Source organism: Manis pentadactyla, chromosome 12, assembly GCF_030020395.1.
Source record: "Manis pentadactyla isolate mManPen7 chromosome 12, mManPen7.hap1, whole genome shotgun sequence".
Lineage (NCBI taxonomy): Eukaryota > Metazoa > Chordata > Mammalia > Pholidota > Manidae > Manis > Manis pentadactyla.
This window is the reverse complement of record NC_080030.1, coordinates 52,541,301-52,829,658: the sequence shown is the minus strand read 5'-3', so window position 1 is coordinate 52,829,658 and position 288,358 is coordinate 52,541,301. Positions and strand designations below refer to the sequence as shown.

At 37.6% G+C, this 288,358-nt stretch overlaps 4 protein-coding genes across 15 annotated transcripts; 3 read left to right on the top strand and 1 right to left on the bottom strand.

The window, feature by feature from the left end:
- The first annotated feature begins 50,471 nt into the window (after nt 1-50,471).
- CCDC28A (coiled-coil domain containing 28A) lies at nt 50,472-66,025 on the top strand. 2 transcript variants are annotated; one of them, XM_036903679.2, is made up of 6 exons: nt 50,475-50,644; nt 53,033-53,232; nt 58,340-58,503; nt 61,771-61,925; nt 63,776-63,798; nt 65,469-66,025. In XM_036903679.2, the coding sequence occupies exons 2-6, from the start codon at nt 53,075-53,077 to the stop codon at nt 65,521-65,523; spliced, it is 555 nt and encodes a 184-aa protein (XP_036759574.1). In that variant the 5' UTR covers nt 50,475-50,644; nt 53,033-53,074; the 3' UTR covers nt 65,524-66,025. The 2 variants fall into 2 exon arrangements, with proteins under 2 accessions (XP_036759576.1, XP_036759574.1); XM_036903681.2 differs by lacking the exon at nt 61,771-61,925 and having other exon boundaries at nt 50,472-50,644.
- A 2,064-nt stretch (nt 66,026-68,089) lies between these two features.
- On the top strand, nt 68,090-141,693 carry ECT2L (epithelial cell transforming 2 like). Of its 4 annotated transcripts, XM_057489150.1 has the most exons (24): nt 68,090-68,225; nt 70,654-70,718; nt 79,187-79,298; nt 79,940-80,073; nt 81,180-81,292; nt 99,510-99,672; nt 102,778-103,030; nt 103,864-104,032; nt 104,762-104,900; nt 106,518-106,686; nt 109,842-109,970; nt 115,208-115,300; nt 116,867-117,049; nt 118,761-118,864; nt 120,360-120,485; nt 123,921-124,007; nt 125,919-126,133; nt 127,147-127,294; nt 128,993-129,066; nt 129,166-129,322; nt 130,005-130,070; nt 131,395-131,483; nt 138,812-138,984; nt 140,284-141,693. In XM_057489150.1, exons 4-24 carry the CDS (start codon nt 79,972-79,974, stop codon nt 140,409-140,411), a joined length of 2,880 nt encoding a protein of 959 aa, XP_057345133.1. In that variant the 5' UTR covers nt 68,090-68,225; nt 70,654-70,718; nt 79,187-79,298; nt 79,940-79,971; the 3' UTR covers nt 140,412-141,693. The 4 variants fall into 4 exon arrangements, with proteins under 4 accessions (XP_057345133.1, XP_057345134.1, XP_057345136.1 ...); XM_057489151.1 differs by lacking the exons at nt 128,993-129,066; nt 129,166-129,322; XM_057489153.1 differs by lacking the exons at nt 128,993-129,066; nt 129,166-129,322; nt 130,005-130,070.
- An 847-nt stretch (nt 141,694-142,540) lies between these two features.
- Nucleotides 142,541-229,672, bottom strand: REPS1 (RALBP1 associated Eps domain containing 1). 6 transcript variants are annotated; one of them, XM_036903671.2, is made up of 20 exons: nt 229,001-229,672; nt 185,506-185,629; nt 183,656-183,852; nt 183,374-183,527; nt 182,800-182,861; nt 182,066-182,228; nt 181,742-181,805; nt 180,453-180,607; nt 164,504-164,625; nt 160,965-161,045; nt 155,432-155,519; nt 154,594-154,695; nt 152,523-152,595; nt 151,093-151,211; nt 150,198-150,262; nt 148,349-148,534; nt 147,234-147,329; nt 145,695-145,843; nt 144,830-144,935; nt 142,541-142,801 (listed from the first exon to the last, which is right to left on the bottom strand). In XM_036903671.2, the coding sequence occupies exons 1-20, from the start codon at nt 229,151-229,153 to the stop codon at nt 142,733-142,735; spliced, it is 2,328 nt and encodes a 775-aa protein (XP_036759566.2). In that variant the 5' UTR covers nt 229,154-229,672; the 3' UTR covers nt 142,541-142,732. The 6 variants fall into 6 exon arrangements, with proteins under 6 accessions (XP_036759566.2, XP_036759565.2, XP_036759563.2 ...); XM_036903670.2 differs by having other exon boundaries at nt 150,198-150,258; nt 151,092-151,211; nt 182,737-182,861; nt 229,001-229,671; XM_036903668.2 differs by having other exon boundaries at nt 182,737-182,861; nt 229,001-229,670.
- Nucleotides 229,673-265,707: 36,035 nt separating this feature from the next.
- On the top strand, nt 265,708-278,093 carry ABRACL (ABRA C-terminal like). 3 transcript variants are annotated; one of them, XM_036903662.2, is made up of 3 exons: nt 265,708-265,866; nt 270,587-270,653; nt 277,530-278,093. In XM_036903662.2, exons 2-3 carry the CDS (start codon nt 270,593-270,595, stop codon nt 277,712-277,714), a joined length of 246 nt encoding a protein of 81 aa, XP_036759557.1. In that variant the 5' UTR covers nt 265,708-265,866; nt 270,587-270,592; the 3' UTR covers nt 277,715-278,093. The 3 variants fall into 3 exon arrangements, with proteins under 3 accessions (XP_036759557.1, XP_036759559.1, XP_036759558.1); XM_036903664.2 differs by having other exon boundaries at nt 265,710-265,916; XM_036903663.2 differs by having other exon boundaries at nt 265,711-265,897.
- The last annotated feature ends 10,265 nt before the right edge of the window (nt 278,094-288,358 follow it).

Sequence of the window (288,358 nt, the reverse complement as noted above, 5' to 3'; positions counted from 1 at the left end):
GGACTCCAAAACTGCATAGAACCTGGATCTAAGCCTCATCTCAATAAAAAGCAATTTAGCAGTTTATTTTTCTCCAAAGTAAGACTGTAACTGCAGCAAACCACCTCTCTTTTGTAAAATACTATTTTAATTGCATAAGACTGAGAAAGAATGTGTGCCTTTTTGGGTCATTTATATTAGACTATTTTTAAAGTAATATAGTAATACAAACTGGAAAAAACAGCCTTCATAATATTTAAATAAGTCCAACTATAATTTCAATATTATCTTTTAACCTCTTAATACTTTAGCCATAACTCACATATCCTAATAACAGGAGAACTTGGCCATAATTCAATATACAATTAAGATTTCATAGACATGGCCAAATTTTTCTAAAACTTGTACACATGAAAAATTGAAATAAAGTGTCTCCCCCAGCATCTCCCCTTCTAGACAAAGTAAATTTTTTTTTCAAATCAACTATAAAAAATACTGTTGGTAAGAAGACTAAGGTATCAAATCAGAACATTTGCAATGTAAGTGCGTCTTTTATCAAAGAGCACTCTTTTTTGTAGTTTAAATCCAGCAATTATAATGATAAACTATGCTTGCTAATCTTAGCCACAGGAAGTTAGAGAAAAAGGTAATTCATAAGACAGTTTGGTACCCAAAACCACCTAGATTTTTGTGGGCCATAGTGAACACCTCATATTACACTGAGAAATAAACAGGCAGCCAAAGGGAAATGTAGAGTACAATTCTGGGCAAGTTATAATTTTATTCCTTGTAGCTTGTGCCTTTGAGCTTGTGGCTCAATTGTGCATGATCTGCAGCTTCTAGATGACCCTTTGGAGTGTGATGTAGACATCCTGCCTGACACTCCCAAAGGCCACCCAGCATAGTACCCCAGGTGCTCACCCCTAAATATTTGATCATAATGCACCATGACAATTATGGCAAGCTAGTGCTGACTACTTATTGCTTGGGTGACCTTGTCCACAATCCCCACCTGGATCAACTTCCAAGCCCCTTCCACAAAGTCACTTAAGCTTAAATTGTGGTACTGATGCATAGTCAAAAGACTCAGTGATGTGTTTCTCCATCTTGAGAGTGAAGAGATTATGTCAAGCCAAGTATCTCATCTTGAGGGTAGGAAGGGAGAGAAAGCTGACAATACCAGAAAGGGTCCTGATAGTAGAGTTACCACAGTGACTTCGTGCTTTAAAAGTGACTGATATTTCTGAGGCACATGCCATGTGCTTGGCATTATGTTAAGGGCTGTGCATGCATTATCCTATTTAAATAATTACAAACAGGCCCCAAAGGCGGTTTTATTATTACTGCCCTTTATAAGTAAGGAAATAGATTCAGAGGTGTGGCATTACAGTGAATAGCTAGTAAGCAAAGGTGGACTCTGGATTTAAATTCAGCCTGACTCAAAAGCTTGGATTGGGAAACATTATGGCAATGTTTGTCAAAGTTAGAAACAAAATCTCTTGCAGTCTGTGACAGAATTTTATTTGGTGCACAGATGCTTCTTTAAATATGGAGAAAGTCATGTTCTTTTGAAGGTCTTTTAATCCTTTTCCTATCAAGGAGAAGGGCTCAGTTTAGTGCAAAATACGACAATTTTGGTACCTATCTCTGGCTGGTCTCCTTGTGTAAACAATGATAACCAAGCCACAGGCTCAGTGTTTGGCAGGCAGCGCTATCTACCTGGAATGAAAAGTATCTTCATGTTATTTATTTTCATACACTTTATGTTTATGGAATGTGATGTGGGATTTTCATCATGTAGTAAAACAAAATTCTCTTTTTCAGTAAATATATTTAAATAGCATTGTTAAAGAAAATAAATAAATAAATGTGATGATCAGCTTTATTGGCTAGGCTATCATCCCTAGTTATTCCATTAAACATTAATCTAGGTGTTGCTGGGAAGGTATTTGGTAGATGTGACTAAAGGCCACAATCTCTTAATTGTAAGTAAGGGAGATTATCCTGGATTATCTGGGTGGGCCCAATATAATCACAAGGGTCCTTATACGGGAAAAGAGAAGCAAGAGAGTCAAAGAAGGAGATGTGAGGACAGAGCAGAGGTCAGAGCGATGCAGCCATAAGCCAAGGAATGTCCCAAAAGGCAGAGGAACAGAATCTCCCTCGTGCCTCCTGAAAGGATGCAGCCTGGTGAATACCTTGACTGTTAGCCAGTGAGGCAGATTTGTGGACCTTTGACTTTCAAAACAAGTAAATGTGTGTTGTTTTAAGCTACTAAATTTGTGGTAGTCCACTACAGTCGCAACGGGAAAGTAATACATTAGTCTGTGACGTGTGCCAGGCCACAAATGACAGTCAGCCAGATCGTACAAAGTTACAATACCTGCTTAGAAACCTAAGGGTCAGACTGCTTCTTAAACCACTTAGAGAGAACAGCAATCTTCCTAAATTTTGAAATATGTTAGCTTCTGCCATTACTGGCGCACAGTGGGTACTCAGCACATATCCAGGGAGTGATGGATGACTGTGAGTAAGAGGAAGAGAAATGCTTCCTTGTGAATAAGCTGTGGGCCTTGCTCTTCCCACAAAGCCTGTGAATGCCAAGTGAGGATGTCCATTTGCCTCAGTAAGAGAAGTAAAAAGATTGCCTTAGGACTGAAGGTTTGCTGTTTTTAAGCACTGCTCCGTTAGAGATTGACTTTCAAGTGTTCTGATGCTCTGTTCTTTTGGTGGTTGACCAACCAGTGGCTATAACCCTTTGATATGCATTTGCCTAGAAATGGTTCTCCTTCCTGATTTGTGACTTTCATTGAACCTAAACTCATTTTATTCTAATCTTTGTTTTATTATCTCATTACTGGTTTCATTCTCATGTTGTTTTACTATAATATACAGAACTACTAAAGTGAAGGAATCTTAAAATGGAGAGGGACCTTAGCAAATCATGTTTCCTTAATACAAGTATATCCAATGACATTCCATATTGCCCAGCTGCTGCTGAACACATCGAGGGAAATTCATTGCTTTGTGGAAGATCCCCTTCCATTTTTCCATTTTGAACTGTTCCAATACAAAGTTCTGTATCTTTCACTCCATCTCACCCTTACCTAGGCCTAATTCTGTCCCATCCTGAATTTCTAGGCTGCCCTCCAGACCTCAGGTCAAGACTCACTCTGGGCCCTAATCCACAGGCATAATCCAGCAACAACATGGACTTTTAAAATAAAATCTCCATTTTTAATGCAACATCTTTAAAAGAGGTAAACCTGCTTATAACATGCTTAGTTTTGATGCTTTTATATTTGTATAAAATTTTTAACAATTATATTGGCTAGCTGAGCAAAAACAAAGCTATATATTTACTTCTGAAGTATATCATGGACAAACTGAATGAAAATGTTACTCAATATATATTTTTAAAATACTTTCATCTATTAAATTTGCACTGGGTAATCCCACTGGCGAAATAATTATTGTCACTAGGTGAGCTATATCAACTCTTTGGACTGAATTTCTAACACAAAGTCGGATTAACAAACTATGAACTGCTCTGCTAAACAAAGTCCCATGGAGACCTAGAAGCTGTCAGCTAATGTTTCAGATGAGAGCAAATAATTATACAGTCACAACAACATACCAGAAAGTTGTGAAGACAAGACATCTTTCTGTTTTTTTGATATTCATTATGTAAGAATTTTTAACCTTAGGAATTTCAAAGAAGTTTAAATGGATACTGCGATACCAATTGAATAATTCCAAATTTCAGGAATTTCAAGAAGGGAATGGAGAAAAGTTGAAAATAATTTCATAAAGATTTCCCAGGATTTAAAAGGAAAATGTTATCTTGGGGCAATCGAGGAGCAATTATAATAAAATCATGATTGGGCACTGGTTGCACTGAATGTGAGATCCCATGGCTGGATTATAGACTCTGTAAGGATCCAAAACTGGTGTTCCCTGTGCTCTGGGATAGCCCTTCCACCCAGGAACAGAGCCTGGCCCACTGTGGGCACTGAAACAAACACATAAAATTCCAATTGAAAAATAAAACACTGTTATGCTGAAAAATGCAAATATAAAACATGAATAAACATACACTCCACATTCAAACTCATAATAAATTGTTAACTAATCCTGAGAACAAAGACTAAATAATTTAACCACAAGCTCCGTATTTTATTGAGACATACAAATGCTGAAAGAGTTCGTCACCAGCAAGCCCACACTTTAATATTAAAGGAAGTGATTCAGGCAGAAGAAAAATGATACCAGATGGATATATGGATCTAAACAATGGAATAAAGGGCACTGGAAATAGTAACTGCGTGGGTGTAAATTACATGATTTTTTTCTCTCATTACTTAAATCTGTGTAAATGGTAATTGTGTAAACAAATATAACAATGTATTGTAGAGTTAATAATGTTTGTATAATTAAAATGTATGACACTAATAGCATTAAGGCTGGAGGGGAGAAATAGGATGTATACTATTATCATAAGTTACTTAAAAAATGTGAAGTGATATAATATCACTTGAAGGTAGACTGTGATAAGTTAAAAATGTAGAAACCCAAACGCAACCATAAAAATAACAAAGAATTACAGCTAATAAGCCAATAAAGGGGTTAAAATAATACAAAAATTTGAATCGTAGAAAAAATACTCAAAAGCTTAAAATGGCAAAAAAGAAAAAAGAGGAAAGGGAACAAAGAACAGATGAAACAGATGGAAAATGAAAGCGAGGTGGTAAGATTTCAACAAAGCATGTCAATAATCACATTAAATGTAAATAATCCAAATACCCCTGCCCCCCAAAATCCTTACAATGCAGAGATTTCCAGGTTAGGTTTTAACAAAACAAAACAAAACCAACTCTGCCTATAAGAAAATACTTTAAATATTACTGGGGAAAAAGAAGGTAATTTTATGATGATAAATGGGTAAGTTCATCATGAGGACAAGCCATAAAAAAGTGTTTATAGCTTTTAGTAGTAGAGCTTCAAAGGACATGAAACAAAACCTGACAGAAGTGCATGGAGAGAGAGACAAATCCAGAATCAGTCAGAGATTCCCATATCCTTCTCTCAATAACTGATAATGCAAACAGACAGAAAATCAAGAAAGATGTGAAATAATTGAACAGTATCATAAATTTGATCTAACATTTATAGAATAATTCACCCAACAGCAGCAGAAAACGTAAGTTTTTTTTAATTGCACATGGAGCATTTCCTAAAATAGACCATATATATATGGCCACAAAATTAGTGTCAATAAATTTAAAAGGATTCAAGTCATACAAGGTATGTTCCCCAATCACAATAGACTTAAATTACAAATCAGTAACAGAAAAATACCTAGAAAATCCTCAAATATTTGGAAGCAAAATAGCAAACTTCTAAATAATCCATGGGTCAAAAAAATCAAAGAGGAAATGGGAAAAGGGTTTTTAACTGAATGAAATTAAGACACAATTTAGTGGGAAATTTATAGCACTAAGCACTATACTTAAAAAAAGAAAAGTTATCAAATCAATGATCCAGCTTACATCTTAAGGAATTAGTGAAATGGAAGCTAATCAAAACCAGAGTAATCAGAAGAAAGGAAAAAATTAAGATTCATGGGTAAATAAAAGAAAAAGAAAAGCAGTAAAGAAAATGAAATTAATACTCAAAAATCAACTGTATTTCTATACACTGGCAATGAACAATTGGCAATGAATACACTGGAAAAGAAACAATTTACAAGAGCCTCAAAAAGATACAGAACACTTTGGGATAAATCAGACAAACTATGTGTAAGGCCTCTGCTCTAAATATTACAAAACACTGCTAAGAGAAGTTAAAGATCTAAATAAATGGAGAGATATTTTGTCATGGGTCAGAGACTTAATATTGTTAAAACGCTAATTTCCCCCAATTGATCCATGAATTCAGTGCAACCCCAATCAAAATCCCAGCAGGTGATACATGCTACATGACTGAACCTTGAACATTATGCTGAGCAAAAGAAAATAGACACAAAAGGGCAAATAGTGTATGACTTCATTTATACGAAATATCCAGAGGAACAGAAAATAGATTAGTGATTACTAGGAGCTGGTGGGAAGGTAATGGGGAGTGATTGCTAATGGATATATGGTTTCTTTTTGGGGTGATGGAAATGTTCTGGAATTAAATAGTAGTGACGGTTTTGCAACCTTGTGAATATACTAAAGTTAAGAAACACTAAACTATATACTTTAGGGTGGCAAAAATAGTGAATTTTATGTGATATGACTTTCATTTCAATAAAAAAGTCTATGTGAGAAAATCCCAGCAGACATTTCTGTAGTTACTGGCCAACTGATTCTAAAATTCATATGGAAAGGCAAAGGATCTGAGATAGCCAAAAAAGCACAACAAAGTTAGAGGGCTAACTGATTTCAACACTTACCATAAATAAAGGCACAGTGTTCAAGACATAAATGGACAACTAATTTTCAACAAAGATGTAAAGGCAATTCAGTGGAAAAAAGATCATCTATCTCTTCAACAAATGGTGCTGGGATGATCAGATATTCATATACAAAAAAAAAAAAAGTAAAATTCCATCCAAAACTCAGAATTGATCATTGACCTAAATGTAAGACCTAAAACTACAAAGCTTCTAGAAGACAACATAAAAAATCTTTGTGCCCTTGAGTTAGGCAAAGAATTCTTACATATAACACCCAAATCACAATTCCTAAAAGAAAATTTTAATATATTGGACTTCATAAACATTTAAAATGTATGCTCTTTGAAGGGTTTTGTTAAGGAAGTTAAAAGACAAGCTATGGATTAGGAGAAAATATTTGCAAAGTTTATATCTAAAGAAGGACTTTTATCAGGATGTAAAGAACTCTCAAAGAAAAAGCTGCTCTGCAGCTTTTTCTACATTTAAAAGTGAGGGTTTCTACATTTTAAAGTGAGAAGCAAAATGAGTCTTTGCCATATTCTGGCCTCAAGTGGTGGTTGCCCTGAGATGATAGCTAGACTGGGGCCAATGATAGCCATTGAGTTACCCTTTCTGGTTAAGCCAGTTTGAGTATGTTTTCTAGTTCTTGCACCCAAAAAATCTGCCCTTAATATGAGTCATTTAGAGGAATGGAACTATGAGAGGAACTGAAAGGAGGAATGTAAGAAAGATTTTCTATGAGTAACTATGGAAACAAAAAAAGATTTGGTGTAATCAATGCCAAGAAACTAGTGGTATACCATCATGTATTTGGCTATGAGTTCATTTTTTTACTACTTATTAAAATATTTAAAGCACACATATTTCCACTAAGAAATCAACTGCTAAGTATCCATTCTAGAGAAATACTGGCACATGTGCATAAGAAGGAATGTATAATGGATATTCACCACAGCTCCATTGTAGTAATAAACAAACAACTGAAATGACCATCAGAAAAAAAATAGTTAAATAATCCATTGTGGATCCATATCATGGAATAGCTGTTTAAAAGATTAAGATGGATCTATTAGTACTGATGTGGAAAAGATCTCTAAGACATGTTACATGAAATGAGCAAATTTCATTCTTTAGTGTATTTAAGTTTTAAAAAATAAAATGCAAAATAAACCTCTGTATTTCTGTATGTGGACATACATGTAGGTAAATGTGTAGGAGAGAACCAGACTGTTCATAATTGAGTTCATCTCTAGGGAGGGAATGGAGACTAGAACAGTTTAAAGGAGTCTTTCAGTTTGCTTGTTTTGTTTGAAGTTTTTACACATGAATAAACTCACTAGGATTTGTTTAACTAAAACAAATGAAAGAGTCTGAATAAATTTTACTAAGTATAAACAAGATATTAGCTATTATGTTAAATAGGTAAGGTTCCCTGACAAATGGAAATGGCTAAATGTACACAATTATAGGATCAATATATTGGGGCTTATGTACGAAACTTCCAGTAATAAAATGACCAAATAGTACTAAGAAAGAGAACTTTTTTTAAAAGGCCAATTAAATAGGATATAGGGAACGTAAAATGTGTTATATTTATGAGTAGAGTATCTGCCTTTCCAATGAATTGTCTTTAAGAAGTTCATCTAGAGGTTTCTTGTTGGAAACTCGGTGCATTTTCCCATAGGAAAAATGCTAGATTTCCTAGTTAAGTCTTAAAATGTGTTGTATCAGTGTTTTTAATAGGAAGTATCAGAAATACTCAGAAATCAAGGCAAAAATTTATTGAACACTATGGAAGGGCTCACAGACACTAAGGAGACATGAAACTTCAGCCCTCAAGAAGAACAGGAACCGAGGTGGCTCACAGATCTCAGCTACTGATGGGCAGCTGAGCCATCAGTCTTTCCAGGAAATGGGAATCTTGAATCACTTGATACAAGGACAGAAAAGTGTTGGCAAGCCCTGGAGTCTGTCTGTTCCAGACTCCTAGATACCCAGCACAGCCCATTCAGGTCCTGAGGATTTTGAGGTTTTGAAGACTTTCTGAGCTCACATTCCAGCTGTGTCAGTTACTAACCATGTGTTCTTGAGCAAGTTATCTACCATAAATATCTTCATCTATAAACATGGGGATAGAATTGTATGTAGTTCCTAGAGTTTTTAAGAGGATTAAGTCATACAACACATCTAAAATTATTAACATAAAGTACGTATTCAATTAACAATGGTTATTATTTCCTATTCATAAACAGGAAATATCAAAATTACTCATAATAGTGGATGTATGAAGAGATCTCTCCTTTTACAAATTTTCTCTAATGAATTTTATTCTAATTGTAAAAAGAAATCTTTTTAGGCTTGGAGTTGCAACAATCTGATGACTAGAATTATAGTAGGATTTGCTACTCAAATATCTTTATGACCAATCAGCAATGTTTAAATGTCTTTAGTAGAGATTAAGAACTATAATGTGAAATTACCCATGGGAATTAACAAAATCCTTGACTCCAAAGAAAAAGATACTACACTTCTTTAATTGGAACTGTCTTAAATAGACTCAAGTGAATTTCATAAGTATGTATTTCATTGTTTGGCTCTGTTTTCATATATTCATTATTCATGATGGTTCTGTCTTGGTCTTGAACAAATAAACACCAGAATATTTAAAAATACTGAACTCTCTGTCCTGGCAAGAAATACATCCCAAATGACTAGAACCAAAAAGGTCACAAGATGTTTCCCTTCATTTTTGTCATTTGATCTTAGATATGCTGCTCCTCAAAACACAAGCTACAGTAAGTAGCTATTTAGAGACGACAGCCCAAATCTATCATTTAAAAGAGGAAATAAGCAGTGAGGACACTGCATTCTTAAACTAGAACTTCTGAACTGAAAACTTTTTGTTTATCTAAAATAATTCCATGGGACAAGGAATCAGTAAGAGAAAAATCCCCAATCAATATGGCAGATACTCTAAGCTGGCTCCCTTACTACCCATTTTACTACCTTTCCAACCAACCTCCTCTACCAATGTGCAGAATGGAAAAACAGCCTTGCTTCCTAGACTAGTTTGATAGAAGTAAGGTGTCCAGGTGACCCAGTTCTGGCCAAGAGTGTAAACAGAAGTCTCTGACTGAGACTTCCAGAAAAGCTTTTTTAAACACTGGGCTGGCAACTTTTCACTTTCCCCTTCCTTCTTCCTCCTCCCACCAGTGGCTAACATGACGCCTTAAGTGGAGCTATCTTTCCGCCATTAAAATGAGAGCCATGTGAAGACACTGCTGAGCCACCCTCTGAGCTCTGGAAGCTTGCCCCCAGGTATCTTGTTGCTTGAGGCAAATAAATCCCTTACTTGTTTAAATCTCTCTTTCTTGGGTTTTCAGTTCCTTGCAGGCAAACACATTTACAACTGATAAAAGTAATACACCAGGGAAAAGAGATTGCTCTTTGACAGCAGTAATTTATTTTTCCAGAGACTATAAAGGACTTAAGAAAAGATGTTTTATCAAATTGCATTAGGAATGCCTGAGAAACTTGATTTGTATGATATGCAATGTGAATTTTGCTTCCCTGAGCTTATTACCAGAATCAACTTAAAAAAAAAGTTAACATTTTTAAATTTCTGTTTTTATGTAGAATATATAATTTAAAGAGAATATCAATGAAATTCTGACATGTGGATATATAATAGATTCAGTCTTCTCAGTTTTTTCCCAAAGAAGTTAAAAACACTCTTCACTACTAAACTGAAATATCACAACATAACAATTACATTATGTTTTTCATCCTGGGGCTGAAGTGGGGTAGATGAAGTAAGTAAATAGGGCAAACTCTCAAAACCAAATACTCAACTTGACCACCCCCCTTCCCCAATCCCCTGCCTATGAGATGATGTATATTTTGGAGATGGCTCTTGATTATTTTTATTTTTGTAATCAAAATGATATAATGCACCTTACACTTGAAGACTTCTGTAAACCTACTAGATCAGAGTTCTCATCCCCCTAGGGTTCAGTTAGGTCTAGGTCATCCATCACATGCATAATTTAGGGCATAGAGTTCCACTGGGGACATTCAGGAACTAACCGGTAGGGGCTAGGGGAGGTAGGGGTAGAGGAGAGCAGAAGAAAAGACACTGTAAGTCCACCACGTTCCCCACAATCACATCTGAGCCAGAGCTGCTGTGTCATTGGCACTGCTATTTACAGGACTTTGGAGTAACTTTTCATTTACAGCAAGTTTATATTGCTTAAAAAAAGAACAGAAAAATAACTGGATTAAGACATATCTTAATGCCAGTTATAAATGCAAATATATTACTTGGGGGAGTTAACCTTAATTATCAGCACCCACATACACTTCAAAATTTAGCTGAGTTAGTAAATTAGAGTAGTGGAACAGTCTGGAACTATTAATTTGATGCAATTAAGGTTGTTAATTCTTAAAATATATTAAATAAAAATTAGCGCAACTCATGAACTCATATTCACATCCCAACAAGTATTTAATCAAATCTGACACTTAATAGTTTCATAAATGTGAGCAAGTTACCCTCCCTAGTCTGTCATAATGGAGCGAACACCTCACCAGGCATTTCTTCCCATGATCATGTGTGAAGCACCTTGAAGCCCAGGAAAGCCCTGATCTTAGGTACCAAGTATCGAGTATTGCCAACCTGTCCTGGAGCAGTGGAACAATAATCTGATATCTTTCCAAATACTGTGTTTAGCTATGTTGGAGTCTCTGGTCCTCTCTCAACTCTTACTGTTGTACTTTCAACAACTATTTCAAGGACAGTATTTTTCATCCCCAAATCTGAGCCCTTAGCTTCATAGCATAAAGGTTGCTAGAGAGAGATATGAAACTGAGCAACTTCAAGGGAAATGCACGTTATTCCTGTGACCACAGTTTCTGCCTAATATTTATCTCCTCTGTGATTTGGGCTAGACAAGATAGAAACCACAAGTATGTCTCTTCCTTAGACCCAGAACAGAGTCAGGCTACCTTTTCTCATAAACTCAGGGCTCTGGGAGTGAAGTCATGCACTAAGAAAAAAGCAAACCTTAAAGTTCTGCAGGGGAGAGGGAAGATGACTCACCATAGAAGAAAGTGTACGTCGATGCCTTTTTCGCCTCCAGAGTGGCAGCCCCATTGTGTTCCTCATGTCTTTGATGTGTCCCTTAATGCCCGCCAGAGCATGATGTTAGATTGGGGGTGGAGGGCTTATGGTCATCTCGTGCCTTCAAGACCTGCTGTAGTCTCAGCTCCCTTAGAACCACAGAAATCCATGGTCATCCTTCCCTCCTAAGAAGTCTTGTAATGCTTATGATCCTTATCTGTAGCTCCACTTGGCAGCTTTCATTTTTCATGTGAATAGCTTAGATAGATTCCAATTTCCTTAAGGACAGGATGGACAGATCAGAAGCACAGTGTAAAGACAACAATCATAAGTGTTTATAATTAATAATCAAGAGGAAGACCCTCTTATTTGGGAAAAATATTTGACAAATGAGAACTCCTGCCCATGTTAGAAGGAAATTTGGAAGACTTATGAATCAAGAAATACTAACAAAAATATGTCTGGAGGCCTCACCAGCCAAGGAAAGTGGGTCCAGAAGCATGAGAATAACAAGACATCCCCAGAAGAGGGGGTCAGGTCAGCACTGCAAACATTGCAGGGACAGCCACAAGGAAAAATCCCATCCAGGAGTCAACATGTCAACTCAAGCCCAAGACTAGGGATCTCCTAGTGGGTAGATCCACATTTGAACTGTTCCTCAGGACTCTTATGTGGCACTGGGGGATACCCACTGTAGGACTTTAGACCACTGCGATTTGTCTATTGCAAAACATATGTACACAGTTGCTGTTGGTTTATCTTTAAATAAAACTTGGTTTTACTACACTGCAATTATTGAACTTGCAAGCAGAACTCATGCCAGTTCACTGTTTACACTGTCAAATGGACAGTTTTCTCAGGTTTTGGCTCATGCCAAAGAACATGATTTTGGAGTCAAAATCTCTGTCACTTAAACTTTTGAAGCCTAGTTTCCTCTTCTCTGAAATGAAAATATTTCTCACTGTAAGTCTTTGCTTCTAGCACTTTATCATGCATATAGTGGACACTTCATGAATATTAGTTTCCTTCCTTTCTTTATGTCGTAAGTATATCTGGCAACATGATTATAACTTGAGACATTAATGCATGTTTAAGCAATAATAAATGTTTCCTGTAAGAAAGCAAAGGAAATAGCCTGAACTTCAGAATTATTGAAGAAAGTCCAAGAAGGCATTTCATTACTTTAGTCTTGCTCTTCTCCTAAGTAGATGACCTATTACGAAAAGCAAACTATCTTTCAACTAAGTTCGTTTTGTTTTATGATGTATTCAGTTTTCATAAAATCAATTGTGGGAATTAATTTGTTTCCTTCTAGGAAGGAAATACTCATTCAAGCTGCACTTACTATTTTTACCACCTCTTGCATGCATTATCTTTTTTTATCCACAGCATATATAACTTTAATTTTAAATGCTTTTTTTTTTTTTTTTTTAGATAATTATTTTTTATTGAAGGGTAGTTGACACACAGTATTACATTACATTAGTTTCAGGTGTACAACACAGTGATTCAACATTTATATACATGATAATTCTAGGTACCAGCTATCACCATACCAAGTTGTTACAATATTTTGACTATATTCCTTATGCTATACATTACATCCCGGTTACTTATTTATTTTACAATTGGAAGTGTGTACTTTTTTTTGGTTGTTGTTGTTAGGGCATCTCTCATATTTATTGATCAAATGGTTGTTAATTTTTAAATGCTTTTTTAAAGTAATTTTAAATATATTTTCACTGGTTTATATGTATAAACTTGAAAGCTAGTAGATTTCACCTATATTGGTACATATTTCTTTCTATCCATTTAGAGGTTCTTCTAAGGACTCTAAGTACATCAAAAGGACATGTAAACACTTTTTAACAAACCTGACAAAAAACAGCAACCAACAATTTGTATTATCTGAAAACAGTAAACACAAACATCATTTTTCTATGAATCACATTATAAACACCTTCTCATTGTGGCTAACAGATATTAATGAAGTGGGAGGATATTAATTATATATACTTCATTATATTGAAAAAGAAAATGTCTATTCAGGTACAAGTTACTGTCTGTTGATCAGTAATCATCATCAGTAAATAAGAAAACAATGTACTTCAATCAACAAATATTTATTAATTATATATTATATGTCATGCACTTTGCTAGGTCCTACAAATCTGGCTGTGAATGGGACCCCTTATCTCCTACTAGTTACATTGTACATTGAGGTATACATTGAATAATAGAATCCTTGCGTGTTCTCATTTTTTAGTATATTAAAACACAAAATTAACACTTAACATATTTAAAAATATTAATATAATTTATCATAAAAATAGATCAACAAAGAAGCCAGAAGTTGAGCAAAATGGAAACTTCTGTAACAGCTACTGGATTTATAGCCATTAAGCTATCTGGAAACTATTCTTTTCCTTTATAATTCAAACTAGCCATACAAAGCCCTCTCACTCCCACAGGGCACATTAGCAATAGAAACTCAGATCACAGGGTTGGAGGAGCAGAGACAGAGTTCAAACAAAGCGAAGCCATATGTACTAGATTGGATTATTGTTCCCAATTCTTCCCTTATTTCCTCAGCCATATAAACCTACAGCACACTAAAGTGGATCGGTGTTTCTCCCACCCTATTGATGTTACGCTATATAACTTGCTCTGGCAATGGAATGTCAGTGAACTTGACACACATACACAAAGGATTTAAGTGTCCCTGTGTCCTTTGGCTCAGTCTCTTGCACTCACGATTGCCATGAAGAGAGCATGCACCAGCTAGTCGAGGTCCCCAGTCTGGGCCCCACAGTCTCACAGAGTGAGATAGATTCACAGGCAGTCCTACACTTGATGTAAAGCCAGAGCTGAGCCAAGTTGACCTGCAGTCTCATGCAGAGCTACTTCTGCTGACCTGCAGACCTATGAGCAAGACTATAAATGCTTCATGTTATACGCCACAATGTTTTTGAGACCTTTTGCTGGATATCTGGAGCAACAGGTGACTAATTCAACATTCCTGCTTAAAGTAAGAAGTACCTGTACAGATTATTTTACTCCAACTAAGAAGTAGTATAAGGAGTTTTATGTGCAAATTTCAGAGCCTTTAACAAATTGTCTCATTATTTAAAATCACTAGCAGAAGTAAGAGACCACACCAGTGAACAGAATTATGAGACACAGGTGGGAGTCAATGGAAAGTACAGAAACAGGGCCAAAATGAATGAAGCAGGTCTAGACATCACAGGCTTGCCTAGTTACTGAGAGTTAGCATGTCCCACTGGCAAACTGACACAATCATTACAGTTGAATTTGTCTCCTGTTAAAAACACAAAGCTTTTCTTTTCAATCATAATGGAAACACATTTCATAAATGAGAGTTTGGCCTAAGCAATTTAGTGAGACTTTAATTTTATATCAATACAATTTGAAAGGCAAGAACAATGATACTCTTTTTTGTTTTAGCAACCAAGGGAAGTAAAGAGTAGACATGTATATTATACATTTGTACCAAGGTTAAATGTTGTCATAGGAAGCTCTGTGAATAAAGATTTTGTAATAGTTCAAATAGAGAAAAGCAATGAAGAAATGATTCATTATACAGCACACACCTTATGTGTAGGACACAAAGGTATGCAGAACTCAGGACAACCCATAACCTATTAGCCAATGTCATATTCACACAAGAAGAAGAAATTTAGTTTCAGTAAAACATAAAACAACATTGCTGAATCACACTTTTCTGGCCTAGCAGCTATGTCGGCATTTAATTTTTAATTTTGTTTTTGTTTTACAGTTATCATAAACATTAGAGGTAAGAGGTTTTGCCTCAGTTAGTATCCTGTTGTTGTGACAGAGAACCCAAACTCAAACTCACTTATTAAACAGGAAAGAAAATTTTATTTATTTGTGGAGCAGAAAAGCCTTGGGATTGTTTAGTGTCATGAGTGGCTTGATCCTGGAGCTCCAAAAATGTAATCAAAATTCAGTTTCTCTTAGTTTCTTGGCTTGGCCTTCTGCTGTGTCAGCTTCATTCCTAAGGTTCATGTGGTAGCCTCTGGCATCCCCAGGCTCACATATTCCTTATTGCTACAAGTTCCTGTGGAAAGAGAGAAAGGACACCCCATACCACTGTAGTATTCACTCGGATGGAAGCAATCGCTATAGCCACAGCCACACGTTCCTGTAGCACAACCTTAAGTTTACAGACTGACAGTTTTCAGTGAGGTGGGAGTGGGAGGAAAGGTTCCCAAAATGAAATTCGTGTCCTATCTGCAAAATAAGAGGAGACTTTGGGTGCCCATCAAGCATCTTTTATAGGAGGGGTCAACAAACTATGGCCCATGAGCGAAATATGTCCCACTGCCTGTGTTTATATAGCCACTGGCAAAGAAAGAGAAGTGAAAAGACACTAAGAGAAGCTAAGATCAAGAGTATCAGATTCATGTTAATAACGGAGCACTCTTGGGACCACACATATTTGTCCTGGACTGTCTTGCACATCTTTCAGATTCTGAAGATATCTATTGGTCATGAGTTTCTAGCTCTCTTTTTGCCAATTATTTTTATAATAATCACCATGAACAGACCTTGTTGAAAAATGTCTCTTTTACTTATAACCTGTGTAGTAACCAAAGGAGCTTAATATCTTTGACTGTATATAAGATATCCGCTGAATAAAACCTATGCAGTTCATGTCTATAGTGAGGTCTCAGTTATTCCAATCACTCTCTTTGCTATATTTTAAAAACTCTCGAGTTAAAAACACTCCTTCAGGTTATTATGAGAGAGGTATCTGAACCAGATCCACCCAACTAATAATTACAGTCAAAACCTGATTGTCAACAGTCAGCTGGCATTTGTATTAGTCGGCTTTTACCAGTAAGGCTGCAGTAGCAAGCCCCAAATCATAGTGGCTTAAGAAAATAAAGGATGATTTCTCATTTACATTGCTCATCAGTCATGGGTTGATGGCACTTCTTCTGGTACATTTGTCTTCTTCATTATCTGAGATACACTATTTTCATGGCAGAAGGAATAGAAAGAAAGGGCTGGCAAAAACACACAATAATAATTAACACTTCTTTTTAGACATAATGTAAGTCATATCTGCTCACATACCATTGGCCCAAACAAGCCAAATGGCCAAGACCAACCTCAAAGGAGGGTGCAAGTGTACTGCTTCCCCAGGAGGCACTGCAAATGATAATGGGCGAAGATACATAATCCTCTTGCAGGAAGGGAAATCGTTTAGAACAAAACCAAAATCTAGCAGTTTGGCATGTAAACTGTATCAGAGAAATGTATTCATATACCAATATGTTTTCTGGATGATGTGCAACACTTCCATGTGTTTCAACACATGATGAAAGCATATTGAAAACTATAAAATAATATGCATTTTTATATTTTATCATCTACATATAAACTGTAATTATCATTATTTAGCATGCATTAGAATCTGTGCTAGACAATTAGAAGATACACATATTTTTTACTTGCTCTTCTACAGGAACTTAAGACTAATGGGAGTACTTTGTTTTCACAGCATACATACTAGTTTTGAAGTATTACATATATATTTAAATAGCAACAGATGAAGCAATGGAAAACTCCAGAAACAGTACCATACCTTTACACATACACACACATGTGTAAAAGAATTTGGTATGTGAAAAAATTGGTAATGAGATAACTAACCATTTTTAAAAGCTAGGTCTTTATCTCAAAACTTGTACCTAAATAGATTCCAGGTGGATTAAATATTTGAATAAAAAAGAAATGATAAAAATATTGGAATAAAATGTAAAATGTGTGTCTATATAATCATGGGGTAGAGAAAGACTTTCTCAACATAACACCAAAGACAGACATCATAAGGTTCTGACAGATTTGCTTGAGGTAGTGGACACCTCCAAACATAGTCCCCTTCAAAAGAAAGTCTACTTAGCTCATCAGCCAACAACCCTGCCCCACACGAAACGCTGCATTCTCAGCAACTAGTTGGCAACACGACTGTGCTCCATTGTCTCGAATTATGTCAGACCAGCAGTAGATATCTGACCCAAGCTGAACCAAATTTATTTTCAGGGAATTTGGACTTGGAACAAAGGCCTTCTGGTTCAGTCTGGTTGCTATATTGAATAGGAAACATGTAAACACCAAAAGACATGGATGACCATTTCCCACCCAACCCCACACCTGTGAAGCAAAGAAAGCTGTACCACCAGGAGCTGGAAATGAAGAGATGTACAGAGAAAAGCAGATACACACAGTGCCTAATGGGATTTCAAGTACTTGATTTCAGATACTTCTTGATGCCTTTGAGTCCCATGAGCTGTATCAACATATTTGTTGGAAATCTTTTGTGTACATCTCATTTTCTCACATCTGATGGTGATACAAATTATTCCATATAGGCTTCCACTCTGTTTCTCTCTCAGCATCCCACCTGAAAAGTGGACCACACATTCTTGTTTCCTGCCCAGGGCTTCTCTGGCATAATGTGGGAGCCCCCTGATACTGACACAATGTACCTAGAAGCACATACCAGCAGAAGGGGAAACACTTCTCATTTTGTCTCTTTGACAGAGGCCTGCAGAAGGTACGAGCAGGAACAGGCACCAACCTCTTTTTTTTTTTTTTTATTAAGGTATCACTGACATACATTCTTATGAAGGTTTCTCATGAGCAACATTGTGGTTACTACGTTCACCAATATTATCAAGTTCCCCACACACATCCAATTGCAGTCATTGTCCATCAGTGTAGTGAGATGCTGTAGAGTCACTACTTATCTTCTCTGTGCTATACTGCCATCCCTGTGACCCCCCTACATTATGTGTGTTAATCATAATGCCCCTTAATACCCTTTTCCCTCCCTCCCCAACCATCCTTTCTACCCCCTTCCCTTTGGTAACCACTACTCTCTTCTTGGAGTCTGTGAGTCTGCTGCTGTTTTGCTCCTTCAGTTTTGCTTTGTTGTTATACTCCACAAATGAATGAAATCATATGGCACTTGTCTTTCCCCACCTGGTTTATTTCACTGAGTATAATAGCCTCTAACTCCATCCATGTTGTTGCAAATGGTAGGATTTTTTTTCTTCTTCTGGCTGAATAATATTCCATTGTGTATAGGTAACACATCTTCCTTATCCATTCTTCTACTGATGGACACTTAGGTTGCTTCCATATCTTGGCTATTGTGAATAGTGCTGTGATAAACATAGGGGCAGGCACCAACCTCTTAATAATGTAATTTAGTATTGCCTTTCTCTCCTTCCCTAGTCCACTTTCCTTGGTCCCTCATTTCTGCTTCCTGGACTAGCATCCCAAATAAACTACTTGCATGCAATCCTAGACCCAGCCTCTGATTTTGGGAAAACCCAGAATAAGCAAGTTGATATCAGAAGTGGTCACAGAAAGAAAACCCTCAAGCCAGGATTCTAAACCTGGATCACCCACTGGTCATGCAGCAACAAAACAAAAACAAAAACTTTAAAAAAAACCCATTGTTGGTAGTCTGTGACACAGCTATAATTTCTGGTAACAATGGCTTCACAGATTGCAGTCATTTATGTTGGACTGGAATGTGGTGGAAGTAGATGGCAAAGCTTGGGTTATGTAGTACTTTGGCACTAGAACTGATAAAAATAATAATTATAAGAATTATAGAATGGTTTGGCTTTTGTTAACCTTTTAAATTCTTGTTAAAAGAAAATGACATATTCATGTCATACAGCTATCAACTCAAGGTCCACTATAAAAATAAAAAGACCTCCACGGCAAAGTCTTTTTGATAACTGATACTGGGTCCACTGCATATCTATATGGAAAAAGTGAACTTTGATCTCTACTTTACACCATATCCCCAAATTAATTCTCAATGGATCATGGACCTAAATGTAAATAGTAAAACAATAAAGCTTATAGGATAAAAAACAGGAGAACATAATCATGACCTTGGGTAAAACAGAACATAAAGAGCATTAACTATAAGATAAATTGGGCTTTACAATAAAGAATTTCTGTCCATCAAAAGACATCATTAAAAGAGTTAAAAGGCAAGGCAAGGTCTTATAGCATGCATTCAACAAGGCACTTAGATCCAGAATATATAAAGAATTCTTACAAATCAACAAAAAAAGAAACCTATTTAGCCCAATTTTTCAAAACTGCCCCCCAAAACTCTTCACAAGGAGGGTAAATAAATGGCAACATGCATATGGGAAGACGATTAATTTCATTACTCATCAAAGAAATGCACATTAAAACTACAGCTTGATACTGCTACAGTCCCACAAGAATGACTTAAACGAAAAGACTGTCAATACAAAGTAAGCTGGGAAGGATGTGGAACAACTGGATCCTTAAATGTTGCTGGTGGGGGCATTTAAATCAGTAAGACAACTTTGGAAAATTGGCTGGCAGTATTTAAGTAAAGTTATATGTACATATGGCCAACAAGTAAGTAATTCTACTCCTGCAAAATTCTGCTTCCAAAAGAAATAAGTACATATGTCCACCAAAGTCTTATGTAAGAATATGCATAAGTAGTTTTATCATAAAACAACAAACTGGAAATAACCCAAATGTCCATCAATAGGAGAATGGATAAATTAATTATGGTGTAGTATAGAGTATTAAACAGCAATGAACAAGAACTACTGCTTCATACAACAGCACAAATGAACCTCACAGACATAATGATGAGTGCAAGAACAAACCATGAATCCACTTATATGAAGTTAAAGAATAGGAAAAATGTGTTTATGAAGAAAGAGGTCAAATATGATACCTTTGTGGGGAAAATGTTGACTGGAGGGGGCCTTCTGGAGTGCTGGAAATGGTCTATATCTTGATGGGCTAGTAGTTAAGGGTATATGTAAATATAAACATACATCAAGCTCTACAATTAGTATGTATGTACTTTATGTAAATAACATCCAGATTAAAAATAAATGGAAAGGGAAAGGAAAAAATGAAAAATAAATTAAATGACCCTTATTTCCTATAGCTGTAGGCCAACATATGCTGAGAAATATAGGTCCAAGATTTAATTTTAAGTGTGACAAAACTGCAAAGGAGAGAGCGCACACAGCCTCAAAAGACCTTCTATGTCAAAGTCCAGGCTCTTGTTAGGAAAAGTTGTGTCCTAACACCTGGGATGGTAACATTTGGGTGGATAAACTCAAGTATCTCAAATTCCCAGATTTCCATGACTCCTCTGCCAGAAGTGGTCCTTTGCCCCTTGCTAGAGAGAAAAATTTCACAATGGCTGGAAGTTTTGCAAACATCTCACCTGAGTCAGGCATCTTCCAAGACAATGCTTTTTTCTGTCTAAGATCTGTCACCACATCCTTCATTGCCTCAGGAATAACTGGGAAAATAACATTTCTTTCTCTGGGAGGAAATAGCTCATACAATCAAAACAATTACAGGACCAGAATAAAAAGTACTGGCAATAACTGGAAGAACATGCATGGGAGTGTATCTCTAAAATGTTCAAACAGGGTGGTGGTAAGGGGAAAGGATACAAGTCTGCATAGTAGAATTTATTGGCACTGAGCACTCTCCCGTGACTGGGGCAATGCCTCCTGGAAAGGAAATCTGGAATTAACTCTAATATGCTGATGAGATGGGCTCTTGAAGGCTGGCCATGTAGATGTCTTACTGTAATTGAGGTTGAGATGCTAGAACTACTTTGGTAGAATATTGAAGAAGGGGTCATTAGGCTCAGAGAAGTGAAAATGTTAAAATAGATTTATTACACTTATTACATATGATCAGAGAACCTGCTGTCTGCCTATATTCTCCAGAAAGCACTCACTAGAAGATAGAAGCTTCATTATTGGTGGAAGGAATGCACAAAGAAGTTTGCATTAGGATCTTTGAAAAACTCAGTGACACATTTCCTGTATATTGGATGATTCTATTTATATAAAATATCCATAACAGGCAAATCTCTGGAGACACAAAATTGATTAGTGGTTGCCTAGGGCAGGTGGGGTTGGGGACAATCAAAGTTACTGCTGAAGGGCCCAGGTTCTTTTGGGGACAATGAAAATGTGAGGATGATTGTACAACTGTGTAAATTACTAAAAGCCACTGAATCTTGCATTTTGAGTGAATTTTATGGTGTGTGAATTATATCTCAATAAAGCTGTTAAAAAAGAAAAAAAGAGAGACGTGCCTTCAGCAGAGATAACAGGATTCTAGAATGGCAGAGGCCAGTGAGTGGTGCCTAACTGACAGAGTCAATATGGATGTAACTACCATAACAGACAGCAAGGCTGGAATGGAAATCTGAGTGTCTTTACCTATAGAAATCTATGCTCATGGTTAATAGATTATGTTCCTAGGAGCAAGACAGATGACCCAATCCAGGTGTCACTTGACTTACTTGCCTTGTAGAACAACAACAAAAAACAAAGCAGCTTCTGAGAAGACTGACATTGGCTGCAAAATAGAAAAATACTGTAGTTTCTCATCCAGTTTTAAGTCAGTTCATAGACCAGAGCCCCCGATTAAAGGGGAGCAGGGATCTTCTTGAGGAAGGACTTTATAATTCTTAATGTATATAAAATAAATAGCCTTCCAATTCTTCCCTAAAGACTTTTGCAGCCATTTACTACTATATGTGGAAACTGTACACTGGAGAAAGGAGTTTTCCCAGTCTTTTTGAGGACTGTTACATGATCTGAACTGACACTGAAACAATCAAACCCCAAATGCCATCATAGACCACTGGACAGAACTTAAGGATGCCAGGTGATAAATGCAGTTCTGGATCATGTCCATGTTACTATGAGCCCAAACATTCTGCAGAACAGAATCCAGAAGATAGGAAATAACTTATTCTGTAGTTAGTTTTCCAGTTCTCAAGTGTGGAATTTGAATGGACATATTTATCATCTGGTAGAATTTTTATACTTCCTGACCTACTATGTAAAAGTTATCATGGCAAGAAGGGCTACACAGAAATTCTTAAAAACATCTCCTATTGGTTCCCATTATAGTCAAAGTACCAAGATAGTAAATCAAACACATCCCATAAAATTTCAGGCATCACACAACCCTCAAATATTAAAGGATGCAGAGATGTATTTCCATCACATCCCTGTTTAATTTACCTGTATGACCCCTCCAAAAACCAGATGGATCAAGTTGGCTAATGGTGACATACTAAATTTAACACAGTTGATGAGATGGATGTAGTACCTTCAATAGAAAAGATCAACACAAGCTTGGCATATGGTAGATAGCTCTTGATCTTACAAACATATTCTTTTCAAGACCCAATAATAAAGAGGATAAAAATTTTTTTACCTGTATGTGAAAAAGACAGTAGTACATTTTACTGTCTTAACTCAGGGCTATTTAAACTCTTCTGCTTTCTTCAGAATGTTGTCTGCAAAATCTTTGATAATCTCGACATTCTCCATTAAATCAAACTGGTCCACTATGATATCATGCTAAGTAGACTTGGTATGAAATAGAAGAGAAACAGAAAGTGTCAAGCACTTGCATGCCCTAGTAAGACCCCCGCAGTGCCAGAGGGTGGGAGATAAACACTGCAAAGACTGAGAGTTCAGTGAAACTTTTACAGATCTGGTAGTCTGGGATGTCACAGACAGGCCACCTAAGGAATAGGACATGTTGTTGAACCTTGCATCACTACCACTAAGAGGCAAAGGACTTGGTGGGCCTCTTTAGATTTTGGGGACAGCATATACTAAACTTGGGAGCAGTGCTCCAACCAATTTCTTAAGCAATTCAGAGGGCTGCCAGGTTTTAGGAGGCCTAGAGAAAGAAAAAGTGCATCACCAGTTTTAGGCCATTCAAGTCTTACGTTAACCGTGAGAACTATCCTTGATACTTAGGGATTTAATGATTTTAAAGATTACTGGCAAACATAGGAGAGTTGCAACTTAGATCCTAGGATTCTAGTGGAAAATAATGCCTTGGCAGCACAGAACTACTTGTCATTGGAAAACTGCTCCTGGTGTGTTATTAGGCTAGTAGAGATTGAACTCCTGACATGGGATATCAAGTGACTATATGACCAGTGCTACCCATCATGAATTAGAGATTACAAAATCCATTAAACAGTAAGTTCAGATGGGTGCAGCAGTAATCCATCATTAAAGGTAAATGGTACAACAGGATAAGTTCCAGCATGTCCACAGGGCTTGAGTAAATTACATAAGCAGGTGGCCCAAGCTCCTGTATCTCCTACTTCTGTGGCACTGATACCTCTCTTTGCATCTATGACCAGCTAATGGGGGAAGATAAAACTCAAGGCTTGGTTGTCAAATAGATTTGCTCAGTTTGTTAGTGTGAGCCAAAATTGAACTGCTGGTCCAGACAACTCCACTCAGGAATGGCCCAAAAAGATGGCGGTTTAATGAAAATCCCCCCAGAGGCAGAGCAATAAGTGCTAATGAAATCCAGCATTTTCTTTGATAATGTATGTACACAATAAACACACTAACATTGACAGTATCAATAATGGGATAAATAAAAATCAGAAATATTTTCATTTTAACATTATTATTTATGACTATTACTACTTTGAAATTGTCATAGTTATTACATAATTGATAAAGAATCATTTACTGTATATTAATATAAATGATTTCTTTTGTAACCCCATGTATTTTATCTTATGCATTTAAAAACATTATTTTGAGGATAATAAACTGGCTTCACCAGGTTACCACAGAGAGGTCATAGCAAAAAATGATTAAGAACCCCATGCCAAAGAAACTCACCCAGCAGTGACTACGGCCATACTAGAGATAGTCACACCAACATTGTCTATCACAGAGGGGAGTTGGTGGCAAGCTATATATCCTTTATTAGAATTGATGTTCTGCTATTGTTTTATACTACAGAATACTGTAGATAATATACTAAAACATGAATTCATCTTAAAATCATAGCATTGAGTAAAAAAGAAAAGGGACACAGCAAAATCTAGAGTAGAGTATAATTGAAGAAAATTTAAAAGTTGTACATATACAACACTACATATATTTCTATATATATTTAAAGAACATAGGATTGGATTAAAGATGGTGGAAAAGGAAGGCAAGACAGAAACTTCCTCCCAAAAACACATAAAAGAGGAAAATACAGCAAATGCAACTAGACCTGAAAATGACCTGAAGACTGCAGAACAGACCCCCTATACCTGAAGAAGAAGAGAGGACCACACAGAAAAGGGTGAGGCAGCAAAGTCAAGATCGAGCAGGACCTAAGCCCTCCTCCCACCAGACTACAGGTGGGAGAAAGACTACAGTCACGGAGGTAGGAGCCCAGGAATGCTGCACAACTGGCCCTGGAGATCTGCTCTGGGAGCATGAGCCCCCATTACACTGGGTTCTGGTGATTACAGGGGCTGGACACGAGCAGCAGGTGGAGCACTCTGCGGGGCTGAGACTCCAGCCAGTGTGGAGGGAAGGCACGCTCCACCAGTCCTGAGACCCAAAGCAGAGGCGGCAATTGGAAAGACTTGCCAGCAGTGGGAGGGTACCAGAGGTGACGAGGGTTGGATGGAACTCTCTTCTCAGGAGAAAGGGCGGGTGGAGGACACCTTCCCGGACCTTCCTCATCCCAAAAGATCAGAAACTCTCATGAGTTCCAGATGTCCATTCCCACTGCTGGCAATGCAGCCCTGAGGTACGTCCCTGTGCACACTGCTGGGAACTAACCCACCTTACCCAGCAGCAGCATCAGAACTTGCTGCCTGGCAGGTAGAGGGAGACTCTCCCTTCCTTGGCTTCATTTCAGTCCACCTGGAGAGATGCTTGGAGGAGCCAGCCCCAAGAGTTCCTTTCTCCCTGTGGGTGTCCAAACCCAGTGCTGTGCGACCGGCCGGAGCACTTTGGTCCACCCACCCCATTAACCCTACAGCCCTGCCACTGCTGTAGGCCAGGAAGAAGGTGGCCCTGCCCACAAGCTCAACAGACATTCCTGAGCTGATCACAAAGGCACTCAAGTAAACTTCCCACCCAGACTTAGACCACTACAGAAGCCAGACAGAAAGGCACCCTGCTGACAGAACACCAGTGACTGGGGCCCCCCAAAAATAGAACCAGGCACTAGAGAATCTTGAGCTCCTGGGCACCATAGCATACCTTCTTCATAAAGGTATTACTCTTTAGACCAGAAACTATAGCAGAGACATCTAATACAAAGGAAGAACCACAGAATTCTTGACAAAATGAGTAGTTAGAGGAATTTGATCCAATCAAAACTATAAGACAGAACCTCAGAAAGAGGGCTAAATGAAACAGAGATCACTAATATTCTTGATAAAGATTTCAAAATAAAAGTCATAAATATGCTCATGGATTTACAGAAAAATATTCAAGATCTCAGGGAGGACTTCAACAAAGATATAGAAAACCTGAAAAATAGCCACAGAGCTGAAGAATGCAGTATCTAAAATAAAACATACAATGGTGGGATATAAAAGTAGATTAGATCATGTAGAGGAGAAGGTAAATGAAACAGAAATTAGAGAATAGGAAAACAAAGAAGCTGAGGAACCGAGAAAAAAAGGATCTCTAGGAATGAAAGGATGATGAGAGCTATGTGACCAATTCAAACAAAACAATATTTGCATAGTAGGGGTACCAGAAAAAGAAGAGAAAGAGAAAGGGATAGAAAGTCTTTTTAAGGAAATAATTATTGAAAACTTCCCCAATGTGGAGAAGGAAATAGACACTCAGATCATGGAAGCACAGAGATCCCCTAACAAAAGGAACCCCAGCAAGACAACACCAAGACATATAATAATTAAAATGGCAAAGATCAAGGATAAGGAGAGAGTGTTGAGAGCAACCAGAGAGAGAAAAAAGATCACTTACTTACAAAAGAAATACCATCAGGCTATCAGCAGACTCCTCAACAGAAACTCTTCAGGCCAGAAGGGAAGGGCATGATATATTCAATGTACTGAAGCAGAAGGATGTGCAACCAAGAATCCTCTACCCAGTGAGATTATCATTTAAATTTGAATCAGGGATTAAACAATTTCCAGGTAAAAAAAAAATTGAAGGAATTCGCCACCACTAAGCAAGCCTTACAATATATGTTATAGGGACTGCTGTAGATGGAAATGACACTAAGGGTTTCACAAGTGAAAATAAACCCACAGTAAAGGTAGTAGACAACTAATTACCAAAAAAGTATGAAATTAAAACAAAACAGAAGAAGCAAAATCAAATATATACTAAATCAGTCAGGGGATACCCAAAAAGTGCAGATTATGACATCTAATACAAAAAATGTGGAGGAAGAAGAAGGAAAAAAAAAAAGTACCTGTAGATTGTGTTTAAAATGGAGTTACCAGCAATTTAAGATAGACTTTTATATAGCAAATAAGCTATCTTTGAACCTTTGGTAACCACAAAACTAAAGCCTACAATAAATATACATACACAAAAATAAATAAATTATTTAAAAAATAGAGAGAAATCCAATTATAACACTAAAGAGAACCATCAATAACAAGAGAAGAATATAAGAGAGGAAGAAAGGAAGAGAGAGGAGATATGAAAAACAGCAGAAAACAATTAGTAAAATGGCAATAAGTACATATCTATCAATAATCACCTTATATGTAAATGGGCTGAATGCACCAATCAAAAGACAAGGAGTGAATGAACTAGCAGAAAGAGAAATCAGGGAAACAATTCCATTCACAATTGCATCAAAAAGAATAAAATACCTAGGAATAAACCTAACCAAGAAGGCAAAAGACCTACATTCTGAAAACTACAAGACACTCATGAGAGAAATTAAAGAAGACACCAATAAATGGAAACACATCCTGTGCTCACGCATAGGAAGAATTAATATTGTCAAAATGGCCATCCTGCCTAAAGCAATCTACAGATTCAATGCAATCCCTATCAAAATACCAACAGCATTCTTCAACTAGAGAAAATAGTTCTAAAATTCATATGGAACCACAGAAGACCCTGAATAGCCAAAGTAATCCTGAGAAGGAAGAATAAAGCTGGGGGATTATGCTTCCCAACTTGAAGCTCTACTACAAAGCCATAGTAATCAAGACAATTTGGTACTGCACAAGAACAGACCCTTAGACCAATGCAACAGACTAGAGAGTCCAGATATAAACTCATGCATATATGGTCAATTAATATATGATAAAGGAGCCATGAATATACAGTGGGGAAAAGATAGTCTCTTCAATAAATAGCATTGGGAATACAGGACAGCTACATGCAAGAGAATGAAACTGGATTACTGTTTAACTCCATACACAAAAATAAACTCGAAATGGATCAAAGACCTGAATGTAAGACATGAAACATAAAACTCTTAGAAGAAAACATAAGCAAAATCTCTTGAACATAAGCATGAGCAATTCTTTCCTGGACATATCTCCTCAGTCAAAGGAAACAAAATAAAATGAACAAGTGGGACTGCATCAAACTAAAAAGCTTCTGTACAGCAAAGGGCACCATCAGCAGAACAAAAAGGCAACCTACAGTACAGGAGAATATATTCATAAACAATTTATCTGAAAAGGGATGAACATCCAAAATATATAAAGAATGCATACTCCTTAACTTCAGAAAAAAAAAAACTGATTAAAAATTGGGTGGAGGACCTGAACAGACTTTTTTCCAAAGAAGAAATACAGGTGGCCAACTGGCACATGAAAAGATGCTCCACATCACTAATCATCAGGGAAATGTACATTAAAACCACAATGAGATATCATCTCATACCAGCTAGAATGGCCACTACCTAAAAGACAAGAAATAAAAAGTGTTGGCAAGGATGTGGAGAAATGGGAAACATACTACACTGGTGGTGGGACTGTAAATTGGTGCAGCCACTGTGGAAAGCAGTATGGAGGTTCCTAAAAAAAAATAAACATAGAAATACCATTTGACCTGGTAATTCCACTTCTAGGAATTTATCCAAACAAAACAACATCCCTGAAGAAATATATGAGTCCCTATGTTTATTGCCACATATATACAACAGCCAAGATATGGAGGCAACCTTAGTGTCCATCAATAAATGAATGGATAAAGAAGATGTGGTACATATACACAATGGAATATTATTCAACCATAAAAAATAAATCCTGCAACAACATGGATAGACCTAGAGGGCATTATGCTACATGAAATAAGCCAGGTCGAGAAAGACAAATACCACATAATTTCTCTTATTTGTGGAATCTAAAAACAGAACCAAACAAAAAGGACAAAATAGCAGTAGACTCACAGACACTGAGAAATGACTGGTAGTTGCCATGAGGGAGGGGTTGGGGTGAGCAGGTGGGAGGAGGATGGGGGCAAAAGGCATAAAATTCTCAATCATAAATTGGTCACAGAGATGGTGGTCAGCATGGAGAATACAGCCAATGATTCTGTAACATTTTCATATGTTGGCAGATAGCAACTGCACTCATGGGGCTGAGGATTTAAATAATACGGGTAACTCTTCAGCCACTGTGTTGTATGCCTGAAACCAATATAAAATTGTGTATCAATAATGCTTCCATAAAGTAAAAAATTGACTAAACTGACATCATTTTGCATGCTGCTCTGCCAAGGAGCTTAATAGACCCACATAACTTCTTTCCTGAAACATTTTTTTGGGAATTCTATATGAGCAACTTCATATATGAAATGTTTAATGTAGCTGTAATAGTCTGGTTATTACCAAAGATTCTATTCTGGAATTCAAGTGATGTGACTCAGTCAGATGTGTTCATTTTAGTTTACCTAAATGCCTAGTAATTGTCAATTGATTATAAAATGCCTAAACTTAAGTGTGACAGAGGAGGCGTTGGGCCCAAAGTTCCTTTCCTCAGATTGTCAAGCAAACATTCTTGAGTCCCTATGAAGTTTGATCCTTTAAATAGTAGAGGCTACTTCTTGTAACTCAATTCTGATCCTCTTCCTTCTCTCTCAATTTCAGTGTCAGGTGGACAATGTAATTTAAATGATGCTAATTTCTTCATTGTTTCTCATCTCCTATTCTTTTGGCTTCTATTCATCTTAAAACAATTCTATATTCTAGATAAAAGTTAATAGTAAGGTTGTCTAGGCATTGTTAGCTGAATAATAAATATAATTTGTTCATAGCAACAAAAAATGCTATTAAAACATAAACTAATTTAACTTGGAGACTTACCTTTTCAAATGTCATAATTATCAATGATGTTATATTGAAAGAAATTACTAAATTTCTAAGTAGTCAAACCAAGTCAGTATAAGAAATTACTAAGGACATGAGATAAACTAAAGGCATAAATTGAAAGCATTCAACTTTAATGCCTATAGCTCCACATAAGAATAATAGTTTCATGATATATTAATGAATGAACAAAAAAGAGCAATGGTTTGATTTGCTTCACTATTAAATACCCATTTTAATATTTTATCACCATCTTGTAAACCCCTATTTTTTTATGTAATAAAACAGATCAATTATTTTCCTCTGCTGATAGATTTAGCTACTAAGAGATTCACTACAGGTCATAAAAAGGTCCAAATTGTAAAGTCAATCCTCCCCCGGGCCCTCCCCCCAACCCATCCCATCTTACAACTCAGGCCCAGTCTTTGTCAGCTTGAACTGGAAGAAAAGTAAGAGCCCTCCTACACCCTAGAGAGAGTTTAAGTGGTAACTAGAAGGGATGAGGAAATCTCTGTGAAGAACATATGGAAATTCTTAGATGTGAAGTACACTCTAAACAGCATCAGCTCAAGAAACTCTCCCACTCAAAATTGAAAATCTTAAATGTCTGCTGAGCTACAATCAGGGCCCAAAATCATTTTTTTTCAGACCCTACTAAATGAGTCAACCTTACAGAACTAGAAAACAAAAATAAAAATATTTAATATGAAAACACTTCTTTCTTTTGTTTCTCTGTAGTGTCCTCGTCCAGTGATAAACTGAATCAATAACATTTATAACTGTAATTATAGAACATATTTATAAGTGACACCAAGGAAAAGCAAAATATGGGACAGGAGAGAAAGTCAAGGATTTATAAAAAAGGATGTAAATAAAATAGGAGAAATGTGCAGAAAAAAGAATAATAAAAAGTTTGGTAGCTGTAAGTGATAAATAATATAATAATATAAGATGGTATTGACTGAAAGAAAAATATCTAGAAATCACAAATAAATTTGTTTCAACAAGCTGTGATATGGGAATATACTAATGGCATTACAGTTTAAAGGAACTATCAGATGATCCTCCTTTTCAGAGTTAGTAAAATAAATCCCCAACCATTATGTTTGTTATTTGAGGAAAACTGCAAGATCCTGTTTATCCTCTTTTGGTCCTAGTTTAGATTTCTCTTGTACCTGATCTGAAGCTCATACTATTATAGTCACACCTTTAGGTTACATAATTATATAGGTCATTAGCCAAGCAGATATAATTACAGCCAGTGATGGTGAGAACCCTCCCTGTCTTCAGTATGGATTCTTCTGTGGTATCACACAATCACTGATGCATTCAGGTCCGCCCTCCTCCATTCCCTTCTGCTGAGTGCCTATTTCTTTCAGGCAGTAACTTAGATTCTGGGTATTAGAAAATGAATAGGATATAGTTCACTGTCTGGCAGAAGACACCAATAGGAAAACAAATACAATACAACATGATCCATTTTTCTACTACAATTCACAAAGGCTGAAAAGAATAATAGCCAGCATTAGCTGGAATGTGAGGAACCGGAACACTGAAACATGATTGCTAGCTCAAATTAGTAACAAGTTTTCTGAAGGGCACTTTGGTACTATGTACCAAAAGCCTTTAGAAACAAAATTAAAAGTGAATACAGTTTGTTTCAGCAGCTCCAGGGCTCAGATTTACCCTAAGAAAATTATCAGACAAGTTTGCAAAGATGTTTGCATGCATGTGCGCACTGACACAAATACATACATTGTAGCCTTTGTAATATTGAAAACATTAAATTGTCCAGTAATAGGTGATTGGTTAAATGAATACTATCACCATTAATACGGTTAAAGATTTTTATGTATTGAGCAGAAAATATGCTATTGATTCATTTTTTTAGTGAAAAGTAGGTTATAAACCATAATACAGTTACGATGAAAATGGAACTGTGGTTTTCCTCCCCAAAACCTAGTCTAATCATGAGAAAAACAGACAAATCCCAACAGTGATCCCAAAATCCCTACAAGACCCCTGACTGGTCATGGGATTAAAAACTGTCAAAGTCATCAAAACAAGGAAAGCCTGAAAAACTGTCAGAAGCAAGAGAAGCCTAAGGCAACATGACAAATAAAAGTAATGTGATATTCTGCATGAGATCCTGCAACAGAAAAAGGACATTAGGTAAACACTAAGAAAATCTGAATAATCTATGGACTTTAAAATAATGTATCCATATTGATTCATTAATTGTAACCAGTGTGTCATACTAATATAAGAAGACATTAATAATGTGGGGATGAAGATGAGAATTCTGTACTAAATTTGCAATTTTCCTGTAAATCTAGAAATCCTAAAAGATAAAGTATATATATATATATTTTTTTTTTAGTAGATTGTTTTTTTTTTTTAATAATTATTTTTTATTGAAGGGTAGTTGACACACAGTATTACATTACATGAGTTTCAAGTGTACAACACAGTGGTAGAACATTTATATACATAATTCTAGGTTCCAGCTATCACCCTACCAGGCTGTTACAATATCTTGACTATATTCCTTATGCTATACATTACATCCCGGTTACTAATTTATTTTACCATTGGAAGTCTGTCCTTTTTTTTTTTTTTTTTTTTTTTTGTGAGGGCATCTCTCATATTTATTGATCAAATGGTTGTTAACGACAATAAAATTCTGTATAGGGGAGTCAATGCTCAATGCACAATCATTATTCCACCCCAAGCCTAATTTTTGTCAGTCTCCAATCTTCTGAGGCATAACAAACAAGTTTTTACATGTAGAACAAATTCTTACATAATGAATAAGTTACATAGTGAACAGTACAAGGGCAGTCATCACAGAAACTTTCGGTTTTGATCACGCATCATGAACTATAAACAGTCAGTTCAAATATGAATACTGATTTGGTTTTTATACTTGATTTATATGTGGATACCACATTTCTCTCTTTATTATTATTATTTTTAATAAAATGCTGAAGTGGTAGGTAGATACAAGATAAAGGTAGAAAACATAGTTTAGTGTTGTAAGAGAGCACATGTAGATGATCAGGTGTGTGCCTGTAGACTATGTGTTAATCCAAGCTAGACCAGGGCAATAAAACATCCACGTATGCAGAAGATTTCTCTCAGAACGGGGGGGTGAGGTTCTAAGCCTCACCTCTGTTGATCCCCAATTTCTCACCTGATGGCCCCCCTGCGACTGTGCCTGTCTTAGGTTGTTCCTCCCTTGAGGAATCTTACCCGTCTCTGGCTAACCAGTCATCTTCCGGGGCCATACAGGGAAATGTGAAGTTGGTAAGTGAGAGAGAAGCCTTATTGTTTGAAAAAGTTAGCTTTTTACTTCTTTGCATATTTATGCCCTGTGGCTTCTATGCCCAGCATTTGTCTTGAGGTATCTTTACCACTTGGAAGAATTATGATACTCGGTAAATTTGATATGAGGCACGAATTCTATTTAAGGGTTGTAATTAGGAAGGAAGAAGAAAAGCTATAGAAGTAGCAGGCGGAAGAAAACATGGGAAGATTGATTATTTCTTTGACATATCTTCTTGTAGAGTAACTTCAGCATGTATAGGTTTTAAGCTACTACTTAAATTGCACACACACATTAACATAATAGGAGTATAGTTACATAACCAAAGCATACCTGTAATTACCAGCCCTCTGCAGTGAAACCAAGAAAACCAGTTAGGCACCTTAGGCATTTGTGAAAACTTATCTATGATATGGTGGATATTGTCCAAATGAACTTGAACAGTCTGAGAGAAATCAGACAAATTAAAACAACCCATTCCTGGGGACTGTTCACATGCCATATGTTCTTTTAACAATAAATAGTTTGTAGTTGTAAGACTTTGGAGCGCTACAATTTGCACTTCTCCAAATTCTTGGTTGAGTTCCAACAGTATAGATCCAGTCCAATTTTGTTGTTTTACTGTATGCACAGGCCAGCTTAGATATCTCCTTCCACATTCCCATGGCAGGTCCAGGAACTGGTGGGATGAGTGCATCTACAGCTGTAGCAGTGCGTGGATCTTTGTTGGGGTTTTTTGATGATCATCTTCTGGCATGAGTCTTCCAGAGAGTGCTGATGTTGGAAGTTCTTTTTCATATCGTATCTTAGTTCATTTTCGGGGTAGCCCAATTAGGCTTTGATCCTCTGTATAAACACAAACAGACCCTTTGCCTACACTTTTATATGCCCTTTATACCCTTGTGTAGAACTCGTTGGAGGTTACCACACAGGAACTGCCCTTTTTTTTTTTTTTTTTTTTTTGCTATCACTAATCTACACTTACATGACGAATATTATGTTTACTAGGCTCTCCCCTATACCAGGTCTCCCCTATAAACCCCTTTACAGTCACTGTCCATCAGCATAGCAAAATGTTGTAGAATCACTACTTGCCTTCTCTGTGTTGTACAGCCCTCCCTTTTCTCCTACCCCCCCATGCATGTTAATCTTAATACCCCCCTACTTCTCCCCCCCTTATCCCTCCCTACCCACCCATCCTCCCCAGTCCCTTTCCCTTTGGTACCTGTTACTCCATTCTTGAGTTCTGTGATTCTGCTGCTGTTTTGTTCCTTCAGTTTTTCCTTTGTTCTTATATTCCACAGATAAGTGAAATCATTTGGTATTTCTCTTTCTCCGCTTGGCTTGTTTCACTGAGCATAATACCCTCCAGCTCCATCCATGTTGCTGCAAATGATTGGATTTGCCCTTTTCTTATAGCTGAGTAGTATTCCATTGTGTATATGTACCACATCTTCTTTATCCATTCATCTACTGATGGACATTTAGGTTGCTTCCAATTCTTGGCTATTGTAAATAGTGCTGCAATAAACATAGGGGTGCATCTGTCTTTCTCAAACTTGATTGCTGCATTCTTAGGGTAAATTCCTAGGAGTGGAATTCCTGGGTCAAATGGTAAGTCTGTTTTGAGCATTTTGATGTACCTCCATACTGCTTTCCACAATGGTTGAACTAACTTACATTCCCACCAGCAGTGTAGGAGGGTTCCCCTTTCTCCACAGCCTCGCCAACATTTGTTGTTGTTTGTCTTTTGGATGGCAGCCATCCTTACTGGTGTGAGGTGATACCTCATTGTAGTTTTAATTTGCATTTCTCTGATAATTAGCGATGTGGAGCATCTTTTCATGTGTCTGTTGGCCATCTGTATTTCTTTTTTGGAGAACTGTCTGTTCAGTTCCTCTGCCCATTTTTTAATTGGGTTATTTGTTTTTTGTTTGTTGAGGCGTGAGAGCTCCTTATATATTCTGGACGTCAAGCCTTTATCGGATGTGTCATTTTCAAATATATTCTCCCATACTGTAGGGATCCTTCTTGTTCTATTGATGGTGTCTTTTGCTGTACAGAAGCTTTTCAGCTTAATATAGTCCCACTTACTCATTTTTGCTGTTGTTTTCCTTGCCCGGGGAGATATGTTCAAGAAGAGGTCACTCATGTTTATGTCTAAGAGGTTTTCGCCTATGTTTTCTTCCAGGAGTTTAATGGTTTCATGGCTTACATTCAGGTCTTTGATCCATTTTGAGTTTACTTTTGTATATGGGGTTAGACAATGGTCCAGTTTCATTCTCCTACATGTAGCTGTCCAGTTTTGCCAGCACCACCTGTTGAAGAGACTGTCATTTCGCCATTGTATGTCCATGGCTCCTTTATCAAATATTAATTGACCACATATGTCTGGGTTAATGTCTGGATTCTCTAGTCTGTTCCATTGGTCTGTGGCTCTGCTCTTGTGCCAGTACCAAATTGTCTTGATTACTATGGCTTTATAGTAGAGCTTGAAGTTGGGGAGTGAGATCCCCCCTACTTTATTCTTCTTTCTCAGGATTGCTTTGGCTATTCGGGGTCTTTGGTGTTTCCATATGAATTTTTGAATTATTTGTTCCAGTTCATTGAAGAATGTTGCTGGTAGTTTCATAGGGATTGCATCAAATCTGTATATTGCTTTGGGCAGGATGGCCATTTTAACGATATTAATTCTTCCTAGCCACGAGCATGGGATGAGTTTCCATCTGTTAGTGTCCCCTTTAATTTCTCTTAAGAGTGACTTGTAGTTTTCAGAGTATAAGTCTTTCACTTCTTTGGTTAGGTTTATTCCTAGGTATTTTATTTTTTTGGATGCAATTGTGAATGGAGTTGTTTTCCTGATTTCTCTCTCTGTTGGTTCATTGTTAGTATATAGGAAAGCCACAGATTTCTGTGTGTTGATTTTGTATCCTGCAACTTTGCTGTATTCCGATATCAGTTCTAGTAGTTTTGGGGTGGAGTCTTTAGGGTTTTTTATGTACAGTATCATGTCATCTGCAAATAGTGACAGTTTAACTTCTTCTTTACCAATCTGGATTCCTTGTATTTCTTTATTTTGTCTGATTGCCGTGGCTAGGACCTCCAGTACTATGTTAAATAACAGTGGAGAGAGTGGGCATCCCTGTCTAGTTCCCGATCTCAGAGGAAATGCTTTCAGCTTCTCGCTGTTCAATATAATGTTGGCTGTGGGTTTTTCATAGATGGCCTTTATTATGTTGAGGTACTTGCCCTCTATTCCCATTTTGCTGAGAGTTTTTAACATGAATGGATGTTGAACTTTGTCAAATGCTTTTTCAGCATCTATGGAGATGATCATGTGGTTTTTGTCTTTCTTTTTGTTGATGTGGTGGATGATGTTGATGGACTTTCGAATGTTGTACCATCCTTGCATCCCTGGAATGAATCCCACTTGGTCATGGTGTATGATCCTTTTGATGTATTTTTGAATTCGGTTTGCTAATATTTTGTTGAGTATTTTTGCATCTACGTTCATCAGGGATATTGGTCTGTAGTTTTCTTTTTTGGTGGGGTCTTTGCCTGGTTTTGGTATTAGGGTGATGTTAGCTTCATAGAATGAGTTTGGGAGTATCCCCTCCTCCTCTATTTTTTGGAAAACTCTAAGGAGAATGGGTATTATGTCTTCCCTGTATGTCTGATAAAATTCCGAGGTAAATCCATCTGGCCCGGGGGTTTTGTTCTTTGGTAGTTTTTTGATTACCTCTTCAATTTCGTTGCTGGTAATTGGTCTGTTTAGATTTTCTGTTTCTTCCTGGGTCAATCTTGGAAGGTTATATTTTTCTAGGAAGTTGTCCATTTCTCCTAGGTTTCCCAGCTTGTTAGCATATAGGTTTTCATAGTATTCTCCAATAATTCTTTGCATTTCCGTGGGGTCCGTCGTGATTTTTCCTTTCTCGTTTCTGATACTGTTGATTTGTGTTGACTCTCTTTTCTTCTTAATAAGTCTGGCTAGAGGCTTATCTATTTTGTTTATTTTCTCGAAGAACCAGCTCTTGGTTTCATTGATTTTTGCTATTGTTTTATTCTTCTCAATTTTATTTATTTCTTCTCTGATCTTTATTATGTCCCTCCTTCTGCTGACCTTAGGCCTCATCTGTTCTTCTTTTTCCAATTTCGATAATTGTGACATTAGACCATTCATTTGGGATTGCTCTTCCTTTTTTAAATATGCTTGGATTGCTATATACTTTCCTCTTAAGACTGCTTTTGCTGTGTCCCACAGAAGTTGGGGCTTAGTGTTGTTGTTGTCATTTGTTTCCATATATTGCTGGATCTCCATTTTGATTTGGTCATTGATCCATTGATTATTTAGGAGCGTGTTGTTAAGCCTCCATGTGTTCGTGAGCCTCTTTGCTTTCTTTGTACAGTTTATTTCTAGTTTTATGCCTTTGTGGTCTGAAAAGTTGGTTGGTAGGATTTCAATCTTTTGGAATTTTCTGAGGCTCTTTTTGTGGCCTAGTATGTGGTCTATTCTGGAGAATGTTCCATGTGCACTTGAGAAGAATGTATATCCCGCTGCTTTTGGATGTAGAGTTCTATAGGTGTCTATTAGGTCCATCTGCTCTACTGTGTTGTTCAGTGCTTCCGTGTCCTTACTTATTTTCTGCCCAGTGGATCTATCCTTTGGGGTGAGTGGTGTGTTGAAGTCTCCTAGAATGAATGCATTGCAGTCTATATCCCCCTTTAGTTCTGTTAGTATTTGTTTCACATATGCTGGTGCTCCTGTGTTGGGTGCATATATATTTAGAATGGTTATATCCTCTTGTTTGACTGAGCCCTTTATCATTATGTAGTGTCCTTCTTTATCTCTTGTTACTTTCTTTGTTTTGAAGTCTATTTTGTCTGATATTAGTACTGCAACCCCTGCTTTCTTCTCACTGTTGTTTGCTTGAAATATGTTTTTCCATCCCTTGACTTTTAGTCTGTACATGTCTTTGGGTTTGAGGTGAGTTTCTTGTAAGCAGCATATAGATGGGTCTTGCTTTTTTATCCATTCTGTTACTCTGTGTCTTTTGATTGGTGCATTCAACCCATTAACATTTAGGGTGACTATTGAAAGATATGTACTTATTGCCATTGCCGGCTTTAAATTCGTGGTTACCAAAGGTTCAAGGTTAGCCTCTTTAGTATCTTACTGCCTAACTTAGCTCGCTTATTGAGCTGTTATATACACTATCTGGAGATTCTTTTCTTCTCTCCCTTCTTGTTCCTCCTCCTCGATTCTTCATATGTTGGGTGTTTTGTGCTGTGCTCTTTCTAGGAGTGCTCCCATCTAGAGCAGTCCCTGTAAGATGTTCTGTAGAGGTGGTTTGTGGAAAGCAAATTCCCTCAGCTTTTGTTTGTCTGGGAATTGTTTAATCCCACCGTCATATTTGAATGATAGTCGTGCTGGATACAGTATCCTTGGTTCAAGGCCCTTCTGTTTCATTGTATTAAATATATCATGCCATTCTCTTCTGGCCTGTAGGGTTTCTGTTGAGAAATCTGACGTTAGCCTGATGGGTTTCCCTTTATAGGTGACCTTTTTCTCTCTAGCTGCCTTTAACACTCTTTCCTTGTCCTTGATCTTTGCCATTTTAATTATTATGTGTCTTGGTGTTGCCCTTCTTGGATCCTTTCTGTTGGGGGTTCTGTGTATTTCCGTGGTCTGTTTGATTACTTCCTCCCCCAGCGTGGGGAAGTTTTCAGCAATTATTTCTTCTAAGATACTTTCCATCTCTTTGCCTCTCTCTTCTTCTTCTGGGACCCCTATAATACGGATATTGCTCCTTTTAGATTGGTCACACAGTTCTCTTAATATTGTTTCATTCCTGGAGATCCTTTTGTCTCTCTCTATGTCAGCTTCCATGCGTTCCTGTTCTCTGATTTCAATTCCATCAATGGCCTCTTGCATTCTATCCATTCTGCTTATAAACCCTTCCAGAGTTTGTTTCATTTCTGCGATCTCCTTTCTGGCATCTGTGATCTCTTTCCGGACTTCATCCCATTTCTCTTGCGTATTTCTCTGCATCTCTGTCAGCATGTTTATGATTCTTATTTTGAATTCTTTGTCAGGAAGACTGGTTAGGTCTGTCTCCTTCTCTGGTGTTGTCTCTGTGATCTTTGTCTGCCTGTAGCTTTGCCTTTTCATGGTGATAGGAATAGTCTGCAGAACTGGGACGAGTGACGGCTGGAAGGACTTCCTTTCTTGTTGGTTTGTGGCCCTCCTCTCCTGGGAGAACAGCGGCCTCTAGTGGCTTGTGCTGCGCAGCTGCGCGCAGACAGGGTTTCTGCTTCCTGCCCGGCTGCTATGGAGTTAATCTCCGCTGTTGCTGTGGGCGTGGCCTGGCTCGGGCAGCTACTCCAAAATGGTGGAGTCGCGTTGGAGCAGGAGCTGCTGGGAGGCTATTTATCTCCGTAAGGGGCCTCCCTGCTCCCTGCAGCCCAGGGGTTAGGGTGCCCAGAGATCCCGGATTCCCTACCTCTGGATTAAGTGGCCCGCCCTGCCCCTTTAAGACTTCCAAAAAGCACCCGCCAAAACAAAACAACGACCACAAAGAAAAACAAGAAAAAAAAATTTTTTTAATTAAAAAAAAAAAAAAATTTTTTTTAATTAAAAAAAAAAAGGTGGTCGTTCGTTTTTCTTTATTCTCCGGTGCCAGCCTCAGGCCTCTGCTCACCGGTCTTTCTGCCCTGTTTCCCTAATATTGGGGTCCCTGTCCCTTTAAGACTTCCAAAAAGCGCTCGCCAAAACAAAACAGCAAGAAAGCAAAAAAAAAAAAAAATGGTCGCGCGCTTTTCTTATGTCCTCTGGCGCCCAGCCTCCAGTGCCTGCTCACTGTTCTTGCTGCCCTGTTTTCCTAGTATCGAGCGCCCTGCACTCTGGCCCGGATGGCTGGGGCTGGGTGCTCGGCAGTCCTGGGCTCCGTCTCCCTCCCGCTCTGCCTGCTCTTCTCCCGCCGGGAGCTGGGGGGAGGGGCGCTCGGCTCCCGCGGGGCCGGGGCTTGTATCTTACCCCCTTCGCGAGGCGCTGGGTTCTCTCAGGTGTGGATGTGGTCTGGATATTGTCCTGTGTCCTCTGGTCTTTATTCTAGGAAGAGTTGTCTTTGTTATATTTTCATAGATATATGTTGTTTTGGCAGGAGATTTCCGCTGCTCTACTCACGCCGCCATCTTCCCTAGTTAAAGATAAAGTATATTAATAAAAAATGATACACTTTAAATTATTTTTAAAGATATATATTTGTAGTATATTTGCATAGGAAAAAGTGAGGAAGGAGATACATTAAGTGTTTTTTTCAGTCATGTTTACTGAGGTATAAATTATAATGTAGTAAAATGTACTTTTTTAGCATATGATTCTAATAGTTTTTATAAGTATATAGTCATGTAACCACCACCACAATCAAGACAGAGAACATTTCTATCAGCTCTCATGCCCTTGGTACCCAGTCTCTGGCAATCACTGTTTTCTTTCCCTATAGTTTTATCTTTTCCAGAATGCCATATAAACCATGGAACCATACAGAAGGAACTCTGTTGATTAAAATTGTTTTTTTATCCCCCTCAGAATGTAAGACTATGGGTAATAATTCCCTTATTCTTGTTATCTTATCTATATTTTGGAATTTTCTACAATAAGCATTACTTTTGCAATTTAGGAAAATTAAAGTAAGAAGTAACTGCAATGGGGATTACATTAATAAGTGAGGATTTAAAGCTATTGGAGTACATATGAGGACGTTTTTGTTTAAGATGTTTACATTGCAGAATTATTTTGCTAGAGTTAATTTTGAGCAGCAACAGAAGTTAAGAGGTGGACTCCAGGGTTCAGTAGAGCTAGGTAAAAATCCTAGCTGTGCTACCGACTAGTTGTGTGACTTTGAGTAGGCTTAATAATTAATATATTTTACCCTCAATATCCTCATCTTAAAAATAGTGTTGCATAGTACCTGTCTCATATGGTTGTTAAAAGGATTAGATATAGATTTGTGCATAATAGATTTTAGCTATAAAATTATTTGTATTGTTTACTTGATATTCTCATTCTCACGATGATATTATTATTACTGAGCTCTTGAGAGGTGTTGATATGGAAGGTCATTCTAAACCAACGGAACAGCATGTGTAAGGGCATGGAAGTGCCTCAAAGAACAGAGAATTGCAAGTAGGATGGATATTCTAGAGCCAGGTCATGAAACACCTGCTTACAAAGGCAGGAAATTTGGCCATGTATATATTGTAGTTCTCATTGTCTTTCTTATAGTATCTCCACCCTTTGTGCCAGGTTAGTTTCTCCTTCCACCCTTCCCCTCCTCCTGCTTCCAAAGCATGCCATTCACACCTGTTATGGATTTATAATGTGGCTTTGTAATCACAAGCCTGTCCTCTAGTTAGACATGAGCTCCTGTAGACTCTGTCTCTTACCTCGCACTGTATTCCAAAGAGGTAGAAAATCCTTAACAAATATTTAGTGAACAGCTGCACTTTCATGGGACAAAAAAAGAGAAAAGGAAAAAAATGGGAGGATGCAGTCCATGGTAGAACTGTTTCTAAGAGGAGAAAAGGAGGAAACTAAGAACTAAATGATCAGAAGGAAAAATAGGATGAAAGCAGAGACAGACCAAAGCTCTGGCAGATGCAGTAGTGGGGGCTATACGGGGCAAATTCACTTGCAATTTTGACTAGAAAAACCTGGGCAGCTATCATATTAATCAACTCCTAACATTGTACTACATTTAGAGAGTGTATGTCAATATAGAACAAAATCTAAGGCATATTGTTAAGTGAAAAAAGAAAGTTGCAGAACAATGTGCAAATCCTTAGTGTGTGTGGGAAATACATGTCGTATACATACATATACACATATTTAGCTACTTGTATACACATGGGATGAAACAAGAAACACAGGTTGTCTCAGGAAGACAGAGTTCCTTTTCATTATAAAACATGAAGTATCTTTTACTTTAAGACCATAAACATGTTTTATCTATTCAAAATTCACTTTTAAAGAGATCTATAAAGTGCTATTTTAGATCACATTTATAAAATTAACTTTTAGAAAGGAAGCTATATACATATATATATATATATATATATATATTATATACACACAAAATATATACTCACATATGGGAAGAAGTCTGGCATGATACATACCAAAATGTGAAAGGTAGAGTCATTATCTGTGGGTATTTTTTATTTTCTCCTCTTCTGCCTCAATTTTCTGATGTCGCTGTTTCGTCTTTTCCCAGGGCTCAGTCCTTAGTGGTTTTCTCTCTCTGCATTCTCTTGGTGATCTCAATGAGTCTCATGGTTTTAAGTACAATTATATGCTGAACAAATTTTTATTTCCAGGCTAGATCTGAGCTCCAGATTAAAATACACAACTGTTTGCTCAACATCTCCACTTAGATATCTGTCTACACATTATTTCAAACATAACACATCCAAGAGTGAACTTCCTACTTCCTCTCCCTCCCAACACACAAGTCTCCCATCTCAGTCTGTGGTAAATCCTTCTTGCAGTAACTCAGGTCAAAAACTTGGGAGTTATTCTTGACTCATTTTCTCACTCCTGCCCCCAATCCACAATCAAATGGATCAAGGTTTTGACCACCTCCTGCCTCCTTCCCAGCTGCCATCTGGTCCAGGCACCATCATCTCACAGAGATTGCACAGTGGTCTGCAAACTGGTCTCCTTGCTTCTGCCCTTTGTCCCCAGCAGCCTAGTCCCAACAGCAGCCTAAGGAGTGCTCTAACAAAACACAGTCCTGATGCTGTCACTCTTCTCCTAGAAACTCTCCAGGGGCTTCCATTTCTCAAGGGAAAAAGCCCACATCCTTAAAATAACATTCAAGGCCCCACATAATTCGACTTGCCCTCCCTTCCCACCTCCCATCCTCAAAGCCTTGCCCCCATCAGCTCATCACTTCTTGCCCTTGTCCTAGTTCCCTCTGTTCCAGCCTGCCTGGCCTCCTTGAGGATCTTTACATACCAGGCATGCTCCCACCTTATGCCATTGTTCTGGTCTTTCCTCTGCTCTTTCCCCAGATAATTCTGAAGATGCACTCCCTTGCTTCAAGTCCTTGCTCAAGAATCACCTGCTTAGGTGTTCTTAATCACAATTAGGTGTTCTGGTACCATCATATCTTAAATTGTAACTGCTCACCCGCAACCCTATTCCCCTTCCCCAACTATTCTATAGGAATGATTTGGTTAATTCATATATAATCTGTCATGCTCACATTTGAATACAAGCTCCATGAGAACAGGGATTTTTGTCTGGACTGTACACTTAGCCTACAAAATATGCAGCATATAGTGGAGGCTCAATAAATGCATGTTGAATGAATCAGCTTGTACTATTTGTGTAATACAGAATAATTTTAAAATAAAAGTCACTATAATGAATGAATGCTACAAGTGGCTATTCATAATTTGAAGGCTTTTTTGAATGTTTATAAATAGTTTATTTTGCTTTAAAAATCCCTTCCGTTTTTGTTAGGAAAAAATATTTCTGGGTTTTACTTATTTTTTTCTCCATTTATCAGGATGCATAGCAAAAGGCTTTTAAAATTATTCCCTCTGGAAAAAAAAAAACGTGAACCATTTTATTTCAGTGATTGATTGACAGCATTAGGGCAAAATGACAGGGAGCCTCCCTCCACCACTATATTAGCCCCTATGTGCTGTTAAACAAGCACCTTCACTTCTCTGAGTCTCCTAGTCCAGGAGCCTAGTATTTGGAATAACACCTCATAGAACTGTGAAGACGAAATGGGATCAGAGCTAATATTTGCATCACCAAGTGGGTAATTCCTCAATTTTCACAGCTTAGGAAACAGGGGCCAAAGGTTAGAGAACTAGTTAGGTAGTGAGGTCAGAACTCTGTTCCCCAAACAGTAAGTCCAGGATTCTTTCCCCTCCACCCTCACTACCTCTTATCTCTCTGGGAAAGGATGAAGGGTAGACAGAGCATCTAAGACAACTAATTGGGGATTGAAGTTCGACTCTTCTTTTAGCACAGGAGAGACTCTCACCTTGAGCAGGGGCCTTTGGGAAGCCCACTATTGCCATGACTGGGTGGTACACGAACAACCTCAGGTTATCGCAGAGTTGAGCAAGCTAAATAGAATTAACAATATGGGCTATAGCCCTCCCACTTCTCCTTTCCTATTCATGTAGATAATTATGCAAAGTCAAATTCTCCTCCCTTCGATTTTTCTCTTCAGGTCTCAACTCAGTTATTTTCACTGGAGAGAACTCTCTCTCATACTCGACAGGAATGTACTCTTTAATCCACTTCCATTTTTTATTAAACTCTCATACAGTTACCTCAGGTAAATCTTTCTCCCTTTCTGAGATCCTTTGCTCCACTTACAAACCCCCAAATAGCTTCACATTCTGGTTGGTAAACACAAAAGTGGTAGGGAAAGACCAGTCATTCATTTTGACCTGTTCTAGGCTCAGTGAACAATACAGTGCACTGCCCAAGGCAGTGATCAGATGTTCCCCCTCTTCAGAATCTTCTCAGTTCACTTACTTCTTTATTCTAAACTAACATAGCTGTGGTGTACAATAGTTAAGGTGGCTGTAGGCTGGCTCAAATTCCAATTCTGCTACTTAGTAGATCTGTGACTTTGGGCAGCTATTTTTGCCCCAGTTTCCTCATCTGTGAAGTGGGATCATAACAAAACCAACTTCCTAGGGTTATTTATAATAAATTATAATTATAAAATAAATTATAAATAAAGGATTAAATGGGTTAATTCATTTAAAGCACTTAGAATGGCTTCTGGCACAGAGCAAGAGCCAAATAAACATGGTATTTCCTCAAACATGAATATTCAGTATTTTAGAGCTTTATATTTCTTACTCTTTAAAACGCTTTTATTACAGAGGCCTTTTGTAAAAAACTTTAACTACAGTACAGTGTTTCAGTCATACAATCAATTGAATTTACTCTGTAACCAGCAGATATGACTACCACTCATACTGTTTCTATGAAAAGCTTATTTTGAATTCAGAAATATTTATAAATGAAATCTTGAAGTGCACTTCATCTGGAAGACAAAGAATGTTGATATCAAAAAAGCAGATGTGACATGATTTAATTCAACAGAAATTCTTTACTTTTTTGCAATAGGACTTATTTAATAAGCAATTCACTTCATTCTGTTGACATAGCTGGTATGGATCAGGTACTTCTGAAACGTATCAATCAGATGTGAAGGGGTCCAAGATCTCCTCTGCTTATTCACAAAGTTTGACTTTTGCAACCAGTGCTATAAAACACCGTGTTTGTATAAGATAGCTACTTCAGGTTATTCCATCTGCACTTGCTTGAGGGGTCAGTTCCTGAAGATAAGTTACTCAGCTGAGGAACTCTAATCTGAATGGGTAGAGTACAAAGAGCAGTAAAGTTAGACTTACAAGGAGGAAGCTAAACCTAGCAGTGACTTCCTTTTTATCTTTCCAAATAAGGAAACACCACTGTGCCCTGCAGACCTGATGAAATTGTTTATTTTGGAATTAACAAGAACAACAAAATATTTGTTGATAAAATTGCCAGATTTAGCAGAGAAACACAGGATAATCAGTTAAATCTTATTTTCAGATACACAGAAACACTTTTTTAGTATAAGTGTGTCCCAAATATTGCATGGGACATGAAATAAGGTATTTTTTGCTTTTTTGAAATTCAAATTTAACTGAGCATCTTCTATTTAATTTGGTCACCCTATTTGTTGGGAGACGGTTTATTTTTACAAATATTACAGCTCTTGTGCTCTCTCTATTACAAACACACACACAGCTTTCTTTGAAAGAATACACGTGTTTTGTAAACAAAGTATATTGATTTGTATTTACCCTATGGTTTTTAGAAAACTGCTTTAATTAGAGAACTGTCAGTAATTCTCATTTGTATTAAAATTGGGGGAGAAATCCATAACCTCATGTAATTGTATTTTATCTCTTCCTTGGCTCTGTGTAATTACAGAAATAAGCTACAGAACTGAGTTTTTATTTTAATGCATTTAAGTTCTCAAAAGTTAAATGCAAACTGGTCTCAAAACAATTTAATATGAGATAATACTGCCACCTGGAGATCAGAGTCAGGTATAACTAAGAATCAACCTATTTCTAATTCCTGGATAAGTAATCTGAATTGTGGTAACACTTGATTTAATTAATAATGCCATTCTGCCACTTGCCATCCTAAGAGTCTAATTTTTTTCAATTCATTAATTTAACGAAATCTTTTAAAGTTTCTATTATATGCCAGATACTGTGCTAGATTTTAGGACTATAAAGGAATATTAGGAATATAAAGGAAGGATGTGAGCAGCCAACAGAGTAGTGCAGAAACCAAAAGATTACCAGGTGTCATCTCAGGTATACTTGCCCTTTAAGAGTAAAGTAAAATTAAATATAACCCCAATCTTCACATAGTGGAAAGCTCATATCTCTCCCTCCTTCTAAGATTGTAGGGTAGATTGAGGTTTAATTTTCCCTTTCACTGTGGACACTAAGCTCCTGCTTCATCTGACATGAAGTTTATGGACTTTTTTTTAACATACATGCTGCCCTTGTTCTCCATTAAATCTCCCAAAGAAGCAGAATACAAAGCTTTTTCCTTGACTTCATGATTAATTTGCACAAAGCTTAGAGCTTGTAGAGGATTTATCTTGAGGATGTGTGTGTGTGCGTGTGTAAAATTAGAATACTAACAATTACAAATTGAATTAACACATTTCATTGCTCTTATTAAAGTCCTTCTTCCTTCTATTTGTGACTCTACTTTCTCCCTCTGCTCCCTTTTTGCTTTTTTCCCCAAAGTCCACAACCCCCACCCTCTACACCACACTAAACAGTTCTTCCCACTTTATTATATCCCAATTCAATTTTCTCAATCTCATATTCACAAACTCAGCCCCTGCCCACCTGTGCACATCCAATTCTCATTGTTGTATTATGACACACAGTGGGCCATCTACCTGGAGTCTCATCCCTTTTCTGCCACTATATAAACATTGATTTCTCCACTCACAGGACTTTTAAGGCAACTCCTTAAGACAGAATGGTAGCAATTACGGTTTCAAATAACATTTTTACACTTCCCTGTTAGATAGGTTCATAAATAAAGTGTTATGGGAGCCCTTCTGACTCTTCCCTCCCTCCCTTCCTTCTTTCTGCCTTCCCTAAGCTTTAGGTTAGTTCTTTCATCAGATCCCCTTGGCATGAAGGCTGGTACACCAATATACAAATTGTCCAATTGCCTCAACATTAGTGATACCATCTGGTTGACACTGTGACTGGGCCTACATCTTTGGACTTCGGAGTTTAAAGAGGGATTGTGGGAGTCACTTTGTTTTCATAAATAAAATTAAAGAACTTTTTATTCATTCATAATACATACATTTATTGAGCACCAACCTTATGTCATATTCTATGCAATGTATTTAAGATACAAAATCAAATAAAACATGATATATGCCCTCAAGGAACTCACAGCTTAAGGAAGAAGACAAACTATTCAAACATCACATATGTAAGAATTTTGTAAACATCTAAGTCTTTGTAACTCTTCAGTTCTACTGTTTACCCCTGGTTTGTTTTTCAAAGCAGTTAGCAGTCAAATATAATTATAAGGGCCTATGTGATTCTTTTGGGGCCCTTTGCTAATAGTTAAGATATCCATCGCAAAGTAGACAAGAAATCTAGACCAGTTCACAATGTTTTAGGGCTTTTTGACTTGCTATTTCCTGAGCTAGGCATTGAGTTAGGCAAACAGGCACTGAGCCTGGCCTACACATTGATATGGGAGGATAAGTAGGTGAAGGAACACTTTGCAAAATTGTGGATGGGTTTCCAAGCTAAAACAAAATGAAACCTCTTCCCTATAAGAACCACAAAGGACAACAAGATGATTCTTTAGTAGGCACTGAGGTAGAGTAGCCATTTGCTTTGGGTTAAGATACCTGCTTTTTTCTTTACAGTTTAAACCTCTCAAGAGGAAAGACAAGGCATGTTTGTGTCTCAACAAATGAGGATGTATAACTGGCTTCCAAACTCATTCATCGCCTGAGGACCTTACAGAAAAATATTCCTGATTCAAATGAAATATGAAAAAAATTATGACACTTATAATGTTATTGGAAATTTGAACACTGATTGGACAGCTAATAATAATGATTAAGGAAGAATAGTGATATTGTAGTTAGGTTTCTTTTTACCATTTAAAGATCTATACTGAAATATTATGGATTAAACAGTATCTGGGATTTGCTTCAAAATAATACAGAAGAGCGTATGTGGGGGGTGGGCTTTAGGTGAAACAAGATGGCTATGAGTGAATAGATGGATTATGCATACAAAGGGGTTCATTATACCATTCTGTCTCCTTTGGCATATGTTTAAATTTTCCACAGGAAAACACTTGTTTCTTTTAAAAAAAGAGACTCCTGAGTCCCTAAAATATTCTAGCTTAGTAGATTTAGAGCCTGTAGGTGTGTACACTTGTAACACTGTCACTTCTGAGAGATTCACCAATTCTACTCCTCCCTGCCCACCTATATTATAGAGTATATTAGTGTATGGGGAGGTGTCTTGTTGATCAAAGCTCTTATCCTCTAACTATCATCCTTAGGAGAAAAGTTTCTAGTTAGACTAACTTACACAAAGTAGGCATTCAACAGTCAATACAAAAGAACGCTTTTTATAGCTTAAAGAAAAATCTAGTAAATCTCAACAAAATTTCTTTCAGGGAAGAACTCTAGATCTCAGGTAAAAGAAATCACTCAGATCTTCCATTATTACTGGAGTGCCAAATGGATTGAATGACATCTATTTTTTTATTCCTTCAATATTAACTGTCAGCAACCAATTTGAAAAAAAATTAAAATAGCATATGAATCACCAGCTTGCAAGCTCTGCTTACAGGTAAGACAATTAGAGATTTTTAAGAGGCATTGAGAAAAGATACTAGGATGAATGTATCTTACAGCATTATTTTTAATGGTGAACAATGGGTAACAGCCTATATATCAACCACTATGGGACTGCCCAAATTGTAGCAAAATTTTCTTATGGAATTCTTTATAGAGTTAAAACAAATGTATCTATGCATCAATGTGGAGAAAAGCTCAAAAACAGAATTGGGTGAAAAGTCAAGTTGTAGAGCAATACACAAATATAATAGTATTCATGTAAAACTTCAAAAGCCCAAAGTCATTCTATATATTGTTTATATATACATAGCAATAGTGAAAGCATGCAAACCTAGATTAGCAAGATACTTAGCAAATCTAAGATCACAGTTGCCTCTTGGAGGGAAGTAGAGTGGCACCCACTTTATCTGTAATATATTTCTTTCATTTAAAGGTATAAAAATGACAAAACGGACATCCATTCATTCTGGAAAGCGGGTACATGAACGTTCACTGTTTTTCTTTTCCAGGAATTTAAGAACTGGAGGGGGTGGTGATGGAAGACCATCCCATACTAAAAGTCAGGGATTTGGGTCTTCTTTTCTCTGTCTCTCTGGCTTTGATATCATCTCTAGATACGGTTTCCTCATCAGCAAATGCAGAAGTAGGTGGTACTCTCCAGAGTCTCTGCAGATTAACGATCTATGAACCTAAAACCGCCTCACCCCCAACCCCCACGCGGCGAAGGCTATCCAGACTAGGGAATTAAAGATGGATTTCTCCCTTCATTTAGGATAATTCCATCTCCCTCAAGCCTCAATTTCCTCTCCAGAGGCAATATGTTTAGTGCGGGAACTGACTTGGCGACAAAGAGACGTGGGTTTATTAGCCTTTCTGAGTGATTTCTAAAACGGGGATTTTAACACCTACCTTATAGAATTGTAGTGAGATAGAGGTAACAAGTCTAGGGCTTTAACAGAGTAGCTATTAATAGGAGTAAAATAATCTCATCTAGGGTCTCAGCATCCGGGTCGCTACAGAATCACAGCTTTTCTCTCAGCTTCCCAAGTTTAAATTGATTTACCTCACTAAATCCCGGCGGTGAATCAGAAACGATCCAGGACTGATTGCTGTGACAATAATTGGTTCCGCCCCCGGGCTTGCTCGAACAGCATGCTGGGAATTGTAGTGCGTGGGGCCGGACACTCCCGTAAGGGCACCCGAGAGCGCTTCCGGAAAGGGTATTGCATTTCCCGTTCCTTTCTTCACCCCTTATCCCTCCTCTCTTCGGGGCCGCAGAACCCAGAATAGAATCCCAGCTATGGCTTCTCCTGTCCAGGCCCACCTAAGGTACAGCTGAAGGCATAACAGAGGAAGCAATGCGGTGCTGGCAAGGGCAGAAACAGGAAAGGCACTGGTGGAGCCGGAAGAGGCGAGGCTCCCGCCGGTGGCGCAGAGGCCCCGCCTCCTTACATCACTTCCGTAAACAAAGGGCGCTGTGGAGGCGCAGGCTCCGGGATGTGATCCCGGCACAAGCTGCCGCTGTAGGATCTGCGGCTGCAGCTGCGGTGGTGACTTCCGAGACTCCGAGGTCTTTGCAGGTTGAGGAAGAGGATCCCGATTCTCTTCTTCCTCAGGTACCAAGCGGAAGCAAAGATTCCTCCCTAGGGGCCCCCTTAGGCCCCCTCCCATCACTCACTGTGGCCGAGGCTGGATTCTGAAGAGGCGAAGGGTAACCGCGTTGGCTGACTGGGAAAGGGGAATGAGGTGAAGTCAAGAGGGACTCCTAGTGGTCCTGTTTGGCGGCTGTGGGGTTCTGGATCTAAAAACTAGTGAGTTAACTACAAGCAGTTTACAAAGGCCTTCTCTGAATGGTTCCTTGCTGCTTGGTATACCAGAAGGATTTCCGTGTTCTTGCGACATAGATGTTACCTTCCAAAAACGAATAAATTTTGAGCGCTGGCCCCTCAAAACATCCTACTGATACCGGGGTTCTTGTTTACGAAGCCGAAGAATGAACTCCACAAACACTCAAGGTAGAAGAGCAAGGTACAGGCTTTTATTTAGAAATAAAGTGAGAGAATAGAGCTCCTGGCGTGACAAGAGAGCCCATAGTGGTGCATTGTTTAGGGGGTTTTATAGGCAGTTGAGGATTTTTCGAGAACATGAAAAAAACTTAGGGGTGTGGACTTGCATCACCTGCCCTATCCTCAAGGTGGGCTGGGTCACAGTCTGATTGCAAGGGCTGACAGCGGAGTCACGGGTTATGCTGATACCCTTGCAGAACACTCAAACACTCCAGACCAAGTTGCTCCTGGCCTTTTGACCTTTAACTGATCTCACTGAAGATGTCTATATTCTTAGGTATCTTTCGCTAGAGAATTAGTGTGACCTTGACTTTGCATAATGCTTAACAGTTTCAATGGGGACTTCTTTGCCCATTGATTGTTACATTGCTCTGACTGTAAATATTCCGCCCTGCTTTTCCTGGAGGCCCTCACGCTACTCTTGACTATACCCATGGTTCCTGCCTCTTTAGACTACTATTGGTTTATTTGCATTGCTTTATTTCCTAGGTTTTTTTCTGTCTTGTCTTGTGTATTAGCATTATTAAATTCGAAGGCCAGTGTGATTATGTGTATCATAAGTTTGTACAGATCTGTGCCCCTTTGGAAAACTGATATGCCATTGCCTCTACTCAGTTGTTTTTTAAAGTTCCACTTAATTTGTGCTGAAACAACACTAAAATGTCTGTTGTTACTAAAAATAAAGAAAAAAATTATTAGCCAAGATTTAAGCAGACTTACAGTATGCATCTGGTATTAGAGACTGGGCATTAGAGTCTTTTCTTTAAAACTTTTTCTTTGTTGGAGTTATCAAAGCTCCAGTTACGACTGTCTATAGAGGTAGCCTGCACCAACTGAACTCGTAGTTTAAACTCTAGTGCTAATGGCATGAAGTTCAGACAATAGCAAAAAATCTGTTTTCATTAAAATTCTCAAGTAATTACTTTAGAAGTGACATCAGTGGACCTGGATATTTTTGAATGGTCATACCATGATTAAATTCAACACAGTGTATGAGCAAAGGCCTAATGCTTCCAAGGCACTCTACGATCTGATAATGCAAATAATTGATACATGAAACAATATAATTAAGAAGAACTTAATATTATGCATAAATAAAAAGGAAATGTAGAAAGATTTTAGATGGATGACTGCTAGGAATACAAAGCTGGTTAATGTGCAAAGTAAATGGAAATTATTGGATAAACAAGGCCTTACACATATTCTCTATGGAAGGGCCAGCTGTAACTTCACAGCGCAACTTTTTTGATATTAGCAAAACTAAACATGTATCATACACTTCATATTTCCTGGGAAATAAGTAAAGAAAGTATATTCAAAATAGTTGTGGAACAAGTTTAACTTTACAGAAATTCACTTGATCAGGAAATGAGAATCAGTGTTACTCCTAGCAGAAACTGAGTTTTTGCTTGGTTGTTGACATACAGCTTCTAGTTGATAGTTAAAGTGCAGGTAACTCCTGTCAGTTACACATGTTTTTGAATCTAGTTGGTTCTTCCAAGAATACAACTTAAAAGGGAGACCTAAAGGCCACCTAAAGCTTGAGTCAGGCTGGGAATATCAGGAGGCTATTACATTTTTTATGCATTGTGTCCCTTCTATCATGTAGGCTTTTGGGGGTCAGAGACTTTGTCGTCTTGTTCAGTGCTATCTCCCCAGTGCCAAGAACAGTACCTGGCATGTGGAAGAGAGTAAATATTTATGGGATGAGTGAATGAAGAAAATGGTGACAACATTTTTTATATAACAGGCAGTTTTGCTTATTAGGACTTCTTTGTACATAGTATGATAGATTAAACTTAAGGGATCCTAATTCTGACTTTCTCTAATGCCTCTGAAATTCTTAATCCTCTTTCAGCCTATGAAGTGGGTCTTTAAACCTCTTTCATTTTGGCACATTATACAGCATACATGTCTAATTTTTCTGTGTTTCCTTAGGTCATAATAAGCTGGCTTTGGTGCAATAAGGAACTTAACACAATGGAGGAGCGGAAAGTGAAGAGGAGGAGTCCTAAGTCTTTTAATGCCCACTCTACTCAGGTTGTTAATGCCAAAAAAAATGCCATTCCAGTTAGTAAAAGTACGGGGTTTTCAAATCCTGCATCACAGTCAACTTCACAGAGACCAAAGTTAAAAAGGTGAATTCTTTTTTCATATTATCATGGCAAAATGCTATTAAATACTAAATCTAGTCATTCTTAAAACTTTTCTCTTGGCTTGACTTTTAAAACAGTTTTTAAAATGTCACATTTATATGAGGCACATACATATATGTGATTCAGAAAAAAATTTATGAAGGTTGCAGTGTATAGGGATTAGAAAATGCAAAATGAATGATTGGTCTGAAGGCCCTTACTTTGTCTTACATTAAAACACACAGAACATGAAAACTTGTAGACAAAGTTGACAAGTTAGCCAGAAAGAGGAAAAAATATATACAGGTTTTTTTTTTTTAAACTAAGCTGAGTATTTGTGCTTTGGTAGTTTTTCCTTTTAAAAAAGAGTGGTTTAATTGTTTTTGTAGGAATGATTTGCATTTATTGTAAAGCTTCAAACACAGGAAAAGTTAAAAGAAGAAATCTGAAACATTAAAATCCTACCACCTAGAAGAAATCATCACTAATATTTGGTGAACATTATTTGTCTTGAGGCTCTATAGGGAATAGAAGTGACAAGTTTAAATGTGTCATATATTGCTGCTGCATATATATATAAAATCCTACCACCTAGAAGAAATCATCACTAATATTTGGTAAACATCATTTGTCTTGAGGCTCTATAGGGAATAGAAGTGACAAGTTTAAATGTGTCATATATTGCTGCTGCATATATATATATTTTATAATGTTAAATGTTTGGAAAGCAAGATAACATCTTTAGAGAAAAAGCATTTCATAATCTCAGTCCTTTCTAATTATGATTAAATAAACTTACTTCCACTTGCATGCTTATCATGGAGAGTCAGTTAAGGAAGTGCTGTAGCACTCTAGCCACAGAGTTTACACAAAGAAGAGATTGCTGCCTTGATGACCTTAGACTTTTTTTTGTTGTTGTTGATATACAATCTCACATTGGTTTCAGATATACAACACAGTGGTTCAACAGTTACCCATATTATTAAATACTCACCCCTTCTAGTGCAGTTACTATCATAGTAAGATATTACAGAATCACTGACTATATTCTTCATGCTTTATTACCTTCCCTGTAACCAACTTGTATCCCTTCTTGGTGTCTGTGAGTCTACTGCTACTTTGTTCTTTCTGTTTTGCTTTGTTGTTATAGTCCATAAATCAGTGAAATCATATGGTATTTGCCTTTCTCTGCCTGGCTTATTTCACTGAGCATAATACCCTCTCGATCCATCCATGCTGTTGCAAATGGCAGGATTTCTTTTCTTTTTATGGCTCAGTAATACTCCATTGTGTATATGTACCATCTCTTTTTTACCAATTCATCTATTGATGGACACTTAGGTTGCTTCCATATCTTGACTGTTGGCAACAGTGGTGGTAAACATAGGGGTACAGATGTCTTTTCAAATCAGGCATGTTGTTTTGTTTGGATAAATTCCCAGGAGTGGAAGTACTGGGTCAAATGGTATTTCTATTTTCTATTCTGTGAGTCTACTGCTGCTTTCCACAGCGGTTGCACCACTTTATATTCCCACCACCACTGTAGAAGGGTTCCCATTTCTCCACATCCTTACCAGCATGTATTTTTTCGTCTTTTGGATAGTGGCCATTCTAACTGGTATGAGGTGATATCTCATTGTGGTTTTAATTTGCATTTACCGGATGTTTATTGATGTGGAACATCTTTTCATGTGCCTGTTGGCCATCTGAATTTCTTCTTTGGAGAAGTGTCTGTTCAGGTCCTCCAACCATTTTTAAATCAAGTTATTTGTTTTTTGGGTGTTGAGGCATATGAATTCTTTACATATTTTGGGTATTAACCCTTTATAGATGAGTTATTTACGAATATATCCTCCCATACTGTGGGATGCGTTTTTGTTCTGCTGATGGTGTTTTTGCTGTACAGAAGCTTTTTAGTTTGATGTAGTCTGACTTACTCACTTTTCATTTTGTTTCCGTTGCCAGAGGAGATGTGTCCAGGAAAAAATTGCTCATGCTTATATTCAAGAGATTTTTGCCTGTTTTCTTCTAAGAGTTTTATAGTTTCATGACTAACATTCAGGTCTTTGATCCATTTTGAGTTTACTTTTGTCTGTGGAGTTAAGACAATAATCCAGTTTCATTCTCTTACATGTAGCTGTCCAATTTTGCCAACACCAGCTGTTGAAGAGGCTGTCTTTTCCCCATTGTATATTCATGGCTCATATAGTAATTGACCATATATGTATGATTTTATATCTGGGCTCTCTATTCTATTCCATTGATCTGTGGGTATGTTTTTATGCCAGTACCAAATTATTTTGATTACTGTAGCTTTGTAGTAGAGCTTAAAGTCAGGGAGCATAATCCCCCCATCCCCCAGCTTTGCTCTTCTTTCTGAGGATTGCTTTGGCTATTCGGGCGGGGTCTTTGTGGTTCCATATGAATTTTAGTACTATTTGTTCTAGTTCATTGAAGTATGCTGTTGGTATTTTGTTAGGGATTGCATTGAATCTGTAGATTGCTTTGGGCAGAATGGCCATTTTGACAATATTAATTCTTCCTCTCCATGAGCATGGGATGGATTTCCATTTATTGGTGTCTTCTTCAATTTCTCCAATGAGTGTCTTGTAGTTTTCAGAGTATAGGTTTTTCATCTCCTTGGTTAAGTTTATTCCTAGGTGTTTTATTCTTTTTCATGCAATTGGAATTGGAATTGTTTTCCTGATTTCTCTTTTTGCTAGCTTTTTGTTAGTATAAAAAGAATGTAACAAATTTCTGTGTATTAATTTTGTATCCTGCAACTTTGCTATATTCAGTTACTAGTTCTAATAGTTTTTTTGTGGAAGAATTTAGGGTCTTCTATGTACAATATCATGTCATCTGCAAATAGTGACAGTTTAACTTCTTCCTTACCAATTTGGATGCCTTGTATCTCTTTGTGTTGTCTGATTGCTGTGGCTAGGACCTCCAATACTATGTTGAATAAAAGTGGATCTTATACTCTTTAAGGAAACAAAAGGGACATAGCCAAAGGCACTTGGAAAAGAACATACTAATACAAGGGTTTCCTTTGAATAAAGTATCAGATTGTCTTATATCAGTTTATTTGTATCTCATTGTCATTTTCTACCTTGTACTTTTACTTCTCTACCCTCTTCTAGAATGTAGGCTAAGTTGATCATGCTTTTTTGTCAGACAGTACTTACAGAAGGGCTTTGCACATAGTATAATTTCAGTGCTTATCTATTGTGGAATTATTTTAACAAAGTGAGAGTGTGACATGATCAAAAACACTGAAATAAGGATAAACAGGTTTTTATTTTCTTTTTTGAGAGGGTTCTTAAATGATGAACTGATGTGAAATACTTGGATAAAGCTTCTGATTTGAAGAAAAAAATACATTTGCTATACTGAAAGTTTATAGTAGTTTATGTCAGATTTTAATGTGAATATGGATCTCTCAGGGATCTTTTTAAAATGCAGGTTCTGAATCAGTTATTCTGGAATGGGCTTCAGATAAACATTTTTAATAAGCTCAAAGTGATGTTGATGCTGTGGGTCTTGGACAGCACTTTGAGTAGCAAGGTATTAGATAATGTTATTAATACAGATCTTGCTTTATGAAGAATGGTTACTGACATGCTCTGAAACAGCCTATGTGTTCTAAATTGATTTCTTAAGAGTAGAATTTCTTTCTTGCTACCCTCTGCCCCAAACCCTATATGCCCTATTCATCTTATTCTTATTGTGGTGAGTACACTTGTAGGGAAGATGTCTCCATGCAACATCATGTAGAAATAAGTTGAGGTATTGAATATAAGTGTCCATCAGGATCTGTAGTACGTGTTGGGATTATAAAGATAATACACAACCCCTCCTTACTTAAGAAGCCTAGGTAACTCCTTATTCTTTCAGCATTCACTCACATGTCACCTTTAGGAAGTTTTCTCCAGCTGCCCCTAAGTTGAGTGAGCTCCTCTGTCTGGTTCCGTATCATGATATGTATAGCACCATCACTCAAATGTTTGAGAGCCTGGTATATGCTAGACATGTGTAAAAAGAACTAATTTAGTTTAGGGATTCTGGAAAGGCCTTCCTAAAGACGTAACATTTGAACTGAGACTGATGGATGTGTGGGAGCCTGGCAAAGATGGCAGTGAGGGGAAGGATGCTAATGTCGGCAGAGGATTAGCACGTAAGTGGGTAAAAGAATGGAATTCTAGGAAGAAGAGATTCAGTATGTTCAGAACATAAACAACAAGGGAAGATAGAGTTTCTTAAAGATATTGGACTTCATCTATCAGGCAGTGCCAAAGCTGCTGAAGGGTTTGATTAAATTATATGATCCGATTTTACTTTTTAAAAATTGACGTGGCTGTTCTGTGGGGAGAGACAATACACAGAGGCAGGGAGACCAGCTGGGAAGCTGTTGTAGTAGTTGGGTCAAGAGAAAGGATGGTGACAGTGGAGAGGGAGAGAACTAGAGAGAGTAGAGAGATATTTATAGGTATAATCAATAGGACTTGATGACTGTATGTGGGGCCGTAGGAAGTTGGAGCAATCAGATGATAGCAGGTTTTTAGCACTCCATCATGTGGTAATTATGAATTTATATGCCTTTCTCCTTAGACCAAGTACTCTGCCTAATGTCATGGGCACCTGTGCATACTCAGGATCTGGCATAGTGTCAGCTACAGAGTAGGACTCCATAACCTCTTGGTGAACAACCAATAGTTCAGGGAACAAACAGGATAAAGTTTAGAACTGAAAGGTGTAATATATTTTACTGAGAAATGAAATATGAAATGTAGGATAGCAAAAGAACTAATTCTTTTTTGAGTTTTTATAGTCCAGAGAATTAGCATATTTTCTAAATGTATTAGTCAAAAATTTTACATGATGCCTTGGCAGATACATTTCATACATTTCTTTGAGATTTTCACAGCCCATTCTTTTGGTTTCTGGATTGAAATTACTGGTTTTATTTAGTATTTATTCTACTCTGATGTGTGTTTTTATGGGAAATTCCTTTTGATTCCCCAATCTAGAACAGCCTGAAAATATATAATCGTCATTTTTTAAAAGATCATTATATGCTGTTAAGTTTTTTAATGCATCACTTTTGCAGAGTGGTGAAAGAAAAGACCAAACCTCAGGGTGGAGAAGGCAAAGGTGCTCAGTCAACTCCAATTCAGCATTCCTTTCTCACTGATGTCTCAGACGTTCAGGAGATGGAGAGAGGGCTTCTCAGCCTCTTGAATGATTTTCACTCTGGAAAACTTCAAGCATTCGGTAAACCATATATATTTCTCTTTACTGTTTTTTGAGATGTTTGCATCCTATTTTCCACATGTATTTTGACATTCCTTTTAAAAGTGTCCTTTTTTTTTTAAAGAAAAAAAGTCCAGAGCATAAAATACAGTCATCCTAGATTTCAGATGTCATAGAATATATAATTTGCCATCTACAATTTCAGGAAAAAAGGTTTTTTAAGAAGTTGAATATAAGTAGGATTCCTATTATCAAATAAATATCTTGAAAGTGTAACAGATAAAAGGCACATTCATCATTGGTTAAAATATTTTAAACTGAGTGTTTTAGTTTTGGAAAGTCTCAAGATCATTTTTCTTTACCCTGTTAAGCCTAAACTTGTTTCTTGCCCACTATTCCTTACTTTTGAATATAAAAGAATCTGGTTTTCTTTTTCATGAACAGTGAACTGATTGTTAATAAAAACTCCTGAGTAGAGTTATTTTTGTACATGAGTCCACAAAGTCAGTTTTCATGTTCAGCTTGCAACTTACTTTACAAGCTTTTTCTGATGACAAAATTACTTCCTCTATTTTTTTAAAGCAATTCAAAATTTATTGAATGTGCATGTATAGAATCTCACAGAGATGCATTTCATCAACATGCATATTGGCTTTTCTAAGTGCTTTCTCCCACTTTTTTGTTCCTTGGCTTCCGTATCCCCTCCCTTACCCTATCCATTGGCCCCCCCTCCTGTCTCCTTAACCAGAGAACCATGTTAAAAGCCAGGTGTATCTTTTCCCATTTCTCTCCAGATTATAATATAAATATAAATACACAGATTTTTGTTTTCATTATCTTATGTATCACATATATTTTTTAATGTATTGCTTTCCTCTAAGAACTATCTGATGAGAATATCTCCAAGTCACTTGGTATAACCCTAATTCACTCTTCCTTTTAATGGCTACATAATTTTCCAAGTTGTGAATATATCTTAGTTTATTCAAGTATTTCCCAATTGAAGGGCATTTACTTTGTCTCCAGTTTTGAGCCACTAAACACCACAGTATAGTGAACATCTTTTTACATATATCCTTAGGCAGATGCTTTTATTTCTTTAGGGTGGACTCCCATGGGGGGGGTGTTGCTGAATCAAAGCATATATATAATTTTGATTTTAATAAAAGTATCCCGATTGCCTTCCAAAAAAGCTTTTGCACTTCTAGGGTTTATCAGCAGATTATTTCAGAACTCTTTTTTCTGAATTCCACCAGAATAGGTATTAATCGGTCTTTTAATTTTGACAGTCTGTTGGTATAAAGTGAGATTTTTTTTTACTACTATTGAGTTTGAATGGTAAATGTTAAGTAATGGTATTGCTCTTTTCAGGACCTTTACCCAATTTTCTATTTGGTAATATATCCGTTTCTTGTTGGTAGTGTTGCTAATTGCTAATAGCCCTTTGCATAGTTTGGATACTAATCCTTTGACCTCTATATTTTGTTTTTGGTTTATTTTTTACCAAATTTAGTACATCTTTAGATTTTGGTGATTGTATATTTAACTTAGCAAGTTTTAATCTCTTAATACTCAGTTATGTCTTTATCTGTTTTCTTATAGTTTCTGGGTTTCCAGTTTTGGTTATACTGTTATTTGGAAAGAACACGTTATTTCACAGAGATGTTTTATTCCATCCCTTCCTCCTTGCTTTACTCCATCCAGTATGGTGGTATCTTTAAAATACTTTCACTTCCTCCTCTCCTCCCTTCTTTTCTCCTATCCTTGAGATATAATCTTTGGATCACTTTACCTCTGCTTTCTTCCCAACACTCTTCCTGTCCCTACTCTTATCTGACTTGTATTCTTGAAGTCTCTGTCATTTGTCAGTTTGCTGTCTATATAGATGTTGCAGATGAGAAGTCAGTTGCCAGTCGGATTCTTTCATAGTAGGTAATTTTTTTTCTGTCTTGATGCTTGAAAGATTTTTTTCTTTATCTTTTAAAGTTCAGGCATTTACTAGGATATGCTTAGGACTGTATCTTTTCTCATCAGTCCTGCCTGGGAATCAGTGAAACCTTCTTATCTGCCAACTCATCTTTTTATCTTAAGGAAAAATTTTTCTGTTCATTTACTTCTTTTCCATGTGCCCCTTTTTATCCTTTTGGAGCTTCTATTGTTCTCATGTTAAGTCACCTGGATCCATCCTCTGAACCACTTCTTTTTCCTTGCGATTTCTACCTCTTTATATTTTCTTTATATTGTTTTCTCTCACTCTTGCTCTCTGTTTAGATATATATGTAGGTATAAGTATATAATATATATGTGTATACATACATACATATATATCTCTTAAAGAAATACCTCCTAGGTTACTAATTGTTGAAAAACATCATTAAAATAAAGGAAATACGAGATATTTTATTATGAAGAAAGGATGACTTTGATGATGCTGTAACTAGCTTCAAAATTATTAGTAGTCCTTATAATTTAATATAGTCAATTTATGAAGATTATAGAAAGCTGGCTAGAGGAAAATATAGTATACTGTACATTAATTCATGTTGACTCAAAATATATACTTCAGCTTTAGCTGAGCTATAGTATACCTTTGAGAAAACCAAAGCTTTTTTTGAAAAAAAGAAATTTATAGTATCAAGAGGTTTCATAAGCTGCTTGAAAATATATAATAATTAGTTATTCTGGGCAAATAATGCCATCTCAGAGGACTCTAATTCATAAATACCATGAGACCTGTCTTTTAGCAGTTAAATTGTCTGCACTACTGAGTATATAATTGAAAATACTACATTGTGTTTTTCATGCTTCGTAACATTCTTTGTATTATTTTCACTTATGTTTCTTAAAGGAGGAATACATAATAGGTTGGCAAAATAATTCATGGTTGAAGTTCTTATAGGACTCTTAATTTCACTCAGATTATAAAATGTTGGGTCACTCAATTCAAATGGCATTTGTCAAATTGGACATGATTGGATGATACTCTTGCTTCTATATATGTTATTACTATCAAAAAAATTTCTTTACCTAAGGCATGATTTTGTTTTTATAAGAAAAACTTCCCCCCTTTTTTTTTTCAGTGCTTGTGGTAATTTCTTAGATTTTCATTGTTTTCCTGGGCAGAAAATTGATTTGTTATTATACACAGAAAATAGGCAGTCATTAACGATGTAATTTACAAAAGACAGGCAAGTGATTTCTTTTGAGCTCCTAGAGTTTAAAAGTTTCTTCTCAAAACAGTTAGTTAACTACCTTAGTCTTTATTAATGTTCTGGGATGTTCCCCCAGGAAATGAATGTTCAATCGAACAGATGGAACATGTTCGGGGAATGCAGGAGAAATTAGCTCGCTTGAATTTGGAGCTCTATGGGGAGTTAGAGGAACTTCCTGAGGATAAGAGAAAAGTAGCCAGTGACTCCAATCTGGATAGGCTTCTGTCTGATGTAAGTATAGTTCTTTCTCTTAATTCTTACCTTAATAAAATTTTTTTATTGAGAGAAGATTCACTGTTTTAACCATTTTAAAGTACAAAAGTTAGTGGTTTTTAGTATATTTACAGTGTTGTGCAGACATCACTACTAATTCCAGAATATTTTTAGCACTCCAAAAAGAAACCCTGTTCTTCTCAATTCTCCTCTTTCCCCAGCCCCTATCAACCACTAATCTACTTTCTGTCTGTATGAATTTGCCTATTCTGGATTTTTCATGGGATATTCTGGATATATAAATGAAATCATACAATATGTGGCTTTTTATGTCTGGATTCTTTCATTTAGTGTAATGTTGTCAAGTTTCATCCTTGTTTTATTTTACTCTTTTTTTTAAAGAAACACATTCCAAGGAAATTATATCTAAAACTAAGCATATATTCTAAGGATGCTGGCAAATCTAAATGTGAAATATTCACTTCTGTATGTATAAGATCTTACTAAACAGAAGATTAGTATGTCATAAGAGCCTGACATGATTCATACATGTTGTGTTATTTACTCAAGGTGGTGGTTACTTGTCTTTAAATAGAAAACTGTGTTGGTGTTTATGGTAGTGTAATACACTTCCATGTGTGTTAGTTTGCTAGAGGTGCCATAACAAAGTACCAGGTACCATACAAATGGCAGAAATTTATTGTCTCAGAGTTGTGGAGGCCCAGAGTTGGGGAAGAAGGTGTCAGCATGGTTGATTTCTTCTGAGGCCTAGCCCCTTGGCTTGCAGATGGCCCTCCTCATGCTTGCAAAGCATTCTCCCTGTGTATGGGTGCCTGTGTCCACATTTCCTCATTGTGAGGATGCCAGTCATACTGGATTAGGGCCTCCCTAATGACCTCATTTTAACATCCTCACTTTCCTCTTTAAAGACCCTGTCTCTAAGGGTCTTTAAAGGACTCACTTTCTGAGATATGTAGATAGGACTAAAACATAAGAATTTTGGGAGGACTCTATATTCAGCCCATAACACCATGTATGATTCTTGTACTGAGAAGAGTTCATTAACTTTGTCTCTTTAAATTTTTTTTTTGGAACAAAAGTAAAGAAAAACTAAATTCAGTGTATGTTAGTTTCGTCAATGACAGAAAGGGTTCTGTTGCTTTTATCATCTGAGTAAGTAAACATGAGAAATTATATGCCCATACCTTAAAAATTTCAAGCCCCTACTTTTTAATTTCACATCTGCCATGTTTAGTCTTGCAAGTATTTCCTTTTACCAGTTCCTCTTAACAAATATAAGCTTAATTTGTAGTACTGTACGAGAGTGACTGTGGTATGGTAAAAAGAACACCACATTTGGAACCAGAAAGCCTATGTTTAGTTGAGGGTCTGCATTTGGGTTATAACTGTGTAACTTTGGGCAATTTAGTGGACATTTCTGTAATCCAGATTTTTTCCTCTGTAAAATAGGGGTGATTAATTCTACTTCACACTGAAAATTGAATATCATATGAAATCCTTCTGTAATCCATAAAGGTTTTAAAGATTTTGATCATTAAAATGGCAATTTTTTTTCTTTTAAAAACTATTAGAGATTATTACAATTATGCCTGTTTTTAAGAATACTTAATAAAACCCCAATTTTATCATCTGATTTCTTTTCTTATATGCTTGTTTAATAAATGTGAAAGCTACTTTATAATTATTTTGCATAAGTGAATTTCCCAAAGTCGAAATTTTTGGAAAGTTTTCCTTTTTCATTGAAAGAAAGCTGAAGTGAAAACTAGTTTAAAAATGTGTAAACAATCATCTACTTAAGATATTAGTCTTAGGAAAACTAAAATTAAATTTGTTTCTCTGTGTTACAGCTAGAAGAATTGAATTCTTCCATGTATCCTTTGCCTAATATAAAACAGCAAAAAGTTTACAAATTATAATTTCTGGTGAATAGTCCCAATCAAGTGAACAAAGACATATTATTTACTGGAGGCATTTCTCTAACTCCTTTGGTTTCCAAATGGAATTTTTAGTTGTTTTGTATGCTGAAATTTTGTTTCTGGTTTGTTCTGCTTTGCTTTATTGTTTTTGGACTTTAAAAAAACTTAAATTTTTTTAAACAAGAGAATTAAGGTTTAGACTAGTTGCCATATAAATTATTTTGAATCTTAGTTTCTTAAGCCAAATGGCAGTTGGATATGTAGACACAGTACACTATATTTTATCTCATGACATAGTTAAGATGCATTAAAAACTGTACTACAGGATTAGCTTAAATGAAATCACCAAAAGCTCATGTGAAATATTCAGGTTTTGACCTTTTGATTTAGAGCAGTTATTTCAGAAACTATTCAAAATATATTTTGAACATAATGATAGACATAATGTGAGATATGGAAGAACAAAGAAATGAGCCTGCCTATAAAATAGTTTGAGAGGTAATTTGATTTGAACAAAACAATGAGATACTAGAAAGGATACAGGTTGTAGAATCAAGAGATTAGATTTTTGAAACTTGGTTTCACATTTTGATAATGTAAGCTTGGGCAAATTGTTCTAACATCCCAGAGTATCTTAATATGGAGTAATTGCTACAATAATATGTACATATGAAAATTTTCAAATTGTAGGATATATACACACATTTATTGTCATTGCTATAACATATACTGTAATTGAATTGTACAGTAATAACAGTGAAGAAATAGGTTATATGCAAATCTAGTAATAGACGTTAATAGCTAATCTTTAATGAATACTTAGTATTTGCCAAGTCTTTTATGAATAGGTTTATATACATTGTCTCATTTGGTCCTACTCTTGGAAGTAGGGGGTGTTAACACTCCCCATTTTACAAATGAAGAAAATAAAGTTTTGAGAAGCTATAGAAACTGAGGGGAGACAGTGATAGATATTACTGCCAAGAGAGACTTACACACGGGTAAGATAGGAATTAATTAGGGGACTTAGGAGTAGTTCCTGGTTCTTTATAAAAAAAAAAAAAAGCAATGATGATAAGGGAAGGGAAGAGTACATGCAGGATTCCATCCTATTTCCAGTCTTCTTAAAAACTAATTCACAGGAGTACAGGAAAGGTTTTAGAGCTATAATGATCTTATTTTATTTTTGACTTTTACAAAGAAATTATTTTCCAAAGGATGACAAAGTAGTGGTGTCTTCTCAAATGAATGTTTTTCAATCCAGTCCGTTCGTATTTGCCTATAATGAGCTAGCTTCTTACCGTGAAAATAAGATTCTTGCTGCATTAAAGTAACTCTGTGCTCTTTTAGAACCTGGAAGAAAGTTTTCATTCAGCGATTTTTTTAAAGTCTTCAAATTCTAGACATAGTATAATTACCTCAGTACATGGAAAATTTAAATTAGTCATCACATCCAGGTTTGTCAGTAGCAACATAGGCACTTTCCCCTTATATATATATATATATATATATATATATATATATATATATATATATATATATAAATCTCTCAGTTTCCTGAGTGTAATTAACAGAAATTTAAAAGAACTTGTTATTGAATGCAAATCTTAACTGACGAATTCAGACAAAAACTCCATTTGGCAGATGCACAAGATGTTCCGAACACTTCTACCAGCTAAAATGAAATGCAGTTGCTTTCTTGTGGTTTGAAGAAAAGCAACATCCTTTACTTTTCCAGCTGAATCCAGTAGCAGAATCATCTTCAACAATAAGGAATTAAAGTGCAAGTGCAATGATTGTTTTCACATACTGCTTTTAGTAAATTTGATGCTATAATTCACCATAACTGGAAGCCTAGGCCTTGTTGAAGGCTTAACCAGGAAATGTGATCCAGAGGTTGTGCTGCTATGCTTTATATTGTTGCCTTATGGGTTATACTTGAAATGCATTGTGCTACGTGTTGTTGATAGGGCTGAAGGATTTATCCTTCCTGAGCTCACCAAACTTACTCCCGTGTTGATAATAAGTTGATGATGCACAGGCTTTTTGTGGCAGCCCAGCTTCAGTTTACATTACAGTCAGTACACATGCTGGTGTGTTTTCCAATGGCCAGTGACAGGAAAATGTTAAATGAGTATTTGTGGAATTTGCGATTTTTAATAAAGTGATTGTTTTAATTAATCTTCGTAGTCTGTTTTGAAGAAACCTTTAGTCTTCAGTCTGGGAATACAAGGGCTCAATCCTTAAAAGTAAACCGTGTTTATTAAATCTGAGATTCTGTAACTTCCTTCCAAATTTTGTTCTTTGTACACAGTTACATATTGGTGTGATGAAAAGACCATGGGATTTACAGTTAGGTCTTGATTTGAGTCCCCATTCTGTCCCTTAGCTTTATGTTCATGTACATTTACTCAGTTTCTTTGAAATTTTTTGTTTTCCATACAGAAAATTACCAACTCATAGTGGTTGTTATAGGAAGTAAAAAAAGTGTGTATTAGATGCTTAGCACTATAGCTGACACCAGTAATGTTCAGCAAACGTTAGTTTAATGACCCTTTTTACACAGCTTCATTGAAATAATTTGTATGCCATAAAATTTACCCTCTTAAGTCTACTATTACTACTATTTAGTGGGTTTTGATAGATTCACAGTTGAGCACCCATCACCATAATCTAATTCCACAGCATTTTCATCTCTGCAAAAAGAAAGCCATTAGTATTCACTCCCCGTCTCCCAAACCCCTCAGCCTTTGGCCACCAGAAATCTACTTCCTGTCTCTGTATTTGCTTATTCTGCATATATTCTGTAAATAGAATCAGACAATACCTGGTCTTTTGTGAGTGACACCCTTTACTTAGCATGTTTTCAAGGTTCATCCATGTTGTAGCATGTATCAGTACTTCATTTCTTTTCATGACCAAATCATATTCCACTTTACAGATGTACATATTTTGTTTAGCCATTCATACCTCAGTTGCCTTCACCTTGGGGAGCAGCCCCTGCTGCTGCTGCCTTGTTTCCAGGACACAGAAACAAGCACTTAATTGGGGGTGGAGAGAGTGGGAACATGTTGAATGATATAAAAAAATCTTGACTTAGTTATTTTTGCCATTCTCAGGTCAAAGAATTTTGGTAACTTATGTAACTGGTCTTTTTAACACCCCTTTAAAAATGAGAAAAATCACCAAAACATTAAATGAAGCCTTCAAAACTGTTCAGTTGCGTTGAGATAACAGGGACTGGAGGATGGGGGAGGGGGAAATTTCTAGGGACTGACAGGGCAAAAGGAGACTACCATGTGACATGTTTTTTGGGGATGGGTCCTGGGATAGAGTTAAAAAGCAAAAGCTGTTTCTGGCGGATTCGTTGACAGAGCAGCAGATTGACCTAGTTTATTCATTTGGTTCATTTGTCCTTTATGTGAAGGGGCCCTATGTAGGTCTCAGGTAACAAAATTTTAGTTTACTATTTTGTATCCTTTCACACAATTTAAACATATATTAAAGGCAACAGGAAAAAAATGAGGTGCCTGGATTAGAATAAAACTTTATTACAATAAGACATCATTTATCCTACAGATACTGCATATTCCTTGTAGACATAGTTTAGATAATTTAAAAAAAAATACTACCAGAGGAAATCATTTAATGTATTTGTGTACATACTTCCAAACATCTTAAACTTGTTTATAAAAATTAGATCATGCTATTCATTCGGTTTTCTAACCTGGTTTTCATTTTGTGAACGTATTTTCATGGCATTATCTATTCATCTACATAGAAAAGGTAAAAACAGACCTCAAATAAGTACGTAAAAGCATTTTGACCAGAACCATTAGAAACCAGTAATTAGGAAGGGAGTTCTGATTTTGGTAACTTCTGAATAATGCTAAGACTGACAATAATACGAATTAGAATATACGGAGGATTTGCTGAAGGAGCCCTACCTTTCCCATCACACAGCCTCGAAGTTGCTGGCCTTCTCTGAGACCTGGCACACGGTGGCTTCAGTGGCCCAGTCTCCCCCTGGGGTCCCGCCGCATGGCGTCTGGCCCCTCCGCTCGGGGCCCTCGGGGCTTCTGGGACATGCAGGTGACGGCCGGGAGGACGGCAGAGGAGCAGAGCCGCTGCGGCCGCGTAGAGGCGGGCCGCGGGTGCCCTGAGCGCGGCCGTCCGTGGGCCCCGAGGACTCGGGCCGGGCCGGCGGCGTGGGCCACGTGGGTGCCGGGGCGGGGCGCAGGGCCGCGCCGCTGGGTTCCTATGGAGACGGCGCGCCGACGTTCCTCCCGGGCCGCGGCTCGCGGGCCCGCCCTCGGTTTCCCCGGCGCAATCTCAAGAGGAGCGGCCGCTCGGTGCGGGGACCCTTGGCCACCTCCTGGAGGTAAAGCCCTCGGCTTCTGGCCGCGCATCTTTTGCTGCGGACCCACGGGCGCAGCGCCGGGGCCGGCTTGGCTGCCCGAGGCAGCCTCGGAAGACCCCGAGCCGCGCAGAGGCCGGGCCTTCGGCGCCCCCTCGCTGGGCTTGGACAACAGGAGCAAGTCCGTAGTTACCCGAAAGGCTGAAGGGCTGTGGGGAGAAACACCACCACTCCCTGCGTAGGGTCAGTTGTGAGCTGGGCTCTGGCAAGTGAAATCTTGCCTTCTCCAGAGTACCCATTTGGGGTAGTAAGTCAAATTACTGAGCACTTTGGAAAACAGCTCTTCCGAGGACTCTGCCCTGGCTCACACCCCCGCTCCCGCCCTCCTTTGCCTCGCCTCACCCGCTTTCCCGCGGTGGAGTCCGGGACGTGGGGAGTGGAGGCTAGTGAAGGACGAGCACAAAGAATCTGCGGCGAATAGAGTTTGTGGTTAGAACTGTATCGTTCTAAGAATTAATATGCTAGGACTTGGTGAGCAGGACAAATAATTAAAATCATGTTACTTCTAAATATGTGTCTTTTTAAAAGCATGTAACGTGCTTACTAATAAATCTTGCCGTAAAATACCAGAACAGAAAGAATATCCTGACGTCATCTGTATTAAAGTTTAGCACGACCCATGCAATTATTTTCAGGCCCACCTTGACATTTGTGCCCTTCAGAGCCTCAAAAATCATGATCCAAAGATTATTTCAGTGAGAAAAAGTAGGGGTTAGGGCCTTGAAAGTTTCAGGTCAACAAGAACTGGTTATTTTTCCTGAATGAATTTAAATAGTACAGTTGCTTCTCATTATACCTTTAAACTTATGTATCAGTGAGCAAATCCAGCATTTGGGGCTGGCCAGTATTGGCTCACAAATATGGCATTTCCTATCACCTCCTGTGCTATCACTAGTATGGATTTCCTCAAGACATGCTATCACTTCCATTATCCATTATTTATTTGTGCATTTAATAAAAATGACATACTGGTGTATGTTCAAAATAAGTCACTTTTTACTTGCCTCAAACATAGGACATGTAACTTAAATGGAATAGTCTTTCATTTGTTTTTTTTTTTTTTCACTAATCACACAAACTTTCCTTGTACTTTGGTTATTTTCTGCAATCTCTAGAACCAGATAACCTCTTGGGAGGCATATTTAAGGGATTAAATTCTTTTTCACCTGTGCCTAATAGTCTATCCATGCTTCAGGAAGAAATAGTGCTATAGATTTTTTCCAGTGCATAGAACCTAAAAGTTTCTCACCTTTCTCAAGCAAGTGATGCCAGGTATATATTTCAAAAATGGGTGGGTTTGCATAGTCTCTGAAATTCTAGACTATAGAACACACTTAAAGGATTAAGTTTTAGATAATAAAAGAATCATTGCATAACTTAATATGTGAATCATTAAAGAACTCAAACGTAGGTACCTCTATGCCAGGGGACAATATTTTGTTTCTAATTTTCACTTCAAGTCAGTTTGCTACATTGGAGCAGGACCAGACTAATTTACATTTCTCTAGCTGTGTAACAAATCACCTGTGGAAACACAGTTAATGACAGCATGGTTCTGATTTATCACAGTGATTATTTAGCTCTCTGTATGGCCTGGCAATTGCCCCGCCATGTCACCCCTTAATTTGGTTTTGTTGTGCAAGAGGCTCCCCACTTCTTTTGCTGAGCATAAGTGCCAGTGTCAACTGCTGAATTCCTCATCAATATCCCAGTTGTAAAGAATAGTCAGCCATGAAATAGAAATTGTATTTCCAAATTAACCCATATAAGGCATATATCCAATTTAAGTTAAACTCATACTTTAGGAAAAACCCAATATAATTTTTAAACTTGGTAGCCAATTACTATCTGTGTGACCTGGGACAATTTCCTTTAACTTGCTTTTCTCTTGTGTAATGTAACTCCCAGAGTGAATGTGAGGATTAAATGAGCTAGTGTATAGGAAAGAGATACACTAGCACAGTACCAGTCAGAGAAGCCACTGAAACAAAAGTAAGATGTGAAGTATAGCCTTTATGGATGGCCCCTTTTCCCCTTTGATGTTTGTTAGATCCAATTACAAATGAGAATAGCCACAGAATAGGGTCTCCTATTTTATTCCTTTCTTGCAACAAACTTTAGACATATTTAGAGTCCTTGTTTTACAGAGTGAGGTAGGAAAGAGGTCTCCAGTTTATGTCACCTATGCTGGAGTTTCAATTCAGTGGAAAACTGGGCTGTAAACAAGGCAGCAGCCAGGACTTTTCCAGGAGTGATGCTCTGCTGTGTATAAGAACAGGAGAAATCCTGAGTGATCATGGAAGAAGTTTGTAGTACAGTATTTTGGTTTTTGGAGAAAGGACACAGGGAAAAGACAAAAAAAATGAATGAGAATTTGGTTTTGTACACTCAGGTTTTGAGTCTCTTGGCATGAGAAGACATTCATGATTGCCATATTGTAAACATAATTCACAATTAGTACTCTTGTCCCAGTCTCATCTCGAGTACCCTAAAATTCTTCCCTCCAATTTGCTAATGTCATGAAAGAATAATCTGTCAGATCTACATATTCAATTCTAATCTTATTTTACCATCTAACTAATTCAACATAATGGTGGAAATTACTAATAAGATCACACAAGTTGATAAATTGTCACAGTTGGGACATAGTTGTCAACTCGGAATAATCAGTGAAGGAATTTGGCTTTTTCTTAACAAGTAACTTGCTTTTGAGCCCTTGAATTTGGAAAGTTGGTAGATGTGAACAATTACTCACTTATGCATTCAGCAACCACTTGCCACATGCCTCCTCAGTGGCAGGCACTTTGTGGTAGGCAGCTTCTAGAATGGCTCCCAGTGACTCCAGCTTCCTGGTATTTATGCCCTTGTGAATCCCCTCCCCTCAAGTATAGGCTAGACTGGTTTCTAATGCAGGGATTGCCAGACCTTTTCTACAAAGGATCAGTAATAAATATTTTTGGCTTTGTGAGCCATATGTTCTCTCTCCCAGTTACTCAGTTCTGCTGTTGTTGTATAAAAGCAACCATACGTAATGTGTAAATAAATGTGATCAACTGCGTTGTAAATTGAGCTACAAAAATGGGTGGCAGGCTGAATATCGCTGACCATGTTTGCCGACCCCTGTCCTGACTAACCAAAAAGTGATGGTCTATCACTTCTGAGATTATGTTATACAAACACTCTGGCTTCCATTTTGCCTGCTTTCTCTTGCCCTCTTGCTTGTTCATTTGGGTGGAAGCCAACTGCCATTTGTGAACCAAGCCATGGAGATGCTCTCATGGGAGGGGAGCCTCCAGCCAACAGGCAGCAAGGAATCTTGCCAACAACCATTTACATGAGCGTGGAGGTGGATCCTTCTGCAGTCAACTTTGGGATGACTGTAGCCCCTGCTGACAACTGGACTGTGACAGATCCTGAGCCACGGGACCCAGTTAAGCCATGCCTTGACTTTCAACACAGAAACCGTAAGATAATAAATGTTTGTTGTTTTAAGCCACTAAGTTTTGGGACTATTTGTTACACAGCTATTCCATAACCACCATGATCACCACATCAGATAACCAATACACACTATGATAGGCTCCTCTAACAATGGACAAGGGAAATGCTGCGTAGTATTTCCTCCTCTTGGAGATTCACTCTGAATGTCAACATATTAAAGATTTGAAACATCCTAAAAAAAAAAGAAACATGTTTAATCTTGTTTGATCAGTAATGTCCCAAACATATTTGACCATAGATTCTGTTTTTCTGGGAAATACCTGTTAATATCTTATGGGGTTACTACTTGGAGAAAAATAAAATGCTGAATACGAAAATAAATCATTCCATTTAAAGAAGTAGTGATTGACAGCCGGCCCTTTCTCCCTGGACTGAATAACTGATCAGCAAAGTTGACATCTTAGAGAAAGAAAATAATCCTGAGGAAGTTTATATCTCTATTTATATTTATATCTATAAATATACATGCTATAATATACATGATGTGCTGTTTAGCCACCAGCAGAGACACCAACAAGTCTTTCTGTAACGTTCCACTCATTGTGTAACTCAGTAATCCCTTAACACAGAGGATAACAACAATTTTGAGAACTTGCTAAATAAAAATCCCTCATGTTGGCTCTTAGAGGGATTTTACATAACAACAGCTGGGCATCTTATGAAACTAAGGATTTGTTTCGGTGTTGATTCAGAAGGAGGTATTTAATTTCCCACATTGCCATGAGGTTTTTATTTGAACACATTATTATGCTGTAGTTTGCCAAGACACATCACTGCCTTGATTCACACATGAGGAAACTGAGGCTCAGAGACTTACTTGTAAAGCTTCAATTTGGGGGCATCGGAGCAGGGATCCGAAAGTGATGCTGTCATGCTGCCCTCTAACATTTACAAGATTTTTCTTAATATGGGACATGCCTTTCCAATATATTCATTTTTAAAATATGCTTTTATCTGATGGAAGTGCAGTATGAGTAGAGGTACTGCAAATGTTTGGCATATTCTTGAAATCTGGCTTTCCAGTGAAGTTTTTTTCAGCTACTCTAGGCCCCATTGTTCTCTCGGAATTTATAGCACAAGAGGGTTGCTTAGAAACTTAGACGTTTCTGATGCTTGAATCCCAGCTAGAGTTTCACTGACAAGAGGTCATCCAATTTGTGTTTTAATATCTCCAGTAATGGACATAACCTCCTGAGACAGCTAAAGCTGATGAAGTGGTTGTTTTCCCACTTCAAAACCTACCTTTCTGACATCATCCATTATTCTTAATTTTCTCTTCTAGGGATTCACAAACCATGTGTAATTGTTTATATATACATACATATATAATATATATATTATATATATATATATATAGTTGAGTGTGTGTGTGTACAGAAAAGGATCCAGTTTTTCTTATCCTTTTTAAACACTTTGTTTTCTATAAATGGGAAAATCTATCTCTTCCTCTTTGGTTTATCATCTTACAAGTGTCCATGTATACATGAGCCCATTTTGGACTTTGTCTTCTGCTTCTGTAGTTGAGATGTCTGTCCCTATACAAATACCATCCAGCTTTAATAGTAAGTCTTGGTATCTACAAACACATCTACTTTACTTGTTCTTTCCAGACTGTCTTTATTGTTTTGTCCCTTTAAACTTCCACAAGTATTTTAGAATTAGCTTTTCAAGTTACACACACATGCACGCATACACACACACCCTACAGTATCTCATGGAATTTTTTTATTGAGGTTGCATTAAGTCTGTAGATCAGTTTGAGAGAATTAATGACTTCATTTTTAATCTCTAATTCATGAATAAAGCCTATCTCTCCACCTATATAGGTTTTAAAAAATGTTTTTCAGTGAAGTTTTATAATTTTCTTCATAAAGTTTGTACTTTTATTTTCATAAGTATGTAATAGTGTTTGATGTTAAGTGATACCTTTTTTAAAGTTCTTGATTTAAATAGACAAATATAGAAAAATACTCAAATCATAAGTGTAGAACTCAATGAATCATAAAATGAATTCACCTGGGCTCCCAGAACTAGGTCAGTACCAGTACCTTCCCAGGCATTACGCTCTTTCCTCTTCAGAGGGAACCATAATCCTAGCTTCTAACACTATAGTATAGAGTCTTGTATAACTTCAGTGATACAAAATGTATGATTTTGTCTCCAGCTTCTTTTGTTCAGTGTCTTATGTATATGATTCATACATATTGTTGTATGTAGCAACAGACTGTTCATGATGTATATAGCATTCTATTGCATGAATATATAACAATATATTTATCCATTCACTATTGACACATGCTTCTGCTTTTTCCAGTTTGGAGCTGTCTGATACAGCTGTGAATATTCTTGTGGATATATTTGGTCCACACGTTCATGTCTTTCTGTTGGGCCAATTGCATGTATGTATGTTCAACTTTAGGAAATAATGCTAAGTAGTCTTTTAAAGTACTTATACCAATTTACACTTTCACCAGCTGAATGTGAGAGTTCTGAATGCTCACCAACATGGCTTTGTCAGTCTCTGCTGGATAACAAACTATCCCAAAATGTAGTAGCTTGAAACAGGAATCATTGTTTTTCAGTTCTGTGGGTTGGCTGGCCTCACCTGGGCAGGTCTGCTTCCTGTTAAAGTTTGGGGTCCATCATGTGGTTGCATTCACCTGGGAGTTGGAATAGAATACCCAGGATGGCTTCACTGGCACTTCTGGTGCTTTGACTAGGGTGGCAGAAACAGCTCGGTGCTGGCTCAACCTGTTTCTCCGTGTAGTCTCTCATCTTTCTATAATTTCACCCAAGCTTATTTACATGGCAATTAGATCCCAAGAATGCAACAAGGGAGACTTCAAATCTTCTTAAGGCCTACATCCATAAGTCAAACATCTTCACATTCACAACATCCTGTTGGTTAAAGCAAGGTAATGCTAAGGCAGACTCAAAGGGAGGGACAGTGACAGACTCCTTGTCTTGAGGGGAGAACTGACACCCATATACAGGGATATACATTTCCTGGCCATGTGTGTGTATAAATAATATACCACATTCCACTCTCTGGCTGTAACAATTAACATGCCTTTCACATGCATAGTACATTTTAAAAATTAAGGTATCATTGATATACACTCTTATCAAGGTTTCATGTGAAAGACAATGTGGTTACTACATTCACCCATATTATCGAGTCCTCCCCATATCCCATTGAAGTCACTGTCCATTAGTGTAGTAAGAAAATGCAGAACACATTTATGCCATCCCAAGACACCCAAAATCTCTTCCAATTATGATATCAGGGCTTGAAGTCCAATCCCCTGTGATCTTTATCACATCCAATTGCAAAGGAGGCTCCTTGTCTGTGGCTCCTCTTCATCTAGAGACCTGTGAACTCAGCTGTCTCCCAGACACCCAGCTTACACTTGTGAAGCCCAAAAGGGAGAACCACAACAGTCTTTCCTGTTCACAAAGGCAAGAAGCAGCAACCACATGGCAATTGCTGGTATATAACAATTCTGAAATTTACCCAGGCCAGTTGCCCAGATTATTTCTTGATTATGGTCCAGGTCTGCTCCTTGGTGGTGGTCTCCTAATCCATTGTTCTGAGCTTCTCTTGGCTCTGCCCTTCTGACTCTTGGCTCCCTCCTTTGAGCTACCCATCCTTTTCACTAATAAATTACTTGTGTTTGCAGTTGTGGTATCTTCCTCAGCTTCTTTCTTGCCAAAGAAAGTTGGAGGCTTGGAGACCATTTCATACTCTCTTGGTCCTTTTATTTCAAGCTGGTCATGCTTTCACCAGAACAATCTTCTTAACAATTTTGTGGTACGTTATACCTTTCAAAGCTCTTATTAAGGAGATCTTTGAAAGAGACCTCAAGTCATTTATTACTTTGAGATTTGTGCAGGCTAAAGATACTTTACTCAAAAACTAAATAGATCTTCAGGTCACTTCATGTCTTTCTTACTGTATGTGTCATATGCATCTAAAGAAGCCAATCAACACTTTCTATATCCTGCTTGGAATCTCTTCGGTTAGATCCACATATTCCTTGGTGCATTTTCTATTTTCTACATTAATGAAGGCAATAATGTTACTAAACCTTCCACCACTACATAACCCAGGTCACCCTTTCCCCAGCCTTTCATAGCAACTGAATAAAATACCAACCAAAATTTTAGTAGCTTAAAAATAATAATTCTTTATTATTGCTCATGATTCTTAGGGTCAGCTGGGCCCAACAGGACAGTTGTTCTACTCCATGTGTCCCCACCTTTGTCATAAATTAAGTGTCCATCTATATATGTGAGTCTATTTCTGGACTCACTGATCTGTTCCATTATTTTATTTGTCTATTTTTGTGCCAATATCTCATGCTCTTATATATATTAGCTTTGTAATAAATAAGTTTCCCTTGTCATTTACAGTAAGTCTTACCATTTTATTCTTTCTGAAGTTGTCTTTGTTATTTTGACCCTTTGCGTTATAATTCCCATATACACACATACATACACACACACACACACACACACACACACACACACACACTGCATACCTGCATGTTTTGAGATTATATTCAGTATTAATTTGTTAGAACCAACATCTATACAGATGTATACTCTTACTTAGATCTTTAAAAATTTCTCTTGATAAAATGTTTAGTATTCTATGTGGAATATTTATCTTTCTTTGATTTAAATTGAATTTTAAAAATTACTGCAAATGATATATTGTTGTTTAAAGGTTTGTTATTAGTGTACAGAAATACAGTATTTTTTAATGTTGCCCTTGTGTGCAGCAAACTTGATAATCTTTTACACTAAATCTGACAATTTATCTGTAGATTCTTTAGTGTTTTCTACAAACAGTATGCCATTAATAAATAATGACAATTTTGTTTTTTCTTTTTCAGTTATTATACATTTAATTAATTTTCTTGCTTTATTACATTGGACAGAACCTCCAGAACAATGTAGAATAAAGGTGATCATAGCCACGAGAGGGAAAGTTTCAACATTTCCCTATTACATTTAAAGTTTGCTATCTTTCTCGTAATATGTGTTTATTTGGATTAGGACATTCCGTTCAAGTCCTAGTTTACTAAGATTTTTTGTTCTTCTTAACAATAGGTATTGAAGCTTACCAAATGTACTTTTTGCATCTACTGAGATTATAATTTTTCTCCTTTGTTTTGCCAATGATGAGAAATACATAGATTTTTAAAAGCAACCAAATTAACATTCCAAGAATAAATTCAATTGGTGGTCATATATTATCTTTTTAATATATTGCTGAGTTTGGTATTTTAATTTTGGTTAGGATTTTTGCATCTATGTTTATTATGATAAACTTATCATATACCTCTCTTTTAAGGTCCTTGTTGGGTTTGATATCAAGGTTATGGTGACTTCATAAAAGGACTTGGGAATATTTCCACTTTTTCTATTCTCTGGATGGTTTTGTGTAAACTTACTCTTATTTCTTACTTAAATATTTGGTAGATACAAATACTGGTTCCCGGAGTAGGGTGCTGCCATAACAACAGCAACACATTTCAAATGATGTGGCATTAACATCCAGTCTGGCAGCAAGTACTTGTTATGGGACAGTTGGAAGATGGTAATCCACGTTATGGAGGGGAAAAAAATTGTAAAACCGTAGTCTTGAATAGAGTAAAGAGCATATCATATACCTGATGAGCTTATACTACACAAAGAGCTAGAAAATTAATGTTATTAGAATGAGTTCATTACTACTGGATGCATTTGCCAAGGCATTACAAGAACTAGAGTCGCTCAGAAAATATTTGGCTGGTTTCCAAACAAGAATATGCAGGAATTCAGAGACATCTAAAAAACTCAGCTACTGGCCAAGTTGGAAGGTGCAACTGATTCCACATCTTTAATTTGTAAAGATGCCTTAGAGCAACAAATGCTGCTTAAAACTCTGCCTAGTGGCAAGGACTAAGTCAAGGGTATGGCTGTCACACCATTGTTAGGATCTCTGAATGGAACAAGGTGGTACCCAGCAAATACTTCCAGTTGAAAAATATCTCAAGGAAGGGAGTCCTGGGGTTTGGCTCTTCCTAAGGAAGCCTAATCAGCTCAAAATACCTGCAATTAAATTTAGAAAGACAGAGAGAGAAATGTCTCTAAACAATTGTGTCATACAGCATTGCCTACAATCAAATAAATAACTCGAGGTAGATTTTGAGAAGGTGAGATTGGCAAAGAATCATCGACAAGATCTAAAAAAGAATGTGATAGTTTGAGAATAAAAATGATAATTGGGCCCCAGCCTTTTACAGCAGGATATCAGAATTGCTATGGATTCTTTTATATGTCATTCTTCTCCATTACAAATGGGAATATTTACTGCAGCTATCCTTTCCCTGCTCTACCATTATATACATTGTGTATAGGGACTAAGGCCACATAACTCATCTTTTTAGTTCCAAGATCTCTTAATCGAGAGGAGCTATATCTGTAACTGTAGAGACTGTTACGAATCATTCATACCTCCTGGGGTATAAGCTAAAAATATTGATGAGATGATCAAAATTTGGGGTCATCTCCCTTAAGAAGGGGTATGTGTTCTGCATGTGGGAAAAGAAGGGAACTGACCCAGAGGGTGAACTGTGATGGATTATGTTACTGTTCACATATAATCCTTTCCCCTTGAGTGTGTGCTGGACCTAGTGACTTACTTTTTTTTTTGAAGTATCATTGATATACAGTCTTACGTTGGTTTCAAATATGGGTTCAACAGTTAACAGTATTAAATCCTCACCCCCTCTAGTGTGGTTTCTATCTATCAACATAGAAAGATGTTACAGAATCATTCACTACATTCTCCATGCTGTACTACCACCTAGTGACTTACTTTTACCTCATAGAGCAGAGCAAAATTGCTAGGAGATCACTTACGAGGTCAGGTTACAAAGAGACTGTGGCTTCCCTCTTGTGTGGTCTCTCTTGGTTTTGTCCATTTGCTCATTCTGATGGAAGCCAGCTGCCATATGAACTGCCTTTTGGAAGGCCTGTGTGGCAAGGTAGGCAAAAGGGACCTCTAGCCATGAGCCAGGGACAACTGAGGCCTTCAGTCCAACAGCTTGCAATCAACTGAGTCCTGCAACAACCACGTGCAAGAGCTCTGGATCTTTCAGATGAGAAGGAATCCTGGCCAACACCTGGACTGCAGCCTTGTGAGAAACCTTGAAGCAGAAGTACCTGTTATGGACTTGTGTCCCTCCAAATTCATTACGTTGAGGCTTTAACCCCCACTGTGGCTATATTTGCAGAGGGAACCTATAAAGAGGTAATGAAAGTTAAATGAGGTTATAAGAGTGGGGCTTTAATCCAATAGGACTGGTATCCTTATAAGGAGAGGAAGAGACATCAGAGATCTCTCCCCCTCTCTATCTCTCTGTGCACAGAAGAAACGCCTCTGAGAGTACAGTGAGCAGGTGGCCGTGTACAGCCAGGAAGAGAGGTTTCACTAGAAACCAGCCCTGACAGTGCCTTGACCTTGGACTTCCAGCTTCCAGAACTGTGAGAAAATAAATTTTTGTTGTTTAAGCCACCCAGTCTGTCATACTTTGCTTTGGAAGCCTTACTGGACTAATACAGTACTCCATAAAAAATGCATTGATTTCTGACCCACAGAAACTTTGAGATAATAAGGGTTCATTGTTTGGATCTGTTAAATCTGGGGGTGATTTGTTATGCAGCAATGGATAACTAACACATTAGCCTAATTTTTTCCTCTACATATTCTTTGACTTGTGTCCTCAAAAGAGAGGCAGGTAGAGTGCTCTCTTTGAGTCCTTCAGATACCTGCTTTCCGGGGAAAGAAAAAGTCAATTCAACATTCCTGGCTGATATAAAGAATCATTCCAATTTGAGTCATTTTCCCAGCAAAATGAAAAAGAATTATGGTTTAGATTCACATTTGGGGGCAAGTAGATGAGGACAGAATGAACTACAATGACTTAGCATTCATGAACTCCCTGTGTGTATTTGTATGGATTATCTTTCGTGCAGATATATATGAATTGTTGTAATTCTATCTATATAAATATATATGTATGTAAATGAATTGCTGTAATTACATACTTCCTATAAGGACAACATTAATATACTGGATGTGTCTAGGTGATCTTGATTTAACATTTATTGAAATGAACCTATAGTTCCTAGGACTGGAAGAAAATAATTTGCTGAGATGTCAGCTGGAAATTCTTCCAGGAAAACCCTGGAAATGGAGAGTTTCCACACAAGATTCAGTGCCTGGACACCTTTTAGCAACAAGTCATTAAATAGACAGGTGAGTTACATACTCTAGAACAAAACAACTGTAATTCATAAGGTTAATTCTACTGTGATATATCGGATCTTTTGTTGCCATACTTAAAAAAAAAAAACCTCTGTAGAATTTAGTTTTCGAGACACTTTAAACAAAAAAACCTACATTGGTCAGCTCCCAAGATAGCATCGTCTCAGCCCAGTCCCCAGGGACAAAGTGGAAACCTGCAGGACACAGTACATGCTGTCAGGGGGAAGGAGGACAGAGGCAGTGCTGTGGGTGGTGTTTTGCTATGGAGAGTGTTAATGTGTATTTCTCTGTGTATTTTTTCAATCCTCTCTTCCCTTCTGTGCCAACTGTGTGGTTTGATGGCCTGGGAATGCCCCTTCCTTTGAAATGTAGCAAGTAGTCATGAATGGCTCGGGCTGCTCTGCCGACCTTAATGGAGAAGGCTGACTGATCCTCAGAGCTAACGTGTGCTTCAGGTCCTCTCACAAGGGAAGGAGAGTAGCCGGGCTGGGGCCAAAGCCTGGCTGAGTCACACAGCCAGTGTGTGTCACCTGAGCAAAGCTGGACGGAAACCCAGGTTCAGGGGAATGCTGGTCTTTGGCATATGTCTTCCCTGGAGACACATGTAATAATGGCTGCTTAGCAATATTATTAAATTTCATTTTGGTGGGTGCTATGAAGATACAGGATTTTAGTGAAATCACACCTACTTTAAATGGCCTGTTTTCACAGTTTAACAAATGTAGCCTGTATTTGTGTTTTCAAAGTGAAATGTTTGGAATCTGTTTCCCCAGGCCACATCAGCTTAGGTAGAAACGAGAGCCGGGATTTATTACCTCTTTGTTTTCCAAAGAGGCCCTCCTTGGCCCGCTCTGTAATTATATCCCCTGCCAGCCTTTCCCACCATCCCACCCAACAAGCCTGAGCTTGTCTGCATCCCTGGATGAAAGCCGTTTAAGCTGAAGGGAGAGACCCCTACTGCACATATCAAAGTGCTTTGTGAATGTAATGTGCTATGCAAATATTAGTTATGAGGTTGTTGGATTGCCTAAGGATTGCTTAGCAACTAAGAATGTGTTGAAATATACAGGAAAATGCCATTTTTTCCCCCCTTACAGCTCTTTCAGGAAAGAGTTGCACTTATAAGTCATTGGTTTGACCTCTGGACTAACAAGCAACGTCAAGAATTCTTATTCACGATTTTTTTACGATGCACTAAATCGCAGTTAAGGTAAATGATGTAATTATCATTGGTTGTTTTGGGTTTTTTTTGGTATCATTAATATACAATTACATGAGCAACATTATGGTTACTAGACTTCCCCCATCATCAAGTCCCCACCACATACCCCATTACAGTCACTGTCCATCAGCGTAGTAGGATGCTACAGAATCACTACTTGTCTTCTCTGTGCTATACTGCCTTCCCTGTGCCCCCCGCTACATTATGTGTGCTAATCATAATGCCTTCTTTTCCCCCTCATTGGTTCTTAAAGAAAACAAAATACAGTAAAATGTTTAAGGGTTTTTTTTTTCCCTGGAAAAAACACATTAAGCAATTGCTATTTTGAGGTTTAAAAACAGACTGATGCTTCTTCCCGTGGGGGTGAAACGGAGCCTGGGGATGGGGGTGGGGGTGGGGGCTTTAACGCCTCACACCACAGTGGGATGTTTAGTTTTTGCAAAACTTGTAAATTGCTTCAGTTATTCAGTGGAATTTTAACTGTTAGCATATTAAATTCTCATAGTACATTAAATTCTTCTTGGAATGATCACATAGACAGTATATTTCAAGTAGATATCTGCTATATAGGTATCTCCATAAATATCTGTTACATGAATGGATGGATCTGAAAAATGTCTGAGAAGTGACCATGACAGCAACATCTAGGAACATGGGCAAGACTCGTATGGCAGCGGGTCCTTGCTCTTCTTACCCTTCCCTCCTGTTATGACTGAAATTTACTTTGAAATAGTCCAGCAGAGATGGTATTTTTGAATGTGTTACTTAAAAAATTATACCCAGCTCTCTCTGTCTCTCTGCTGCCCTCTCCCTCTCTTTGTCTCTGTGTCTCTGTCCCCCTGCTCTCCCTGTTCTCTCTCTCTCTCTGCTCTCTCTGTTCCACTGCTCTCCCTGCGCTCTCTCCCTCCCTCTCTCTGCTCTCTCTGTCCCGCTGCTCTCTCTGCTGCTCCCTCTCTCTCTCTCTTGCTCTCCTCACCCCACTCTGGGGCAGCCACTCCCTCCTTCAGATAATAAAGTCTCTCACGTGGGCCCGTGTCTCCTGAGTCGTTCTGGGCTGACATTTTGGATGTCAATCAGATATTTAAAGATTTGGCCATGATGATCCATGACCAAGGTGATCTGATTGATAGCATAGAAGCCAATGTGGAAAGCTCAGAGGTGCATGTGGAACGAGCCACTGATCAGTTACAGAGGGCTGCTTACTATCAGAAAAAGTCTCACAAGAAGATCTGTATCCTGGTGCTTGTCCTGTCAGTGATTATTGTAATCTTGGGACTTATTATCTGGCAAGTTAGTAAATGAAGTGATTGCCTCAAAGCCTTCTCCTGCTGACCTGTTTTCAAGGGCAACTGCTTGTTAAAGTCTTGCCAGAACAAACTGATCTCAAGAAGAAAGCATACACCAGAACATCCTATGATAATTTAGTTAGAAGCTAACTACTAACTAGTCCTTGGAATTAATGACTGTGGAGACAGTATCAATTTATGTATACATTTTATTGATTTCTCAAATTAGGAATTAATTCATGTGGATTTTGCTTTCTCTTGTATTCTGATCACCTTTCATCCCACGTATTTACTGAAAATTCCATTTTAGATATTGTTTTGACAGGTGACACTACAGTCTTGTAATATTGTCTTTTTACGTGTATATAAGATTTACCTTTTTACTGGCAACTGAGGTAGAATTATTTTCTGGAACCCAGCATATTGGAGTTGGTCAGGTACTATATAACAAGCCAGCACTTTGTATTATTTTACATTTTTAATTTGAATTTCTGAGAAGTCTGTTCTCTATCTGCTTTGAAAGATTTTGGCCATGTAACTAGAAAGTAAAAAATTGCACATGTGATCCAGATTAAAATTATCTATTTGAGCTGGCCAGTTGTTGGGGTACATGTTAATATGGGTTTAAAGCTTATTATCTTTTAGTGCCGTCCACAACAGCTCATCCACACTAAACCATCTCATTCACTTTTTGAAGAGGTTAATTTAATTAACATTACTATATTATGTGGGGGTCCCTCTCCCCCTGTCTGTATAGAAAGGGAGAATTAGACAAAGCATGCTTTTGGAAAGCGAATAGAAATTGTTTGGAATGATTTGATCTTTTTGTTGTTGTTCACTTGTGGTTCTACATTCCTGGTGAATAATGAATGTTGCTGTCAAAAGGCTACTACCCCCAACCCTATAAGGGTTGGTGGGCATTTGATGTCAGGAAGATTTTAAAAGCTAGACTGAAGTTGATTTAAGATTTAGTCCTGTGAACCTGGTAATAAAGCAAAGAAAAGGTTCATTTTTATAAATAATACTGGTTTGGAATAGTGGTGTCAGACTTACCCTAATTTATGAACAAGAGATTTAATCTCTCCATGAATAGTTTTAGACAAAAAATGTTTCAATAAAAGATTGCTGTCTTGTAATATAAAAAAAAAAAATTATACCCAGGCCCAGCTAGTGTTAGGATCAGGAATTACTACTCTAGGGGTGGTAGCTAGCATCGTATTGGAAAGGTCACAGTGTCTCAGTTGTTACTAGGAACTTTGCTAATTAGCATAGCAAATATCACACATTAGTTATTATCAGAGCGACTAGTGGCTTGTTAACTTGCCAGATGAATGTTAGAAATGGACTCTCTTTGGTGAAATTAAAGATATTCAGATGTGGAACTGACTAAAATATTCTAGAGAGCCTTCCAGCATGCCTGGACCTGGTTGAAAAATCTAGACAGGCTGGTAGCAGGTACATATAAGAACGGTTTCACAGGCAGTCTGGGGATTTCTGGTAGCCTGAGGCCAACTTTGAGGGTAATAATGGAATCCTGTTCCTGGAACATTGTCCTTTCTCAACTGGGTGAACCTTTTACCCAAAGGACAGAGAGCTGGGACTTCATCAGTCCTACCGAGGAAACTGAAGTGGTTTGGGCATATTTACTAAGGTTTATTTAGTGAAACTCTGAAGTATGGCATTATTTCATGTCAGTAGCTTTCACTACAACCTGGTGGTAAGGCTGTGGAGAGAGGCTAACCCTCCAGCTTCTCAGGTAGCTACTAAAAGTATGTGAGAGTTGGACAAGACCAAATTGTCTTATTTCAGTTTGCAATACCTGCCTCTACTCTTTCTTACACTTCTTTCTGCCCGTCTCTTTCAATTGATCAGCCATTTCGTCTCTCCTATCTACTCGGCTGATCTTCTCCATTGTCAGCTGCCTCCTACATCTGTAGGCAGAGTGGATTGTAAGCCAAATTGTTCTGAAGGAATCACTAAGTCACTGGAGGGAGACAGACACCTTCCTGACTCTGTTGAACATGCAGACAGACCACAGAAAAATAGACTCTTCAGTCCATTACTTAAAAATCAGGGAAGGGATTTGTATGGTAGTCATTAGCTAGGTTTCCTTTTACTCCAACTTTACAACTTTCAAGACAAGAAAATAATAGAACAAACCCCCATATTCATAATTGCTTTGTATTCTAGTCTCATGTATTATAAATGAAGCAATTTTAGTTATAACCACTGGAGGTCATCAGAGATCTTGTGGTATATTTTGAGGCTCGCTACCATTAATTAATCCTGACATTTTGTCACAGGAAATTACATCCTTTGTCTAGTACCTGAATACTTTCTATGAGACAAGAAATGGAACTATCTGTTCAGTGAAATTACTTTGCTTTTTTCAAAGGAGCTCTGTTTCTGTCAAGAGCTGTATATATTTTATAGTCCACAAAGCTGCTATCACATATTCTGGACTGCTAATTTCAGGGAAAGTTGTATGTCAATTTCTGATCTGTAGATTTGGCACCCTAAACCCATCTTCGACTTGTGGTGAAGGTTTTTGTTGTTGAACATCAATCAGTTCATTCTCCAAAGTCCGGATTAAGTCTGGCTTCCCCTCCCTTTTCGTCAGCTATTTCTTCTCTCCTGCCAGCATTTATAGATACCATGTGCCGATAGGCTAATCCAATTTGAGCTGTGCTTGACTTTAATTAAATCCAAAAGCCCAACTCATTTAATCATTTAGGTTAAGAAAATCAGTGCAGTCAACTTTCTTTTAAATATCTTATTGAGATACAATTCACGTACAATAAAAGTCATCCATTTAAAGGGTACCATTCAGTGGTTTTAGTATATTCAGAGTTGTACAACCATCACCATAATGTAAGTTCAGAACATTTTCCTTAACGCAAAAGGCAACTCCCTACCCATTAGCAGTCACTCGTCATCTCCATCCTTCAGCACAGAGCAACCACTTTCTATTTCTATAAACTTGCCTTTTCTGGACTTTTCATGTAAACGGAGTCATATAACACATGGTCTTTTGTGACTGGCTACTTTTATGTATTATAATATTCTCAAAGTTCATTCATTTTGGAGTATATATCAGTACTTCAGTCCTTTTTGATATCAAATAACATGCTATTGTATGGATAATACCATATTTTATTTATCCATTCATTAGTTGGTGGATATTTGGGTTGTTTTTACATTTTGGCTATTGTGAATAATGCTGCTATGAATGTCTGTGTACAGTTTTTCTATATGGCTATCCTTATTTCTTTTGGGTGTATACCTAGGAATGGAATTTTGGGGTCAAATGGTGAATCAACTTTTATTAGATTTCTTTTGAATCATATTTACTCCTATAGTCCCTGATTCCCTGTAACTTTGAATATGCTTGTGAATACATGAGTGACTTCAGCATTATTGGAATGCCTGAAATCTTTCTATGTAAGCTAGGCTATATTTGTGCAGTATTTCATTTTAAAGGCAGAAAAGCCCTTGTTTTAGATGTTTTGTTTTAAACCTTCTGAATATATTTTTTTAATTCAAGTAGTTATAAAGCTTAAACAGGATATTGAAGTATTGGTCAGAAACATGTCATAATGGTCTTTAAAAGTTTCTTATCTTTATGAGATATATTCAGATATCTAAGATATTTCTTTTCTGTTCTAATACTCCATATTACTCAAATTTTAAGATTTCTTAAATGGAGTCTTATGATATTTAAGATGTCTTTCAAAGGGTCGGCTTCTTAAACCATCCTGCTGGCAAAATTCTCCTTCTTAGCTCCATTTCAATGACACCTCTCCTGTGAAGCTTTCCCTGCTTATTTTTCACCCCCAGAAGTTTTTACAAACCCTTCTCATGGCATTTCCCCCAATGCTTTATGCATATATGGCCACATGTCTAATGGTTTCCAGTAGTTTCGTCCCCCTGCCACCTGACTAGGCTGACCTTCCCTGTGACTCCTTAAAGGAAGCTAGGCTGTTTGTGTCCATCACACTTGAAGACACCCATGAGTTTGCACCAGTCTCTAGCCACACTGGTGAAACCAGTTTCAAATTGCCTCTGCTCAGCAGCAGATAACACCCCATGTAGAAGCCTTTCATTCCAGGCTGGAGCTGCTCAAACTTGCAGCTTTCTCAGTGGGTCCCTGGGGCAGCATTCAAGAAACTGCTTTCCCAGGAGACAAATGTGTGTGTGTTGGTGGAGAGGGAAGTTATGAGCAGTGAAGACTCAGCTCTGGTCAGTGTGTGTGTGTGTGTGTGTGTGTGTGTGTGTGTGTGTGTGTGTGTGTGTGTGTGTGTGTGTGTGTGTGTGTGTGTGTGTGTGTGTGTGTGTGTGTGTGTGTGTTGGTGGAGAGGGAAGTTATGAGCAGTGAAGACTCAGCTCTGGTCAGTGTGTGTGTGTGTGTGTGTGTGTGTGTGTGTGTGTGTTGGTGGAGAGGGAAGTTATGAGCAGTGAAGACTCAGCTCTGGTCATTTGTGTGTGTGTGTGTGTGTGTGTGTGTGTGTGTGTGTGTGTGTGTGTGTGTGTGTGTGTGTTGGTGGAGAGGGAAGTTATGAGCAGTGAAGACTCAGCTCTGGTCATTTGTCTCCATCAGAGCTGATTGGAAATGGGGCTGGAGGGCAGAAAAATGTACCCACCAACATATGCTTAAGAGAGGACACCCTCCCTTGCCCTGCAGCTCCCACTTCACTACACCCACTACTCTTTCCAAACAGCCCCCACGAGGGCTCAGCTGAGGATGTCTTATCTCAGGAGTGAACTGTGAGAAAATCTGGTGTATACATTTTTCAGAGACAACATACTTGTAGGTTAATTTTGAATATAGAACAGTTTCATCACTCTGAGTTACTGAATGTCCACTTCAAAGGGAAATCTTTGTGTCTGGAGTTGGTGGAGAGCAGAGAGAAGCAGGCAGAGACACACTGGGTTTCTGAATATCCAAGCCAGGCCTGGGGATTCGGGTCATCCTGACTCTCCCTCCCTTAGTCCCGTATTCAGGATATCCCAGCCCTGTTCTCCTGTCCTTCCACAGAGATTAGACAGTCATGGGCAACCATAGGAAATACTTGCATTTGTTGTTGGGGTGGTTTTTCAGGGTGGATGAAGATAAGAAAGAAAATCCTTGAGTTTAGAAAGAAAGGGGAAACCCAAAGGCCAAAGCTGTTTATTGGGTGGGGATGGGAACAAAAAGGGGCGTGGGTGGTGGGAAGGTCACTGGTTACATTAGGCAAAGCCCAGGCACTGAAGTTTCACTTCCCATTCTGTAAGTGGCAGCACTCTCCCTGTGTAATGTGTCACTTCTCCTTATAGCACTTAGTGCACCTGACATTACGTTATATACAGTACCTGCGCATTTGTTTGCTGTCTGCCCGCCCCACTAGAATGCAGCTCCCAGAGAGCAAGTGCTTTCAGGTGACCCTTTCTGCCCCTAGCACTTAGAGTAATACCAGGTGCATGGTAGCCACTCAGTAAATGCTTGCTAAATGAATGAAGATGTCTACAACACTCCTAATTACAAGTACAAAAAGATAGATAATCAGAAAAAAATTTTCATTTGACAGTTCTCTAGGAGGAAGGAATTTTTCAATATTTAAATTTCAAATGTAGGAGATACCTAATACCTTGCTTCATTCAAGACGTTTCATTATTTAATTAATTCAAGACTTCTATAAAGCAACTCCAAAAGGAATTGTGCACAGTAAAAATACCAAAGGGTGCTGCGTCCCTCAACTCCATGGCGCCTCTTGAAGTTGTTCATTGCACAGCTTCTCAAATGCACCAGCCCTGATAATACTACCAGTTATTCATACAGTATGTGATATCAGCTTCCCGATCTACCAGGGGTCCTTTTACCCTCAATGTAGAAGGAGTCAAATTCACAGATAATTCATTGGAAAATGGCAACAATGTTTTAAAAGACCATTTGTCTCTATTCTGTATCTAAGAGTCTCTTTAGAAAATGTCCATGAGTGTTACGGCAGAATAAGCCTGTGGTCTCTGTTGTAAGGATCTGTGCTTACAGTAGTCATCTGGGAATCACTGCAGGGGACAAGCCTGAGAATCAAAACAAAGTATTGAGGAGGTAAAGTGAAAATGGAAAATCCTTGCCCTTGATGGCATCGAGTCTCTGAATTCACCAATCCTCAAGCTGCCTTGATTTTCCTTCTCATTTAAGGAAAGTGAAAAGAAGATAAATAGGTTTAAAAATGGTCCATAGTAGACCATCTGGTTGTCACTTCTCTGGTCATATAACTACCTGGTTTTCAGCTAGATTTGGAAAAACACAAACCATTTAATAGTCAAACTGATATTCTTTACACATAGGAGAGAACTCTTCAGACCCTTATGCAGAATATAAGTATTTAATTCAGGGCTTCAAAAAGGAGCAATATATAATCCTAAGACTGCCATACATATATTCAATGCTTTGTACTTGATTTTGGCATCAGCATCAAGATCTGCTAGCCTGCCCCCTCTATCAATGTGAAGTCAAGTTCACTGATGATGAGAAGGGGTGGGCCCATTAGAGTAACTTGGGATTTGTAAAAACAGACTATGAGCCTCACCCACAGAGATTTTTGCCTCAACACACCTAGAATGGGGCTGAGGAAACTGTTTTTATTAAATTCCCAGGGTGATTTGGTAGACAGCCAAGTGTAAATCACAAGGCCTGGGGGACCTGGAGGCCTCAAGTCTTCTACCTCTGGATTGTACTCCCCCTTGGAGGCAGGAAAACAGGCCACATGAGTATCCCATCTCTTCTATTCTCAGTGCAATGGAACAAAATCATTTGTTGAGATTCTGTAGGTGTCCTTTTCATCTTTCACTTATGATGTTATTTAGTGGTTTTAGAATGTTTCATTTTGAGTGATCCTAACGTTGACACAAATAATAAAGTTTTTAAATCTTACATAATTGAAAAATCCAGAGGTAGATTTGGCCGCAGTTGAAGCTTGATCCAGAGGTTCATTAAGTAAACCAATGACTTGTTTCCATCTGTCCCTCTGCTCTGCTGTCGGCAGTCATGGCTTCATTGTTATGTTTCCTCAGTTGTGTCCACAAGAAAAAGGAGTTCCTCTGAGCTCCATTCTGATTGGACTAGTTTGGGTTTGTGCCGACTTCGGCCCACTTGCTGTGGCCAGTGTGGACCCCCATGAACTGAATTAGCCTTGATCATGTGCTTTTTGGAGCCATGGATGGAGTCAGCTTCTATACAACCTGGACCACCAAAGACAAACAGGTTATTTTACCTGGAGAAGGGGAAGTCAATGATGAGTGCCAGAGCTAATGTCTATTTACCCAGCATTCAGCAAATATTTACTTGGTGCCTCCTATGTACCAAGCACAGCTCTGGGGGCATGGGATTCAACACTAAACAGATGATAAGAGATTCACAGTTTGGTAGAATGAAACTTGTCCTAAAATAGGAAAAAAGGAATGTCCATACCTCTCACTGGATATTTGACAGTACAATATAGCACCACTATAAATATGTTGGGGTGTTTTCCATATCTCAGAACTTAGAGAAGTGCAATGGGCTGAATAACGGCCCCCAAATACGTTCATGCCCTAATCCCTGGAACCAGTGAATGTTACCTTAGACGGCAAAGGGACTTTGCAGGTATGTTTAAGCATTTTGAGATGAGGAGATTAGCCTCCATTATGGGGCACAACATAATCACAGTGGCCCTTTGAGGGAGGCAAGAGATAGCAGAGTCAGAAGGGAAGGTGATGTGGCAGAGATGGAGAGACTTGAAGAGCCTGTGCTGCTGGCTTTGGAGATGGAGGAGGGGCCACGAGCCGGAATACATTCAGCTACTGGAACCTCTGGAAGTCTGAGAGAATAAATGTGTATTGCTTTAAGCCACTAAGTTGGTGGTGGTTAGGACATTAAGAACTAATTTTCCCTATTTTTCTATTTTTATTTTTTTTTTCATTCTTCACTCTCATATACACATATTGATTTAGTCTCTTCCAAGTTACAAGCACCTGGTAGGGACAGAGCAGCAAACAAAACAGCCCCAGGCCTTCTTTTATGGGATTTAAAGTCCAGTGGAAGAGAGAGTTTAAATAGTGATAAGCTCAGAAAGGACTGAGCTTGAGGGTCAGCAATACAATATGGAAACACAAAATGGTGCTTAGATTACACAACACAACAGTGCACATCCAGGGGAAAGGATACAGGTTTCAGCAAAGGATAGGAGGTGGCATTAAGTACGGAGTGCTCAGGGAGTGTCATAGCCTCCCACAGGAAAATCTTTGGGCAGCAAGAATGGTCAGCCTGTTGGAGGGGGCATTCTGGCAGTACCCCAGAAATACTATCCTAAAAATTCACTATCATCACCTTATACAGTTACCTATATTGTTACAAAGATAGCTTTTTACTAGCCACAACTCAGGTCTGCCATGCTGGCTCTTGCTCCTTCCCCAGCACCATATTCCCTGGCCATAAGTTATGTAATAATAAGTATCACACCTGGGAAATAATACTAAATGTACATAACAATTCCAAATCTGTATGCATGTATTGTCCTTTATTTTCCACAATCCAAAGACAAGGCAGGTCTGTCCAGCACAACAGATACCAAATAAATAGGTATAATTGTGCTAAGTGACAAAGGGAAAGTAATGGGGACCTCATCCAATCTAGGAGAACAGGGCAGCCTTCCCTGAGGATTTGGCATTTAGGCTGGAGTTTGAAGGTTGTGTAGGAGTTAGATAAGCAAAGAGTTGGATGATGAGTGTTCCACTGGGAGGGGACCACATGTACGAAAGCCTTGCGCCTTTTTGTCTATTCAGTAGTAACGCCAGGCTTGGAAATTGCTGGAAATTGTGAATAAGCAAAAAGAGGAAACTATGTCACCCATAATCCCACTGCCTAGATATAACCCAATTTTTTATGCTTATATGCACCCATATAACTATGAATCAGAATATATAAATTATTTTAAAATCTTAAAAAAAACTTCATTCACCCCTCCTGGTTGCTCTCTCATTCACCAGATACTTTAGCACTTGGTTCTCCACTTCCCTTACACACTCAAAATCCAGTCATTATTCTGTGTGACAAGGCAGCTGCGTGGAAACCCACATAACAAGACCCTCACCATGCCATGAGTACTTGTAAAGCCACCAGACAAGGCTAAAAGGTGTGCCTAGGCAACTAGAAAACAGGGACCTCTGCTAACTCCACTTGCCCGTCTCCAGGCCACCTCTCCAGGCTGTTCTCCCAGTCATTTACATCACAATTTTTGTAGCTTCTTTCTACTTCTTAACAGAAATTTAAGAGCAGAGAATTAGAGTCAAGTCCCACATTACTAAGCCTTGTTATTTTTGCAAAGTACACATTGTACATTCAGTAGCACACTGCAAAGCAGTACCATGAATTATTTAAATGAAGCTATCCTTGTCACAATAAAGGAGCAAAGCACATTTTGTTCATTATCTCCTTACATGTTGTTATTTCTCTTCACAGATTTCTGACTTTGCAACACTAACTGAAATGCAATGAGCCACAATGTCATTACTGCAAACTACCTTAGTTCTGTTCCTTATGTGCTGAGTTTTTTTTTTAATATACTGAAGCAATCTTCCTTCCTTGCTTAAATTTATTATACTTGAATGTGTCCTTGTAGCAGTGCAGACTAGGAACAAATATAAAATATGTATAATTGCAGTTTACTTCTCTTCTGCTTTGCTGGCATGGGACAGTAGGAGCTGGGGTGGGAGGAGGAGTGGGGTCCAAACTCCAAAGATACTGAGACCCACCTTTAAAAAGGAGGCTGAAAACATTTTTGCTTTGCATCTTATTTTGTTGAAATGTTTTATAATTCCAAATGAGAGCCAACTTCCTCTCAAGGGCTACACACACACACACACACACACACACACACACACACACACACACACACACACAAGGGCTACACACACACACACACACACACACACACACACACACACAAGGGCTACACACACACACACACACACACACACACACACACACACACACACACACACACACACACACACACACACACACACACACTTTACCCAGACTGGTGTGCCAGCAAGTTCATTTTAAACTACCCTGTTTTGTCTCAGGTTGTGACAGGGCTGCTTGGACAGGGATCAAAAAAGAGCAGTGACTCAAAATCAAGCTGAGAGAGCGAAACACACAAAATAATAGGCAATCATTAAACCTTGGAAATGAAGCACATAGCCTCTTCTTTAAGAAATCAAAAAAACCTCCAAACGAACAAACAAAAACACCCTACAACTTTATTTTGCAATAATTATTTACTTATAGAAAAGTTGCAAAAATAGTAATTAGTTTATACTTTTTACCTGAATTCAGTTGTTAGCATTTTACCATTTTGCCTTATTATTTCAAATCATTTGCGAGTATGTTGCAAACATGATGCCCCATTAACCCTAAGCATTTCAGCATGTGTTTCCTAAAAAATAAGGACACTCGGCTGAAAAATTGAAGTATGTCCTCCAATATCAGGAAATCAGCATTGATAGAGTGCTACCATTCAATCTATAGATGCCATTAGGATATTCTGAATTGTTCCAACAATGTTCTTTATAGTTATCCTTTCTTTCTGGCCCAAAATCCAATCCAGGGTCACCTGTTGTATTTAGTTTTCACATCTATTTCCACATTCAATGTGGAGCAATTCCTCAGTTTTTCCTTGTCCCATTACCACTTTTAAAGAGTACTTCTCCTTTAAAGGATTACCAATTTGTGGTCGGCTGATATTTCCTCAAAGTTACATTCAGGTTATATATTCTTGGCAGGAATGACACAGAAATGATACTGTGTTCTTTGCAGCGGATCATATTGGGGGCATATTATTGTCAGTTTGTCCCATTGCTCATGATATTGACTTTATAACTCGTTTAAGATGATTATTAAATATTTTGTACTTATTAATTAATCAGTAGGTTAATAAAAAGCCTTTTGAATTATGTAAATATCCTGTTCCTCATCAAACTTTTACCCACTAGTTTTAGCACCCACTGATAATTCTTACCTGAAGTAATCATTACTGTGGTAGCTTCCAAGTGGTGATTTTCTGATTTCTTAATTCCTTCTATATGTATTAGTTGGTGTTCTGTTGCAAGGTAGGACTTTTCCTTCTCCAAATATTTATAAATAAGGCTCCAGTTAAGCCAGCAGTTTGGGTAAATTCATGGTCATGACTATCTCTGGGTCTAAAGGGTGTTCAGGAACCTGTTCTTGAAGGTAACTGTCTTTTGTCCCTAACTGGATGTGCCACTTCCATGTCACATTGGAAATTTCTGGAGTTTGACCTAGTCTCTGGAAATATAAGTCAGAGAAGACATTGAAGAATTGAAATCTGTTCATAGTCATGGCTTTTTTTTCACTGAGTTAATCCATGTCTGTTAGGAACCTTTACCAGGAGAGTAGTAGTAAGAAAAATATCTGCCTGAGATAAGTGAAGTCTGTTGGGTTCTTACTGCCAAAGTGTCCAATCAGCTGTGAGACTGCTTACAACTTTCTGTAATTCTACTGAATTTGGAGATTAGGGTTTCCATGGAAGAGCTTGATTTACTAATACCAGTATTGCTTCCAGAAGTTCTTGTTCTAGTGATTCTTATTCAACTATAACCATCTGTCTGGTGGTTTAGGAATTATATAACAGATGTTTACTGCCAATATGTCTAAGGAGGACAATCAGGAATTAAGTATCTTTTTTTGTTATAGTTGCTGGCTGCAAGGCCAGCATCTTTCATGGGCCATGAAATGCCTCTTTGGTCTAAGATATATATATAACCCCCAAGATGACTGCTTTGGGGGAGCCTTGGATTTTTTATTCATTCCGGATCAATCTGTGCTTAGGTGCCATGCAATGCAATGTAAGACATTTTCTTGAGGGATGTCATATAAAAAATGTTTTGTTTATAGATATCACATAAAGAAATTATTGTTAAATTTGTTTAGGCATGATGATGATATTATATGTTTTTAAAATAAGTTCTCTGTCAGGGTAGGGAGATGGGTGAAATAGGTAAAGGGAGAAAGAACTAGTGAGAATGTTTGATATCTTGATCTGGGTGATGGTTACATTAATAGGTACATGTCAATATTCATCAGATTGTACACTAGGATTTCTGCATTTTATTTCTTATACAATAATATAACATTTAAAAAATGTTTAATATTCTTACCATTTAATGATATGTGCTCAAGTATTTATGGATGAAATGATATGATGTCTAAGATTTGCTTAAATATCTAGGGAATAAAGGAAGAAGAAGATATAGAAGAAACCAGATTTGCTACAGGTTGATAATTATTGAAATAAATTAATACAGGTCATAATAGTACCACAAGTATTAAAGTAAAATAAAGACATTTTCAGATAATAGAAAATGGACAAAATTTCTGGTCAGAAGACTTGCAGTAAAGAAATGCTAAAGGATTAAACAAGATGGTGGCATGAGAAGTGAGGCAGAACCCTCCTCGCAAAACCACAGATGACACGAAAATACAGCAAATACGACTAATCCTGAAAGAGCAACTGGAAAGAAGACTGTAACAGATGGCCTACATCTGGGGAAAAGAGAAGACCTCACAGAAAAGGATAAAGTAGCAAAGCCACAATCTGATGGGACCCAAGCCCTCCCCCCATCCCAGCTCACTGGCAGGAGGAAGAGAAACAGAGCAAGAAAGGAGTACAATCCTAGAACTGCTAAATACCCACCCCAGGAGATCTACTCCAGGAGCATGAAACCACATTACATGGCGCTCTGGAGATTAGAGGGGTTGGAAAGCAAAGACAGGTGGAACACTTGGAGAGATTGAGATTCCAGTCACTTGTGGAGAAAAGGTTCCCACAATCGGCTGCTCTGGGACAAAAGAAAGGCATGCACTTTAACAGACTTCCCAAAAGCGAGAGGGCTGCTAAAGGGCTGCTAAAGGGGAAAGGATTACACAGAGTTTGCTGCTGAGGAGAAAGGACAGGTGGACAGAATTGTCCCAGCACACTCAGCCCAGCAGGTTGGGAACTTTCAGGAGCTTCCCACGCTCCATCCCCTTGACTGGCAATGTAGCACCGAGGCTCCCCTCTGCAATACTCAGTCTGCTGCTCCTCTCTCTGGGACAACACTGGTTTGCAAACCTGCTGCCCCCACCATTGTGGCAGGCCAGCCAGGCCGCGGTCCCACCTATGGCAGCTACAAGGCATACAGGTTCCTCCCTGTGCACTTGGCCCACTGGCCCTGACAGTGGAGGCAGGCACTGAGGCTGGGAAGCAGGAAAGAGCTCTCTCCTCCTGGCAGGCACTGGTATCATGTGCCTGTGTCCCCTGCTACCAATCCAGAGGTTGGGCAGCTCCAGAGAGTAGAGCTTCTGGGCACTAGAGGCTGCTGCCGAAAAGAAGTTATTATTCCATTGTAATCATTAGTAATATGAAGCCACACAAGAACCTGCTATAAAGCAAAATGCCTCAAACACCAGAAAGAGGGCTAAGTAAAACTGAAACCACCAATCATCCTGATAAAGATTTCAAAATTAAAATAATAAAACATGCTTACGGAGCTACATAAAATATTCAGGACCTCACAGAGGACTTCAAGAAAGAGACAGAAACTTTGAAAAATACAGTATCTGCAATGAAACATACAATGGAGGGATTTAAAAGCAGATTAGGTGAGTTTGAGGAGAAGGTAAATGGAATAGAAATTAGAGAAGAGGAATACAAAGAAGCTGAGGCACAGAGAGAAAAAAGGATCTCCAGGAATGAAAGCATGTTAAGAGAACTGTGTGACCAATCCAAATGGAACAATATCCACATTATAGGGGTACTAGGAAAAAGAAGTGAGATAAAAAGTGTTACAAAGTGTCTTTGAGGAAATATTTGCTGAAAAACTCCCCAATCTGGGGAAGGAAATAGTCTTTCAGGTCATGGAAGTGCACAGATCTCCCAACAAAAGGGACCCAAGGAAGATAACACCAAGACATATATATAATAATTAAAATGGCAACGATCCAGGACAAGGACAGAGTATTAAAAGCAGCCAGAGAGAGAAAAAAATATCACATACAAACGAAAACCCATCAAGCTATCATCAGACTTCTCAGAGGAAATGTTACAGGCCAGAAGGGAGGGGCATAATATATTTAATGCAATAAAGCAGAAGGGCCTCGAACCAAGAATACTCTACCTGGCAAGATTATCATTTAAATTTGAAGCAGGGATTAAATAATTTCCAGATAAGCAAAAGTTGAGGGAATTTACCTCCCACAAACCATCTCTACAGTGTATTTTGGGGGGCCTGCTATAGATGAAGTGCTCCTAAGGTTAAATAGCTGTCACCAGGGAAAATAAAACCACAATAAAGGAAATAAACCAATTAATTGCTAAACAAATGCAAAATTAACTCAAGTACCCCCAAAGTCAGTCAAGAGATACACAAAGAGTACAGAATATGACAACTAATATATAAAGAGTGGAGGAGGAAGAAAAAGAAGGGAGGAAAAAAAAGAACCTTTAGATTTTGTTTGAAATAGCATAATAAGCAAGTTAAGTTAGACTGTTAGATAGTAAAGACATGGCCCTTGAACCTTTGTTAACCACGAATCTAAAGCCTGCAATGGCAATAAGTACATATCTATTGATAATCACTCTAAATGTAAATGAACTGAATGCATCAATCAAAGGACATAGAGTTATAGAATGGATAAAAAACAAGACCCATCTATATGCTGCCCACAATAGACTCACTTCAAACCCAAAGACACACACAGACTAAAAGTGAAGGGATGGAAAAAGATATTTGATCCAACTAATAGGGAGAAAAAAGCAGGAACTGCAGTACTTGTATCAGACAAAATGACTTCAAAACAAAGAAAGTTACAAGAGACAAAGAAGAACACTACATAATGATAAAGGGGTCAGTCCAACAAGAGGATATAACTATTATAAATAGCTATGTACCCAACATAGGATCAACTACATATGTGAAACAAATACTAACAGAATTAAAGAGGGAAATAGAATGCAGTGCATTCATTTTAGGAGACTTCAACACACCACTCACTCCAAAGGTCAGATCAACCAGGCAGAAAATAAGTAATGAGACAGAGGCACTGAACAACGTATTAGAACAGATGGACCTAACAGACATCTACAGAACACTTCACCTAAAGGCAGCAGGATACACATTCTTCTCAAGTACACATGGAACATTTTCAAGAGCAGATTACATACTGGGACACAAAAAGAGCCTCAGTAAATTCAGAAGGATTGAAATTGTACCAATCAGCTTCTCAGACCACAAATGTATGAAGTTAGAAATAAATTATGCAAAGAAAACAAAAAAGCGTGCAAACACATGGAGGCTTAACAACATGCTCCTAAATAATCAATGGGTCTGACCAAATAAAAACAGAATTGAAGCAACGTATGGAGACAAATGAAAACAATAACTCAACACAGCAAAATCTGTGGGATGCAGAACTATATACAGTTCTAAGAGGAAAGTATATAGCAATACAGGCTTACCTCAAGAAAGAAGAATAATCCCATATGAGCACTCTAAACTCACAATTAATGAAACTAGAAAAAGAAGAACAAATGAGGCCCAAAGTTAGTAGAAGGAGGGACATAATAAAGATCAGAGCAGAAATAAATAAAATCAAGAATAATAAAACAGTAGAAAGAATTACTGAAACCAGGAGCTAGTTCTTCAAGGAAATAAACAAAATAGATAAACTCTTAGCCAGACTTATCAACAAAATAAGAGAGTCTACACACACAAAAAGAATCAGAAACAAGAAAGCAAAAATCACTATGGACACAAGAGAAATACAAAGAATTATTAGAGAATACTATGAAAAATTATATGCTAACAAACTGGATACCCTAGAAGAAATGGACAACTTTCTAGAAAAATACAACCTTCCAAGGCTGACCCAGAAAGAAACAGAAAATCTGAACAGACCAATTACTAGCAAAGAAATTGAATTGGTAATCAAAAACTACCTAAAAACAAAATCCCTGGACTAGATGGCTTCATCGCTGAATTTTATCAAACATTTAGTGAAGCCCTAATACCCATTCTCCTTAATGTTTTCCGAAAAGTAGAAGAGGAGGGAATACTTCCAAACTCATTCTATGAGGCCAGCATCACCCTAATACCAAAACCAGGCAAAGACACCACAAAAGAAGAAAATTACAGATGAATATCCCTGGTGAACATAGACGCAAAAATACTCAACAAAATATTAGCAAACCGAATTAAAAAATACATCAAAAAGATCATCCATCATGATCAAGTAGGATGGTACAATATTTGAAAATCCATCAACATCATCTACCACATCAACAAAAAGAAGGACAAAAACCACATGATCACCTCAATAGACGCTGAAACAGAATTTGACAAAATTCAACATTCATTCATGATAAAACTCTCAACAAAATGGGTTTAGAAGCAGGGAGACAATCAGAAGGCTGTTGCAATCCTGAGGAGAGATGTGGAGGTGCCTTGGACCAGATGCTAACAGTGCAGATGGAGAGAAGTGCTTGGATTTGGGTATTTTTAAGGATACATATTTGAAAAGCTGGAAGAACTTGATGATTTATTGAATTGGGGGTGAAGGAAAAGGAAAACAACACAGATTTATAGCTTAAACAATATTTATTTCAGATATTTTTCCCTGTGGATTTTAGATATTTTTGTTATTGATCTTCCTCTTCAGAATGGGTCACTGAAAGTGGATACAGGTTGTTTTTTTTTTTAAATCTAGCCTAATGTTATTTAGCATTTAATTTTTCTAATAGGTAGAACATCAGAGAAAGAACAATGACCAGTATTTGTACTGGATTTTTAGTCAATTTTAGACATTAGTGTTCTGAACTAAATTTCTGTATCTTTCATTTTAGGTTTGTCCAAGACTGGTTTTCAGGAAGGATGCCAGTGGCCAAAATGGACTTCTCTACAGTGTTACCACGCTTCATTTCTCTATATATCTTTTCTTTTCTGAATCCAAAAGATTTGTGTGCTGCTGCACAAGTCAGCTGGCCCTGGAAGTTTTTAACTGAACAGGTTTACCACTTGTCACTTCCTAGTAATAGCACCCATATGCAACTATAATCTGTAATGAGGCAATTGGGGTAGTTTCCTTCTCTGAAGATAGTAACAAAGGGTATCTGAACCATAGTTAACTTTTTCCAAAGGAAAAATATTGAGGATAAGTTAAACACAATCATTTATTTTGTAAGTAAGGGGTTATACACAATTTTAATAATTCAGGTGATTTTAATAATCTTTAAATACTCAATTTAATTATTTAGAAAACATTTTATCATGGCTAAAGAAGTCTTTTTTCCCTAAAAATTGTTTAAACTTTGGTTTTTATGAGATACTATTTTATCCATGATAGCTTATCCCAAAAATTGCTCTACAATCACAAGTGATCCCTCTTTGGCTAACATCTATTGAAAAAAGATAAATCTAGATCTTCAACATCCTCTGCCATTAATTCTGCCTCTGGCCTATTTGTCTCTTCACTTTGTTTTAAAAGATTTAATAAAATATAATGGTAGACATACTTTACATGCAAATCAATAATTTACTTCTTTAACTTCTACGAACTTTCCAGGGTGGGCTTGTGTTTAGATTCTGATCAGAGAATTCCTAGCTCTCTATGAAGGGGCCACATGCAAAAAGCCAACTGTGAGCCCTGGATTTATAGCATTTAAAAATCCATGTTTGCATGGTATATTGTTGTTCCTTTTTACTTTCAACTTTTCTATGTTCTTATGTTTAAGGAATATATCTTATAAACAACAAGGTAGTGGTGGCAGTGGCTTTTTAACATTTGGCAATCTTTGACTTTTACCTAGAGTAAAATTTAGTCCATTCACATTTATGTAAATACTGATATATTTAGGCTTAAGTACACCATTTTACTATTTATTTTTTGTTTAGTCCATGTTTTAAATTTTGTTTCTCTCGTCTTATTTTGGAGTACTTAAATGTTTTTTAGATTGTTACTATAAATTTTTTAGCAGTTCTTTCATGACTATCATGGAGATTATAGCACTCATTCTAGGATTCTTTTACCACTTCCTAGATAATGCAAGGAGCTTGGAAGCCTTTTACTTCATTTGCTCCAGCCCCCCTCAGTTTCTATGCTTTTGTTTTCAAATATTTTAATTTTATAAACACATGCATATGAAACACGCAAACTATTTATTTATATATTAACCTCACAAGACTTTATTACTAATGTTTTATATAGCCGATATTTATTTAAGTAACCACATTTACCTTTTCTCTAGCTCTTCATACCTTCGTGCATCTCTGAGTTCCCATTTGTTATCATTTTCCTTCTGAATTCTCCTTAATATTTCTTTTAGTGCAGCTCGTTGCTGACAAATTCTCTAAGTTTTTGTCTGAAAATATCTTTATTTTACCTTCATATTTTAAGGATATTTTCACTGGGAATTCGAACTCTAGGTTGGTAGTTAATTTTTTAGAGACTTTGAAATTTTTCCATCATTCTTGGCTTTCATAGCTTTTTTTCAAAAGTAGAATGTTTTGTTTTTCCTTTAAAGATAATATTTCTACTTTCTTTAGCTGCTTTTATAAGTTTTTTCTCTTTTGTTTTCTGCAGTTTTGTTATGATGTACCTAGAAGTGTGTATGTGTGTGTGCATGCCCTATTTTGTGTTTTACAGTGATTTTTCAATCTGAAATGTAGTGTCTTTTATCAGTCTTGAAAAGTTGTCAGATGCTATCTCTACATAGATTGCCTCTGCTCCATTTTTCTGTCTTTTTCTTCCGGGATTCCAATACTTATATGTTAAACTGATTTGCTGTGTCCTATAGCTTTTATATTCTCTTAGACGTCTTTTCCATCCTTTTGGCCTGCGGTGTTTCAGCCTGGATTTTTCTTCTGGCCTATCTTTCAGTTTACTAATTATCTTTTTAGCTGGATTCTAATTTGCTCTTAAAGTAGTCCACTGAGTTCTAAATTTCAGTTATTATATTTTTTAGTTTCAAGATGTCGATTTGACTATGTTGTCAAAATTTCCTACCTAGTCATTTACTATCTTAGATATATTAACTATAGGGTTTTTTAAAGTTCCTGTTGGATAATTACAACATCTCAATCTTCTAAAGGTCTCTATTTACTGAAGACAAAAGAAAAAATAAACCTTGTCTTCTTGTGTGTCTGGTATTTTTGACTGAGTACCAGATATTGAGCAAAAAAATTTGATGCGATAGATAATTTGAACCTCTGGAAGATATCTTCCTCCAGGGAGAATTTGCTTTTGCTTCTGGCATTTGGTCAGCCTAGGAATAGGTCACTTAAATCCAACCAGAGAATGAGATTTCAAAGATAGCTTCAGTTTTTTGATAGTCTGTCTAATACCTTATCATTTTTTGCTGAAAAGAACCTCAACTGCAAGCCTGGTGTGATGACCACAGCTCTTCCCCTCAGTGGGCCCTGAGTTTAAATGTATTTCCTCTCTTCCCTTTTAGAATGCCTAAAATTCTTTATAGCTTCTAAGTGTTTTAGCCATAACTCTCCATTCTGCTTCTTAACCTAAGCTTTACTTTGGAACTGCCAGATGCCTTGAAGTGAAAAGTGATGCCAGATGTTAGGCTTACTTCTCTGGGTTTCCCTTCTCTCTGGGGTCTTGGTTGCCCAAGTCGTTATTGCATTGGACTTATCATGCCTTCAAATAATAATTTTATAATGTTTCATCTAGAAACTTGATTAGATTCAGCCACATGAAATTTGCTATTTTCTTATATCAAAACTGGTTGCATATTGGCAACATCGTGTTCAATAAAAGTTGTTCCCAGGATTGGTCTTAAATAAACTACACCATCCTCGAAGCAGAATTCTAAGAATCTAGGGCTAAAGTAATCCAGTACCATGGGCACATTAGAAACTGTACAAAGATGACTAATATAAATATGTTCATATATAATATGTGTTTTCATCTAAGATGATTTTTCTCTGTGGAATAAGATATGCTTCTTATTTCTCAGAGTCAAGTTTAAATGGCATGTCAACCACACTAGAAATCGCAATGTAATAAAAAAAGAATTATCTGTGTCCCTAAAAACATTACTACTAGGAATCTGTCCTTAAAAATTTTTTTTACAACCATCTTTCTTATTTGTTTTTCTGAAGGATTGCTTATGGATGCCCAAATGCATTAAGTTTGGATGGTTTCTGCCCTACACTCCAACAGATAATGAGTATGGTGCCTGGAAGCACCATTACATTGCTTGTGTGTCCCACTTAGACTGGCTAACACCTAGGGAAGCCACTGCTGTTTATGGGACCCTGAATGAACCCAAAACAGAAGATGAGGAGCTACAGGAGAGACAAAGAGAAAAGTGCCTAAGGAAAATAATTTGGGAGAAAATTGCACTACATAAGAGTATGTAGCATTTTAAAATTTCATATCTTATGCAAGTATTGCAGAAACAAATGGATTTACGTACAAATTTCCTCAGAACACAGTGCTGTTTTTCTGGGGTAGCATATGAATGGCACTCTCTAAAATATGTTTAGAACAAGCTCTTTTTTTTTTCTTCACTGTATATTTCAAGTTAATTAATAAGAAAAAATATTTCAAATGAAATACATAAGGCCAAGTATTAGTGCCTCCATTGCTGTCTTAGTTCCTCTCAGGTTTATAAGATCAAAAACAAGGAGGAGAGAAGGGTATGCACATAGGCCAAAGCAAATAATAGGTTCTGGGCAGAAGAAATGGGATTGGAGAAAAAGGAGAAATGAAATTGGGAATGGAAGCCAGAAGAATGTCATTTAAAAAGATCGTGGAAAGGGAGGAGGGACAAGACACATTTTTCAGCTAAGCCTCCTAATTTTCACAGTGTGTAGAAGTAATCAACAAAGCCGATTTGAGTTCTCCCATCTTTTTTTGCGCTGACTCACCCTCTGTAAGATCCTCACAAATGGGAAATTACTTAAAGTTAAGAAGGGCAGAAACAGAAGTAAGGCCTAAAATTGATGCACTGGTTTCCACAAGAAAAGAGGTGCTTGTTCTCTGAGCTTTGTTTCTTGACCTGAAATGACTGGTAACTAGCAGCCGCAGTGCTGAGAGGATAAGAAATCCAGAGTCTGTAAAAACGGCTATAATTATTGCCATTTGGAATATTGCCCTGGTACAGCTTTATTTTTGATGCCTTTATCTGTGTAGACTTGGCTGGGGAAGCCTGAAGTAAACAGCTGAGCCTGCTTGTTTTTCAGAGGAGTTATTCAAAGTTCGACCCCCTTGGGTGAGTGGAACATGCTGCTCTGGATTGTTAAAATCCAAATGCCAGCCACGCCTCTCCCAGACTGTGAGGGATCCCGTGGAATTACAGGAAGCTTTGGAGAAACAGCTTGTTTTGGCATCCTTAGAAACTTTGCCCAAGCGGTAAGCAAACCCCATCTACAGAAGGCTCAGGACCATCCCATGACACCAAGAAGTCACTGTAGAATAATTTAGCTAACATGCAGGGATTCTGTGTGATTATATGGCTCATGTCCTATGAAATAGCAATAGAAGTGATTCTTTAATCTTCAAGAATAGTGGTCTTTAACATGCTTTCTGAAGGAGATATATAATATTCAAAATTTGTGTTTTGAATATTCTTAATCTGGCAAAGAAGCTATATTGTGGATGTAGTATATTTTCTGTATAAAGTCACTAAGCAAAAATCATTTTTCCAGAAATGTTTCTTATGGAGTAAGTATATCCAGATGGTAATGTGGGGGATAGGTGGCCATGGAAAGGATGGAAACATTATGCAGAAAGCCCTGCGGCTCAGGTGATTTCCAAGATTTTAAATTTCTTCATGTTTTTTTTTAACATGTTGTTTCAAGCCCCTAAGTATGTCATTTCATTCATTTTAAATGCCCCCGAAAAAGCCAAGCAATTTCCAGGAGACCTTTCCAGTATCCCACAGTTGTCAAAGGGGAAACTCAGAGGGCAGTTTTGGCTCCACTTCACCCAGGAGCCCCATTACTGCTGTCCCCGAAAACCACAGGGAGACTGAAGTCATAAGGCTGTGTAACACGTGCTCAAAGAACATAGTAGTGCTCAGTTATCAAAATTAAATTAACAGAAAACTAACACTTCACTTATTCCTTTTTTCCCTTATAGAAGCAATATTTCTGGAAGCCATTCCTACCCTTTATCATCAAAGAAAAATTGGTGTAGAGTTCATAAAAATGATAGCAGCTCTTCATCTGCTTTCCAGCTACAGTTCATATTAATATCATCTCGGATTCCTGCATATGAGGTACAGATTGTGCTAGGGGCCAGCCCTTTTCTGAATCGGGGTTTTTTCATTGACACTAGAGGATATATGGCATACTTTTGGCCACCATGTGTATGAAATGATTCATCTCCTAAAAGGAAAATCATCTAAGTGGAAACTTACAGACCCAGAACAGTTTTAAAAATCAGAAGCAACAGATTACCATAAATTAAAATTTCTTTCAGAAAAGCATGGAAGGCCAAACCTTGTATTTATTAGGTGTCCAATAAATTCTTACTGAATTGAATTTGTTGCTTATTCCAAAAAAAGAGAAATCACTTATTTAAAGTGATTTAAGAACTTTAAAACTACTTTGGAATGCCCAATAAATGTAATAATATCGTGTAACCACCATCTCCCAAAAGAAGCATATCAGAAATCCTATTCTGTGATCTATTTAGTGAGGGTGACATTGAATTAAAATATGCTGTTTCTATAATGAAGTTATGTATTTTACTTTTAATATGAATAATAAAAATAAAGGGGCACAAAGAAGACATAGGAAATGTATTTTTACATATGTGTGAGGGCATAGATATGTGTATATGTATACATATATATGCATTAATTCACACATAAGGACATATGTAAGGGATGACACATTCAGTAGGCTATGTTCACTGGCCTACTTAGGAAGTTTTCAAGAAAATTCCTATTTGTAACAGAAATGATTGCTTTCAAGATATGAAATCACTTCTCTTTCTGGGCACCTTAAATTGATGCTGATCATTTACAACCATCTACATTAGTGGATCTACATGAAAGCAAGATCAGTTTTGATCTCCATGTGAGCCACAGACAGTTTGCCTGTTTAATGGCATCATGCTGGGCACAGAGAATAATTGGTGACAGAGTATGAGTGAATAAACTGGTACAAGTCCATTATCTTATTTGTCTTCTTTATATAAGACTATGCCATAATTACATACTTAATTAGGAATATGAGGTATGTTTAGGTAAAAAGCAGGATGTAACCATGTAGTGGTTCTCTATTCAGTTGAACTATAACCTCCAGAAAGTGGCATGAAGTTTGGGGAAAAGTCAGTGACTTCAATGACTTTCCAACCTATCTGCTGCTAATGGATTATTAACTTTATCACAATGAAAATTTTATTGGTTGTTATATTCAAAGAACAGTGGTTTTAATGTGCATTTGAATGGGGGAATATTTATCAATCAATATTAATAACTCAAAAATTCATAATTAAAAGGAAAACTTTAAATCCGTTTAAGATGTCCACTGCAAAATTGTATGATCTCAATTTTATTATTTTTGAAAAGTTGTATATATGTCTCAAGGCATGGGTGTGTGTGAAAATAAAAAGGCTGGAAAAAAATAACCTCACTTGTTAATAGTATTTATCTCTGAGTGGACTGAGTTACAAGTATACTTAATTTTCTCATCTTACAATAATAAGGAATGAAATAAAATAATTTAGAAAGAAATCATAAAGGAGAAATCTTATATTCCTCCTTTCATAATTTTTGAAAAAAAAAGTTTTTAAAAATCACAGATTTCATACCCATTGTATTTCTTTCATTAATAAATATTCTAAAATAATAGGCTTTGGTTCCTACAGCTTTGGTTTCATTTCCTAGATGGTGGTGAACAGTGTTAGGGCAGGTGTCATTTCTCTGGTGTATGAACACAGTGGCCTGACCTTGGAGAGCCTGCTTTATCTCATAGAAAAAGCTCTGGATGGGCAGAGGGCACAGAGTATGGGAATATTCAGTGATGGAGACAGCAGAGAGATCAATTTACTCCAAGGTAAGACTGGGGATCAGCAAGAGCAACCCACTTTGCATTCATGTAGCATTTATCCACATACATGACCTTCATAGTACTATTTAAGTTCTGAGTTGCTAAGAAAGTTGTTATTCCAGCTCAAAGCAGTCACATAGGAGGAGTTCCCTCTTAATCAAAGGAGGGTTAGCCTTTTTGCTCTATTCAGGCCTTCAACTGATGTGGTGGGGGCCATCCACATTAGGGGCCAATCTACTTAGTCTACCTGTTCAAGATTTAATCTCATTCCAAGACACCCTCACAGACACACCCAGAATCACATTTGACTAAGTATCTGGGTACCCATGGCCCAGTCAAACTGACACTTAAAATTAACTATCACCCATAAAACAGCTCCCCTTTACCCCCACCCCCTAGGAACTACCATTCTACTTTCTGTGCCTTTGAATTTGGCTATTTTAGATACTTCATATAAGTGGAATCATACATTTGACTTTTTGTGACTGGCTTATTTCATTTGACATAATGTCCTCAAGGTTCATCCATGTGGCATCATATGGCAAGATTTCCTTCCTTTCTTAAGGCTGGATAATATTCCATTGTATGTATAGACCACATTTTGTTTATCCATTCCTTCACTGATGAATTGCTTCGACCTCACAGATGCACCATTTTACAATCCTACCAACAGTGCACAAGGGATCCAATTTCTTCACATCTTCACCAACACTTGTTATTTTCTGGTTTGGAGGGATTTTGTTTGTTTTTATATTAGCTGTCCTAATGGGCATGAGATGATATCCATTTGGCTTTGATTTGCATTTCTCTGATGATTAGTGATGTTGAGCATCTTTTTATATGCTTGTTGACCATTTATATATCTTCTTTAGGGAAATGTTTGTTCAATTCCTTGACCCATTTTTAAGTGGATTATTTGATTTATTTTGTTATTCGGTTGTAGACATCCTTTATACAGTCTAGATAATCCCTTATCAGATGTATGATTTGCAAATATTTTCTCCCATACTGTAGGTTGCCTTTCACTCTGTTGATTACTTCCTTTGATGCATAAAAGTTTCTAAGTCTGATAAAAGTGAACCAATTTTAATAGCAACAAATACCAAGATCTATAAGTTGTACACTAACCACATTCATTATACTTCCAAATGGCCTATATGACAAAGGGAAATACTGGCTGAGATCATTAACTTGTTAGGGAGCATCTTTTAAAAATGTTGATGGTTATTCTTTTTGGGGGGAAGGAGATGATAAATGTTTTAGAAGTAAACTTTCAATTTCTATTCTTCCTCATACTATAATTTGCATCCTTTCTTGCTTATGCCTAAAACAGAATTGTTTTTTAAGATTTACTAACATGAAATCTTACATCTTTGTGAAAGGTTGGGAAGAAAGGGAATAGTATGGTCAAAGATCCAGCTGGCAGGGAACTCACAAAATGGCAGAGTACCCGGATCACTCATCAAACTGCTTTCTCAGTGGCTAGAACTCAGCATACTTAGTTTTAGTGAATTTTATTATTAATAAGAATTACCTGCATTTGGTTTAGCTTTACCGTATTTTGTGGCTCTTCTTGTTTAGTTTGCATGTGCCTGGAGCAAGTTGTGTTCCACAAGCAATTTTATATATCCCCAACAAGTAAAGCACTGCCACTATTAGTTTGGGCTTTAAATTTGATTAATTACATTGTAGATCTTTTCTAAATGGGAGAGGTATCAATTACAAATTTATACTGTGGACGAAGCAAAACTGAAGGAACAAAATAGCAGCAGACTCACAGACTCCAAGAAGGGAGTAGTGGTTACCAAAGGGGAGGGGTGCAGGAGGGTGGGTGGGGAGGGAGGGCGAAGGGAACTGAGGGGTATTACGTTTAGTACACATGGTGTGGGGGATCACGGGGAAAACACTGTAGCACAGAGAAGGTAAATAGTGACTCTGTGGTGTCTTACTACACTGATGGACAGTGACTGTATTGGGGTATGGGTGGGGACTTGATAATATGGGTAAATGTAGTAACCACATTGTTTTTTCATGTGAAACCTTCATAAGAGTGTGTAACAATAATACCTTAATAAAAAATTTAAAAAAACAATTTATACTGTGGTAGTAGGTTCACCTCATGTGGAGTGGAAGAGCTGTTTGGGTTTCCTAACATCTCAGACTTTTGTTCTCCAGATAGAAAAGTTTCCAAATACTGCCTTTTCCTTGGCTTCTTTTTAAAAATCAGTTGTAACAGTAACAAAATACCTGAAAACTAAAGTTCCCTTTATGTAATTGTGGTGTTTTCCCCAAAAGCTTTTGCCTCAAAACCAACAACAAAATGAAATCTGTTTCCAGTCGCCTGCAGAGGTCCTTCCATGATGTATCTCGATGGGAAGGAGTGAACCACCAGGATTCTAGTGCCGGGCTTTGTTTTCATTTCATTGCTAGGGCTCAGGAATGTAGTGCCCAGGACCCCAGACACATGAAGATTAGCTGAATCGTCACCTACAATTCCCAAGAACTGAGAGTTTCAATGATGTTTACCATCTCTGGGACCCTTTCTTCTGCTCTGTAGGACTTAGTTTTTGATTGACAACTGTGGAAAACATTTCTCTTTGGAACTCAGTCGCAAAAATCGCAGGACTTGACTGACCATTCTGCTTTGAGCCTGGTACCTCACCACACTGCACATGGAGGCAGAAACACAGTGTTCTAAACCGAAGTGCACAGTGTCCTATACACCCAGAATGTGAAGGAGACTGTGGCCATGCTGGAGGCCAGTGGCACCTTTTATGACCGTGACATGGTGCAGCACTGAAGCAGAGGGGCCACACAGATCTTGGTCTTAACGGAAAGTGCCTGACTGACACAGGAGCCATAATCGGCCAATCTAAGAAAACTCTCCCTGCTGTGTTCTGAACCTGGAACCAGTGAGTGTGAACTTGGTGGCCAAAGACCTTGGACTTGAATCCCACTCATGCCACTCTGGCTCCGTGGCCTTAGGCAAGTGTGTGGACCTCTGTGTCCTCACATGAAAGTTAGGGTAATTGTGCCTTACCTTACAGAGCTTGTGAATATCAAAAGGCTTTTTGAGTAGTGCTTATATTTTCACAAACTGCTAAGAGTTTCTGTTCATGATAATGCTACAAACTAATGACATTTTGATTTTTTTTCCTCAGGCTATAGAATTGGCATTAACAACTTATTGAGCCCTGAGGTGAGAGACTTCTGGGAGAAATTAGGAAGCTATGTGGCCCCTGAAGAAGAAGGGGGTCATGTGGACCTCTTTGCACCACTTGGAGCATCAGGTCAGTGTGAAAGGTAGTGGTTATGCCTTCTGAATGATGACATTTTGTGAATTTGTGAAATGTCCTCAGTTCAGATAATTCAGTCACACTTTACTCTTTCTTTTCTCTCTTCATACCTCACATACTCAGGTATTTAGGGAGGAAGTGGGTTTGCGTTACTGGTCAGAGTAACCTGTGCCTGCAGAAATAGTCACTATTGGCAAGAACCAGCCAGAAACATTATTTCTATTTCTTTTGGAGAACACAATAAAATCAGCCTCCACCATACAGGGGAAAGTGCCTGACTGACACAGGAGCCATAATCAGCCAATCTAAGAAAACTCTCCCTGCTGTGTTCTGAACCTGGAACCAGTGAGTGTGAACTTGGTGGCCAAAGACCTTGGACTTGAATCCCACTCATGCCACTTTGGCTCCATGGCCTTAGGCAAGTGTGTGGACCTCTGTGTCCTCACATGAAAGTTAGGGTAATCATGTTACCTTACAGAGCTTGTGAATATCAAAATAGTGTAAACACTTATATAATAAAAATAAATAATATTAGAATATTAAAACCAGCGAAGTGTTTTGTAAACCTGAGTGTGGTGGATGATTACTGAGATGACTGATGTAATTTAAAGCACCTTTCTATCTAGTGTCAGTCACTATGATTCAAAGTTGATTTAGTACTTGAAGGGAAATTTCAGAAACATTAAGTTAAATTCACTTTTTAGATATCTGTTAAATAAAAGCTCTGCATTCATGGGCTATGTTTTCTTTGTTGTCTTTTTTTTTTTTTTTACCAGGCAGAGTAGGGGATAGGGAGTGTGAAATTAAATTTTCTCAACCTGTTTCTTATTACCCATTCCTTAAGGGAACTGTTAGTTTTAAATTTCTTAATCCTCAAATTTCTCTGGACTACTCAGTACAATGCAAAGCATGCCCCTGGCAGCTACAATCATGGGGAAGGGGCAAACAAAAAAATGGGAAAGGATTTAAAAGAAAAATGAAATACGATTTATTGTAAAAAATACTGTTGTGTAGTTATTCCAATCATATACTCTTAACTGTGTAGAAAACCTGCAGAGAAAAATTTAGGAGGAAATGTAGCAAAATAGTAACAGCATCCATCTCTAGGTATGTTTTCCAGATTTTCTACTTTTGAAATCAGAACATGGATGGTGTGACCCTTTGTTTAACACCTGTGTATGTGTGGGGGAGAGTGGAGGTGGGGTATGTACTGAAATGGATTTGGAAGGACGTATACAAGGTGTTAACTGTAGTTGGATAAGATGATAAGTGAGTTTTCTTTCCTCTTACCTTTTTTATTTGCCTTGACTTTCTATAATGAACTAGTATTACTTGTATAATGACAGCAAAGCAAATTTTTTAACTGGAGTTGAAGAAAAAGAAAGGATATGGGAAAGTAAAGTACTGAAAGGCAGAGAGAATAGGGGAAAGGGGAAAAGCACAATACATTTGGTGACATAAAAACTGCCTCAAGTGAAACTTCCTGGCACTCAAACAATAGATCTCACCTCATTCTGGACCCTTAAACTATCTCTGAACTTCTTGTTCAAATATAATTTTTACCTGGATGAACCATAAGACCCCCTGGTTCAGTGAGGAGAGCCTGGCTTCTCAGACCAAAAATCTCTTTTCTGCCACCGCAGGCATCACTCTTGAGCTCGGCATTCCCAGTAGGTGCAGCACACCTGAAATGCTGCTCTCAAGCATTTGTCTCTCTGAGTTACCATTTCCGAAGCACGTACTCAAATAGTCCCACTCTATCTATCATTTGCTTGAAGATCTCCCGTCTACTCCCACACTTTCACTATTACCATGCCTTCACGTGGTTTCTTCCTCGTTAAACTTGGATTTAATGGTTCATCATTATCGTTACTCTCTTGCAAAGAATCTGAACTTCTTTGTCTTTCTCCTGGTTAAATCCCAGTGCTCACTGAAACAACCATCACATAGTCTATGGCTGCAGGCCCCAAAGCAGTGGAAGACTGTTGTTGGAAAGAGACATGCAACTGTTCTTATGTGATCTGACTTTACTCTGATGGCATAAATATCAAAGGGATTGTGGCAGTGATAAGCACTCCTACATTTCTTTGGTAAACTCATCTTCCCACTCTTTGAGATGACTATTTCATCCCTTCTCCTCTTTAGTCAGTCTTTCAACAATTCTCTTTCTCAGCTGTTGACCTCACCGTTTACTTCCCTAAGAAAATTCCCTAATTTCCCTCCCACCATCAAATCCACCACCTACTCCCCCTCTTACCTTCATCATCGGTCTTCCCTCTGTTACAGGAGAAGCAGTGCCCCTGCTCAGTTCAAAATTCAGCTACTCTGCTTGGACTCCAACCCACCACCTGTCACCTTCTCCAGATTTCACTCCTGCACTCAACTTCTCTCCAGTAGCCTCAATCCTCTTTACTGAATCATTTCTATCCAATCAGGAATGCCTGTAACAGCTCCCCATCCAAGAGGGGGCTTGCGGGGAGAGAGAGAGAAGAAGGGAGGGAGGGAAGGAGAGAATAAACTTTTCTTTCACTGCTTTTTGAACTGGCTGTATCAGTGTTTCTCAAACTCTAGTGTGTATTTGAATCACCTAGAAGGTTTGTTAAAATACACACTGCTGAGTCCCTGCAGGATTTCTGTCTTAATAGGTCTGACATGAGGCCTGAGAATTTTGACATCTACCAAGTTCCCAGGCGCTGCTGCTGATCATGGGCCACACTCAGAGCACCTTGTCTATGCTGACTGCCTCCACCTTCTGCATCTCGTTTGCTCCTCGAGTTCCTGCAAATAGTCTCTTAGCTCTACTGAAATTGCTTTCGCAAGACTCTAAGTGACTTTGACGTGCCCGAATCCAGTGGTCCCTTCTCCATCCTCACCTTGCCTTGACTTCTCAGCAACATCGGATGCAGATGACTCATCCTCCTTGAAACTCTCCTTCTCTGTTTCCCTAATACCCCCCCCGCCCCCACCTTGTGCTCCTCCTACTTCAGTGGCCTCTTCTTCTCAGTCTCCTTTGCAAGACCCTTCAGTGTGCCCTTGGCCTGATCCTGGGCTCTCTCTTTTTTCACAACTACACTCTCTCCCTGGAGCATCTCATCTATTCCAGTGACTCTGAATTTGATCTATATTCTTAAGGCTTCAGAATTCATGCTTCCAGCTCTGAAATCTTTAGCAGCACACTCACATCGAGCTCCTACTTGATATCTTTATCTGAATATCTAATTTGCATGTCTTATAGGCATCCCAAAGTTAATAAATCTGAAACAAATTCTTGATTGCTTCCCCAGCATCAAAGCTACCCCTTCCCCAACATTCCTGTTAAAAAATCCTCATTCAACCAGCTAAAAGCCTAAAATCCCCTTTTGAGGGCATTATTTTAAACATATTTCAATAGCTTTATTAAGGTGAAATTGACATACAATAAAATGTACACATATTTAAAGCATACAATTGGATAAACTTGGACATGTGTGAAAAGATAATTAATTCATCACCCCTAGAAGTTTCCTCATGCCAATCTATAATTTTTCTCTCCTGCTTCTCTCTACCCCCAATGGGAGACAACCACTGACCTACTTTCTCTCATGACATACTAGTTTGCATTTTACAGAATTTTCTATAAATGGAATCATACATTGTACATTCTTCTTTATCAGGTTTCCTTCCTCGGAAGAATTATTTTAGATTAATCCATTTAATGCTTGTATCAGTAACTCATTCTTTTTTGTTGCTGGCAATTATTGCATTGTACAGATACATCACAATTTGTTTATCCATTCACTTGTTGATATTTGAGTTCTTTTCAGTTTCAGGTTCTTACAAATAAAGTTGCTATGAACATGTGTGAACATATGCTTTATTGCTCGTATATAAATATGTAGGCATGGAATGGCTTGGTCATATAATAGGTTTTAACTTTTTAAAAACAGGTTAAACTATTTTCTGATGTGGTTGTACCATTTTACATTTCCACTAGTGTCGTATGAGTACAGTTGTCCAACGTCCCACGCTTGCTATGGTCAGTCTCCTTAATTTTAGCCATTCAGATGGGTGTACAGTGGTATGTCATTGTGGTTTTAATTTGGATTTTCCTAATGACTAATGATACTGAGCTTCTTTTCATGTGCTTATCTGCCATTCATTTGCCTTCCTTGGTGAACTCTCTGCTCAAATCTTTTATTTTTAAAATTAGGTTATTTTCCTATTGAGAACTCTCTATGTTTCCCAGAAAAGTGATTTGCAAATATTGAATCCCAGCCTATGGCTCATCTTTTCCTTCTCTGAACTTCTTTTTTGAAAAGTTCTTAATTGTGATGAAGTCAAATTTTTCCATTTTTTTCTTTTATAGATCTATTCTTTTACAGATTGGACATCATATCTAAAAACTCCTTACTTAACAAAAGTTCAGAGATTGTCTTCTATGTGTTCTTTTAAATTATTTATAGTTTTAAGTTTGACATTTAGGTTTCTGATTTTATTTTTTTTATAATATTCATGGTATGGACTGAGGTTATTTTTTTCTTCATATGGATATCTAATTGTGCCAGGACCATTCCTTGTGAAGACTCTTTGTTGAAATCAATTGGCTAGAAATGTATAGGTACACTTATGGACTCTATTTGATTTCATTGACCTATTTGTCAATTAAAAGATTAGTGCAAGTTAGTGACAGACATATTTCAGCCACTGACATCTGATTCCAAGCAACTGAAGCAATTTGGAGTAATTATTCTTGGACTAAAAGAATTAAAATCTCATGTATCAGTTTCATTTTAAGGAATTCGATCTATATGTTGAATTCAATAATCCAATCTTTTTGCTGTGTCACTGAAGAGGTAAAATTAATGCCATGCTAAATTTTGATCATTGTATTTGACAGTTTTAAGTCTATTCTCTTACCATGAGACATTTTTAGAAAACTCAGACTATTTTAGAACATACATGTAGACTTTTCTCTGCTTTGGCCTGACTATTACAATTTGAAAATAAGCACCAGGTCAAACTTTATGCCCTTTTTCTCCACCCTGCTGTTTAGTCCTCACAAATTGTTTGGACTTCAACACTTGGTGGGCGAGCTGTAAAGTGTTTATGGACTGTTCCATAAGGGAACTGAATTGAAAATGAGAGCTCCTAGTGGACTTTCTTGGCCACATTATTAGTACTCCTAAGGAACACCTAACTGTTCTGTGTCAAAATCTGTGTGTAAACTAATTAAAGTATTTCTGACTGTACAGAGGCAGGAACAGAAGTTCTTTCTCAGCTGTCTCAACTAACTGGCACGTTATTTACTGCCCCCACTGGGATTGCAACTGGCTGTTACCAACACAGTAAGTGAATACGGGGGCTGACCACAGTGCCCGATAACGCCCACCAACTCCAGGATCACCAAAAGCACAGACACTGGTTCTGCCTGATGTCATTTACTGCCTTCCATTCCTTCTCTGAAGAAATTCTGTCACTTCCTAAACTGTCATTTCCCATCACTCAGTAATTTGCTTATAGGATTATTTATTGCAAGTATTTGCTTCAAACTATCACCTGCAAAAACTGTTGAAACATCATCTTTAACAGTTAAACAAAGACATATAGTTGCAGATCTAGAGAAGTAATAAGTACAAATAATTTTTCTTAGTGAAATATTTTTCTTAGTGAAATATAATCAACATGGTTTCATTTGGAAAAATGATCTGCAACTATAAAAAAATGGTGAAGGGGCTTGCCTAGGCTCTGTTTCAGCTGCATTATTTGAGAGGAAAAACAAAGATAAAATACACCTGGAAGCAAAGTTTTATTTAGATACTAAAACTGCAAATATTGGCTCAAAATATAACATTAGCTAATCAACAAGGGATCCAAATTGCTGTGCTACAGTAATGCTAATCACTTTCCCCTTTAAAAGCCCCTTGCCTCTTATCAAATGGGGTTTGGTATGATGTAGAAACTATATAAATTACTATCCCCCTAAACCCAAATGCCAATGGCCTTCAAGACTGGGGAAAGCTGGCATGACCGGGACACTTGTAAGGGAAAAGATTCCATGCAGTTACAACAAAAAGCACATTGGCCTAATATAGTTTTGTAGCAGAAATCACTTGTGAATTTTGCTTTATATAGCAACATAACCAAATGAGAGCATATTTGGCCTTGTGGAGCGAGGCATCAGCCTAGCAGAGCATAGCAGAGACCAGATCCTGTTGTTTATGGAACACATTTTCTCTTTTTTCTCCTCCTCTGTGCCCTCTTCCTCCTGTTCATCCTCCCCTTCCCTCTCTTCTTCGTCTTCTTCTATAAGAACATGTTATAAAGGTGTTAACATGTTCATCAATAAAAATGGGCAGAGTAGAATAAAATAAGGCTGTCCATTCAAGACAGGAAATCAAGTTTAACATGCCACTATATCATTCAGTAATTGCTTTTCAAGGAGAGGACTCACACACCCACTACAGTCATGTAGACACATTTCGAGAGAGAGGGGAGCAGCCTGATATGATGTAAGAAAGATACAGGTTTGGCTATGACAAGGATGACTTTGGATGGTTTCTGGAGAAACCAGGTAGGGTGGGGTTTGCTTGTATTTCATAAAGCAGCAGCAGTATATTCTTACTTAGAGGCCTACTCTGCTTCCCAATGTACAAATCTAGCAATTATTTAATTTTGATTTCAAATATAATATGTTAATCTTATCTATTAAAGAATAGATAAGCATTTGAAATTATTATGTCCATTTTGAGTTTCTAATTTTACCTTTGGAAACAGACTGTGGATGTTTATCTTAGGGTTCTAAAGAGAAAGGATAATTAGCCTGCTAGGACTCCAACTAAGTTTTTTGTTGTCAACAAAAAGTTCTTTCATCTGAGCTCATCTGCAATAATAAAAGGAGAAAATAATGTCAGTTCTTAGTGACTGGCTGGGACAACACCAGGAAAAGCCTCCTCCTTCCATCTACTTCAGTGAATCAAAGCTGCAGACGTGGTCCAGCCTCACAGACTTCTTGGAAGACACCTTGAAATCAGTAAGGAAACAGTTAAGTCCTCTCTTCAAGGAGCTGAAGAAGAACATCAGTGGTAGGATGATAGGTAAGAACTCTTGCTACTTCTGCTGCAAGTTATGTATGAAGTTTGTTCCATATCCAGGGTGAATATAAGTTGAGGAATTGGCTCAAGTAAAAGTTGACTCTTAAACATCTTCAGTAAAACTTTATTCCTTTTGTTTTTTAAATCTTCTTTCCAATATAATGAATATCCCTAAAGCCAAATATATTCATCTTCAAAATGCAGATGCTAGGTCATATTCAAATTTTACCTGCTTACTAGTTGATGCCAGTCAATTACTTACCTAGATGAAATTCACTAAGTCTTTGCTAAGCCAGAGAGCTCTGCCCTTTTCCCACTACAGTCTGCTCTAAGTTAAGCACCGCTTAGACCACAGCACCCATTACTTAAATTGTTCTTTGGATGAGTCCTATTTATTTTCTATCTAAAATCTTTGATTTGGTGATGGGCTTCTCTGATAAGCCTACTGAACATCACTGAATTTATTTTCCCATCGACACTCCATATTCAATATCAAATAATCACAATAGAGTCTTTTGGAAACAATTTCCTGTGTCAAGTGAATCTTCACCTAAATCAGTTCATTCTGTAAAGTGAATTTTTTTTCTTTTTTTTTTACCATCTGGGTGAATGATTACACCACACCCACCCCTAATCTTTAACTAGCTGTTCAGTTTTCCCCTAACTTTTCCTATCTGACTAAAACAGACTATAAATCAAGTCATTATTCATCTATGCCTTACTTCCTCTTCCTTTCCCTGGCTCACTCCTTATTTAACACCTATTGACACAGTTTCTGTCAACACAAGAGCTGTAACACACTATATGCATGAAGATACTTTATGTCAATACATGTCCTACATCTCTTTACATCAGTGCCTTCCAAAGAGTGGCCTGTCTCCTTGGTTTTATGTACTACCCACTCTACCACATTTAGCAGATGTTCAACCAATAGTTAGAAATAATTATGAGGCTATAAACAGGGAGAAATTACTTCTCCTGTTTCTTTCATAGATATTAAGGACTAGGGAGAATAATGGGAAGATTAGCTCTTTCAAGATAGAAATATTTTTTGATGATATTTGGAATGAGAAGTCAAAAGGAATAAAATTATTTTCATGTAAATGTATGTTCAAAATATTTTAAAAATGTGAAAGATGTCTGTATAAGTACGTTTGTATGTTATTTCCCATAGACTTAAAATATTTATTATTTGTATTTACATATTATGTATATATAAATACTTAGGTATTTAAGTGTTAAGTAATTAGTAAATACTTAAATACCTAAGTATTTAATATTTACATATTCATGTATACATATTTACTTTATATTTATATATGTATAGAAATACAAAAATATTATTTATGTATATGCTCAATACATATATTCCTCCCAAAGGGAAGTGCGGGGGAATTTTTGGTAGGATTGAAAATCTAAAATTTTAATTTATAAGGTTCATTTTCCCATGTTCTTACCTTGCTGTCCAATATATAGATTCCACTCACTATCAGCTTTATCAGTCTGGGTACTTTTTTTATGTGCTACACATTCAGTTGCTTTTACTCACTTTTTGTTTTATTATGGTAGATAATCCTCATGGCATAATAGAATTTTTATTCTTATTCTTTCCATTTTTATCCACTAAAAAACAACTATGAGGACTGAGTTGTTTTCTTCTTGATTATATTACTTACATAAATTAATCACAAGGCATATGGCCATATCTTTACAGGGCAGTTTGTGTTTGACACCATGAGTATGGCTAACATTCTGAATAACCAAGAAATTGTACAAACTCTGGCAGATGGATTGACAGAACTTTCAAAGGAAAATTCTGTAAGTGTTTCTTTGAAGAAAACAAACTACAAAAACCCCAACACTTAAATACATTCTTAGTTTGCATTTACTTATTTACCAGTTTGTCCCTTTGGGGGCACAATTCCTCTGAGAAATGACAGTTGTTTGTAAAAACATCCCCTGAGAGATTCTGGACTCAAGATGTTTAAGGTACATACAATAGACAAATAGAAAACTCTTCTAGGTTATTTAAAAGTTCATTACATCGTATACTGTTTTCTGTCTTGTGATTAATTTCAATCAGAAGTGACTTCTTTAAAAAACTTGTTAGTGGCTTTATATTTCATATAAACATTACTCAATAGTTTAAACAATTAAGAGTATGGCAGAAAAGCTGAGAAAGTGTGAAACCAGATATAAAGTGATAATGGGAGAAGAAGTCTAGATGAGATAGGAAGAGAAAGAGAACACAAAAGAACAGAAATTTGGATATTCTCCTAGAAAAGTCAGTCCACACATCAGGAAACAATGAGGTGAATCAGTGTACAGAGCACATCCTTGCCTAAGACAAGAAGGCTTTGGGAAAAATGAAATATGCAGCTCTTGGTTCTGGGGAGTTGAGACTAGCTTAGGGGTGGGGGTGATGATAACATACCTGATGCTGTACAAGGTATTGTTTTCCAAGGGAAGATTCTCAAATCCTTCTCTTCCACTGTAGCCATTCTTCTTTGTGGGTAAATTTAACATGGTCTTTGCATATGTATGCTCTCTTTATTTTTTGTGTGTCTGCTCTGGTTTCAACTTGGCTTCCGGGTAAGCAGCACACATCTCCAGGGCTAGTCCATTGTGGAGTCTGAGAAGCTGCAGTTAGCCATGATTTGTCTTCTCTGAAGGCTCAGCTCCTCGGGCAGCCCATGAGCAATGGCTCTGGTGAGCTTTGCTGATAAAACAACCAAGGATGTTCACAGGAATGGCCCTAAGGCCTTGAAGGATCCTGAACTGTTTCCTGAAACACCAAAATACTAGTAAATGTGTTTGGTGTAGGTTCAGTATACTTATTGCCACCTAACTACTTGAAAATTATCTTGTATGATATCATTTTGATGGTGCTCAAACCCAGAGCCTAAGAGGGTGCCAAATTTGGGAGCTCCTTAGGGTACTTTTCCCAATAATTCCACTGCTATAGCCTGTCTCCCAGGACTTCTTGTGGAAAGACAAGGTCCCTGCTGTCCCCTTCCCTCATCTGGCCAAGAGGCTGGTGTGGGCCACTTTGGTCCTGAAGATCTGGAGAGGCTCCATTAAGACCCTGAAATCCTAACATGATTGTGACAGTAAAAGAACTAATTAGAAAGCCCCATTTATTGACTTTAGCCAAATAATAGTTCCTCTATTTTCTGGACTTTTAAATTAATTAGTAAGAAAGATTAAAGCTCTATTAAAATTGTGTTCTCTTTTGTGTTGCACTTTTATTGACCTATATTGCAGGTGAATATTTTAAATAGGAATTCTTTTTTGGGGGGACTGGATTTTTCAGGACAAACCTCTGGAATTTTTGTCATATTTTCTGCTACAGAAATGTAGTAAAAAGAGCAAAGATTTTCAAGGAAATGTGATCCTGACAAAATGTGACCCAGAGACAACATTAAGTTTATTCATGAAGGTAAAGTTACTGCTGCATTTTTATACCTTTGTTTCACCACAGAGTTAGATACATGTGGTTAAGAAATTAATAAACAATAATGATAATTCTGCCTGGAAACTTTTAGCTTCTACTAAGAACTCCATTTGCATGGATTATTATATAGACAGGCTGTTTTGTAGTTCCATAATATGAGTGACATTTAAGCCACTCATAAACAATCTGCACCACACTGACTGTAGTAACATTGGTTTCTGGGTAAGGGTTGTCACTTATGTGGCTGAGTCCTGAGATATAAAGGGAATTTTTTTTTTTCATTTCCAGCCCAGGACACTTTTTGTAAAACTAAGAATGGGTCCTCTTTTCTTAATTAAGATTCAAATTCACAGAAGAAAAAAAAAGTGGGGTTGTACCTAGTTCTTCAGGCAAAAAAGAATAATTTTGTCTGTACTATGTTCAGAATCCATACATTTTTGGTTAAGTGAAATCATCAGGATTCATGAGACACCGGAAATTGCACTGTCATTCAGAGAGCTGATTCCTAGGAAAATGTCACTTCAGAACCATGAATGCCCATAGAAAAATCACTATCTTTGATGATCAAAGGCTTGGGCTATCAGCCCACCACCAACTCACCAGAAATGATTTGTAGGAATAGAATTCCCCTAGAAAGAAAAGTACTTGTTGTCCTGTTAACCTGATATTCTGGACTTCAGAGGAGAGCACAGTGCAGGAAGGGCAGACGAGGACCATAGGTTGGCAGCACCCCTGTTGCCAAGCCACCCCAAACCTGCTCGTCAAGATGAAAGGCCTGTCTTTCAGACCTACCCCTCTGTTGTTTACAGAGCATGTCCCTGAGCTTAAACCCACCACCCCAAGGGGCTTTATTCTTTCCAACCACTAGCATTCACCCCAAGAAGACTCTTAAATACACATTTCCAGGGACATCTAAGCCCTTTGTAGGTCAGAGCCCTGTCCTCTGATGCCCCACTCCTAAATCTGTCTTTTCAGGAAACTCTCATGGACCATGTATTAGTCAGGGCTTGCCAGAAAACAGAACCAATTGGATGGCTGTGTGTATGTATATGTTAGGCAGAAAAATAGATAAGAGTGAGTGGAGGGAGAATAAGGCCAGTGGAACCCACTAAAAGGGACTCAAAAGAGTTAACCAGATAAAACCAGAGAGCCAGAAAGGACTCACAGTTTAATGAGTTAATCAGCTGAAGTTCCAAAGGCCAGGAACAACTTGGAATGTCCCAATATTCCCCAGATAAAAGTATCCTAGCACAACCCACGTCTTCATTGTACCAATTAGATCATGCCATTGTAAAATCTACTTAGCCTGCAAAAAAGGCCCAGCTTATTCCTTAACTTAACCTGTATGCCATTCTTCCTTTTCTTCTAGCCCCTTAATCAATTAACTTTGTAACCAGGTCAGGGACAGACCTCAGAAGTGTAAACAAACCTATGTGGCCAAAGAATGCTGAAGACACAACACAGTCACCTAAATAACCCTACTCTTAACACACAACTTCAAAGGAATTATAAATCACCTGTATACATCATGCCTTATGCTGACCTTTACCCAAAAGCCATATAAAACCCCAGACCGTAAACCATAGGGGCACCTCTTCTCTGAGGTTGTCCGCACTCCCCTCTCTTCAAGTGTGCACCTTTTGCCTTAAATAAAAACTTCTCACTGCTGAACTTACCACATTTTGTCTCTGTGCTCTTCCAGTGGTTTAAGAGTCTTTGTTACTTCTCTATTTCATTCTGTTCTCCAGTAAGCACAGGTCTTCACTCTGTCTCTGTTCTACTCCAGATAAGTAGGGAGGGGCTGCTGGAAGGTCTGATCTGGGCTTGCAAGTTTCTGTCGCCTGGGTGACCCGGATGGAACTGCAGCTGTATGATCGTGCTCTTTAGTAGCCTGCCTGAAAATCTCCTTTCTTTGCCTTTGGGAAGTTCTCAGAACATATTCTCACTGCATCCAGTGCTCTGTGGCTCCCCCAAATCCTGGGGTGGTAGGGACTCAGTTCCCACACCACGCAAATTCAAGCAGACACTGGACACCAGATGACCCTGGTTTTAGGAGTTGGCAACATATCTGCCCTGTGGCAACTGGGGGGAGTTCAGTGAGTTTTCTTTTCCTTCCTCTGTTCTTCCTTACTCTCTGCTGCCTGTGAGGCAGCTGGCACTCCCTGCTACTCTCACTCTGATGAATTCCTTCCTCACCTTATACTCTGACTTCCCTGCATCTCTGAACCAAATTCCTCCCCAACATAAGTATGTGTGTGTCCCCAATCCTGGACAGACAGTCCCCAGAAATGCCCCTCTTTGGCGCAAGTAAACTCAAAGAAAGCAAAAGGGACACAAAGTGCTTTCTCCTCTGAAATGTTAATTTTACACTTGAAAAGACCTTACTATTGATGAGACCACCTTTGGAATCTCTGACACCTAAAAGAATGGCAATTTGGAGCATTTCCCCTCAAAGACACTTTCATTCTTGGACTCTCAGGCTCAGGTGGGACCTCCTGCAGACCAGGGAGAAGCTGGCTGACTGCAGTTCAGGGACAGGGGCTCTTACGTAAAGGCTTCAAGCAGCTCTAAGGAGTGGCCACAGACACAAAATAAAAATTCATTTCTGTGTGAGTGGAGTAAGGCAAAAAGAGTCTTACAAATTGATGTTTCTCTCTCACTCTCACCCCTAGATATCAAGGGGTTGCCAAGGGCAGTTTTACTTTTGACTAGTAAGGAACATCAATAATGACCACTCATCCTTAGCTCTCTGCACAAACCTGGGACCATTTTTCATTGCTCAAGTAGACCCTGGAATACTGCAGGCAGCACTGGACGGGCCTGCTGTTACTATTTGTTTAATGTATTAATTTATATGGAAGCCACAAGAACAATTAGGAGGTAAAATGAAGAAACAATAAGTCCTACTTAAATGTGGAGGCAGACAGGTCTAGAAGGGTCATGTGAATTATTTCTGATGTGTTTTCATTGGGTGAAAAAAGGAATGATTTTATAAAGTGCTGTGAGCTTTTAATTCTAGAATCTTTAAGGGAAGAGAATCTGTTTGCCCTCAACGACGAGTGAGAGCAGAGCTGAGGCAGAGGCCCCTTCCCTAGGGAGTGTGGATCCCTCAAGCCCGTGAGAAGCTGTGAATGGCAGGGTCACTCCCTGGCTCCCGGGAAAAAGGGAGCTGACTCAATTTGGTTCCGCAAGTAAAAGGTAGTTTCCTAAGAAGTAAATGCTTATTTTTCTTTTAAACATAAAACTTAATTCTGTTTGGCATCAAGCTTGTCAAGCACTGCATTCACTGTGTCTCAGGAGCACTGGTTAGTGCTGATGGCAGAGAGCGCTGGAGGGCCTCCGGTGGGCACAGCACTGACTGGGCATTCAGACGTCCAAGGCAGGACTCCAAATAATCAGGTGTCTGCATTTAATCCTCAGGAAGGAAATGTTATAGAAGATAATCCTCAGGACACAAAATCAAGACTCAGCAAAAATGACTCAAATTTTGAGGTGCTGGTTAAGGTGGTAAGCCAATTATTACACAATAAGAATTTTCCATTTGTTTTGCCCGACCAAAAAAAAAAAAAAAAAAGCTTCATCCTTTATACCAGTGAGTTCTGTTTTTCTTGAATGTTTCCCTTGGTCGGGGAGTGGGGGAACAAATGTAACTGGGGGGAATCCAGCTGGTAGATTTTTCTTTTGAGTAAGTCTTGGTCTGAAAACAGGTTGAGCCAGGAGGAAGGAGGTATAACATTTTGGGTGCAAGAGCCATCTCTATGCTAGCCCATGATTTTCTAATACAACACTAGGATGGCATTTAAAGAAATGACACATGGACATAAAGGCTCACAGTTTCTAACTGAGCCACCGACTATGGTATGTCTTCAAATGTTGAGTATAACAATGTAACTTTTAAGACTCTGCCTTTCCATTTAGGGTCATACAGAAAAAGAAATGACTAGTCTTGCCACAGCACAGCTCAGTGGCTCGTTCTCAGCTCCACAGCGCCCTGGGCCCATGCAGGCTGTGGGCGGCACAGGCACGGGCGCTCAGTCATCCCCAGTGAATCTCCAGTCCATCCTCTGGAATTGCCAAGGAAGAGGGTGTTTACACAGTGCAGTAAATGTGACAGCATCTCATCTGACTGTTGGTAATAAGACCTGACAACGGTTTCAAGATGACAACAAAAGTTCTGACAATTGAAACCTTATAATTATAAATAAAAATTGGATAATTTCAATATTTTTAAAAATGTAAATACACATAAAAATACAATATGGATTCAAGCCAACTGCCAAGTGGGATACAGATGCATTTTTAAATTCATTAGATAAGTCTAAATAGGCATTATGTACAAAGCTTGTGCTTTGAAAGTAAAACTTAACCAAGAACAATGTGTTTATAGTAATTTACACAGTTTGTTCTCTGATTTTTTTCTTAAATTATTTTTACATTTTAATTTTAGTTGACGTATTTGGGTGAGGGTCATATGGCATTACTTAGTATTGCGATATTTGGGGCAGTCTCAGGCATACTTAGGGCTGGAGTGAAGAGAGGAAATTGTATTCTGAAAATATTGATAGAGCTATTAATGGGCTCACATATAAGATCATTAAATTTATAAAATTTTTTAATTTAAAAATTATCACTGTCTTCTATTGTAAAGATACTAATTTTATAACTTTTGAAAAGTACAGATAAAAGAAAAAGTACCCTTTAAGCCCTTTACATTAAAAAAAATAAAACAGGACTCTGAAATACGGTAAACATAGGGTATCTGGCAACCTAGCAACTAAAGAGAGATGGGATCACAGTTCCCAAGTTAGGTACTTTTTCCTAAATACTGAAAGAAGAACATGAGTTTCAGTGTTTCATAATATGCTAGTGAGAAGGAAATTAGCTGACAGTGAGAGAGCTCACCCATTTCAGTTCTTCTGTCTGCAGGATAAACAGTAAGACTCTACTGGGAACAAGAAATAGGAAAGCGAACAAGAGCAGACAACCTAAAGGCTTCCTCACTAGACTGTCACTTCGTGAAGGCAAGACTCCATGTCTTCTCGTATAGCCGGCAACTAGCACATGACACTGAACACGCATTTGGACAGATAGATGGATACAAATCAAATCTCAGTCAATCCACCCTCCTCAGGATCCAAGATTAAAAATCCCATCTCTACCATGACATTAGGCTGGCCTGATGTGAGGGGCTGTTTGATGGTACTGGGGATAGGCGAGGGTCAGCACGGCCCTCCATAGTCCCTTCTCAAGCTTCCCATCAATCCTGTACATCACAAACGAGAGACGGGAATCCCCCAGGGCTGCCTGGCTGCTCAGTACTTTCATTTCTCTAGCTCCTTTGTCTTGAGGCTTTTTGAGGCTAGAAGCCTGGAAAGAGTCACTGTGCTTTCCCTATGAGTTCTTAATGCTTTTCTGCAGGAGAGACAGCTCCAGATGGACTCAGCCGAAAAGAGAACTAGAGTTGTCAGGGAGCTCTTACAGAGCGAGAGAAAATATGTGCAGATACTGGAGACTGTGAGAGATGTTTATGTAACGCCACTGAAAGCAGCATTGTCATCAAATAGAGCAATTCTGAGTGCTGCAAATATCCAGATCATTTTCTCTGATATTCTGAGGATTTTAGGTCTCAACAGGTAAACTCTGAATGTGTATTTTTGAAATATTCATTATGCAGTGGGGGGAGCCCACACTTAACTGCTTCAAAAGCTGTACATAGACTCAGTCGTTCTTTGCCCTTTTTGGGGTCTCTGACCATCTGACAAAAGGGAGAGGATTCTTGCCACTGGTCTGCAATCAGTAGGGATGATTCCCAGGGACTTAGGCCCGCCTCACTTCAGAGCCGTGGTACAAGAAGCGGAGTTCAGTGCCTGGGGATTCTGTATTCAATATACTGTTCATGCAAAAGACAATAGGAAGGAGAGCTGTATGGAGCAGCTCTAATCAGCTGTTTAGTTGAGCAATGGGAAAGGAAGCTAAGAATTTAATGGAATTAAATCACTAGGATATTTAGAGAACTCACTACAGGGGGTCAGCTTGGTAACAGTTTATGTTTTGAGTACATAACAGTTGAAAGAGAAGAGTGATCGCTTGCAGCTGTGGTAAAGTAAGACAAACTGAGCTTGTGCTTCTCTGCCAGTAACTCTCTAGGTAACTTGGAACAAGTTTCATATCCTCAATGGGCCCCAGCTCCTATAAATGAAGAGGTTGAAAGACCTTCCAGTTTTCAAGGTCTGTGATGGCTGAGTGAGGGATACTCTTAGATGCACGGGAAATGGGCTGCATGAGGGTTATGGCATTGACATGAACTGAGCACTCTCCTCTGAGAACTGGAAGGAAACTTCACCCAACCAGCATAGCTGGTGATGTGGGAACAGGACAAGTATCGGCAGCCCAATGGAGGCCGGTATGGGGTTCTGACTCAAGGAACTAAGATGAAGTGGGATTCCACCCAGGGTGACCTGCCTCCTCCCTTCCCACCTCCTCCTGTCAAATCTGCACTGCTCTGTGTCAAGCAAAAGTATTTGACAGAAGCCCTGCCATATATGACTTGGCTAAAACAGGCCGCACTAAAGACAGCTAATTTATTTTTTAAGTTTATAGGTTATCACTGCCAAAATTTCTTGGTCATGCTTTTCTCTTATTGCAGGCAGTTTCTAGATAACCTGAGAAACAGACTACAGGAATGGGGCCCAGCTCACTGCGTGGGAGAAATATTCATAAAGTTTGGAAGCCAGTTGAACACATATACCAATTTCTTCAACAATTACCCTGTTATTCTGAAAACTATTGACAAGGTAAATGATTGAGTTACCATCCAGGCATTTATTAAACCTTCTGAGCTTGAAGGAAGTTTTGTGTGCGATCCAAAATACTAAATTGATAGAAAAGACTTCATCCCCACTCCTAGCTTTTAAATCTCCTCCTCCTGTTTGCTGTGGACTCTTTGAGGATAGCGACCCTGACTTACTTTTCTGTCACTAGGGGCCAGGAGAATGCTGGACACAGCAGGGCCCAGGAACAGGTGACTGGCCTGAACCTACAAATTGCCAGACTTCCATCTGTCCCAGACACCCTGTGCTGTTACAAGCAAATGTTTTACAGATTGGTAGAACCAAGACCATGAGTGCTGATTCCATTCTGCCATGACAGTCTACATGGCCTTGACAAGTTCAGCTCTCTTACGGAGAAAAAGAATGACAATTCATATGTTTCTTGGACTAAAGATACTCGATTGAAATCTCCTTATGAAATAAAGAATTTATCTTACATTCCTTTAAGAGTTCACTATAAACAAATTTTCCCCTTGTGACTTATGCCATATGTAGTCTGAACAGGAATAGTAAGCTCCATTCTGCATCATATGTTACTCTTATTATATCTCTTCTGAAGGCAATAAGGTCCCTCTTTCTTCCCTCTTCGATTTGTATAAAAAAGATTTTGTATAAAAAAAGAGGCTACCTTGCAACCTGGTGGCACACTTCTGCCAGTGTCAACCATGTCCGCTTTGGCTGTGCCCATCTGTATGCACTGAGGCCCTGAGGGAAGGCCTGGGGCTGGGAGGCCTTTGGGTGATTCCTGGCCTCAGACTTCCCCCTTTGTGATACTCCTCCTGCAACCTGGGGAATTTAAACACTGCAGGACAACTCGATGATGTGAAAGTTGCCTGGATAAGGCGATTTCATACAACTGACCTTTAGGGTAAGAATTGTCAAGAATAAGAGCATAGTGTCACATATTGTCATAAACAAATTGGTACCAAAATTTTTATAGTTATGGATAATAACTATTTCACTAGCATATGGTGGATATATAAGTAGTTAATAAATGTTAGGTATTAATATTATTGCAATCAGTGAAAATTTGATTTCTAGAAATTAATACTACTGGCATCTTTTAGGTATGTACATAATAAGAAAAATTAGGTTAACTTATGGATGCTCTAATGATTATGAATGAATATATTTTAAAACAGATACTAAGTGAATCAACTTTATAATGTTACTATGGAAAAATTGATTAACAGCAGTATTAACAGGTGAATACCATTAATAGTCTCTTAGTATATGGAAATTACATTTACTACATGACAGGCACTTTAGGGCCTCCTCCCCCCCACCACACACACAAGAGTTAGGAGTGGCATTCATGAGAAAACCGAAGCTCAGAGAAGTTAAATAACTTGACAAGGTCACATAAAATTCTATAGGACTAAATTAGAGTTGGAATTAGAATTCTAATCCAGGCCTACCTGGTTGCAAAGTCTGTTTTCATTTTTCTATACTGATTAAGTGCAATGAATAGGGTAGGTTTATGGTGTAATTAATACACTATCCAAGTATGAGTAAGGGCCAATAGTACTAACAATACTTGGATTAGATGTAGATGTTGCCCTTTTGCTTTGAGTGCTTCATAGATCACGCATGCCTGATAGAACAGAAGGCTTTAGAGTTGTCTTATAGAGCAAAGTTTGACACTATATTGCTCACCTTCAGTGCAGAGAAATGATACCTGCATTCCGTGCTTTCCTGAAGAGGCATGATAAGACCGTTGTTACCAAAATGCTGAGGTAAGATGTGAGGGAGAGCCTACCTGGGGCACCCCAAGGTTAGGACATTGCTCGACCTTCAGAAAGAGACCACAGTTCCCTTCTCTATGCCTCCTACAGCCTTCCAGAGCTACTTCTGTACCCATCCCGAAGATTTGAAGAATATATTAATCTTCTCTATGCTCTGAGGCTTCACACCCCTGCAGACCATGTTGACCGTGGGGACTTGACCACTGCAATTGGCCAAATAAAAAAATATAAAGGTTATATAGATCAGGTTGGTTGCTGATAAGAGTCTGTGTCCTTTAAAAATGTTACAATGCTTTTGTGGTATTCTAACTTAAAGATCCCAAAATACCTTATCCTCTGGTGGTGTTCTTCAAAGTCTTTCATCCTTTTACTGTGAAATCATTGTGTTCAGTGATTTTGAGCACTGAGGGCATCTATTCTAAGCCAAACAACACGAGACAGAATGTTTTCAGATATCTGTATAAGTACAAAAAAACCTTTATTAACATTAAAGTTTGATGAATGGGGTATTTGGATTGATTTTTCTAGGTAACCACAAGGAAAAAAGTAAAATCCTTTGTTTCTGAAAGAATGTTTAAATGTATTAAGTTTCGTGCCTGAGTAAGTAAGCAACCACCCCTATTCTCTGAGAGCATTCAGCATCCTGGAGTACAGCAGTACCATTCTGAAAAGATCACTGCAATGTGCACACTGCATGGGCATCCAGGCCAAACGCAAACTGCTAATGCATTATGACCTAAAGATATTTTTTCATTATAGTCTTGTCACTTGCTTCTTTGTTTTAAAACTTGGGTACATGAAACTGAGATTCTTATTATAGCTTATCAAAATACCAAGCCCCATATCAAAGGTCACAAAATATTTTTAATCTGCTTTTTATGTGTAGAAATTTTCCAGTTTTAGTTTGCCTTAAACACTTTGTTTTCTAGATGAAGCAAAACACCGGCATGAAAGATCAGCTGTCAGACATACGGAGAACCATCCGGGGGTGCCCTGTACGTGTTCTGATGTACCCACTACATCTCATGCTCATGAATGTAACCTCCAGTCATTGGCAAAGGAGACAGATTTCTACTCAGCTAAATGTGGGGGACCTGCTGTACCATGTGCTGCCAAGCACTCACATTTCACATCCTTGCTGTCTGCAGGGGTGCTGTATGAGAAGAGGCACTAGTGGGCTAGATCCCACCCCACAGCTTTTCTGTACTCTTGACTCCTTGCTTGATATTACTGTGATCCTCACCCCCTTTGAGGAGAGGGGCCATATCTTCCATTGTTTCTATCTCCCTGCACATAGTACCATGTGCAGAATCTCTCAACAAAATCTCAGAAGTCCTCTGGTAGCTGTCACCTACAGAGTATCATCTGGTCCAACCCTACCTTCTCTCTTACTGCCTTGCCCACCTTATGATCAAATCATACAGCTCTACTCACAACTGTCCAGTAACATCAGCCTCTTTTCACATCTTTGTGCTTTGCCCAGGCTGTTCCTTCTCTCAAACTGGCTTCCTTTCCTACTCCACTGGGTAAAACTCCTACTCATACTTTAAAAGTCCAGATCAATCATCTTCCTTGTAAAGTTTCCCCTTTCCCAGCTGTGAGTTGCCCCTTCCTGGGTATTCTGTAGCACCTGAACATCTCTGTCACATTTAATTGCAGTCCTTTATTCACAAGACTGTCAACTCCATCACATACGAACTAGGATTTACAGTATTTTTCTAGTGTTTGGCATAGAGCAGGAGCTCAATGTATGAACTAAAGCATCAACTGATCGGAAATGTTATTTTTATTTGGTCAAATTAGGGAAGCAAGATGGAATTGTTTGGTTATAATTTACATCTGCACATTTTGGTAGAGAAAAGGGATGTGAGGTTGATTTAATTACAAAAAGTCCAAAATAGAATTCAGAGTCTACAGAACTTTATCTCTGAATCACTGTTCACACCAAGTGATCATATCTGTGGCTAGATCACTACAAGAGCCTGGCTCCTTAATTTCTAACAATTCATTCACTTCCTTGACAGAGCCCTTCTTACCCGTTCTCACCCCATTTTTTTTATCCTAGGAAAGCATTTATAAATAAAACAATTTCAGTAGTTAAAAAAAATTAGACAACACCCTCAAATGTAGTTTTCATTGTCAATTCTGTGGTCTTTCTAAAGAAAGTATGGTTTATAAACAATGAAAACTCACTTTTTTATATTCAAACTGAGTTCTGCGGAAACTTACATCTTCTGGGATATAAAATGGTTCTGCAGTAGTGACATGTTTTATTTTCTAAAACTTTATGTATGTTTCTAATTTTGTTTTTGATTTCAGACTCTATCAGAAGTAAACAGATATCTGATTAGGGTCCAAGATGTGGCCCAACTTCACTGCTGTGATGAGGAAATTAGTTTCTCTTTAAGGTAAACATTTAACTAGCCTCTGCCTATGACTGTGTCTTGCTCATCTTGTGCTTGACATCAAGTACAATGTCCGATATTGTAAATTTATGATAAATCTTTGTGTTGTTCTGAAAAGTCATCACACAGCCCTCTGAGATAATGTAAGGTGTTTTATCACTTTACGTGCATTCCAGGCAGCTACTGGCTAGAATGGGAGAAGATAAATTGTTTCTGCCTGAACCGCAAACTATGCAGAAGCAGGAATTTTGAAGGTTGGTCACCTTCCTACTGAGAGGAAATCCAAGTATTATAGGTATCACACCAAGGATCTGCCTAACTTTTAGAAAGAAAAGATCAGTTATTCTCAGATAGTTACTGAGGTCAGTATTTAAAAGGTTTCATCATTAAGACCACCATTACATGAAGGTCTCCCCATATCTGTTTGCCACATTGCACACAGTAGTGTGGAAACAAAAGCTGGGATGGAGCCAGTTTCCATCAGCGAGCATCCCCTTTCCTCCTCTAGCACAGAGATGGGAAAACTTTCTCTGTAAAGGGCCAGACAGTAAATATTCTAGGTTTTCCTTGCCAAATGATCTCTGTGGCAACTACCTAACTTTGCAGGAAAGTATAGCAAAAAAAGTAGCATAAAAGCAGGTACATATATGATACAATTCATAACAAATAATACAGTCTTCATAAGCAATACACAATATATAAATGAACTGTTCTAATAAAACTTTATTTACAAAAGCAAGTGGCGGGGCCATAGTTTGCTGATCCCTGCTTTAGAAAACTGTTTATAAAACTGTGCTCTTAGTACTAATGGCAAAGATGAGAACTCAACAAATAGCAACCAAATGGAGAGGAACTAACTCCTTTAATTTGTCTATCTCCAATAAAATAAATAAAAATTGATTTGTCCATTATTTCAGTGAATATTTCAGCAAATGTTCCCCAGAGGCACAGGGCGGTTGGGATAGTTGGAAGAGGCAGAGGGGTAGTTTGAAGAAACCAGTATCCTTACCTGTGTCCCCACCTAAATGGATCTTAAATGAAAATTAAATCACACAGTTGTGTCACTTTTCTCATTGTGATGCTGTCTTTGTTTTCTTTTGTTGTTTTTGGTTAGTAGCTATAGAAATGAGCTACACTTACTCCACTCCATTCTCTTTTGCTTGCATGGTTTCTGATGAGGCATCCTATGTAATTCTTATCCTCGTTCCTCTATAGGTAAGGTATTTTTTATTTTTTGTTCTCTGTGCCCTTTCAAGATTTTGTCTTTGTTGAAATATTCACTGAAATAAAGGGCAAATCAATTTTTATTTACTTTATTGGAGTTAGACAAATTAAAGGAGTCAGTTCCTCTCCCTTTGGTTGCTATTGAGTTCTCATCAACTTTGAAGTCTCATCAACTTTGAAGTTTAAATGTGATATGCCTAGGTATAAATTTTTTAGTATTTATTCTGCTTGAAAAGCTTCCTAGACCTGTCATTTAGTGTTTCAATAATTTTGGAAAATTCTCAAGCCATTTTTATTCAAATATTTCTTCTGTTCCTTTCATTTCTCCATCTGATATTCCTCTTAGACATACATACACCTTCTGCAATTGTCCCACAGTTCTCAAGATATTCTGTTTCTTTCTTTTTCAGTCTTTTTTCTCTTTGCTTTTCAGTTTGGTTAGTTTCTGTTGATATCTTCAGCCTCAAAGATTCCTTCCATGGCTATGTCCAGTCTACTTATAAGCCCATCAAAGGCATTATTCATACTGCGTTTTTGACTTCTACAATTTCAATTCTTAGTTTCTTCTTTATTTATATTACCCATCAGTTCTTGTACGTTATCCACTTTTCCCATAAAAGTCCCTATTTATTGTAGATATTTAAAATTCCTGGTCTGGTAACATCATCCCAGTATCCCTGCCATACTTGTCTGATTCTGATGCTTGCCTTGAATTATCAAACTGTGTTTGCCTCTTAGCATGCCTTGTAATTCTTTGTTGAAAGCTAGACACGATGTACTGGATGAAAGGAACTGAGGTAAGTAGGTTTCTAGTGTGAGGTTTTATGTTTATCTGGCTAGATGTTAGCCTGTGTTTACTGTTTGTCGTACCTGTGGTGTCAGAGGCTACAATTTTCTCTAGTGTTGTTTTCGTCTCCTCTGTTATCAGTGGGTTTCCCTAGATTCCTCAAATATGGCTGAGCCTCGTGGTTTTTTTAGCTGTAATACTTTGTTTTTATAAGGAGTCTTGTTGGTGTGGTAGCAAGATGGGAGGGGTGGAGGAGGGAAGTTTATGGTCCTCTGATCAGGTTTTAGTTTCTTAGTGAGCCTGTGCCTTTGAGCTACCTTTAAAAATGCCTATCAACTTATTACTGTTTTTCTCACCTCTGAGATTAGACAAGAAGGCTAGTGGGAGATGGAGTTGAGTATTTCCCTTTCCCTATATTGGTTAGTTCTGGTAAAATAGTTTCCCTTGAAAGTAGGCCTTTGTTAAAGGGAATAGAACTCTCTGGACATGATTCAAAATGGTTAGTTTTCCCCTCCCCTCCATCATAAAGAATAAGGCGATTTTTCTTACATCTTCAGAGTGAGAACCTGGTGGGGCTCCTCCACGTAAAACTCATGAAGTTTTAAACTTTTGCAAGCAGGAAAGGAGGGTCCCCCTATGGCTAGGCCTCCAATTTCTAATCTTTTAAACTGGTACATAGTCCGCCTCTAGCAATCAATCAATTATTCTTTAAGTATTCTTACCTGATGTTGATCCAGCAGGCAGTTGCTGCTTCTAGTAAGCTGTGATTGTCTGTATCAGCATGTCTCTCTAGCTTTTGGGGTGTTGGTTTGCCTTGTGACCTCAATTTTCTGGTGGATCTAAGAAGAGTTGTTGACTCTGAGTTTTTCAGCTGCTTTGCTGTTGTGATGATGGAAGTCATGATTTCCAGCTCTTTATATGTCCAACCAGAAATCAGAGGCCTCAATTACTAGAATTTAGGCTTCTATCTTCTGTATTTGGACAACAGAGTAAATTTGAGAATTTGAGAATAATGGGAGAATACTAAATCACACTTTAATTATGAGAATTACACTTACATTTAAAGAGGCACTATCTCAGTGACTTGCCAAGCAATAAATACAATATTACATTAATATTTGAAATTAAGTAAATGCAAAACAGGTTCCTATTCCAAAAGATATTACAGACTATTTGGACTGTAACCTTGTTTTCTGTCATTTTAGAAAGTCACATAAAACCCAAGAAATGTCACTCCCATGACTCTCAAGGAACTCTAGAGGAAACTCTTCTTACATTTATACATACAATACTCACATGAGTATAGTTCACCATGTATTTTAAATTCTCTCATTTGCTATTACAATCACTTGGGGAGGCAGGTAGGACTGAAGTCACTTTTTGGGTGGTAACCTGGACTTACGTAAGTTGTCCGAGGTACCAGAATAAGTGCTGGTCTGGAATTCAAATCCAGGTCTTAGTGCTCTACCCACTGATTTATACCAGCAGGTGGAAAGATGAACCAGGCCTTCCTCATAATAAACTCCCCAACATAGCAGCTAATATTAAACAAATTACTCATAAACAAGAGCTGTGACACAGAAAAACAAGTCAATATTTACATTAGGAATGGAAAAGTCTACTCTGGGGTAGAGATGAAGTCAGCATTTTAGAGCTGGGAAATTTGGAGGCATTTGTCCTTCTGTGAACATAGCCCACAGAGTTTGGGGTTTGTTAAGCTTTTATAATACATTATATACCTTCAAACTTATATAGTATTGTTTTTTCAGAAACACCTATTTTCATGCTTAAAACTTGTTTTAAGCATGCTCTTTATTCCTCCTTCTCACACTTGGTGCAAAGGTGCAAACAGTGGCGTGCTCCAGGACTGGTGAATGGTGGCACAACCTTGAATCACCAATTGTAGCCATCTACTTCTCAGTCCTAGAGACCTATTGAGGAAAAACCCTACTATGCTGCCAAAAATGCATACTGTGAACTTTTAGCCATATCCAAAGGGACCTGTAATCATTTATCAGGCCAGCTATGTATGCATTGGGGAAAGGTAAATACCCAGAGTTCTCAGGGATCCTGGACTCTGGTTCTGAACTGACTCTTATCCTGGGGACCCAAAAAGCCACTATGGACCACCAATCAAGAGTGTGGATGTAGAGTGAGCTAAGTGATAAACCGTTTGGGCTCAGATCAGTTCACAGAACATAATGTTGTCCAAGTCAAAGGTTGTGTTCTGAAATTCCTTTTTGAAGTTTTATGTATTTATATAAATTGGGTAATTTGCCTTTTGGACTGGGTAGTGCCATGGTTAAACAATAAAGCACTTCTAGAATAGCATTACCAATTTAGACTATAGTAGAACTGTTCCATTTTGCTGAGTCATTGAACCTATTTGTAACAAAAGAAATTCTATCCAAGTTCAGGGAAAAAAACTACCCTTGGCGTTGGCTCTTTAGTATGTGAGAAGTAGCTTTCTGGAACCCTAGTAGAATCCATAGTTTCCACTTCAGCTGCTCCATTATGTCAAATATAAAAGGTGAAATTATTTGCTTTTGCGTATGTAGAATAATTGTTAAATTTTTTAAAAAAGATTCTGGGGTTTTTTGTCTTTGAATGAAAATTGTTGATCCTGGGAGGCTTAATTTCATAAATGGCTTCTGAAAATGTTTTCTAGATAAAACTCAGATTTATATATATTTTTAAGTAGCACTCTAATAATCAGATTGAAATAACAAAGGCCTCTTTGAGTATTTCCATTTATCTCCTCTGATAACAGGTGGTCTCAACTCCAAGGCTGAGTTAATATGCCTGCTCCCTCCCTTCCCTGGGCCAATCACATACCTTCAAAGTGGGTCACAAAACTGTAATTCTTTTTCATTTACCTCTACTCTTGATGTTGTCCCTTCCAAAGGAAAAAAACTGAGTATCTATTTATCAAAACACCCTTTTCAAAAGCATTTCTTTAAAGCACCCTTTATAAGGCACATTCCCTGATAGTTCAGATAAAATGGCAGTTTTATCATTACTTTAACATTTTCTAAACTGGTACAGTAGGGGAAATAATTGTTCCCACCAGTGATATGGCAAAAATTCTGCCAAAAAAGGGGACAAGAACATGGGGGAGCTTTTCTGCTTATTTAAATTGTGGCCACTCACTACATGTAGCCCACTACACATACTTAAAAATGTAACCTCGACCTTTCTTGCTTCCTTTCTCTTATGCTTCATTGTCAGAATAACCTACCAACTTGATCTACAGTATTTCTTGTAAGACATCATTATATGCAAGCATCCCATTCCTTCCAGCCTAAACCATAACCACACAGAGAAGGGGAGGAAATGCGTGAAAAAGAAGTTGGCTCTACTAGTTGAGAGACCACTGCATTTCTGTTTATCCACACACCTAACACAATCTGTACTCCCTCACACTCTCCAAATAGCTGAACCTTAAGTATAAAACTCCTCAAAAACGTTTAACTCCCTGATCCAGTCCTCTGCCCAACTCATGGTTTTAACTAATAAATAACTTGAGTTCCTGTAGCCAAAATGTGGCCTGTGTATCGTTATCACCAGGGAGCTGTTAGAAATGCAGAATCTCAGGCTACTCTAGTTCTATTGAATCAGAATTTACATTTTAACAAATTCTCCAGGTAATTCAGATGCACATTAAAATTTGTACTATGTACAAATCAGAGCTATTATTATACAAAGTGGATTCTAAGTGTGAGTTACAGCAGCTTTTACGGGGAGAACAACTTGAAGTCCTTGAAAAAATATATAAATCCTTTGAGCAATCAATCGTACCCTTAGGAATCCTGATACAAACAGCAGCACGTGTAAGGAATTTTATATGTAAGGATCAGTCTATTCTAACATTGGTCCAGTGGCAATAAAGAATGAACTAATAAGAGGGGGAGAGGAAGGGAAGAAAGAGACCCAGGTCTGTAAACAAGGCAAATGCCCATCAGAAGGGGAAGAGTTTAATAAATGATAGCCCATTCACACTATGAAGTACCATTTGGCCACTAAGAATGAATGAACACCATACCAATTAACTTGAAGTGGTTTCTGCTGATGAGAAAACAAGAAAAAAAGTGTAGATTATTTTTGTAAAGTAATGGCAACCTACCTGTAAATAGATACATATACGTGTATTTATGTGATACCTGAGCAGGTAAAAAAAAAGTGTAGATACAACCTAGCTTGGGTGACCGGAGTGCAGGAGTGAGCCAAGAAAAAAAACAAAAACCAAAAAAAAAAAGTACACATAGAAAAGCCAATGGTATGGACTGATGTCACATTAGCATTAAAGTAAAACTGTATGTGAATCTAAATAGACAATTTAAAAATTAAAGATGATGAAGATAAAAAATAAGAGACTTCCTCTGAACAAGCCTGTAAATTGATTCTCTTCCCTAAAATAACTGAAGTTTGCTTGATACTAACCAGAGAAAAAAAATTTTTTGGTTATCCTCCATCAAAACAGAGCTTGTTGCACTCAGCCACTCCTGGTGTGTGGGGGGCGGCACTCCTCCAAGCGCCGCCGTAACACAGCATCACTCAGTGCTCTACTGGGCACTTGCACGAGATGGCCTGGCTTGGAGTTCAGGGCTACCTGCCTCACCCGGTGACCGGCTCCACCACACAGGGGCTCTGTATGGAGGTTGAGGACACCTCATTTTGCCTGTTGATAAATACCCCTATAGTTGACCATGACAGCAACCATAGATGAAGAGATACTTAATTCCAACCTTTCATATTGACAAAGTATATTAATTTACCTATCAATTTCCCTCCAATCAAAATTACCTCCAATTAGAAAATTTTCTATTTCCTATTTAGTAGTTAAATGCTGTGCTTTTCTACTTCAGGTACCACACTGGTTCTGTGTCTTTCTCTATCCCAATCTGTTACCCTTAAAGATGAAACCCAAAAATTTACTTTCCGCAGATCACCCAAATATATCAAACACAAAATACCAAACTTGGCAAGAAATTAAAAGCACAGCTTTAGCATGATTCATGTCATAAAGGAGGAGAAATTCAACATTTGTTCCTCCCACACTGAATACTTGTCCAGCAGGAAAGCTCAAACCGTTGCACCAGGAACCTTGAGGCCCACCCACAGTACTGGTCTGAAACAGAGAAGGGTCTACTCACACCAGTAGGAAAAATATACGAGAGCTTTAGTGAGCATTCAAAAGGTCTGTAGTGGGACAAAAGTCTTGACTACTGGTTTATCAATGTAAAGATGGTGAATTATCTAACACTTACTTATGCCTATGTAATAACCCTTCGAAAACAGCCCCTTCTCCGTTTTAACACAGGATCTATGAACATACCCGTGATCTCACGCTTTTCCTCTTCAACGATGCACTGCTTGTTTCTAGTCGGGGCACATCTCATACTCCATTTCAAAGGACTTCAAAATCAACCTATGAGTTCATTGCATCAGTGGCCCTTCATAGGTTACTTGTAGAAGATATTCCAGATTCCAAATGTACGTATTCTTTTCCTTCCTAGAGTTAAATATCTTTAGAAAGCTCTATTATATAAAGCTCATTAACTAGTAAAATAGGAGAGTAAAAAAAGGACTGGAATTATAATTTGCCAATTTGCAAATAATTTCCCAAAGATCTTTAGGATTTCATTAATGTAAACTTTCATCTACCTAAAGCAGAAGAAGAAAGGAATTCTGGCATTGTCAGACATGTACCCTAGACATTAGAATAGCTTTCAAAAACCACAAAGGGAGGCATGACTCCACACCACTGAGAGTTCCCTGAAGCAGTCTGACAGTACAGCGGGAGCCTTTAACCACTACTCTCTATACTGCCCGTAGATGCTACAATCTTAGATTTTTTATCCACTACTTTTCCATTTTACTAGGACTCATTATTACAGATTCGACTGTACCTTTCCATTTTTCATATTTGAGAGGATGAACAGATCTGCAAAGAATGTTTAGTAAAAAACATTTCATTCATAACTTCAACAGAAGTATCATTTATTACAAAAACAAATCCTTAAAACTACTGTGCCTGTTTTTAGTTATTCTCCTACACTCTACCTCCCCTGCCTATAAGATCCCTGTCTCTTCCCTGTATTTCCATTGGGCCAGACAATCTGCAGGTGACACCTCTCATTCCAACATTTTTCACTGCATGTAAAGGCAGGACTTAAGGTAAAACTGGAACAAAGATCTCAGAGAAGGAACTAATCTAAAAAGGGATGTTTCCCACTGGCTTCAATCCCATTTTAAATCTGACCCTAAGAAAAATGAACAACTGTGGAATAAGTATTTCCACCTAGAAAGCAAACTCAGGTGAAATAGGTTACCTGTAACCTCTAGCTATACTGACCCTACATTAAAACATCATTCTGTAACCTAATAGATAGCATTCAGCTAAGCAGGTGGCTTAATTCTGTCACTGGCTCTCATAGTAAGGTTGTTTAGGTTTACCTCTCAGCATCTCTATTTAAAGTCACTCTTAGACCTTTAATGCTTCTAGTTCCTTCTGGAATGGCTGAGACAAAGAAATAATATTATATCATTGATCATTGAGTCTTTAAAAATAATTGCTAATTACAATTAAACAAAGACAAGATTATATTTGAATTACTCAGTAGTTTAAGGAAGTTATATTCTAAATTGAATTTGGATTTGTTTGAATCCCTCTTAGTTTTCAAAAAACTCTTAAAGATGACTTGGTCAGTACTTGAATTTCAAAATACTTTCTCCATTTCTTCTGATTGCTACCTGCAAAGATTAATTAACGTACTTCAAATATTTTCACAGATATCAAGAATGGATTTATTCTTCAAGGTCCAAAACGTGAATGGATTTGTGCTACAGAGGTTGAGGATGAAAAGTTCCTGTGGTTGTCAGCACTCCAAAACACAATCAGAAGTAGTATGGGGCAGTGAGACTGGGCTTGAGGAAGGTTATCAGGGCTGCCCATTCTTCCCAGCAAAGACAGTGTGAACTTACTGTTCCAGAAGACCCAGTAAGAAACAGAACGATAGTGTCATGGATGCTGGGAAGATGAACTAGGGTGACCCATAACGGTTCTTCCTAACGTAAACTTTAACATCTATACTTAACCATATGAAATGCACATAAGAACAATTTGAGTCCAAAATTTTAAAATACTTCTTTTGGTAGTTATTTTTCATGGACAGTGTAATTTAGAGTAATCTGACTGATAAAACCTAAACAAAACAAAGACTGTGTATTCAAAGTTTTGTTTTATGATCAAAAATAAAATCAGAATGAAAGGTATTTCTTCAATGATCATCAGTCTAGAGAAATATTTTAATTTGTTGTGATTTACCAATCATCTTTAACATTTTCATGAAATAATTACTGATTTAAAAATATGTATAAGAAACATAAAAGGCAATTTACTCAAAAACTTGTCACATATATCCTCAATATGAATATAATACTCCAGAGAGCATTAAAAATATACCACTATAAAGACTAAAAAATTTTCTGTAACTTTTAAGTGTTCTTTTGTTGCAAAATTTAATTCTTAGACTTTCCAAAGAAGAAGGTTTATAAATTTGTGACACTGTAAAATTAGAAGGCTGTTTGGGGGAAAAAAACTTCTGTAATACAAAAATGGAAGCCTGGCAAAACTTGCCTGTAATGGAATTTAGCTGAATAAAAATGAAGAAATTGGGACAATTTTAAGAAATACAGCAAAATAGGTGTTAAGTAGTTTTCTGGACCTTTAAAGCCTTCATTTAATTATTTAACAAACTGAAGTCATCAGCTATTAGCCACTTGGAAACTGATATATGCAGTAACAATACTATTTTTGCTTACTTAATGGTAAATATCAGCCTTGAAAACCTTCCATTGTCACTTTCCTTTCTTCTTCCTATTATTCTTTGGTAAGGAAATCTACTAGTACCGTCTAGGATTGTGAAGTGGGCTCTGTTTAACATTTTGTTTTTTCAACAAGGAAAATACAAATTCCTTCTAATTCTTAAAAATTTAAATTCTTGTTAAAAAATATACAAAAGTTAAAATATTGTGCTGTTTTATTAGTGTAAGTGCACACTTCTGATTCTGTTATGATATATCCATGCAGTTTAACATCTATGATCCCATAGACAGAATAAATGATTAAAAGAAGTATCTGCTGTTAGTCAGCAATGAAGGCAAATTCACAAATGTGATCAAAATGTATATATCATACGATATAAAACAAATCCTAAGACAATATATCACCCTGAAGAGGGTGCACGACAGAACCTCTGTTAACTGGAAAACCTGTCTATGTGGCAAAGGAACGAGTGACAAGGCCTCTAAAGGTAAACCAGAAATCTTAAAGAATTTCCATTTATTCTCTGAATAATTAACATCCTCATAAGTTTTAAAGCATATTACTTTAAAATTATTTCTGAAGAGACTAATGAGCTTAAACTTCTAAGTGAGTTAAGTGCATAAATCATACAAAAATGGTGCTGTTTGCAAATGGATGGTACTTATGCTGTTTGTGATTTCAACACTTTCCCTTCACTTCTAGGGAACAATCAAGAAAGGCCTGTCTTCATAGCTATTTCATAAGTTTACATGACTGCTGAAGAAAAATCTTACACAAAACATTTTAAGTCACTGATAAAATGGCTAAAATTTTCACAAGGAAAACAGAAAATCTGACTCCTAAAGCTGACATGCAAAGTCTGGAAGAACTGCACAAATCCTGAAGTCCACTGCAGAGTGTATGGTTAAAGAAAGCCTTGCCCAACATAGTTCTTCAAATTAAAAAATGGAAAATTCATTGTAAAGGTTTTTACAAAACAAATATAGATGCTATATGTAAAATATAAAATCTAAAAGACAAACTGACAGTTTGATTTTGTCTACTTTTGCAAATATTTCTGAGTCTGTGCGAGAGATGTAACTGAGAAGCCCATTCTACAAATCAAATCAGTGTGAGGTTTTGGCCATGTAAGTATAATAGACCAATGTTACGTATTCTTGGTGCTATGGAGTTAACAAGGGTGGCCTGTGCCAACAAACACAATATACCCTCCAGAAAAAGTCATCCTGACCCTTTTATTGTTGAAATTAAAAAATAAAAGACACTTAAATACAATGGTGAACATATAGGGCAAAACAGAATCATAAAATTTAATGTTGAATTAAGCAGTGAGCTGAATGTTTGGGTCTCCAAATTGGCTTGAACCCAGAACCGCCTAAAAATGGGTATGTTCACAGTTAACGGCAATTGGCTTTATAGGTGAGAGAATGGTCGAAGTTGTTCCAGTTGAACTTCCAGGGAAATTCTCTCCTCAAGAACATCCTAAAAAAGATGGAAAGCCAAATTATGTTTTAAAGTATATAAAAATGAAGGCACATCTAACAACAGCTCTGTATCAAGACAACAATGTAAATTTGTGAAGAGAAGGGACAGCTATTCATATTTTAAAAGGATACTTCACTTTAGAAGTGTAGTTTCTTTATATATATCTAATATTAAAATATATTAGAATTTGATCTTAACTAAAATCTTTTCTTTTTATTACATAAATAAGGGTAATAAAATATTTTTGAGTTATTAGAAAAGCCAATACTTGCAAATGATGACTATTAATGCAAAAGTTTTGCAGATGCCTACCTACTGCAGTAACTGGAGATTAAGTCAGTTAAAATAGATTCTTTTCCCTGGTTATTAGATCTGGTCCCAGCAACTCTTCAACCTCATTTTGAGTTTTAGTTTCACAAGGAGTACATTTATTTCGCAATTAGAATTTCTAACCATTGTTGATGTTGAGTAGTCTTTTCAGATAGCCAGCAAATTTTAAATTATCTACTTTCTTATCTTCTTTTTCTCCATTATACTGATAGCATCATGTTTTAGCCAAAACTACCTCTTCCTATTTAGGACTATACCTCCTATTTCCTGTTCTGAGAAATAAAGAGAAACATGATTTTTAAAGTAGCCCCTATATACTATTCTATGGTTTTTCTTAGTTCTTCAGAAAAAAGCACATTAACGAGATTTTCATCTTCAATGTAGGGTACTAGCAAGCTTGTCCTTACTTTTCCATTCTTCCTTTTCAGTGGGCTAAATTCTTAATCATAGAATAACTATGAATATCTTCTCTGATCAAAGGGTTACACAAGCATATGGTTCATTCAATAGACATTTATCAAATGCCTAAATGCTAGGTTTTGGGGACAGAGACAAGATCATTACAAGTTTACCTAGGACAGTCTCAGTTTACCTCTGATGTCCTAGCCTAAATAATAACACATCCCTCCCTCTTTTCTCTCACAAGTATTTTGTTCTGGACAATATATGGTCATCCTAAACAGAAGTGACAGAAATGATTAGGATTTACCCTCAGTGAGTTTAGTTTAGTAGGACAGAGAAACAAATGTGCCACAGATAATTCCTGGACAGTGTGACAGATGCTAGATGAGGGAAATGAACAGAATGTTATGGGAATGAACTAATTATTTATTTTACATTTCCATGGCCTCTCTTCTCATCTTTGTGGTTTACAACTTTGCTACACAAAGTGAGGCCAACAGTCCAGCAGCATCTCCATCACCAGGAAGCTTATTAGAAATGCAGAATTCTTGGTCCCACTCCATTCCTAATATGAATTGGAATTTGTACTTTAATGTGACCCCAGATTAACTGTATACACATTAAGGTTTGAGAACCAATGGTTTATAAGATATGAATGCTTACTAATGTTGGTGAATCATAAATGATTCTGGCTGTTCATATTCATTCGCAGGGATTCAAAGAAATCATGGTCAGTAGTAAGAAAGAAAAAAGAAACCCATTCCTCTCAAGTATAGATGACAGAAGTACACACTGGCCATAAGCACCATTTCTATTTAAAGGCTTGTCTTTTCTTTTCCACATGCAAGATGATCTAAATTGCTCCCAATCTCTCTTCTTTAGACCTGTTTAAGTCCCTGTAATAGAATATGAGTTATCTTTGATAAAATAACAATATTCAAATCACTTTACAATTAAATAAGAGTGTACAGAGCCATGTATGTAATCTTGGAGGTACCAGAGGTCATAACCTTTCCTCTCTTAGGTTTCACTATGGAAGTTAAGTATTATAGAAATGATGATACCTTATATATGTAGGATAAGGCAATCATACCAGAATAGAATATAAAATTTCTTCTATATGCAAAATTTCCTTTAATATTAATACCAAAGGTTTATAGAACACTTAGAGACATATTTCTCTTGCTACATGGAAAGTTTCATACTAGCATAGGAATTGCCGGATCACTTCTAAGTTTCAACTCCTGAGATGCTCTGAGTCCATGGAGCTTCCAAAGTAAAGATTGAGAATACCTTTAATTGTTGCTGCAATTCACTATTCAATCTGGCCAAAACCGTGTTGGTTTCTTTATTGCGTCTAATTGATGCCTGAATAGCTTTCTTATCTTTCCCAACAGACCTGAGAAGACAAAAAGGACAAAAAACCATAACCTTAATTTCTCATCTTTAGATTCTCTCCTTTCTTCCCTCATCTACCTCTAAGCCCAGAAAGTCAAGGGAGCTTCTTTGTCTTATTAGCATAGCTCAGCCTCACTTGCTCAGTTTCAATGGTTAACCAGAGTATGTGAACTTCAGAAGCTTAAGTATTAGTGTTATTGTCTTAACTATTCTTCTATAGAATCACCTGAGTTTAAGTTAGTCTAGAACAAGCATCAGTAAACTTTTTCTATAAATGGCCAGATAGTAAATATTTTAGGCTTTGTGGCCGTATGTTTTCTGCAACATACTGTTTTTTGTTTCTTTTCTCTTCTTTTTCTTTTTTCTCCCTTTTACAAAAATATAAAAGCCATTCCTAGCTTATGGGCCACACAAAAACAGGCCATGGGATGATTTTTTAGCTTATGAGCCCTAGTCTGCCAATTCATGGTCTAGAACAACCATAATTAAAATATCACTGTTATTCTATACCAAGTAATTTTTTAAAAGTCTCTTTCAGGGCTTACAATAGGGTGTTAAAATAAAATTGAACTTAATAGAAGGGAAAAAAGTGGGAATAATATTCTGTCTACTCATAAATGAGAAACTCTCCAAGAGGAACAGTTAAGAACCTGTGTTCAACTAAAGAACTAATCTGACCATAATTTCTTTCAGTTTGATATTTTTAATTGTCATCCTTTTGGTTCCAAATAATTAAGGGTGTTTAGAAAAACTTGATTACCTAGGAATAGAAGGTTGTGATGCAAGAACAGCAGCTAAGACACCTGTCTTTTGTGTGTGTTCATCAACTTCTGGCCTTAACTCATCTTCTGATTTTAATCTTCTTCGAACAGGTTTAGGTGGTGGAGCAAGAGGTGTTGTACCCTTGCTCTAGAAGACAAGAATTCCATTAATAATGAGTATTTCTTGAAGACACTTAGAGTTGGTACTTTGCTGATATCATGTGCTTTAAGCTTCTTATGCTCCAAAAATTAATAGTTACCTGTCCAACTTTAGAACAATTCATACATTTGCAGCGACAAGGAAAAGGAATACCTAGTTGACATCACAATTCCAACTGTATCTATTAGACAACTTTTTTAAAAAGGGTAACATAAGCTCCTGTAGGCCTGAATCTGACTCAAGACTATAATATTCTGTTTTAACATAAGCATGATATATATTGCTTAATATATACCTGTTTAATAAATATAAAAGGAAGTCTCCATTATGACCGTTTCCTACTCAGAAATACTAAGACATATCATCTTAATGAGTAAAGCAATTCATATATAAGTGGAAAGCTAGGCAATTCCTGAACTATCACTAAGATGCACAGTAATTGTAACCCTCGAAAATGAGTGGATATTTTGTTGGAAACTGAGAATCTGTCCTCAACAGAATCAAATATGGTATTTTGATATTTGCCATAATCTGATTTGACCTGCTAATAAATAAAAATAAGAGTTAACTGACATTTCTTTGGTTAAGTACAATTTTTAATTTGTAGCTGTGGGTGACAAAACAAAATTCACTATTAAAAATCACAGACTACTTAATACAGTAAAAGGAAAGTGTCCAGCAAGTAGAATTTAAGCATTTTCTTCAGCAATATATGATGTTTTAGTAATTATTGGGAATGTCTGGATAATAAACAGAAAAAAAAACCCAATTTTTTTTTTAATTACTTAAATTTTTCTCTCAAGAGAAGTATATTCTTATCTGTAATTTACTTTGAAACACAAAAAACAGGTAAGAAGGATATAGATAGAAAAACCAAAGCAGCATAGTAAAATATCAGTGGTACAGTCAAGGTGTAGGTTTATTGATATACAATGTAAAACTCAATTTTTCTGTATGTTTAAGAATTTTTATAATAAAATGTTGGGAAAAAAGGATCTCTAAAACAGTGAAAGAAAAAGTGCACAGAGTATAACATTAACCTTAGACGAATGATACTTTTTACCTATTATATTTAAGACTGTAGTAAAAGAAACTGAATTTAACCAATATTTGGAATACAATAACTACATAAACTGTGAGAACCCATGGCAAGCACTAATATAGATGATAGGCTCTCATCTCTTAGAATTTTTAAATAGATCTTGTTCTGAGACAGACCACATGTATTACAGTTAAAGGCAGTGGGATGGGTTAGATGACCTCTAGCTAACTGTATTCCTAAAAATTTTGTCATTTTTAAAAATCTTATGATGTATTAGTGATTTCATATAGCATTTTATATGTAAAAATGAATACTTTTATGAAAGTCTTCGCATACCACATTGGTGGGAGCACAGGCAACTGTCTTCTCTTCTATTTTACTATCTGTTTTGGCAACTCGAAGAGAACTTGCAGGATCAGAAGCTTTTTCAACCTAGAGATGAATATACTATCATTACTAATTATATAATTACAATTATACATAAATATGTATGTAACAAATCAGAGAGTTAAGAAAATATTCATTCTGACAGTAAGGAATCTGAGTCTCTCAGGGAGCAGGGAGGGCTGAGGAGGCAGCCACAGCACCACTTGGGGAAGCCCTTGTGGGTGGAAGTGGGGAGTGTGCACCTACCCAAGGGGCCTGGGTACCAGCACCCTGTGCATACCTGCACCTCAGGCCCGCCTCCTGCCTTCCTGAAGGGGCAGCCCATCCCCTTACTAGCCCCAGCGCTAGGCAGAAAGTCACACACTCAAAGAAGTGGCTAATAGAAAATTTTCCATGGATCAGGTCTGTAAGAAATCTTTATCTAAATTATGCCAAATAAAAATGGATTTATGGATCTGTCAGAGGCTCAATATGGGTTGAAACAATCAGAGAATTTTAGAATTGCTCTGGTCCCTCCATCCCCATGTTTATGTTTAGTGAGGTCAGGGATCCCTAGAGAAGTTCTTGCCACTAGAAATAAATAGTCTCTTGGAACACTGTCTACAAAGATTAAATTTTGGCATCCTGTAGCCTGTAAGTCTACCTAAAGTGACTTAGTCTCATACAGACTGAGTGTAGCTATAGTAATCACAGCCTCTTATAACATGGAAATCTTCACCAAATCACAATCAGATGCTTAGCAGTAAGATGCACCCTCCTGCCAGGGTTTCAGCCAGGACCAGACAGTTGTGCTAGTGTCTTTTCACATGACAGCTAACCCCCACCCAGATTATGATTCTTAGTAAGCATTATTCTGCAACCAGCAGGTGTCTAAGGCCAATATAAAAACTGAGAAGCACAGACCCAGAGAACATAAATTCTCTAAATGCAGCAGCAGCAGATATTACTCACTGATGTCCCCTTTAATATCTCATTTTTGGGGGGGTTCTGTGTTTACAGACAGGCTTATGAGCATGATGTGGCAGAAGATCCCCAGCAAATGACATTAGCCCTTGAAAACTGACCGGCAAGACCTCAAGATGTTTCTCAGCTTCATCATCTTGTTCTTCATTTACATTTGATGCAGCAAATACTTCAAATTGGCTGAAATCTGCAAAATTCGGTTGTTCTGGTATCTGCTGAGGTGAGGTACTGGTGTGAGTTATTAGGCCATCAGCATCCACTGGGCGATGCACAGCGGGACCAGGGGCCTATACAATGGTTTAAAAGAGGAACAAACATTTTTATTGTTGCATCATGTCACAGAGTAGGCTTATTTTTTTTGAAAATATAAACATGCTGTTTTACTATCCTTAAATTCAAGGAGGTGAGCTATGACATTTAGCTCTAAAAAACTGTAAATGAAGTGCTGAGATACTCCAAAAATTTAGATGACAAACCTCCAATAAAAAAGATACTTTCACAAAATTCTTGTGAAGAGGGGAGGGTCTGGCTCTACTCTGATTCTCTACTTCATCTACTTTTTTCTTAACTGGGTTACTGCATAATAATTGGTTAAAATCAGTGCTCTAAGAATTCTCCCAACACTTTACTGTATTCCCCTCAATTTGTCCTCCACTCCTTTGCCAGACCAATCCTTCTAAAATCTTCAATCTAAAAACACATTTACTGAGTATCTACTTTCAGCCAAGTACTATGATTCTAATAGTGAACAAACAAATAAGTTCCTGCCCTAATAAAGCTCACAGTCTAGTACAGGATAAGAGATAAGTAAACAGGAAGTTAAAATACAGTGCGAAACATTTTAGGACAAAGTACAGGATGCTATGGAAAAAATCTGAAGACTCTTCCCTGCTTATGCTTTAAAAATTCTTAACTTTAAATAAGAATTATATTCTTCTTAGTATGATATATGAGATGCTCTGCCCCTTCCTCACCTCTTCAGTTTCATTTCCCACCACTACAGTTGTACTGAACTAACCTGCTTTTACCTGAGGAATATGCCAGGCTCACCTCACACCTTTATGGCTTGTGGATGCCATTCCTTCTTGTTGGAATTCCCTCTCCCCAAGAAATACCATTTTATCTTTGAAATCTCTGCTTAAGTATTACTTCCTTCATTTACTTACACCTTTTCAATGTGACCCCTGACTTTATTAGCTAGTGAAGCTGTGCCAAAGCATTTTATAAATATATCTGCTGCAGCCCTTCTATTATAATTGTTGTTTATAGGTCTGCCTTCCCCACTAGACAGGTTCTTGAGTCATGAGACCAATTTGCTGGGTTTCACACCTTAATCTAATTGAAGTATATTTGTTGGCACTGTAGATAAATTACTGAAATACTCAAATTTTAGTATCTTTCAATGATTAAGAAACTGTCTTTTTAAACACAAATAACCAGTTACATTATAAGAATATAAGAAAAATCAACCAAATTCAATCATGTGAAAGGTAGTCAGTCACATAAAACTATTAGCTATAATCCAAAATCTATCTTGGAATATAATAGTTTCAATGCAGATCAAAATGCCATCAACCTGGTAGGGATGCAAAGGCCATTTAACACTTTCTTTACAGATGCCTTTAGAGAGTCACTGAGGTCACTTGGAGTCACTGCTGGATCCAGGACATAAATGGCTATCTCCTAACTCCCAATCCATTATTCTTTCCAAGATATTATCTCTTGGTTCACTTTTAAGGTTCTTTCAAAAACTAATTTGAATCATTATTGGAATTCTTATCTTCCAAAATAAGACTTAGCTTCCCAGAATTAAATGCTCATTAACAAGGACAGTTAGGTTCATTCCTGATCTTCATAATAATTCTAGGATAGAATCAAATACCTAATTGACAACTTGGTCATGGGGACAGTAATAACTGGTGTTTAATAATGAATACATTGGAAAATTACCTGCGAAGGCTGTGGTCTTGGAGGCACTGCAGGAGGATGAGCAACAACTCCAGCCTGTTGTTGTCCTGTGTGAATACACAAAACTTCTTTTTAGCAAATATATAATTATTTTGCCAGCAGAACAAACAGGCTGGAGGAATGTGATCAAATGATGATTTCTAAGAATGTTTGCTAAGTATTAGAAGGTACATATTCTCTTATGGAATTGTCTAGCTGTGAAATCTCAGCCTTTTCTCAGATCTCATTTCTCTTGTTCTATTGCAGTCTCAACAAGCTCTTCTCTTTGCATGATATTATACATTCTTGGTTTTCCCACATTTCTGACTGTTCTTTAGCTATCAAATATGAAGACCTCCAAGTTTTCCCTTTTCAATTAACACTTCACTCTGTCATTTCTACGTAAATGATTCTCAAATAATGCATCAAATATTCTTAGCCCATAAGCCCAATGGCCTGTTATTTCCTTTTCCTCATCATTCCAAACTCATGTCCAAAAACAGAATATCATCACCCTCTGTCCTAACTTCTCTATTTCTGAACAACATAATAACCATATGACCAGTTATATAAAAATTGAAACCCTGGAGTAAGCTCTGACTCTCTCCTTTGTAAAGCTAATTTAAGACTTATTGGCTTTCCTTCCCTGTTATCTCCATATCATTCTTTTAAAATTTCTTGTAGCATCTCTCAGCTTCCCACCCTTATCATTTGAACTCAAATATACTTTGGATAGTCCTTAAAAAAAAATGTCCTCTCATCTGCTAACTTTTAAATTCAATTAATTTCTTAAGATGAACATCAAAAAATAAGATATATTAAGAGAAAATTAAACAAAATGTTGTGTCTTTCACTTTACAATCAAATGATAATAAATACTGTGGTTCTCTAACCCTACCTGTGGTAACTGTAAAGGTCCGATTCATATCTAAAGACGATGATCTAGAATGAGAGGGCTGTGGCCTTGGCGGGGGAGGTGGTGGTGCAGTGTTATCAGGTGACGCTCCTGAATGAGACCTGCAAAATTCACCCTGTTATAAATAGTTGTACTACTGATATTGGAGCTTTTTACTTTTTAAGCATTCAAAGTTGGCTAAGCAGCAAAGGATCTTATTGGTGTGACATTTTCTCAAGTAGGTACACCAGTAATACAATAAATAAATATAGTAATGTTTATGATATGCACAAAACAAGTGGTTACTGTGGCAAATAATTGTTTTTATAAAGCATAATTATATATTTTAAAAAATTTCAACAAACTTGAAAACAAAGTAATTAATATCAATTCAAGTAGACTGCAAACCTAACGTAGTTTTTCCCATTCATTATAAAATTAATCTGAAAAACTATTTTCAAAAAAAAGAGAAACTCTACTTTCAGATATGGGTAACTTTTAACTTATTTCAAGTTTGATGTTTGGTAAATTGAGGGAGAATGTGGCTCAACTATTTGAGGTGCGATTCCTGTGTCAACACAGGCCATCTTATTTTAGAGGCAACATACCTCTGCTCCACTAGCCCTAGAGATTTACTTATTTGCCACCAATGTCTTCTAAATTCTGCAGAGTCTCATGGACTTTGGCAGTCTGACCCTCACTTAAAGGGATAAAATGTAGAATAAAACCTAAGATGACTGAGACCTCTAAGAAACACAAGAACTACTACATGAAGTAGCAGCCCTTTGACTCTTTAAGTTTTTTAGAGACACTATATTACTAGTCTCTTTTTATATCTTTCTAGACATGTGGCAAAACGTTACTTACCACATATAAAAAGCAAGGGAAAAAAGATGCTTCTGTCTTGCACACAGTTTTCAGTGGATGATAAAGCCCTTGCAGACAAATCCCTTGCCATCCTCACCCTCTCCCACTCCTTTTTTGTTTGTGCCTGAAAAGTTCTACGTAATGCAGATCTTCAGGGTGAGTAGGCAGCCAACACTAAGCTGTAGTTCTAGATGGAGTGTTAAAACAGAATTCTTTTGCTTCTTGCCATAAGGCTATAACAGAAATCTGCACATTTATTACAGAAACAGACTTTCAATGTTTACCTACTAAAAGGACTGTAGGTACTACTACTAACAAGAAGTTATCAGCTCTTTGTAGACCTTCTTGCATAGGATACCATGAAGATAATAAGGGTTCTTTTTGTTTTCCTGTTAAAAGCTGGAAAAAATTAAAATTATTTCCTTTATATAAATCAATAAGTAACCCAACAGCCTTCAGAGAACCAAAGAACTGAAAAGAATAATTTATACTTGGTTCTAAGTAATTCTAAATATTAAAATGTAATGAGATGTTTTAATGAACTTTTTATTGACAGAAATACTGACCTTTGATGAGTAACATTGTTCCCAATCTGTTCTGGGTCCGAAGTAAAAGAGTCTGAACTACTGTAACCATCTGCTGATTAAAGGGATATAGTCTATTTAATAATAACCATTTCCTTACTTTTTACCCTATGTACCCCAAACAAATAATAACTGAATTACTGTTTCAAATCAGAGGTATTCAAGGACTGGCTAACAGGTTAACAATTCATCCTAGTGTTATTAACTGTAAAATTTAATATATAAATCAATAAATTGTGGCATATTTATACAACAAATTACTACACACACAGAACATGTTACAATCTAGAAAAGTTAATATTTAATGGCAAGGAAATACAGAAGATTGTAATATAGTACATATGTCACCATTTCATGTCACATAAAAATACATGCACAGCACACAGACTAAGGCTGACAATGAATGTTAATCACGACCATTTTTGGAATAGTGAGATTATGAATAATTTAAATTTTATTTTATTATATTTCTACAATAAGTATGAATCACTTTTGTAATGAAAGAAGTCATTTTTAAGGAAAAAACTAGAAATATTTTAAAGAAAACTAATGAGGAAACATCATTTTCAGTTTTCTCAAAGTGAAGGAGCAGAGAATACCAGACAGGTAATGGTTGTGACATAATAAAGAAATTTTAAAATAGAAACTCTATTTGGAGGACTACTACAGCATACTTTCAAGAATTATAAAAAAAATTGAGGGGACTTATTATTTGGTTTAGCTTCATTTCAAATGCATCTCTTTCCTTTTTCTTGTCAAATCACTGAATTACTTACTTGGTACAAGAAGGGTGCTGGAACTAACATATTTCCATTTGGATGTTCTAATAGGAATCTCAAACTTAAGATGCCCAAAGCTGAGCTACTAATTTTCCCCAACAAACCTGCTCCTATCACAGCCTTCCCCAATTCCTAATTGCTCAGGCCAAAATCCCTTGAATCACTCCTAACTCCTTTCTCTCTTGCATCCTGTATCACATAGGTAAGCAAATCTTGTAGCCTTTTCCTGCAGCCTAGCTTAAGCCAGAATCTGACCTCTGCTCTGCACTTCTATCACTGACGCCCAAGGTCAAGCCATCTTTGCCTGCTTGTGTTACTATCACTGTTTCCTAAATGGTCTTCCCCTGCTTTGTCTCTTGCCTTGTTCTGGCCCATTACTAATACAGCAACTAGAGTGACCCTGTTTAAAAAAGGAAGGTCAGACCTTGTCACTTCTCCATCAAAACCTTCTAATAATTTTTCATCTCATTCCATCAGTCTTACACTGACCCCCAATTAGTACTGTGCCACTTGCTACTTCTGCCTGCCAAATTCACCAGCTAGTTCTATTTCAGTATTTGCTTGCTTTTACCAGTAGAAGGCATGTTTCCTAAATCAGGGTTTCACATTTGTTATTCCCTTTGTCTAAATGTCCTTCCTTCAGATATTCATGGAACCAAATCCCTCAAGTTTTAATTCAAATTTTAACTCAAATGTCACCTTTTGGTAAGGTGGTCTTTGACCACCTTATTTAAAACATCACTCCCTCTCCCCTTTTCCAGCTTTATTTTTATTTCAGCATTGACTACCTCCTAAGATATGAGTTACTTTCTTTTTCCTTTTTCTCTTATCTCTCCTACAGAACGTAAGCTCTATAAGGGCAAAAAATTTTTTTTTCTGTTTTTTTCACTGCTGAATTCCCCCAGTGTCTAGAACAGAGCCTGACAACAGTATTCAATTAACACTGGCTGAATGAAAGTATATACAATTTCTTGTAAGAGAAAAAGAAAGGAGCTCGTGAGAAAGAGCAATGGACTCTGGCTAATTGAGTCCATTAAAATTAAAATCTGGCTAACTGAAAGGGATGGCAAAACAGACGGCATACCTTGAAACACATTCAGGTGGCAATGGGCAACCATTTATTCATACAGAGGGTAGAGTACTGAAGAAGATCAACTAATCTCTACTTTATTCATTGAAGATAATATTAAATAGCTATACATTTGAGTTACTCAGACTCTAAATCCAGACTTAATAAACTTCAAATGGAAGATGTAATGCAATCTTTCACTTACCTACAGTATTTCCAGAAGCAAATTTCACTGATGAATTTATCTTACTTTCTTCTGAAAGGTCAGAAGTTTTCACAAGTAATGGGCTAGTGGGATTAGTATGCTCTAGTAGAGAATAGGTAAAAATACAAAGTACAAGTATTTGAACTAATAAATTTATGAACTGCGGAGTACAAGACTTTGTTTAGGTATTCAAAGTAGCAGCAGGTAAATCCAGGGGATATAAGACAAAATAGTATTTTTAATAAAAACAAATAAAAACCTATTGGTAGAGAATTTTGTTTTCTGCTACAATAGAAGATACTCTATACTGAAAAAGTGAATTTGCATGTTCACACTTTGTTAATTTTATCCCTATAGGGCAATTAGTTAAACAAAAACACCAGAGAAATGGCTATAAAATAAGTAATTTATGGTAACTGACTTACACGGAAAATAAATCTACCTCTGAGAAACCCTAACTAAAATGTGTAATCCAAATGAGGAGAAGCTTCAGAAGTTCAAGCAGAACATACAATTTTGAAGCCAAAATTTATTGTAACTTACATCTCTTCAGTTGAAAGTAAATTCACAGTGATCATAAAAACCCACATGATATTAGAAAAGTCAGTTTCCAAATGTCCTTATTTTAAAACTTTATAATTTAAATTCAATAATTTCCTTTTTAAAACTATAACATTAAAATCGATACAAGCACACATATATATATATGCATACTTGTGGAAAATACTGTGTTAAAAAATAAGCATTTAGAAAAGAAATGTGAACCCTGACAGAATAATTACTTGTGTATTTTAGTTTGGTGCTAATCTAAAATACAAGCCTGCAGCAGCATCCTTACCACTGCCAGTTCTCTTAAGTTCCATTTCCTGCATGTGGATTTTGCTTGGAGTCATCCGAATGGGAACTGGATGAACAATAGCAGTATCCTAGAGACAAATGGGAGGAAATACAGAATTTTATTAAAAATGCCAAGTTGATACCACAAAATAATCAAAACTAACAACAATTTAAAAACTGTTGGACAGACTTTCTCATTCAAATTAAGGCAAGTGTGAAAATTTTTAAAAGCTGTAGAATTATATTTAAAAAATTGGGTTCACTATATATGCCTAGTAGTCTGATTTCTTTTATAAAAAGTACATTTTAACTTTTGAGTGAAAAAAAGATCTTATAAAAATACGATTTAAGATATTATTCAAAAGCAAAATGTGAAATGGCCTGATGAAATTACAAATCTGAACCTTTGAGATTAAAGTTAACTATTTCATGAGAATCTTAAAGACTAAGTAACAGACTGAACTCATTTTCACTAAACTGCTCAATAAAATGTGACACTTCTCTTCTTCTTATATAGAACAAAGTTAATGAGATACCTGTTATAACAGTAGCATGATACTTACTTTCTACGAATTAGTTTTATAGAACTGTTTAAAATTTAGCATGAAAACTTTCATAAAGGAATCCATTTTCTAAGAGGAATAACTAAGACTCCTACTCTAACATGTATAATACTTTTCATCCCTGTAATAATCTGACATTCCAAAAATTCATGAGTGGCAAGTCTAGTTAGAAGCAAGTAACTGGCAGAATACACTTCTGAAATGAATAAAGAGAGCAACAAAAGGAAGAGAGGATCCAGACAAATGGTAGCCTCTCAGAAAGGGAAGGGAAAGAGAGAGGCGCACCTGTGTACACAGACAGGCCTGGCCCAGTTGCTGAGACCTCCAGGGGAACAACCAGAATAGGATCAAGCATTTGGCTTAATAGCAATAGCCCTGCTCAGAAAACACTGCAAGGCAGGTTCAACTCCTTCTAGGAGTCAGTTCATAATCTATATATGCCACTGCTAAAGACTTAACTTGAGATCCTTAAACTTCAAGTATCAAGTACTGAGTGAAGTTTATAATTTAGTGTGAAGGATAATGGCCTTTCGGTTTAACTCAGACACCGTTTTGGTGACAGTATGCAGTAACACCAAACCTCTGCTGGAGAAAGTGAAGTTTCAGCATACCACCTCTTGTTTGACAGGTGTTCTTGGCTTAGTCTTATAATCTCTAAATTTAAACAACTTATAACAAATGAATTCTTTATTGCAATTATACTGATAAACCCCTTCATAGTAATTTTCTCTCCTCAGAATAGTGATATTCTAGACATAGTTCATGTATTATTCCATAAACCTAAACTAAACTTCCCTTAAAACTCTAAAATTATAAAGACGAAGATTACAGATAGAAGTTTAGATTTCTCATGTAATAAAGAGTTACTCTCAGGAAAATATAACAATACACTAAGATGCTGTGTGTTGTGTTACAAAGACATGGCTTTAAGAATACCTCTACTATTAACTTAGAATAGCAGAAATAACTACTATTGAGAATTGGAATTAAACACTGTTAAGGCAAGATCAAAAAAGAAAGAAACAATAGTTCATGAGACATTAAGTTCTTACTCCAAACTCAAAGCAAGCGAGGAAAAAACAAGCAAGGAAAACATTAGATGCTTTAACTCATAATATCCATCTAATATATATTCTGTGTATATAAAATCACACTTATAAAGGCTGTAACAGTTGGAAATATTAAGTAGACTTTCCATGTATTTCCAGCACAATAAATGGAAGTCACAATAGTGACTCCAAGATAAGAAAATCATGGATATTCTATACATTCTTCAAGTAATTTGCCTAAGTTTGTGTACCAACAAATCAATTTTCTGTTGCATACCTTAAACTACTGGTTGCTATGAGCCTGCAATAGCTTTACTCCAGTGGCTCCTGCTGCTGGCAGGACAAGGCAAATCCACCCATCACCGGTGACCAGGCCTAGCCCCAGGCTAGTGTATGAGAAGTTCTGTTTGTGACTAATGTACAGCAGGATAAAGAGAGCTTTGACTTTAAGCATTTCAACAGCCAAGTAAAGAGTCTTGAATGCTTCTAAGCTTCTGAGTCCTGAGCCACAAGAGGCCAAAGTAACACTCTCTCTGCTGCAAACTAGCATCCTCAAATTAAAAAATTTAGAAAAAAAGTATAAAGACCCACTGGCAAGCTCTGCCCATTCTCTTCTACCTATTCAAATCACCCAAAGACTTCAGGAAACCCATTCCTAATCATTCATAGCGTATGTGTACCATATATTTGGGTACCTGATTTTATACAATTTAGTACTTTATTGAATATTGTATTATGCTCATTTGACTATATTTTCTACTTACCTAAAATCCCATTATCCTGTCTGTCTGAATTCATCCCTGCTTACTAAGTAAGTATTCCTGTGTCACTAACTTAGTTCAGGTGCTCACATCTCTCTCTCTCGTCCCGTCCGTGCTTCACATTGCTGTCTGAGCGCTCTTCCCCAGCTACCTCTTCCTCATCTTGTCATGGCACCACTTGTTAGCTCCTAGGGTCTGTGATACCCCTGTTCTCCTTGGTCTAGCATACAAAGATCTTCCCCCTCTGGTTTCAACCATTCTTCAGGCCCTATAATTGCCCCATGTTACGTCTACCCTATACTCCCACTGCACTAAATTGACCCTGCTCATGAAATTCTGTTCACAATGCCCTTGTCCACTTCTGCCCTTCATAGTGTCATTCAAAACTCAGCATACCAACATAACCTCATTTGAGAAAACTTTCCTAAGTACACTGGGCTGAGTTAGTCCACAGTTCATAGCCCACTGCTTTGTTCATGGCTATTTACGATAATTATCACAATCAGCTACATTACCATCATCAACTTATAATGATTAAGCTGTGGTTTACTTAAGACTGGATTTTTGTTTTTGACATCTTTGTATTCCTAGAGAATATCACAGGTTCCTAGAAGGAGGCTCCACCAAAGCAGGTTGAGTCGTTTGGGCATGTAAGTGATCAAGCTAACAACTCCCTTTTCATATCCTGAATTACTCAGAAGTTCTACAGCACTCAAGATCAGGCATAAATCATGACAAAGACTAGTGTATTACACTTCCTATCAGTCTAGAATTTCTTAGCAGAAATAGTTTCTACAAGAGGCTATTAACTGATAAGCAGTTGAACAAAAGTAATCAAGTTTCTGGAAAAGAGATATCAGAAATTCAATTTCACCACAGTGCTGGGAGCCTAATAATTAATCATCTCAGTTTGCACGTGAGGTCACTACACTGTGTAATAGCTGTTTCTAAGTGCTATGGAACACTTTGAAGCTTTTCACAGACTTCCACTCTACTGAGCAAATGGCTAATTATCAAATATTGGCTTTTAAAACATATTCCATTAAGTATTTCCAACACTGTAAGGTATGTAAATTCAGTATTAAAACTGCAGTGTTTTCTTTTCTCCTAGGTGATTTTCTTCTATTCTGAATGCACCTTATTATAATCTTCTTTATAAAAACCTTGCAAAAGATCATTTGGGATTGTGGCTACAGACTATGTTCTGTAGACAAACAATATGTCACTTAAGTATTAAATGAAGGCTAAGAAATTCAGATCCTCAGTGAGGGCAGGGCATTCTCCTACTGGAAAATTTTAAAGTGAGATTACTACTTGGAGAATAAAGTTTACATTTAAGTTTGCCACCATAAAGCCAAAAGATATTTCTAGGTACTATATTATAAAATCTATCAAATTCAGAGGTCTAAACTGAAGTTTAAAATGTCAACTATCATTTTAAATTGTTCTAGTGCCTCCTGCCATACTAGAGACAACTAAAGAAAATACTGAGCCATGTTATTTTAAACACTGGAGCTGCAGCTCATAAATTTGAGTATTATTTCCAAGAAGTTATAAAAACATCATTGTTATTAAGTCAAGTATTTTGTTGTATTTCCTGCTAGGCAAGAGTCAATTTGTTTTGCTTCTGAGTTCTAGGTTTTTATATATAATATCTAGGTTCTTTCATGGCCTGACAAAGAATCATACATGAATGATTATTTTCCTCTCTCTTAAGAGTTAGGGAATAGAGTGTCTTCATTCCTACATTAAACCTTCCTTCCCAATAAAGTACTTTAAAATAAAACTGAATTGTATTAAGTAGGAGATAATAATAATATGGAGACATGAAACTTAGAGCAAAGGCAAGACTTTCTTTTAGTTCACAGTACTGGTCACTTCCCAAGAGACCTGAATTATAGCTGTTAATAAACAGCAAATATTTTAAGTGTTGCCTTTTTTATTTCTTCTTAATTTTTCATAGATTAAAACCAAAGATTAATGCCCTCAAAGTAGCAAGAATAGAGAAGCAAAAGGCACAGATAATCTACACATTAACTGTCCTTTGAATAATTAACAGACTATAAAATTGATACTTAAAACACTTCTTTCCATCCATTATCCATTTGATTTCAAAATAGCATCCTCCATATTTCAAATAGATATAAATTCTTTAAAATAATTAAACACACCTAAGATCCATGAATTCCAACTGTTGGCGATGTACTATTATCTTTAAATGCCACTTCTCCCAAATCCATATTACATAAGAAGTCATTTTTACATTTAATTAATAAATGCTGGCTACATTTAATCAGGAACACCTAAGATTCTAGAACACTTTGGGTCACTTTCTCCATCTTTCCACTCAACTCATCTTTTAAAATCCTACCTTTACTCTCTTCTTCCCTTCCTACTTACTTCCTCTTTTTTTTGGAAAGGTACTTATTATTAGCATGTCCTCATTAAAAGAAAAAGCAGGAGTGAACAGTGAGAATAATGATTAATGACTAAGGTTTTTAAGTTCTCAAGTAACTTGAGGGACAAGTGGGCATATATGAAATTAATTCTATAGGGATATAATTTATTTTTGAAATCAGGATGTGAACTTTGTAGCATTTTCAAAGCAACACAGTAAACCACAGGAAGACAAGACAGAGGTTCCTTTGCACAATAGAAATCTGACCAAAAACTCCGTATTGTTTTGTTGAACTTGATTTTCTTTAACAGAACTCAACAAATTAAGTCTAAATACTACCATCTGGACTGTTAAAAGATGACATTGCATATTTACATACATAGTACATATTACATGATGTGTAAGCATACAAGTAAAATAGTATTTATCTAAGTGTCACTGTACTGAAATAAGCAGTAAATGCTCAATAAAACAATAAAACACAATTAGCAAATGAAAACAAGGTCAACTAAATTGATTTTCACAGAATGCTACTTTAGACACATGTACCAGATTTAAAACCTTAGTTTTTCTCACCAAAATAACTAAATAGAGAATGATAAAAATGTTCTTTCCACAACTAAGCACACAAAAATTGAAAAGCCTGCCACCGTTTCTCTCTAAGCACTCCACTGAATCATGCGTTATCAGCTAAACACCATAATGAATGGAATTTGGGTTAATAAAATTAATTTCAAACAAGCAAGCTAAGTGATTGACTTACAGGATCAGCTGGTGCAATGTTAGAATCAAATTGGGTCAGAGTTTGTGAGCTTGAAGAGCGTTCACTAAATGTCTCCCACTGCTGAACAGACAGAGGAGAGACAAGTCAGCATGATGAGAAAGATGGAGTAAAAGATCACTGGAGAAGATTTAGCAAAGTAATTCAGAGGTTGCACTGCAAGTTGTGTTTCATAGCCCTGATAAAATTCCATAATTTCTATTTTTCCATAACATTTTATACTTATTATGCTAAGTTACCTTGTAATGTGAGTAGCTTCACAATCAAATGTGTAACAGTAATTTATTGTAATCTCTATGGAAGAGATTCAAAGTCTCACAGAATTAAAATTCAAAACACAATGTAGGAAGAGTCTAGGTGGTATAAATGGTGACAAAGTAAGAATGTAAAGGGTTTTGTCTTGACTAGGAAAGAATTCCTTCAAATCTTCTTTTAAAATTCTAAGAGTAATGTACTGTATTGATCTAGTGATGTTAATGAATCGTGAGTCCCAAAATTTTGGTCAAAACAAAGCAAGTCAATGTGACTTGCCAGTGCGACCCCTGAAAGATGATTCTATTATGTACGTGCACATATTTTATACATATGTATAGAAATTTAATATAATTGTAAAATGCAAAGAATTCTGGAATTAATATATGTTTGAGCTTATGTCAATCTGTAGCAAGTCAACCCCTGCAACCAGCACTACAAACAGGGCCATGCCAGATCACAAGACAGAATTGCCAATCAGGCACCCACCCCCGACCCCATGCTAGAAAAATCAGAATGCGGCCACAATGAGAGCAAATAAAGCACCTGAGTATGTGTTATATATAGAAGATGTATTTTGATATGAAACACTACTCTTCTCAAAGAGGTACACAAATATCATATACCTCTTAAAATAGGTAGAATGGTAAACCAATTTTAGTAAATTCAATTCGTTTTGAATACTTCATAATAGTATAGGATTTTTATATCAAAATTTTATTAACACTGTGCCTAAAATTTGGCTCTTAAACATTATCAGTTATCCTCTGAAGAGGGAGAAACATCCACACATATACAATATATACACACAAAATGTTTACACACAGACACATCTACCTCATTAATCAAAATCCTTTTTATAATTCAGTATGAAAGAGTATACATTTTTATGCTTCAAAGTTCAACTATTTAAAACCTTGATATTAATTTGAGAAGACATGTAGAAATTAAATATTAGCAAATGCATCGATGAAACTTAACTTACAAAAATGGCTAATACAGTCAACAACTTTACCTACAGATTAGTTTTAAAATCATGAAAATTAAGGTAAGCTAAGAAATACTAATGCTTTGCAAGTGTTTCTTGAATAAAAGAATACCCACAATAATTCACTATTATCATGGGACATCACTTAGGAAAGTGACTTACCAATATAATTAATTTCTTCTGTAATTATTGTTGCAAAGAAGGACTTTTAAAAATCCTAATTATCTAACAGTGGAGAAAAGTTTAGATGTAGAAGATTTTTGCCAAAAAGAAGGCATTCACCTGTTTGGTGGCATGAAATCTTAGTTGGTTTTACATAATTCTATGTAAGCTACCTGGAGAGCAGAAAGACAGTCGTATCTCTATAATGAATAGGTAGGAGCACAGGCTCTGGAACCAGACTACTTGAATCCTAGTTATGCTCTACAACCTTAGGCAAGTTATTTAACCTCTCTGTGCTTCAGTTTCACCACCTGTAACATTAAATTAATGATACCTACGTCATAGGATTGTTTTGAGGAAGTAAGTAGTTAATATATGTAAAGCACTTTCTAACTAGAACTGGCATGTCAGAAGTGCTCAGTAAAAGTTAGGGATTATTATTAGTGTTATTATTATTAATAGTGTTATCCCCTACAGTACCTCATTCATAGCATTCATAGTTGCAGGTGCTGAATAAGTATTTGCTCAAAGAAATATTAGTGCTTTGTGGTAGAAAATCAAAATAGAACTTAAATGCCATATCCTAAGTAGGTATTTTTTTATAAGTACTATTAAAATGTCTCAAAATCACTGTTAGTTGTATTAACATTTTGACTTTCCACATGTAGTAAAAAAAAAAAAAAAAGACATTCATGACCTTATTATCAAAAACTATAAAATGAAAATTGCTAGGAATATTTACGAAGGGAAAATGCAACTACTGAAAGCAGAATTTGGAAGGGACTTCCATTCCTAGCCTTCAATGATCACACAGGATTTTACTTAGAATGAAAGATGGACTATAGAATTGAGATGCTTTAGAAAGAAAAAATACTTTAAATCTCATATTGCTCTTAAAAAATGACAGAAATGAATAAATGCAGCATAATCAGTGGTTTTAGGAACAATGACCCTACTCTCTTTAAAGCCCCTCTACTAGTAAATTCTTTCTAGGCTTAATTCCTCTCTCTAGAAAAACACTAATATGAATGGTTTTACATCCAACAGTACAACTTGTGGTATATTAAGTCTCAGACACAGGTATTTGTGATTACGTCATAAAGCAGCAGCAAGTACTTTAAGCTTGCCGGTTACTACTCTGGTTTTCAACTGCCCCAAATTAACTAGTATCTCTTTAATTCATTATTTCTGGCTTTAAAAGACATAGAAAGCAGAGTTGCTTAGATTTTTTTCCCTGAAAGTCAGTAACTTTTTTATATTTGTAGTACTACCTAAAAGCTATACAAAAAACTAAGAAAAAAATGTAACTTGTTCACCAGAAATACTGCTCTAACAGGCTAGGCCAGTGCTTTTCAACTGGAGTTCTCCAGAGCACTAAGGTCTAACAGAAGGGCCTCCTGGTGCTGTAGCGTTGCAGGGCCTCAGGCCCTCTTCCCTTATTCTAAGCAGTGGCCCTACTTTTATTGTTCCAAAGTAATGGGAGGGACGGTGCATTTGCCTCATATTCTGTTTTGCATGCTGTGCTTGGTCTTCTATGACACTATCTTTATCCACTGTATTTAATAGGGTTAAATCATTCCATGTTGTATTGAATGAAACTTAATTGTTATAAAGAGCTTGGGTTGTAAAAAATACTTTTTTCATTTGGAAAGCTGGACTAGTTACTTCTCACATCACTTCCAATGCTAAGATTCCAAATATATTAGTATGTACCTTGCTTACAGGAATCAGAAGGCAGCGTGACACAGTGAGTGTGGTAGTAGACATCCAGAATGTCAAAGCATCTGTGTTCAAATCTTAGCTCTTGTCCCTCACTGGCTATGAGATACGTTGGCCCAGACATTCACCCCTTTGATTATTAACTTTATGTGTCTGCCCCGTCTAACTCACAGGGTTTTAGTAAGAATGAGTGTTGGAAACCAAATCACAAAGTACTTTAAAACCTCGAAGTCACGTGATACATTTATCACAGTCATATCTGATATGTTCTTTCAACTATGCATGTATGCTGAAATATATGTAATAACTGAAATTACATATATACTGAATTCACCAAGTTTTGAAACTTCTTACCTTAAAAATATTAAAGTTAATGAAAGAAAAGGAAAGCTTTGCTAACCTCACTGCTCTGGTTCAGCTCAGGCCAAGTCTGGTTTAGTGATGGCATTGATGGTGACTTGCTCGGAGGCGCTTCTGCAGGAGAGCCTGAATAACCTACCTCACCTGGCTGATCCCCAACGTCTGCAATTTAAAAATAGAGAAAATGCTCTATAAATAATGTATTTTAGTTTAGGAATATTTATTTCAAAAAAAAACCTAATAGATTTTCATTAAGAAGTAATTTATAATCTGAATTTCCTTCCCTACAATCAGGCAATACTTATTCCTTCCACTTATTGTCTTTCCATGAAAATAAAACCTAGTTAGGAATAAATGGAAAAAAGAGAGTGTTATACATAACAATGCAATAAGGCACATGCTTTGAATCATTTTCTGATAAGAGGGATGGATTTGTACCAGTTCCCAAAGTGTATTTCATGCAATAGTAATCAGTAAGATGCTTTAAAAAATTAGGTTTTCTGTTAAAATAAATTTGGGAATACTATAACCCCCAGTTGGAGCATCCCCATACAAATTTCCATATCAAAGACTTGTAATGTCGTAGAGCGAATAATCTTTATTTAAATCAGTTTTTCCAGGAAAACAAGCCTTTTTAATCAAATAAAACCCCTCAGTATTCCCTTGGGATATACTTTGGGAACTACTAATTTATAACTAATTGACTCGCATTTTCTCTACCAGTCTCCCTTGTTACCAAAGGGCAGCACATATTTGCAAGGCAGACAGCAAAAGGAGAGGAAAAGTCCCACGCATGGGCAAAAATTCAATGTGCCCATGAAACAAATTCATTATTAGGCTCCGTGGCACTTACAGACTTAACCGAGAGAGCTGCAAATCCATGACAACATTTCAAGTGATTTTAAAAGTTTCGTGGTAGCATATTCTACTTTTATTGAGTTAAGCTTTGAACTCCCTTAAATCATAATTTAAGAACAAGGAATTTCAGTGGTAACTAAATTCTCATTCCAATCTTCGCAAGTGTTACATGGCCTTGAATACACTCTGTCTGAAAATCACATTAATTGCCAAATTAATGGGAGTACCTATTCTGTTTAGAACCTGTATCAAAAACATGATTCAAGTATCTGTTACTATCCCAGTTGGACCATGGGCAAGTTGAGAAAGACAGCACCTGAGTTTCTCCATCAGAAAGACATTTGCCATTGAATGTTAGCACTGCAGTACAAATTCCTAAATAGACAGCTGTACCTTAACTTAAAAATACATGTTTTAAGCTTTCAACCTATTCATAAGCAAATTCTTCACATTTTAATACCTAATTTAGGACCTAATACATGCTAGGCAGTTGAATATTTATTGAATAAGCTGCTTTTTATATTCTTCATTTCAATTCATTCTCTTCTACTGTTATTTTCCTAGAACGAAATTGTTATTTTGAAAAAATTCTGTTTTTCTTCACGTCTCTCTTTACCTGTTTCTTTACACATCTACCTCAGTACTTCTCTTTTACTTATCTTGACATTATTTCTTTATAGTCATATTACACTGCACATTCTAACTTGCAGTTCAGCATCTTAGAAATTTTTGTTTTCTAAGATCAGGAATAGTTGCTATTTTTCTTAATCTTATCCCTTTCTCAATAAATGTTTCAGTGGTACAGAACCAGTAAGAGACAGAAATGCTTTAGATAATGTTCTATGAAGACTTCAACTCAAAACTAATGAAATAGTGATTTACAAAAAATAGTAGCAGCAAATTTCTCATGGAGATTGCCTGTGGTTTTCAGTGTGAACAAAATTATGGATTTCTTTTACTGTGATAACAAAGGGAGAGGAAGTTAAGGAAAGGAGGATAACTGCTATAAATTTGAAAGCCAACTGGAAGTTAAACTCTGAGTGTCAGGAGGATAGTGAATGAAGAAATGTCTTTAAGAGTTCTCCCAAAGCAGGCATTTAAAAGAAGAAAAACAAACAGAATTAAAATAGTATTAGCTATAGGATGATCAATTTTCAAAAGAACCTATTTAAAGTCAGATTACATATTATAAGGTTTGAAATGTCATTTTAGGGCAAACTGGGGCTCTGGTTTGGCTTTCTAGACCTCGGCTTTTATGTCATTCTACTGACACATCTAGGGTCACACTGTGCCCTTCCCCCACCTCAGAGCAGTTATGATTTGGGATTCTGGGAACCTCTCTGATTCACTGGTACAAGGACGCAGTGGGTCCAGCCTCTCAAGGCTAACAGCTTGAAACATTATTCACCCAAATAATTATACTTCATAACTGTTCCAATACAGCTATTTTCCCAGAGCAGCAATTCTCAAACTGTGAACCATGGACTCCATGGACTCCTGGGACTCCTGGGACTCCTCAAGACTCTTTTAAGGGGTCTGAAAAGTAAAAATGATTTTTGTAATAATACTAATGCTTTTTTTCCTGTGCTGGCATTTGCACTGATGGTGCAAAAGCAGCAGTGGGTAAAACTCCTGGCTTATCAGCAAGAATCAAGGCAGTGGCATCAAAATACATTATTAACCATTGTATTCTTCACACCCAGGCAAACCAGTTAAAATACATATGCATGGCAATTTCAATAAATAATATTCACAATTAAGCAGTGAAAATAATTTTTATTAAATCTCCACCCTGAAAACACATTTTTTCTAATACTCTACATGGCAAAATTGGAAATATGTATTAAGCACTTCTGCTCCATATCAGTACACACAATGGTTGTCTCAATGAAAAGTAATTCAGTGATTTAACTGTCAGCTGAACAGGCCATTTTTTTAAATTGCACGTCATTTTTCTTGAAGTCACAGCTGATAAATTACAGTAATTCAGATGAGTACTAGGCATCTTCTCAAAAATGTGTTAGGTGAACCTGTCACTTCAAGGAAAACCATCTTCAGTATTTGTTACTAATAAAAAAGTTATTGAAGCAAAAATTAGAATTCTGGAAAATGTGTATCCATGTCCATAAGCTCAAGAGTTTCCCATTACTTAGACTTCTTTGATAAGACAGGCTGTGCTATTAATAAATATGTTTCGATATTTATAATAAAATGTCCCAACACTTCAAAGATCTGTACAACTCAATGAACTGATATTTTACAATCAATCAATGAATTATGTCACAGAACCATGCATAGGTAAAAGATTTATTCAAAGTGCAAGACAGACCTAAGGATTTTTAATGTAACAGTACAACAATGCATTGAAATGGCTTCAATTCAGGATATTAACATTTGCTGAATTGTGGTGTAGTACCAAAGACCCACAATTATTTGAAATAGTCTTCCTTTTACTATGTGAGGCCAGATTTTCTTCACATACTGGGGATTAGCAACCTTTTCCTACAAAGGACCAGACTATAAATATTTTTAGCTTTGCAGGCCGGCTGTATGGTCTCTGTTTCAACTGTTCAACTCTGCTGTTGTAGTGCAAAAGCAGCCATAAATAATTCATAGAGATAGGCGCTGAGCTTGTGTTCCAATAAAATTTTATTTATGGACATTGAAATTTGAATTTCATGTAATTTTCATGTGTCTTATTATTTTTCTTTCTTTTTTTTCAAAATTCTTTGCTTTGCTTGTGAGTTATAACAAAAACAGATAGCAGAATGGATTTGGCTCTTGGGGTTTAGTTTGCCAATCCTGGATATACCTCCAAAAAAATTACATATCCAACAGACCAAATGCAGAAGCAAACGTAAGAATCTAGCTATCTTCTATTAAACCAGATACTAAAGAGATTTGCAAAAATATACAATGCCCCACTTTTCTTAATTTTTTTATTGGAAAATAGTTATTTTCCTAAAAATATCTATGCTAGTATGGAAATGGTTATTATTTTAAAATAAAGCAATGAGTATTTAAAAATTCATCAGTTTTAATTTCTAACAGGGTAACTATGATAGATCCAATCCATATAAACAGGCTCTTTGTGGTCCACAATAATTTTTAAGAATATAAAGGTTCCTGGGGACTCTCTTGTCCCCTCCTGGCTTGAGTCAGGAGCTCTGTCCTCTCGCTTTCTCTCTAAATAAAAGCCTTTGCCTTGCTCTCCTAAAAAAAAAAAGAATATAAAGGCTCCTATAAAAAATTCGGAAAAATCACTGTCCTAGAAAATACAAAAGTTATTTCTGGAGTAAGCCAGCAAAATTATACATTGCTTCTTTCCTACTTCATATATAGAACAACACATGGCAGTAGAAAAAGAGCAAATTACCTAATGTTTTGGGAACTAACAGTCATGAATCTGAGAAGCATTAGATCTGTAAATAAACTGCACCTTCTTGAACTTGGTTCACTATAAATACTCCAACAAAGAGCTTCAGGCCCACCCACGAAAGTTAGTCTTTAAGACTGTATCCTTACGGAGGCAGGGGTACAGTTTTACTCTTACCTGATGCAGTGTTCCAACCTAGCCTCCTGCTGGAACACTGTGCCAACCCTGCCTCCCTCCTGAGGGTTCTGCTCTGCCCCTGACATCATCAGAGCATCAGGGCTGAAAAAGAAGAGCATGAGCCTCAATTATTTGTTAAAGTCAACCCCAAGAGGGCTTTTATGCAAAAAAAGTATTTCCAAGTACAAAAGTGTGTCTGGAAGACACAACCCAGTATGATCATACTGCTGTACTGTCAATCTACATTTAAAGTTAGTAATGATAATGTTAAATGAGTGCAAACCATATTTTCAGGAATGCACTAGAAAATAAAAACACTGTCAGTAGTTTTCATCCTTTTAGCCTCCAACACTGAAAAGTTCACAGATTCAGTTTAGTACAGTGTACCTGCTGAACCACCTTTCTTAAAGAGCTTCAGTTTTATTCTAGGTTTAAACCTATCACTTTAAATTTCTCTTTTCTTAGTATTACACTCAATATACTAAAAAATTGTGCTAAAAATGTCTGCCAGCTATTATTAATCTTGTAGAAACATATGTATTCCCTGAAGTCTTAGGGTTTAAAACTTTGCTTTCAAGTAGCAAAACAAATCCAGGAAATACGTTCAATTTCCAAAATGAATGCCACTTCTCAACACTCCACAAAATGTAAACTTACTCAGTGTATGTACAAGTCTATCAGCTTTAAATTGACCAAACATTTAAAAAACATAAAAATGTGTCCAACAAAGTTTGAAAACATTCACTCACAATACTAATTAGATTGTTCCTGTTGGCTTGTTTTTTGCAGTACTGATCAATATTTTTTATCCACTGTTGTTTGACCCAACTATCATACTTACAAGAATATTAACCTACAGGCATATAGGAGGTTCCTACTATAAGGACAGCTAAATTGAACAAGGCCCATTTAAAGTTAATCCACTTAAAGTAAGGACTAAAATTTCAAAGAAAAGCAATTTAACTGGAGCTTTGTCTTCAAAACTGACACTTGTGAAAATGAGTATAAAGAACAAAGAATGAAAGGTATTAAAATCTTGTGGTGTAATTTGTTGCTAAAATTAATAAAAGCATGAATTCAGTCAGTGAACATTTACTGAGGGCCTGTACCTAAACAGAGTAAATAAAGATACAGTATTAAGCAAGGAAGACAAAGCTCCCCTATATTTCCATGGAGGGAGTTCTCTAACAGGAAGATAAGACAACCTTCTCTTCACTTCTGACTTTCATAACACAATCATAAAGAAAAAGGTCATTTCTCCAAAAAATAACTAAGGGGGAAGCATTATTTATTCTAACAGACTCCTACTAACCTTCTGATATTTAAACCACAATATTTAAACATACCTACCTACTGTGTCATTCTTGTAGAAGTTTTCTTCTTCAAGTATTATAGTGTTGTTTGTCAGTATCTTTGTCAGGAATTTGAGTTCTAATTATTTTGAATGCTAATTAAATAGTGCATTTTTTTGCCAATATTTTATTGTACTTATTTGTTAGTTATAATACCCAACTATTTGGAAAGAGAAGTGTTAAGAATGCATTGTGTGTGCATATTGGGGGCCTTGACAAGTAATTCTATAAGTGGGAAGTTAATTATGAATAGATGCATATTTTCATATTTCTTCTTCTGCAACTAAAGGTACTTGGCGAGTGAATTTTCAAAAACAAAGATTTGGGACTGCTTATACAAAAAAAAACCCTAGCTTATACAAAACAAAGACATGTGTACCTTCTTTTGTAGCACTCTTTTAAAGGTGAAGTTAGAAAACTACCGAAAAATCTTCTCAACAGGAGACTGGTTAAAGTAAGACACATCCACATTATGAAACATTTTGAATGATAAAGAATGTGACAGCTCTTTATGTGACAAAGTGCAAAGATGTCCAACACCATAATAAAAATATCAAGAGTGCGATTGTTGTTCTTTAAAAACAGGTATCTACATGTGTTACTTGCATACGCTTTTTTAATATGTTAAAATTTTCTGGATGAACATAAGAAACTCTTAACAGTGATTAACTCACATTAAGCTAGTCTCAAATGTGGACTTATTGGTAAACTATTCATAAAAAGTCTCTTGCTTTTAAAAATATTCATGGTAGAAGTACTGCTAGAAGTTTGGGATTTATGCTATATAACCGTATCAATGAAATGTGCTCCGATTTGCTGTATAAAGAGTGATTGTGGAGGAGGAAACAGAACAGGGAGCAAATTCCTCTCCCTCTGAGCATCTCAACTAGATACTATGAGTTGCTTATGTAAATGGCCCAGCCATTCACTCATATCAAAAATGTGAATGCCTACTTATGTATTCAATTTGCACCCTCTTAGGTGCAATACATAACTACAATCCAGTTATACCTGCCTAGGAGCTTCTAGTCTAGTTGAAGAGAGAGATTTACCAAATTACCACTAAAAAAATGTAAAATTGCAAATGTACAAAGACAATTCTTTGGAAAATGAGTTTAAGATACACAGAATCTCAACATTTGGTTTTTTCCTTTAAAATACAGTATTTGTGGTAGGCTAGCAGGTCACCTTAAACTTTTTTTTTTTTTTTTTTGTTAAGATAACTATTCTTAGAAGATGAATATTCTTTTTTGAATTCAACTTCAGAAAACCCTTTCTGTGAATGAATTCTTATATTCTTTTTTTGGGTAAGACAACAAAACCAAGTTTCCCTTTTTCTTTACTCTAGCTGCCAAATTCAATGCTGGTATTAAGTATTACATTTTAATGGAGGTCCATATAAATACTTCTAATCTAAGATTCTTAGTTGTTTTGTTTTATCTGCTATTTAATCCTGTAAACCTGTTCAAATTATTTTCAGAAAAAACTAATATGTACTTGACTCTATATTTGCATGCCTATAGAATGCCTAGCTTATGACTGGTAGCAACTGTAACTCAAGTCACCACTATCCATCATCTTTTTCTGTAAGTTATTTAAATTGCAAATATAGAGTATTTGTGGAGCTAATATTTTAGTATATCCCAACATCACAATATTATAACAAATGACTATATTTTCAAAGATAGAAATGTGTTAAGAAAAATATCCTACTGTTAAGATGGCACACATTTAACATTAATTCACTCAATAATTATTTGCTGAATAACTTAGTACATGCCTGGCAAAGTGCTAGGTCCTGAGGATATTACAATGAATATGATACATTTCCTGGTTTTAAGGAGTTGAGAGTGTAGTGGTAAAGAGAAAAAAAGAACATGATTCAGTGTGATCTCTGGCCATAATAAATAGCATGTAGGACATGCTATGAGAGATCAGACAAGATAGAAATCACCTTTGTCTGCAAGTCAGAGAGGATCTATAGAAGGATATTTATGATAAAACCTCAGGTCAGCCAAAGAAACTGTTTGGGTAGTTCCCCTTCAACTGTGAACTTCTAAATGCTATTTAAAATCATTTTTACTGATTTTTCAGTAACCATTTTACTGACACTGTTTGAGCCAATGTCACATGACAATTTCTATGTGCAAAGTATTTTGTGTCATGTAAATCTCAGGCTTATGATAGGTAGGAGAAAAAAGATTAATTGGCTCTCCCACCCCCAAATTAAGAGAACTCCAAATTTATCATTTATAAGAAGGCAAAGCAGACTTTAACACAGTATGGTAAAAATGCTTACAATAGGCAGGTGGAGCCAAGATGGCGGCATGAGTAGAGCAGCGGAAATCTCCTCCCAAAACCATATGTATTTTTGAAAACACAGCAAATACAACAATCCCTAAAAGAGAGACTAGAAGATACAGGACAACAGCCAGGCTACATCCACACCAGTGAGAATCCAGCGCCTCGCAAAGGGGGTAAGATACAAGCCATGGCCTGGTGGGACCCGAGCACCCCTCACCCCAGCTCCCAGCGGGAGGAGAGGAGTCGGAGCGGGGAGGGAGAGGGAGCCCAGGACTGCTGAACACCCAGCCCCAGCCATCCATACCAGATGCATGCGTGGGGTCCTGGATACTAGGGGAACAGGACAGTAAGACCTGTGAGTGGGTCCCTACAGCCAGCACCCCTTGGACAAAGAAAAGCGAGTGCTTTTTTGAAAGTCTTAAAGGGACAGTGACCCCACAGCTGGACCGAAGCGTCCTGGGACACTTAGCCTAGTAGCTGGGAATCCTGGGGAACTCTGGGCGCCCTAACCCCTGGGCAGCAGCACCGCTCGGAGGCCCCTCATGGAGATAAATAGCCTCCCGGCCGTTTCCCCTCTAACGCGGCTCCGCCATAGTGGAGAAGAAGCCTGAGGCAGCAGGGCAGAGCTTCTTTCACAGCAGCCGGGCAAGAATTAGAAACTCCATCTGCACGCAGCTGCCCAGCACAAGCCTCTAGGGGCCGCTGTTCTCCCAGGAGAGGAAGGCCACAACTAGCAAGAAGGGACGTTCGCCCAGCCAACACACGCGCCAGCTCCCCACAACTACCTCTATCGCCATGAAAAGGCAGAAGAATTTGATACAGACGAGACTAACCCAGACATCCTCCCCTGACAAGGAATCTGGGGAGATAGACCTAACCAATCTCCCTGAAAAAGAATTCAAAATAAAGGTCATAACTATGCTGATGGAGCTGTAGAGAAATATGCAAGAGCTAAGGGATGATGTCCGGAAGGAGATTACAGAAATGAAACAATCTCTGGAAGGATTTATAAGCAGAATGGATAAGATGCAAGAGGCCATTGATGGATTAGAAACCAGAGAACAGGAACGCATAGAAGCTGACGCAGAGAGAGATAAAAGGATCTCAAGAAATGAATCAATATTAAGAGAACTGTGTGACCAATCCAAAAGGAACAATATCCATATTATAGGGGTACCAGAAGAAGAAGAAGAGAGAAAAAGGGATAAAAAGTGTATCTGAAGAAATAATTGCTGAAAACTTCCCCAAACTGGGGGAGGAAATAATTGTTCAGACCACGGAAGTGTACAGAACTCCCAACAGAAAGGACCCACGGAGGACAACACCAAGACACATAATAATTAAAATGGAAAAGATCAAGGACAAGGACAGAGTTTTAAAGGCAACTAGAGAGAGAAAAAAGGTCCATACAAAGGAAAACCCGTCAGGCTATCATTAGACTTCTCAATAGAAACCTTACAGGCCAGAAGAGAATGGCATGATATATTTAATGCAATGAAACAGAAGGGCCTTGAACCAAGAATACTGTATCCAGCACAATTATCATTTAAGTATGAAGGAGGGATTAAACAATAGCCAGACAAGCAAAAGTTGAGGGAATTTGCCTCCCACAAACCACCTCTACAGGGTATTTTAGAGGGACTACTCTAGACAGAAGCACTCCTAAGGCTAAACAGATGTCACCAGAGAAACTAAAATCACAGCAAAGAAAACAGACCAACCAAATACTAACTAAAGGCAAAAAATAAAATCAACTACCCACAAAAGCAGTTAAAGGAAACACAAAAGAGCACAGAATAAAACACCCAACATATAAAGAATGGAGGAGGAGGAATAAGAAGGGAGAGAAATAAAGATTCGCCAGACAGTGTTTATAATAGCTCAATAAGTGAGTTAAGTTAGGCAGTAAAACACTAAAGAAGCTGACCTCGAACCTTTGGTAACCACGAATCTAAAGCCTGCAATGGCAATAAGTACATATCTTTCAATATCTTTCAATAATCACCTAAATGTAAATGGACTGAATGCACCAATCAAAAGACACAGAGTAATAGAATGGATAAAAAAGCAAGACCCATCTATATGCTGCTTATAAGAGACTCACCTCAAACCAAAAAACATGCACAGACTAAAAGTTAAGGGATGGAAAAAGATATTTCATGCAAAAACAGGGAGAAAAAAGCAGGTGTTGCAGTACTAGTATCAGACAAAATAGACTTCAAAACAAAGAAAGTAATAAGAGATAAAGAAGGATATTACATAATGATAAAGGGCTCAGTCCAACAAGAGAATATAACCTTTCTAAATATATATGCACCCAACACAGGAGCACCAGCATACGTGAAACAAATACTAACAGAACTAAAGGAGGAAATAGAATGCAATGCATTCACTTTAGGAGACTTCAACACAGCACTCACTCCAAAGGATAGATCCACCAGACAAAAAATAAGGACACAGAGGCACTGAACAACACACCAGAACAGATGGACCTAATAGACATCTATAAAACTCTACATCCAAAAGCAACAGGATACACATTCTTCTCAAGTGCACATGGAACATTTTCCAGACTAGACCCCATACTAGGCCAAAAAAAGAGCTGCAGTAAATTCAAAAAGATTGAAATCCTACCAACCAATTTTTCAGACCACAAAGGTGTAAAACTAGAAATAAATTGTACAAAGAAAGCAAAAAAGGCTCACAAACACATGGAGGCTTAACAACACACTTCTAAATAGTCAATGGATCAACGACCAAATTAAAATGGAGATCCAACAATATAAGGAAACAAATGACAACAACAACACAAAGTCTCAACTTCTGTGGGATGCAGCAAAAGCAGTCTTAAGAGGAAAGTATATAGCAATCCAGGCATGTTTAAAGAAGGAAGAACGATCCCAAATGAATAGTCTAACATCCAATTATTAAAATTGGAAAAAGATGAAGAAATGAGGCCTAAGGTCAACAGAAGGAGGGACATAATAAAGATCAGAGAAGAAATAAATAAAATTGAGAAAAATAAAACAATAGAAAGAAATCAATGAAACCAAGAGCTGGTTCTTCAAGAAAATAAACAAAATAGATAAGCCTCTAGCCAGACTTATTAAGAGGAAAAGAGAGTCAACACACATCAACAGAATCAGAAATGAGAAAGGAAAAATCACGACAGACCCCATAGAAATACAAAGAATTATTAGAGAATACTATGAAAACCTATATGCTAACAAGCTGGAAAACCTAGAAGAAATGGACTTCTTAGAAAAATACAATCTTCTAAGACTGACCAAGGAAGAAACACAAAATCTAAACAAACCAATTACCAGCAACGAAATTGAAGCGGTAATCAAAAAACTACCAAAGAACAAAACCCACGGGCCAGATGGATTTACCTCGGAATTTTATCAGACATACAGGGAAGACATAATACCCATTCTCCTTAGAGTTTTCCAAAAAATAGAGGAGGAGGGGATACTCCCAAACTCATTCTATGAAGCTAACATCACCCTAATACCCAAACCAGGCAAAGACCCCACCAAAAAAGAAAACTACAGACCAATATCCCTGATGAACGTAGATGCAAAAATACTCAACAAAATTAGCAAACCGAATTCAAAAATACATCAAAAGGATCATACACCATGACCAAGTGGGATTCATCCCAGGGATGCAAGGATGGTACAACATTCAAAAATCCATCAACATCATCCACCACATTAACAAAAAGAAAGACAAAAACCACATGATCATCTCCATAGATGCTGAAAAAGCATTTGACAAAATTCAACATCCATTCATGATAAAAACTCTCAGCAAAATGGGTATACAGGGCAAGTACCTCAACATAATAAAGGCCATATATGATAAGCCCACAGCCAACATCATACTGAACAACGAGAAGCTGAAAGCTTTTCCTCTGAGATCAGGAACAAGACAGGGATGCCCACTCTCCCCACTGATATTTAACATAGTACTAGCGGTCCTAGCCACGGCAATTAGACAAAACAAAGAAATACAACCAATCCAAATTGGTAAAGAAGAAGTTAAGCTGTCACTATTTGCAGATGACATGATAACTGTACATAAAAAACCCTAAAGACTCCACTCCAAAACTACTAGAACTGATATCGGAATACAGCAAAGTTGCAGGATACAAAATTAACACACAGAAATCTGTGGCTTTCCTATACACTAACAATGAACTAATAGAGAAATCAGGAAAACAATGCCTTTCACAATTGCATCAAAAAGAATAAAATACCTAGGAATAAACCTAACCAAAGAAGTGAAAGACCTATACCCTGAAAACTATAAGACACTCTTAAGAGAAATTAAAGAGGACACTAACAAATGGAAACTCATCCCATGCTCCTGGCTAGGAAGAATTAATATCATCAAAATGGCCATTCTGCCCAAAGCAATATACAGATTCGATGCAATCCCTATCAAATTACCAACAACATTCTTCAATGAACTGGAACAAATAGTTCAAAAATTCATATGGAAACACCAAAGACCCCGAATAGCCAAAGCAATCCTGAGAAGGAAGAATAAAGTGGGGGATATCTTGCTTCCCAACTTCAAGCTCTACTACAAAGCCACAGTAATCAAGACAATTTGGTACTGGCAGAAGAACAGAGCCACAGACCAGTGGAACAGAATAGATACTCCAGACATTAACCCAAACATATATGGTCAATTAATATATGATAAAGGAGCCATGGACATACAATGGGGAAATGACAGTGTTTTCAACAGATGGTGCTGGCAGAACTGGACAGCTACATGTAAGAGAATGAAACTGGATCACTGTCTAACCGCATACACAAAAGTAAATTCAAAATGGATCAAAGACCTGAATGTAAGTCATGAAATCATAAAACTCCTAGAAAAAAACATAGGCAAAAATCTCTTGGACATAAACATGAGTGACTTCTTCATGAACATATCTCCCCGGGCAAGGAAAACAAAAGCAAAAATGAACAAGTGGGACTATATCAATCTGAAAAGCTTCTAGACAGCAAAGGACACCATCAATAGAACAAAAAGGTACCCTACAGCATGGGAGAATATATTCAGAAATGACAGATCCGATAGAGGGTTGACATCCAAAATATATAAAGAGCTCATGCACCTCAACAAACAAAAAGCAAATAATCCAATTAAAAAATGGGCAGAGGAGCTGAACAGACAGTTCTCCAAAGAAGAAATTCAGATGGCCAACAGACACATGAAAAGATGCTCCACATCGCTAGTCGTCAGAGAAATGCAAATTAAAACCGCAATGAGTTATCACCTCACACCAGTAAGAATCGCTACCATCCAAAAGACAAACAACAACAAATGTTGGCGAGGTTGTGGAGAAAGGGGAACCCTCCTACACTGCTGGTGGGAATGTAAATTAGTTCAACCATTGTGGAAAGCAGTATGGAGGTTCCTCAAAAAGCTCAAAATAGACATACCATTTGACCCAGGAATTCCACTTCTAGGAATTTACCCTAAGAATGCAGTAGCCCAGTTTGAAAAAGACAGATGCACCCCTATGTTTATCGCAGCACTATTTACAATAGCCAAGAAATGGAAGCAACCTAAGTGTCCATCAGTAGATGAATGGATAAAGATGATGTGGTACATATACACAACGGAATATTATTCAGCCATAAGAAGAAAACAAATCCTCCCATTTGCAATAACATCGATGGAGCTAGAGGGTATTATGCTCAGTGAAATAAGCCAGGCATAGAAAGACAAGTATCAAATGATTTCACTCATATGTGTAGTATAAGAAAAAAGAAAAACTGAAGGAACAAAACAGCAGCAGAATCACAGAACCCAAGAATGGACTAACAGTTACCAAAGGGAAAGAGACTGAGGAGGATGGGTGGGAAGGGAGGGATAAGGGGGGCAGGGGAAGAAAGGGGGTATTATGATTAGCATGCATAATTAGCATGTGGGGGGACATGGGGAGGGCTGTGCAACACAGGGAATACAAGTAGTGATTCTATGCTGATGGATAGTGACTGTAATGGGGTGTTTGTTGGGGGGGTACTTGGTGAAGGGGGGAGCCTAGTAAACATAATGTTCTTCATGTAATTGTAGATTAATGATAACAAAAACAAAAAGAATGCTTACAATAAATTTGATCAGAAAGGCATATAATACTATGCTGGAATGGGAAAAAACGGGAGTCTTTGATACCTTTAAAATTATAGTTAGAGCAATTAGTGCACTGATATACACAAGCAAAAATCAGTCTCTTTGCTAAACAGATCTAACAGGTATGAAAAGACAAATGTCCAGAAAAGAACTTGTTGAATCATTAGCCCTAAAATTCAGGCAGTAGATCAAGTTAACAAGGAACCTGATTTTATTTAAATTAAATAAAAAGAGAAGAAGAAAAAAAACTTCACTGACTACTTCAAAAAGTCAGATCCAGCAATCTGAATGCAACAGGTAACAGAATCACACAAGTCTCTAAAAATGACATACAAGAGAATTAGCCTAACTTAAATTATTTTCTTATATTAGTATGCTATCAGTTTGTAAAGAATTTAAGTTGTTGAAAAGCTCCAGATACAGTAAAGGCCCAATTTTTAAATCAATGATACAGCAGTATGTAGCTACAACAATTTCTTCCCTTTTGGCTATACTATCAAATAAGCTAAACAAAGAAGTTCTTTTGCTTGTTTCTTAATTAAGACAATCCTAAAAAAGTAGTCTGAAGCAAAATTACCTCACAAAAATACTTAGCTTTCAACTCAAGTTATAGGTTATCTGATTACTAATAACCATATGAGATGATCAAGAAAATCCTAGGAATCTCATCGGATAATGCTTCTAAGCACTAAATTAATGCTAAATTTTTAAATCAATCTATTGGTCAATAAAAGGTCAGTGTACAATTCAGGTCTAGAAACATGAATGACATTTCAGGTGGAGAAACAGAAGGAAAAAAAAACACACAGTTAAATGGTTAGAACTTGCCCAAGGTCCAGGAGTCATTAGCAAAACTAGAAGCACACTGATTCTTAACTCCAAGGACATTATTCTCTTTGTGACCCTAATGATATGCATATGATTCCTTCTGTATAATTTAGGTAATAGAGTCAGATCATATGTACTTCTGGGCTCAACTGAAGCTGCCTAACAGATAAATGACCTTTTGAGAGCCAAACTATTTCCTTCTGTAAAATTATTCCAAATAATATCCCAAAAAGAATTTAGACAGGAAAACAGAAAATAGTAATTTAGTTTAGATGAGACTCATTAAGAATTTAACATCAGATTTCTTTTTATTCAGTCAGAATTTAAGAAAAATATACTCATTTTTTTTACCCCCTATATTCTTGTTTCCCTTTAAAGAAAGCTGCCAGGATGTATAAGCTTTTATTAAGGCATTCTTGTAAAGACAGTAACAAAATGGCATTATCTACAATCAAACACAAAATTTGCAGATTTCTTTGGCATCTCAAGAAAAGAGCTTGTTAAAGGGAAATGCTTATGGATTGCAAAGGTCTAATGATAAATCAGACATTTCTTTTCAACAAATCAAGATACATTAAATGGAAAAATGCTGATAGTGAATACAGGCTACTTTACCCACTTCAGACAATATGTAATGCAATGAAAGGATGGTAAAGAGCAAGATACTGTGACATGCTCTCCAAATCTCAGCAAGTCACAAGCATAAAATGAAATACTGGCATATATTCTTTATCTCATTGTTTAAAGTTGACCAAATAAGACAAATCATTAATCCAAGCTCAGCCTGAAAATCTTATTCCAATGGCAAATCTACATGCTCTTAATGAAATGCTCAGGCTATCAAGCTAAGTTTTAACATCTATCTAGCTTTTGCTTTAAGAATCAAGTGTTATTTACAAAGCATGCAATCAGGTCTCTTCAGTTCTTGATTGTCTTACCTGCTGAATCTTCCAAATCAATCAATTTGGGCATTAAGCTTTCAGGGAGTTTTTCCGGTAAATCATAGCCATTTTTCCTAGCAACTACCAGATGAAAAGCAGCACAGAACTCATCCAGTGTCAATGCTCCATCTTTATCAAAGTCTGAGAGTTCCCTAAGGAGACAAACTTATTATGAATATAATCATATTCTGCTTTGGATCCCTTTACATCGCAACAAGAAGAGAAATCCTTTTCCAGAAAAAAGTGCAAGGAATAATTTTAAAAATCTCATAGGTGGAAAGGTGTGTTATACAGTAAATATAGCTAACTGTTTAACTGTAGAATCTAGGCAGTGAGCATACAGATAGATGTTCAGGGCACAATTCTTAAAACTTTCCTCTATGCTTGAAATTATTCTAATAAAATGCTGAAAAGTAGCCCCAATAAGTAAGGTCCCCCAAAAATGACCTTTAACATGCATGCTTTCTTAGTAACAGGATTTAGTTAAAGTCAGGCTCATTTAATAAGTCACTGAAATTTTTTAAACCTGTTTTTATTATTATCAAAGGTTCTACATGTGTGCACTTTAGAGCATCCAATAAGATTACAAGGCTTAATACAGAAAACAGCAGCCCCACCCCACTGTCCTTCCATTTTCTAGATGCAGAGGCAGCCACTTTTGTATTTATCACCTTAAGCTACAAACAGTAGGTATGTATCACCAATTCTTGATTTTTCAGTCTTTGGCATTATCTACCTACCTCCTCTGCTACTAAAAACCCTACTAACAAAATAATTTAGAATACAGAGAAATACATTAATATAAAATGGAAATTATATTTACATGATCATTGCTTTCAAAAAGTAGTTTGTGAATGTGATTTATGTTTTAATGGCTAATTCCAACTATATGGCAGCTATCCTGAGTCTTAGTTTTTATTTAAATGGAAGCTAAGCACTGTTCTTAAGCTCATAACCTGATACAGAACTTAACAAACTTGTTAAAAACCCAGTGTTATAAACATAACTATATATGAGCAAACTAGCTTTTATTCCATGCATTATGCTAGCAAAGAAACAGTTGATACAACTTAAAGAATTTTAGCATTTTTTAAAGAACTACTGTATACTCATTTCTTTTCAGAGAGTGAGCAAGAAGCTGACTACTGTAAGGCAATACTGAGTTGCTGGAGAACCATTTTGAAAAGGTTACTATAATAGTTTATTTTTTAAGAGTCAAATGTCTACCTGCTGGAAACTCCTATGAAACAACCCACATTACCCAACTAATGATATACTGCACTTACCAAATATGAGAAAGTTCAAGAATAGGAAGTTTTGATTTTGTAAAAAACTCTTTAGCTGCAGATCCTGAAATATTAAAACAGTGTTGTTTAATGTAATTCTGTACTTACAGATCCAAGAATAAAATGAGGTAAGAGTCTTAAGACGGTAACCTTAACATCTAAAGATGTCATGTTTTTGCTCTCCAGTGAACATAAACTCTTTAAAACAATTTGAGAATTAATTATTTTTTATAATCTCTGACCAGTAAAACCAAGTCTTTGAGACTATGAAATTGAAACTTTGTCCTGCCCCATCTAGAAGAATTTCTGTTTTTAACAACTCACCTGGAATAAATCCATTTAGATCAGGCTGAATGGTTTTAAATTGATTTACATAATACTGTCTTTGTTCATCTGTTATTTTCCAGGGATCATCATAACTACTTGATTGCCTACGAATTTCATTGGCAGTTGTAGCTGATGCTACAGTTCGTACTGTTGTCTGGTCCTGTAATGAAACATTTTTTCCTCAGTACAGCATCTATCTATATGACTATATGGACCAAGATTGTTAAGTTAGTTATCTCTGAAAGTAAACTTACTTTTTGTGAATGATTAAAATATGAAGAAATCTTCACAAACTCATCAGCAAACCACATATTTGTTATGACCACGTTAATGAATGTTTTTGCGAAGTGATTATATATTTGTAGAATGATAGCAATATGTAAGCAACAGAAAGTGATGAAAAATGTGCTAAGTAAGCCAAGCAAATATATTCCTAGATGCAGAAAACTTTCAAAACTTCACTAAGGAGTTAGAAAGAATATCAGCCAAAACTTTTAATGAAACATTCCAATGATAATGGATTTAAAGCCATAAGGCAGAGTTCTGTTTTTTTAATAAAAGAGTGAACTTGCATTTATAAAATTTGCAATAGCAAAATGTAAAAACAATGACTGCAGCAATACTCTGAATGAAGCAAATAAAAATGCAATACCAATAAAATGTCACACCTGGACAGAAGCAGGATGCATGGTTAAAAGAGTACTGGTTGGTGGAGTATCTGCAAAACTGACCCAATTTTCTTGCGGTGGAGGTGGAGAATGGCCAGACCAGACTGCATCACCAGCAGATGAACCTAAAAGCAGAATGGGTAAACATATCAACTCACTTTTGAAGAAAAAAATGAAGTCACCAGGTTCTTTATTGTAACAAATCACCAAACACATAATACGGAAAGTGTCCTTTCAAACTCTAACTCTGAAGAAATGCTAACTATTTCCAAACTGGAATCTTTTCTGTCAATTTAAAATTATACCTAATTTAAATCTTGTTAATTATTACTCTGCTTTCCTCATCAAAACTGAAACTAATATATATCTAATATTCTGGGAAATAATTATTTATTCATTTTGTCTTCAGAGAACCTGGATCTATAAAATCTTGTTTAAACATCATAGACTTAAGAAAACACAATTACTACTGCTCAAGTGCTATATCTACCTACAAATTTTCAGTTAGCTTTTGCTTCTATTTAAATCACTTATAATTCAAAATTCTTGGAGTCAACTCTTAAAAGAATGCTATCAAGTTTCTTTCAATTTACAACCCTTAGTAAATAACAGTTAATTCTAAAGAATTTTGAGATACCTGATTGTGCTTCACCAAAGGGAGACCAAAATGGCCCAGGTCCTACAAGAGGCCTCTCACTATTTCCCCCACTGGGATGACGGTTGTGCTTCCTCCATGTGTGTGGAGAAGTTGGTGGGGACTGCTGTGGCGAAACTACAGGAGATGCAGGTTCCTGGAAAGAGTATTATTTTAAAATTTAAATTTTAAGGTAACATTGTCATTATTGAGGCACTCAATAAATGTCTGAGTGTATACCATCTATACAGGACATCAACTATACATTTACTGGCACCTGATTACCTGCTGATCTGTAGATGTGCGAGGCTGGACAGTATCATGGCTTACAGATCCCTTTTTCCCTTGCCCCCTGCCAGGTGGTGGGGGAATAACACCAGAATAAGACCCCGGATTTTCAGAATCTGAAGAATATGAGGCTGCATGGCGAGATTCCTGTTCATTCTTTGAAGCAACAAATCTTGGCAGAGGAAGGTCCTTTACTGTTAACCACACAAAGAATTATGAATTTAAAATGAAAAAGGACACACATTCAAAAAACTGAAAAAGGAGACAAATTAGATTATTAGAAGGAATTTTTGCAAAAACTGATGGAGGAACAACAGACAGAAAATGTTTATCACTGCAAAAGTTAGACCATCATCTCTGTCTAATTGTTTAGAAAGACTATAACTTCGAAAGTAGGAGTAACACCAAATGTCCTTCTAAGGGGTCCTAATAGCTGTATTAAGTGCCCATTTCATGGCTGGCCCTTAACTGATTTTTTATTTACCTCACCTCATAAGCATACCAACCCTGCAAAGTCCCTATTTTACAAATAAGGAAACTGAGGCTCCAAAATGCCAAGGTCACTGACAAGTTAGTAACTGACTGTTAGGATGTAAACCCAGGTCAGTCTGACCTCAAAGCCTAGACTGTTTCTACTCACACTACTTCTCTAAAGATGTTACAGCTCTGAGTAAAACATGTAACATGTCACTACATTTGAGACTACATTAATGTTTTCATGGCAGAAATTACTGAAAATATCTCACTGTTCACCTCCCAAGGACACTACTTCAGTATCTGTCTATCTACTTCAGTCTCGTTTATGATACTCCAACAGGCAGATATTCTACAGTCGGTTTAAACAGAGAAGATAAAGACTGAGAATTTCTCTGCAGGTCAATCACAACTCATTCTTTTAGACTAGAACAATACACTAACAGAATAATTTTTAGAAGAATGTGTAGTTCCTTCCACTATGATTATCTGCCTCTTTCTTTAGAATCTTCACACTAAGGAGGGGAAATATTAAGATTCAGTATTTATGTAAAGTAATTCAAAATTACCTGAAAAGAATGAAAACTCTCAAATCTAGAAGAATGTTGTGTGGCAAACCATAAGTCCACAATAAAAAGCTCCAGATGACTAATAAGCTGAGCTAGTACTTAAAACTAGAAAAACTCTAATATAACAAAAAATCTCAAGTTTTCTCTTTCCCCCTTTCCCTATGGCAACAACAGAACTCTGCATTTAAGTGCCTATATTTACAGAATTTCTATTTCCTTCAACATCAGCAAAGCTCCAAATAACAGAAAAACAAATTACCCCAGGTGACACAAGGCAGTCAGATGTCTATAAATAGGTTTTAGTCTGCTGGTATTTTATACTGTCTCTATCATTCAGAAAGTTTGGCTAACTAATACTTTCTAATTTCAAGTGGAACTTTCAAAGCTTTCCCATATAGGACAACACGAAGTACAATGTTTTATATTTAAGAATTATATTTATAGTAAGTGTATAAGGAAGGTATATATGAAAATGGTCACTACAATTCATCATTTACCTTGATAAATTTTTCAGCTAAATTCTTTCTGGGCAATTTTTAGTCAATTAATTCTGGAAAAAAAAATTACCACTTTAACAGTTTTTATATTATCATCAGATATCTATGAAGTACATATATGCCACAACAGATTTAAGATAGATATATTTTTCTAATATCACAAATGGAAAAAGCATAGTAGTAAAAATAAATTCATGATGTTTACAAATGCCACTATAATATCAGAGAGATTCAACAGTTCTGACTTTACTTCATTTGTGATTAGAAGTCTATTTTCACTTCAGTTACTAATATATTCCATATTTACCTGTATTTATACTTTCCACTCTTAAAGGGAAACCAGACTGGGCAACAGCTACAAGTTTCAAAGCTATATAGAATTGACTTCTTCCAAAATAACCAAGTCTTGTTGCACCACAAAGCTCCATAATCTATAAAAGAACACCATGTTAATATTAAGATTTATGACAATAATTCTCCAAATAAGCAGCTGTATAACTTCTGCTTATAACTTCTCTAAAATACATAGCTGATATATGGTATGTGACTCTCAACTGGTGACCAACTCCCTTAAGTTCCAGATTTATGTGTTTGAAAATAAAAAGGTACTGACATTATGATGTGAAGGTTATAATTCTTCTACTCATTAAAGTCCATGTGATAAACAATTTTATTTTATTAGAATAAGTATTTTTTCTTAAGAGTTATATTTTTAAGGAAACATTGTACCATCCACTCTTCTTTATAAACACTGTGCATACAACAGGACCCAAAGTTTTGGCAACTAGTAGGTTATTATGGAGCCATTTAAAATAAGTCATAAAACAACATATTAAGGGGGGAAAAGCAGGTGACATAATTTTAACCACATAAACACAAATTTGAAAATAACCAGATATATAAAATTTATATTAGCAATTCTGTAGGTGAGATTAAGAGGAGGATTTTTTCCTCTTTATTTTCCAGATTGTATTTAATGTGGTTATACCACTTTCCTTAAAAACAATTTTCACTTCTGTTTTTAAAGCCTTAAGGCTTTCAAGGACCTACACAGATCATTCTAGTCATTCAACAAGCATTTCTAGACTGGCTACTACAAGTATCAGACAAAAAAAGAGAATTTTAGGTTATGAGATTGAATTTTAACTCAGAAGCTGGAGTACTATCTACTATACAGGCATTATAAAGTATTCAAAATTTTAAAAAGCACTAAGTATCCTTGTCTCTACCTCTCAAAAAACACAAATTCTTGTAGAAAGGGAGCATATTTAGTCTTTTTGTTTTTCCCAAAACACTCAAAGAAAGATTAAGGTACCTCAGTGTTATGGTATTAAGTCAGAAATAAAGAGAATTACACAAAAGCACCTATCAATGGTTAAGCAGTGTATCACAATAACAATAACTACTTATTTTACATGCACAAGGTAACTATCATTTTTACTGTGACTTATCAGCACTGGAAGCAGTTCCTGTTTCTGCCACTAAGGGGCATCACTTCTGGGTGAAATTTAAAAGGGCAAGGATAAAGAGGCAGGTTGACATTAAGGGAACTATGAAGAAAAGGAGGGCCACACAGCCTTGCAGGTTCTGCAGGAATTTTTGTATGATTATTGCCCTTATCTGCTACCCTTTTCCACCCACTCGGCACCCTTAAGGGATCGTTGCACTTCTTAAACACTTTCGATTATAAAACAAAGCATCTAAAATATGCCAGGTATATGTAAGATAAAGGGAAGACCTCAAAGGAAATCATATGTAGTTTACATATCCTGGTTATAAATGTTTCAGGTGCCTGTGGGACATTCAGGAGGAGATACCCAAGAACAGTCAGGAGTGCAGAAGAACACACGCTGTGGAGACGTATTCCATATTTGGGAACTTGACAATAGGTGATGACTAAAGCTGGGGAGTAAATGAGATCACCACAATCCCAGAGCAGTGAAGGGAAATGGAAAAACACCATTACCTAAAAAGCAGATGTAAAAGGGAGCCTATGAAAGAGTCAGTGGGGGAAAAGTACCAGTAGGAAATGGGGAACCAACAGTGGAAAGAGGTTTTTGGAAGGCGGGAGCAAGCCTTCAAGAAAATGATCATTGCACATATGGATTTATGTACAAAGGCAAAATGAGAAGCAACCTAAAGCTACCACATTAATAAAACAGATAAAATTAATTATGGAACAACCAAATAATGAGAAAACTACACAGCCTTTAAAACTCACTGCTTACAGTATTAATGTTATGAAAACAAAAGACAGGATACAAAGCAGTATATACATAAGTATAATATCAATTTTATTAAGACATGTACATATAAATGGTACTGAATATACCACTGTTTATTTCTGGATGCTGAGATCAAGGGATATTTCTGTTTTCTTTACATGAGTCTGTATAACATAAAAAATATGTTATATCATTTAATCAGAAAACTGGTAATTTTAAAAAATGGGAATTAGTGGGACCAAATAAAAAAGGAGAAAAATTGTTCTCTTTATTTTGCAATTAGGAAGTTTTTGCTGCTTGAGCAGTTGTAGAGATGTGGCAGAATAAAATTTGGTTTGCAACTGATTAAGGAACAAACAGGAGGAACCGAAGTGGTCAAGATGCTACTTAACGAGTTAAGATGCTTGGCTCTGAAAGACAGTAAGTTCAGAAGGGCAATTTTGCTCCTTCTCTAATTCTCAGAGCTAATTAGCAGAAGAACTGGCTCTAGAAACCAAGTGTTTTAATTCCAAACCCAAAGCTCTTTTCATGGGCCATGGTGGAGAGCAGGAAAGCAAGGAGGAATACTATCTCTCTACTGCATCAGACATTACAAAATTTTAAGAGTTTGTATGTCAAAGGGCCATCCCTCAAAAAAACAAGAAGAAGGTTTTGAAAGGGGAGATAAAGGGCTCAAAGACAGTATTTGCAGTTATTTCTCTACAATTGATCCTGGCTGTATCACCTAAAAAACTCACTTTGAGGTCCAAGTCACGCATATGTGTCACTGACTACTCTAAGCTAGCCCAAACTGGAGAGGCCATGAGCCTTTGAAAGTAGTAGGGGAAGAAAGGAGCTTTGACATACAAATTCACAAAAATAATTTCTGATGAAACAGTATCAAGAAGTATGATTTATCTTCATAGTCTTGTGAATTAGACACAATTTGTCTTTAAAGAAATACTTGGAATAAATTTCCAGGAGCAGAACTGCTGGACCAAAGTATACATATATATTCAAAAACACATTTAGCTACTACCAACTGCCGTTTCAAAAAGGTTACGAAATTTTTTCTCCCACTGTCAATATGAGTATATTTGTTTTTATTCTTTTCTCCTGTAACTTGGAAAGCCACTAATACATTTACATGTATTTTTTTCTGACTCTATGCCACACAGTTCTACACAGCAATTCCTGAACTGTAACATTCTGTTTCAGTTACTTTAGCTTTATAGTATCTAAATACTTAATAGGGAAGCCCAACTCTCAATTTATTTTTTCTACAATTTTCTAGGCTACTTTCACATTACTTATTCTTCTGAATAATCTTTAAAATCATTTATCAAAATAAATTGAGATTTTAATTGGGCTGACTATTTACAGTGTTTCCCTAACTTTAGTAAGACTGCTTCTAATGTTCAATCAGCATGGTATTGACTAACATTCTGCAATACCTTTGTTAAGAAATTATTCAGCAAGTTCTACTCTTCTAGCTTTCTTTTTTCAAAAACCAAAACTAGATGTTAATTTTATTGTATGCATTTTTTGGCAGAAAACTAAGATCATGATTTTCTTTTTGGTCTATTAATAATTCTCTAAATAGAATTCCTAACATGGAACCAGCCTTTGATCCCTGGAATGAATTCAATTTTGTCATGGGGTATTACTGTTTCAAATAGTATTTTTAAAATTTTAACTACAACCTTAAAATGATTAAGTTAAAAAAAAAAAAGGGTATCTGCAAGGTTTGGAATTGGTGTTATGTTGACTTTGCACTCACAACAAGCTTTACTTTTTTTCTCCATGCTCTAAAATACCTAAAGAAGATTTGGAATTATACACTCCTTAAAAATTTGGCAGAATTCACCTATGACACAGACTGGGCAGTGTCTCTGGTATGTGCCTCAGTTTCTTCAATGTTATTTGGGCTAAACTAGGTTTTTTATCTCCAAAATGTTTGATAACTTCCTATAAAATCATTAATTACCTTCAAATTTTAAATGTTATTATTAGTTCAGCATTATCCAAAGTAGTCTTATTCTTTTAATCATCTTTATAGTAATTTCTCTATAGTCTATATTATGCATATTTGTGCACATGCTCACAGTTGCCTGACTGTGAAAACCATTTAAAACCCTTGTTAGCATACAGATTTCCAGACCCTTCCATTAGATTTTAACTCACCTAGGAAACCAAGGGCCAGCTAGTGATTGCTGGTATACTGATTGCTATGGAAAACTATTAAGCTTTATTTTCTTAACATTATAAAATCTACGTGCTCATGGTAAAATAAATACAATGGTACTTAAGGACACAGAAGTAAAAGCTCTTACAATCCCCAAAAGAAATAAAAATTCTTCTCAAATGTCCTTCCAATTTTTTTTACATGTATACAAACACTTGAGCACACACTTACAACACACTTTATATATATATATATATATATAGGCTATACTGTGTGATTTTTTTTTTCACTATTACTTGAGTATCTTTAAATATCAGTATACATGGGTCTCCATTTTACACAGCATTCCACTGCACTGGTGTATCTATTACAAATTAATCCCCTATTGATGGACACCTTGTTTTTCCAGCTTTCTAATAAAAACAATGCCATAAACATTACTGTGCATGTATCTTTGTGCACTTGTACAACTGCATGACAAATTTCTTCATATGGAATATGCTTTAAACTATAACAGAGTCAAGTACTACAAACTCTGAAAGACTGTAACATCTTCCCAACCAGCACAGAATCCTGGCTGCCTGGTCTAAGAATAGACAGAGGTTAGTTTTCATTGATTTTATTGGTTTTGCAAAAGAATATTGGCCCTAAATAAGTCACTACTGAATTCTTTTCTGAATACCCTATTCATAATATTTACCAAAAAGCCACTAACTTCTGGGAAAATAGGTAAATAGATTATAGTTCACTTGAAAACCTATAGAGACCTAATGTGGTTAAGGAACCATTCTGTATCATTCATATAATACTTGAGCAGGTATTTACTGTGCCTCAGTTTCCTCATATGTGAACTGAGAAAAATAATACTACCTTATATGGTTAGTATGAGAATTTAATGAGGCTATACTTAATAAAGCACTTATGACAGTGTCTGGTCCACAAATACTATTATTACTGCTTTTTACTTTCTACCCTGATCATAATGTATTTTACTTAGTCAGGGACTTCAGACACTAAGTTATTCCTGAAAATCATATTTTCTTGAGAGTCAAGAGCAATGCCTTTAAGCACCAAAATGGGTTTTACTATAATTTTTGATGAAAAATCTTCTAAAACATAGGATGCTCTCATGCCTTAATAAGTATTTTGAACTTCTGATTTAAGACAGTATACTAAGCACAGTAATTTACACCCTCTCATCTTCAGGAATCTTATTAAAAAGATAGTAATAAGGAATCTTATTAAAAAGATAGTAAGGAAATAAATCCACAAAAATAAGTAAGAGGGAAGGGGAAACCATGAGGTAAAAGGAAATTCCAATAAATTTTAGCACTCAGAAACCAGATGGAGCCATGCTTAATAAAGTAGTGTGGAAGAAATGAGTGCCTAGAATACCCATGGAGAAGAATCAACTTACCCTACAAAATCAGGGACTCATCCAGAAATGTTATGTATGACTAAGGGCAAGATTGGGACAGAGATGAAGATCTCTTTTTTTCTACAGCTGCTCACAAATACTGGCAACCAGACTTTACCCGCTAAGTAAAAAGAAACAAAAACCTGAAAGTTATACCTCTAAAGAGTGAAAACAGCAGTAAAATACTAGGACAGAAGATGTAGAAAGGGGTTGTTGCCCCAGAGAAAGGCTTATTTCTAGCATTTAGGACTCCAATAAAGAGTAAACATCTGACCCACTCTTCATAAAGTGAGTGAGCCTCTGAGGAGCTGTGTCCAAATACAGAGAACTTATATACACAGTTTTTCTACTGCCTCACTAAATAAGAACAAGTTACCAAAGATCAACAAACAACTGAGGAAAGCCTACAAAAGGGAAGAAAACTGCTAAATTTACAAATGGAGGGAAAAAAACAAGGGAAAGATAAAATTTAGGAAATAATAAACACTCTCTCATGAGTATACTCTGACAAAACTTACAACAATACTGCATCCATGAAACAAGAACAGGATACTATCAAAAGGACCAATACGAGAACAAGATGTATGGAACTACACAAAGTTCACGAGAAATACTAGAAGCTAAGAAAAATTTGTCTATAGGTAGGAGAAAGACGAATTAGAAAATGAGGGAGAAAAACAAACAGGATTAATCAAGAAGGACCAAATTTTTATGAGAATGAGGTCTACAAAGAATACAGAACAAGAGATCTTTTTCCCAAAGATAAAGGACACAGGCTGTCAGATTGAGAGTTTACTGAGTTTTCAACGTTAACAGGTTAAAGAATTCCTAAACACATTATCATGAAACTTCACAACAGCAAAGATAAAACAAAGATCTTAAAATTACCAAGAATAGGAATTGGGAGAGTTATAAGGGGGAGAGAAATTGATTACTTAGAAGAAATATCAACTGGAAAGGAATCAGACTTCCCATCAACATCAGAAAATAATGAAGCAACATCCTCAAAATTTTAAGAAAAAAATTATTTTCAACCTAAATTCTTTATCCAGACTAGCATCAAGACAAGATGATGGAAAGAACTAACATTTTCATAGATGCAGAAATAAAAAAAAGCTTATCTCCTATAAAATCTTACTTGCGAAAATATCTGAGGATGTTATTCACCAAAATTTAGATAAAGAACATCCAGGAAAAAGTACATACACACTAAGAAAGTAAGGAAATAAAAGCTGCAGGATGATAAGTATGTAACTGGCCCAGTATGTAAAATGACAGAAGGCTCCAGAAGGAAGATTTCAGAAAAAATTAAGGGAAAGGAATGGATATTAAGGCAAACAGTGCAAGAAAAAAGAAAGGCAACTGAGAAAGTCTAGGAGAGAAAAACTGTATGAAAATGTAATCATAGTATCATACATGGATTTGCAATAAACATATTTGTCTCATCATAATATAAATACTTTGGTTTATTCTCAGTTAGATTCAACCTAAAGTCAAAACATATTAAACAATTAAGAATTATGGGTTTAGAATAGGATGTAAATGTTATCAATATTAAATATGTAAACACAGCTAACAAGTTGAGAGAGAGAGGGATAAGAAAAGTGATGGGAACAGGCATGAGTTTCTGGTTTCTGGTCTAGCAAGTAAAAAGCTTGGAAGTCAAACATTCCATCCTAACAAGCAAAAAGCTGAACCCAACTGAAAAATCAACAACTCTTTTTAGATCCATAAGAGAAGTGAGGTCACAGAGCAAACTGCTGCCTCCCAAACTGGAGAACAACAGAAGGCAAATATAGAAAATCACAACTTACTGGAGGAGAAACCCATCAGTATCAACCTCTTCAAAACCAGCTGTAACTGAATTAACTGCTATAGGCTTAAGTGTACAAATTTGAGATAAAAAATTAAGAGGAGACCAAGTTACAAGGGGAGGAGGGGGTGGCTCCACAATACTGTGAGATTCACCTCCAGGAGTTCTACTACCAGGTTCTCACAGTGAATATCAGAGAAAAATCCCCTTGTGCTTCTGCATGGGGAGGAGAAAAGGAACCATTCTGAAATCCACCAGGGCCATGACCTGTCCTCAGGAGAAACTATTTAACCAAAGCCTAACCTGCCCATGTTTTATAAGAGTCTAACTGACCTGCGGGAAGGGACCCAACTCCAGTCCATTCTACCTATCCTGTCCCACCTAAGGAGGGAGAGTAAAAACAAGTGGCACTGAGAAGTAATAGTGAAGTTTGTAGGCCAGAGGCACAGGTTCACTAAAGACGGAGGCATAATCGTAAGACTATATAGAATGCTCCCCCTGCCCCCCTACGCCTTACCACCACATTACTCAAGGTGTATTTATAGTAGTTCACTCATCCAGCACATCATGTCTGGCTAGCAAGAAAAAAAAAAAGTACAAGACACACTAAAAGGGAAAAAAACACACTTCAAAGAGACAGAGCAAGCAGCAAAACCAGTCTCAGATATGGCAGGGATATTGGAATTAATCAGACCAGGTTTAAAACAATGATTAATATATTAAAGTATCTAATGAATAAGTAGACAATATGCAAGAACAGGTGGGCAATGTAAGCAGAGAGACGGAAATTCTAAGAATCAAAAAAAGCAAAATGCTAGATATCAAAAACAATGTAAAAGCAATGAAGAATGTCTTTGATGGTCATGGCTAAGGAAAGAATCCTTGAGCTGAGGATATCGCAATAGGAACTCTAAAACTGAAAAGCAAGGAAGAAAGAAAAACTGGGAAAAAACAGGACAGCATATTCAAGAAGTGTGGGACAACTACAAAAGGTGTAACATATGCATAATGAGGAAGACACAAAGGGGAAAAAAAAAGAGAAACAGAGGAAATATTCGAAACAATGACTGAGGATTCCCCCAAATTAATGCCAAAAACTGAACCATAGATCCAGGAAGCTATTGAAAACACCAATCAGGATGAATGCCAACAAAAGTACATGTCGTACCTTTACAAAAGCTAACTCAAAATGGAAAAGAAACGTAAATGTAAAACGCAAAACCATAAAACTCCTAGAACATAGGAGAAAACCTAGATGGGCTGGATGGAGTACAGGAAGACTTTTTAGATGTAATAGCAAAGTCACAATCCATTAAAGAAGTTAACTGATACTGGATTTCTGCTTCTTTAAAGATAAAGGTCAAGAGAATGAGAAGACAAATCACAGAATAACAGAAAATATTTGCAAAACAACTAGCTGATAAAGGACTCTTATCCACAATGTACAAAGACTATATACATATCAAAATTTGTTGAGCTCTATGCTGAGGAAAAAATACACACCCGCACAGAAAACTCTTAAAACTTAACAATAAGAAAACAGCCAAATTTAAAAATTAGCCAAAGATCTTAATAGACACCTCATCAAAGAAGATACACAGATGGCAAATAAACATATGAAAAGATGCCCCACATCATTTATCATCAGGGAAACACAAATTAAGATTCTACTACAAACCTATTTGAATGGCCAAAATCCAGAATACTAACAATACCAAATGCTGGTGAGGATACAGAGCCACAGGCACTTTCATTCATTGCTGGTGGGAATACAAAATGGTAGAATTTGGAAATTTCTTGACAAACTAAATATACTCTTACCATACCATACAGCAATCATGCTCCTAAAGTAGTTGAAAACTTATGTTCACATAAAAACCTGCACATGGATGCTTAAAGCAGCTTTATTCATAACTACCAAAACTTGGAAATCAACTAAGATGCCCTTTAGAAGGTGAGAGGATAAACTGTGGTACAGTCCCACAATGGAATTTTACGTAGACCTAAAAAGAGATGAGCTATCAAGCCACAAAAAAACACTGATGAACCTTAAATGCATGTTACTAAGTGAAAGAATCCAATCTGAAAAGGTGACATATTGCATGATTCCAACTATAACGTTCTGGGGGAAAAAAGTGGCAAAACTCTGGAGAAAGCAAAAGATCAAGAGTTGCTAGGGGATGGAGGAGGGAATGCATAATTAGAACACACAGGATTTTTAGAACAATGAAAATATTCTGTATGGTACCATAACAATGCATTTGTCCAAACTCACAGAATGTACACCACCAAGAGTGACCCTAATGTAAACTACGGACTTTGGGTCGTTATGTCAATGTAGGGTCATCAATTGTAAGAAATGTACCAGTCTGTTGATAATAGTGGAGGCTATCCCTGTGTGGGGGTAAGTGGTATATGGGAAATGTTGGTACCTTCAGCTCAGTTTTGCTGTGAATATTAAACTGCTCTATATAATAAGGTCTATTTTAGAAAAAAAAAAAAAGGCATGGGTTCATATTCTCAACTGAAGGCAAGATTTAATAGGACAAGAAATAGGCATATAAAGTTTCAAAGGGGAAAAACTAAAGATGGAAAAGAGGAATGATGTAGCGTAAATAAGTGAAATCTTTATACTCACTACAGCAGGATAATGTCTAAAGTTGATAAGCCAAGATAAAGTGGGAATTTTTAAAAAGAATATGGAAGTTATCATCAAAGAATAGCTTAATAGTTCAAAGTGGTTTCAGTAGGAAAGAACATTAATTATAGGAAAGGGGAAGGAGGAAAGGAAGCTGTTGCTTTTTATATAAACCCTTACAATCTCTTTGATTTTTCTAAACATGAATATATTATTCTGATGAAAACTAAAAGCATATACTTTGAAAAGATATACTAAACACAGACTGTATATTTTGGACAAAGAAGATTTTATGAAGAAATTAGTATATTGTACTACACTGCAATTATGTATTCAGGGTCTGTAAGAAAAAGTAAAATTTTTCTTTCGCCTAATGGAGTAATGCTATTAACAGAGTTTCTGTTTTATTCTGTTCTTTTTAATGATTTGTGACTTCTTCCTTGTTGTCAAGCTGTCATTTATGCTCTATCAGCAATCTTTCTAGTTGTTGCCCTCTGCCTCATACGCCACAGTGTAGAAATAGAACCAACCTTTTAAAACTGTATAAACAAGAATAAACAGTTCTTTAATAATGACTCAAAGAGCTCTGCAATGAGTGAACTACATGATCATCATTTTTTACCTCCAGAAATACTGACGTGGTAGTGGTTGGGGGATGGAGAGGATGGAAGTTAACATTTACTGAGCACACAAAATGCTAAGCACAGTGCTAAATACTCAAGGTGTTCCCATCCAATCCTAAAAATAATGCAGCAGAATTGGTATTACCATTTTACAGAGAAAGAAAATTAGACTGGTCAAGTAACTAAGGCTATTTATATTCCCCCTCAAACACTGATAGCAGATGGAAGCAGGGTCCAGACACCCATACCAGCTCCAGACATGCCCTGAGGTAGTGCCTCCACCCACACATCCAGCAGTCTAACGGAGGCAGCACCAGTGCAGCACAGACCAGGACATCCCCTGCCTGAGGCCCTCCAGCCTCCAGCTCCTGGTCTTCCAGTCTCTCAGTCTCCCAACCAGCATACTGCTAAGTCACCCCCAACTGGTGCTCTCCCAGCCTTCAGCAAGTCAGCCAAAACTGCCAGGCATGCCATCTACCCATGGGACGTTCCTACACAAGACCACTTCTTCAAGGCTGGAAAGAGGTAGCTGTTTTGCTTGGGAAACAAACACAAAAAGTCAAACGAAATGAGGAGACAGAGGAATATACTCCAAACAAAATACGACAAACTTCATAAAGACAACTAATGAAATGGAGCAATGTACCTGATAAAAAATTTACAGTAATGGTTATGAAGGCACCCACAAGACTCGAGAGAAGAGCTGATGAACACAGGAAGACTTCAACAGAGATAGAAAATATGTTTTTTAATAAGTCAGAGTTGAAGAATAAAGTAAATGAAATGAAAAATATAATTGAGGGAATTGAGAGCAGATTTTTAAATTAATTAAAAAATTCTTGAGGGAATCAAGAATGCAGAAGAATGAATTAGCAATCTGGAAAACAGGGAACAGTAAGCTGAATAGCAGAAAGAAAAAAGAATTTAAAAGTTGAGGAAAGGTTAAGCAACCTCTAGGACATCAAATATACAACATTCTCATTATACAAGTCTCAGAAGGAGTAAAGAAAGAAAAAAGGGTAGAAAACTTATTTGAAGAAAACAAAATTTGAAAACATCACTAACTTGGGGAAGGAAACAGATATCTAGGTCCAGAAAGCACAGAGAGCCCCAAACAAGATGGACCCAAGGAGGTCTACAATAAGACTCAAAATAATTAAAATGTCAAAAATTAAATATAAGAGATAATCTTAAAAGCAACAAGAGAAAAGCAATGTGTATGTATAAAGGAAACCCTATTAAGCCTATAAGCTGATTTTTCAGCAGAAACTTTACAGGCCACAAAGGAGTGGCATGATATGTGCTGAAGAGAAAGTGCTGAACAAAAAAAACCTATACCAAGAATACTCTACAAGGTTATCATTCAGAATTGAAGGAGAGATAAAACTTTATGTTCATTGTGGGGAAATGACAGGCTCTTCAACAACTGGTGTTGGCAAAACTGGACAGCTACATGCAAGAGAATGAAACTGGGTTATTGTCTAATCCCATACACAAAAGTAAACTCAAAATGGATCAAAGACCTGAATGTAAGACATGAAACAATAAAACTCTTAGAAGATAAATAGGCAAAAATCTCTTGAATATAAGCATGAGCAACTTTTTCCTGAACGCATCTCCTCAGGCAAGGAAACAAAAGCAAAAATGAACAAATGGGAATACATCAAGCTAAAAAGCTTCTGTACAGCAAAGCACACCATCAGCAGAACAAAAAGAATCCTACGGTATGGGAGAATATATTTGTAAATGACATATTCGACAAGGGGTTAACATCCAAAATACATAAAGAACTCATATGCCTCAACATCCAAAAGGCAAATAACCCTATTAAAAAATGAGTGGAGGATATGAACAGACGCTTCTCCAAAGAAGAAATTCAGATGGCCAACAGGCACATGAAAAGATGCTCCCACATTGCCAATTATCAGGGAAATGCAAATTAAAACCACAATGAGATATCACCTCACCCCAGTTAGGATGGCCAACACTGAAAAGACTAGGAACAACAAATGCTGGCGAGGATGCGGAGAAAGGGGAACCCTCCTACACTGCTGGTGGGAATGTAAGCTAGTTCAACCATTGTGGAAAGCAATATGGAGGTTCCTCAAAAAACTAAAAATAGAAAAACCATTTGACCCAGGAATTCCACTCCTAGGAAATTACCCAAAGAATATAATTTCTCAGATTCAAAAAGACATATGCACCCTATGTTTATTGCAGCATTATTTACAATAGCCAAGATATGGAAGCAACCTAAGTGTCCATCAGTAGATGAACGGATAAAGAAGATATATATATATATATATATATATATATATATATATATATATGGTACATATACACAATGGAATATTATTCAGTCATAAGAAGAAAACAAATCCTACCATTTGCAACAACATGGATGGAGCCTGAGGGTATTATGCTCTGTGAAATAAGCCAGGTGGAGAAAGACAAACACCAAATGATTTCCCTCATCTGTGGAGTATAACAACAAAGAAAACTGAAAGAACAAAATAGCAACAGACTCACAGACTCCAAAAAGGGACTAGCAGTACCAAAGGGAGGGGTGAGGGAGGGCAGGTGGGGAGGGAGGGAGAAGGGGATTGTGGAGTATCATGATTAGTGCACATGGTGTTTGTGGGGTTACGGGGAAGACAGTGTAGCTCAGAGAAGGCAAGTAGGGACTATGTGGCATCCTACTACACTGATGGACAGGACTACAATGGGGCATGGGGGGAGACTCGATAATAAGGGTGAATGTAGTAACCACATCGTTTTTTCATGTGAAACCTTCACAAGACTGTATATCAATGATACCTTAATAAAAAAAAACTTCATGTTCATCATTTCCAGATGAACTTAAGTTAAAGGAGTTCAGCACCACTAAACCAGCCTTACAAGAAATGTTAAAGGGACTTGAGAAGGAAAAAGAAGGCTACAACTAGAAGAAAATGATGAAAGGAAAAATTTCACTGGTAAAAGCAAACAAATAGTAAAGGTATAGATCACTTAATAGCTAGTATGAATGATTTAAGATAAAAATAATAAACTCAATTTTATCTAAAAATTAGTTATGGGAATCACAAAATAAAAAGGTGTAAAATAAGGCATCAATATACATAAAACACACATCATATACATAAAAGAAGGGGGTGTAAAAGTGTAATACTGTTAGAATGCATTTGTAAGTGACCATCAACTTAATGTAGACTGCTATATATGCAGGATGTCATCTATGAACCTCTGGTAAACACAAATCAAATGCCTGTAAGATACACAAAAAATAAAGAGAAAGGAATTCAACCATAACACTAAAGGAAACCATCACATACAAGGGAAGAGAGCAAGAAAAGATTGGAGAAGAACAACGAAAAAGCCCAAAAACGTTTAATAAAAGGGTAGTAAATACATATCTATCAACAATTACTTTAAATGTAAATGAACTAAGAAGTGCTACAATAAAAAACCCAGGTTGACTGAATGGATAAAAACAAAACCCAACTTATGCTGTCTACAAGATACTTCAGACCTAAGGACACACACAAGACTGAAACTGAAGCGACGGAAAAAGGTATTCCATGAAAACAGAAATGAAAGAACAGCTGCAGTATCAGTACTTATATCAGGCAAAAATAGACTTCAAAACAAAGACTATAACAAGAGACAAAGGACAGTGCATAATGATCACAGTTCAATCCATCAAGAAGATATAACAATTGTAAATATCTATGCATCCAACAGAGGATCATCTAAATATAAAAAGCCAAATATTAACAGACATAAAGGGAGAAATTGGCAGTACAATACTGTACTTACAGTAATAGCAAAAGACATTCACACTCCACTTGCATTAATGGATAGACCATCTAGACAGAAAATAAGGAAAGAGTGGCTTTGAATGACACATTAGACCAAATGGACTTAACTGATACAGAACATTCCATCCCAAAACAGCAGGATATATATTCCTTTCAACTGCACATGGAACATTCTCCAGAATAGATCACGTCAAGCCATAAAGCAAGTCTTGATAAATTTAGGAAGACAGAAATCATATCAAGCATCTTTTCTGAGACCAGAATGGTAAATGAACCTACAAATGAATTACAAGAAAAAAACTGGATAAAACCAAAATACATAGAGGTTAAACAACATGCTACTTAACAACCAATGGGTCAATAAAAATAAAATAGGAAATAAAAAACTACCTGAAGATGAGTGAAAATATAAACACAACAGCTCAAAATCTTTGAGAGCAGCAAAAGCAGTTCTAAGAGGAAAGTTTATGGTGATAATGGCCTACCTCAAGAAACAAAAAAAAATCTCAAATAAATAATTTAATCCAATAACTAAAAGAACTAAACAAGAGCAAATCCCAAAATTAACAGATGGAGGAAATAGTAAAGTTCAGAGCAGAAATAAATGAAATACAGACTAAAAATACATTACAAAAATTCAATGAAACTAAGAGCTGCTTCTCTGAAAGGAAAATTATCAAACTAAATAACTAACTATATACAATCAAAAAAGACTCAAAATCAGAAATGAGAGCATTACAGCTGACACCACAGGAATACAAATGATAAAAAATTACTATGAAAACTTATATACCAACAAATTGGATAGCCTAGAAGAAATGGATGAATTCCTAGAAACATGCAAGCTTCCAACAATAAACCAGACATAAATAGAAAATCTGAACAGACTGATTATTAGTAATGAAATTGAATTGGTAGTCAAAAACTCCCAAGAAACAGAAATTCATTTCCAGGTGGCTTCACAGGTGAATTCTCCCAAACAGTTTAAGAGTTAATACTTATCCTACTCAAACTATTCCAAAAAACTGAAAAGGAAGTAATGCCTCAAAATCCATTTTATAAGGCCAGCATCACCTTGATACTAAAACCAACTAAGACACTACAAAAGAGAAAAGTACAAACCTATATCCCTGATAGATGAAAAAACCCTCAACAAAAAATTAACGAAATGAATTTAAAAATACATTAAAAGGATCATTCACCACAACCAATTGGGACTTACTCCAGGATAGTTCAATATCTACAAATCAATCATTGTGATGCACCACAGTAACAAAAGGAAGAGTAAGAACCATATGCTCATCTCAACAGGTGCAGAAAAAGCACTGGATAAAATCAGTATTTATTCATGACAAACATTCAGCACAGAGGGTACTGTGGACCATATCTCAACATAATAAAGGCCAATATGACAAATGCATAGCTAATGTTATACTCAATGGTGAAAAGCTGAAAGCATTTCCTCTAAGATGAGGAATGGACAAGACTGCCCATTCTTACTACTTTTATTCAACATAGTATTGGAAGTCCTAGCCTCAGTAATCAGATGAGAAGAAGAGATGAAAGGCATCCAAACTGGTAAGGAAGAAGTTAAACTGTCACTATTTGCGGATGACATGACACTATATAGAGAAAACCCTAAAGACTCCACAAAAAAACTATTAGAACTGATAAATGAATTTAGTAAAGTTGTAGGATACAAAAATCAATATGCAGAAATCTGTTGTGTTTCTATATAATAATGAACTAGCAGAAAGAGAAATTAAGAAAACAATTCCATTTATAACTGCATCAAAAAGAATAAAATACCTAGGAATAAATTTAACCAAGGAGGTGAAAACCTATACTATGAAAACAGTAAAACATTGATGAAACGGAAGACGTAAATAAATAGGAAGCTACTCCATGCTCATGGACAGGAAGAATTAATATTGCTAAAATGGCCATACTGCCCAAAGTAATCTGCAGATTTAGTGCAATTCCTATTAAAGTACCAAGGGCATTTTTCACAGAAATAGAGCAAATAATCCTAAAATGTGTATGGACCCACAGAAGGCCCTAAATAGCCAAAACAATCTTAAGAAAGAACAAAGCTGGAGGTATCATCCTCCCTGACTTCAAACACTACAGACTACAAAGCTACAGTAATCAAAACAGTATAGTACTGGCACAAAAACAGACACAGAGATTAATGGAAAACAGTAGAGAACCCATATATAAACCCGTGCTTATATAGTCAATTAATCTATGACAAAGAAGGCAAAATCATACAATGGGGAAAGGGCAGTCTCTTCAATAAATGGTGTTGGACAGCTATGAAAAAGAATGAAACTAGATCACTGTCTTACACCATACATAAAAAGTTAACTGAAATGGATTAAATATGAGACCTGAAACCATAAAATCCCTAGAAGAAAACATAGGCAGTAAACTCTGGAACATTAGCATTAGCAAATTTTTCTGGATATGTCTCCCCAGGCAAGGGAAACAAAAGCAAAAATAAACAATTGGGACAACATTCAAATAGAAAGTTTCTGCACAGCAAAGGAAACCATCAACAAAACAAAGGCAAACTACTTAATGGGACAAGGCATTTGCAAACGGTACTCCTAATAAGGGGTTAATATGCAAAATACATAAAGAAGTCATACAGCTCAACAGCAAAAAAACAAATAATCTGATTAAAAAATGCGCAAGGCACTTGAATAGAAAATTTTCCAAAGATGACATACACATGGTCAACAGACACAGAAGAAGATGGTCAATGTCACTATCCGCAGGGAAATGCAAATCACAAACCACAATGAGGTGTGACTTCATACCAGTGAAAATGGCTAATATCAGTAAGACAAGAAATAACGAGTGTTGATGAACATGTGGAAAAAAGGGAACAATTGTGCACTGTTGGTGGGAATGTAAATTGGTGCAGCCATTATGGAAAACAGTCTGGAGGATCCTCAAAAAATTAAACATAGAAATAACAACTAATCCAGTAATTCTACTTATGGAAATTTACCTTAAGAAAATAAAATCACTAATTTGAAAAGATAGGGAAGCAACCTAAGTGTCCACTGTAGATAAACAGATAAAGAAGATGTAATATATATTTATATATAATGGAATATTAGCCATCCAAAACAATGAAATCTTGCCATCTGCGACATGGATGGACTTAGAGGGTATTTATTATGCTAAGTGAAATAAGTTAGAGCAAGATAAATACCATATGATTTTCACCTACCTGTGAAATCTAAAAAAATAAAACAAACAGCAATAGATTATTAAATACAGAGATCAAACTGCTGATTGCCATAGGGGAGGGAGGTAGGAAGATAGGAAAAATAGGTGAAGGGGACAGAAGTACAAACTTCCAGTTATGAAACAAGTCACTGGGATGAAACAGTCACAACATAGGAAAGAGTCAATAATGTTGTAGTATCTTTGTATGGTGAGAGGTGGTAGCTACACTTAACCTTGGTGAGCATTTCATAATGTATGTAATTGTTGAATGCACTGTGTACATCTAAAACCAATACAATATTGTATATAACTACGCTTCAATAAAAAATAATAAAAATAAAAAGTACACTTGACACAACTAAAAAATTATTAGAATCACGTATTGGAGCTGAATCCATAAGCTGAGCCACAAAATGCAAGATCCCAAAAAACCAGAAGAGGATTATATTTAAACTATACATAATACTGAGAATCACCCTGCAAGCTGTCAATATTCTCTCCAGATGAAATGTTATGAATATTTAATATGATAAAACATAAGAGAAATTAAGATGCTCCCTTTATGATCATTATCAGGATAAAAATGATAAAGTGACTCCACTGCTTTCATTTTTATAAACATTCTTCAGTTTAAGTGGAACTGGGTCAGTGGAAAAGCTGACTATATTTTTGCTGACTTAAAAGCCCAACAGTTGGGTCTACATATGCACAACACTGCCTACCCAGTCAGTATAACACGTCTATTGTCCCGTTAACTAGTTAGACTAATCCCTACACCTCCCTCTCTGTGACTCAGCTTTACTAACATGGGAATACTTGGGATGGAGATTCACATTTACTAGAGAAATTAGAAGAAAGCTGGGAATAATTATGCTGAATATCTGTTATTAGGAAGGCTGTTTGTTTAACGTTCAGAACAATCCTCTAATGTTTGCTACCTTATCTCTAGTTTGAAGGAAAGGAAACAGAGGTTAACAAGTAGCAGGGCCAGGATTCAAAGCCAGTATAGTCTGAGTCCAAAGCTCTCTGTTCCCAACTGCCTCTAAGATAGCTAAGCAGTACTCTTGACACTGGAGTGCTTATGGAGCAGTACCACACACACTCCGAAGAACACCAGCCAAGTTAAAGGCTCTGTAGCTAAATGAGCTGAGATACATTACAGCCCCCTTGGAACCTTCATTATGCATTTTTAGCCCAGAAGAGGCACTAAAAAATCCTACAGTCTAGAAACAAACCCCTTTTGGTTTTAGTGTCTGTTAAAATGCTTCAGAAGTAGTGGTCCGTACACCAGTTACTCGGTATAACACACTCTGGGAATCAATGCTATAGACGTTAGAGCAGTGGTTCTCCCAAACTGTTTGGTCTCAGGATTCCTTACATATGTTTTAAAAAATTATTGAGGACACCCTCAAAGCTTGTGTTTTTATGGCTTATATTTACTGATATTACCACATTAGAATTTAAACAGGGAAATTTCAAAAAACGTGTCTATGAATTCATTTAAATACAATAATAATCCTATTACATGTAACAAAATTTTATGAAAATAACTGTTTTCCAAAATTTAAAAAAATTGAGTGAGAAGAGTGCCAATTCCTTAATGTCCAGCTTAGGAGAAGATTCTCCTGTTTCCATATTTGGTTCACTGCAATATACTGCTTTGTGTAAAGTATAACAGGACATTTTCACTTCAGGTAGGTAAGTGTTGGAAAACAGGATGACTTAAATAGCCTTTTCAAATAATTCTGGTATTATTTTTTGATACATCAAAATTTAACAAGTGGTAGCTGCTTGAAGATTAGTTGCAATATGGAAATCTGAAGCCACATCAATAAACTTTTTTTGCATACTGCTAGAGCAAGACCTATTGGTGTTATGTCATGCATTGCATACTGCCTTGGTCATTTATTAACTATTGGTTCCCTGAATTATGCAGATCTTTCAAATGTTGAAATTTGTCAACATTTGGAATAATTTATTAAATATTTATCATTTATAATCTATTAAATATTTATATTTATATATAAATATAAAGTATTTATAATTTATAAAATTTAAAAATCACATTTGTTATTATCACCACTGAGTTCATGAGAAAAGGCTTAAATATTGAGAAGCAGTCAAGCACATGGTTGCAGATAAAAGTGCTCCAAAATCATAATTTTTGCCAGAAACTTGAATTGTATCATTAGTAACAAACAGCATCAGTTATTTTTTTTTTAAGTGACAGGAACACATTCTCCATTTTCAAGAAAATAGCCATCCATTACACAAGTAAGCCCTTCCTTCAAGAAAAATGGTGTTCCATGAAAAAAATGGCTAGTACAGTTCACAATTCAATAAAATAAGTACCTTTCCTTAAGACAACCATCATACTTCAGTATGTAGCAGAAATGCTTCATGCATACTTCCCATTTCATTACACAAAGTACTAAGATGACATATGTTCACAGGTTAAAATAAAATTTTTTCTACATGTAGAACATTCTAAGTCAAAGTGGCTTCTCTACTTCATGGCAGTGAAGAACACAATACTAGTACAGTTTGGTGACACTGTACTGACTGACGGTAAGGGACCAATAGTTTCATCCTCACTTTTGGCACTATCGATGCAAATGTCAACCCCAGCCACAGCAAAAACAACAAAACAGAAAACAAAAGAAGAGGCAAATAACATCTTCCTAGTATTATGGAAATAACTGTGATCTCATAGACCAGGACTCTGTAAAATGCTGTTACAGAACACACCTTCTTCTTCCACAATGACAACAGAGAACAGTGACAGAACTTCCTGCTTTGATATCAATGCTAATACACTCCCCACCTAGAGCAGCCACAGAAATCAGTGTCTACAGATGCAAGCAAGTAACAAAAGTTTAGTGAAACGAGCCAGGTGGAGGGATGTAGTGAACTAAGGAGGACAGGTGTGAAAGGAGCAGCCGCTATTCAGCTGAAGCTAACTGCCGCTAAAAAGACCTGCTAAATGATGCCATCTCCACATTTTCCTAAAGCTGGAAATCCTATTTTCTCAATTTTAAATGCTAATTAACGTGGACTCAGATTTTTAAAAATATGCAGACCAACTTAAACACTCAGACAATCTGTCTACACATTCTGTCCCAGAGGGTATTCTACAGTTACTACTCGGAAAAATGGCATAAAATAAATGGCAAAAATTGGAATAACATCCCTTCAGATTCTTCAGCAACTAGGGTAGAAAAAGGTGAGACCAAGTTTCATAAAGGATAACCATATTTATGGGCATTATTGCATATTAACCTGTTTTATTTACATAGTAGTCAAATTATTTCAACTGTCTAAGATTTTGGATCCCCAGAGAATTATTCACACCTCATTACTAATGAATCATCATATAATGGTTTTATATAAGACCTTGTTATCCAGCAAATTACTCAAAGTACTGAGACAACTGAAGAGTAAACAAGGGAAATTCAAAGAAAATGTGTTATCCTTCATTGCTGTGTCAGGTATAGTCTTTTCATACATATTCCCAGAGTATAAATAAAACAAGAATTCTAAAACACATCTTCCTCTTTTCCTTCAGTAAGTCAGACTGCTCCTGCTTTAGGGATTCTGCCACTTGTTGTATCCTCAGGATGTTTTCCCCTCAGATCTTTGCTTGGCTGGCTTCTTCTGGCTCTCAGGTCTCAGCTCAAGTACCATAATTTCACAGGTGTTCGTTGAGCGCCCTATTTATTGTCAACATCTCCCAAAAGAATGAAGAATCCACAGAACAGGGGAGACCTCAAATATTTCCAGCACCTGGAACAAGTCCTGATGCACAATATCAATATATGTTTGCTGGCTGGGTGAATGAATGAAAGAATGAAATGTTTTTGAATCAACTTACTGAAGTCTCTTTCTACTCCTACATAAAGACAATCAGATTAACAACTCTAAGGTATAGCTCCAAATAATGTTTATTATTTTTTAAAGAACTAACTTCTAATACTAGCATTCAATAGTCTCCTTAATATGGCTCCAAACTTACCTCCCAAGCTTACTTTGGCCAATCTAGACTGGGTTCTCCTATCTCCATACTTTTACTTTTCGTTCTCACCAGATCATTCTCCCACCTATGTCTGCCTATTATAATTATGCCTTAAGAGCCTCCTGCTTCCCGTAACAGTTTCTATTCTTTCTATTCCATAAGCAAATGACTTTTTCTTTCTTTGTACAAATATTCCAACTTCTATCATTTGAGGTATTTGAGTTATCTGTGTAATTATGTTAACCACACCACACACTCCTGACTCCCTCCAACCACTAAGCTCCTTGGGGGCAGAAACTATGACTTAGTCATACTGGAATCCACTGCCAGATCTGGCAGTGTACTCTGCACATGGTAGGCACTTAGTACTAAAGAGAACTGCTCCCCCATGGTGCCCACACCTCCCGATTTACCAAATTCATTGTTAGTCTTCATTTGAATTAAATCTTTCTTACTTGGAAAGATCATTTTACCATTTCTTGAAAATTAAATATTTTTTAATAATAAACATTGCATTGGTCAAGGTAATTTGCATTACACATGATCCATGCACACCTGCATTTCATCTTCACCACTGAAGTACACTGTGGCAAGAAGAAAAGGTCAAGAAAAAAGGCAATGGCAAAAAAAGATAAGGACACACATCAAATCCCAGTCATTTCAATATGACTTAATTTCTTTTCAAATACTGCTACCAACAGATTATGTTTAGCTTATTTAAAAGCTATGCAGACACACTAATCTCTAGTATTTCCCTTTGTCACAAAAACAATTTAAATACTTAGCACAGTCCAACAAACTAGCAGGTAACAATTACTACACTCATGAAGGATGTTTGCATTACTAAATGATGTTAGCTATCATTTTGTGACCAACTTCATTACCAATTCCCTAAGAAATGCACATCCTAAAGTAAAATGCAATCTTAACAACCCTTCTGAGATACTTAGCAGTTGTCCTACACCAAATATCTCATCTCACTCACTAAGTTTCTTTCTTATCTTTGAAAGGTTATTGCTTTGCTTACACAACCCAAGTGATCTTTGATTTCAAGCCTGCAGTTCAAGACTACATGGCTTCTTTGCTTTCCCTGGCTGTGATTATATCTTAACACTTACGTAAATAAACAGGCATTCTCTCGATTCTTTCCTTCTTTTCATTCATACCCTCATGCATAACTTCCATTTGCCATTTCACCACTTTCCTACCTCAGTTAAGGATGAGATCTCCAAGTCTTTCCCCAACAGTATGTCCTTATAAAATAAAAAAATTGTCTATACATTGTTGACAAGTAGCACACATTATTTTACAGACCACCTCAAAAATAAGATATGTATAGTTTGTCATAACTACTATAGCTAAACAGCAATATCAGAGTTAATTCTTGAGTACTTACTATTATTAGGCACTGAAATATCAGAAAAGTACTGGACAAGTATTAATCCTCTTTCTAAATTACAAGTATTTTGCAAAAAGTGTATTTTTCAATACAAAGAAAAACTGCAAACGTCTCCTATAACTTCCCAGCAGAAATTAAAATATACACATTCTTTTCCCCCTACTAATATTATCATAGAAATTCATTAAAATTCACACTGTAGCAATATAGATTATTGCTATAGGAAGTAGAAGCACCTTAATATTTGGAGGGCAGATTTTATTCTACCTGCTAAAGAAAGGAACCATGAAGAATTTGTTGAGTTAAATAACCAGCATAAAAGAAGACTGAGGTAAATTTTAAAAGTTCATGGAGTTTTTGACTTGGGAATTTCTGGATAATATTGTGATTAAGGAGATTCCTCATAGCAACATCTGACTCTAACATAAATTTTACTTGCCTTGGGCAATAAAACTCCCACTGACAGTTTACTATGATAAGACTAGTATCTACAGACCAATAAATATTTTACTGCTTATAATCAGTATCACAGTTGTTAGTTATCTAAACAAATAAAACACTTCTGATAGCCTCAAAATGTAAGAACTCTGATATGAAAAGTGACATGATTTAACTGGTAATTCAAGTCCTAAATTCCCAATCAAAATAATTTTTGTATTACCTACATTAACAAAAAGAGTCCTAAAAAAAATGAAATACAGACTAAAGGTAAGAAAGGAAAAAAACAATAAAAATGTAAAAGTGGTTTGAAAAATTAAGACAAACCATTTAAAACTTAAGCTTAAAACAGTATTTACCTTTAGAAAATATTATTGGGGAGTGGGGATAATGTAGTAAAATAAATCCAGCCAGTAAACTATACTTAGAGTGACCATAAAATTTACATCCAACCTGGGACACTTGCAAGTGTCAAAGAAGGCACTATTTATAATTATGCCTGGATAAGAAGCATAAGCCAGGATTGTCTCAAGCAAACCCAGACTTGTAACTGCCCTTCTAAAACATCTTTAAAGATAAATGATCCCATTTAGCCAATAAAATTCTTAAGGTGACAGGGAAAGCCAATACTTATAACCTGTTCACTTATAATATGCACATTAAATAATAATTTTTGACTAAGGAGTGATATTTTTCAGGAACCAGGTATTAGTAATCAAACCCCTCTGTTTTCTTACACACAGGTCTGACTATTCTACAGTCACAGCAACTCCTAGTTTATCAAAATTTTTAAAGAGTAATAGAAGTTAAACATTTAAATACTGTGGGCCAGGCATCATTCTAAGCACTTTACAAATTAGCTTAGTCTTCATCATGGAACTTTTACTCCTAATTTACAGATGAGAAAACTAAAGCACAGAGAGGTTAACTAACCCACCCACCCATGGTCAAAGTAAGTGGGCAGCTGCGGATCCCAGAATATGTTCTTGCATCCTGTACTATGTGCATCACTACTGCTCCTTTAGTGGGAGGACTGAGAGCCTATATTTTTCATAAATGCATGGAATAGAGCAGAGCTCTGATGTGTCTACAAGTGTCTAAAAGTGAATGGGATTAAGCACTTGTGATATAATTTCTGAAACACACTCTTTACCAGTGGTCAGGTAATAGCAAGCATGGGCCTAGGAAATTTCTATTACTTGTGATAAAGAGAAACCCATTCATTCCCACTTAGGGTAATGCTCTAACTTGTGCTACAGGCTGCTGCAGGTTATTAGAGAGTGAGGATGATGACAATAATGATTATAATAATTATGATAACAGCTAACATTAATGGTGTATATACAATGTGTCAGGGACTGTTCCAAGCTCAGTAACACATTAACTAATATAATTATCCTAACAACCCTATGAGGTAGGTACTGTTCTGCAGATGAGAAAACTGCCATGCTAGTAAGCTTGCTCAAGGACACACAGCAAGTAGCGGCAGAACTTGGACTGAAACCCATGATCTTAATCAGTGTGTGTGTGTGTGTTATTTTAAACCACATATGGCAAGGAATTATATAAATTCATACAAATTGTATTTTATCAGAGTTCTACTATGTTATATGATAAAACAACAGTTGTTAGTTTTTAGTGGGAAGGCAACAGAATCAAGTTTTGATAATTAAGTGCTTATGGGAATACTGGTAGGTCTTATAATATATCTCATTTCCTTCTAAATAAAATGAAAGGGTTGGATTCTACCTCTAAGATCCCTTCTTGTGCAGTATTATTTCTCTGAATGCAAATTTCATATAAAGTCTATAATTATAATACAAACTATTCTCTGAAAACATTTAATTTTTAAAAATCTATTTCTGCCAAAGTACCAGACGTAAATTATTAGCTCTGTGCCCCCTTTTAAAAATGACACAGATGTATATTTAAATACGAATTTTTACGATGGGCAAAACTAGAAGGAGTTAAATTCACTGTGTTGGGGATTTAAGTGGGAATAATTAGGTCAACTGCTAAAACTTGTCTTATAAATCTAGCTCCACAGGAAAAATAATTTATCTGGAGTAAAATTCAAGCACCAGTATTTTTATTTGGTAAATGAGTCTTTTATCAGATTTTTGCATTCAATATTTGATAACGAAGAGCTTTCTGTACTCTAGTTCTTTATTATGTCTTAGAGTTAACTTTCCCCTCTATGAGTACCAATTATCAGAAAAACAGGGAAATAATTTGGCTTACCATATTTGTTTTATAACCAACATTTTAGAAATGTAACCTACAGAATAAAACAACACTATGTGTCCTGAAACCAGGTGTATTTTACAAAACAGATAAAAACTGAAGAACAGAAACAGCAGTAAATTTAACCTTGCAGCTACTGAGTCCATGATACTATTTTAAAGAAGGGCTGATAAAATACATATATCAACACTAAATGTTCTGTGTCATTTTACTTAATTAGAAAATGTTATAATGAACAGAAGTTCACAATGATTAATGTCAGTTCCCTCAGTCTTTTAGGGTTTATTAGTCTTTCTTGAAGTTTTTTTTAACTGCATGCTGCAATAATTGTAGGGTATGCATAGCTGAGTGTAGTTTTGCTGAAGACCTCCTTATTCTCGACTGCTGGTTTATATATGATCCCAGAACAATGATGCTTTACACTCAGTAGGTGCTTAATGAACATATGCAAATATGGTAGAACAACTTATTTTCCTAACTCAGGATGATAAGAACAAATGAAAAAAGCCTCAGGATCTTCCAAAAAGCTACATCTTCCCAAGGAAATAATAATAGTAATAGCTAATAGCTACATAGCACTTTTTCAAGTACTTGGCACTACTCCAGTTATCTTATGAGTTAATTTAGTCCCCAACAATCCTACGAGGCAGGTACTATATTATTCCCAATATGCAGATGAAATAACTAATGCCTAGAGAAACTAAGGCCCAGAGGAGTTAAATACTCGCTGAAGAGTAAGAAATCCTAGGAATTAAGTTACATCTTTAAAATTATATCAAAGGTTTTTATTTGACTAAATAATGATATAAGGAATAACAAAAATAACAAAATTGATGAAAAGGCTACCATTCATAGAGTGGTATACTAGTACTTATTTAAGCAATCCTCAACTCTAAAAAGTAGGCATTATTATATTCATTTTACAAATAGGAATAGTGAGGTGAAGAGAAAGTTTTTGCTCCCAGGTCACAGACTAAAACTCAGCAGGGCAAAAATATGAACCTAACTTTGTGAAACTCCAAAGCCTGGCTTTTTCCATTATATCAATGTTTCCCAAACTTCATACACTTGTATTCCACCTTCACAAATTCTGCCATGTCCATGGGCCGCTTGTGCTATTATGGCCTCAGTATTTCTTTATTACATCAAAATAGTTTTTAAAATTTTTATGAATTTATTTTAAATGGAACTTGTATTGTGAGACTAGAAAAGAAGTATCACTTGAAATAAACAGAAGATAACAAAAACAATAGTAAATTCAATGAAAACAAAACTGTTATTAATTATGGTCAAATACCACTGTCTGTAAAATATGCTTGTGGCTACACCAAGGCCTAACTGTTCTTTATTAAGAGGATAACCTGTATTAGAAAGATATTAGTACCAAATTGAAACCTTCTCATTCAGATTTGAAAAATGACTGAAAAGGGAATAGCTTTCTTACTATGTGGTTTTACATCTTGTTGGGTACATATTCTACACTTTGGGAAACAAATCATAAGGGTGCTCTAATTCAAGTATGTAGTCATGTCTGCAATCTACCTTGTACCCAATTTTAGAGAGTTTTTTTAGAAAATGCTCTAACACAAAAAGGAGGCAGACTGGTTATCGTAATTGATAGCACTACTGGAGCACCTCCTCAAAATGTTCTCCTCTTAAGTACTCACACACAGTGTTCAAAGTACATAGTGGGCCCTGAGAGCACACAAAGTTCTAACACACATCCCCAGTTCTCAAGGAACTTCTAACCTAGTTGACAAAATAACATACAACTGAAAAAGATAAGCCATGATATAAGGCTATCGTCTTACACACCACAATGGTTGGTTTTGCTGTCAAATGGAGATGGATTTGAATCCTAGATCATGTCCAGCATGATGCCTCTGGAGCCCCAGGTTTCTCAGCTATAAAACGAATACAACTATTCTCTAAGTTTAAAATCAAACATCTGTCAAATAGCTCAATGCCTGGCCCATAATAGATGCTACATTATTAGGACTTGTTACTATAAGAATTAGAAAGAGGTTACTATGGATTGTAAATATTTATTAGAGGGGAAAAATGTCTGATCTGGACCTTAAAGAGTGGACAGGTTTTTGGTAAACCAAAACAAGATGGGTGTTCTAGTGGTGGGAGTTGGGGCACCACCAGGTCAAAGCAGAGACTGGAGTGGTGGCTAGGTAAGTAAACTGAACAGAGCAGGATGGTGAGGCTCTAAATGCCAGACTAGTTCTTACTGAGTATTTCCAAATAGTATCATATAGTATTTTAGAAATTCACTTATTTGTTCTTTAACAATTATAGAAGCTAGTTAGGATTTAGGAGACTACTGCAATAGTTCAGCAATAAAACGGTCAGAGCTCAGACGAGTAATGCAAAGGACAGAAAAGGATGATTAGCTGAGATCTTTCAAAGAAAGAAAATCTGAAGGACTTCCTAGGCTGGATATAAGGCAAGGAGGAATCAGAGCTAACAATGAAGAGAGAAAGACACAGTAGGAAGACAGGATGCTAAAGACATATAACAGCATATAATAATTTAAGATAATGGTCAACGAAAAAATATGGACTCCAACAAGAAGTAATTCAGTGTCAGTTGCAAGTGAGGTAGTAAAACAGTAAAATCTAAGAAAAGATTACTGTATTTGGCAATCAGGAAAAAACTGAATTTTAAGAGGTTCTTTTTTTAAAAGGGGGGTTGGGGGCATACAAGTTAGATTACCAGTTCTTTAGAAGATAGGGAAGGTACAAGCAGAAAAGAAGAAATCTGGGTCACTTGTTATTTGGCAGTAAAAGGAAGAAGAAATAAAGGAAGGCAGGGAGATGGGTGTGCAGGGTCAAATGAATATCACAGGAAGTGAAAAGGAACACAATGTAGAAAAACCATGGTACACAATTAGTAACTATGACAATCCTGCTTTTGCCGTTTGTTAGCTGCAAGTGAGAAACACTAAGTTTGGATTCATTCCAGAATCAAGTCTTAGGGGGAATCGTAAAACCTGTGACTAAGAGAAGTAAAAGATTTCTCTTTTCAGGGGTTCAAAACTGTGGGTAGTAATAGAAAATCTAACCATAAACTCTCTTACTCTATTCTTAGCTTTTTTAAGGTAGGCACAGTGTAATACAGTAGGCTCCTGGATTTCAAAGGTTTAACATAGGCAGTTCCTACTACTGCTGTGAGATTTATATGGATCATGACAAGTAGTATAATCTGTAATTCTAATGTGGTACAAGTCTCATCGGACTGTGCTAGAAAATGTGCTATCCCAGTGTGATATGTGAGTGTTCCCAGCACCCTCATCTGTAAATGGATTTGTGGTCTTCCACTTTCAGCCAGATAGACTGGAACTTGACAGAAGTTGTGCTTTATTCCATTTTATAAAAGAAAGTATAAGATATAGTGCCAAAATATCCAAAGTCTACTGTAATTTACCAGCCAATAAATTCCTGTTTTTTTTTAAACTTTCTACAGTCATTCTGCTATTTTAAAAAAAGGAATAGGGAAAATAAGGTTCTGAAAAGGCAGAGGGAACTGGCAACGTCGGTCAGCAGTGCTGCAGAGTCAGAGCTCTGAAAATTCTGTTCCTGTTCTTGCTGCCTCCTCTTCTTCTCTCATGCCCAGAATGTTGATTGGGGCGGAGACAGAGGGAACCCATAGTGTTAGCAGTGGAACATTCAAGGCTGCAAGCTTCGCCACCCCCACTTTTTACTTCCTTGGGTAAGGAGCCCAGAACTGCCTCAACTCGTGATCCCAATCATGTCTCTGAATGCACAGCAATAGGAGGACTAAGCAAGTGGCTTGCCCTCAAAAACTGGCTATTTTCTAAACATCTACTTTGTGCTTTTGCTGCTCTAGACATCATGAGGTGATGAAAGAAAAGAAACGTTAATTTTATTCAGCTCACTTACAATATTGTTACGTGCAAGTATACTGGAAAAGCAGCTAAACAATGACATAAATGAACAAAAAACAAAATCATACAGAACATATACAAAAGGATAGGTAGGAGGCAAATGACAGTCTCAGAGTGAGAGAGCTGTTGTTCAAACTAGATTTCCAAAGTCGACAAAAGCCTAGTCACATTCTGGAAAAGGGGGGGGATGGAAGATGAGAGTTGGAGCAGGGTATTACAGATGGAGAAAGTAGCACAATGAAAAGAAACTGATAAGAAACAAGTAACTGTGAGAAACAAAACAGATTTGCTAGGTCGGAACACAAAGTCCATGTCAGAAGAATAATCAGAAACGAGACTGAGATGTGGGGGTAAACTGGTAGATAACTTTTAAGGCTGGGTAGGCATGACTACTGAAAATTTAATAGCTTTCCTTCTTACCATGCATTTTATAAGAATGTTATGCTTTCCTTCCAAAAGACTCAACTAAACTAAATGTGAAACTACTGACCCATTTCCTTATTTAGATTATTTGTCTACCACTACTTGCTCATTGTCAAGTTCAAGGATTGGAAATTATACCTTTGAAGGGCAGAGAAGTTCATGTGAGTTTCCTGCTAAAGTGAACCATGATATCTTTAAAAATAAAACATTAGGAGAACAGACTTGAGGCGCAGTACCTTAAATAAAAGTCACTAATATGCATGTTCAGTACATCTGAGTAGAGTCACCTGTACAACTTCGAAAGTACCAGCTAACATACTCACAGTCTAATTGAAAGATATATATACAATCTGGTCTCAGAGGCTTCATATTGTTCAAAAAGACACATTGTCATTTGGAATTTTTTAAGTAGTATGATAAAATGAAGAGGTTAGGCTAGGACTTGTAGATGCACTTACTGATGAGGAGTGAAGCCCTGAAACGCCAATCAGCCAGTCCAATTGGTTTTGGGTGCCTATCTACGATGAACAAAGTGATATAAGGGTAACAAACAAGGATAAGCTAACACTTGCCATCAAGCTGCTTGCCACCTCGCAAGGAAGACATGCACATAAATAGGAGGCTAAAAGTACAAGTTATACAAGTGCAAACATACAGAACAGCATGAGAAGACTACATCCCAATTATCTGGTTGGCATGTTTAGGGACAAGTTCAAGAAAGATGTAGGACAACGAACAAACAAAAAACATGAGTGGTGCTTTTTAAAGTTTTGAATTATTATTTCAAATACCTTCCTAACTCCACAAAAGACAATGCAACATTAGAGAAATGTTTCTTGGTGATTCAGATTATTTAGATAAATATTATTATGCCTGGGATACAAATTATGAAGGAAACCAAAGGACTATAAAAAATGAGTTAGCTTGCAAATATCTCAATATATAAAAGAACTCATAGTGAGAAGGGTTTGCTCCGGATTCCAAGCAAGAATAAATAAAACCTTGGTAACAAAGTGGCAAATGTAAAAGGAAAAATCTAGTATGAATTAATCAAAAGTCTATATGAAAAAAGAGTTTTGAAAGCATAACATGCAAACCTGTCAGGAAGCAATCTGACTTGCACTCTCTGACCTCTATGAAACCCAGTATGAAGTTTTGTAGCACGTGACAGACTACTCTTTCCATGACACTTTCCTTGCTCTTCTGCTCATGGCCCTCCAATGCCTCAAACAGCTTAGGTCAGGCTGCTACTTCTCTCCTTTCTTTCACTCAACAATTTCGCCCTGGTCAATCTTACTCCTCTCTACAGCATAAAGAAATCTCGATGCCAAAGAGATCCAAGCTACGTTATCATGAACTTTCTCCCAAGTTTCGGTCCTCTGCACCTAAGCAAGCCCTCAGAAAGTCAAACAAATGAATGTTATCCAGATTTCTTATTGGAAACCTCAACTAAATTGGCTTTAGCGATAAAAGGGTTTGGTTTAACAAATTATTTTCTAGAATGTTATTTGTCTTTAAGTTTTATCCCTTTAATAAAATTTTCAATATTCTTAGCAAATCAAGAAAAATAATCAGTGTCATCAAAATAAATGTAACAGAAAACCTACTTTAAAGTTTTATTTACAAAGTGTTTCAAGACATGTGCCGCAAAGACATGGGTGAAGAGCACTTGTTACAGCTGTAGACTCCAAAAGGACTCACAGCAGTGCAAGCATATACTGCAAGCAGCTTTTAAGGCCCTGAAATAATTTTAAAGAAGAAATTTGGGGATTTAGAATATTTTAGAGCTATGTTACAGGGCAAAGACATGAGCATGGAAGTGAGATAATAAGTATTAATCATATAAGAGTAAGGAAGTAAAGCACAGCAGTTACTTACCTATGTTGACAGATAGTAACTGTCCTAGTAGGGTGAGGATTTAATAATATGGGTAATTGTTGAAATATTGTGTTGTATACTTGAAACAATATAAGATTGTATATTAATGATATTTCAATTAAAAAAAAGAAAAAGAAACAGGACTACTTAAATCCCAGCTCAACCACTTACTAGCTCTGTGAGCTTGGAGAAGTTACTTATCCTCTCTGTATCTTCATTATAAAAATAGAGATAATATACTGTACCCACTTTACAACACTGAGAATTAAATGAGTTATTATTTTTAAAGGGGCGCAAACAGTATCTGGAATTTAGTGGGCACTACATCAGCATTTATTATTACTATCATTACTTTAATTGGTTGCAATGCCTATTAAAGTTAGTGATAAGCAAACATACTTTTGGGGGAAAAAAGATAAATTCATGCTCATTTATCCAACATTCAACACTCATTCAACAACTTTTTAAGTACCAAAAATGTGCCAGGGATATAGCTGTGAACCAGATAGGCAGTTACCCCTGCTAGATTCCTGAAGCTTAGGAGAAAAGATGAAGTTTTCCAGAAAGGCAGGAACCATGTCTCTCTCACTCATCTCTATATACTCAGTGCTCTGGGTGCATATCTTAGTGCATAACAGGTGCTGAATAGTGACTACTGAATTAATGGAAAATGTAATTATAGGATAGCAATTAGGAAAAAATATTCTGAATATACGAAGAGTAGAATTCAATAGAACCAGCCCTGAAAAAATGTTATAGCTATGCTGTACTTAAGTGAGAGGTAAGGATAACTTACCTTCAAGGAATTTGTCCACAAGCCTTGAAGAATCCACCAATTCTTGAGTATTGTAAGAACATACATTTTCTTATTAATGAAATGGGAATAACAATACCTGACAGGCTTATTAAAAGGATGAACTGAGATCCTGAGTCAAATGACAAGCACAAAGCTGTGATGAGATACTGATGGCAAGGGGTAGGCAAGGCTCCTGTAGCTCAGGCTCATTTCTCAGCTAAATGAAGTTACTATGTGAGGAAGGTTTAGGGGGTTGCTTACAAATAGGTAAAATCTCTTACATTACATGTGCACATGCCTTTTGAGTTTAACATTAAAGGGATGTTTTGAGTTTAACATTCAAGGTTCAACTTTTTGGAAGCTGGATTAACTTCAGATAAAGAGACACATCATATTTATGCATCCACCTTGCTTTCCTAACAGTCTCAAAGTTTTAGAAGAATTTCGAGGTCGTTAAGTGAGAATAAATAAATCTCTATGACAAAGATACAATTTACAACTTACTCTGAAAGGACATTTCAAATATAATGAAGTTAAGTTTGCATCCCTCATTTTTAGTGAATGGCCTCATTCAGGAACCACCACCAAGTCCGCACAAGCTTTAAAGCCACCCACCTGTTCTCTCAAGCTTTTCAAATGCCCACTGAACCCTTGCTGCCCAGATGGACTGAACATGGCATCTCACTCAGCACATGCAAAATTCAGCACACTACTTCTCCACAAAACTAGGCCCCATTCTCACTTCTTTATTTCTGTTAATGGGTATCACCATTCTGCAAGTTGAGTATTGTAAGAACATATTGTCAATATCATATGAATTATCAATATATCACCTTTCATATGATATTGAAAATGTAAGTCCCTTATCAAAATGCCAGATTACATTGTTGAGGTATTGTGATTAAATTATATAGACAGAAAAGAGTCCTTTACTCTATACTACACATCCTCTAAGAGGACTATTTCAAGCATTCCCTTCACCCCCTCAATCTGTTTTTTTCAATGTACAGTTTTGAGGTATAACTTATACACCATAAAATTCAACTATAGTAAGTATACAATTAATTCACTGAGTCTTAAGATAACTTAGTACGTAAATAAAAATGTAGGTAATCTACTCCTTTTTATTACAGAACAGCATTCCATCCAATCATATTTTGTTTATGCATTTACCATGTGACAGACACTTGGATTGCTTTCCAGTTTTTAATTAGTGTGAATGACACTGTGAACGGACACTTAAAATTCTTTGTGCATATACATTTTCACTTCTTTTGGTTAGAGTTCTAAGAATCTGATTTGTATGGTAATTGATGATTTGTATGGTAAGCTTCCGTTTAACTTTTTAAGACAGCCAAACTGTTTTCCAAAATGGCTGTACTATCTACATTTCCAAGAGCAGTGTATAAGGATTCCAGTTTCTCTACAATACCAATACCATGTAATGCCAGTCTTCTTAATTATTGTCATTCTAGTGGGCATATGACAGCATATCGCTGTGGTTTAATTTGCATTTCCTTAATGACTAATGATGCAGAACATTTTTTCATATGCTTATTGGCCATTTATATTATCTCCTTTGGTGCAATATCTATTAAAACCTTCTGCTTATTTTTTAATTGGTCTTTTTCTTTGTAATTGAATTGTAAAATCTTTTTGCATATTCTAAAGACCTTTACCATGTTTGTAATATGCAAATATTTTCTGCCATTTTGAGGCCTTTTTAAAACTAAGTATCCTGTGAAGTGTAAAAGTTTTTAGAAGTTTTAATGAAGTCTAGTTTACCAGTATTTTCTTTTACGTTTCATGCCCTTAGTGTCAAACCTAAGAACTCTACCTAGCCCAAGGTCATAAAAATTTTTCCATATGTTAACACCTAGAATTTTTATAGTTTTAAGTTTCACAATTAAGTCTATGATCTATTCTGAGATAATTTTTGTGTATGGTGTAAAGTATATATATATACAAAAATACATCTAAGTCCATTTTTTTCTTTTAAACAAACAGATACCAAACTGTCCCAGCACCATTTGCTGAAAACGACTATCCTTACCCCAATGAACTATCCTGGCACTTTTTCAAAAATCAAGTGATCATAAATGTAAGAGTTTGTTTCTAGATTCTCAGTTCTTTTCCACTGACCTACATGTTTACCCTTATGTCAATCATACCATCTTGATTAGTATAAATCATAATAAGCTTTAAAGTTAGGTAGGGCAAGTCTCCTATTTTGTTTTTCAAAATTGTTTTGGCTATTCTAGGTCCTTTGCATTTCCTTATACATTTTACAATCAGATTGACAATTTCTACAAAAAAGTCTACTAGGATTTTGATGGGGATTTGTTGAATCTACAGATCAATATGAAGAGTCCTGACTAATGCTGCTCCATTTTGTAGGTGACTTTATTTTGTGAGAGAAGGGTCACATCGGGGGGAGGTTGCAGGAGTTGCAGAGATTTGGCCAACACAGTTGTCAGGGCTGGCCAGATGCTCCCAGCCAGTGGAAGGTGGACGGCTCGCCCACCCGGTGTTAGGGAGTGTCACTCCACCTGGAGGGAACCGGTCCAGGTGGTTGATGAGCAGGTTGGTTATGGTGAGGATCAGGTCATATCTGGGCCCGGTCTGCGCACGGCCCATTCTGCGCACGGCCCACTCTACACACAACCCCATTCCTATGTATAAAAGAAGAATGAACTTGTACTTTGGGGTCACCACCTGGAGTATGAGACCCCAGCATGCTGGCTACCCAATAAACGCTCTTGCTTTTGCATCCACGCGTCTCCCGGTTATTTGGAGGTTGACTGCACGAACCCAACAAATATGGGAAGAACTGCCATCTTATAATATTCAATCTTCTAATCCATGAACACAGACTGTCTCTTCATTTATTTCAATCTTTTTTCTTTTCAAATTTCCCTCAGTAATGTATTATAGCATAAAAATCTTGGTGCTTCTTTTGCTAAATTTATCCCTAAATATTTTTTCTTTTTGATGACACTAAGCATTGATTTTTTTTCTTACTATCATATTCAGATTGTTCCCACTAGTACACTATTAATCTTGCCTCAGGTTGTAGAAAAAGTAGAAGCCTTTAGGCTAGACATTCAATTTTCCTCCAGCAACTCTATGTACTTGTCTCTATACCCATGTTCTTCCTTCTTCCCTCCTTTTAACATGGAGGAAGTGATCTCTTTCCTATTAGACCCACCCTGTGTGCAGCCAGAATCCTGACCATACTTGGTTTCTCAAGGCCTTCCCTCATTTTCCTCCCTTCCTTCCCTTGTTAATCTTAATAACTAAAATCATGCTGCAGTACTTTGTATACTCAAAAAAATAAACAACAAAACTAGACTTTTTATCTTCATATACCTCCAGCTTCTGCCTCATGTCTTTTTCCATCTATAGGCAAACTTCTTTAAAAATCTATCTAAACATTCTATCTCTAGTTTCTGGGCTACGATGTATCCCCCAAGTCACTCAAATCTGGCTTGCATTTCTACTAGTCCATGAAACTGGCTCATCAAAGTTACTGTCAATCTCTAGATTACCAAATCTAATGGCCATATTTCTGCCCATATCTTCTCAACCCCTCAGTCAAACTCAATTCTGTTAACTATCTTTTTCTTGAAATACTTTCATTATTTGGCAGCACAGTATGATCCAACATACACTCCCAGTTTCCCTATGACCATTCCGGCTGTTCTTAGCCTCCCTCCTAGAGTATATCTAACTTAGAAATGTGCAGCACTGCTCAGAGTTCTATTTCATGGCAATTTTTCTATCCTCTCTATAGTCTCTTCCTCAGTGATATTTACTTTCATGGCTTGAAATATCACTAATACACTGGTAATCTTCAAATTGACATCTCCAACCCAAATATCTCTGAGTTCCTCAAGATCTGTTGATCCTCTGGTGGAGGCCTACTTCACAATCTAACAGGCTCCTAAGACTGTTAAGACTGACAAAACGGAATTCCTGAATTCATCATTACCCCTCCATCAAAATAAAACAAAAAACTCAAAAACCTATTCCCCTTTAAGCCATCCAGTACTGGTGACTTCCAGCAACATCCCTGAGTTCTTCCCTTTCTCTTATGTTTCATATCCAATCTGTTACCATGTCCTCCTGTTTCTACCACCCAAAAGTATCTCACTCCTCTCCATCCCACTGCCACCTCACTGATCTAAACCACCATCATTTCCTATCTGATTTCTGCTTCCCCAGTATTCTCTTCTCTATACAGCAGGCTAATCTTTAAAAAATACAATTCAGATGATGCTACTCCCCTGAATAGAGGCTTTTTGTATTTTGAAATCCAAACTCCTTGTTACCACGCACAAGGCCCTGCAGTAAGTGGTCCCTGCCATTCTCCCATCCTGCCCATAAAGCTCAGACATCTCATTTCCTCAAACACATTAAGCTTATCAAGCTCCAGGCCTTTCACATGCTTTCTGTGTGAAACACCTCATTCTCTCTCCCTTACCCCATCCATGTCTCCTCAGAGAGGTCTTCCATTACTTACACCTATGTAGGCCCCCACAGTCTCCTATAATTCTCTATTAACTGCACACAGTTCTTTTCCTTTTTAACATTAGCACAAGTTATAATCCATTAAGGCAAGGAAGATGTCTAATTTTTCACCATTGCATATACACCCTGAATATAAATAGTAGCCATGAAGAAATATTTATTGAAAATACACAAAACTCACTTAAGAAAGACATTGTGTTCAGCATTTCACAAGTGTCTGCTCTTCCTTAAAACTTTAAGGCAGATGTCCATGGGATGAGTTTGACTAGGTTGGGGGAAAGCTAGCAGCTTCAAATGATATGCTTCAAATACAAAATTTTGTATAACTATATATAAGCAGATGTCCAGTATGTCCAGAATCTCAAAGGAATCCACAACCCAAAAGAAATCAGAAGGCAACACACAATCTAATAAATTCTGGCTTCATTTAACAAGACAGACTCAAACTCAATATAAAGTCCATTCTTGAAATAAAATGGAGAAGAGGTACAATATCTTTGTTAAGGACCAAGTCTTATAATTTATCATATTTCAATGAAATTTGGTATATAGTACGAACTCAAAAAAAAGGATTTCTGAGCCAAAGTTCTTATTATGTCCTGATTTTTATGTCATGCCTACGTATGCAACCCATGAGACATAAATTCCTTACAAGAAAGCCTACAGAAAATGAAACATATATGAAGGCAAACATTGGAAATACCAAATTTTAAAATCCACTTCAAATCCTCATCGGCCAGACAGCTTGAAGATCTAAGAACTATGGACCTTACAACCCTTTTATCAGTTCCCTCTTATATATATATAGTCACTTCAGCAATCTAGGCTGAGATTCTCCTCTTCAGATCATTCAAAGAATGTACAAGAAATCAGTTCTAGTGTCAAAACAGTGGAGCAACTTAATTTCAGTCTGTGATTTCTTAAGGGTGTGGCTGGACAGACTGGCCATTCTTACACTTTAACACTCTGGTTTGAAAAATCCAATCCAATCACTTCATGTGGTGAAAACTAAAACCCAGACATCAAGTGATTTGTTCAAGGTCACACGGCTAGTTAAAAACGGGTCTGGAACTTGCCTCCCACGTTTATTGCTCCTTATACCAACTTCTCATGCTCTTTTATATAGCTCCATTGGAATGGTTAGCATGAGTTCACAAAACTGTAAGATTCTAATGCTGGGCTACTGGTTTAACAAAAAAGAAAAAGAGAACACTAGAATTAGCACTACATGATACAGGAAAGAGAAATTTTAAAAGTAAATATGATACTACAGAAAGCTATTAGGTATGACTTCTTTCACAAACAGTATATGTATTTCAACTGAATATAGAAAAGTGACTGATTAGCACGATTACTTTTGTAGTTTTCTATAATTATTTTAGTGCTTCTGAAATTACAAACCTAAAAAAATCACTACTCTAGAATAACAAACCTGACATTCACTCATATTCCTTATAACTTTCAATGCATAAACAAGGCTCTGCTTCCCTATTTTAATACTATCACTAATGAGTAAATCTTACAATTGAACAAATTTCAAGACAAAATGGCTTTGTTTCATTGTTCTCATCCCCCCATTAATGTGTTATTTAAATATTCTACCAAGGTGTTTCTCAACACAAATGATCTAAAAGATTTTTTTAGCTTCATTAATAGGGTACATTGCTTTTAACTTTCAAGAAAAGAACAGTTAGAACCTTTTATCAAGCTATTATACATTTAAAGTCTGTATGTTTTAAAATATTTCCAAAAATAAAAGTTTTAAATAAAAGCTAAGAAACATGCTGATTAGTGTGGTAAATAGCATACCTTCCCTTAATCTTTAAAAACTAAAATGAATTACTTCTAAAAAAAGGTGATTTTTAAGCCCCTATTTTCTTGCTCAGCAAACAGCAAAATTTCTCATGATTAAATCCTATGAGCCAAAATTCTTCCAAGTCCTGTTCTCTCTGTTGTAAAGCACAGTTTATAAAACTTCAGCTATTCACTTTGTCTACTGACATACTGTCTCCAAAAACAAACTCTTAAACTCATAACAGGTTTTACCCTCCTATTCCAAAACAAGCAAACGAATATACTGTAAAATGTTTGACAATTACGGTAACATAAAATTGTGCACAGGATACCAACTACAAGAATCTTCCCATTTCTCTTACGAGGCTGTGTTTCCAGACATTAACTATTTACCATGCCAAGGAGGAAATCCATAATATAACTCAAAATTAAAGCAATTTTAAATCTCTACTCTTCGTAAGAACTGTGGGCACACCAATCACTTCAACAGTGAAAGAAAGATCTGAGAATGTCAAGGAATAATGGTAAAGGAGAGGTGCTCTGTTCACTAACAAGTATTTAACTTCTCTGCCTATCAAGTTCCTAGTTAATAAACAAGAATACCCACTTCACAGTGTTGCTGCAAGGATCAAATGAGTCCTAGCATGAAAATGATTTGCCTGGTAAAAGGAACATAACAAGCACTCAATGAATGCCAGCTCCTTCCTCCCTCAATTCTGGGCCCTCTGTTCTTTGTTCTCTCAACTCATTCCCCAGATGACTCAGCCTTCTCCTAACTGTTATTAACAAATACTGACAACTACTCCATCAATCAAAGTCCTGATGTGTACACGCATGCCCACAGTGTGAGAAACCACCTGTTCCCTGCCCCCAAGATACACAGGCAAGACGGACAGAGGAAGAGACTCCACACCTCTGACTTCCACTGCAAAGACCATTACTCAGGGTAAGCAAATCTCCCCAGGCTTCCAACTACCTCTGGGAGATTTGCAGTGCATCTCAAAAGGATTAAAATTAAACTCATCATTATCTCCTAAGAACCAGGCCTCCTTCTTGCCCCTTTTCTAATTGTGAGTGGTGTCCAACAGAGAGTAATCCTTGCCCTATTCTTATCTAAATATCAGGTCTACCTTCATAAGCTCTGCCTCATTTTCTGTTCCACTGTCACCACTGAAGTCCAGGTCAGGATTTCTCAATCTCACCACCATTGACATTTTAGGCCAGACAATTCTTTGTTGAGAGAGGACTGTCCTGTGCCCTGCAGGATTGTTTAGCAGCACCTCTGGTCTCTATCCACTAGATGCCAGTAGAACTGCTCCTTCCCCGCAAGTTATGACAAGCAAAAATGTCTCCAGGCATTGCCAAATATCCCATGGGGGACAAAATCACCTCGCCATTGTCTTCCCCACTCCCACATTTGAGTACTATGGCCCCCGTCCTCCCACTTCCTGCAGTAATCTGTCCCCAAATTCATCTCCAGTTTCCCTCCAACTCCTGTTGCACTGATCTTGTAAAGCACTACTTTTATGAGTCATTTCTCTTACATCTACAACTCGCTGTTACTTCACAATTAACTCAAAGCTCTCCACCCAGCCTTGGTAATCTGGCCTCAATTAAACATTATCCCACAAAGCACCTCACATGCATCTACCCAGCAGCCCTGCAAGTAACAGACCTGTTCATCCAGCTCCTTTGCTAGTCTACTGCTGTCAGCCTGGTTTGGATGCCCATTACTCAGCATCTGTTTCAGACCACTGCACAAGCTTCCTCCCTGTGCACCTACTTTCTTTCTCACTCAACATCAAAAGCTACCAATGAGTCTCCATTGCCTACTGAAATAAGAAATCTTCTGCCTGCTCTTTAGTCTTTCCCAATATGGTCTCTTTTCACTATATGTTCCATTGTTTCCAAAACATACTCCAGCTTCAGCAAATCTGTTAGTACTTGAAAAAGTTCCTACACTTCTCACCTGTGGTCATGCGTTCTTCTCTGCCTGGAAGTCCTCTTCATCCCACTGCCCTCCCTCCACACTAATTTGAAAACCATCTGAATTAAATCAAGAAGCCTTTCCTGATCATATCTCCTTCACACCTCTCCTATGACATTCACATTCTGCTTTATGTTACACATGTGTATTCCTGTAGTTTACAAAGTCCTTGATAGCTTCTTCTCTTTTGATGCCCTGCAGTGCCCAGCCCAGTGCTAAGTAGATAACGCAATAACATACATGAATTGACCCAAATTTTTCCAACTTAGCAATGGAGGGCTATGTTTGCAGACAATCCAAAACTCTTTAAAGGAAATTAAGTCCATATTCCCCTTTGTCTCACATTTTATGTCTTAGGCCAAATTTAAGTAAATTACTTTCAAGATGCCCAGAATGCTATTTAGTATATATCACTGTAAGAATCCGGCTTCAGGGGGTTCCTACAGCTTCCAACCTGCAACTGAAACCTGAAGATGCTGTTTAAGATCTTTGTACAAAAAGACAATAAAAACTAATTTGTAAATGTTAACAAAATTAAGCAAAATCTGAAAATAACTTGGATTACACTAACCATGTTCAACCAAAGGAGTACACTAACCATATTTTAGACAAAGGTTAACGCTAATTTATTAGGATAATGTGTTATCCTAAATAACATATTAGAAGTCCTAAAGTCTCTGTTCACCATTAAAAATACAAAAGTCAGTTTATTTCAGCTTCTTCCCATCCCAAAGACATAAACCAAAATCGAACATGGCCGGTTTCTCTGTAATTTTAGTTCCAACTGACTTGAAGGTATGTTTTGTTATTTCTACAAAAAAGAGTATCATTAACGAGCATGTTCTGACCAGATCTCTTTCTGTAAGTCTAATTCCAAAGCCACATGAAGAGAGTATAGTACCCCCAAACTGCTACCACCATTCTTTAGGGGTCAGCAAACAACAGGCAGGTCGTTCTGTAGGCTCCTGAGCTAAGTATGATTCTTACATTTTTAAAAGGTTGTAAAAACAAAAACAAAGAATATTCGAGATACTGTACATGATGAGCAAAACCAAAAATATTTACTCTTTGTTCCTTTCAGCAGCATGAATTTGACACTCCTAGCTGTTGGTATGTAAGACACCCAATTTTTACTCCCAAGATTTAAAAAAGCAATATTAAACAGAAAATTATGCAAAAAGACACAACTCATTCAAGGTAATCATAGTTCATGCATAGATAACTCCTAAATCAGAGGCCTGTGTGGACATTTTTATACTTCCCAGAATTTCTGTTAGGATGAACTTGACTCTCACTGTATAGATGAGTACACTTAATGCTTTTGCAAAGTTAAAATGCTTGGCCCAAAGTCCCGCACCTAGTTAAGAGTGGAGTCAGAGACACAGGCCTCAAAACTCCCAACTCAGTGCTTTCTGCAGCACACCACATCATAACTATGCATATGGCTTTAAATTTTGGAGATCTGGGTAACTGGCTTGGATGGTCATGAAGATGAAAGCTTCAAACCTGTTCCTGATATACTATTTAGAAGACTCTTACTAGCAATTATGAGTCATTAAACAGAGCAACACTAATGCTCACCACATACATTAGGTAAGAACTTTGGGAAGCCTATTTTTAAAACAGATGTGATAAAGCTTAAAATTTATTCTGTTTGCTCCTCTAGATTTGATTAAGGCAGATAGCAAATTCGACTTCTAGCTGCTCAATACTTACCTCCTAACTCCAAATCCACAAGTTTCACCAAGTATTTCCAAACGCCAATGTTAAACTTCAGTTTACATCAGCTACACCTTCTATAGCTATTTACAAGTTACTTTCAGATCTACTTGCAAAGTACTAGCTAGAGTTCAAACGTTTTATTTCCCTAAGAATTTGGCTTCCTTTAAAAAAAAAAACCTGCTTCGATTCCTAAATCTGTAAAATTAACTTTATCGTGTAACCTCAGTTAATTCAAGAATTAAACATTTTACCTATGTTGATAACTTTACTACTCTGTAGGATATCCGAAGAGCTCTGTATACCCCAGGATCTAGGATCCAAAGCCATGGTAACACTACAAGATCCTTCATCTGAAGTTGCTCTTCGGTGTTGAAAAATACGGATTTTGAGGGGCAGCCGAGAGATACAGGGCTTAGGCTCTTCAGAGAGAATACACAGACCCTCCCTCCTCTCACTATATGTCTTTGCATGACTTTTGTCCTCTAAACGCAACCCCGCCAGCCCCACCCCGACCACGACCGCGGCACGAGTCCCGGCCGCCCAGGCACCTGCGGTCCCTGCTCGCAGCGGGGGAGCCCGGGGGAACCAAGCAACCAACAGCCCTTCTGGAAGCGGCGCCCACTCCCACCCCTCGAAGGCGGGCGGCAGGAAGCCCGGGCCGCAGGGAAGCTGCCCCTCGGCCGCAGGCAGCCCCTGGACGCGGCCGGGGGCGCGGGCGGCGGCGTTACCTGGAGGACCACGTCGTTGGGCAGCTGCGCGGCCCGGAATAGCTCCAGCACCCGACCATTGGCCGCCACCTTCTTGGTGCTCTCGATGTCGCAGTAGGAGAAGAGATCCGAATAGTATTTCTGCTCCGCATCGCTCAACGTTAAGCCTTCCATCTTCGCCTCCGGCTCACGGCCGCCCTGCCCCGCATGCAACACCCGCGGCCCGGCCCCACAACACCGGGACAGCAAGAGCTGCACGCGGCCTGGCGTCCTCCTCGCCCCTCAAAGCCGCTGGGAGCCCCAGTCCCGGCCTCACGCGCGCGGGGTGCGCCCGAGCAACAGGGCCCGGAGGTCACGAGCAGGGGGCTCGGCGCGCCGCCGCCTGAGAGGCCCCGCGCAGCCCCAGTCTCAGCGCGGCGCGCGGCTCGGCTCGGCGGCTGCGGGAGGAGGCGGGGGCCGCGGCGGCGCGAGGCAGACGGGCTCCGCCACCTCCTCCGCCGCGGGTTCGAGGCTCCCCGGCGCTTCCCGCCTCGATTCCTCTTCCGTCCACGCCCCCGGAGCGGCAGCACTTCCCGAAAGTTGTGAGGCTTCAAGTCTAAAGTTTTGGGGGTTCTGGGCTGAGCGCGGCCGCCGCTCCGCCTACCTCCGCCGCCATTTACTGCGCCCCGGCCGGGCCCCCGACGCGCCCGCACCAACACTGACAGCCGCGGCCGCGCTCCAGACCCGGATGTGAGGCCGGGAGGAGAGAGCGCGAGAGGGAGAGAAACACCCACCGGGCTGGCTCGGCCGCTCCCGGGAGAGGGGCCGCAGCGCCCCCTGGTGGCCGGAGCCGCGCGGCGGACGGGCGAGCCGCCCTGAGCGCCGGGCGGGCAGCAACTGGGAGCCCCCGGGAAGCGGGTCCCGGAAGGGGTGGGGGGACAGCACGCCCCTCATTAAGACCAAGAGAACTTAAGTACGGGTTGCAACGCTTTGCAGTTAAATTGTTTCAAAGTTTCTGGCACCAAACGTTTAATAAACATTGATTACAAGGAGAACATTGTTCAGGTTATTATTATAGTCTTTTATACCTTTTAGGTGTCAGATGTAAATGAGTGTAAATTCAACATTCCTGCGTGCTCTGAAGGACTATGAACATTCCAAGCTATCTGGGAACTCTCATCACTGACAGTAACGCTGCAACTTAACGCCTGCTTTTGCTCAAAGCCATGTTTACCTGCGAAACAGAATTTGCTGACTGCGGGAAAACTGGCAAAGTTTTCTTCTTTGTACAAAGTCATTCTGGTCACCAGGAGTTTATATCATCAACTTTGTAAACTCATGTAGGCCCTAGGCAGAACACAAGGAGTCCTGTTCCTCCTGATTTCCTCCTTTATAAAAATCATGAATTGCACTGTCCTAATCTGAACCTTTCTGAGAAAGGAGATTCTTAAAATAGCTCCAGTAGAATATCTTAAGAGTTTTTACTTAGCAGATATGAAATACTTTAAAAACAGCAGCTAAGGCAGAAGTATATAGATTTTCCAAATTGGGTTTTTATTTGTTTTCTACATGTTACTCCCCAGAGTGCTGATCATACCAAAGGCCCATAGTTAGAAATCGTTACAGGTTCACAATCCCCTTTATCTGCAATTCTAAAATTCAAAGAGCTCTGAAAGCCCAAAAGATTTTTTATGACATTTGGGCAGCAAAACTTGCCCTACTTCCTTTGGAAGCAACATCTTAACTTGCAGGCTATTTGTATATAGTCTCTTTATATGCCACTTAGTGTCGATTTATTTATTCATTTTACTCCAGGCCTTAATGGGATGTGAATAGATACACAGTTACAGGTATTGTATTACCTTTCTTTAAAAAAAAAGATAAGGTACTATGGAGTTGTAAATATTTTCTAACTCTGACTAGTAACATTTTGTGTGGACACATATATAACATGTCATCAAACTCAAGTTTCTCTTTCTATGAAACTTTCTATTGTCACAGTGCCACCACACATATCTCCACAAAGCACCTGCTGGAGGTGATCGGAGCCCCACAGAAGGCCTGTCTTCCAAAGATGTAGATGGGAGGAGTACAACGGGGTAGGGACTGGTTCACAATTGCCTATGGCATCTTTTTCTTCACCACATTTCCTAGTCCTTGAAGGTCTTTCCTACCCCAGTAACTTTGTTTCCAACCACCTGAAACACTCTTCCCACAATCCTGTGCATGACCTGTTCTCACAAACCAGTCCCTGTTCATATATCACCTCCTCAGAGAGACCTTCCCTTCAGCACCTGATCTAAAACAGCCTTACCACCACTCTGTCTCCTTATCTCAATTATTTTTCTTTACAGTACTTTTCACTACTTAACAATATATACCTATCTACATTTTTAATAGTAATTATTGAGTACTTACTATGTTTCAGGCACACTAAATTACCACATTAATCACAACAACCCTATGAAGTAGTCCCTATTAGTATTTTTATTTGACAGATGAGGAAAGTGAGGCACAAATGGGTTAAGCAACTTGAAATCTATTGTTAAGTGTCTAGATCTGGGATTCAAAACCCAAGTAGTTTCAACTCTCAAATCATGACCTTACAGAGCCTTTCTTATGTTTATTAAGTCCCTCCAGCTTCCATCTCTGTATTTGCCAGAAAATATTTTTTCATTGCCATGGCTCCAAGGCCTAGGGACTGGCACGTAATGCTCATCAAGAATTATTTGTTGAATGAATGAATGAAGAAATGAACTAATAATGTGATGAAACCATCAATACCCTAGTCTCCTGGTTTGGTTCCTGTATCTTCCAACTCCACTCTTCTTTAGCAACCCAACATACTTACAGGTTTGCTTCACTTCCACATTTGGGGATTCTGAAGTTTCCTTGTCATTACAATGTGCTACCTTTTTTGTTCTGGTTTCACATTCCTTGAATAAGCCTTCTCATTATAACCTTCAGGTCTGCTCTCTTAATCCCAACACATATTTCATGTATTCAAAAATATTCTTTGAGCATCTTGTGCCAATGTAAAACAGACTGCATGATCTTGTTCCCAGGAATCATCCTTCTAGGTACCTTGTTGTCAGCCATGTCAAGGGCACTCTGCTATCACTCTGGATTCTTTCATTAATTTATTGCCCTTCCCTTGGCAAATGCTAATGCTGAGTGGGCCACAACTTGTGAATTATAGGATGTTGAGGGAATGCTGTTTCTGGTCCTATTGCTCTGTGAGGCCTTCCTAAAATAACTGGACATGGAGTGGGAGTTTTCCTATTGACAACCAAGGAGAAGTTGAGGACAAAAAGTCCCAGGGACCACATGTTCTAGAAAAACAACAAAGATAGACCCTGTCCTGTACGGCTTACTGAGAAGCAGCTGAATAGCCCCAACTGCCAGCACCCACTGCCTCAGCCCACAGAGGAGCCCTGAACATCACTTAGCTTGTGAGGACCACTATGTGCGAGAGCCTCTCCAAACAAGCTTCTCCTTCCCCAGAGGCAGGAAGGAGCTCATGAAGTTGAGGAGGCCTGCATGGGGCTGAGGGGCAGTGGAGCTTGCCATCTTGGCTCCCAGCTGCACACTTGGGTGGGCTTGGTGCAGAATGATTTGACAGCTTCAAAAATGGAAGCAATTTTTCTCTATGTCACTTAAATTTATATTTCCAGGTATGAAAGGAAAGAAAGAAAATTTAACACATGAGTTCTCTGAGCTCAAGTCTAATTTCTCTCCTACGCATTTCTAGACATATCAATTTTAAAGTGACATCATGAGAAAGCTATTTTAAAACAGATGGTCTATGTTATATAGCTACAAATTTAAAAGATGCTGATTTTCAGGTAAGATCAAGTAGTTGGTTCCTGCCAGCAAATGCATCAACTGTTTCTTAACTAGAAATTTCTAGGTTTTTAAAATAAATTACATACAGTGAAATTCATTGTTTCTGTTATACAGTTCTATAATTTTTGATAAATACATACAGTCATGTACCCACCACCAAAATCAAGACACAGAACCATTTCATGACCACCCAAAATTCCTTTGCATTGTCCCTTTTTACTCAACTCTGCCCTACAGCCTCAGCCTCTGGCAACCACTGATTTGTTTTTTGTTTCTATGCATTTGCCTTTTCTAGAATGTCATATAAATGAAATCATATGGCATGTAGCCTTTTGAATCTGAGTTTTCTTCACATAGCTTAGTGCATTTGAGATTCTTCCATGTTTTACTTGTATAATGAGTGGTTCATTTTTTATTGCTAAATAGTATTCTATTGTATGAATGATTATAATTTGTTCATTCACTAGTCGAAGGGCATTTGGGTTGCTTCCAATTTGGGATGATTATTAATAAAGATACTATAAACATGTGCGTACAGACTTTTTGTGAAGTTAGGTCTTCATTGTTTCCTTGGGCAAATAAATAAATAAATCTGAACGTGTGTACAGATTTTTGTGTGAACTTAGTCTTTTTTTCTAGAAGTGGGATTGTTGGGTCATGGCATAACTATATGTTTAACTTTCAAAGAAATTGCCAAACTGCTTTCAAGATGGTTTTACCATTTTGTATTTCCACCAGCAATGTAGTGAATTTTAGTTTCTCTACATCCTTACAAACTAAAGTGATTCCAATGGGTATGTAGCAGTATCTACTGTGACTTTAATATGTATTTCCCCAGCAACAAATAATATTGAGCATCTTTCACATACATATTTGGCATCTGAATATCTTCTCTGGTGAAGTGTTTGTTTAAAACTTTTCCCATTTTTTATTGGGCTGTTTTTATTTTTTCTAATTATGGAGCTTTAAAAATTATTTATTCATTTTTGATATAAGCTCATCAGATATATGATTTGCAAATATTTTCTACAGTCTGTGGCTTGCCTTTTTATTCACTTAGCAGAATCTTTTGCAGAACAGAATTGTTAAAATTTGTATTAAGTCCTACTCAGAGGTGGCCCTAAAAGACATAGGCAAGCAGAAATCTTTTGGAGAGGGTACAGTTAGTGCACTTGGCCATTCACTTTGTGTAAGAGAGGTGGCCCGAAGAGTGACAAATGGTTGGGTTGGCAGGGCAGGAGCTTGTAAGCAGGCAGTTTGGAAGATCAGGGAGAAGTAGTAATAGGGGGAAAGCATGTGGTTGAACCTGTGGGAAGGAGCATGAAGTGTGAATATCATTGTATTGTGTTTTCACACCTACCAGAAAGCTTCCACTGCAGGGGAAGCACAAGAAAACCAAACAGAAAAACTGACCTGGCTAGTTGATGTCAGGCAGCCTCTGCAGCCACCCCAGTATTGGCATATTAGCTCAGGAAATGAATAGCTATGGTGGCAGAAGTGGAAGGTATACGTGGGCCCCACATTTTGGGTTTTCACTTACCAAGGCCAAATGTCCCATGTGCCAGTCACAGTTGAGTTCAGCTCAGCTCAGCTGGTGTCAGGGCAATATCAGGCTGAGTTTCTGATGCAGCATCACTTCACCAGGAGACCTGTCGGACAAGTCAATGTATCTTTATTTGAATCAAACATATTCTGGACTTAAGTTTACTTTCCTGTGCAGAAGACCTCAGCCAGAACCACTGTCTGAGAGATCACTGTTGGGTCTAAGAGCATTTTTGTCACCAACCTAGAATCTGCATAATGTCACTTCAGACCAAGAAACCCACTTCAGGCCAAGAGAAGTGCATTAGTAGACACATGACCGAAGGATCCACTGACCTGCTACCTCAGTCAGAGCCGCTGACTTCAGAGAGTAGAGAATGGCCTTTTGAGGGTGCAGCTGATGTGTCAGCTTGGAGACAATATTCTGTGAATGAGACCCCATACTCTAGGACACAGTATGCACTCTTAATGGATGGCCTTATATACCACTGTGTCCCCTGTAGGTAGACTACCTGGGTTAGGGAACCAAGAGGTAAAAGGAAAACTGACCCAACTTGTCTTTGCTCTCAGCAACCCATTTGGGGTTGAATTCCAGGTTATGAGCATCTGGAGGTCCTGGTTCTTGACGGGATGGGGAGTGCTTCACTAGGAGATTTATTGTCAGTACAATGAACCTTTAAGCCACAAATGCTACACAGTCACTTAGGGCCCCATGTGCCAATAGCCAATAGAGGAGCAGACAACAAAAGAAACAACACTCTGGAGTATAAGTGAACCTACTAACCAGGAATAATAGTAGTTCTTATTTTATACAACTGAAGCAGGAAAGAATGTGCTTCATACGCAGGAGATCCACTGGGGTCTCCCTTGGCACTCCCCTTTTCACTTTTGATGGCAAATGGACAAGGGTACCTGCCCCAATCTGCGAAGGGCATGGTGACAAGGGCCTCAGACCCCTCAAGGGGAAGGTCTGTGCTGCCCCCCAAGGTCAGCCACCTGGAACAGCAGAGGTGTCTGCTGAGGGTGAGGAGAACCTAGAATGGGAAGTAGCGAGGAGACAGTGAACAGCAGATGTGGCCTTGAAATAAGTACAATGCTGGCAGATAGAGTTTGTTCCACAGGCTTTCTTCTTATAAAATTGTCTAGGAAATGAGGCCCATCCGACTCCTGTGGAGTCCTTCCCGTGGGGGTAGATATATCAACGCAGAGTGAGAGGGTCTGAGTAGCGTGAGTATGGGCTGTGGGGTGCTGTGGTCTGCTCTCCAGATGGCCACCACCTCAGGACAGAGGTGCACATTCTTCCAGGTGTTGGGAATGTTGCAATGTCAGGGGCTCACAGCTGACTCCCTTCCAGAAATTGCCCTTGTAAGAAGGAGAGTGCGCCACCCAAGTTTACACCCCTGCTAGGGGCAGCCCACATCTAATGAGTCAGGCTTGAGGTGTTTGGGGATGACTCTGAAGAGCCATCTCAGCTCCAGAGCTCTTCTGGGGGGTGGCCTCTGCTGTGACACTGCAGTTCTCCCCTGCCCAGTCATGGGTTTTCTTCATGCCCTACGGGGTTGCTCCTGACAACAATTATCGGTGAACTTCCTGTACCCAAATCTTCACTTCAGTGTGTTTCCTAGGGAACCCAACCCACACCACCCACACATTTCTGTGCCTATTGAGTTGAATTAATATGTGTTTACCAGCCTGTTGTGCTTATTATTGCCATTGCTATAGTTGGATTGAATATTACATAAACAAGTTCATTATGGAAACAGAAAGATGGTTTTTGTTTCTATGAAAACCAAGGATGATGCTTTGGGAAGATATGATAATGGCAATTCATGGAGAAAGACTTGGCATTGGAAAGAAACAAAACTGTATTCAGGTGTTTGGCACACAGTATATTCAATGCATGCTTCTTGTTTGATTGATGGATTAATTGATGTAGAGTTTGAAATGGAGATCATTTCTTACCAGTAATCCAAACTTCTGGCTTTCTATTTTTGAAGTCCATTATTTGAAAAATATGTATACATCCTCATTGTAAAAACACAAAATAACTATGAAAAAAATGAAGAAAAAAATAAAAGTTACCTGGAATCCTGGTATGCACAGGCAACTTCTATTAACCTTTGGATGAATATGCTTCTTGACATTGTTTGTTTGTTTAAAATACACACAAAAAGGTAGGAATATAATATCAATTAAGCAGGTGAATTTTATTATATATATATATATATATATATACACATACACACACATTACACATATATATATATGCACACCTTACTATATTATATAATGAAATATATCAAATGAGTACATTTATATATATTACTGCATATTTTAAATATTTATTTATAATCCATCCATTTGTTTGATATTGTAAGTCTACTTCTTTATAATACCTTCTGTAGCAGGTCTTTACACTGAACTATGTATTGTATTTGTAAAGGAGTTGTCCTTTTCTTTTAACTTAATATGAATATTATTTCTTCTTCCTCTTTTGGAGTCATCAACAGAGATGATATAATTAGATTAACTTAAAAAACACAGCTGTATCCTCTAGAAACCACTGAGGCAAGCTTACACTATATTACCAGTGAGATCTGTTTTTATTGCATAACTAGAAGGGAAATCATAAAGTGACTATTTTTGGATATTGCAGTTGTAAATCAGTGGTTTAATACCAAGACAGAAAGTGCCAGATAAATTTAAGATCTCATATTAACATGAGGTTCATCAGGACCAAAGGCACAGAAAATTATAAAAATTGTTGGCACAGTAAAAATAAATCAATTCTTTATATAAATAGAATTCTCAGGATAGATTAACCAATAGTTGAAGAAGCACTTTTCTCCAGATAAAAATCAAACCAACAAATACTGATTATTTACTCTATGCAAGGTAGTTTCCCCCCCTAAGTTTCCTTTGTAAACATTCTCAGTTGAGTGTACTTTCAATATTTTGAATTTTTAACATGGAAAAAGTCAAAATGGTTTCCTTATTCTTTATAACACTGAAGCATGCAGAGGTAGTTATAAAAAATCCTAAATGCATATTTCTTGCCATTAGTAGCATTTTCTAAAGCAAAAACTTTGCATTTGGGCAGGGTCATCTCCAAACATTTCAATTTTTTAAACAATTAATTTAACAAAAATAAAACAAAATAATCTGTCCTTATCCTGCTTCTACAAACTTTATTAGCTCCTGTTAACTCCCCATCACCCTGCCATGAAAATATTTTAGTGTCATGGTTTCCAGACCTTCCACAGTGCTTAAGAGCTACAGTTTTTCTGCTGTGTGAAATCACTTTCCACTTTAATCCTATATCATGCTGTCATGTCAAGATTTCATTTTCTGAGGGTGCTTAGAGGTTGTCTCTGTGCAGCCTTTAAACTAAAAAATGTATTAAATGAATATAAATCTTAATGGCTATCAAGTTATAACAGAAACAGAATAGTCCTAGTTTGAGGTCAAATACACCTAGGTTTGAGGCCCTGTTCTGGCAATTATTAGCCACACAATCTAGGGAAAGTTTTACCCCTTTTTCTTCGGCAAAATGAGATGTTTTATTTGGTCAACATAAGAACAAAAGAGAATGAATGTAAAAGGTTGTTATCTAATTGTTGTTGAACAGCTGGCAGCTATTATCAATGACAAACATGATCAATTAAAATCTGGATTGTTTTTATTTGTTCTTGCTCTTTGCTCAAATATTTCCAACAACCAAGAAGGATATACCTTATGAAGATATAAAAACCTATGGACAATGTGTCAGTATCACCTATCATATCTATTTCCTCCTAGTCTCTTGGTAAACTATGCTGCAAATCTTCTGGATAAAGAACTAACCTGTGTCTAGTGACTTGGGTACATTCAATGAATTATAGCCAGTAAGATTTACTGCTTTCAATCTGCTTACAGTTTCTTTTTAATAACTGTTTTGATACAGGTACATAAGTGTACTAGTGGGATCAAACATTTTAAACACAGTGTGGTTTTTTACTATTCTTGGATGAATATAATTTTAATCAGTAGCAGCATGGTGTTGAACTTAATTTTGTCAGTTATCATATCTCACGATCTTTCTGTTTGAAGTGTAATCATTTAAGTAATTCAGTCTCTTTGCTTAAATGCTCAGCCTTTCATATTTCTTCCTCTTTGCTCTTGTCCCAGATGTCACAAAGGTATACAGGTATGAGGGATGGAGATAGCTTGTATGATTTTTTGACTGCAAGAGAGAAGGGACCTCAACTCTACAGGCAGGTGTCCTTGTGCTGTCCTCTGGTTACACTGCAAGGTGACTGGTATGGCCTGGTCCCTAAACCTATGCTGAGGTATCCTCAGAATTAGCCAGTCTAGCCTGTCTTCTGGGGCAACAGGCTGGTATCATGAAATCACTTACAGCCTTTAACTTCCAACCTTTAAGTCTCTGTATTTGGTGGTTTCTGTCATCCACCAACTCTCCCATTAGTAGTTCCACTATTCTATGTAAGAACTTGGTGGGAGGGGGTGGGTTGGGGGATGAAGGAATGATGGATGGTTTCTTAGAATTGAGACTTTGGTCTTGGCAAGTGGATTATCTATTACTACCTAACATATTAACCCAAAACTGAGCAGCATAAAACATGATTTTGTGTATCAGGGGTTTGGGAAGGGCTTAACAGTTGTCTTTTGTGATATCTTAAGTACAGTCGTCTGAAGGCTTAGCTGGGCTGGATATCTGAGATGACTCATTCGCATGGAGTAGTTAATGCTTGCTGTCATCTGGAGCTCATCTGGCGCTGTCTCCCGGCCCATCTCACAGTTTCTCCATTTGCTTGGGCTACTTACAGAATGTTGGCTGGGTCTTAAAAGGGAGCATCTGAAGTGCAAGTGTTCTAAGAGGCCAAGGCAGAAAACATGCAGCATCATTTCAGTGCATTTTATTGACTGTAAGTGAGTCATGAAGGTCTGCCCAGATTTAATGAGAAGAGAATTATATCTTACCTCTTGATGGAAGAGTCCATTGTTTTTCATTATAATGAGTAAGCCATGTAAAATGATTTGTCTTTTTAAGCCACATATATTATAACTAACAAAAAATGAGCACAAGTACCCAGGAGATTTACTTTAGATTAGGTTTCTCTCTGTCAGTCAATCAATCTCACATCTTTCTGTCACTGGAATTATACTATTGCCAGTTCCCCATCAAGATTGTGTTCAAGTTTCCAAATCAACTGAATAGTTTTTTTCTATTTACCATGGGAATGATTTACCTATAAAACCATTTAGCATTTTTGGGTGGTGTTTCTTTGCCAAATTTATCTGTTTCTGCCTAGATTATTGGTCTATTCAGATTTTCTTTTTCTTGCTGAATAATTTTTTTTTGTCAGAAATTTATCCTTTGCATTGAGATTTTTTAATTGCCATCATTTTTTTAAATGTGCATTTTGTAGCTATTTTAAAAACAGCTGTAACTAAGTTTCAGGATAGAGGTAAGTTTACTTTCTTGGATTATTTAAAAATAGATTTATGTTGTCTTTAAATTCTTAAAAAAGTTATCATTGTGACATGTATTCCTTGTTCGGTAGGAAAACTGGCATTACCATGATAAGTTTATTTCAGCTAAGGACTATAAAAAACTAAGTATATGCTACTTTTGGTAGCATAGAATAAAGAAACTCATAAAGGTCAGCAACAGATTCGATAAGCACACTGTGTTTCAGTCTCTGGTCCCAAGGATTCACAATACCCATGTTTCCTGGAACAATACTTTGATTGAAAGATAGAAAGCTATTTTTACCAAAGTAACTCAATAAACTAGTTCATTCACTCAAAGAGAATGAGTTTCAAAGGGTTATTTAGGAGGAAAGCAATGATTAAGATAATGAAGAGAAATAAGAAAAATAGACAAATGTGGCTAAACATTCAAAACTAAAAGTTTCCCTGAAATTGCCTAAGAACCAAACTGAAGTTTGCTATTTGCTTGGTTAGTTTGGCTTAGTGTGTGTTGTTAATGGTTATGTTTGCAGAATTTGGGACCCCTAAAAAAACAAAAATTTGCTTTAATTTTTTACCTTACTCTGCAGGATGGTACATCCCTTTCTCATGTGAAGCTGGCTCCTTCCACCTATTCAAGATATGCTCCCTGATCAAACAGGTCATTTCAAGTGACTAGGCTGAGGAGCATTACAGTGATTTTGTTCTAAGATAGCCTGTGAATAATTAGTTTTCACAAACTCAGTATCACACTCTCCTCTTTGATGAATAGAATTCCCCAACCAACTTCAGTTCTCCTTCCTTCCTTCCTGTTTCCGTTGCTCTCCTTTCTCTCCTCCCTAGCCTTCATTCATCAGTTATTAAATACTTACTATATGTCAGGAACTTTGCTAGGTTTGAGGACTTGAAGAAAACACTTCTTGCCTTTGAATAGGTAAGAAGCTAGTGAGGGTGACATTTACTATGACTAAATGAGTGATATAGTACAGTGTGGTGCCTGGTCTAAACAAGGGGAGCAGATCACTCCTAGAACATACAGAAGTTGCCCAACCCAGACCTGGTGAGAAGACAGTTCGATTTAACCTTTTCCTCTTGACCCCTTCTTCCAGAGGGGACTAGAGGGTGATTATCAATACTTAGGTAGAATAGGACACATGAGCGGTAACAAGATTAAAGCAATGATGTTTCAGATTAGGTCACTGGGGATGGGGAAATGCAGATTGGAACTAGAGGTGATGTTGAAGGCAAAGGTAAATGAAAGAAAAAAGAAGACTAAGATGAAAGAGAGTTATCCAAGATGGGCAAGTTCTAGTGATCTTCTGTACAATGTATCTGTGCACTTAGCAACACTATACTGTACACTTAAAAATTTGGCAAGTGGTGGAACTCATGTTAAGTGTCCTTACCACAATAAATCAAAACAACAGTATTCTCCCTTGTGTTGACCTTATGTTGACCAGGCTCAACTGAGATTAATGCCTGGTTCTCCACACCATTCAGACCCCAGAATTCTCTTGACATTTTCCCTTTTGTAATTCCTGCTCCATTTTCTTCATCATTTGAGAGAAAAAATTTTGGGGGGGATGAAATAAGAATATTATTCAATGTTTCTAAGTCTGCTGTAATTAGATCTAGGAGTTAAATTGAAGGAATTGTTTGATGTGACTGGTTTCGGAATAGGAGAGTTACCATTTACTTTTTTATACCCAGGTACTTTCTGCCTATTCCCTTTATGTTTGTCTTTCAGTTTTTCTAGGACCTTCATTGATATGCACTCATTTAATGTTTCAATATATCTCTAACCCTCTAAAGGTTCGAGAGTTGTCTGAGATGTGTAGGGCTTTTAAGATATTCTGGGGGCTTTGCACATACCTATAAATTCCCATTAGGAAAACAATTTGGTAAATTTAGTTCATTTCAACCCAACATTTTGAGCATCTACTATGTGTTAATAACTGTATCAGATGCTGGGAACAGAACATGAATAACAGATCATTACCTTGAGGAATTTATAGCGTAGTGGAGGAAACAAATATATACTAATTAACAGTTTCTTTCCTGTGGCCTATGTACTTTGTATCTATGTACTTCACCTCTACCCTCCACCTTGATTCCTGAATTGGCTTTGTTCCTAGTTTTAGGATGTCTGGTTCTCTTCTGAGGCCTTTGATCCCCTTTATGTGGACATTTTGCAGTAGCTTGTGAACCTTCAGAGTGCTTACATGAAAGCCTTGCTTTCCCTTGCTTGCCTGCTCCAGAAGGATGGACTGCAAATATTTCATCTCACTTCCATGGAGAATTTGAAGTGAAGCTCTCCTTAAAAACAAAATTTTCAGTTTTTAATTAAATTAATTTTTAAATTAGCAAAGTCTATTGTGAAAATGCCGTAGGAGAAAAAGGCAACATGAAGGAAAACAACGCCGTTCGGAGAGAAACAAGAAGTAGAGGAGGAGGGATTTTCCAGTGAGAGGGTCTTTCCAAAGGGCACCTTGGGAGCCTGGGAGTGGACCCTAGAGAAGCAGCCTAGAAGGGTTGGGGCCATTGCACAAGAAGAGTAGGATGAGTGGACCTCTCCTCACAAGGGGGGCACTGTTTGAGGTCCTAATAGACATAAGTCTCAGAACCCCCGTCTGGAGAAACCCCTTTCCTAGAACAGAGACCAAACCAACACTTTTTCCTGTCCACACCTGGTACTGCCCAGTGGAGTGGAGCCCACTCAGGCTTATTCCCCATGTGATTACCCAGCTGGACTCCCCTCCACTCTTGCAATGACCCAGAATCCATAAATCCAAGAGAAAAGGTCAAGGGATCTACTCTTCTTTGGCGTCGGGGGTAGGCAGGAGAGGTGGGAAGATCCCCATATTTGATTAAGAGTTGAGCCAAAGAAGTTTAAAATCAGTCTGGCTGAGATAGTAACTGACTTCCCTGTAACCTGTCTGCTTACCCCCAGGCTGTTTAAGCTGTGCTCACCCACACACCCATTTGCTACCAACACCTCTTCAGTCTCCCACAGCCACCCATTAAATAAAAACTATAAATGTCAATTAATATTCTAGAAACATTTTTAGAAACACCATCCCCCTCTCTCTTCTTTTAAGGATCCTTCTATCATGTTTAATTCTGCCTTGCTTATATTCTGCCTTTTCTTACTTTACCTGTCTTTTCTCTGAACTTGATCTTGATACTAGACCCCAAGATTTGTTGCTTCTTACATTTTTCCCTTTAGACTTAGGCTATCCTGCGTGATTTTGACTTTTCCTTCTCTTACAGCCTGACTGTCTCCTGCCCTACATGGAGTCTAGGCCAACTCCTGTCCCTGGACCAGCGCCTTAATAGGGCCATGTTTTCCCCTCACTTCACCAAATGGAAGTGGGAGATTCACACTCTGTCCCTGAGCCTGAGGACAAGATTCAGGTTATTATTAGCACTGCCCTGTTTCCAAGTAAGCCTACCTGTAAATTATTCCCATCAAGTTCTTTTGAGTTACCATGCAGATTAATTTTCTGGAACTTTCTGACAGTTTCAGAGGAAGAACTTTCTGTGTTCTGTTCCAAAGTTGGAAAGTCAGGCCCTGGATGATATGACAGGTAACTATGAGGGCTCAGATTTATGGACTTAAGACACTCTTAGAACTTGTCCTCTTGAACACCTTATATGATTTGAAAGAGACCCTTTTGCAAGTCCTGGTTGCCTCATTTAGCTGATGGGCAGGAGGCCTGGGGACAATTTCCTTCAGCTTCCTGGATCCCTACAAAGTGCAAGTCAGCAGAAGTGACATGGCACCCACTTTCTTATCTTGAACCCAGGCTGTAACACATACATCCTGCCCACCAATCCAGAAGAGGCTGTCTCACTCTAGACAAAATGCCTCCCAAGGCCTAGACAGACAAGTGCCATCATTTAATCAGACTGTACATAGTAATAATGGTTACTATTCATTGATAGATTGCTTTGGACTAGGTACACATAAGCCTTATAATTACTCTATAAGCAAAGTGTAATTATTCCCATTTTAAATATGAGGGATCTGGGTCTTAGAGAGATTGGACCCAAGCATACACATTAAGTGGTAGGACTGGGGTTCCCTCCACAGCCTGTTGGGCACAAAAATAAGAGCTTTAGTGTTTTACCAGTGTTGGATGAAGGCATCTGCTTCATTGGGTCCATTTTTTTCCAATATAAAAAGAACTGTTGAATAATAAAAATTTGGAAAGAATAAAGAAGTTACAGCAAACTGGCTTGAAATATTTAACTTTCTTTATAAGAGAATAAAGACATATAGGGAATTTATTATCCTAAAACAATGATCTATGAAATATAAAGAAATATAGTAAGTTATTATACTTAACTTAGTAAGTATGATGAAAGTTATTTACATAGTATAGATGCACTGGTAACATGTAATTAATTAAAGGCTAACACAACAGCAAATTTCAGGAGTACATGACATTTGGCAATGGTTTATTAGAAAATTATGGGGCTTGAAATAAAACTGATACAAATATGTGATAGACACTAAATTAATAATGTACTAAATTAAAAGTCATTTCTAATTAATCATAAACATACTTAGTAATACATTTATGCTCATTGAAAAGCAGAATAACAGTAACTGAAAACAAGAATCATCACAAGATAATTTTACTGAAAACAAAGTGACCTTTCTGATACAGCTAAATTCCACCTCTCTGCCTGGAGATTTAAGCTGGTTCTTTAAAACATAGCATGGCAACAAGTACTCTTAGTAGTGGGTCTTTCTAATGTCTAATTTTACCACCCTGATGTCCCATGTGTACATAAGGTTTCTCTACCCTTAATTGTTTTGAAAATAAGCCTGGATTTAGTTAGCCAGCTCTGTAATCATGGGGGGACAGAGTAATAGTTGAACAACTACAAACAAGCTTCTGAAGATCACTGTAAAGTACTGAAAAGGGGGTGTTTCATAAAAGACTTACATAATTTCAGCTAAGCATTATCTAGTAGACATTTCCCCAACAGAATGAATAGTCCTAAGAAGCAGATCAAAAATCCCTGTTACAGAAAGGAGTGGCCTATCAAGTTCATAGTAGGTGCTCAATAAATGTTTGTCTAATGCTTATAATCACCAAAGACAAATACAACTGTGTGATCTGACAAAATATTAGTACTAAAGTCCTGCATTACCATAACATCCGTACTCCTCTTCTTTCTTTATTCTCATAAGTGTTGAATTCCTATTAATGTGCCAGGAATTAGATAACCTCTAGGATAATACAAACTGTTTTGTCTTTATTTCTGTGATTATTAAAAACCACTTTGTGAAAAGCAATCTGATTTTGTAAGTACAGCAATCTTTCTGTAAATTGTACATGTCCCTAGGTGGATAATTAGTCTAATTTTTTGTACAGTTATAATTCTTACTATATAATAATATTGATATTTCAAAGATACTCTTCTATATACTTGGCTAAGTATATAGAAGATCGTATAATCTTCTATATACTTAGCCAGGCATGTGTCATAGCTGAAGGAGCACCCTGAAGGCACCTAACTACTCAGAAGAGAAATCATCTAGAAACATCTGGATGTTGGAATTTTTAAATTGAAATCTAAACATTTGAATGGCATAACCTGTCAAACTCAATCAAATTTTAAAAGTCCAAGGCAGTAATTAGCTATTTTAAGGAAATTTGTGGCAATAAAAACCACGTTCTGAGTTCCTAAGATGTTAGTGAATAGATTGCAATTAGTCCTAGAAAAGATATTTCTATTTATCAAAGAATTCCTGTGGCTTATTTAGAATATCCCAAAGAGCTTCAATCAATACTGCTAAGACCAAGAAAGAAGAAAATGTGGTATTTATGCCTTCCCCACATATTTTTGTTGTTTCATTCATTAATCAAATATATAAAGCAACTGCCAAAAAGACCCTAAAGATTTACCTTTGAAGACAGATCTTTTAAATTTATGTTGACAAAATATCAAACCACATTCTGCTATCTTTGCCTGAAATTTCTCTCAGGAAGAGTTAATAAATGTGTATTATGAATATTTACTAATAACTGACAGCTAAAAGGTAGCTGTTGTGAAGAATTTCACATGCAATTAATAACATTTCAAATTCACATGTTGTAAATTACCATACCAGTGGAACTTTCATTGTTGTGATTAATTGCCACATTATCCCATTAAAAAATGTACTCAACTAATTTTTACATATCCTAGTGGCTTGTTTAAATTGAATACTATTTGGAGGCCTTGATACTGAGGGCTGAGATACTAGACATTATCTCATAATAAAAAGACAGTGGAAATAGAGTAGAAATGCTGATAATTATGTGTTCAATACATACTACATTTTTTAATATTACCTTTTCCCTAGAAACTTGTTTAAATTTTGGAGAAATTGAAAAAACATCTTCAGTTCACAATGGCTAAGATAATTGGTTTGTATGCATCATCTTTCATTTTAAAAAGCCCTGAAAGGAGTCAAGAGGTTAGATAGTCAACCCTCAAGCCCATTCAGCTAAACAATTGTTGAGCGCCCACTCCCGGCCAGGCGTGCAGCCAAGCATTGCAAATGACACCATATGAATGAGACACTGTCCACCCTCAAGAACTTCATAATCTCCTACAGGAAACAAACATGGTTCCTGTTCCAACATGAATTTAAATAAATGTGTTACTTAAAACAACCCACTGTAGCAACTTTTGTTTTCTTAATAAGGTTGTCATAACTCACAGTACAGAAAAAAAATTGCTATAAGCTTACTTTCACTGACAGACATTAGTGGTAGAGAGGGACCAGAAAAAAGAAGGAAAGAAAAGGAAAGAGAAAGGAAAATTTTCAAGCCTCTGATAGGTTTCCCAAGCTGCTCAAGGGTCAGAGAAGAGGCTGTTTTTTTCAGCAGAGCTCACTAGAGAGACTTTGGAGTTTGGACTAGAAAGCTGAATTCCTCTGCATAATAAAGGAGGGAACTGGAGCTTCTGGAGCCTGAGAAGCAAGACCTTGGAAACAGACTGGAAGATGTGAGGACAGCGCCCGGCAGTAGGTGGGAGGCTGGAGCTTCAGGGAGAGGGGCCAGGGAGCAATTCCAGAGGCAGGGCAGTTAAATTGGATATCTCATATTCCATTATAAATTGCTTGCTTTGCTTTAATGTAAATTGCTTTCACCCTTAAACCTTATCTTGAGAACACTAGTACTCTTACTGGGACTATATCCACACTTTTGTTTTTGTTTGTTTGGTATCATTAATATACACTTACATGAGCAACATTGTGGTTACTAGATTCCCCCCATTATCAAGTCCCCACCACATACCCCATTACAGTCACTGTCCATCAGCGAAGTAATGCAAGAAAAAAAATGAAGATGAGTTACTAATTAACAGAAGTTAGTTATACATACAAAAACAACAAATATGGTACATGCAAACATATATAAATATCTACATAAAGGGATATTTGTATGTGTGGTTGTAAAACTTGTAAACGAGGATTTAGCCATCCTTGGACAATTAGGTCAAATGTGAATATGTGTAAAAATACTTTTCACAGCTGCATTACTTTGGAAAAAAACACCAAATTGCTCTAGTTTTCCATTTCTGCTGTATTTGTTTTGCAACCGATTTTAAATAATCTTTATATGTATTTTTTAAAAATTCACATCATGTTGTAAATTATGGATGTACCTGACATTCACCACATATGCCAAAAGTAAGTTTTTGGGGGGATATTTGGGGAAAGATTTGGTATGGGGTGTGAGTTACAGAAATGGAGATCTTCCATGTCTGTTTTGGGTGGAAATGGTTGAACATCTATGAAATGTGAACTGCAATTAAGATTAGAGAACTCAGAACCAGTGGAAAGCAGGAAAATATAAGTCTGAATATTTGCAAAAATATAAGGAAGAACTGTGGACTTCCTGCAAGACTGGAGTAGTGAACCTGAGTGTGTTTTATTAAACTTCAGAGATGACGGTGATATTTTGTATTTCATAACATGGCATCAGATAGCTGTCCGAACAGATGTCCAAAGAGGAGGACTCTCAAGAAGGGATTATGACACAGAGGGGACAGAGGCGGATGGAATGAAGGAACAGAAGCAGGGCAGGGCATGTTCCTGCACTAGTTCAATTCCCTCCAAATCCTTCTGCAATGAGGATGGAAGCTTTAGAAAGAGACACAATTTTATTTAATCATTACAACCCTGTAAGTAGGTTTTAGTATCACCAATTTTTAGATTGGAAAACTGAAGCTTACTGAACCTAATATCTTTCTCAAAAACACATTCAGACAGGACTGGAACTAGACTAGGCAAGTGGATCGATTCTGCCTTACTTAACACATGGAGCTTTGCAAGGGCTGGCATTCGAGTTTGGCCTTGAATTTCAGTAGGCAAAGATACGGCGGGAAGGAAAGACTCATCAGGCAGAGGGAACAATCCAAGCAAAGGCAAGAGAGTGGGGATTTGGTGGTTTCAGGCCCAGAAGAGAAGCAGGTACAAGGTTGTATGCAAAGCAGACAGAAAATGCTAACTAAACATTTGCAGAACAAAACTAATCTGCACCTCACCCCACACTATATACTCTGGACTAGATCCAGGAGGAGGATAGAATTCAACTGGACTGATTCATAGTTTCACAGATGGGTTTGGGTGGTCAGGAATCTGGAAGGTAGTAGGGGCCAAGTTGTAGAAGATTTTATAAGGCTTGCTGAAAGTACATACTTGATTTAAAAGACCATGAGGAGGGGGCGGAAGATGGCGGCGTGAGTAGAGCAGCGGAAATCTCCTCCCAAAACAACATATATCTATGAAAATATAACAAAGACAACCCTTCCTAGAATAAAGACCAGAGGACACAGGACAATATCCAGACCACATCCACACCTGAGAGAACCCAGCGCCTCGCGAAGGGGGTAAGATACAAGCCCCTGCCCGGTGGGACCCGAGCGCCCATCCCCCCAGCTCCCGGCGGGAGAAGAATAGGCAGAGCGGGAGGGAGACGGAGCCCAGGACTGCCGAACACCCAGCCCCAGCCATCCGGGCCAGAGTGCAGGGCCCTCGATACTGGGAAAACAGGGCAGCAAGAACAGTGAGCAGGCACTGGAGGCTGGGCGACAGAGGACATAAGAAAAGCGCGCGACCATTTTTTTTTTTTTGCTTTTTTGCTGCTTTGTTTTGGCGAGCGCTTTTTGGAAGTCTTAAAGGGACAGGGACCCCAATATTAGGGAAACAGGGCAGAAAGACCGGTGAGCAGAGGCCTGAGGCTGGCACCGGAGAATAAAGAAAAACGAACGACCACCTTTTTTTTTTTTAATTAAAAAAATTTTTTTTTTTTTTTAATTAAAAAAATTTTTTTTCTTGTTTTTTTTTTGTGGTCGTTGTTTTGTTTTGGCGGGTGCTTTTTGGAAGTCTTAAAGGAGCAGGGCGGGCCACTTAATCCAGAGGTAGGGAATCCGGGATCTCTGGGCACCCTAACCCCTGGGCTGCAGGGAGCAGGGAGGCCCCTTACGGAGATAAATAGCCTCCCAGCAGCTCCTGCTCCAACGCGACTCCACCATTTTGGAGTAGCTGCCCGAGCCAGGCCACGCCCACAGCAACAGCGGAGATTAACTCCATAGCAGCCGGGCAGGAAGCAGAAACCCTGTCTGCGCGCAGCTGCGCAGCACAAACCACTAGAGGCCGCTGTTCTCCCAGGAGAGGAGGGCCACAAACCAACAAGAAAGGAAGTCCTTCCAGCCGTCACTCGTCCCAGTTCTGCAGACTATTCCTATCACCATGAAAAGGCAAAGCTACAGGCAGACAAAGATCACAGAGACAACACCAGAGAAGGAGACAGACCTAACCAGTCTTCCTGACAAAGAATTCAAAATAAGAATCATAAACATGCTGACAGAGATGCAGAGAAATACGCAAGAAAAATGGGATGAAGTCCGGAAAGAGATCACAGATGCCAGAAAGGAGATCGCAGAAATGAAACAAACTCTGGAAGGGTTTATAAGCAGAATGGATAGAATGCAAGAGGCCATTGATGGAATTGAAATCAGAGAACAGGAACGCATGGAAGCTGACATAGAGAGAGACAAAAGGATCTCCAGGAATGAAACAATATTAAGAGAACTGTGTGACCAATCTAAAAGGAGCAATATCCGTATTATAGGGGTCCCAGAAGAAGAAGAGAGAGGCAAAGAGATGGAAAGTATCTTAGAAGAAATAATTGCTGAAAACTTCCCCACACTGGGGGAGGAAGTAATCAAACAGACCACGGAAATACACAGAACCCCCAACAGAAAGGATCCAAGAAGGGCAACACCAAGACACATAATAATTAAAATGGCAAAGATCAAGGACAAGGAAAGAGTGTTAAAGGCAGCTAGAGAGAAAAAGGTCACCTATAAAGGGAAACCCATCAGGCTAACGTCAGATTTCTCAACAGAAACCCTACAGGCCAGAAGAGAATGGCATGATATATTTAATACAATGAAACAGAAGGGCCTTGAACCAAGGATACTGTATCCAGCACGACTATCATTCAAATATGACGGTGGGATTAAACAATTCCCAGACAAACAAAAGCTGAGGGAATTTGCTTTCCACAAACCACCTCTACAGAACATCTTACAGGGACTGCTCTAGATGGGAGCACTCCTAGAAAGAGCACAGCACAAAACACCCAACATATGAAGAATCGAGGAGGAGGAACAAGAAGGGAGAGAAGAAAAGAATCTCCAGACAGTGTATATAACAGCTCAATAAGCGAGCTAAGTTAGGCAGTAAGATACTAAAGAGGCTAACCTTGAACCTTTGGTAACCACGAATTTAAAGCCTGCAATGGCAATAAGTACATATCTTTCAATAGTCACCCTAAATGTTAATGGGTTGAATGCACCAATCAAAAGACACAGAGTAACAGAATGGATAAAAAAGCAAGACCCATCTATATGCTGCTTACAAGAAACTCACCTCAAACCCAAAGACATGTACAGACTAAAAGTCAAGGGATGGAAAAACATATTTCAAGCAAACAACAGTGAGAAGAAAGCAGGGGTTGCAGTACTAATATCAGACAAAATAGACTTCAAAACAAAGAAAGTAACAAGAGATAAAGAAGGACACTACATAATGATAAAGGGCTCAGTCAAACAAGAGGATATAACCATTCTAAATATATATGCACCCAACACAGGAGCACCAGCATATGTGAAACAAATACTAACAGAACTAAAGGGGGATATAGACTGCAATGCATTCATTCTAGGAGACTTCAACACACCACTCACCCCAAAGGATAGATCCACTGGGCAGAAAATAAGTAAGGACACGGAAGCACTGAACAACACAGTAGAGCAGATGGACCTAATAGACATCTATAGAACTCTACATCCAAAAGCAGCGGGATATACATTCTTCTCAAGTGCACATGGAACATTCTCCAGAATAGACCACATACTAGGCCACAAAAAGAGCCTCAGAAAATTCCAAAAGATTGAAATCCTACCAACCAACTTTTCAGACCACAAAGGCATAAAACTAGAAATAAACTGTACAAAGAAAGCAAAGAGGCTCACGAACACATGGAGGCTTAACAACACGCTCCTAAATAATCAATGGATCAATGACCAAATCAAAATGGAGATCCAGCAATATATGGAAACAAATGACAACAACAACACTAAGCCCCAACTTCTGTGGGACACAGCAAAAGCAGTCTTAAGAGGAAAGTATATAGCAATCCAAGCATATTTAAAAAAGGAAGAGCAATCCCAAATGAATGGTCTAATGTCACAATTATCGAAATTGGAAAAAGAAGAACAGATGAGGCCTAAGGTCAGCAGAAGGAGGGACATAATAAAGATCAGAGAAGAAATAAATAAAATTGAGAAGAATAAAACAATAGCAAAAATCAATGAAACCAAGAGCTGGTTCTTCGAGAAAATAAACAAAATAGATAAGCCTCTAGCCAGACTTATTAAGAAGAAAAGAGAGTCAACACAAATCAACAGTATCAGAAACGAGAAAGGAAAAATCACGACGGACCCCACGGAAATGCAAAGAATTATTGGAGAATACTATGAAAACCTATATGCTAACAAGCTGGGAAACCTAGGAGAAATGGACAACTTCCTAGAAAAATATAACCTTCCAAGATTGACCCAGGAAGAAACAGAAAATCTAAACAGACCAATTACCAGCAACGAAATTGAAGAGGTAATCAAAAACTACCAAAGAACAAAACCCCCGGGCCAGATGGATTTACCTCGGAATTTTATCAGACATACAGGGAAGACATAATACCCATTCTCCTTAAAGTTTTCCAAAAAATAGAGGAGGAGGGGATACTCCCAAACTCATTCTATGAAGCTAACATCACCCTAATACCAAAACCAGGCAAAGACCCCACCAAAAAAGAAAACTACAGACCAATATCCCTGATGAACGTAGATGCAAAAATACTCAACAAAATATTAGCAAACCGAATTCAAAAATACATCAAAAGGATCATACACCATGACCAAGTGGGATTCATTCCAGGGATGCAAGGATGGTACAACATTCGAAAGTCCATCAACATCATCCACCACATCAACAAAAAGAAAGACAAAAACCACATGATCATCTCCATAGATGCTGAAAAAGCATTTGACAAAGTTCAACATCCATTCATGTTAAAAACTCTCAGCAAAATGGGAATAGAGGGCAACTACCTCAACATAATAAAGGCCATCTATGATAAACCCACAGCCAACATTATATTGAACAGCGAGAAGCTGAAAGCATTTCCTCTGAGATCGGGAACTAGACAGGGATGCCCACTCTCTCCACTGTTATTTAACATAGTACTGGAGGTCCTAGCCACGGCAATCAGACAAAATAAAGAAATACAAGGAATCCAGATTGGTAAAGAAGAAGTTAAACTGTCACTATTTGCAGATGACATGATACTGTACATAAAAAACCCTAAAGACTCCACCCCAAAACTACTAGAACTGATATCGGAATACAGCAAAGTTGCAGGATACAAAATCAACACACAGAAATCTGTGGCTTTCCTATATACTAACAATGAACCAACAGAGAGAGAAATCAGGAAAACAACTCCATTCACAATTGCATCAAAAAAAATAAAATACCTAGGAATAAACCTAACCAAAGAAGTGAAAGACTTATACTCTGAAAACTACAAGTCACTCTTAAGAGAAATTAAAGGGGACACTAACAGATGGAAACTCATCCCATGCTCGTGGCTAGGAAGAATTAATATCGTTAAAATGGCCATCCTGCCCAAAGCAATATACAGATTTGATGCAATCCCTATGAAACTACCAGCAACATTCTTCAATGAACTGGAACAAATAATTCAAAAATTCATATGGAAACACCAAAGACACCGAATAGCCAAAGCAATCCTGAGAAAGAAGAATAAAGTAGGGGGGATCTCACTCCCCAACTTCAAGCTCTACTATAAAGCCATAGTAATCAAGACAATTTGGTACTGGCACAAGAGCAGAGCCACAGACCAATGGAACAGACTAGAGAATCCAGACATTAACCCAGACATATATGGTCAATTAATATTTGATAAAGGAGCCATGGACATACAATGGCGAAATGACAGTCTCTTCAACAGGTGGTGCTGGCAAAACTGGACAGCTACATGTAGGAGAATGAAACTGGACCATTGTCTAACCCCATATACAAAAGTAAACTCAAAATGGATCAAAGACCTGAATGTAAGCCATGAAACCATTAAAATCCTGGAAGAAAACATAGGCGAAAACCTCTTAGACATAAACATGAGTGACCTCTTCTTGAACATATCTCCCCGGGCAAGGAAAACAACAGCAAAAATGAGTAAGTGGGACTATATTAAGCTGAAAAGCTTCTGTACAGCAAAAGACACCATCAATAGAACAAGAAGGATCCCTACAGTATGGGAGAATATATTTGAAAATGACACATCCGATAAAGGCTTGACGTCCAGAATATATAAGGAGCTCACATGCCTCAACAAACAAAAAACAAATAACCCAATTAAAAAATGGGCAGAGGAACTGAACAGACAGTTCTCCAAAAAAGAAATACAGATGGCCAACAGACACATGAAAAGATGCTCCACATCGCTAATTATCAGAGAAATGCAAATTAAAACTACAATGAGGTATCACCTCACACCAGTAAGGATGGCTGCCATCCAAAAGACAAACAACAACAAATGTTGGCGAGGCTGTGGAGAAAGGGGAACCCTCCTACACTGCTGGTGGGAATGTAAGTTAGTTCAACCATTGTGGAAAGCAGTATGGAGGTACATCAAAATGCTCAAAACAGACTTACCATTTGACCCAGGAATTGCACTCCTAGGAATTTACCCTAAGAATGCAGCAATCAAGTTTGAGAAAGACAGATGCACCCCTATGTTTATTGCAGCACTATTTACAATAGCCAAGAATTGGAAGCAACCTAAATGTCCATCAATAGATGAATGGATAAAGAAGATGTGGTACATATACACAATGGAATACTACTCAGCTATAAGAAAAGGGCAAATCCAATCATTTGCAGCAACATGGATGGAGCTGGAGGGTATTATGCTCAGTGAAACAAGCCAAGCGGAGAAAGAGAAATACCAAATGATTTCACTTATCTGTGGAATATAAGAACAAAGGAAAAACTGAAGGAACAAAACAGCAGCAGAATCACAGAACTCAAGAATGGACTAACAGGTACCAAAGGGAAAGGGACTGGGGAGGATGGGTGGGTAGGGAGGGATAAGGGGGGGAGAAGTAGGGGGGTATTAAGATTAACATGCATGGGGGGGTAGGAGAAAAGGGAGGGCTGTACAACACAGAGAAGGCAAGTAGTGATTCTACAACATTTTGCTATGCTGATGGACACTGACTGTAAAGGGGTTTATAGGGGAGACCTGGTATAGGGGAGAGCCTAGTTAACATAATATTCGTCATGTAAGTGTAGATTAGTGATACCAAAAACAAAGCAAAAAAAAAAAAAAAAGGGCAGTTCCTGTGTGGTAACCTCCAACGAGTTCTACACAAGGGTATAAAGGGCATATAAAAGTGTAGGCAAAGGGTCTGTTTGTGTTTATACAGAGGATCAAAGCCTAATTGGGCTACCCCGAAAATGAACTAAGATATGATATGAAAAAGAACTTCCAACATCTGCACCCTCTGGAAGACTCATGCCAGAAGATGATCATCAAAAAACCCCAACAAAGATCCACGCACTGCTACAGCTGTAGATGCACTCATCCCACCAGTTCCTGGACCTGCCATGGGAATGAGGAAGGAGATATCTAAGCTGGCCTGTGCATACAGTAAAACAACAAAATTGGACTGGATCTATACTGTTGGAACTCAACCAAGAATTTGGAGAAGTGCAAATTGTAGCGCTCCAAAGTCTTACAACTACAAACTATTTATTGTTAAAAGAACATATGGCATGTGAACAGTCCCCAGGAATGGGTTGTTTTAATTTGTCTGATTTCTCTCAGACTGTTCAAGTTCATTTGGACAATATCCACCATATCATAGATAAGTTTTCACAAATGCCTAAGGTGCCTAACTGGTTTTCTTGGTTTCACTGCAGATGGCTGGTAATTACAGATATGCTTTGGTTATGTAACTATACTCCTATTATGTTAATGTGTGTGTGCAATTTAAGTAGTAGCTTAAAACCTATACATGCTGAAGTTACTCTACAAGAAGATATATCAAAGAAATAATCAATCTTCCCATGTTTTCTTCCGCCTGCTACTTCTATAGCTTTTCTTCTTCCTTCCTAATTACAACCCTTAAATAGAATTCGTGCCTCATATCAAATTTACCGAGTATCATAATTCTTCCAAGTGGTAAAGATACCTCAAGACAAATGCTGGGCATAGAAGCCACAGGGCATAAATATGCAAAGAAGTAAAAAGCTAACTTTTTCAAACAATAAGGCTTCTCTCTCACTTACCAACTTCACATTTCCCTGTATGGCCCCGGAAGATGACTGGTTAGCCAGAGACGGGTAAGATTCCTCAAGGGAGGAACAACCTAAGACAGGCACAGTCGCAGGGGGGCCATCAGGTGAGAAATTGGGGATCAACAGAGGTGAGGCTTAGAACCTCACCCCCCCGTTCTGAGAGAAATCTTCTGCATACGTGGATGTTTTATTGCCCTGGTCTAGCTTGGATTAACACATAGTCTACAGGCACACACCTGATCATCTACATGTGCTCTCTTACAACACTAAACTATGTTTTCTACCTTTATCTTGTATCTACCTACCACTTCAGCATTTTATTAAAAATAATAATAATAAAGAGAGAAATGTGGTATCCACATATAAATCAAGTATAAAAACCAAATGAGTATTCATATTTGAACTGACTGTTTATAGTTCATAATGTATGAGCAAAACCGAAAGTTTCTGTGATGACTGCCCTTGTACTGTTCACTATGTAACTTATTCATTATGTAAGAATTTGTTCTACATGTAAAAACTTGTTTGTTATGCCTCAGAAGATTGGAGACTGACAAAAATTAGGCTTGGGGTGGAATAATGATTGTGCATTGAGCATTGACTACCCTATACAGAATTTTATTGTCGTTAACAACCATTTGATCAATAAATAAGAGAGATGCCCTCACAAAAAAAAAAAAAAAAAAAAAAAAAAGGACAGACTTCCAATGGTAAAATAAATTAGTAACCGGGATGTAATGTATAGCATAAGGAATATAGTCAAGATATTGTAACAGCCTGGTAGGGTGATAGCTGGAACCTAGAATTATGTATATAAATGTTCTACCACTGTGTTGTACACTTGAAACTCATGTAATGTAATACTGTGTGTCAACTACCCTTCAATAAAAAATAATTATTAAAAAAAAAAAACAAAAAAAAAAAACTCATTAAAAAAAAAAAAAAAAAGACCATGAGGAGATTCTAAAAGTTTTGAGTAACATGATCAAAGCTGTCCTTTCAGAAGATTAACCTGGCAGTAAAGTGAAGGATTACAGCAGGACATCTTAGATTTGAACACAATGCCAACTGTTCCAGTAGGACTGAGATTGTGCATTTCTAACAAGCTCTCTCCCTATGGGATTCTGACCTAGGGAGCTGGGGTGTGCTCAGGAATCTGAGAACCCCCCACAGGGAAACACTAGAGGGACCGCTAGAGGGAAAGCGAGAAGACAAGTTTGGAGGTGTGAGGACTTGCTTTGTTTAGAGCCTCAGGGCACAAAAAAGGGGCTGGTGAAAGGATTAGAGAAGGAAAAAAATGATGACAGGAGAAGCATGAAGGTAGCTTGCTGTCTGTCCCTGTCCCTCCCATACAAGAGCGGTCTGAGTGCCTGTGCTGTTCTGCCCCTTCCCAGCCTGTCTGTGCATGCATGCTAGTGTTTTCCGGTCGTTCTACTTTCCTCCCACAGCTGATTAAAGGAAATTGAGGCCGACTCTAGCATCTTCCAGAGTCCCCTCCAAAGGGAAGGGTGCCAATCAGCTTGGTAGTATTCTCCAACATCCCACTGAGAGCTTTAGGGTCTGCAGGTTGGGGGTCTGACCCATGATTTCTTCTGCATGGGCCCTGACTTCTTGCTTTGATTCCTCCCCTCTGGCCCCAGTCCTGGATCCAGTGCAAGACCTGCTTCTGTTGCAGCACCCAGAGTATAGTGAGGAGATGAGGCAGAGCTGTTCTATAAATTAAATGTTTACTTAGTGCTTTCTGTGCCTGGCATACAACCTTATACCCTCTTCTCCTCTGGGGTTGAAATCTCCAGATACAACTCCAACTCTGAATTGCTTCAGCTATGCTTCCTGGGGACTCAGCCTTAGAATATCGCTTCTTTTCCAAGAGGCTGTTGTTGACCCTGCTTCCTGCATTCCCCTGCCTCCTGCTTGCTCCCTCCCAAACACTCTGAGGGTTCTGCTGCTTCCTGATCTCTGGCAGGCTAGATTTCAGACAGGTGGTGTACCTGAGCCATGTACCCTCCCTCATTAGGAATGATCATGACCAAGGAAACTAGGGAAAATCAAGTCTCCAGAGAGATGCAGGACAATGAGAACGAAGAGGTCACTGTGTTAGCCAACTGGGAGTCATTAGTGACTGTGGATAAAATGAAGGTTCGGCCCTGGTTGGCTAGCTCACTACACAGGTGTGGGCAATATGTGGTTATTGATTCTATATAAAGAGCCCTGCCCAGTGCTCTGGGTGACACGGTGGCATGGCTGCTAGGCTGCAGCAGAGCAGAGCAGAGGCTGGAGTGGTGGCAGTGCTGAGGACAAAAAGGTCCAGAGGATGGCTGTGTGGGCAGAGAGCCCGAGGCAGAGACCAGCTTGCTGCATACAGACTTGCTCTGAGTGAACGAGATTTTAGTGATTGACCTGCCACCGTGGAAATAAAGTTGGGTATAATGCTTTCACCCCAAGAACACTCTACTGTCATTTCTTTGGTCATATTGAATCCATAGTGAACTTGCCTGGGCTGAAACCCATTGGCAAGACAGTGACCTTAGTTTAGAGAGTAGCTTTAATAAAAAGGTGCAGGCATAAGCCAGATTACAAGGAGTGAAATAAAGGGTGGGTGGTGAGGAATAGCAGCAGCAAATTTAGAGCACACTTTGAAGAAATTTGTCAAGAAGAAGAGAAAACACAAGCTCAAGGAAACAGCAGAACTGAGGGAAGGAACTGTGAATGAATGAGAAGACTTAGCAGGATTGGAGAGAGAGAAATGGTCCAATGAGACATGGGAGAAGGGAAACCCTAAGCTGCTGCTCCTAGGGACACTTGCATTTTGGGAAGGAACTTTTCTAGCCTGCAGACAAGTTTTAGTATGGCTGGCCAGTGTTTTGAAAGCCTTTCAATGATCTGCCTCAGTTTTTGAAAATGGGCAATTTGTTAAAAAAACAAACAAACCCAGATCTCTATTTTCCCTTGTAAAACAGTAAGACCTAGGAAGATTGGACTCACATTCTCACAGCTGTCATTCTCATTATTTGCCTGTATCTGAAGGCATTTGAATTTGCAACATCTGTTTTAAAGCAATCTATGTTGATAAAAATTCCAAGCATACATTACGGTGAGAAAGAAGGTGTCCTTGGGGAAGGAGACCTTTCTGAGTGCCCCTCAAATCCTATAACGTTGATAAGTCCCTATCTCACCTAGGTATCCAGCTGTCTGTCCTCTGCTTATCCTTGGAAATACCCTTAACTATAGACACTGTGAATGAGACAACGTGGGCAGAGACCAGAACAGACCCTTTGCATTCTGTATGATGGATTAAAAGGTGAGCTATTGCAGCTGAAAAGCAGCTTGCCAAGTCCCTTCGAATTTTTTGGAGCAACTGCTGGCACAAATTCTCTCTGACTGCCAGGTTTACAGTCTTGACTAGAAGAGTGGTCTCAATGTTCACTGCATGAGAGTCACTTTGTGACCTTAAAACACAGATGTCTCAGATACTATGATTTAATGGGTTTGGGTGGGTCATAGGCACTGCATCTTAGAGGTCGGCAGGTGATTACTAATGTGCAGTCAGATTAACTGCCACTGTCAGTCTCTGTGGCATTAATGTCTTCCACTCTAGCCTTTTGTAACCCCCAGATAACACCTTGGACATCTAGTCTAGAAATTGTATTTCTTAGTGCCCACCTTGATACCTGATTCTACTGGGATCCCCCCAGGCCTGTCTGGCTCCTCTTTGCATGTAGCATTTAACCCCGCATGACTGAGTTCAATGATCTTGAAATTTTAACTCTCAACTGGCAACACTGACCATCTGGCCCAGGCTCAATAAAGGGATAATGTAGCCTCTCTCTTACTGGGAGCTACAGCAAAGCCTCAGGAAAGAGAAAGTGGAAGAATTGAAAACCAAATGAAACAAATCCACAAAAGGGAAGGGTGTAATATTGGGTAGGATGACTAGTTGTCCTAAATTGACTGGGGCCGTCCCAGATTTTACCTTTCTGTTTAATCATTTTGGGGTAAGAATTTAGGTTTCTTGTCAGAAAAATAGGAGGCTTAGAACAGAAGTGATTTGAAAATTTTTTGGTTGGTTGATCAGGGATGGGAGAAGAATTGCAAAAACTAAATAGTGCTTATAATCTTATTAAGATTCATTGCAATTTTCCAGATTTTGTTCATCCCCCCCCCCCCCATCTATAACAGCTCTGTCCAAAAGAACTTCCTGGGAAAATAGAGATATTTTTGCTCTAGAATATAATAGCCTTTAACCACTTGTGCCATTTGAGCACTTGAAATGAGGCTACTGTGACTAAGGATCTGAATGTTTAATGTTATTTCATTTTCATTACTTTAAATGTAAATGAAAATATCCATATAGGTCTAGTAGCTACTAATTACACAAAGCAGATCTGTACAGTTGCTGTTGTCTGTGGTAGATATATTTTGGGGTGACTCCTCTCCCACACTTCCCTTGCAGAGAAACTATCTCACTTGCAGCTTTTGGAAAGAGCAGCCTTATGTATTAGACAGAGCATATTAAATGGGGGTAATAATCTTAACTGGGCCAACTAGATACTCTCTTGCAAAAATCTGGAATTGAGATACTTGAAAGACTGCATCCTTTGGTAATGGTGAGCTGAACAAGTAGGGTTGGCACTGGAGACTGTGCCATGGGAAGACATACACAACCTGAAGTTATGTTGGAATGGAGACTAGATACTATGTAGTGGAAGTGGGGTGGAGGGGAAGGAGAGGGAGGGGAAGGGGGAGAGAAAGAGCAGAAATCATGTCTTACAATGGACATAATTACCTAAGCTTTATTGAAGACATTGTTTCCAATTTGGGAGTTAGAGAAGAGAAAGCAAGAAATAAAGACATGGAGGAAAGAAAAAATAAGGAAAACATATTAATGTAAATTCTAGAATAATGGTGATATATATTGTTTAATAAGCCAAGAAGGTGTTTGATCTCTCTTTAAAAGAGACATATGAGGCTTAGCACTTCATGGTTTTCAATAAATATTTGTTGAATGAATGAATAAATTAATGTATAAAGCAGTAAGGGGGAAATGCTGCACTTTTTTGGAGTAGTCAGTTTTATAGTTTCTGCTCTTACATTTGGGTCTCTGATCCACTTTAAGTATTTATATATGGTGTGATATAGAGATCGAAATTAATTCTTCTCCTTGTGGATATCTGCTGTCCTTGCACTGCTATTGAAAATAGTGTTCTTTTCCTATTGAATGGTCTTGGCACCCTTATCAAAAATCAACTGACCATAGATGAATGAATTTATTACTGGACTGTCAATTATATTCCATTTTCTGTATGTATATCCTTATTCCAATACCATTTATTGTAGTTTTGTAGTAAGCTTTGTAACCAGGGAATATAGGTCCTTCAACTTTGTTCTTTTTTAAGATTGTTTTTGCTATTTTGAATCCATTTCATTTTCATTTAGGATCAGCTTGCTGAAAAGGGTTTTGACAGGGATTGAACTGAATCTGTAGATCATTTTGGGGAAGTATTGCCATCTTCACAATATCAAGTTTTCCAATCTATGAACATGGGATGTCTTTCCATTTACTTAAGTTTAAAAAAAATTTCTTTCAACAGTATTTTATACAAGTGTACAAGCTTGCACTTCTTTAGTTAAACTTATTCCTCAGCATTTTATTCTTTTGGTGTTATTGTAAACAGAACTGATATCTTAGTTTGATTTTCAGATTGCTCTTTGTTAGTGTATAGAAATACAATTGATTTGTATGTGTTGATATTGTATCCTGCAACCTTGCTGAACTGGCTTATTGGCTCTAATAGTATTTTTGTGGGCTCATTAGCAGACATCCTTCTCTTATGCCTGATATTATGGAAAATGCTTTCAGTCTGTCACCATTAAGTATGATGTTAGCTATGAGTTTTCTGTAGTTGGTCTTTGTTAGGTTGAGGAAATTCCCTTCTATTCCTAGTTTGTTGAATGTTTTGGTATTCCATTTTGTCAAATACTTTTTCTGCATCAATTGAGGATCATATGGATTTTCCCCTTTATTCTATTTTTACACTACCTTCCATTGATCAGTTTCCATTTGTTGAATAAATGTTGCATTCCTTGAATAAATCCCACTTGCTTATGATATATAATCCTTTCCCCATTATTTCTTGTGGGCATAGATTTTTTTCTACTTCCTTTTGTCACGCAAAACACTCAAGCAGTACTCAATTAGATCAAGAATTTGTGTCCAAGACATGTAATCATTATTAATATTACTATCATCATTAACATGTCAACATTAACATGGGCACAAGGTGATGATAGTCTGAACTTAGATGGCAAGTTGAAATGAGAAATCTCATTTTAAGGAATAAGATAAAAATTAGAGGCTATTGGCTATAGGGGATTATTAAGGTTCTGAATGTTCTTGAATAATCCTTATATTCCTAGAATAAGCCTTGATTGTTTAAAGCGATTAATTTAAAAAATGTATTTTTTAATGTTTCATTAAAGAAGAACATAGTCACAGGAAAAAAAATTATCTTAAGTGTCCAGCTCAATGAACTCTCAAAACAAAACACCTGTTTAACAGGTACACGGAACAAGAAGCAGAATATTATCAGCACCCCATATGGCTCCCTCATGCCCCATCAGAGTCACTAGCTCCCACCACCCCACAAGGGTAACCGCTATCCTAACTTCTAATGCCATTGATTAGTTTTGCCTGATTTTAAAACTTTATGTAAATGGAATAATAGTCGGGCTTATTTCACTCAGCATTGTATTTGTGAGATTCACCCATATCGTTGCATGTGGTTGTTGGTTATTCTTTCTCCTTTGGTGGATAATTTTCCATTAGATGAATATGCCACAATTTCTTAACCATTCTCAGGTTATTGGGCATTTGAGTAGCTCTAGTTTAGAAATATTATGAATAGGGCTGCTGTGAACACTCCTGTCATATTTCTTGGTGAATTGATGTACCTTTTCTGCTGAGTATATATTCAAGATAGAATTGCTGTCCTCAAGATTCTTTACAATGATTTTTTTCTATTAATTACAATGGAAACAATTATATTCTTTAAATGAACACTTCAGTTTTCCATGAGCTTTTAAATATGTTATAATTTTTCTCATTCCAGGAACACATAATTCCTTAAGTAAAATGATTAGCATATATTCATGCTTTATTCTGAACCTTTCTATAGCTACACTGATCATTACTGTAGCCACTACCCATGTAAGGCTACTGAGCACCTGAAATGTGCTGTCAGAGTGAAATACACAATAGACTTAAAAAATAGACTTAGTACAAAACAAAGAATGATAATATCTCATTAATAATTTTTAAATAGCCATTACAGGTTGTAATGATATTTTTGGATATACTGGATTAAATAAAACATATTATTAAAATTAATTTCACATTTTTTGAAGGTGGCTACTAGAAAACTTTAAATCACATACGTGGCTCACAATTGTACTTCCTTTGGACAGTGCTGGTCTATACTATGTAATTAAAGAAATGGATAAAGACTGTTGTAATATTTTATATGTACATTACTGAAGGTTCTTTTTGATAAAGATCATGCTGTAGGTTACTTTGTACCCTCCAGTACTAGCACATTGTTGCTGGCACATCCCTGATATTTAATAAATACATCTTTACTGTTTGATAAACTTCATTGTTTGCTTTTTAAGTTAAAATTTTACATCATTCACCTACATGATGAAAATAGTCCAAAGTGAACAAGAAATGGTAAATGTCTGCATGGAAACTGGGAGACTTGGAATTGAGTATGACAAATTTTAGTTGACAAAATTTTAATATGTTCTTCCATCAAAAACAAATTTCTTGAATTGCGATTCCTTAAAGACTATCATTAAGTTTATGCTATGCTTACTGCAGCATGTGTATAAAGAAAGGTTTTTCCATTAAACAGGGACATTTATTATTTAGGTAAAGTAAGCTATTTCTTTTTTGGCCCATTGGTAGAGTACTATGAAGCACTAATTAGTCATAACAAAAGTGGTACACTACGGATTCACTGTTCATTTCACTGGATACTAACTGAATGAAATATTGTGATCCTTGCCACAAGCCAAAATAGCCATGTTCTGCTTGGTGAATTGCTAATATGATATTTTTCTTGAATTCTTATTTTTGCATTAAGTAGATTTTGAACCATATAAAAAATAACTTCTCAGCTTCCTTTTAGTGAGAAAAAAATAGGCCTCAAATGATCTTGAGGTCACATTAAACTTCACCTGACATGAGAAACCTAGGCCAAATCAGACCTGTTGAAGAGTAATCTTTTGGTGGTAGGGAACAGAGACTCATTCAGTCACAACCAAAGTGATAGGTGTTTACTATGAAAGAGAAGTGGAGGATAGTCAGTGCAGCTCTGGGGACCTGGATACTCATATCCCCCTGGGAGCAGGTCTCTGTGGCTCTTATTCCATCACTGGGTCTCAGCTTCTCTTAGAGTCCAGTTCTACCACTCTGCCCTGCCCACCTTCTACTTCATCCCTTGGGTTTAGGCTTGGTGTTGAATGTTTTACTTTCTGGAGGCCAATTTTCTCTATTCCAGCTTCAAGCATCCCTTGGCTTCAGTCTTTCTGTGGGATAGCTCATTCTCTCTGTATTCTCCCCTTTCATTTTCCAAGGGAGAATCTGATTGGCTTATCTAATTATCAGAGTCCTTGTTTAGTGGGGACTGTTTTCCAGTTCACCTCTTAGGATGATGGAGTTTATGGACAGAGGCTCAGAGGACGGCTGTGCCGTTAAAGAGGCCCAGAGGCAGAGACCGGCTTGCGTCATGCAAACTTGCTCTGAGTGAACAAGATTTTAATGATTGACCTGCCATTGTGGAAATAAAGTTGGGTATAACCCTTTCACCCCAAGAACGTTCTACTGTCATTTCTTTGGTCACACTGAATCCATAGTGAACTTGCTGGGGGCTGAAACCCATTGGCAACACACTTGGACAGAGCTAGTTCTTGATCTTGGGTCAGTATAGGTTGCTTCCCTTCATTACTTTCCACATTTAAATGCATAATTCAATTTATTCATACTCCCTTTATTTTAGTCACTATCATTTTAATCTGTGTATGTGTGCGTGTGTGTGTGTGTGTGTGTGATATGCTTTCTGTACCTGGAGTCCTTTCAAAAAGGAAACAGAGGCCCACTTAAGAGAAGTGACCCAAACGATTTTTAAGACAAAGGTTGTTCAAACAGCCACCCAAAAAAACCCTCCCACTCTCATGAGCTGAACGGATTAAGGGTGATCATAGAGCCCCAGAACACGGCACAGCCGTCCTCTGAGCCTCTGTTTTCCGCGCTGCCACCACTCCAGCCTCTGCTCTGCTCTCCTGCAGCCTTGCAGCCGTACCACCGTATCGCCCAGAGCACTGGGCAGGGCTCTTTATTTATATAGAGTCAATAACCACGTATTGCCCACTCCTGTGTAGTGAGCCAGCCAACCAGGGCCAGGTGAGAATCCTGACCACAGGAACTTTCACTTTATCCACGCCAAGTAAAATTTATTTGCAGTAGAACAAATTGGTTTTCAAAAAGCAGACCATCTTGCTGTCATGTTCTAGTTTTCTGGAGTCCTCTGCTCCTGGCATATGGAATTGAAGTCACGTTTCTCCCAGGAGTCCTCAGCATTCAGCATGTTGAGGGTGCTTTATTTCTTAGGAGAAAATCTGACAGGAAACCAACGCCCAGGATCAGCTGCGGAGGGCTGGTGATCATAGACAGGCTCTGAGTGGAGCGGAGGAAAGCTGGCGGTAATCGAAGCCCTGCGTCGGTTTTCCTAGAAGCCTGCGGCGCTTAGCCACCTGTTTGGAGACCGCCCCCTTTGGGGGCGTCTCCTTCCCGGAGTTTCCTCCTCATAGGCTTATCCCCGGGAGGGTGGGCGGCCCCTTTCCCGAGCGCTTAAACTCTTACCGCGCCCCCCATCTCACCCCGTCCGCACCCACGCCTCCTCCACACCAGCCTTTCTCTGCCTCATTCACTTCCTTTCTCAGCCTCCTCTTCCCTGTGCGTTAAGGTCACCGGGTCCGACCGCCGCTGCACCAGTTTTTCATCGGAAGAGAAAAAAAAGGAGGCGGAGAGGTGAGTGAGTCCCCTGGGAAGATGCGGCCAGGTATGAAGGACGGACGAAGGTACCGGGGGAGGCCGGGCAGCCGGGGCGGGGTGGGCGGCGGGCGCGCGGCGGGGTGAACCGAGACGCGGCGAGCGGGTCGGGGGACCCGGTGGGCGCGCCCGGCCACGTGACGACTTGCAGGTCAGCGGCAACCTCAGGGCGAGCGGCGGTCCGACCGTCTCCGCCGGGCACCTTGGTCGCTATGCACTTGGCCGCGGACAGTGAGCCAGTCGGGCAGAGCTGGGTGGGGAAGGGCTGGAGGAGCGGGAGCGGCTCCCGCGGGGAATCTGGGGGGCTCGGGGCAGCGGACTGCACTGCGCCGGCGGTGGGTGCGGTCTGTACGCTCCAGGTGGTGTGCGCGGCAGGTGGTGATAGGGGGCTTCCAGGGGGCCGCGGGCCGCCGGGTGGGGTCCGTTTTCGTCGTCCTGTTTGGGCGTTTGCTCTGGAGGCGCGTCAGAGCGCACGGACCGGGGGGAGCGCGGAGACAAAGGCTTCCACGACGCAGCCCTTCCCCGGGAGGCTGCCCGGAGCCCGCCTGCGGTCCCCGAGCAAGGGCCGAGCCCCGCGCCCCGCAGCGCTGCGCTAGCGCAGGTGGTGACCGAGTGATCGCCTGATGGGGACAGCGTCTTGGGACCCCTTCCGGGCATGCGCCCCAACTTGTGGCAGGGATGACCAAATATGGAGTGCGAGCGCGCCAGCGGGGAGGCAGGAAGGAACCCAGTCATCTCTGACCCGCACCAGCTGCTAATCAGGGATTGCGAAGCAGGGCCGGAAAAAAGTGGCCAGCCCTGCTGAGTACAGTTGTCTCTTGATTTCCAGACGTCTCCACTCCAGCAGGCTTTATTCCTTGAACATTAAAAAATCTCCAGGTATTCTTCCAAAGTTAAAAAAAACAATTATAAGAGAGTCCTTAAATATATTCTTGTGTGTATTGATAGTGGATCGTTTGAGCATATGGCCCAAATCCTCTGACATTGCGCTTTCTTTGTGATTCCCACGTACAATGCCTAATTGGACTCAGTCACAATTGGAGGGCCTGAGCAGCATCTGCCATTGCCTTCCCTTGAGCCTCCCATTGACCAGCTTTTTCTTCCCCTTAGACTTGCTCTGCTTATGCCCTCTCCTCATTGTTCTTGATCTTCCTGCTTATTCTAGTCCCAGACTTCTGTCCTTATAAAATGTCATGGGCCTTCCAAGGAATGTTTAACAATGAGGTGTTTTTCCCCCCCTTTGTCCCCACTAAATAATAAAAGTAATAGATCATGCCAAATTATGTATGCTAACCATAGTTTATAAGCCTGTTATTTTCTTACTTGTAGGGGTCTGGGCAGGAAGCCTTTCTTGCTTTGTAAGTGTTTTGCCTTACTAAGTCCTCAGCATGTAATATTTCATACAAATACAACGTGCTGTTATATTTAGTGCTGTTTGCATAATAACCAGAAAGAAGGAGGAAAGAAAAGCCACAATGATGTGGTAGAAACAGCGTTTAATTGTGGTGAGTCCCTCTGAGCCAGGGTCATTATCCATAAAATGGGAATGAATAATAAATACTTTGCAAGGTTTTTAAGATTATGTGAATTAACATGATGAGGAATCTCATGTAATTAATTATAAAGAAATGCTGGATGCCTTCTAAAATTGGATCAGCTTACATCTGCTTAATATGATGCAGGTATTCACACTATTTTATAAGGGGATTTCCTCTTAGAGTCTCATTACTAAAATAGAGCTATGCCTTCAGTGTGCTGCAGTGGTGGGTGGAAGGAGTGGGGAACCTGTTAAAATGATAAATTTTTAGATAATTTGAGAATTGGAGAGGGTGGTAATACCCTTGGGCATTTCACTCTCCCTCTGTCCAGTGCGGTCTAAATTCCTCAGCCCTCAGAGATCCATAGGTATTCCTGCATTAATGCATCCAGTAACAGGATGCAACTTTATTCATTGTTAGGCAGTTGACAAACTTTTTCCTATGAGGCTCCCAAATCTGCCTTTCTATTAACATCTGTCCATCCTACCCAACAGAGAGACACAAAACAAGACTATTCACATTAAGTACATAAAAGAAGCCTTAATTAAAAAAAAAAATCAGGTCTCCCCTAGGCTAACTTTAGGGGCCAAGAGTCTTCAGAGTGCATGTGACAGAAACTCAATCAAAACAGCACAAGCAAAACCAGGGAAGATTGATTGGCTCGTGTAACTGGGAAGTCCAGGGTCATATACAGGCTCGGTCATTGTTACGTGGGTACACATTGCTTTGTGCTAGCTTTATTCCTGGAAGGCTCTTCTCACGTGGTAGCTGTTTATATCAGGGGCTGTAAAATTACACCTTAGAACCCATTAGAAGAGTGTCATTTTACTAATAGTTCTGATAAAAACCCCATTGTTAAGGATGGGGTCACCTACCTTATGCCCCAAATCAATTATTCTGTCTCTGAACCACTCTGGGAATTTAAAGTGAGCATCTCCCCAAGGTTTAGAGTATGGGTTTAGAGTATGGAATGAAAGACTTGGTCCAAACAAAAATTAAACTGCTCATGCCTGAATGGGAAATGGGTGCTGGGCAGGTAAAAATGGCAGCTGTCCTTTTTCATTGACTGATTGACAAGAGTTTTTTCCTACCATTATTCTCATAGTGTATCTTCGAGTTGTGTCCTCAGGTACAATTTAGCTTTTTAGTATCTCAAACTATATCTTGAATACAATGTTATACATAAAATTTCACCAACCCAAAGTTCCCAATATTTGGACACTGTAATTTTTGGTAGTGAGTTTTATATAGATGCAGTAACCCAAGATGTTGCATCTTTTTGCAATTCATGCTTCTTAAATTATAATATTCACACACGTAATGTAACAGATGGTTAGTGGTGCTTTTAATTATGAGCTAATAGAAAATCTGGGGTCCCAATCAATATCATTTAAAAATAGATGTCATTCTTATTTTTAAAAGCTACAAGGGATTAGTTACAATCTGCCTGCATAAAGTTGTTTCTCCCAAATCATCACTCCAGGGAAAACCATTCACACAACCCCACTTTTTTAGTCTCTTATTTGATTGGGAAAACTGTGACATGAAAACACTGAATTGGCACATATTCTGCCAGTTGCTTCTGACCCTCATGTTGTCATTTGCACTGTAAATTACTGCCTTCTTATGGAAACTTTCCCTTTACTTCTTTGACCCAGCCTTGTCAGGGTTCTCTCCTCCAGCTCCACCTCCTCATTTCCCATTTCCTGCTGATATTTCTCTCCTCTTACTTTCTATAGGCGCTTGCCAGGCCCCTTTACCTTCCCTTTTCTGCCTCTGAGTGCTCTTCCTGTGAGAGTCCCTTTCTGTACCCCACTTAATTCAGCACCATAGGGTGCCAGCTCCCCCAGGTGCAGTCCCATCCCCTCTCATGCCTTCACTCCTTCTTTCAGTCTGAGACACCAGTGTTTATTAACCCTGTGCTCTTGGTGCAGATGTGATCCAGCAGTGAGCAGTATACTGTCAGATCTCTGCAGAGGAGCTTACCATCTAGTGGTGAAAGCCGAGACCCGGGAATTCCGAGGAAGTGAAAGGAAGAGGGTGCACTGCTGTGGGAACATAGAGGGAGCTCTTCTAGTCCAGGGTTTCAGGGAAGGCTGGGACTGGATGTGTTAGAGTTAACCCCCAGAAATAAGAATAGTCATAGTCGGGGTTGAAGAAACAATATTTGTGAAGGCTGGAGGAGTGAGGGCAAGAGGCATTTGAGGCATAAAAACAAGCCCCATGTAGTTGTAGCTTAGAGTTCAAGGGGTAGAATAGAGGAGGCTGGAATGGTGGGCAGAACCCAGGCTGTGAAGGACCTAGTGAGCCGGGTGAGCCTCACAGCTTCTGGTAGTCCTGGACTCCTGCTCACCCAACAATGAGTGGTCTTCACCACAAGCTCTCCATGGCCGTTGGGTTGTACTGGGCATTGTCCAGGGACGGATATGACGCCCCTGTGTGCGACCCTTGTCACTGTTGTGCTGACCTAACGGTATTAAGATTGCTTTATACTGATCTGCCTTGTAGACTGCAGGCTCAGGGAGGGTTGGGAGCGTGTTCCTTCTTCTTGGTACTTCGGCTCCTAGCTTAGGGCCTGCCTCAAGTGTGCTGTGCTTTTTCTTCTTTGCCTCTTTGCTTTTGCATTTGCTCTTCCTGTGCACAGAACATCCTTTCCCACCTGTCTGCCTGGTCGGCTTCTCCCCAGTGACCTCCCAAAGCCTCTGTGGCTTCCTCCGTTGTGCTTCCATAATGCCTTGGACCCACCACTTAAAGAGTGTTGTCACATTGCTATTCATTCCAGGCCTTTCTCTGCCTCTGGTCATTGAGTTCCCTGAGGCAGGCCCCATGTTACTCACCTGTGTATTTTTAGTGCAGAGCACCGTGAAGACAATGGGCTTAGAGTTAATAGTGGGTACAAGGAACATGGCTGCATGCTCCCCACTAGACTGTGTAGAATCTGAGTGGGGCCAGCCCAAAGGGGTAGTGGTAAAGATAAAGGCAATGGAGGTACTCTAGTGTCATGTACATCACACAGGTAATTTTAGGAAGAGGGGCATAGCAAATTAATAGTGAGAAATGCTGCTACATGAAAAAAGAAAAAGAACTGGCCCTTAGATTTGGTAAGATGTGCTTAGTGGAGTGTAGAAATGGTAATACAGAATTATTTTTCTCTCCCTTAGGCAACAATGAATGTGGATCATGAGGTTAACCTCTTAGTGGAGGAAATTCATCGTCTGGGTTCAAAAAGTAAGTGTTATAACACAGATACAACATTTTTTCTGAGTTCACCCCAGAACAGGTAGGACTGGCCCATGAAGGGGTCACCCGGGGCTTCAGGACATAGTTACAGCAGCTTTGCCTCCAGTCCCAGGTGATAACTGCCCTCAGCCATGGAGTGATTTCTGGAGAAATCACAGAGCTATTGGGGTATGTGATTCTGATGCAAAGAATGGTTGATGTATTCCATTATCCTTTGAATGGGAAGAAAATTGCTATGTTTCTTTAATCTGGCTGCATTGAAATCTGGTAATTGAATCATGTTCAAATTTTTATTTGACACAGTTTTACAATTCATTTTTTTCTGTTTTATCCTGCCACCATTTTACAGACTTGCTGATGACTAGGAACTCAGATTGAAATTATACTAAGTGGTCTTTATTTTCTCCAAATTCCTGAGTTTTGTATAATCAGGTTTTTATGTATATATAACTAATGGAAACCATCCTTTAGGTAGGTTTTTTTTATAGTCAGCTTTTTCTTAAGCAGCATATAAGCAGCTACCATGAATTAGTGACATGAAAATTGGTTATATTAGTGTCCTTTTCCTAAATTGTAATGAAAGTAACTGTTACAGCTTTAGTTATTTGTATATCTCAGACAAGACAGCAAGAGTTTAGGAAGCATTTTGAAAATTTTAAGAGCAACAGACATGTGCAGCAACAACTAAGTTAATGAAAATCAAAGTTTTCGAATTACATCATGTAAGTTAAAAGCAGATTTTAAAAGTACCTCATTAGAGTTGTTTTGTCATTATAGTTTGATTCTTCTTAGTCACAGCTCAGTCTGCTTATGAATCACAAATCATTTGAAATAACAAGGCATACTTTGAAAATTCCTTTAAGCTAGTAGCATCAGCTGTCCCTGTGTTAGTTTTCTGTTGCTGTTCTAACATTACCCAAAACTTAGTGGCATGAAACATCACATCCAATATCTTAACAGTGATGTAGGTCAGGAGTTGTCTTAGTTCATTCAGGCTACTTTGACAAAAATAGCACAGACAGGGTGGCTTATAAACAGAAATTTATTGCTCATAGTTCTGAAGCCCGGTGGTCGGAGATCAGGGCACCAGCCTGGTTGGGTTAGAGACCTTTTCTGGGTTGCAGGGTTCTTACATTCTCACATGGTGGAAGGGGCTGGAGATCTCTTTGGCACCTCATTTATAAGGCTTTTATGTTAATCGGTATGACTCATGACTTTATACCCTTACACCCTTCTGACTTCAGCACCTCCCAAAGGCCCTACCTACTAATAAACACGTTTGGGGGTTAGGATTTGAACCTATGAATTTGGTAGTGGGGGTGGGCAGGGGCATAACATTCAGACTATATAGCAGAGTCTGATAGGGTGTTGCTGAGCTAAAATCAAGGTGTTGGCAGGGTGCATTACTTTCTAGAACCTCTAGAGGAACATCTGTTTCTTAGCCTTTTTCTTGCTTCTAGAGGAAGCTTGCATTTCTTAGCTCATGGCCCCCTTTCTCCATCTTCAAAGCTAATAGCTGGTTGAGTCCTCACATTGTGGCACTCTGGCCTCTTCTTCTGTCTCCATTTTCTGTTTTTAAGAACAGCTGTAATTACTTTGGGTTATCTGGGCTAACCCAGATAGCTCAGGAATATTTCCCCATTTCAGGGTCTTTAATAACACCATCAGAGTCCCAGTTGCTATGTAAGGTGACATATTCATGGGTTCTGGGGATTAGGGCATGATACTCTGGGGACCATTGTTTTTCTTATCACCTCCCTTTTTTGGTCTTCTCTAGTCATTTTATTTCTATGTCAGACCTGAGTCATCATTACTGAAATAAACTGAGAAAAGATAAACTAGACATGTAAAAGTTGTTTGAACTCAACAACTGAGTTGAGCCATATGGCCAGTTATTATTTGTTTTGCATCTGTATATGCCAAGCACAGTGTAAATCCAAGAACGTAATGTTCTTGTTCCTCAAGAATTTCCCTACTTAGTTGAGAAAAACAGATTAAAAAACTCATGAGGCAATTATCAGAAAACATGGTATGCTGAACTGTGAGGTGCTGACATTCAATTCAGTATGGCCCTAGAGAAGTAGATTAAGCTGTAGTGGTTGGGAGCACTCAGTGAAGCCTTGAATCTTACATGGGATTTTGAGATGTAGGGCAGGTCAGCTTAGGAGGAAAATGTATGAGCTGAATTTGGGATATTTGTGGAGAACCCTGAGGAGACAGTGGAGGATGTAATTTATTTAGTTTCCCAAACAGATGAACAGTCTTTCCTAATCCCATTTTTTTCCCACCCACTTTCCCATAGAAGTTTGGTGAGTCTTATTTTCAGTATTGATGTCCCCACCCATGTTCCCCATTTCTACATACCTCATTTCTCTGTTATTTTGGGGAGTAGTACTGTTGTTTAGATTGTTTAACATATTAAAGATGTTTTTCTAAAGATTTGTGGGATTTTCTTCTTTCCTAGATCTTTCTCCAGGGCAGCTCAGTATACTGATCAGATTGAATTGCCTTTAAAATTCTAACCTCTACATCCCTAGCACAGTAGAATTCTGCTAGGGAAAACTGAATCTGCACTTCAAAATTTGCAGTTTTACAAACGAGAAAGACTACAAAGTAGTTCTCATAACTTCTGTAAGGATGAAAATAATTTGAATTGCAACTTAGCTCCTTGACTTCTCTCTCCTGGTAACAGATGATTTTTTAAGTTGGGAAGCATCTATGGAGATATGTTATCTACTAAAAGGTTATGGTTAATTATTTAAATTGTGTCTGGAATAATTTTGACTAATGTAAATTTGATTTAATCATATTTATACTACATATGTATGAGCAAAAGTTGGAAATTGACGAATTAAATTTTCTGTCTCTTTTAAAATAAAATTCCTTAAAGTCTCTCATTTTTTATCCAGTGAATAAAAGTTAAGTGGATAAAGATTATTTTCGGATTTAAATTCTTTCATTCAACAAATATTCCTTGAATACTGCCTATGTGCTCAAATGCTGGAGATGTGGAAATAAAATTCCATCTCAGCCTTTACAGGCCTCTTTAAGTAGCATGAGGACAAATACACTGGAAACATGTATTGGGAAGTAGTTAAGAGCTTGGAGTCAGACTCTGGGAACAAAAACTACATTACTACTTGTTGCGGGGCCTTGGGCATGTCACTAAACTCTTGTGCCTTGGTTTCCTTATTTGAATATAATAATATTCTATTTCAGTTATTCAAAGACACTTTTTCCCCCCACTCTTTAAAATCTCCAAAATAGGGAATTGCCTTAAAATACATAGTGTGCTTTAGTAAAATTGGCAGTTTAATTGGAACATAAAATAATGGTGTGTCTTGCAGTCAGTTGTAACTTTGACAAAATGAGGATCAGATGAGTTGAATCACTGTTAAAGGCATGGAACAGTTTAGGAACATAGCAGGTGCTCAGATGTCAGCTGGCATTACTGTGATTGATGGTGCATGCTTTAATAGATGTGTACTCGATTTTGTAAGAAGCTTTATTAATTCAACTGAAGGAATCTTGGAGGACTTCTTGGAGAAGGTGACATTTTGAGTCCCTTTTTAAAGACAAAGAATTTAGTTAAGGAAGGAGCTCTGGGGTGCTGGGCAGATGGCTCAACATGGGCAAAACTACCAAGACAGGGTCTTTCATGTCACCTTGGGTAACAGGAAGTCATTCATTTTGACTAGATCAGAAGGTGCATGGAACGGTGTGGCAGGGGACCAGGTGCGAGAGTAGTGCAAGGACCAGAGAATGAAGAGTTTTATCTGTCAGGCCATGGACTTCATTTTAGTTTGAAGGTGAGAGAGAGCTATTGAAAGATTAGAAATCAGGTTTGCATCTTACAAAGTTTCTCCTACACTTTTTATTCTACACCAATAGGAAGGATGTATTGGGAGGCAAAAATGGAGAAAGGGAGGCTGGTAAGGAGTCTTGCAGTTACCCCCATGATAAACAATTTGGGCCTAAAGCAAGGAGTTAATTTTAAATAGAGAGGAGAGACTACAGTGACAGAGATACCAAGAAACTGGAATCACCTGAAGGTTGTCAGATTGAGGGGTGAGTAGGCAGAAAAATTCTAATATGATAGCCAAGTGTCTGTCTTTGGAGCCTTTAAAAAAACTTAACCTAAATTAAGAATTTACCCTATACTGGGCACTCTATAAAAGGCTTTACCTGTATTCTGTCTTTCAGTGCTTGCAGCAACCTGTGAGGGATCCTTTTACCCTCATTTTGTAGATGAGATAAGTGCAGCTCAGGAAGCTTGAAGGGCCTGCCCAAGGCTACCCAGCAGCTCCATTTAGTATCAGTGAGCGATTTTTGTTGTAAACACAGGGTTTTGCTGCTAGAAATTAAAAAGTGAAAGAGGTACATATTTGCTTTCCAGGCCAAGCATGGTCAGAGTCTCTGTTTTCCCTTACAACTTATTTCCTCCTCCTCCTTATCTTAGATAGTTGAGTTGAGGTGAGTAACTTACACTGGTCACCATTCCGCTAGACACCTTATAGGTTTCACCTGTGCTGATGGTTTGGCGCACTTCCCCGTTTCTGTTCCTGACCACGTGCTGGGACTGTGTTGCGTGTTTTAGAACTGTGTCCACCAACAGCCTATGTGGGAGGTATTAAGATCCCCATTTTACAGATGAGGAAACTGAGGTTCAGGGAGCTTATGCAAGTTGCCCAAATAACTAGTAGGGCAGAGATTTCAACTGAAGACTATCAGGGTTTTTAAAAGCTCCATATTACACCCTACTTTATAGTCCAGATCTGGAACTGCCTGCTCCCTGAAGTCTTTCCTTACCATTCTAGCCCAGTCCTCCTGCCCTCCTCCAAACCATAGGATGTGTTGTCTTTGCTTCTCACTAGACAGCCAGTCATACACCACTTGGTACTGTTGCTTTGTTGTGTGTATATTTATTTCCGTGTGAGAATTGAAGCCATTTCTTTGAAAGCTAGAAACGGATTCTACACTTCTCTTTGCTTCCAGCTGCCAGCACAGCCCTGAACTCATAGTATGAGCCTACTAAGCCTCGGGTTGTAAGTTCTAGCAGGGGAGCACAAGAGCTCAGGAACCCTTGGCTAAGGCATGGTCCATCTCACTGTGATGGCCGTCTTGACAGTGGGCATAGCTTTGGGAAGGCAGGACATGGGGCAGTTCTGTTTGAACGGGGTCAAGGGTTTAGCCAGGTAGATCAAAGGAGTTAACCAACAAAGGGGAAGTGTCCCAAATTACCCTCATCTCCAAGTTCTCAGTTGATTGAGTTTAAGCAAAGAGTCACCTCTTGTTTACTTTGTTTTTCAGAAATAGTTTGTTTTAGAGCTGTTTTAGATTTATAATAAAATTGAGAGGAAAAGTATAGAGATTTTCCCATATACCTCCAACCTGTGCATATGCATAGCCTCCCCCATTATCAACATCCCCCACCAGAGTGCTACATTTGTTACAGTTGACGAACCTATATTGACACAGTATCAACCATAGTCTGTAGTTTACATTACAGTTCCCTCTTGGTGGTGTACATTTTATGGGTTTGGACAAATTTACAATGACATGTATCTATCATTGTAGTATTACACAAGAGTATTTTCACTGCTTTAAAAATCCTCTGTGCTCTGCCTGTTCATCTCTCTCCAACCCCATATGAAAATAGAATTTTAACTATTAATTTTAAACAATAAAGCAAAGTAAATCTCTTAGAAAGGACAATGAAAAGAGATCAAAGATATGAAGAGAAAATTAAAGCATCAATTCAAAAGTCTCAAAATCCAACTAGCAAGATGTCCAGAAAAAAGCAAAAACAAAAATAAAAACAGGGAAAGAAATCATCAGAGAAATAACGTAAGAAAACTTCCCCAAACTGAAAAACAGTAAGTTTCCAGGTTGAAAGATTCAGTCCAATGCCCAAAATAAAAGGCAAAAAAAATTATCCCTACCAAGGTACAACACAGCAAAACTTTAGAACACTAAGGATAAAAAGATCCTAAAAGTCTCCACAATAAAGTCACATAAAAATGATAAGGAATTGAGATTCCACCTTACTCCTCAACAATAGCACTGGAAGCTAGTTGACAATCTACTGATGCTATTTTTTCCACCTCATAGCTCCATTCTCATCCTCTCTCTCCCTTTCTTTCTCCAAGGAGCCATGTCACCTCACACAGATCTTTTTACTTCATCTTTTTTCATAGTTTTGCCTTTTCCAGAATGTTCTGTACTTGGAATCATACAGCATGTAACCTTTTCACTTCACTTTCTTTTGCTTAGTAATATGTTAAGGTTTCCAACATGTCTTTTCATGGCTTGATACAACTCATTTCATTTTAGTGTTTACCTTAATTATTAGCATCTATATGAAAAACTGGCCTTCAAATCTAGGAACCTTGGTAAATATGGATTTCTTCAGTTTTAAGGTCACCTCCCTGGGGTTCTGAGTATGTTCAGAACACACTTAGAGAAGTACTGCTCCTGACCCAGGGTTTCTCTTGTATTTCTTACTTTTATTGAGTCTACAACTAATATAATAATTAAAAAATGGAAATGTAGACAGAGAAGAATTGGTTCACAGTAGTAACCCTGTATGTAACACATTCACCTTTTGTAATCGTTTCTTGGTTCTACTCCAGTCTTTGTTCAGATGTTACTAAGGCTATGGGGTGTACAAGATATTGTATTTATCCCATCACTTTTTGGATCTGGTATTTGAACTTATGACTGTTGAATTTATGACTGTTTACTGCTCACTGGTAATCTTGGTTAACCTATGGTTAGATGTTTCTTAAAGATTATGTAAATCTGCCATAGGTGGGGGCAAGAAATAGACTTTGTGTTGGCTAACATTATGTTTTCTTAAATTAGATGCTGATGGGAAGTTAAGTGTGAAATTTGGGGTCCTCTTCCGAGATGACAAATGCGCCAACCTCTTTGAAGCCTTGGTAGGAACTCTCAAAGCTGCAAAACGAAGGAAGATTGTTACATACCCAGGAGAGCTACTTTTGCAAGGTGTTCATGATGATGTTGACATTATATTGCTGCAAGATTAATGTGGTTGGCCTATCTTTGTCTATTGTTATTTTTTATTTCTGTTAAACTGGAATATTAAGTCAGGACAAACATATGAGCATACTTAATGTATTTTTATAGAACTTTATGAACAAATGGAGACTCATATTTTAGAAGTCCTTTTTTTATATCTTGAAAGAAAATGGACTACACTATACAATAAGCATTTTTTTTTCTCAGGAATCTGTTTGGAAAATGTAGACATTTGGGAGGCTTGATGGGGGTACAAGAGTGTTTGTTTCATAAATTGTTCTTAGACAAATTTCTACAGATATTAATATTCTGAAAGCAAGCAAACTGAAGACCGTTTCCCCTAAGGAATATTAAAATGTCTAATAAAAACTTGTAACTATCTTAAAATTGTCTTTTTGCCTTATTTTGTCATTTAAGATTTATGTGCTTCTCAGAGTCAAATTTTTGCATCAAGATCAGGTAACTGCAGTAAAAGTTATTTTAATGTGAAGAAAAATTCTCTTAAAATTATGGAATTAAAAGAGTAGGGATGATTAGTGTTGTGATCAGGCTCTATAAAAAAAACCCTTCACTTTCTAATTGGATTTCCAACAATGTAGGGTTGTTTATAATTGCGTGTTGCAGCCTATGGTACAGAATTGAAAATGATATTGAACCTCAAGAAGGGTAAAATCAGTGAGAGCCAGGATGGCTGAAAAAGGTATCGTAGAGAAGGCAGAATTTGCCTGATTGGAGCTGATTATCCTGAGGGTAAAAGATGGGATGGGTGATGCTGATGACTCAAAGTAAGGCAGAGGGACATGTCTTAGCAAGGACATGATCTCACGAAAGGTAGGATGTTAGGATGAGTGGAGTGTTAGGGAGAGAGATGATTCAGATGGGATACTTAAGGTAGAAACTGGGAGGCCAGAGAGAGGAGTCTGAATAAATTGGAGCAGGGAAGTTCCATGATGAAAGTGATATTGAGCGAAGGCTGCTCTGGCACTGGTTGCTGGTGGACTTGAGAATGAAGATGCAGTCAGACAAGCCAGCTGAAATATTGCTCAAGAATCTCACGGGGGTGGTGATAATGGGAAGGCAGAGGCAGCAGAGACTACAAAAAGCAGAGACTACAAAAATTTTTAAGGAAATTGAAACTTTCTGTTGTGACAGGATCCCAATTCAAACTAAAATAACAACAGATTTCACTGGCATTTCCTTGTCTAACATTTATTGAACTTAAATGGGGTGTTTAATAATAACACTATGGTAATCCTCAACCCAGAGAATTAGATACTAATATTATCTATTATTTTATAGTTGAGGTAAAAGAGGCTCAGAAAAGTTACATAGCTCGTCTAGGTTCACTTTGCTAGAAAGTGGGCAAGGCAGGATTTTGAAATTTGACTCATCTGTCTGGCAAGTTCAGGGATGGGATGGACTTTAGGCATGGCTGGCTCCGGGGACTCAAACAATGTCAAAACTCTGCCTTGTCATATCGGCTCTCATACTTTCTTCGTTCTACTCTAAGTAGGCTTCCTGCATTAAGCCAGGAAGAAGCTTGCTGGTGGTTGTAAATTCACATACTCCTAGAAAAACAACCCTAGAGAAAAAAGAACTCATATCTGGTTATGAATCGTAAGAAAGGAACTCTCACTGGCCCCACAGCATAAACCGACCCGTTTGACCAATCACATTTGTCAGAAGGATGCAATACAAAGAGTTGACAGGCCTCAGTCACATGCTCTTTTCCCAAGTAAAGATGGGGCAGGTGCTGTGCTCACAACCTCACCTCAAATAGGAGAAGGGTAGTTCCCCACAGAAAAGGATATGAAAATATAGCAACAATTTAAGTGCACTGCAGATATAAGGGGTCTTTTGAAGGATGAACCCATTGGACTATGTACAGAAAGAATGCTCAAAATCCATTACTGTTTGTGGGCTCAGTGAATGAGAGAAGAGTGCATTAACAGAGATGGGGAAATTGGATGGGGTAGGAGTGCTGGTTTTAGGGAGAGGTTCATTTGGGCACAGTGCCCCTGAGGTGCTGAGGGTGAAATTGTAAGCAGGTGACAATTTGGTCTGGAACTCAGTTGAAGATTCAGGAATGTAACAGACATGAGAATTGTGGTTCAAGTTTGATTTTCACCTCAATTATGAGATGTACTCAAAATTCTGCCTTTAGTATCAGTAAGTTGAAATATTATCAAGTGCTTAGAAAACATACAATTTACAGGCTTCGTAAAAACCTAGGTTAAGAAACTGAAGCAACCTTTGGAGGAAAGCAATCTGGGAAACTGATGTGTTTGACTTGAGACTGACCTCAAGTAATTAAAACTTCTTTTAAAAAACTAGTGAAGTAAGTTGAAAGAGTTACTCAAAATGACTTCGCTACTTACTTCATTGAGTGTTCTCGAGGAGTGTCAAAGGAAGTTTCAAAGTTTCAAATCATAATGATTTAGAATTTGATAAATATCAGAAAAGTCCATGTGATTTCCTATTCTAAGAAAATTGGCAGAATAGCATTCTTATCTCCCACTGACATCCTTGATAACAGTTTTATGCATTTTCCTTTACATCCGAGATGGTCAGTTCCTTTGAAAAACCTTCATATATGCATAGTTCTCTCTTATTTGGTTCATGGTCCTAAAAATCCAAAATCATAAATTTGATTTCTTCTGAGCCCAATTCACAGAGAAAATAATCTTTCTTTTCCATAAACCGTGTTCCAGTTAATCACCTCAGTAATGAGTACCATTGGCTATATTAGGTGGGTGGGAATTAGAAATTATGAACAGTTGTACACAGACATTATTCACATAACAAGTATAGCTTAAGTCACTATGCTAGGCATTAGGAATTATTAAAGCAAAGCAAAATGATAAATAAAATGAGACTTCAGTCTTCAGAGAGGAACAATTTACACAATAAATACAGACGAAGCTTTGTGGAAATGATATAGGGAGACAGGTGCACAAATGATGAATTGTTCTAGGGAGAACTGGGATGAACTGAAGTTTGTCTTAAACCAGCAGAATGAAGGGGAAGAACTTTACTGGTAGGATCATGCCTGCTGCAAAGGTAGAGATCAGCAGGTAAGGTTAGGAAAGAGTAGTATTGAAAGCTGAAGCTGGTAAAGACGGTTGGAGCATTATTTTGAATCCTTATGATCGAAAAAAAAATTCTAAGTACATGTCTTAATATAGTGAGTTACAACGAACTGCAAAAAAACTTACTTGGAATAATTGGTAAGTAGCACAAATTATGAAGTCACTTTAATTTGTAAGTTCCATAACAGTGCTATTTTTATATAAAGATTACATAAGAAAATCCATAATTATAGCTTATCATCTCACAGTGAATGATGGTTAATTGAGAAATTAAAATTACCACTTGTGCATACTCAGATTTCCTTAAGTTGCCCTCATAGGAAATCCAAGTACCCCTTTGTGTCCTAGAGGCACAATTTAAAAATAAGTTACAGAAATACTGATATGAAGAATTTGTCTTAGTTGAACACGAACATCCCAGATTTCCCTGTGTTTGAGTTGCTTCCTATGGTTCCAGACAGTAAGGAGAAAAAGGCCTGTGGAGTGATAGACAACATACAAATGTATGTGCTGGCAAAGGAACAAGCCTGCTTTTCTTTATGTCATGTGGTATTGGACTCATTAATTTTATAGCCTCATATATCTAGAAAAAGTCAAGAGAAAGGCATGTACCTTTAATTTATTTACAGTCAAATAATCTTGGAGTTTTCTCTTCCCCAACAAAAGATATAAATAACTCCAAAGAAGATTCACTCCTCAGAAGCCTTTTATGATGAGAAGCCAGGAACGACCATATTTTTCTGGAAGACGATTCCATATGAAAACCCCTATCTTATAGTTTCTGCTTATCTCTAACACCCTCAACAAAACTTAAAAAAAAATTTTTGTTTCTGTAGTAGTCCTTTTAGGGAATTTTTTTTTCATATCTATCAAATTATACAAGTAGTTTTTTTTTTTTTTGAGAGGGCATCTCTCATATTTATTGATCATATGGTTGTTAACAACAATAAAATTCTGTATAGGGGACTCAATGCACAATCATTAATCAACCCCAAGCCTAATTCTCAACAGTCTCCAATCTTCTGAAGCATAACGAACACTTTTTTACATGGTGAACAAGTTCTTACATAGTGAATAAGTTCTTACATGGTGAACAGTGCAAGGGCAGTCATCACAGAAACTTTCGGTTTTGATCACGCATCATGAACTATAAACAATCAGGTAATTATGATTTTTCGTTTGATTTTTATACTTGATTTATATGTGAATCCCACATTTCTCCCTTATTATTATTATTATTATTTTTAATAAAATGCTGAAGTGGTAGGTAGATGCAAGATAAAGGTAGAAAACATAGTTTAGTGCTGTAAGAGAGCAAATGTAGATGATCAGGTGTGTGCCTATAGATTAAGTATTAATCCAAGCTAGACAAAGGCAACAAAACATCCACGGATGCAGAAGATTTATCTCAAAACAGAAGGGGTGAGGGTCTAAGCCTCACCTCTGTTGATCCCCAATTTCTCACCTGATGGCCCCCCTGCGACTGTGCCTTTCTTAGGTTGTTCCTCCCTTGAAGAATCTTACCTGTCTCTGGCTAACCAGTCATCTTCCGGGGCCATACAGGGAAATGTAAAGTTGGTAAGTGAGAGAGAAGCAATATTGTTTGAAAAGGTTAGCTTTTTACTTCTTTGCAGATTTATGCCCTGTGGCTTCTATGCCCAGCATTTGTCTTGAGGTATCTTTACCACTTGGAAGAATTATGATACTTGGTAATTTCGGTATGAGGCACGAATTCTACTTAGGGGTTGTGATTATGAAGGAAGAAGAGAAGCTATAGAAGTAGCAGATGGAAGAAAACATGGTAAGATTGATTATTTCTTTGACATATCTTCTTGTAGTGTAACATAAGCATGTACAGGTTTTAAATTACTAATTAAATTGCATGCACACATTAACGTAATAGGAATACAACTACATAACCAAAGCAGACCTACAATTACCAGCCATATCCAGTGAAACCAAGAAGACCAGTTAGGCACCCTAGGGGAATGTTTTAATGAAACACTTTTACTTAGAAGGAATGGAGACTTCCTTAGCTAGATAAGAGGGATTAACTATTGGGATGTATACAGGGCAATTAGGAAGATAAGTTAACTCACTGAAGTCCAACACAGGGAACTGTGCCGTGGCAGGTCCTCTGGAGATGAAGGACTCCTAACCAGGGCTTTGGAACAGCTTTTGTAGCTTTTTCAACATCTAAATGCTCTGGAGATTCTGAATCAAGTAGATCTGAATGGGGCCCAAGCATTTCCCTGAGGAAGCATCTCCCAGGTTGATTCTGATGGGCAGCTCTGGAGAAGAACCCCTTCTTGCTGTATTAGAGCTTCCTTGTTACCATCACTCTGTTGTATTTATGGAACAACTTCTTTCTATTTGCTTCTCCTCTTGCTTCCAGTTTGTTTCCTTATCATCTATCTTTTCTGTAATTCATAGTTTCTACTTAAGCTTTAGTTTACTCCCTCATTCTTTTGACTTATTAGCATCATTTCTTGCTGCTGGCTGTCTCAGATACTGTATGTCTGCATGTCTAGATTAAATTGCTGAATACAAAGAGTCTGAGTAGCTCAGTTTGTCCCTAGATGTCAGAACTTTTGGTGCCAGGCCACCCCATAGGTCACTGCCCAGCTTCAGGATTAATTTGCGCAGCTGACATCCTCTAGTCCAGTCAGTTGTGGCTGCAAACAGGGGTCATAGGAGCATAGCCTAGGGCTACAGTGACAGCTACTGTGCGCTGAGCTGCCTTAGCTGTGCCTGTGGATTGGGCCATTAGTATGATTGCACTCTAACAATTCCCTCAGAGATTCTCTGTAATTTATGTCAGACTATGAAGACAGTAATTTTCCACTTGGAGAATATGACCACCTCTTTTAAACATAAAAATATTTCTTCCACACGTTAGTTGTACTTTTAGCATCCATAATTAAGAAAATACATATTACAAAATACATTACACAAAAAACATAAAATACAAAGCTTCTATGACTTCAGCAAAGATTTTAAATGAATTTGTATTTTATTAATCATAAGGGCAGTGCTTACACTTTGAAGATAATAGTATACTTATTATTTATTTAAGGCACATCATCTATCTATAGAAAATGCTTAGTGCTCATATAGTTTCCTGGATTCTTTGAACTAACTGTGCTCCTTAGAGGTGCTCTGCCCACAGGTTAGACATGATATTGTGGTACAATATGCACATACTTTGTATCAGGAAAGCCTGCTTTGGAGTCTCACTAACTTCGTTGCTTAGAGTCAATGGTAGTTCTACATTTCTTCCCCTTGATTATGGGCAGGCTTCTTAATGCTTAAGCAGATAGAATACAGTGGAAGCTATGCTAATGATTTCTGAGGCTAGGTCTTAAATGGCCAAAGAACACCTACCTGGCACAAGTAATGGAATGTTGAGAGGGAGGCAGGGCTTCAGGGATGCCTTGATCAAACAAATCAATGATATCACCAAGATCCTGTTTTTTGCTTTTTTTTCTGTTTCTCCATTCTGCCTTCTGTGATATTAGTTTCATTGATTTCATTCTAAGTCTTACTCTCTTCCTGGTCAAAAAGAAGCTGCCAGCAATTCCTGGGGTGACATGGCTCCTTGGAGAAAGAAAGGGAGAGAGAGGATGAGAATGGAGCTATGAGGTGGAAAAAATAGCATCAGTAGATTGTCAGCTAGCTTCCAGTGCTGTTTTTGAGGAGTAAGGTGGAATCTCAATTCCTTATCATTTTTATGTGACTTTATTGTGGAGACTTTTAGGATCTTTTTATCCTTAGTGTTCTAAAGTTTTGCTGTGTTGTACCTTGGTAGGGATAATTTTTTTGCCTTTTATTTTGGGCATTGGACTGAATCTTTCAACCTGGAAACTTACTGTTTTTCAGTTTGGGGAAGTTTTCTTACGTTATTTCTCTGATGATTTCTTTCCCTGTTTTTATTTTTGTTTTTGCTTTTTTTCTGGACATCTTTCTAGTTGGATTTTGAGCACTTTTGAATTGATGCTCTAATTTTCTCTTCATATCTTTGATCTCTTTTCATTGTCCTTTCTAAGAGATTTACTTTGCTTTATTGTTTAAAATTAATAGTTAAAATTCTATTTTCCTATGTTAATTTCCAATTCTTTTATTAAAGAATAGCATAGTGTTCCTGTTTTAAGGGCAGACTATCTTGCCTCATCTTTCTGAGGCTATGAATTAAGGTTTCATTGATGTTTTCTTCTAATTCCTGTATTGTTATTTTCATCTGAGGTCCTTTTTGCTATTTGTTTGTACCTCTGTTGTGTGTGTTTTTGCTAGAGTTTTTTTCTCAAACACCCAGAGATTTGGCTGTCCATTATTATTTAATAGAGTCACTAAAAAACTGATTGGAGGCTCTGGACTGGTGGGCAGTTTTTGCCTACTTGTACTAGTGAGGTTTGCTGTAATGTAATGCGATGGTAAACAAGTTTTTCATTGTGAAAATCCCAAATCAAAATTATTTCCCTTCCACCCTATCCCAAAGCCATCCAGTTTCTTCTGAGAAGAATTCAGCTTTTTTCTGACAGGGTGTATCTCATGGGGGCAGACATCTGGAAACAACAGGGGAAATGGCTGGGGGTTCTACTCCTCGCTCAGTGAAGTTATTTACTCCATTTTCAGCTCTGCTCATCATCCTTGCTCCCTACCATACCTGGGGGTTCCTAGTATGGAACTACTTCCTCTCCATTTTCCCAGAGACTGACTTTGGTCTCTGTGTAGTGGGGAGTAGGGTAGTTGTCTAGATTCATGGGGAGGGAGATGGGACCTGGGGACATTCTACTAGCTCAATGTACAGATGATCAACCAATCCCGCTAACTTCGGTCATACGTCTCACTCCTGCCTTAAGCATTCCCTGGAAGTACCATGTTCTGAGCCTCTGGGGAGCTGTGTGAGGATGCTTGGCTCATCCTGCTGGCATCCCTATTCACAGGTATAAGGGGGGCAGCTTTCTCAAGTCTATTACTCTTCTTCCATCAGCTTTCTAACCTTCAAAGGTCATTCATATTGTTCATCAGCTATTGCCTCCTCTCACATTCTCTTTGTCCTTGTGAATTGGTGACTTTCTTCATTTATTTGCTGCAGTTAAGAACACATTCAAGAGTAAGATAATATTTAAAAGCAGATTGATTTGCCACTGATTCAGCTGGAAAATCTCTCTCTTTTCCTTACTCCTAAACTGTTTTTTATCTTTTTGCTCTAAGATTCCCAAATCTCAAATGCAGGAAATCAAGTTCATTTTTAGCTTTCTTTGTCATCAGCTGTGTTGGGGGGCTCTGTCATGTCAATTCCCCAGTGTATGATATATCCATGGCCCTCTCAAAGCAAGCTTTGCCTGATTCTTGCTGACTCTGAATCCTTCAGCCTCCAGATCATCCAGGAAGAGATGAGGATCAGGAAAGTAGGTGTGGTGTGCCAGCAAAGCCCAGAAAGATCTCATCCTTGAGGAATGTGGGATTTAGGCCACTGTGAACAGAATAGAGGCTCATCATAGTTTATTTCATGTGAGCGTCTTCTGAAGAAACAGAAGAGGAAGTTACAAAGAAAGGGAGAAGAGATAGCATAGCCTATCAGAAAATGGTAGATCTTGGAAAATTAAAAAATTAGAGTAGAAAACATGAGACAATTATTTAGGGACTGATTACAGAATTTATTGGAACAACCTTATCTAATTGCCATGCAATTCAATAACAATTATATGTCTCACTAAATAGGTGCTGAATTAACCTTATAGAATGCATTATTTGATTAGAATAGGAGACGGTCTACACATATATTCAATATTTGCTGTTTGTTAATGTTGTAATCAACAGAGAAGGAGCTTGCTGAAAGCTACCTGCAGAAAGGGGGAGAGGGTATTAGCACCAAGAGCCTGTGATGAAGGTGAGGAATTTTTAGAGCTGGAGTCAACCACAAAGTTCAGCACCTGACTACTGTAAGCAGGAGACACTCAGCAAATCAAAGAAGTGGATCCTTGGCTTGTAATAGTGGCTAAATCTTATAACTTCTAAGTCATAGTCTCTCCTCATCTGTAAAATGGGGAAAATAATAATAGATAACTCTTAGAATTATTGTGAGGATTCAATGTCTGAAATATGGTAATCGCTCAGTAATGTTAGTTGTTGCTATAATTCGTCTTGGCAGGTCATTATTGTTGGGGTTTGTAATTGTTGTCATTATTTGTCTCATGCAGCCCTGAAAGTAAACTAAGGATCAAGGATGATTTATGGCAAACAGGGGAAGTGGTCATGGTCAAGGTCTTACTATAACAGACTTCAAAGGAAGGAAGCAAAGCTAACTGAAAGTCACAGGACTAAATCCAGATTCAACTTTACAAATGAGGTCTGTTATTTTTTTTGGTGGGTTTTTGTTTAAAGGCCAAATCTCTCCTCCCATCATCCACTATACCTTTGTCCATCCTATGGACACTTTTGTCTTTTTGTTTACTGATAAATCTGCAGTACGTATCTGTTGGCGCATAATAGGTGCTTAATAAACAGTGTTGAATGAATGGATGCATAAAAGGATGGTTGGATGAATGAATTTAGTGGAAAAGCTTAGCTGTTGTTCTGAGCATCAGGAGCGTGCTCAGGTATCCTGGTCACTCACCGCTTAATAAGAAAGAATATGGGTCGACTCTTACAGTTTTTTGGTTTGGCAAAGTGCTATGGTTTTCTTTTTTTTAAGTCAGCATTTTGGCAGCTTTTATTATATGGTGTTTGGATGATAAATTAATACTTTCTTATAGAAAGGTAACACATGGCTCCTGTAGTTTATGAAATAACAAACCCTTCATTTCATTGCCAGATTTTTAGAATAGGTTTCGCAGAGAAATAAAAATGAGCCTTTGCCAGACTGTGCCCCAACTGCAAAGTTCAGGGTGAATTTGGAACAATCTAGTCTTAGGTTTGTGCATACTGGGGAACTAGAGCCCTACATATGCAGTGCATTGTGATGCAGGTGTCCTCCCAGAGAACTGTGGCCAATAGAACTTTCCACTATAAATAGGCTTAGCTGAGTAGGTGGTTGTTGAGGAGAACATTCCCAAGGTAGTTAAAGGACAAGAGGAGGGAATGGTAGATTTGGATAAAGGTTTGGAGAATGTTAATTTTGGAAAGACGATAGGTTTGGAAGTTTTGAGAGGCCTCAAAACTTTGGGTTGAGAGTGAGAAGTGACAAAGGTTAGAGTAGGCAGTAGAAATAGAAAGGGGAGCTTATGTCATGGATATAACACCGATGTAGGTGTATGCAGAGACACTGGCACAGGAGGAATAGGGCAGCAAATGAGCAGCTTACTGCAACAGTTATTTTCATACTTTAGGTTAGAAAATGGGGTCATCTCAGGGTCCTCTTGAGGAGCCCCAAATGATCTAAGCATGCTGGGTATTTCTTTTGTGCTTAGGGACAAGTGACTTTCATTTTACATAGGGCTAAGAAATGCTCACTAGGAATCTAGTAATAGTAAAAAGCGAAGAGTCACTAAACTTAGCTATTTGTAAGCTAAAAAACTAATGTCTTAGAGTTGACAAAGCACCAGTTCAGTAGCCTACTGA

Coding starts and splice junctions, on each gene's coding strand:
- ECT2L (XM_057489150.1), top strand. CDS start 79,972: ATGTCAGCTGGAAATTCTTCCAGGAAAACCCTGGAAATGGAGAGTTTC. Junction 104,033..104,761: donor TTAGAAACTTTGCCCAAGCG/GTAAGCAAACCC, acceptor TTTCCCTTATAG/AAGCAATATTTCTGGAAGCC. Junction 109,971..115,207: donor TGCACCACTTGGAGCATCAG/GTCAGTGTGAAA, acceptor CTGACTGTACAG/AGGCAGGAACAGAAGTTCTT.
- CCDC28A (XM_036903679.2), top strand. CDS start 53,075: ATGGAGGAGCGGAAAGTGAAGAGGAGGAGTCCTAAGTCTTTTAATGCC. Junction 61,926..63,775: donor TGGATAGGCTTCTGTCTGAT/GTAAGTATAGTT, acceptor TCTGTGTTACAG/CTAGAAGAATTGAATTCTTC. Junction 63,799..65,468: donor GAAGAATTGAATTCTTCCAT/GTATCCTTTGCC, acceptor TGACGAATTCAG/ACAAAAACTCCATTTGGCAG.
- REPS1 (XM_036903668.2), bottom strand. CDS start 229,153: ATGGAAGGCTTAACGTTGAGCGATGCGGAGCAGAAATACTATTCGGAT. Junction 185,630..229,000: donor CCAACGACGTGGTCCTCCAG/GTAACGCCGCCG, acceptor GTTCTTTTATAG/ATTATGGAGCTTTGTGGTGC. Junction 152,596..154,593: donor TGCTTCTGGAAATACTGTAG/GTAAGTGAAAGA, acceptor CCCTTTAATCAG/CAGATGGTTACAGTAGTTCA.
- ABRACL (XM_036903662.2), top strand. CDS start 270,593: ATGAATGTGGATCATGAGGTTAACCTCTTAGTGGAGGAAATTCATCGT. Junction 270,654..277,529: donor TCATCGTCTGGGTTCAAAAA/GTAAGTGTTATA, acceptor TTCTTAAATTAG/ATGCTGATGGGAAGTTAAGT.